Source organism: Canis lupus, chromosome 5, assembly GCF_003254725.2.
Source record: "Canis lupus dingo isolate Sandy chromosome 5, ASM325472v2, whole genome shotgun sequence".
NCBI lineage: Eukaryota > Metazoa > Chordata > Mammalia > Carnivora > Canidae > Canis > Canis lupus.
In genome coordinates, this window is record NC_064247.1 from 42,306,361 (window position 1) to 42,558,347 (window position 251,987).

General features: G+C 48.8%; 3 protein-coding genes and 1 long non-coding RNA gene across 22 annotated transcripts in view; 3 read left to right on the top strand and 1 right to left on the bottom strand.

Moving 5' to 3' along the window:
- The window catches only part of FLCN (folliculin), a 19,611-nt gene extending 15,379 nt beyond the window's left edge, over positions 1-4,232 (top strand). For all 7 annotated transcript variants that reach the window (XM_025428120.3, XM_025428119.3, XM_025428118.3 and 4 more), the window contains exons 9-13: positions 34-147; positions 950-1,073; positions 1,926-2,057; positions 2,162-2,267; positions 2,940-4,232. In XM_025428120.3, coding sequence (XP_025283905.1) covers positions 34-147; positions 950-1,073; positions 1,926-2,057; positions 2,162-2,267; positions 2,940-3,141 — 678 coding nt within the window. In that variant the 3' untranslated portion in view covers positions 3,142-4,232. The remainder of the gene's footprint in view (positions 1-33; positions 148-949; positions 1,074-1,925; positions 2,058-2,161; positions 2,268-2,939) is intronic.
- A 12,779-nt stretch (positions 4,233-17,011) lies between these two features.
- On the top strand, positions 17,012-20,947 carry PLD6 (phospholipase D family member 6). Its single transcript, XM_025428116.3, has 2 exons — positions 17,012-17,590; positions 19,093-20,947. Exons 1-2 carry the CDS (start codon positions 17,152-17,154, stop codon positions 19,338-19,340), a joined length of 687 nt encoding a protein of 228 aa, XP_025283901.1. The 5' UTR covers positions 17,012-17,151; the 3' UTR covers positions 19,341-20,947.
- A 10,627-nt stretch (positions 20,948-31,574) lies between these two features.
- LOC112647230 (myosin phosphatase Rho interacting protein) lies at positions 31,575-180,239 on the bottom strand. 13 transcript variants are annotated; one of them, XM_049109506.1, is made up of 26 exons: positions 179,984-180,239; positions 147,186-147,263; positions 145,142-145,207; positions 95,979-96,130; positions 90,799-90,883; positions 84,632-84,851; positions 83,331-83,490; positions 82,977-83,129; positions 69,709-69,850; positions 68,708-68,821; positions 67,117-67,173; positions 65,804-65,872; positions 62,874-62,963; positions 58,642-58,751; positions 54,941-55,502; positions 53,066-53,182; positions 46,640-50,485; positions 42,981-43,128; positions 42,299-42,416; positions 41,238-41,397; positions 40,080-40,199; positions 39,231-39,317; positions 38,419-38,581; positions 36,936-37,021; positions 36,353-36,418; positions 31,575-32,322 (listed from the first exon to the last, which is right to left on the bottom strand). In XM_049109506.1, exons 1-25 carry the CDS (start codon positions 180,104-180,106, stop codon positions 36,386-36,388), a joined length of 7,059 nt encoding a protein of 2,352 aa, XP_048965463.1. In that variant the 5' UTR covers positions 180,107-180,239; the 3' UTR covers positions 31,575-32,322; positions 36,353-36,385. The 13 variants fall into 13 exon arrangements, with proteins under 13 accessions (XP_048965463.1, XP_025283891.1, XP_048965466.1 ...); XM_049109505.1 differs by having other exon boundaries at positions 32,154-32,322; positions 36,357-36,418; XM_025428106.3 differs by lacking the exon at positions 36,353-36,418.
- Positions 180,240-180,904: 665 nt separating this feature from the next.
- Positions 180,905-216,303, top strand: LOC112647229 (uncharacterized). Its single transcript, XR_003128204.3, has 2 exons — positions 180,905-181,166; positions 215,941-216,303. It is a non-coding gene; the product is annotated as an uncharacterized LOC112647229 (long non-coding RNA).
- The last annotated feature ends 35,684 nt before the right edge of the window (positions 216,304-251,987 follow it).

Genomic DNA, 251,987 nt, shown 5'->3' on the forward strand with positions numbered 1-251,987 from the left:
AAAGGGCAGAACACACTGAACTGTATTTTCTAGGTCCTGGGTGCCCCATCTTTTCGTATGTTGGCCTGGCATGTTCTCATGGGCAACCAAGTGATTTGGAAAAGTAGAGATGCAGACCTTGTCCATTCAGCTTTTGAAGTTCTTCGGGTAAGCATATCTTTTCTCTTAAGTCTTTAATAGCAGGATGGTATTTGGCTTAGTGGGTTCTTGTTTTAAATCCTGATTTTAGCTGTGAATGTTAGGATGCAGGGATGGCTCAGTGCAAAGGTTCATGCCTGAATCTGAGGTCTGTGCTTTTTGTCCATTGTTGAAAATGGCAGTCACTGATGGTTATTATTTCCAGTGGAAGGAGCCTGTGCTATCCTAATAGAGTGATAATTAACTACCCCATCTCCAACCCAATATTCCTCAAAGAAGCCATTGGTGTGGTTCACAGCTGTCTTAGAGGCAGGTTTGGGTCATCACATGTCCCTGCACACAGAACATTCCCAATGAGTCCGGTGGGATGTGGGTCTGCTGTGCTGCCTGCACCTCGCGGGTGTAGTGGGTGCCAAGGCCCAGGTCTGGTTCATGATATTTAAGTCCTCAGAAACCTCGTGTATATCTAACATTGGCCTAGGCCTGTGAGAGCACAAATGAATATGACACAATCTCTCAAAGAGCTTATACTCTCTTTGTGGGATGAGGGAAGAGACAAGAATCTGAGAAGTCAAAGCATAATAGGAAGATTAACACCACAAAGAGGTAGCACAAGTCCCGTATGCCTGATAGCCAGGGTAGGAGTGGGGGTCATGCGGGAGAAACCCCAGTGGGGCTGTGTGACCGAGGATGCTTTCTGGGAGGAGAGAGGCTTGGGCCGAGCTGGGGCGGGCACGTGGGGTGTGGGTGATGGAGATCGGCAGGCGCTGTTTCAGCTGGGGATGGTCCTGAGTCACTGTGTCCCCTCTAGACTATGCTGCCAGTGGGCTGTGTACGCATCATCCCTTACAGCAACCAGTACGAGGAGGCCTACCGGTGCAACTTCCTGGGGCTCAGCCCGCACGTGCAGATCCCATCCCACGTGCTGTCCTCAGGTACACACCTCCCCTGGCCCACCCCAGACACTGTATCTCAGGGCTCAGGAGCAGAACTGCATCTTAGCTGCGGACCTGAAGATGGTGCCTGCTTGGAAACAGGACAACCAGCTTTCCAATGGCTTTGGGCCTCTTTTTCCCTTTACAATGGTTGAGGGATGGACAAGGCAAGCTGAGTGAGGGTGGCTTGCTGGATAGGGTTCTTGGTGGAGGGCAGGGTCTGGTCAGGGAATGGGTGTCAGAGGTTGTCATGTCATTGTGCTGAGTTGGTGATGCCAGCGAAATTCAGGAGGCAACTCTTTTCTTTAATATGCCTTAAATCCAGCCTTGACATTCATTAGTACAGTGGGGCTTGCTGCACTTCGGCAGAGCATCTGGCGTTCAGCAGTCCGGAGCCACCACTCCATTCAGCATCCCAGACTGAGTCCTGAGGCCCTGCGAGGCAGCACTTTTTTTGGAACATAGGCTCTTGGTTTCAAAAATGGGCTTGAAGTTTTTAACCACTACAGACTAACTGTGCAACCTTCAGCCAAACCATTTAGCTTCTTTTAATTTGTTTCTGTCATAAAATGGGACTTAACAGTGGTACCGTCACCGGGCTGCTGGGCATTAAGTGAAGTGAGATATAGAATTCCAGTAGTTACTGGAATATAATACATGAACTAGGGCAAGAGTTAACCCTTAACTCTATTCTTAAATACACTGCAAAGGGTTTCCAACGCCCAAGCATTAGTTGGGAGGCTAGTTTCCGCTCTCTGATCTGACATGACCTGGCGTGGAGGCAGCAGGAGGAAGGCTCCCGAAGGGGGCAGACGCACGCCTCCTGCAGTAGTGCATTTTGTGTTGCTGTAGAATTTGCTGTCATTGTGGAGGCCCATACAGCCCCCCGCCCCAGCCTCCACCCAGCCGGATGCGAGGATGACCAGTCTCTGAGCAAGTACGAATTTGTTGTGACCAGCGGAAGCCCGGTAGCTGCGGACCGAGGTGCGTGCTGCCAGGCCAGCCTGCCTTTTCCCACGGTGAGCGGGAGCAAGAGCACTGCTGCTGCCTCTCGCTCCCCATGCTGACGACCCTGCCCTTGTTCCCAGTTGGCCCCACCATCCTGAATAAGATGGAAGCGGCTTTGACCAACCAGAATCTGTCCGTGGGTGTGGTGGACCAGTGCCTCGTCTGCCTCAAGGAAGAGTGGATGAAGTAAGCACACTCCACCTTGGCCTCTGGAGTCGGCTTCCTCCTGGGGGTGCTGGGCAGCCAGTAGCGATTCTGTTCTGCTGGCGAGAATCAGGAGCTATTTCCAGAAAAAGAAGCCTTGGCCTCCCTGAGAAGGGAAGTCAGGGAGAATAGAGGTTAGGAGCATGTGCTCAAAAAGCATCTGCGCCAGTTAGTCCGAGCTAGTGACCTTGAGCAGTCAGCGCCCCAAGTCCTCACTCTGCTCCTCTGGGAGACGGGGTGACACCTGCCTCCAAGAGAAGCAGTTATTTTTGCTGCTTAATTAACTTTAAAAATCTGAAAGCTAGATAACAGATGTTCCCTTTCTGTTAAGGCTAATTAGTTATTTGATTTCCTTAAGTTCCTCTTAGTAATTTTGGGTCAAATTCAATTAGATGTCCTGATTTCCAATAGTAAAATGAAGCTTAGGAGCAACAAGTTCCTTTATGAATTTAACCCATTTTGCGGCACCAACCTTATTACCCAGGGTTAGAACCACTGGGCTAGCAAGAGGTCCTGGAGCGTGCAGGTGGGAGCTGCTGCTCTGTGCCGGCACCTATAGACCTTGTGCTGGTCTTGAAGCCATTAGGCCTTGGGACCAAACTGTGGTGTGATTTTACTGTGGCATCTGAGTGTTTTGTTTTTGGTTTTCTTCAGCAAAGTGAAGGTCCTTTTCAAATTCACCAAAGTGGACAGTCGACCCAAAGAGGACACACAGAAGCTCCTGAGTATCCTTGGAGCATCTGAGGAGGACAATGTCAAACTCCTCAAGTTCTGGATGACGGGCCTGAGCAAAACCTACAAGTCACACCTCATGTCCACAGTGCGCAGCCCCACAGCCTCAGAGCCTCGTAATTGACCCTGCCACAGGAATCTGACCCCATGTTTGCCTTCTGAGGAGTGTGGTGATTGCCATCTTCACCACTGAGCTCAGTCTCTGATGGCAGTCATAGATTGCTTGTGTTTCTGAACTGCCAGCATGGAGCTGTGTCCTAGCAAGGAATGGAAACTTGGGGCTGAACTTTGCCCTCTGTGTGGGATCCCGACTTGGTGTAGTTTTCGGCACCATTCCAAAAGCTGTTTGAATTGCTCTGGCCCTGAATGAGGGCAGTGGGAGACTTGGGACACTGGGTCCCCTGTGTTTGTGTACCCCTGTGAGAGAAGACTAAGAACATGCATCTTATGCCTCTCAAGGATTTAGATCTCAAAATTCATAAGGAAGGTATGTCAGGCCAGTCCCAACTTGGGTATTTTGGCCTCAGTAACAGATCTCTCAAGGTTAATGTTTGAACCTTTCCATTCTGAAATTCAAGACTTTTCCAAGTTTTATATATGATTGCGTGTATGTTTTGCTACAGTTTTGAGTTTTTAGGACATGTGTGATCCATAGTCATTGTTAGTAATCTGGTTTTGAGCTCTGGAAATGGCTTTTGGCATGGGACGGATGTTTTCTCATCTTTAAGCCTTCTGGGATTCATGTTCTGGAACCCTGTGACTACAAAGTCTTCTAGCCATGCTCTCCTTTGGTGGTTTTGACATTTCCCTATAGCTCGAGGACAGGCCCCTGACCGTTTTTTACACAAAGATGATACTTTGCTGAAATGTCAGATGGAACCATTTGACTTGCCTAATCTACTAGATGTGGCATTGAGAAACCTACCATAGTTTTATTCCATATTACTTTGCCCTTTATTGCTTCTTAAACATTTAGATTTGGCTACAGGTAACAATTTTCAGAGTATGGTGATTTAAGATAGTTTCATCATCCCAGTGTACACTTTTAATAAGGATTTTATTATTTGGATGGCTTGGATTTCCCAGCAATTTTGCTGATTTTGTTTATAGTTTTTTGTGTTTGCTTAATTTATATTTAACATGGAGACTAAGTTTGTATGAGTAGGTATCTATCATGCAAGAACTTGAAACATAATAAAGATATATTTTTATAAACTGTTGGCTACATGGTTTTGTTGGTTTGATACCTAGATTTTTCATGGGATCAGTCACACAGAATATTATGGCTAAAATAACACCTGTGGTAGAACTATTTTGAGACTCCAGTCTGTTAAAGGCTTGCAGATTCTAGGAGAAGACTTGGACTGTACATTGTGGTTAATTTCGATCAATTTCAGCTCAGAGCATAGTAGCACTACCCATCCCCCTGCGGGGAGCCACACAGCAGCTGTGCAGGTGTTCTGGAATAGGCTACACATACCATATAGGAGCTGTGGTGGGTAAAAAGGACCCTAGACTACAACTGTTAGGGAATCCGAGGTCTGATCACTGGTTGCTGCTTCTGATCAGAGTGGTACAGAGCCAGGCAGCCATTGTTGCACCTTCCCTCACTGTTGTAAGCCCCTCCCCCTCTGGCTGCTAGGAGACTTCATGGTTCAATGCCCTTCCCCTCCTCTTTCAGCTGTGTGTGCATGTGTGTGGATGTATGTGTGTTCCCCATTTCAGGAAGTCCAGAATATAAAACTCTAGGACATTAAAAAACAACTGCATATACAGAGGAAATTAGAAGCTGTGCATGTCCAAGGAAGGGCTTAGAAAAGACCTGAGAAAAATGTAAGTTTATACCTCAGCCTGATCCTCGGCAAAGAAAAAGCCAACAAGAAGACCATGGAGAATCTTGGGGAAGGGGGTGTATCTAATTTTCAGTTATCACGTTACTAGATTTAAATGTCCATCATTCAACAAATATCACGAGGCATACAAAGAAACAGGGAAGTTATGTCCCAAAGGGGAGAAAACAATCTGCCCCTGAAAAGGACTTAATGGCAGATATACTACACAAAGACTTTTTTTTTTTTAAGATTTTATTTATTTATTCATGAGAGACACCGAAAGAGAGAGGCAGAGACATAGGCAGAGGGATAAGAAGGCTTCATGCAGGAGCCTGATGTGGGACTCCATCCTGGAACTCCAGGATCACGCCCTGAGCTGAAGGCAGATGCTCAGCCACTGAGCCACCCGGGTGTCCCTAAACAAAGACTTTAAAATAACTGTCTTAAAATCACAATTACAGGGAGATGTGAAGAAAGCCAAGAAAATGTGTGAGCAAAATGAAAATATAAAGAAGACCTAAAAAAGTTTCAGAGTTGAAAACTACAATTAAAAAAAAAAAAAGAAAAAACTACAACTGAAATGAATTTATAAGAGGCCGATTTGAGCAGGCAGAAAGAATTTGTGGACCTGAAGATAGAACAGTGGACATCATCGAGGCTAAGGAACAGAGAATTTGAAGAGCAGTGGACAGAACTCTTAAGAGAACTATGGGACACCAACAAAAGGATCAACATGCACATCATGTGAGTCCCAGGAAAGGAAGGGCCTGAGAACATTGAAAGAAAGAATGGCTGAAAACTAACCAAATTTAATGAAAGACAGGAACATAAATACACAAGCTCAAAAACTCCCAAGTAAGATGAACTCAACCACCCTGAAACCCATTCTAATTGAACTTCCAAAAGACGAAGAGCAAACCTTGAAAGCAACAAAAGTGAAACAAATCACAGATCTTCACTAAGAATACAGATTTCTCATCAGAAATGTCAGAGGCTAGGGATGCTTGCGTGGCTCAGTGGTTGAGCACCTGCCTTTGGCTCAGGGCATGATCCCAGTCCTGGGATCGAGTCCTGCATCGGGCTCCCCACAGGGAGCCTGCTTCTCCCTCTGTCTCTGCCTCTTTCTCTCTCTCTCTGAGGAATAAATAAAATCTTAAAAAAAAAAAATTGTCAGAGGCTAGAAGACAGTATGCCATATATACTTAAAGCGCTAAAGCAAAAATAAAATAAAAATCCAAGAAATAAACCCTGTCAACCAAGAGCCCTGTATCCAGCAAAACTGTTCAAAAGTTGGGGAGAAATCAAGACATTCTCAGATAAAAGAGGGGGCAGTTTGTGACCACTAGACTTTATCTGCACAAAGTGCTAATGGGAGTCCTGCAAGGTGAAATGACACCATCAGCACCTCAAAGCCCTGTGGAGATATAAAGATCTCAATAAACGTAGATCCTGGGCACTCGACTCAACAATAGTGGCCCATATCCTGTTCTCAAGTGCACTTGGATCATTTGCCATGATAAGCCATATGTGAGGCCACAAATTAAATCTCAGATTTTTTAATCTCAGATTTTTTTTGAAGATTTTTTTATTTTTTAGATCTCAGATTTTAAGATACAAGTATCTTCTCTGACCACAATGGGATAAAGTTAGCATAAAACTGGAAAATTCACAAAATTGTAGAAGTTAAACAACATGCTTTTAATTTTTTAAAGATTTATTTTAGAGAGCACTTGAGTGGGGGAAGGGACAGAGAGAATCCTCAAGCAGACTCCCACTAAGCATGGAGCCTGATGTAGGGTTCGATCTCATATCCCATGAAAACATGACCTGAGCTGAAGCCAAGAATCAGGCATTCAACTGAATGAGCCACTCAGACACCCTGCTTTCTTTCTTTTCTTTTTTTAAATTTTATTTTTATTTATTTATGATAGACATAGAGAGAGAGGCAGAAACACAGGCAGAGGGACTCCAGGATCACGCCCTGGGCCAAAGGCAGGCGCGAAACCGCTGAACCACCCAGGGATCCCAAGGCATCCTGCTTTCAATCAAAAAAAATTTTTTTTAAGTAGGCTTCACATCCAGTGTGGAGCCCAACATGGGGCTTGAATTTATGACCCTGAAATCAAGATCTGAACTGAGAAGAGTCAGACACGTAACTGAGCCACTCACTCAGGTGCCCTTAAACAACAGTGGATCAAAGGAGGACTCACAAGGGAAATTATAAAATACTTAGAGGTGAATGAAAACCAAGACACGATATACCAAAACATGGGATACAGCAAAAGGCAGTATTCGGGAAATTTGTAGATATAAATGCTTATATTTAAAAAGAAGAACTCAAAACAAAAACAAAGATCTCAGATCAAAAATCTAACTTTGCAACATAAGGAACTGAAAAAGTACAAGTTAAACCCAAAGCTGGCATATAGATAAAAGCAGATTTAAAATATTAATGTTTTGGGATGCCTGGGTGGCTCAGGAGGTTGAGCATCTGCCTTTGACTCAGGGTGTGATCCTGGGGTCCTGGGATCAAGTCCTGCATCAGGCTCCCTATGAGGAGCCTGCTTCTCTCTCTGCCTGTTTCTCTGCCTCTCTGTCTCTAATGAATAAATAAAATCCTTTGAAAAATAAAAAATAATATATTAATGTTTTATGTTGACAAATCTACTTATTTGAATAAGTTTTCAATTACAATATTCCCCCCATGAGAATGTTATTTTTTCTTCCCTTTTTTTTTTTTAAGATTTTATCTATTTATGAGAGACACACACATAGAGAGAGGCAGAGACACAGGCAGAGGGAGAAGCAGGCTCCATGCAGGGAGCCCGATGTGGGACTCGATCCCTGGACTCCAGGATCACGCCCTGGGCTGAAGGCAGGCGCCAAACTACTGAGCCACCCAGAGATTCCCCCCTTACCCACTTTTCAGTTGAAATAGCAATATGTGTAAAATGCAATTGATGTTCTGACTTTCAATCTAACAAGGTTTTGCAGTATGTGGAATACATAGTAAGCATAGTTCTTTCAAAACATCCTTTTGAACTTTTTAGTAGGGAATGATTTCTGGGGCACCTGAGGGTTTGGTGACTTGAGTGACATCTGAGTCAGTCATTTATTGTTCTCTCTTCTGTCCTTTTTCATTTGGGCCACTGTTTACTTCCTCCTTATTTTCCTTTCTTTTTTCTTGTTGATTTAATTCTTTCATTAATATTTTTGAGTGCCTAAGATATACTACATATTATTCTGGGGGTCTAGATATACAGCTCCCTGCTCTTTTGAAATTTACCATCTTGTGAGAAAGTTGAACAATAAACTTAGACAAGTGAGACTATTTACTATGACTAAAATGAGAGAGAGTAGTGAGAGGTAAAAGTGCAATGTTGATTTGGAGAGTGCAGGAAGGCCCCTCACTTCACAGGGAAGCTCAGAGCTGAACAAGAGAGATCAAGCTGTTCCTTCCTTTTTGTGTCTTTCCTTTTTCCTTCACTGTAGCCCATGGATTTAAAAAAAAAAAAAAAAGCTGAGGTAAATGAAATATGGCATAGAAAGACAATAGAGAAAATCAATGAAACCAAAAATTATTTCTTTAAAAAGATTAACAAAATTGTCGAACATTTAGCTAGATGGACTATAAAGAGAGAAGATTCAAATTACTAAAATCAGAAATGAAAGTGACATTACTCCCTAGTCTACAGAAATAAAAAGGATTATAAGAGAGTACTATGAACAACTGTGTGCCAACAAATTGGATAACCTAGATGAAATGGACAAATTCCTAGAAACACAAGGCTACTAAGACAAAATAATGAAGAATAGAAAATCTGAATGGACCTATGAGGAGATTGAATGGGTAATAATAATAAAAAAAAAATTCCTAAGAAAGAAAACTCCTGGAGATGATGGCTTTACTGGTGACTTCTACAAAACATTGAAAGAACTAATACCACATCTTTTCAAACTTTCCAAAAGCTTGAAGAGGAAAGAATACTTCCTAACACATTCTATGAGCCATCATAACCCTGACACCAAAGCCAGAAAAGACTCTACAAGAAAACTACAGACCAATATCCCTTACACACATTGATGCAAAAATCCCCAACAAAGTACAAATAGCATATTAAAAGGACTATACATCATGGCCAAATGGGATTTATTCTGGGATACAAGGATGGTTCAACATAAGACAATTAGTGTAATATGCTGTGTCAATAAAATGAAGGAAAAACCACATGGTCATCTCAATTGATGCAGAAAAAGTACTTGACAAAATTTAACACTCTTACATGATTTAAAAAACTCTAAAATAAAAATGAAAGTAATAAAATTAGTAAATATAAAATAATATACAATTATTATAAATAATATGTATTTAAAAACCTATTTATGAAAATCCTGTGGCAAACAGTACTCAGTTGTAAAAGATTGAAAGCTTTTCCTCTAAGATTAGGAACAAGGCAAGGATACCCACTTTGACCAATTATCTTCAACACAGTACTAGAAGGTTTTGCCAGAGCAATTAAGCAAGAAAAAGAAAAGACATTCAAATTGGAAAAGAAGTAGTAAAATTATTTCTGTTTGCAGGTAAAGTGCTCTTATATATAGAAAACCCTAAAGACTTCACTAAAAAGCTGTTAGATCTAATAAAGGAATTCAGCAAAGTTATAGGATACAAAATCACACAAAAAGCAATTGCATTTCTATACACAATGAACAATCTGAAAACGGAATTACAAAAACAATTTTATTTATAATAACATCATAAAGAATAAAATAATTAACTGAGGGGGTGACAACCTATATAACGAAAGCTACAAAACATGGCTGAAAGAAATTAAAGAAGACATAAATAAGTGGAAACATTCCATGTTCATGGATTGGAAGACTTAATATTGTTAAAATATCAGTATTACGCAAAGCAATCTACAGATTCAATGCAATCCACATCAAAATCCCAAAAATGTGGGGGCTTTTTTCCCCCCCGAAATAGGAAAACCCATAAAAAAAATCATATGGCATCTCAAGGGACTTCAAATAGCCAAAACAACCCTGAAAAAGAGCACAACTGGAGTACTCACACTTTCTGATTTTGAAACTTACTACAAAAATACATAATCAGGGGATCCCTGGGTGGCGCAGCAGTTTAGCGCCTGCCTTTGGCCCAGGGCGCGATCCTGGAGACCCAGGATCGAATCCCACGTCAGGCTGGAGCCTGCTTCTTCCTCTGCCTATGTCTCTGCCTCTCTCTCTTTCTCTCTCTGTGATGACTATCATAAATAAATAAAATTAAAAAAAAAAAGACAGAGGTTAAAAAAAACATAATCAGAAGTATGGTATTGGCATGAAGATAGACTAGTGGAATAGACTAGTGGAATAGAATAGAGAGCCCCCCCAAAATTCTCACAAATTTTTGATAAGTGTGCCAATACCATTCAGCGGGGGAAAGCACGTTCTATTCAACAAATGGTTCTGGGGAAACTGGATATCCACATGCAAAAGAACAAAAGTGAACCCTTACATAACACCACATAAAAAAATTAACTCAGGGGCACTTGGGTGGCTCCATGGTTGAGTATCTATCTGCCTTTGGTTCAAGTCTTGATTTCAGGGTCCTGGGATCGAGTCCTGCATTGGGCTCCCTGCAGGGAGCCTATTTCTCCCTCTGCCTATGTCTCTGCCTCTTTTTCCGTCCCTCACGAATAATAATTAAAAAATTAATTCAAAATGAATCAAGGACCTAAATGTAAGAGCTAAAACAGAGAAATTCTTAGAAGAAAACACAGGGCAAAAGCTTCTTGATTTTGAATTTGGTGATGATTTCTTGGATATGACACCAATGTTGCAGGTAACAGAAGAAAAAGAGACAAACTGGACTTCATCAAAATTTTATAATTTTCTACATCAAAAGATTCTATCCACAGAGTAAAAAGGCAAGCCACAGAATGGGAAAAATATCTGATAAGGGATTAATATCCAGAGTATATATAGAACCATAAAATTCAACAACAGTGAAACAACCCAATTCAAAAATGGGCAAAATATTTGGCTACACATTCCTCCAGAGAAGATATATAAGTAACCAACAAGCACATGAAAAGATACCAACATCACTAATCACTAGGGAAATACAAATCAATAGTACAATGAAATATCATCTCACACCATCAGGATGGCTACTATGAAGAAAACAGAATATAAGTGTCAATGAGGATATGGGAAGATTGGAGCCCTTGTGGACCATTGGTGAGAGTGTAAAATGGTGAAGCCACTGTGGAAAACAGTATGGAGGTTCCTCCAAAAATTAAAAATAGGATTACCTTAGGACCCAGCAATTCCACTTATGGGTATATACCAAAAGGAGTGGAAAGCAGAGTGCCAAAGAGATATTTGTACATTCATCTTCCGAGCAGCATTATGTAACAACTAAAGCATGGAAGCAACCCAACTGTCCATCGACTGATGAATGGCTAAGCAAAATATGTCATATCCATGCAATGGAATATTATTCACCATAAAAAGGAAGGAAATTCTGTAATATAACATGGATGAATTTGAGGACATTATTTTAAATGAAATGAGTTAATCACAAAAAGAAAAATCCTGTAGGATTCCAATTATACGATGTACTTCAAGTAGTCAAAATCATAGAGGCAAAAAGTGGGATGGTGGTTGCCAGGGCTGGGAGAAGGAGAGAATGGAGAGTTAATGTTTAATAGGCATGGAATTTCAGTTTTCCAAGATGGAAAGAGTTATGGGGATGGATGCTGGTGATGGATGCACAACAGTGTGAACACCTTTAATCCCACTGAACTGTACACTTAAAAATAGTTGGGATAGTAGATTTTATGTATTTTGTTAAGGTTTTATTTTAAAATAAACTCTCCACCCAGTGAGTTGCACACATCACTGATGGAGCCAGGCAGATGCCCCTATTTTATGTGTATTTTAACCTAAATTTTAAAAAATGACACCAGTGGGGATCCCTGGGTGGCTCAGCAGTTTAATGCCTGCCTTTAGCCCAGGGTGCGATCCTGGAGTCCCGGGATCAAGTCCCACATCGGGCTTCTGGCATGGAGCCTGCTTCTCCCTCCTCCTGTGTCTCTGCCTCTGTGTGTGTGTGTGTCTATCATAAATAAATAAATAAATAAATAAATAAATAAATAAATAAATAAATAAATAAATAAATAAATAAATATTTTTTAAAAATGACACCAGTGAGGCCAGTTTTCGTGGTGTGAAAGTTTCAGGTGCTTTAGTGATTTTTGATGCTCCTCTCAAAGGTAGTGTTTGGAGTTGATGAGAACCCACTCATTTATTCCAAAGACATCTCTTGAGTGTCTACACATGTGTGCTTCACAACTTGTTCAACTTTGGGGAATAGCTCATCCATTAAAAATATTTAAAGGATGGGACACCTGGGTGGCTCAGTAGTTGAGCGTTGACCTTCTGCTCAGGACGTGATTCCGGAATCCCAGGATCAAGTCCCACATTGGGCTCCCTGCATGGAGGCTGCTTCTCCCTCTGCCTGTGTGTGTCTCTGCCTCTCTCTCTCTCTGTCTCTCATGAAGAAGATTTTTATTTATTTATTTATTCATGAGAGACACAGAGGGAGAGGCAGAGACATAGGCTGAGGGAGAAGTAGGCGCCCCACAAGAAGCCCGATGTGGGACTCGATCCTTGAACCCGGGATCATGCTCAGAGCCAAAGGCAGGTGCTCAACTGCTGAGCCATCCAGGCGTCCCTAAAAAAAAAACAAAAAACATAAAACAAAAAACAAAAAACAAAAAACAAAATTAAAGGTAAATCTGTTTGAAAGGAAGGTGGCAGGAAGAATTCCCTGGATGACAGTGGAGCCCTTAAACTGCCAGCCTTGTGTTCTGGTCATCCTCTCAGAGTAGGAGGGGACTCCAAGTTCACACGGGTCAAGGATAAATGTGGGGCAAAATGTGGGGCAAAGAGGACTCTCCACTGTGCGCCTCATCTTGAGGATGACGTTATTTTCTGGGGACTGACATTCCCTGGGAAAACTGCTGTCCTGTTCAAAAGGGAAGTTTACCAGTTGTCCGCTGGACTACTGACTGGCCCCTTGGCAGGTGGAACCCAGCAGAAGTGTTAGTCTTCATTTCCTAGGAATCTGTAACTTGAATTTCGAACACATACTGAAACTTATTTTGATAAGAAACTTTTTGATTCGTTTTTAGGGACAGTTGTGGGCTTTTTCACCTGAGAACAGTGCCGCTTTTGAAGACTGACTCCCATGAGGGCGCAGAGGACATGGAAGGCAGCGGAGCGTGTGCAGGCTTGCTGACTCAGTCTGCTTTTGCATTTTTGCAGTTTTGTACACTGACGGGGAGAGAGAAAACATTCTGGGTCTTGAGCCTTCTCCTTGTGTTTGAAGAGAGGCGAGGGTTTCAATACTTAACACTTTTCCAAGAACAGACTGTCTGGAGCATTTGTTCAGAGTATTGCATGATTACTTAAGCATCCTTCCTAAATTCCTCCAATTGTAACTCTTAAGGATGTCCTGTTCAATACTAGTGGTATTTAATGCCTCTTTTAACTCCTGCTAAAGTTAATGTTTTTTTTTTAAGATTTTATTTATTTATTCATGGAGACGTGGAGAGAGAGAGAGAAAGAGAGAGAGAGAAAGAGAGAGGCAGAGGGAGAAGCAGACTCCATGCAGGGAGCCTGATGTGGGACTCGATCCCCGGACTCCAGGATCACACCCTGGGCTGCAGGCGGCGCTAAACCGCTGAGCCACCGGGGCTGCCCTCACTCAGCCTTCCTGAAATTCATCAATGTTGTAGTATATATACCAGTAGTTTATGTCTTTTTATTGCTTAATAGTATTCCATTGTATAGATAGGTGAAGTTTTGGTTATTTACCTGGTGATGGACATTTGTGTTGTATCAAGGTTTGGTTTATTATGAATAAACCTGCTGTGACTATTTATGTACAAGTCTTTTGTGTAGATACATAGACTTAGGCTTTCTTTCTCTTGGGTGATATTTAGGAGTGGGATAGCTTGATGAGATGGAAGATGGAAGTTTGATATTTTAATTTTTAATTTTTGTCTTTTTCACTCAGCCTTTTATCTTTTTTTTAAAAAAGATTTTACTTATTTATTCATGAGAGACACACAGAGAGACAGAGAGAGGCAGAGACACAGGCAGAGGGAGAAGCAGACTCCATACAGGGAGCCCAATGTGGGACTCCATCCCGGGTCTCCAGGATCACGCCCTGGGCTGAAGGTGGGACTAAACCACTTGAACCACCCATGCTGCCCAATTTTTTTATTTTTAAAGATGTTATTTATTCATGAGAGGCACACAGAGAGAGGGAGAGACATAGGCAGAGGGAGAAGCAGGCTCCCTGGGGGGAGCCTGATGTGGGAGTTGATTGCAGGACCCTAGGATCACGACCTAAGCCGAAAGCAGATGCTCAACCATTAAGCTACCCAGGTGCTCTCGAAGTTTGATATTTTTAATAAACTTTAATTGGAAGACTTTGGGATTTACTGAAAAGTTTCAAAGGGACAGAGAGTTTGCATATACTTTGCATATACTGCTCATCTGGTTTCCCTTACATCACTATCATACAGTTGTCAAAGTGAAGAAACTGACATCGGTATATTACTATTAATTAAATTTGACTTTATTCAGATTTCACCACTTTTCCCAGTAGCCTTATCTTTCTGTTTCAGGACCCAGGCCAGGGCACCACATTGCATTCAGTTGTCAGGTCTCCCCAGTCTTTGCTGGTCTGTTACAGTTTCTAAGTTGTTCCCTTTTTTCATGTCCTTGGCCAGATATCCTGCACAATGTGATAGCATGTCCTTCAATCTGGATTTCTGATGTTTTTTCCTCGTGATTGATCTGGGCTCATGAGCTTTGGGAAGGACCACCACAGAGTTGAAGTGCCCTTCTCATCAGTCATATCACGGGAGGGGCAACTGGGTGGCTCAGTCCATTAAGTGTCTCTTGATTTCAGCTCAGGTCATGATCTTGGAGTGGTGAGATCGACCCCACTTCAGGCTCCACCCTCACCAGGGAGTCTGCTTGAGATTCTGCTCTTCCATTCCTTCTCCCCATGCTCGCTCTCTCTCCATAAAAAACAAAACAAAACAAAACAACTCCCCCCCCCCAAAAAAAAAAACAAAAAAATTTCATATTGGGGGTATGTAACATTCACACATCTCTGGCTATGTTAGTGGTTGAGGCAGTGTTTACCAAGTTTCTCCATGTAAACTCTTATTTTTCCCCTTTCCCTACTATAATCACTAAGTCTAGCCTCCAAAGGGGCGGGGGAGATTTAGGTCTACCTCCTGTGACAGGGAACATCTACTTATATTATTTGGAATTCTTCTGTAAATAAGACTCAAATCTCTCGTTTCTTTATTCAAATGTCATTTACTTATATCAGCATGGAGTCGTGCATGTTTGTCTTGTACTTGGGTTATAACCAATACTGCATTATTTACTTTATTTCTCAACTTGCTCCAGTTTTGGCCACTGAGAGTTCTTTTCCGTTACCCCTGTGTCCTGCGGTCATGCCGCCATGCCTCATCCTCACTTTCTGGTAATAGAAGATGCCTGAAACACATCTTACCGTTTCCCTGCCCAACCCTAAAACCAGTTGTTTCTTCAAGGAGTCCTGGTTCCTTTGGTTGGAGAATGGTGTTTAGAAATGAAGACCTGGGGCAGCCCCAGTGGCTCAGCGGTTTAGCGCTGCCTGCAGCGCGGGGTATGATCCTGGAGTCCCAGGATCGAATCCCACGTCAGGCTTCCTGCATGGAGTCTGCTTCTTCCTCTGCCTGTGGATCTGCCTCTCTCTCTCTCTGTGTGTGTCTCTATGAATAAATAAATTTTTAAAAATCTTAAAAAAAAAAAGAAATGATCTGGGAGCTAGGTATGCTCATTGCTGCTGGGGTGTCTTGGCCTCTGGGCCTCTGAGGGGACTGAGGTATGTGGCACATGTATGTCAAACCTGACATGCGATGTATGTTAATATACATACTGAGCTAAACATGACTTCACTGTGGTATCTCTGACTCCACTCCAGTACCGCAGGCATCTCATCTCCTACCCTATGCAACAGAGAGAACCCTGGCTCAGACTACCAGCTGCCAACCGTTTCTTGATCCATTCAGTCCCCGGGTGCTATAGGCAGTCCCGCCGCCGGGAAATCAATGGACCAACCAGAGTGCAGTGTTTATGGGCAGTTCCTTTTGTGTTTGCCTTACATGATTTTCCAAGGTTACTCACATCAGCTCCTTCTCCCCAATTTGGGGGTATGTTTTTTAACAGCTGCCAAGTCATGCAGAGACCATCAGCTGGTACAAGGAGGAGACTGTAGGGGAGTTATCACTTCCTTCTCGAAACCACAGATACACTTCAAATTAACCATGCAAAGTCCTGCCCAGGATTCAGGAAAGAAAAAAATAGACAAGAAATTCTTACACTGTCGTCTCTCCCTCTCTCCTCCCAAGCGGTGCACAGCGGGGCTGGGGCTCGCTAAGGTAGGACCAAGGGCTTCCCGGTTTTCACTAGGTCTGTGCTCCAAGCAGAACAGGCGTCCTCCGATGCCAAGGTGGTACTGGGAGAGGCGGCAGAAATACCGGGGCCCAATGCCGGGCGTGGCCGTCCCACGGTCTGCGACACGGCGGCCTGAGGCCCTCCTCCAGCGACGGGCTCCTGGAACACCGTGTGCGTCTCAGGCCGCAGCCCGGGCCGAAGGGAAGGCGTGCGCCGAGGTCAGCAGCCTCTCCCGCCCTCGGAGGGAGGACGGCCCGGGCTCTCGCGGCCCCGCGGGGAGCGGGAGGCGGCGGCGTCGGCGTCGGCGTCGGCGTCGGCGGGCGGTGCGCGGACCTCAGGGCGGCCACGCGAGCACGGGCCTCCCCACGCGGCCGGCGGCTGCGCAGACGCCACGGGGAGGCCGGCGGAGGCGCGAGCGGCGCGGGAGGCAGGAGCGCACGCAGGGCGGGGGGAGGGGGTGGGGAAAGGTTGGGCGCACGTGGCTGCGGGGGCGCAGGCGCGGTGGGCGGAGGGGGAAGGGCGGGCTCACGTGCCAGGGGCTGCGCAGGCGCAGTTGGCAGGGGCGATGTCCAGGGCTGGCGGCGCGCATGCGTGATGGGCTGTGTGTGTGTGTGTGTGTGTGTGTGTGTGTGTGTGTGTGTGTGTGTCTGTGTGTGTAGGAGGGCGTCGGACGCGCCGTCGGAGCGGTGGTAGGGGGAGGAGTACGTGGCCGTCGGCCGCGCAGGCGCGGTGGGCGGCGGGGCCGCGGGTCGTCGTCGGGCCGAGGCGGCATGGAGCGGTTCCGATGGCAGGTGGCGGCCGTGGCGGCCGTGGGCCTCGCGCTGGCCCTGGAGGCGCTGCCCTCCGTGCTGTGCTGGCTGCGGGCCGGGCGCCGGCAGCAGCAGAGGCCGCCGCGGCGCCAGGTGCTCTTCTTCCCGTCGCAGGTGACCTGCACCGAGGCCCTGCTGCAGGCCCCGGGGGAGGCGCCGTCGGGGCCCCCAGCTGGCTGCCGGTGCAGCCTGCCCCACGGCGAGAGCTCGCTCAGCCGCCTGCTGCGCGCCCTGCTGGCCGCCCGCGCCAGCCTCGAGCTCTGCCTCTTTGCCTTCTCCAGCCCGCAGCTGGGCCGCGCGGTGCAGCTGCTGCACCAGCGCGGGGTGCGCGTCCGGGTCATCACCGACTGCGACTACATGGCCCTCAACGGCTCGCAGATCGGCCTGCTCCGCAAGGCAGGTAAGCGGGGCCGCGGAGGCCGGAGCCCAGGCTCGGGGCTCAGGGCCGGGGAGCCCTCGGGGGAGCGGCGTCGGGCCCCCAGCCCGGCGCCTGCTCTGACCCCGGGGCCTTAGGCTGTGGTGGGGATGCCAAGGGCGGATACTGCAGGGGCCTGAGGATGGGGGAGACCCCGCGTATGGCCCACGTGGCCTTGTGAGGTCGGGAGAGTTTTACCCCGGAGAGACCCCGGGGCCATCTGTAAAGAACAGCTGCCTCCCCCGGGGGCTGGGCTTCTGTGCAGGGGGTTCTTATGCTGGATACCCGGATGTGAGCCCCGGGGAGTGAGTAGGCTGTGTCTTCCCAGCTAGTGGAGAGAGATCTGGGGGCCTGCCCGGTGACCCCGGGGAAGCCACGAACCCTTGTCGTTACCCACATTTTCATGACCCGTGTTGGCCTTGGGACACTGTGGGGAAAGCCTGTGGCGGGTAGAGCAGGGAACGTAGCCCGGCCAGTTGAATTTTTGACGACCGCAGACTGAAATGACAGCGGCCCAGTCAGCACCCAGGAAATCAAGAGCCAACTCAAAAACCAAACCTGCCAGCCCACTTGCTGGCCGACTCCGGGCAGTGTGCCATAGGAGCAGGCGTGCGCACGAGGCCAAGGTCGGGCTGACGCAGAGGGCTAGAGGAGGACAACAGTATTTCGCTTTTTTTTTTTTTTTAGATTTTATTTATTTATTTACGAGAGAGACAGAGAGGCAGAGACACAGGCAGAGGGAGAGGGAGAAGCAGGCTCCATGCAGGGAGCCCGATGCGAGACTCGATCCTGGTTCTCCAGCATCACGCCCTGGGCTGAAGTCGGCGCTAAACCGCTGGGCCACCTGGGTGTTCCTAAACTGTTCTTTTAAATCACATTTCTCACGGGCTTGTTCACTGAGCAGATAGGTGGTTGGTGAGCTGGGCAGGACTCCAGGGTCCTGCCCTCGGGGAGCTTGCCGACAGCAGGCTTTTCGTTGAGCCGAGGAGGCGCAGCCAGGGCGAATTCCTTTCTGTAGCAGACGGGGGTCCTTCTGGGAGTGAAGAGGGCTGAACTCCTTCACCCCAAGCCGCAGGGCCTGGCTTCTCCGGCGGTCTTCCTGCCCCAGGTGCACCCCCTCCCCCGTGCAATTGGGGTGTTTCCAGGGTGGGCAGAGCGAGAGCTGGAAGGCAGGGAAACCCCACTTGCGGTCGCCCCAGCCAGATTCATGGCTGGCTCCTCCCGGGACCACTGACGGGCCCGTGCTAGTCGGGTCATCCCGAGAAGTGTGGGTGGGCAGACCTCACCCGGAGTGCAGAGCTGGTCCCTTCCGGGGCTGCCACCCACACCTGCCCCAGCGGGACAGGCTTCCCGCTTCCTACTGAACTGGAACCAAATAGCCACAGTCGCGGCTGCTAGAAAGTGGCCCACGCTTGAGGAGGAGCTCAGGTGCTCACACCACAGTGTGGCCGGAGGGGGTGGCGAAGGCTGACTTGCTCCTTTTGCAGGCATCCAGGTGCGACATGATCAGGACCTTGGCTACATGCATCACAAGTTCGCCATCGTGGACAAGAAGGTGCTGATCACGGGCTCCCTCAACTGGACCACACAAGCCATCCAGAACAACAGAGAAAATGTTTTGATTATGGAGGATGAGGAGTATGTGAGGCTTTTTCTGGAAGAATTTGAACGTATCTGGGAAGAGTTTAATCCTACCAAGTACACCTTTTTCCCGCAGAAGAAGCGAAGTCACTGAAGCTGTGCTCTCTCCGCTGTCTGCAGAGTTGGAGGGGAGAGTGGTGTTTAATGTCACAGAACTTTTGGTACCCAGAGTTAAAGCCAGAGCAAACCTACAAAGAATGGGACTCCAGGCCGGCCTGGGCCTCACCCAGAGCTGCTGCCGGTTTGGGTGTGACATGCATGGTACATAAGCGAAATTTAGGAACACATTCTTGCAAAGTCTGTTCTCGTTCGGTACAGGATGAAAGCCAACTAAACAGTGTTTGGGGTTATGGAAGACAGGGACATCCCTACCACCCCAAGTCAGTTGTTTCGGACAGCTTGTTTCTTGCCACAGTAAATGCAGCCACCACCTCTCACAAGTGTGCTTCCCAGGGCTGCCGGCTCCTGGGCCCATGGTGGATGGGCTTCTCCTGCCTTAGACAAGCTGACCCCTCCCGTCCTCGTCCCCCCCCCCCCCCCCCGATCTGGGGTCTCTCATGTGGCCTACTCCATCAGCCCCGTGGCAGTGGCTCCTGACTTGTGTCCTCTTCTGTTGGCCTGGCCGCTCCCAGCAGCACAGCTGATACCTGGTGTTGGTAGAGGCAGCAGTCCTTCGTGTCTGCTGTCACAAGCTCCTTGGTGGCTTCTTGGCGGGTTTGAGTCCACAGAGGGAAACGGGAGAAGTCAGGGAGGAGAAGGGGCGGGAGGAGAAGGGGCAGGAGGAGGGAGGGGTGCCAGGCACGGCAGGAGTGGGGAGCTGCCCTCCAGGCCCCTGGTGAGCATTGCTTGCCCCTGCAGCGGGCAGGTCATGCTCTTACCGGGTCTCCTTGCACGATGACCCTTTACAACAAATACACCTGGAGACGTTCGTCCCCCCCAGCTTCTGTCAGCAAGGCCGGTAAGCGGCCAGAAGCAGCTTCTGTTTCCTGTGTTATGCCTTTAATTGTTAACATTCTCACATTCAAGGTGATTTTGTGCGCTTAGAAGTGACCTTCACTGTTAGCACCGGTGAACTTGGCTCATTGGCAGGTTTGGCTCAGCACAAGGCATCCTGAATTACCTGACCATCCAGGGGAGTCAGCCAGGAGAGAGCCTGATTTGGGGCTGTGGCACCTCCCAGGTCTATTTTTACTGTCAGCTAGGGGATTTGCTCTCACTGGTAACTACAAGAATAGCTGTCTCACATATGCTTGTGAGATGTTACAGATTATCTTTTCATAACACATATCTTTAGTTCAGATGACATCCGAATGCTCATTGTGCCATCTTGTCATACTTGTGTAATATGCTGTGTGACTGGTCCTGAGGTCTGGGCATGTACACTTTCCCCATCACACCCACGGAGCCACCTGCAGAGACCATTCCGTGTTGCATGTTTTTTCTGCTTAAAGTCACCTTTGACTTACTGTGTTACACAAGTAAACCCAAAGTTAGTTTTTCTGACTTATTGAGGCTATAAAGTATAATATATAGTTTGGAAATAAGACCTGCTTTTACACTAGATGTATTTTCTCAACTGCGTGTGTGTTCCAGCAGTCTGCTCTGAGGAGAGAACAGGAGTTACAGAATGTGTCCTGAATTATGAAGCTGGGTTGTCCTGGACTTCTGGCACGTTTAAATAAATATGTTCTTATTCTGGAATGCTAGCGCTGTTTCTTTGTCTTTTGCTCATCTGAATAGTGGGTGCGGTTTATTAAATGCCATTTGCGGGAAGTGGACAACATACAGCTGTTGAGAAACCACTGGTCAGGATGGGTGCTGCAAACAGGAGCAAGACCTGAATGTGTTACTTGGGGCACCTTGTGAAGTCTTTTCCAAAGGTAATGAAGGTGGTTTTCCAGGGCTGAGGCTTATCCATCACACTCGGGGTGTGCTGACCCCAGCAAGTTCCCCAAATGTGGGAAACCTTCCCCCCCCAATTAAAAAAAAAAAAAGCCTGACACAGGACTCGAGTCCCGGGACTCCAGAATCACGCCCTGGGTCGAAGGCAGGTGCTAAACCACTGAGCCACCCAGAGATCCCCGTATTCATATATTTTGCAAGATATCTGATGGGCGGCGAAGTAACTATGGTCAGAACCCTCTTGTAATCTAAAAACAACAGAGACTTTCTATACAGGCAGCTGTGAACCTGTGAACCTGGATAGGACTTCACCAGATGGGTGGTACCATCAGCCTTCCATTTACTGTGACCTGTTCCCAAATATCCAGTAAAGGCTTTTTTACCCCAAGGACAGAGCACTGTGTTGCAAACTGGAGCAACTGCTGACACAGATTTAGACTTTCCAGGATTCCTCCAAGCACAAATCAGAGCTCCATGGCCTCCCATGGAGTGGCCAAAATAGACATCCTTTGGGGCCCACTGGAAAATTGGCATTTATGAGTTGGGGTAGCTCCTCAGTTACAGAATAGTACATTCTGTTAGTTTTCCAAGGTTCTTCAGTAGCGTTCACTTAAAACCCAGCACCAGGGCCAGAGTCCCAGCCCTCTCCTTTGCTTCCTTACTGTAGCCACAATGGCTGGCATCTGGGACAAGGACAACAAGGCCACGTTCAGAAGCAGCTTGATTAAAAAAAACAAAACACACACACACACAAACCCCACCAGACTTTAAAAAAAAATATTTTATGTATTCATGAGAGACACAGAGGGGCAGAGACACAGGCAGAGGGAGAAGCAGGCTCCTTGCAGGGAGTGCAATGTGGAACTTGATCCCGGGACCCCAGGGATCACGGCCTGAGCCAAAGACAGACACTCAACCGCTGAGCCACCCAGGTGTCCCGATAATCAGACTTTAAAATTTTGTTCTGAGTTAAACTAGGGCATTTTCCAGTTTATGCGTTTGGTGGTAAGTAGACAGCAAGTTTCATTTTGCAGTTCAGTTTATTCTTTTTAAAAATATTTTATTTATTTATTCATGAGAGATACACAGAGAGAGGCAGAGACACAGGCAGAGGGAGAAGCAGGCTCCATGCAGGGAGCCCAACGTGGGACTCGATCCCAGGTCTCCAGGATCATGCCCTGGGCTGCAGGCGGCGCTAAACCGCTGAACCACCAGGGCTGCCCTTGTAGTTAACTCTCGGGTTCAAAACCTTTCTGAACGCCTCCAAAGCACTTGTTGCTGGAAATATTTCAATGCCATTCTTCTCCTGTCCAATTGCTACTTTTTTTTTTTTTTTTAATCTGCACCAAAGGGTAGATGATCTTTGGAGGTCAGTGGTGGCAGGAAAAGCCGCATAATGGAAAAGTGAGGTCTCACCATGGCTGCACCTGCCACCTCCTCCTGTTGCTTGTTCTCATTCCTGACCTCTAGTGGGCCCGCCCACTTTTGGGTCAGGTCTGTGAACCATTTTGAGTTAACTTTTGTGTTTAGTGTGAGGAAGGGGGTCCAAGGGCATTCTTTTGCATGTCAATAGCTAGTTGTCCCAGCACCATTTATTCGGCACTGTTGTCAAAAATCAATTGCTTACATAAATGTAATCACTTACTTCTGGGTTCTTTTTTTTTTTTTTTTTAAAGATTTTATTTATTTACTCATGAGGGACAGAGAGAGAGAGAAGCAGGCTCCATGCAGGGAGCCCGACGTGGGACTCAATCCCCGGTCTCCAGGATCACGCCCTGGGCTGAAAGCGGGCACTAAACCGCTGAGCCACCCAGGCTGCCCACTTCTGGGTTCTTAATAATGGTCCATTGATCTATAGGTCACTCCCTATGCACACTGCCTTGCATACATAGTGTTTGTAGCTGTTTTAAAACCCAGGAAACAAGTCCTTTAACTTTGTTCGTTCCAACATTGTTTTGGCTATTCTGGATCCCGTTATATTTCTAAATGAATCTTAGAATCAGCCTATCAACTTTTGCAAAAGCAGGGCAGCCCAGGTGGCTCAGCGGTTTAGCACTGCCTTCGGCCCAGGGCCTGATCCTGGAGACCCGGGATCGAGTACCGACCGCATTGGGCTTCCTGCATGGAGCCTGCTTCTGCCTCTGCCTGTGTCTCTCATGAATAAATAAATGCAATCTTATAAAACAAAAACAACAACAACAACAACAACTTTTGCAAAGGCAGCTGAGGTTTTGACAGGGATTGTATTGAACTATAGATCAAGGTTGGGAAATATTATCATTCTAACAATATCACATTTTCTAACCCACGGATGTCAGATTCCTTTCCATTTACTTAAATCTTCAAATAATCTTTTGTAGTTTCAGTTAATAAGCCTTATACTTCTTTTAAATGATATTTTATTCTTCTTTATATTACTGCAAATGGAATTGTTTTCGTAATGTGTTTCAGATTGTTAGTAAATACAATCTATTTTTTTTTTTAAGATTTTATTTATTTATTCACAAGAGACATAGACAGAGAGGCAGAGACACAGGCAGAGGGAGAAGCAGGCTCCATGCAGGGAGCCCAACACAGGACTCGATCCTGGGACTCCAGGATCACGCCCTGGGCCAAAAGCAGGCTCCAAAGCGCTGAGCCACCCAGGGATCCCCTACAATCTATTTTTGTATACAAATCTTGTATCCTGCAAAATTGCAGAACTATCAGTTCTAATAGATTTTTTTGGGGGGGTGGATTCCTTAGGATTTCCCATATACAAGATCATGTCATCAACAAATACAGTTTTACTTCTTCCTTTCCAGTATGGATATTTTTCCTTTTTCATGAGTGGCTAGAACTTCCAGGGCAGTGTTGAATAGACATGGTGAGAACAGATACCAGTTTTATTGCTGACCTTAGCGGGGCAGGGGGAGGGGAGCAGTTTTTTACCATTAAGTATCAAGTTAGCTGTGGGTTTGTTTTTTTTTTTTTAAGATTTTATTTATTCATGAGAGACACAGAGAGAGGCAGAGACACAGGCAGAGAGAGAAGCAGGCTCCATGCAGGGAGCCTGACATGAGACTTGATCCCGTGTCTCCAGGATCAGGCCCTGGGCCAAAGGTGGCACTAAACCGCTGAGCCACCCGGCCTGCCCAGTTACGGGTTTTTTTTATAGACAATCTTTGTCATATTTAATAAGTTTCCTTCTATTTCTAGTTTGCTGAGTGTTTTCATCATCAAAGGATGTTGGATTTTCCAAATGCCAACTGGTTTTCAAAATTGCACTTACAGAGCTTAAAAAAAAAAAAAAAGGATGCTAAAGCTATCAGAATACCATTACATCAGACCAGTGTCTAGAATTTTTTTTTAAAGACCTTATCCATTCATTCATGAGAGACACAGAGAGAGGCAGAGACACAGGCAGAAGGAGAAGCAGGCTCCATGCAGGAGCCTGATGTGGGACTCGATCTGAGACTCTGGGACCACATCCTGAGCCAGAGGCAGACGCCCAACCGCCAAGCCACCTCAGGCGTTCCCCCTAAATGTTTTAATGGACAAAAAGTTAATGAAACATCCTGAAACAACTGGAATGGCACACTGGAGATCTATCTTTTATATGTCTGTACTCAGTTTTCTAAGTTTTGTGAATTCTGTAAATTGATTTCCAGCAAATAGAGTCCGCATGTGATTTTTCTGTGTTTATTTGAATAAAAGTTTGGATTTCCACATACTTCATTCCAAAGGTTGTGGCAATATTGGAAAACTCCAGTTTCTTATTTTAAATTTATTCAATAGGTCACAACCAGAATCTTAAAAAATTAAATAGAATGTAGACATCACAGCATATTCTAATAAGAGTGCATTGTTTTGTGAAATGTTGGGCTGTGGTTGGGATGTGTGTGTGTGTGTATGGTCATGAGGTAAGATGTATTTTCTTTTTTAAGCAAAAAGCAATACTTTACTGTAGATAAACCCAGTAATGAAGGATTATATAGTTCCTTGAGTGCCAGTTATATAGCTCTTTCTCCTCAGCACTTCTTACTGTGCTCTTAGCCTCCCTTGGAGGTTTCTGTAACAGAGCCATGTTTTTTCATTAGATTCATGGTGTAAAATATTTATGTGTTGTCTGTGAACATGTGCAATACAGATTCTTACGGGAAATCTTTTGATTTTAAAATGCTGACAACTAATCCTCAACTCTGAAAACATTATTTAAAAATAGGCAGATTATTAAAAGTGGAAAAAAACTCCAGTAGAAATCATTAGGCTACTGACCAGCTTTGGAATGTTGACCTAAATGCATATTTTGCATGTCTCTCCACTACACAAAATCTCATTCACAGCATGCAAAGGGTGATGCAAAAATAGTTTATTATGATATAGTTTATGTAAAGTTAGGTAATTATTTACAAAATAGAAATGATAAGCTACATCCATGGGAATCTAGCATGTCACGCAAAGGAATAAATATTCTGAGGAAGTAACACTTCAAACTGTAGTGAACAGTTGTTCAGAAACTTTGTTAATAAAAATCTTCAATGACACCATCACGATCTTGAATTGTCATAAAGGGCGAGCGGCTTAGCTGGCCAGGCTCATCTGTTCGGGAGGACGGCGTAGCCTGACGGGGTCCCCCTGCCCCACTCAGGGGCTCCTGCTGCACCTACAGGCTGGTGCACAGGACTCGCCCGCGCTCTCCAGGCCTCTGCTCGCTCCCGCACAGAACTTTGGGTTTGGTGAACATCATCATCTAACGTTAGTACAGAAAGGAAACCCCAGTTAGAATCATACACCCGAGGGGTGAAGGCATTAGCTGTGGCAGCCGTCACTGCTGTGGGTTATTTCCCACCTTGTTCGTGCGTCAGCTCCCCCAGCAGCTCGGCTGAGTGCTGTCCCTAGTAGCTGACCTGAGACACTCACTCTAGCAGAACAGTATTAGTGAGAAAAGTTAGTAAGAATTACAGTTGTTGAGGAGTGATTAGAAACTTTACATTTTATAAATATTACTTAGGAAAACCACATGAATTCTTATCACTTAACTGGTCTTAAGTCCTAACAATGTCAGTAGAGAAGTCATTAATACTAAAGGTAAATCCTAAAATCCACTTTAATTGGTTCTGTGATAGAAACGTGACATGATAATGACTTTAGTGTTCGTTATATAATCCAGGCCGAGTTTCCTACAAAACAAAACTGAAATGTGTACTACTAGCTGCAAAGGGCAAAGAACAGAGGGCCCGGGACAGGCGACAGGCAGCAGGCACGCTGCGTCTGGCAACCGCCGTGCTTCCAGAACTCCGCCTCTCTGTGGTGCTCGGACTGCCTCCTGGGAAGGCCCGCGACCGCCACCCACGGGCCGTGTGCTTCCACCTCGAGACCTGCACGCCCTCCAGGGTCGGCCTAAGGACCGGACGATCCAGTTCTGAGGTGGTATGACTGTAGGTTTCCTCGTCACATGAACGTGGACACACGCGGCAGGGTGGCCACATTGGTGCCCTCGACGCTGTCCCCCCACAGAACCCAGTCGCTGAGGAGATGCAGATGTCCAGCCTGGCAAGTGTGCACAGGTCACCCATTTGGGCCACTCACGCCACACCTGTGCTTTGAACGAAGCCTCCCTCCAGGTGTTCCATTAGCATGTCAAGGGCGTGGGGAAGACAGGAAGAGGGACCCACCATGTTCCTCTCTGTCCACTTTTTGGAGGTTTCGACGTGGCTGTGACAGCAGCAAGCACGATCGAGGTCTTCTACGGGCAAAGCGCACGAAGGCAGGCCTGCTGTCATCTCAGATACCGTCGTACACTCTTTAAAACCGCCTGTGAAGTGGCCGCAGCTTTTTAAAAAGATACACCAGTCACGAAAAACATTTCCTTGGGACGCTGGGTGGAGTTCAGCCTTGTACCCAAAGCGCTCCTCCCCTTCTTACACAGGGAGGGCCGTTGAGATTTTTTTTTTAAACCCACACAAACTCTGTCACACACACGCACAAATCCCTGCAGGAGCTTCCGAGGACTATTTACACTGCTCCCTCTGAACGACCTACAGGTTATTCTGAGGAAAACCAACATGGTTGCTTTTCAATACCGGGGCAGGGCCAGGCTCGGGGGCGCAGGTGGTCCCGCTCCCTACGCGGGGAGGGGCGCTGACGACCGCCTGCCCCTGAGCACCTCCCGTTGAAACACCGAGAAGGGAGACCGCTTCCCTGTATAAAGAAACGAGGACTCGAAACGCGTTCTCCACAGGGCACGTGGATGCGGCCGGGTCCTTCCCCGCAGACGGCCCTTCAGACGAAGTGAGTGTTCGCGTCCAGACTGCGCTCTTGTCATGTCTTCCTATCAAAGGATCCCCAAACCGGTGGTCTTACGTGACTCCCTTGAGGCTGACTGTCGCTTAAATCCTCAACTGTGGGAGGTACGGGCTGGCTAGACGTGCTCGCTCGGGTGTGCGCACACGCGGCGCCGCGCCCGGTTCGCGGGCCCCCTCCCTGGGAGCGCTGCGGGAGGAGGGGCGTGTCCACTGTGCGTACTCGGCGCCGCGGCCGGCGGACCACGTTACCTTCTGCCCCGCTCTCAGCTAAGAACACCTTTCCGAGGCTCAGTCGGTAGCGCCCGGCGGCACGGGCAAGCCGGAGGGGCGCCGTGTGCCCTGAGAAAGCCCCGAGTGCGAAGCATGCGGGACCCCCGCGGCCGCTCCCCCGCACTCCCGGCTGAGCGCCCGGGGCTCCCCGCTCGAGAAGGACCCGAGACGCCAGAGGGGAAAAGCCGCGCGCCGGTACCCAACTTCCCGAAGCTCCAGCACCAGCCAGTTGGCAGCGGCCCCTTCCCAAGCCCCTGTGAAGGGCCGGCGGGGTGCGGCGCCGTGGGGACACAGGACGGGGCACTTCAGATCGGTTTACACAGCAAACGCCTAACAGCAAACATGGATAGCCCCCGTGAGGATTGGGGGGGGGGGGGGTTCAAAAGGACCGAAGTGAAGTTTCTGGAGAAGTGAAGCTTCCAATCAGCACGCCAAGCTGGAATTCCTTTTACTGCGATTCCTCTTAAGTGGAAGGCTACATACCTCCCGGCCCTGGTAAACCTCTGAACACGGCCCCCCGACCATCCAGGCTTTTTTGGTAGTAAAAGTGGGGGGAGTCACTGAATTCTGCTTTAGTTTTCCGGCTTTCTGAAATTGTATCTGGGATGGAAAGTGTTAAAATCTCAAGCTTCTTTAGAACAAAGATGAGGAAACTTCCTTTCAGGAATTCTCTTCCGTTCAAGAAGACAAGACGTCCTTCCCACTCTAGCGGAGAACACTCTGAGCCCCTGGAGAAGCGCCTCAGGAGACACCCTGGGGCAGGAGCGGCGGGAAGGAGTGGGGCGTGCTTAGCCGTGAAGCTAGCACGCGGGCGCCGAGGCCGGGGAGGGCGCAGCCCCCCACCCCAGCGTCCAGGGAGTTACTAGCAGGCGTGCGGGGGAGAAACCTTCTAAAGGAGAGATACACCGCCTGCTGGCTCACCGAGTGGGGAGCCCAGCCGCGCCCCTTTCTAGCCTGAGTCAAGCGCTCACAGGGTCAGCGGCAGGGGCGGGGTGGCCACCTGCTACCTTCTGCCCCAGAGGCCTTAAAAACCGACTTGCCCAGGGGACCGCCAGGCAGCAGTAACAAAGAGGGCCACATTCCTTCTGTCTCCCTCCGCGGTGAAATAAAGAATATTAAATACATCTCTAATGATGTTTTGTACACCATCCATTTGGTCTCCTGGCCTTACCTGTCAGAATCCCGTACTGGCCGACTCCCAGGGTTTTTATTTTTTTTATTTTTTATTTTTTATTTTTTTTTTTTCTCCCAGGGTTTTTAAAAACCGCAGTTCCGTCTCTTTCCTCCCCTGGCCCTGGTGAGGCCCCAAAGCCTAGCAGTCAGGTCAGGGCGCTAGCAACAGAGTGCACGTAACTAGCCAGAGCCCAGGGCCTTCCCTCACTCTCAGCCTTTCCACTTGCTGGATTCACAGGGAGGCGCCTTTGGTCTCAGCTCTTGCCAAACCCACACGTCCCCACCATGGCCCTAACTTCCTCCCTTAAATTCAGACCCACTTCGATGCCTTCTGGCACAAGCTTCCATTTCCAACGGCAAAGCGCTCCATCTGCCACACCGTGGCCACCCACCAGGGGAGCCGCCACCAGCCACACTTAGCAGGAATGCTAGCTCTCACACCCACGTGCTAAACACGGAGCCCGACCAGCAGAAAGCGGCTCCTCGGTGTGCGTCTGTGCTTGTGCGCAGCTGTGCGCATGCTGGGACCCAAGCTCGCGCTCACGAGAACTGTCGCTAGTTTCCCCACTCTCGGTGGGCGTGCTTGCTTGCAGGAGCTGGCGGGTTACAGAGGAACTAGTGACCATTCACAGGAAAGCGGTTACAACTGTGGGTTAGTAGAGACTCGATCCGTGTTATCGCCACACCCTTCCCCGGGGAAGTTGGAGCGCCGTGAGCTGACCTTCACCTGTGTTAGCCCATCCGCAGCCCCTGAAGGACCCGTCTCTACCAGCAGAGGCCAACTCCACCTCCACAACTGTCTTCTCTCCTCCGGAACTTGGTGGCTACATCCCTCCCCTGGGGGCTTGGGGGCTTGCAGGGCGCGTACGGAGACTGCACAGTGGGGGCTGGGGTGCAACACATAGGTGGCCAGTGCAGCCCCTTTCTTCTGTCCTGCCCACTCCCTCCAGCTGGAGGATGGGGCTCAGCAGCAGGCGGCTCATACTGGTTCTTGGCCTGACAGTAGTTATCACTGTGCGATGCTGGGCAAGACCAGGCCAGGCTCGGGGCATTTTTGGGAGGTGGAAGCCGGAGTGCCCCCGTTTCTAGCCGGCTTCCTGGTAACCCCCTGACTGAGGCAGCCCCAGGGCAGGGAGTTGTGGTCTCTGTGGTGAGGAGGAGCCTTCAGAGGCGGCAGTGATAGGTCTTTCCCTGTCTCTGCCTTCGACTTCCACATGCTACACTCAGCACACGAGTTCAAGGATTCCGGAGGTCTAACCTCAAGGGGTAAATGATGAAGACAAGTATGTAAGGTGCTCTTCGACCTCTACAAAGCACTGCAGATTTCGGACTCGGCACAGTCTGAAGGCAGGTGGCACCTGAATGCATGCGGGGATGCTGCCAGGTAAGCTGGGAGGGCTAGAGGCAGGGGGCTGCCTGGAGGAGGGCCAGACTGCCCAGAGGCAGCAGGGGCAGCCACACAGAAAACTGCACTACATGAGGGAGGTTTTCCGAGGGGTGCCGTGAAATCACGGTGCCGAGACAGCTTGAGCAGAGGCGCGGCGCAAGGCCCTTGGCCCATCAGATCCTGCTGGACAGCACATCACTCTCTGCCTTGGACGACACACCCATTAAACAGTGTTCTAGAGACGGAAGGGTCCCCAGGGCCCAACATCCCTTCTGTACGCTCCTGTTCGGAGCGGCACACACACAAAATCGTGGACCTTTCTAAAAATGCTGCCAACCTACGGGGGGGTGGAGTGGGGTGCGGGGAACGGTGTCTGAGAAGTAGAATTAAAACACCAGACCTGATATTCTCTTGCTTTTGAAAACGTGCAAAAATAGCAGCAAAGGAGTGATGGGTGTGGGTTGAGATTCTGGAAGCTGATGAAGGAAAGGCTCAATGCCAGTGGAGAACTCAGAGTTTATTCCCATGAGAAGCTGGCACGCCCCAGACCCTTCCAGGCCTTTCCTTGGATGAGCCTGTTCTGAACTAAATCTAGAGACCAAGCAAGGGCACTTCTACATTTTTACCTGCAAAGTCCCCACGTACCCAGGGACTGCCAACCTAACGGGAGCATTGACACAGAGCGCACGCATGCTCCCGCCAGTAAAAAAAAAGGGGCAACAGAAGCAGCGAGACCAGAGCGGACTCCTCCAAACCCTCCAAGGCAAAGCTTCCGGCCTGCTCTGAAGGCCACTGAATGGCGGCCCGCTGGGCTGGGCTGGTTTGCACTCCTTGTCTTTACACGATCAATAGTTCTCACCCAGCCATGACAGAAGCCCCATGTAGCAGATTCTCAAGGATTACTGTGGTGTTTCCTGGCAGTTAAAAAGGTCTCACTCTCTAAGAAAAATCAAAATTGTTAGTATAGTTTTACTTCTGGCTCTCCGCTGCAAAAGAACTTTTCAGAGCTCAAATCAGAGCTCAAAACATATAACAGCAAGTTTCATCCGACATCCTCTGTACTTTCTTCTTGACTTAACATAGGGGTCTTCGCTCAACCTTCTCAAAAGCAATGTAGAGGCTTCTTTCAGGAAGGTTCAAGACATGAACAGTCCTTCCCCTCAAAGGACTACCCAAGGGAATTCATCACGACTGGCAAGCAGTGTGAAGCCCCGGGCTGCAGCTCAACACTGTGAGTCTTTATGAAAAGACCAGGACTACTAGTGACCAAGAAAAGAACGAGCGTAGGAAGGAATGAGAGGGGCCGGGGTTTTGTGCAAGATTTAATAAAAAACAAACAAAAATAGGAATGGCTGCTTTCAACATTTTCCAGGTTGTGAAAGGTTCCCCACGATTATCTGGGCTGTGGCTCTAAGCTGAATTAGTGGGACAAGTACAAAACACTGTTCTTCTCCCAAACCAAAGGTGGTGAGTGGAGGTTATAAGCCACGCCTCCCCACCTGCTCCTCCAGCTCCTCCCGCAGGCCAGTGAGTTGTCAGTGCTGCCCCCCCTGGCGCCCACACGCAGCAAAGCGAGAGCCGCTGGAGGCCCCGACTCTGCACAGTGCCCTCAGCGGACGAGCTAGCTTATCGACAGGCTGCTGGGCCTTAATACTGACGGTGAGTGCGGTGGATGCAGTGGGCAGGGGCTCTGTGCAGATCCCGGCCAGGAGCACACAGCTCTCCCGGCCCCGCTGCTTGGCTGATTTGAGAATACCATGGAAAAAAAGCTTTGACAAACACATAGGAAGCTGGAATCAACACAGCAGGGAACGGTGTGAACAACCCTTAAATCGGTCTTTCATGCATCCATACCTACAGTTAATGATGACAACAGTAACAACAATAATAATAATAAAAAATAAAGGTACAGACAAAAAGCAGCGCTGGGGTAGTGCTGCCGCAGGCTGGGAGGGGTGTGTGTGTTCAAGTTGAACGGGACACGGCTAGTCTTTCTTCAAGTCCCTGGATTCAAAGAGCTTCAAGCGTTCTTGCACCGTCAGGCCTTCTTTCAGACTCTGGGTGGAGATGAGAGCAGGAGAGAAAGAAGGAGACTGTTAACTACGAGGCCTGGTGCTGTGCGTGCGTGTGGCTGCAGGCAGGCAGAGGTGCGGGTGCTGGGGTGGAGGGCAGGGCAGGAAGGGCTCCTCGAGAGATTAGTGGGGCATGCTAAGGAGAGAGACGTCCCCTGTGAAATGGTGTTATCTGGATGAAAAAGCAAAAACCAGAGAAACAGACCATGTGTGTAAGAAGCTGAATTCTGAGCTTAAGGCTCTTCAGACAAGCAGCGACCAGATCAATTCAGCCAGGAGAAAAAGCTGTGCCAAGAACTAGAAATCCGCCCATCCATGTCCTTCTCTGTGTGTGTGTGTCTGTCCACATCTAGTTCCTCTGTGACCAGGATACTGAGCATTATGAGGAGGGCTGCAGAGTTCGCAGGGCTTTGCTGGCAGTGTGGCCAGGGACCCCTCCTCCCTGGTGCACCCTGGCAGCGCCTGCTTCCCTTGGGCCTGCTCATGGCACTCCCTGAGCAGCAGCCCTGCTGGATTTGCTGTTACTGGGGACCTGGGAACATGTTAACATATTTACTAAGATTTTCAGACTGTGAAACCAATACTCTAATGTGTGACCTCAGCAGTTTAAACCCGTGTGATCCAGGATGAGTGATATTTTCCTAACTGGGGGACAAATTATTTCTCACTTTACTGCTGGAGGCTTTTCCCAAAGATCTACTTTCTCAATGAGGAAAGGAGTATCACTTCAGAGTACGGCTGAGGATACTCCAGTATCAGTTCGGACAGGGCTGGCTTCTTAGCAGCTGGACACTAGCCTCAGATTGCCAGGTCCCTGGGCTGGCTGGCATGTGCTAGAGCTGACAAAGGTACAGGATCCCCTAAGATATATAGGACTTGAGGCTGGCCCTGGGTACAGGCTCCAGACAGCTACACCAGTTTTAGCCCCAAACCTGAGCACCATGAAATAAAATGCTGGTGCCCAGCACCATGCTAGTCTGCTGGCCTAAAGAGCCCAGCCTGCTGTTTCCAGCTGTGACACAGTCTCAGGAGGTCCTGATGTGGCTCAGCCAGATGCTTTGGAGCACATATTCGCAAGTGAGGACTGTGTGACTGGGCCACCTGCAAGGTTTGAGGCCAGGGGGGTGGGCCCTGGTGTTCCCCTCCGGTTATGTAGAACAGCTCTGCTTCTCTTCTATACTGTGGAGCTGTATGTGTGTAGATGAATAAAGATAACTGCCCTCCCCCTTTTTAAATAAAGGGTTCTATGGCTAACCTTTCTGAAACCCACTGGTCCAGATGGACCTCAATATAAGCTGTTGGTTAGGGGGTCACTATTGAAGCTTGCTACCCAGTTGGTTGGAGGATGGGGGAAAATCCATGTTCCATTCTGAACCAGAAATTCCCTTAACATACATAATCGCCTCAGATGCTCTCAGGTCTTCTCCCAAGTGCTTCAGGCCAAGGGGCTGCCATGTGCACAGGGTCAGTCTTGGACAGGTGCTAGGTATGCATGACCAGTTGTGGGAGGCCCCACAGCTAAGTGCCAGGCCCACAGGCAGGCCTGTCACATGTCATACCGCTTTGTTCTAGCTGGGGACTTTCAAGGGCTAGCAAATGTCCTGCCTGGGGGTGTGCTCCTTCCATGAAAGGTCAGAGTCCCTGCTGTGCTCAGGACTGTAGCAGGGGAGCAGGGCGACGAGGGGGAGCCCAAGGCTGTGTGCCACACATAGCTGTACACTAGAACTGGAAGGGAAGAATGTGCACAACCCCTACACTGACTCTGCGTGCCCAGAGAAGGGTCCTTGGGGTGCAGAGTAGCTCCCCTGGGGCTCATTCCTCCCACACAGCCGATCTCTCCACCAAGTATCTCTGTGAGCCCATACTCAGACTACCAGAAAGGGGCCTCCATGAGGATCTCATGGGAAAGATTTGCTCCGTTCTAATACCAGAAAAGCCATGATGCTCTTAAGCACTGAGCTTGCCTTGATTTTATGGGTGCTGAGACTTTCTATCCTTTTCAGTGAGGCAGGATACAGAAACAGAACACCGATAAAGGACATAAGTCAGTACGTATCAGATCCCATATCACAGAGCACTGACAACAGGTTTGGTTTCTGGGCAACTTCGTCCCCTGGTCTTCCCATGGTGGGGGTTGGGGGGTGTGTGGAATGGGGAATCTCCAAATACAGTCAGGCAAAGGACAGCACACATCCCAGTGTGAGTGCCTACTGACATCGCAAACAGGCCCGAGCCCTTGGCATCACAACACGTGTCCCTGAGGACATCTGCAGGGTCCCTGTCTTTCTACTTACACCAGAGGGACTGTGCCTGCATATCAGGACAATAGAGACTTGTCCAAGCCAACCATGGACTCAAAGACATCTGGGAAAGCCCCATTCCTGGGCTCCTTACCACTCCTGCCTGGGTCCTGGCACCTCGGAGAGGCTGAGGCTGCCCTGGAGGTCCAGTCAGTTTTCTCACTTTTTACCTTTGCTGTAGTTCCTTCCCAGCTGGTGTAAAAGGTCTTCCCAGTGCACCCACTACAAAAACCCTTCTTGATAAAGGTCTTCTTGCAGATTTTCTGGTCTTTTGTCCAGAGTCCTATGTACTTTTATTCCCCTGCAGGGACTTTGACATGCCACCTGGGACACATAATCTATCTTGACAGGGTGGACACACTGTAACAAGGCTTTCCAGAAGTTTTTCACTGACTGTCATTTACAGTTACATTTACTGGCATGGGCAAAAGGTCTAAATCATTAACAGTGAATTTACAGCAGATACAGTTCAACCTCAAATACGAAGTAGATTCTTTAATAAGAAAACCCTAAACCAAAGAACAAGTTCTATTTTTGCTAAACAGAATGTTTTTCATGGTTACAGAAAGACCCCACACTAAGTTTTCAGTGAAGCATAAACCATATTTGGTTACAAGTGATTTGGGACTGTATAGTAGAATAAATAAAACCAAACTGATCGGTTTAAAATACTAGGGATTTTCTTAAATGTCTTCCTAAAGCAAACCCATTTCACCCAAGCCATTGGGCTAAAGCCCCTTAGCCACAGGATTCTGGATGGTGGATCCAGCTGGAGAGCGAGCTGTAGGCACACAAGCAAAAGGAGCCAGTGTTGGGCGGACCTGCGCCATATCAGTGTCCCCTCTGCCAGGACCATGGCCCAGAGCTGGTGTTCTTCCTGCTGTTCTTAACCTTCTCATCAGAGAATTAATGAGATCAAGTCAGCTCAGCTGGAAGCACACTTTGAAATGAGCTGCCATGTAACTGGGATGCACAGCCTGGTGTGGAGACCGGGAATGGCCAGGCCCACTGTCCTTCTGTTTGTTTTCAAACAGGCTGATGTTTCTCAGCCAGCACTTCTGTGTCCTTACCTTCTTTCTTTATACTACTGCCTTCAATGGCACACACAGAAGCTTTTCTTTTGTTTAAAAGAACACCAAAACCAAAAAAAGTGCTGGTAAATCTTCAGTCCCAACTCCTCCCTTGTCCTCTTGCTCTGCTGAGCCATTTTCCTGGCCCTGCCCACAAGGTACCGGCTCCCTGAAACCCGGGTTCCGCCCTGCCTTGGCCTATTAACTAACTTGGTGGGGAGGGGTTCTTGGTGATGGGATACTCTGCTTGTCAGGGGCTGCTGGGTCTCTGTCAGGGCCCCTCTTGACAGAGGGCAAGATGGGTTTCCCAGAGAACCTGGAATGCACAGATTAGTTGACATGCACACTGACCAGTGCTGGGGGCCACTCACAGGCCCACACCCACCCGAGATGCTGCCTCTATGGCTTGCCTGCCAAACTGGAGGGGAGCTCCCCTAGCAAAAGGTCAACTTTGGTAAGAAGTTACAGGGCCAGTTAATTTCCCAGAACAGGTTAAAGAAACTTGACCAGGATTGTGTATGTGCTTGCTGGAGCAGATAAAGTAACAATAAAAAACAAGGAGCTTGCTATGGAGGTGTGAGCAGTGCATGCAGGTAGCCACCCCCTGGAGGGTGGCAGGTGGGTGGGTGGTGAGAGGTGGTTTACCTACATGACAGGGGACCTGGAAGCGGGCTCGTTTCAGTTATCCCATGAGACCTGCTCAATTACGGACTGTCAGAGGAAAGAGCAAAAAATAAGACACACACACAATAAATCCTAAATGCAACAAGCTTATTACTCCCACCCTCCGCCCGTCCTTCCTGTGGAGAGGCACACAGCAGGGTGGGGGACACACACTGGGGATGTGCTACGGTGTGGTCGGGGGAAGAGGTGTAGGCAGCTTCCTCTCTTGAAGGCAGGCAGCATCAGTGTTAAACTAGGGATGTGTGAAGACAGAGTAGGGCTGGCCCAGGGGTGTCTGAGGGGAAATCTGGCCTTGGAGGTCCAGTGTCAAATTCACTCCAAGTTCTGTTTCTTGTACTGTCACTGTCAGAAGTTGGTTCTACTTCAGCAGGAAGGAGACCCGGCACTCGAAGCCACCAGAACTGGCCCAGCAGGGAGGCATGTGGAGCCAGAGAAGTTGTGGGACCCTGGGGACCCCCTGCTTCGGTCCGAGGTGGGCTCTGACTCTGGCTCCTCTCTAACGTCCCATAGGCCCACACACCCTGGGGCTGTACCCCAGACTCACCTTGGACCTGATGTTTCTGAGTTGCCGGCTGACACAGGATCTATCTTTCTTTAAGAAGTCAGGGTTGCTTTTAGATTTCATTATATCTAAAGGAACAAACGGACCCATTACATTTGTTTTAAAAAACTCTGTGGAACAAGACTGAATGTGCAAAAATCTCCCAAGCTTCCTGTTACTGCCACACGCCTGTGGCATTTCCTTAAACATCTTTAAGAGAAAATCAAGCCAATGATCATAAAAACACACACTAAGCTTCTTCCTGAAACAACTGAAAGCACTGGAACGGCCTGAGGGTGTCTGTGTGGCCCTGGGCTAGCCTCCCCTTGCCTGCTGCTGACTGCAGCTGAGCTCTGTGGGGGGTGGTGGAGGTGGTCCTAGGATGCTCCCTCCGGGCCCGTGGACAGACCCACTGTCCCATTATTTCTTTATTCCCACTTTCTTCCTAGCAACCCAGGGCTGTGATACAGCAAAAGAGCAAGAATCACAATCCACCCCCACACGCCTGCCATCCGCAGTTTGGGGTACAGTCCTTCACACTTCTAAAAGATGGCTAAAAGAAATGTACATTGGGTCACCCCACACCGTGTGTCCGGGCAGGGGGTTAAACTTAGTGTACTTATGGATCTCTTCCCAGATCAAAACAAAAACCTCTACCTGGTCTCTTTTAAGAAAGGCACGGTATTTCACTGTGTAGTGAAGCCACGGGCCTCCATCTGCTGCAAATGCAACAAGCTCCTGTTCGCGCATTTGCATGCACTTGTCCTTCAGAAGTTCAACTGGCAGGTCATAGGATCTATGCATTCTCCCCCAAATTCTAAACCTTCCTCCGTCCATGGCCTCTGCCACCCCAAGCTCCTCCTCAGAAGTAGCCGCTGTTGTCATTTTGTTACCCTTCCAGAGTTAGCCTATAGCTTGATTTTGAGTGGTGCTCAGGTATCATCCGACTGATTCCAGAAAGACCACCAACTCGTCCTCCCGCAGCAACGCAAGTGATCTTGCTTCAACCTGTCTGCCAGCGTTGCCACGATTGTTAACTCTTGGCTGGCTGAGGAAACCCAGTGTCATTTTCTGGATACCAGTGAGTTAAAACATGTTTTGAGTAGCCTCTTCCCGACCCCCATGGTCTCTTGGAGGTTTTTATGGTCAAGCCCCATGATCAAGCAACTAGCTACTAACAGCTACTATCACTGAACCATTGGGTTCTTTAGGAAGATAGAAAAATGCAAAAATGCAACCTGTGATTCTTATGAAAATACATGCCAACGGCATGACTTCCCCTCAAGGTGATCAGTAAGTGCGCCCAGCAGCGTGCCGAGAGGACGATAGCTCCTCCATGGTAGCAGGGTGCCTACTAGGTTTGGGCCCAGTGCCCTGCAGTGGTTCCTGATGATGAAACACAGGTCTAAATACAGAATGGGCTCCTATGCCTTCACCTGAGTGACCACAAGTGATGGGGTTCTAGCCCAAAGCCTGGGGAACTCACCGTATCCTGACACAGGGGTGTTTTCTGGGGATTTTTCACCCAGTGCTTCCGTTGCTGCTTTCAGTTGCTCTTTCAACCTGCTGACGTCACAGTCGGCCTTTGCCCTCACGATGCTGAGCTCCGTGTAGATGTCTTTGTACTTGTCACTAGCGTACTTCTTGTCCTTGGAGATAAGAAGGGCAGAATCAAGTGGTGGTTAGGGCCAGGCTAGGCAGTCCATCTCCATCTCCTCAGGACTGCAAGGCTTCTGGTGCAATGATAGGAGTGTCTCCAGCAGTTGGGGAGGCAGGTGGACCCATCTTTCAGAGGTGGACACTCAATGCGAGGTGAAACAGGCAGAGCTGAGAGTCTGTATGAGCATGGAAGGAGCATCCCCAGGGGCTCTGGCAGACACAGGCACAGCTCCTGGAAACTCCCTCTCTGTCTAGGATTTCCTAAGTGACTGAATGGCTACCACAATTTTTGTCATCTCCTCTCTGATTCCAAAAGGGCCCTGGTGGAGATGGGTGGGCTTCACCAAGCTCTCATTTTCCAGGATGACATTTGTCTCTGGTCTCACTGTCCCCGCCAAAGCACACGGGAAGCATGGAGGACAGGGACACAGTGACACCTCATTTTTACTACACCTGCTTATAGGCTGGTGTTTTAAGAGAACTCAATTTTGAAAGCACATTCCCCTTAAGGATGAAATGTACTCTAGAAAAGCCTACAATTCGAGTGCACGAGGGCCTCTGTGAGCTCTTGGAGACATGTGTCCCTGCTCCACCCCAGGCCCATCCTCAGGCCTGTCTCCTGCAGGGAGGCACCATTACCCGTAACGCGGTCTGTAGCTCATCCTTGAGAGAGCTGATCTCCTGCTTCAGGTACTGGATTTCTGACTCTTTGACCCGCAGTAAGACCTAGAATAACAGAGAAATTAGGGACTGACACTGAGCAACAAAGGAACTTGCAGATTCTTGAAAGCAAAAATGACTGAGCAGGGAGCCCCTCCTCCCCTGCTTCCTCATCGACATGCACCCCCAAAATGCCAGCAAATACACTTAGCCATTGCTAACAGCTGGCACAATATCTACTGAAACAGAAGTCACTGCAATTCCTCCTGGACCCAACAACCCTGTTCCTGAGCCCAAGGGGTCACGGTGGGCACTGGGGACGGAGCCTGTGACAGCATCCTACTGAAACTGTTGACCTCACTCAGCCTCTCCCACATCACTGAGCATGCACAGGTTCATGATGAAATGTTAACTGACTGGGGAGTAATCTAAGTACTTTTATAAAAAGATATAAGAATCAATCATTCTGACTTAAAATAAACTTCCCTGACCCCAAGTAATACGGTGTTACAGAATGGTGAGCAACTGTGGGGTTCACAGAGCTAGTCACTGTTTCACTCCAGGTGCTCAGAGTTTGTGGTGTGGCAGAAACTGCAAGCAATGGGGTGGAAGGTCCCTGTGGCCTCCTCACCAGGGGTCCCCACTCCTGCTCTGGATCCCACACTGCCTGGCAGCTATTCTCATTTGCTGCCTGGGGTGATCTGGATCCTTCCATGTTCTTCTTGCGGTCTCCAGCTCTCATCCCTGCCCATAAGCTGAGGGCCACCTCTTGGTTCCTGCTTGGGGCTTGTGTGCTGCAAAGCGGGGTGAAGGGGCTCCGAGCAGTACCTCTAACTCATAGGCATCCTTCCCCTGTGTGAGAGGGGAGCCAGTGGCCTCCCCACCCGCATCCCCGGTCAGCAGTGTCCGTAACCGTGCGATCTCCGCAGCCAGGCGGTTGTTCAGTTCCTGTGGGACAGCAACAGCAAGGAGGGAGGCTTCACAGAGCTGCCTGGGGCAGCACTCACACAGCACAACCGGGAGAGGTTGTCTCCTCACCAGAAGAGGCTGAGATGTGTGAGCAGACGGGGCCACAGACAAAGCCTTATGCACACTGTGGCATTTCAGATTTAACATGTGAGATTGTCACTGCATGTGACTTACATCCCTGGAAAGGCCATTTATGTGGCTCTAAGTGTGTGCAGAATTGTGTACACAGGATTCCATAATACTCAATACTTTGTCACAACGCTTGTCCAACGGCTTACGGCTTGTCCAATTTGAGTTTCTGTAGGGTTAGGCCCTCTCACTCTCCCCGGTCAACCTCTGTACTTTTTTTCCAACTGATAAGTGGTTATGTTAGGCCACTGCAGTGACTAGGGGGAATCAGTCCAGCCAGAGCACCCTCATATGGGGTGAGTCTTGGCCCATAGGGACCTTGATCTGTCTACACAGTAAGGACGATGAGCCTCTGCACACAGTGGTCCGGTTCAGTATCTTGGAGAAGCTTTTATCAAACTGAACCTACCTCAAGTCTTTCCATTAGCAGAGTTTTAAATGCACCCCAATTTTCTGAAGAACAAGCAAATTCTAAGACAATAATCTGACCTCCAAAAATGTGAACCATGTATGGCCTTGACTGAGGGATCTTTACACATGGTCCTAGCCTTGAGGACAGGAGACCTGGATCAGGTACAATGACCCTCCCTCACAGGCCGTGCCCACCAATAATGAAGCAGAAATCCACAGACGCTCAGGAGAAACTGGGACATCTCAGAGGTCCCAAAAGGGCTAGAGCCCATGTGAACCCAAATTTAAAGAGGTGGTTCATGTAGAAAATCGCCCCAGCTCTACCATCTGCAGAATTTCTGTCAACATGCTGGGGAATGGCAGACATCAGGGAGCTGCCTGCAGATGGGGCAGCCACTGTGGCTCAGGAACTCAGGGTCACCTCAGGTGAGGCCTGGCTCCCAATTCCAGTGTGGGCTGAGGCAGTGGCAGGCTCACCTGATTGTGGGCGTTGAGCTCCTGGTTCTCACGCTGGCACTGCCGCAGGGCCTGGCGCTCAGCCTCTAGTGCCTGGGCCAGGTGGGCATTCTCCAGGCACTTCTGGGAGTACTGCTCCGACAGGACCTCCAGCTCCCGCTGTACCGACTGCAGCTCCTCCCTAGGGACAGGGCATGGCTTAGCTCTGCCCTCACCCCTGGGCCAGGCCTCTAAAAGGCTCTGAGTCGGGATCCCTGGGTGGTGCAGCGGTTTGGCGCCTGCCTTTGGCCCAGGGCGCGATCCTGGAGACCCGGGATCGAATCCCACGTCGGGCTCCCGGTGCATGGAGCCTGCTTCTCCCTCTGCCTATGTCTCTGCCTCTCTCTCTCTCTCTGTGTGTGTGACTATCATAAATAAATAAATAAATAAATTAAAAAAAAAAAAAAAGGTCTAAAAGGCTCTGAGTCCCTGTCACGACAAGTGAGGAGTGATGAGACATGACACAAAGAGCTAAGCAGAGAGCAGGTCCCATGCTTTCTGTGGTCTCAACAGATTCTTACCCAGCTCAAAAGAGGACAGCCTAGAAAGTGCTGCAGACCTACAGAATCTTTCCTGTGTTCCTCCCTGCTCCTTTTTCAAGGAGCTTAATGGCCCCCCACACAAAGCTCTCCTGTGATGTCAGGACAGAACTCATTCATGCCAAAACAAATGTCCTGTTTCTGAGAGAAGTCACACTTGTGATTTGTTTTCGACACTAACTTTTGAGGTGCTCTGTGTCTGATAACCCAGGACCAGGCTCTCTCCACACTCGAAAATCAAAGCCCTGTGACACTCTTCTGTCATCCTGGATCCGAGGCACAGAGCTGCTTCTTCCGTTAGTGGAACCCAGGTGCTCAGCCCCTCAGGAAGGGTGGCTTGGAACTTCCCTGGAGCCGTTGGGCCTCTGCCCATGCCCACCCTTGAGACCCAGGTCCTTGTGGCTCTCAGAAAGACTCAGCAGGGTGCCTCTCCCCACCTGAAGAGCAGAAATCCCTCTAGCCCCACCTACGAGGGCCACCTCCTGGGGGCAGGAAGGGACTCACAGGTACTGTCGTCGTAAGGCCTCAATGTCCGAGTTGATGCTACTGATCTGGGACCGCTGGCTCTTCTCCAACTCGCGCTCCATCTCCTCCCGGTGGGCATTCTTCATGGCTTCAATGGCTGCAGGCAGGGACACAGCCATCAGCATGAGAGGCTCGGGGGCAAGGTGGACAGGACAGCACTGTGTCTGCCTGCTGTTCATGCAGCGTCCATGAGTGGTCAGGCTGGCCTCACCCAAACCAAGGAATTCCCAGGGAACTCCCACCAGAAAAGGGACGCAGGTGTTGTTTTTTGGTTTTTTTAAATATCAGAAGGCTCTGTGCCGAAGTCTGTCACCAGGCAAAAGCTGCAGCAACTCTGTGCTCTGATGTTCTTGGCCACTGTAGGCAGAGGCGGTCTTATGCTGTTGGAGCACAAAGTCAGTGAGGGGACTGGAGAGGCCGGGGACCGCCCCTTGGGTGAAGCTCGGGGTGCTGGGCTGGGGCTTGCAAGCACTCACTGGGCTCCCCAAACCAGCCTCTTCCTGGGAGGAAACCATCAAAGGCTTGTTTTGGAAAACGAAGCTGAAACCTCAGCTAGAAGACAGTGTGAAGGCCGCTCACTGCCCAGCCGTGCAGTCAGCTCAGGAAGCCTGCCGCATGCCCTGTCCTAGGGGTGCAAGTGTCTCCCAGGCTCAGCTCCCACCTGAGATAGTGGCTGCTGTCTCCTCGGCCAGGAGGCGATCCTTCTCCTCCCGCAGCTTCTCCAGCTCCCGCTGGTGCTGCCTCTGCAGGTCCTCAATCTTCTTCTGGTGCGTTTCTTCCATGGCTGCAAACCCTCGCTCGCACGTGGCCTGTAAGACGTAAAAAGGACTCCGTGGAGGTTTTCCTTGACCACTGTGCTGGGTGTTGTGTTTATCACGAAGCCAGCAGCCTGGTCTCTCTAGGCTCCCTGGTCCAGACAACATGCTCCCTGACACTGAGCATGGAGCCAGCAGAGCCATTGGACGGCTGTCTGCAGATGCTCACTGATACAACTGGGCATTTTACGCTATCAGTGCATTTAGGAAAGAGAGTTTACATAAATTCTCTTATTTGGGAGATTATTCTGAAGCCTCCTTCTCTGTGGAAAGTCAGTGCTGTGAGTGGGAAGAGGCTGCAGTGGAATTTAAAACAGCTGATCCTGAACCTTTACAGAATCACTGCTGGGCAAGATTGACCAGAGGGAGGGAGAAGAGAGCAAATGTATGGAGGTTGGCTGTGTCTGCTTGGAGTTCTACAGCAGGAAGCTTTCAGCACCAGATAGGGCATTTCATAGTCACAAACAGCAATGAGTCTTTGTCAGCTGAAGGGAGCCAAGACCATCCCCCCAGTGACAGGTATCCTGGTGAGGGTTGGGTGGGAGGTACGCAGAGCCAGGGGGTCTGGCCCGGCCACTAAGCAGCTGTCCACCCTCACCTGGTGTTCAATGAGGGGAATCAGACTAGACTACATGATCTCTTCTCTTTCAGCCTGCATCTTCTTCCTTCCCTTCCCAAGGAGTACAAAGAGGGGCACTAATTGTAGGTGAAATGAGACACACAACAGCACTGCTCTCTGAACTTGTCCGTGCCTGGTTAGAATGAGGCTGGTTTATTACCTGGACATAGGTTTGGGGGAAGGACACAGGTACACCCTAGGATGGGTCCAACCATCCCACACATCCACTCAGAGATGCCCAAACCTGGCTTATGACAGTGCTCTTACCAAAGGGGCAGGTGAATGTGCCACATAGCCATGAGGCTGTGCTCAGTGCAGCCATTCTGTGCATGGAGGTACATCTTTTAAATAAATCCCCTGCAAGATCTCTTTCAGAGTAAGGATTAGGCCTTTCAGTGATTTTTAAAAAAACCAGAATATGGCCATGTTATGTTCCAAATGCAGAATATGGGAGGGTTCCTCCCTCTCAACCTATACTATTTGATGGATCTTCTTGCACCTGGATTCAAGAAAGGATAAGAAATCAAATCACTACACTTGGGTGTCTCTGTCTGGGCCCCCACAGTAATGGAGAGGCCTTTCTGAGATACTCCACTCAGTATCTTCCAACAGTTTAGACTTCCCTGCAACAGACTGGCTGCACTGGTCAAATGGGTCTTAACCGTTGTCCACCATCAACTGGGAATTCCTTCTCCCACGTGGCTCCTATCTGAAGGCCAGTGTCCTCGTCTCACTGCCCTCACATCATGGCATAGCTGGAAGAGCCCAGGGGCTGTGGCTTCCAAGCCCCTCATCTTCCCTCCTGTGTGCTTTGATTCACAAGGAGCAGATAGCTAGTAAATCTTTTAGGGTTTTGCTTGATTGGACTGCTTTAGAATACTTAAAGGGTGAAAATTCTTCCTACAGAAACACTGAATTAGCTATAAAGACCCGTTGCTTCCTTGGACAGTGTATGTGTTGAAAAATAAACAAATTTGAATTTTTAAGCCAGTAATCCCTGGGATCAATCCCAGTTCCTCAATGGCTACTGTGCAGAGCTGTGAGGGAAGGTGTCAGCCTGCAGTGGCCAGAAGGGAGGCTGTCAGGCCAAGACCCTGGTCTCCCTGATCTGGACAAAACTCTGCACAAAAGAACAGCTATTAGTCGGAGGCCCTCGAGAGTGCTATTTTGTTGTAATTCCTGCCCCTCCAGGGGGGCAGTGAGAACTCCATGGATGGGCTGGATGTTCACAGGCGCACGACAGAATGCACGGAATGAGTAGCATCTCAGCCCCTAGAGACATGCTACCAGAAGCCCTCAAACACGATCTGTTGCTAACTAATGATATGCTGTCACCGCCCAGATGACTGACACGGGGGCTGACAATGCCGCACTGCGCAGGGGCTCTGTCGGAACAGAGAGGAAACCGTTCACTGCTGGGATGGGAGTACCTGGCTCCCAGTGAACACAAGGTATGTACATGCCCAGGGACCCAGCGACACGGACCTGAGGGCGTCGCAGGAAGGAGCTGAGTGCTCTGCAGCAGAGCACTAAGACCAATGTTTATGCAAATTACTGGTAAAGGTGTAGCTGGCCCACTCGAATGCTGTGCTCACTTGTGCTGACCACCCTGGAGGCACGGTCTGCACATTTTTGGAAAACAACTCTTAAAGCTTTCTCACGATTCAGAAGTTTTCAAAAGGTTCTTGTAAAAAGAACGGAGAAAATGGCCTCTTGGCCATCCAAGAGCTTGCTGATGACCACATGTGCTTGTCTTTGGTCATTGAGCTGTGTCATCACACAGAGGTAAAGAATACACTGTTGCCACATTTGTCTTCTACTTTCAGAGTTCTAGGAACAAGCAGCTGGGAAATAGCAGCGTTAGCACTGGGTTTGGCAGGAGCAGTAAAGCAGCTGCCTGCAGCCTGGGAGCCCACGCTGCCATCTCATAGCCGGGTATGACTGGGGACGGAGGGCTTTTGAGGAGTCTGGCCATTTATTGCATGCAGCTCCACCCAAGGGATGGTGCAAGGCTTGGGAGGGTAATGCTGAGAAGCTTAGGGGAAGTTCTGGGCAGTCATGCTCCCCGCATGCAGGCAGGCAGGCATCTCTACCTACAAATGGGATAGGTGAGAACCTGGACCAGCCCACACAGCCCAAGGCCCCGAGGAGCCTGGGAATGTCACCTACACCTGACAGGGCCTGGGTATCCTGCCTCATGAGGCAGAGTGTGAGATGGAGTGAGGATGTGGAGGACAGGTTGCAGCCTCCAGAGAAGGAACCCCAGTGACCGAGAAGCGTGCTCAGTAGAAAAGCCCTTCTTCCACAGAGTGCCCATTAAATGCCAGTTCCCCACAGACAGTTGGGGACAGGAGAGTGACCCTTGACACTGCCTTGCAAATATCCTTCTGGGAACTCTAACTCTGCTCTCCTGGGGCAGTCAGTAGAAGACAGCCCTCTAAGAGAGGCTCTGGCCCATCTCTCGTGGGTTCTTCTCCACAGGTTTACATCTGTACTGGCCTAGAGTGGGTTCTGTGGGGGTGGAAGAGAGGGCAAGGCTGGGATGGGGACAAGAAAGGCTTCCACCTGCTGGGATCATGCGGAGTTACCAGGCCAAGGGGTGATGGGGGGACCATACTCCTTCTCTTACGGTGCTCCCAGTCGTCTTCTGCCAACCCTCCTTGGGGGTGGGGGTAGGGTGGATGCTGAACAGGAGGCTAGACCCTTGCCCAGGCCCTGGCCTGAGACCACATCATGCCAGTGAGGACTCAGGGGAGAGAGAATATCAACTTGTCCTGCTTGTCCTCAGCTCCACCCTGAGAGCCTTGTTTACGGGACACCACCCCCTGACAAGCAGAATAAGGCCTGCCCCTCCCCTGCCTTGCAAGTTAAGGGACACTTCAGAACCTTAAGGTTCTCGAAGTCTTTCTGGTACTTCTCCCGCAGTGTGGCCGCGCTGCCCTCCAGGTCCTTCTGTCCCAGCTCCTCCCGCATGGTGTCCATCTGGGCCTCCAGCTCCTGGATGCGCTCTCTCAGCCCTGTCATGGACTCAGCCTCTCCACTGGCGGCCTGCAGAGTGTCCCTGGGCTGGCTTGTGGGCCAGCTGGGTGGGGAGCTGGGGGCTGGCAGGGCCTCCGGGTGCCGCCTTTGGTAGTGGTGCAGGGCCTCCTGTAGGCACTGCAGGCTCCGTGAGTAGTGTTCCTGCAGGGTCCTCAGCTCCTCCTCGTGGATGCTCTGCAGCTCTCTGATCTTCAGCTGGAACCTGTCTTCCAGGCTCTGCATCTGCTCCACGTGCTGCCTCTCCATGTCCTGTCGGTCTCGGACAGAGGCGTCTAGCTGGCTCAGGACTCTGCTGTGCTCTGCCTGTAGTGTGTCCCCTGCTCTGTTCAACTGTTCCACCACGCACCTCATCTCCTCCTCGTACCTTCCTTGCAGGGCAAACATGTTCTCACTGTGCTTGCTTTCCACTTCCTCCAGACACCTCTGCTGACGGTCCAGCTGGGTGACCCTGGCCTTGAGATCCGCATTTTCCCTCTCGACGATGGCAATCACTTCCAGGTACTCGCTCTTTTGCTTCCGGAGAAGTTCCTCGTACTCCTCCCTCAGAGCCCCAACGGCTTGCTCGTGTTCCTGGCAGGAGGCTCCCCTGCTCTGCCAGGACTCTTTGTAGCACTGCAGCTCCTTTTCATACTCCAGCCGGATTCTGCAGGCTGCATAACACACCTGAGCCTGAATAATTGCATCCTGAACTAATAATGAAGAATACTGACCGAGGCCTCCCAGATAAGTGTTCCAGGAGAGATTCTGGGATGCCTGGAGAAGCTTCTGACAATCTCTTACTGATTCCACAGGGGGAAGTGAGGTTAAAGCGGCAGATATCTCCCACAAGAGGCTGGCCTTATCTTTAAGTTGCAGGGCGAGTTCTTCCTGAATAGCAACAAGGGCCCCAGAGCTCTGGTGGGCCACGAAAAAGGGCTCCTGGGAGCCGGCTGCTTTTTGATGACTTAGTACTTCTCCTAATGGGCTCAGGTCCCAGGATGCCTGTACATTGTCTTCGATGCCTGAGGGAAGCTTGAGGGCTTCTGAGACCTGCTGCATCACTCTCTCAAAGTCGGGGGTTCGGTAGGCTCCCAAGATGTCCCCTAACACGCGCTTGTGCTGCTGCAGGGCCACCTGGGTCCCCTGGAGGGTCTCCTGGATGCTCTGCAACCTCCGTTGGAATGATTCCCTTACTGACTGCAGGGCAAAGTTGAGCTCTGCCCTCACCCACGTGGCATCCGCCAGGGCAGGGACCAGGGCTGCTGGGACACTCTGTGGCTCTCCTCTGGATGCATCAGCTGCCTCTCCTCTCTGCGTTCCCAGGCGCTTACTCAGGGACTCTACCTGGCTCCAGAATTCACCATCCACTAGCAACTTCTTCGCCCAGGTGTCTGCTGTGGCCCCAGGGCAGAGAGCCACACTTTCAGGTTCCAGGGGCAAGTTTCCTGACTGGGAGATCTCATGGAGAACTCGCGAGATATCTGATGTTGTGTTTTTTAAAGACTCTGCTATTTGGTTTATCAGCGAGGCCTCCAGAGCTATTTGATCAGAAAGGAGTTTCAGCTGCTCCTGCTCGGTCAGCTCAGGCCGGTGTGGTGGCTGTGAAAGTGCTTTCCTGATCTCCAAGAAACTCGAGTCCTCAGGCTGAGCCTGGGCCGCACTGTCTGAAGGAGTGGACCAGTGGCGCATGGCCGGGTGGGTGCTGATGAGTGTGCCCTCTGTGCTGGCCAGGGGGCCTGCTCCTGTGTCTTGTGCTTCCTCCTGGCTGGCTGCTGGCAGGGATCGTAGTTGTTCTCGGCAGTTCTCTAAGCAAGCCAGAGCCTGACTGTTTTTCATCTGGAAGTCGCCAAGCTCCCCAACGTGATTTTCAACTATCTTCGCCCTTGCCTGTCTTTCCTGCTCTAGCTGGGAGGCCAGTGCCCCGACCTGGAGCAGGCTGGCCCGGAGCTGCTCACGGAGCCGTGCCTCCGTGCCAGCCCACTGCTGGTGCAAAGCAAGTAGGGCCTCCTGGCTTTGGCCCTGCTGGCTCTCCAACTTCACCGTCACATCTTTGAGCTTCTCCTCCGTTATGTAGAGCTTGGTCTCTAGGGAGTGTATTATGGAGAGATAAGTATCGGAGTCACTGGTTGCAGGGAGAGAGCTGGGGGTGGCCTCTGATGACATGCTCTCCTCTGAGGGTGACCGGTCCTGGCTGGTGTCGGAGGATGTGCTGCTGGTCCAGGTCTTCTCAGACCCATCAGGGTGTGTGTATTTTTGGCACTGAATCGTGGAGAACCGGATTCTTTGCCTTTTAACACCAGATCCTCCCTGGTCAGGTTTTGCTGTGCTCTGAGGGGGCCCCTCCCTGTCTGGCACCTCTGACTTCAGAGACGCCATGCTCTCTTCTCTCTTGGGGCTGCTATCGCCACGCTCCTCCACCAGGACAGCCCCAGGATCCTCATCCTCAAGCCTGGAATGTTGGGAGGCTGGGGGTGAGCCAGCAGCTTGGAGCCGTGGGCCCGACAGCACTGTGCCATCCCCTGCCTCTTCTAGGCAGCTCTGTGGCTCCTCCGCATCCTCTGAGAATTCCTTTCCCAATCTCCTTAAAATCTCTTCCTTTGCCTGGAGCTTTGTTTCTGTTTCCTCTAAGCTGCTCCCCAAAGCAACCATTTTAACCAAAGCCTCATTGAGGTCCTGCTCTTTCTTTTCCAGAACTTTCTCATGCATCTCCTTGATGTGCTTCAGCTCTTCCTCCTTCTCCTTCAGCAGCATGTGCATACTCTGGAGCTGGCCAGCCACCCTCCTGTAGGAGTGCTCCAGGCTCTGGTAGTCGGCCTCCCTCACACTCAGCTTCTCCTGAAGCTCAGCCATGTCCCCATCAGACAGGGTGACACGATCCATCAGCTCCTGGAACCGCTGCCTGATCAGGTCCCGCTCGTCTCTGAGGCTCTGGACATGCTCAGCCAGCTTCTGGATGCTGGCCTCCTTCATCTGCAGCTGTTCCTCCAGCCGGTGGACTACCTCACTGCCCTCGAACTTGGCGCTCAGCTTCTCCTTTTGGAGGACCTCCATCTGCTGCTCTCGGTCCTGGAGCTGGTCCTCGTAGGCGCTGGCCTTGTCCTCCATCTCCTTGAGGTTCCGCAGAAGCACCTGCTTTTCCTTCTCACAGCTCTCCAGCAGCAGCTCGTAGTTGGCCTGCAGCTTCTCCTCCATCAGCCTCTGGGCCCGCTCGCTAGCACCTAGTTGCCGGCTGAGGTCAGCAATGCGGTCCTGCAGCCGCTGCACTTCCTTCTGCCGGTCCCTCTGCAGTGCCTGCTGCGTCTCCAAGTCCCGCAGCTCCTGTGTCTTCTCCAACAGCAGGGCCTCAGCGCTCTTAAGCTTCTGCTCACTGGCCTGCAGTTGCCCGCTGAGTGCGGCCTCACGGTGCTGCCGCTCCTCCAGCTGCTCACGGACCTTGTCCCTCTCCAGCTTCAAGTCCCCCTTGAGCTTGGCCAGTGCCTGCTCCTTGATGGTGAGCTCGGCGGCGGCATTGCTGAGCCGCGCCTGGAGGCTCCGGATCTCGGCCTCATGGTGCCGGATTGCGTCCTTGGCCTCCCCATAGCTGCGTTTCAGGGACTGGATCTGCTGCGTGACCAGCTCCTGGCGCTGGCACTGGGCCTCCAGCTCGCTTTGGAGATCCTGGTTGACTCTATGGAGCCTCTGCCAGGCACCGGATGGGGAGGTGGCCACTTCAGTCTTAAAAAAACCGATTAAACACTGGTTAGTAACACTCGGGACTCCCGGTTCTGAGTGTCACACCTCTGGCCAGGGTCAACCACAGAAAAGCTCCTTGATGGGGCTGCCTTTTATCCTCGGCATCATTTTTTTTTTTTTCAATTAAAAAACAAATTCAACAAATCATCTTAAAATTTTTTTTGGCAAGTAGCTGCTTCTAGGTAAACAGAAAAAACATGGACAGTAACATCACACGGCTCTAACCAAGCAGCTTCTAGGAGAACTAAACCAAACAAAAGTGAATAATGGAGCACACTGATGAGCAAACAGGAAGACTGGAGGACAGGAGAACGCTGGGAAGAAGGACAGGGGGAGGAGCAGAGCTTCAGGATTTATTTGTTTGTTTTGCAAAACAAAAGGTAGGCGGCTCTAGGCAACAAACCCTACAAAAGCCAGGACCCGGGGTGGTGCGGGTGGTGTGATGCTACTTCCTTCTAGGACGGGGAGAGAAGGAAGGGAGGCAACTGCTCGGGATGCCAGTGAGGTGACATCTGAAACATTTTCCTTGGGGAAGTGGAGCCCGTCCTCTACAGTAACAGGAAGAACTAATCTCTACCTGCAAGAAGACAAAACGAGGGGAAAAACGGAAACCATGGAGTAAAACATGATAATCAACAAAACAAACAAACCTTTGTGGAATTCAAAATAAGAAAGTGAAGCATGCAAGAAACAAAACACAAATGAAGCAAAACTCCCCAAACTGAAAGGCATGCAGAACAGACAGAGCTAACTACTGCAGGGGCAAAAACAAAAGTAAACAAGAGAGAGAAGAGCCCAGCCTAAGAATCTAGCCTACCTATGGCTCGCTCTAGCTCTGCTCTGCTGGCAGGGAAGCCACAGATGTGACACTCAGGTTAAAGTTACACTTGATGTCCAAACCATGCACGCTCCTCCTCCCAGCACCGTTATGCAGTGCCCACCCTGAGTGGCTGGCTCCTCCTGACCCTTAGTCCCAGAGGCCCTTGGTCATTCCAGATGACTCGGTTATAAGCATTTCAAAGCACAAAGGGAGGTTAAAAGTCACCTGTTGTTAGACCTAGCAGGAAGGTTTTAAGAAACCAGCTCTGCCCAGCTTTGCCAGGGGCTTTGGTGCAGGCTCATGCAATCATCCAGGTTAGACATGGAGGCAGGTTCTTAGGTTAGCAATGTGCAAAATCTGCTGCTAGTATCTCTACCACATGATGTGAAGTGAAATCGGTGCACATTTAAAAAAAGATGCTCCCCAAACCTGGAAAGTCTGCACAAAATGACCCAGGAAGCACATACAAGAAAAAAGGCTGCCCACCATTACCAGTTCCTGGGGCCTGAGAATCTGATCTGGGCATGGCTGTAACTTGGCTAAAGGGGCTGGGGAGGACCAGGGCACACAAGGCACCCAGTGCCACGGTCAAAATTGGGGTCGAAAGAGAAGGCAGAGGGAGCGCACGACAAACAATGGCACGGAGACAGGAGGGAAGGTAAACTGTCCAGAGGCTCACGTATGGCCTGGGATGACTTGGACCAAGGTAGCCGGTATGCTGTGGTCTGGAAATGTCGACACAGACACTTATCACAGAAACTCTGGGTCACTGAGAGCTGGAAAGGCCCTTAGGGTCAAGTTCTAAGTCTACATGGACAAGAAGGCCAAGGTTGCAGGGGATGGCACTGGCTTCCATCGGTCAGTGGCAGGACCCTGACTGGAGTGCTCTGTTCTCAGCCTTGGCTGAGAGCTCCAGTTTTCCCTGTTCCATCACCCCATTTTGCATCTCCCCAGCACTCCCTCACCTACTACCTCTCCCTACTAGCACATCAGCACGATGGGGCAGGAGTGTGTTGTTTTGTACCCTAAAATTCAAACAGGGCCTAGAATGCTACAGGACAATAGGCTCCCACTGATGAGCGCCCTGTCCAGGTGCTCTCCTGCCTGGTGAGACAGCAGGGCAGCACCACTCCTTGCTAGCCAGCATGTGGGCCCAGAGCTCTCTGATGGAAGGCATGGGTTTGGACTCATGTTGCTGCTCTTCTCACTGGGCTTCCCATTAGGCTGGGGGGTTGGCTAGGCAGAAAATAAGAAGAGGCACCACTAGGAGAATGCTAATGGCCCCAGGTTGTCCTATAGGTGTGGTACATACAAGGTCAAGGATAGGGAACCAGTTTTAGCTTTGTCACCAACTTGGTGGTAAGGAGGCACTTGGCTGGCTGTTGTTCAATTTCTTCAATCGGGAAAATGGATCTAATATGACTATTTGTGAAAGCAAGTAGAAACGACATGTAAATATGTGATATTTATGATAAATATATACTAAGTACTCTGAGAACCGAGAGGAAAAATGATCAGGATGAAACAAAGAAAAACCCTTAGCTATAGAGGTTTCAGGCAGACTGTCTAAAGCATCTTACTAGGGGTGAAGCTACAAATGACCCAGGAGCCTGAGAGCCCTGATGCTGCAGCACTTGGGACAGGCTGCTCCTGCTCAGCCAGGTTTTGCACATTCCTAGCCTGCCTGGGCCCTCACACTGATGCCCAAATGAACAAGGGCCACAGCAGCCCTGCAGCCCTACCTGCAGCACGTAGCCCTCCCGGGCGCTCTGTTCCCGGCCCAGAGCCACCCTCAGCTGGTCCTGTAGGAGCCGGTTCTGCTCCAGAAGGTCTGAGGCCTCCTTCTGGCTCTGCTCCAACTGTGGGCAAAGAGACACACATTTTGTAACAAAGTGATGATAATGACTAGAGGTGGTGGTACAGTGGCATTTCTGACTCTTGCTCGGCTGGAGCACACAGGGACTCTGTGGTTGGCCTTCCCCATGGCCACATTTCAGTGCATGTGCCGATCTGGTCTTTATCTGCAGCATCTGGAACTGAAGGTTCCAGCTCAAGCCATACATAACAGCAGCATACTTGTTACCCTGGGCACCCACATAATTCCCACATGCCCATAAGGATGTGACGTGCAGACCTGACCAGGAAATGGGGGCTTTCTGCTTGTGTCAGGAGACCATCCTGCTGGGTCCTTCCAATTTCCTCAGTGTGGTCAAAAGGCCACTGCTGACCTGGGGCAGCCCTCGCTCCAGGCCCTGCCATAGCTTCCACTGAAATAGCTCCTTTTTTTTTTTTTAACACTTTTATATAATAGATTCCATATAAAATTCTGTTTGCAGGAAGGGCTCCATAAGATGTGTAAAGTGGGCAAGCGACTGCACACTCCTCTTGCTTTCAGTGACTTTGAATTTATCTATCCGTCTACCCACCTCTTCCCTGAACTCTCTCAGGTACCTACTAGATGTTGGGTTATGGGGGCTGCCCACCCTACTGGAGGGGCTGTGTAATGCAGCAGGTGGGCAGGGTGCTGCCAGGCTCTGCTGTGGGCCGCACAGAGATGCCTGGCTTTTAGACTCTGCTGTCTATGATAGATTCATGGTCCAGCATGTGACCTGTAGGCCAGTGGGCTCATTTTGACAGTTTAGACCCATGTGAGTTTGAACTTTTATTATTGCATCTTGGTTTATTATTATATTAATATATGTAGAAAAGGGAAAAAAATAGAATGTTGGTGTTAGTGATAAATGTCAGCCTCATAAATTTAATAGGAAAAAGGTAAGCGGAGGTTGCCCAAAGTGGCAAATCTTCCACTTCAATTAGCTACTCCTGGAAAAAAACACATTTGAAACATGTTGCTGAATGTTCTTAAAAGGCAGGCATAATGCTGTACCTCATCTAGGAAACTCACTGTTCAGGCTTATAAATCCACTACCAAGTTTCCCAGATTTGATTTCTGGATATGTTACAAATGCAGGGACTGGCTTACTCAGCTCTGCATCCCAGAGGGACCCTCTCTGGTGCCCAGTGACTTACAGGGTATCCTTCAAGTCAGTGGCATGGTGACAATCCTCTGCCCAGCCTGCCAGGCTCACCACCTCCTGCCCGTAGGCCTCTGTTTCACATCTTGAATTCAACATCCAGAATCCAGCATCTGCCTGCCTTGCATCCCCCTCTGATCCCATTAATGGTTACCTGGCTGTTGCAAAAAGCCTGGAGGCTTGTCTCTGCCTCCAGCTTCAGCCCGGCCCCTTTGACCCAGGCCTGACCACTAATTCTGCTCATGCCCCTCTCCTGTCTCAAATCTCTAGTTTATGCCTGTAACAGGGTAGGACAGGGTCCCCACCTGGGTCCTGCATCTCATCAGCCTAGTTTCTGGCCACCCTCAGCTCTATATGGCAATGTCCCAACCGCATGGCAAAGCCTTTCCTTCTCGAAAAGCCTGGAGCCCCCTCCCTGCCACCCTGCCGATGTGGCACCCTCTTATACCTCTCGGTGCCTGCACTGTACTCTAATAAGCTGTTTGTCTACCAGAGCTCTCAGGACCACATATCCCTCAGTATCATGTGGCCAGCAGCAGGTACAGTGGGTGCTGGGGAAGGTTGTTGCCCAGAACCTGTTACCTCCTTCTCCAGCAGAGAGGTCAACTCGTGAGTGGAGAGCCGGTCACCTCCATCTTCGGAGGACAGGTGCAAGGGGGCAATGGGCACCTGCTTTTCTTCTCGGAGAGGAGTTGTCTCCACCTGATGCCACCGCTGCTCGATCTCCACGTGGACGTTCTGGGTCTTGAGGTCAGTGGTCACTGGCAGCCCTGGGCTCCGGTCAACCTCCATTCGCAGGGCTGTATCATCGGCACCAGGCCCATCCGTGGCATCAAGCATCCCGAAGCGCTTACGGCGTTCTTCCCGCCGCCGTGCACGCTCCCGCTCTAGCTCACCGGCCTCAGCCTCAGGGTGGGTGTCAGAAATCCCTGTGGTGCTGGCCCTCTCCTGAGCCAGGGCCTGCTGGATAGGGCGGAACTCGGCCCAGTCAAAGGTCTTAGAGCGCCCCTCCCGCCTCCGCTCCCGAGCCCGGCTCCTCTTCTGCTCGGGGTCTGGCTCTCCACGCTCCATATCGGGCTTCTCACTCGGCCTCGGGCAGGTCTCAAAGGAGGAGCTGCTCCGGTTCTTTTCCTCTGGCAGTGAGCTAAGGGCAAGGGGCAGAGAGCCTGTCAGGTGTGGCTCCTGGTGGCAGCCACCCAACCTGGTGGGGGGCCTGGCTCCACCACAGTCCCTATGCAGCTATGGTTCCCACAGGAGAGAGGAGAAAAGAATACTTTGCCTTTACTTGTGTCTCTCATAGGGAGAATCAAACTGGTTCTGAGTAGGGATGAGAAAGTAAGAACCACAGATGGCTCAGAGGTTTCCAGTCTCGGACCTCAGAGGAACCCCTGACAGAGGAGATGCCCTAAGGGAGTGTCCTGATGGAGATACACACCCAGGTTGCACCGTGCACAGCCACCATCTAAATGAGGTCATGAGAGAAGCCAACCCTGTAGCCTGTGTGCACCAGGCAGGGCTGACAGAATGAATGAGACCAACCACTTCTCTCAAAAGGCTCGAAGTTTTTAAGCAAGTGGTAAATAACCCAATCAAGTCTGCATTTTAAGAAAACCACCATGGTGGCTGGTGTGACAAATGGATCACAGAGTAAAAGGTCTGAGACCACTGTACTCAGGTTAAGAGAGATGGCCCAGGTGGCACTAATGTGGCTCACCATGTGCAGGAGGTGAGAAGGGAGGGGATTCAAGGGCACCTCTGCTTGTCCAGTAAGGAGTCCATGTCTTTGTCCAATTTGCCCTAAAGCAGATTTCTAAAAATGATGCCCCTCAGAGCAGGGGTAGGTGAGAGCAACAGTTGTGGTTTGAGGCCCCTGGCCTGAGCAGAGTGGCCTCTGGTCCTGTCCAAGGTGACAGAACAGAGTTGGAAGCCATCAAGGGTCTTGAGGGCCAGCGAGAGAGGTGTGGGAGGTGGTAGGGGGACCTGCTTTTAATTTCTTTTTTTTTTTTTTTTAGTAGGCTCTATGCCTAGCGTGGAGCCTACCACAGGGCTTTGAACTCATGACTCTGAGATTAAGACCTGAGCTGAAATCAAGAGTTGGGACACTTAACTGGCTAAGCCACCCAAGGGACAGAAAATGTGGTTGTCATCATGCTCTGGGCCATTTGTCCCCAAGTGCTTCAGGGCGGTGGGACCTGCAAGTTGCCAATTTAAGACCACATGTGCATCTGAATAAAAGCTCTCCAGAAGGGATCTTTCAATGCCACTAAACTGAGAGCTGACCCAGGCTTACAACTGTGTAGGGCATTGCAGCCACATAGAGAGCTGGGAACAGCAGTCATGGCTCCATGAGAGGAAGCCCCTCCAGCCCCCGGGCAGGAAGTCCCTGCCACTCCCTACTGTAGTTGCCGGGGGAACACAGTACATCGCTTAGACCTATACCTCTGAAGTTTGTATCTGTTTCTTTTTTTTCTAAGTATTTATTTATTTATTTGAGAGAGAGAGAGAGATAGGGAGAGGCAGAGATACAAGCAGAGGGAGAAGCAGGCTGCATGCAGGGAGCCTGACGTGGGACTCGATCCCGGGTCTCCAGGATCAGGCCCTGGGCTGAAGGTGGCGCTAAACTGCTGAGCCACCCGGGCTGCCCTGTTTCTAATGCTTTCTTGAGACTTTCCTATAGGCACTAAGAAAATCCAAATTTTCCTCAAGCTATAAAAGCCCACATAAAACAAGCAGAAAGGCTGAAGACAAATTGGGGGAAGGTGAGGACCCCCTGAGTTTGAGATACAGTAAATCTGAAGTAAAGTCTAGTCAGAAGACAATCACTAAGTCAATCTTTCCACACAAACCAAACACCTGGTCCCCATGGTCTGTAGTTCATCAAGGTGCTGAGTTCCCACATGAAGCCCATGTCTGAGTGTGGCAGGGAACTGTGAATGTTGGCCTGAGACACATGTGCACATGCATATGCTCAAGTGTGTCCTTCATTTCTGCTCTGAGGCCAAAGCCACAGGCCTGCCCTGGGACATCCCAAAGCAGACTTCTTCCAGCTGGGACACGGCAGGCAGGGGAATCCTGGCGGCCAGGACAGGACCTCAGGCCCTCTCATGTCCACCACCCTATGCCCTGTGGCAGCAGCCTTGCTGAAGAACCCTGAGCTGCCTTTCTTGCTTTGCTGGGGAGGGGGGCATCATCAAGGTGCTGAGTGCTGGCCTTATAAAGCTCTCTACTCCTGGCTGGGAAAAAGCCAGAGGGCAGCCACTGAGGCTGCCCATGAGGACAAGAGTGCCCCATTCACCTCTATATAGTCAGGAGGCATTCCACTAACAGATAAGCCAGAGCTCCCAACAGGATACTTGAGAACTTGTCCTGGCCACCAACACCTGGTCTTACTGACAGAACCACCAAATAATCTGTTAACTTAGTAAATGAGGGAATGAACAAACAATGCCAATAAACACAGGAGAGATGATTTTATTCCTACCTTTTTTTCAAAGAGATGCAGTGTCACTAGGAAAGACAAAGATTTGACATGGCCACAGCTGCCCGAGGCCGCTGCCCCAGGTGTGAGCAGCAACAAAATAAATACATTGGAAGAATCATGTAAAATATATGATCTGAAAAGTGTCAATAAGAGGTTCTCAAAACAGGTAAACGCTCTGAGGCCTTCAGCTGAGAACAGTAGAATTCTAGGCATCGTGGAACCAGCCCCATACACCAGAATCTTCTCTTTCTTTTAAACTGAAAATACCAGGTTTCTAACCTTCAGGGCAGAAGGAGGAAGGCACGTGGCACATTGTGAGGTATACAAACCAGAGACTTAACATGAGGAAAGAATAAGATTTCCATCTCAGTTCCAGCACTGAATTTCAAAGAAGTTTCTCCTGGTTGCACAGAAAACCAACACATACAGGTGTGGAGCAAAAAGATCAAGAAAAAGAAATGCTCTGGTAGTCTGTGAATGTGACATTCAGGGCTGCTCTTACTCCACTGTCAGAGAGGCCCAACACCCAGGACTAGGTTCAGTCCCGATAGGAGCACAAATGCTCCTGGCACAGGCAGCCACACCGGCCAGGCCTAAAGGCAGAAAAGGTAACCCGAGGCAGAAAAAGCAGGAAGGCAAGGGGAGACTAAGCGAGGCCAGCCGATGGTGGGACAGAGGAGGGAAGGCAGAAGACTGGGCTGGGACAGGCACGAGCACACATCCCAAAATAACTGCAGATCCATGTAGGAGTGAGGCGGTGGCCAGCAGGGGAGGTGACCCTCAGGCATTCTGTTTGTCTCACCTCGTCACATCTGGGGCAGAGGTCGGGTGCACGTGCTTCATGATGGTCTGGATCCAATTCCGCCGGATTCCAGATGTCATAGCAGAGAGAGTGAATTCGCCCTCCTTTGTCTACACAAAAGACAAGCTGTCATTAGGGACTGCCAACTCCTTGCCCTCAAAGGACTTCATGTAGGGAGAACTGCTGCCAGGTAGGGGGCTGTCCTAGGACACTGTGTGTGTCCCCCTCAAATAAGAGCTGGAGAGCAAAGGAAATCGGATCTGCTTTCATGGCTGATTCAACCACCCACCTCTCTGTTTCCTGTGTGCCTACATGTCCCTGGCACCCAGATGGCTCATCTTTCAGGGCCTCACAGACTGGGGGGAAGGAGGGTGCGTGACTTGACCACAAGGCCAGCATGTGGGGAGCAGTGGGAAGGGGCCCCCCAGACCAGGGACAGCACCATCCCAGACTCAGTGCCATGCAACCCATGCACATCAGGTGCACAGGGTGACAGGGAGAGAAGAGTGGCAGGCACGGGACGTGGCAGGCACGGGACCTGGCAGGCAGGCTGGGCCCAATGGGGGCTGCATCTGCTGGGCTCAGAAGAGGCAGGGAGACCTGCCAGGGCAGGTGTAGTTAGACTTAGCACAGTGACAGAGAATAAGGAGGTTCTGGGGCAGTGAAGGAGGTGGTATGCAGTCCCTCATTAATAGGATATGGGAGCCAAGGTGGGGGGGGGTGCTTCTAGGATAATCCCTGGGCCCCCTACCCCTGACCTAGGTGACCTGGTGGGACGAGTGAGATGGAGGAGCATGCTGGTGGTGGCTGAGGGAGAGGAGTCTCGCTATGTGATGACACCAGGTGGACAAGAGGAGAGGGGAGCCATATGGGGGCTGAGATGGGCAGCAAGGCCAATGAGCAGAAAGGCCTCTGGAATGCAATCCTTGTGTTGCTGAGGCATGCTGCCAGGCACCTCCCAAGACGGGGAGGGGCATGACACTCAGGTGTCACAGAAGTAAGGTGTCACTACTGTTCTTTAGGCTGCCCCAGCTACTGACCAATGGACCTGTAAGACATGTCGGCTAGTCAGCTGACGGGAAGACAAAATCACCAAAATGGTCTTGGGATGGGCCCTGGCACGGCCAGGGGTAAAATATAAGAGACCATGTGCTGGCCAAGCATGATGCAAAGTGCAGCTTGGACCGGACCTCATCATCTGCCTCAGGCCCCCGCCGGCACTCCCAGTCGAGTTGGTCCACAGCCCACTTCCCAGCTCATCTCTCCATCATCGCTTTCCCCTCTGTGCAAGCCAGGGGCAGGGGTACTGCCCTAGGGCTCTCTGAAGCACCAGCCCCTTGTGCCCTGGCCCTCCCCATGTCCCTGGGTCCTCTGCTTCCCCCCACTCCACTGTGGGTATTTCTGTAGTCTGACCTCAGCAACCTGTACATTCTTTCCCATGAGCTCATCTCTCACCTGCAGAGAGCTCTTTCCCAACAGACTCCATGCTTGTGACTGTGTGTCTAATGTTCCCAGGGAGTCTACTGGAGCCTCAAACACACCACAGGCCAGAGCTCCAGAGGCTCCCCTCCTGTCAGAAGCTGCCTCTGCTGCCCCACTTCAGCACAAGCTCACCATGCTCTGGGGTGTGAGACTTCACACCTGGCTTCTCCCTCACCTGGCCAGAGCCACATCCCAGGTGCTCTTCCAGCATGGCAGCTCTCACCAGTTTCTTTGCCCCTCATTGCTTGGCCTTCTGCCTCTACCTTCCCCTCCTTTCTAAGTGTACTGTGGGTCCTTCTGGATGTGTCTTACTAAGGCACAGCTGTCTCGTGTCATCCAGCACATGGCAGTGCTTCCACCAACCTCAGGACAAGACCAATTACGGACCCGGCATGCAAGGCTCCCATTTTGCCACCTTCTACTGGCTTCTGCACTCAGCTATCTTGTGGGTGCTAGACAAGGACACCGCAAACTCAGTCCTCCAGCCTTGCCTCACAAGATCCTAAAGCTCCTTAGTGGTCCAGGCTGAGCCCCTCCTGGGACCCACTCTCCCGCAGTGAAATCAGTCTCTTCTGGCTTACAACTCTGAGTCCATGGGGCTCATGGAAAAGCATTAGAACTAGAGAGAAGCTCACAGTGCCCCGCCCAGGGTAAAGTGAAGAGGGGTCCGACTGGCAGCTGAGATCAGCTAGGGAGCATAGGTGACTCAGAAATGACTTTGTGACCAAGAGAGCAAGTGAGTTCTTAGAGAGAAACCAGCACCTGCGTGGTTCTGGCCACGGCCTCATCACACAGAAAGCAGCCCTAGAACAATGAAGTTGTAATATGCTCCGTGACAGGTACTGAGTTAATGATAAAACACTTGTTACCCCCAGGATGCCCTACTCAGGGAGATCTGCTCTTTAAAATGGAGAGGCAGGGGTGAAGGTGTGGGGCTCAGCATGGGCCTGCAAAACCAGAATTCACCACTGTCTCCAAAGCTGACATGTTGGCTTATCAAGCATGTCTATTCCTCCTGCAGGCACAAAGGCATAAGAGCATCACAGCAGGGCACCACAGGCCACCGAGATCCACAGTTCATGCCCTGGCCCTGATGCCAGGCCATCAGTACAACCTCCAACTAGGACTTGGTGTCCACGCAGTTGCCCTGCATGGAGGGAATACCATGACCAGTTGCCTGCTGGGCTGCTGCGTGCATTTCTCCTTGTAATAAACTCACTGGCCTTTGGGTCTGAACCTTGGTCTCCTCTGGGCTTGGTTACTACAAGTTAGTCCCAACATGTCTGATATACTCTCAGTCCAGAAATACTGAGTTTCTAGACCCAAAGATCTAAAGGTAAGACCCTGTTAAAGGCAACCCAACTGGAGTCCTAGCTCCCTGTGAGAAAACGAGTCCCAGGCGGCAGTTCTGTCAGGCTGATCATTAGCATGCACTCCCAAGGCCCCTGTGAGGGAAGAATTAGCTTTGCCCAAAGAGAGGTTTGGCCTTTGTCCCAGATCCTGGGAAGTAACCTGGGAATCCCTATTATTCAGGGTGGGGGCTCTGGGATATGTGAAATCAGCTGAGCTCTGGCAGAGGGCTGGAAACTGTATTTGACTACATGAACAGTAACTCAATCAATAGTCACAAAGCTTCAACAAAACTCTGGACATGGGACACCTGGGTGGCTCAGTGGTGGAGCATCTGCCTTTGGGCTTCTGGTACTGAGGCCCCTGTCAGGCTCCTTACAGGGAGCCTGCTTCTCCCTCTCCCTGTCTCTGCCTCTCTGTGTCTCTCATGAATAAATAAATAAAACCTTAAAAAACCAAAACCAAAACCAAAACTCTGGACACTGGCTTGGGTGAGCTTCTTGGGCTGGAAGCTCTGGGTACTGCCATACATCTCCCAAGAGGGTAATGCAACCCCAGAGACTTGGAAGGTTTGTGTTTAGGGCCCTGCCAGTACAATTCTCCCTGTCTGTTCCTCTGCCTTGTTCTGATTTGCATCCTTTTGCTACAGTGAAACTATAATTGTTAAGTTTAGTGCTTTTTTGTGTTCAGTGAGTCACTCTGGCCTGTTAAGCCCTAAGGGCAGTTTTGGGTACCCCTTGACCTTGCAGTTGGGTGTCAGAATGATAGATGCAGCAGTTGAGGACTATGCCCTAACCTTGAGCCTGCCTGTCTCCAGGTAGCTTGAGCCACCAGCTTTAATGAAACAGCCAAGGAGAACCATTTCATTTTTCTGATCATCTTCTTTTCGGGGGCGGGGGGGGGGGCAATGCCTTGCGCTCCTGAGTCCCTCACAAGACTGTGGGAGGAAAAGACTTGTATGTGGATGAACGCACGCCCAAATGAAAGAATAAATGAGTAAAACCCTAGTATTTGAGGCTTCACTAACACTTCTATTCTTATTTCTTATATCCCATGTCCTTCCCAACTGCCAGCACTTTAAAGAAAAAGGGAAGACAAAGACCTTCAGTAATAGAAAACTTCTAAATGGAATTGAGAAGAAAGATGCTAATGCCTCATTCTGTTGTTGAGATCACAAACTGGGGTTGGGATGAGGTGCTAGGGACAGAGGAAGGCACAGGTCAAGGTACCAGCGATGACAGCAAAGACCAAGTGCTGACCAAGCCCGTGAGAGAGGTCAGGCTTGCCTACAAGTGTCCCCGAACCAGGACGTCAGGTTTTTGGAAAAATGTCCCCGTGGGTCAAGCCCATGTCCCCCACCTCCACACCAAGCCTGTCTCCGAACTCCACCCCAGGCTCACATGTATCTGAAAGCCATAGTTTCTCTGGACTGGATACTCTGTGACATCGTAACACGTAGACAAGTCAATTTCCCCGTCCAAGTCAGCCGCCTACAGAGAGAAATGAGAGGATCTTAGGAGATTGAGAAAGTAAAAGTCAACACCTAGACAAGTGAATTTCCATGTTAGCTTTATTTTTAGTGGGTATATACACTGACAAGTGAAGATGCTGCCTATCCTATGCTACCTGGAAGCATCAATGCCATGTCCCTGTGTTTCCTGCCAAAGATATCTCATGCCAGGGGTTGGCAGACGTGATGGTGGAACTCTTTTAGTCTTAAAAATTGAGGGTTCCAAAGAGTTTTCATTTATGTGGGTTTTACCTATTCATGATATTTAGCATATCAGAAATAAACTAGAAAAAAGTAAACATATTTGCTCATTTAAGAACACAAATAGGGCAGCCCTGGTGGTCCAGCGGTTTAACGCCACCTTCAGCCCAGGGTGTGATCCTGGAAAACCGGGATTGAGTCCCACATTGGGCTCCCTGTATGGAGCCTGCTTCTCCCTCTGCCTGTGTCTCTGCCTCTCTCTCTCTCCGGAAACCTGGGATCGAGTCCCACGTTGGGCTCCCTGCCTGGAGCCTGCTTCTCCCTCTGCCTGTGTCTCTGCCTTTCTCTCTCTCTCTCATGAATAAATAAATAAAATCTAAAAAAAAAAAAAAAAAGAACACAAATAAACCAAAAAATATTTTTAAAAGTCAGCAAGGGATTTTTACAAATCTTTAAATGCTTGGCTTCCAAGGACAGTTGGATTCTCATATCTGTTGCTAGATTCAACTTGTTTAGTATGTCATTTTGAATGATGTATGGTTGACCCTTGAATACTATGGTTTTGAATTGTGTGGGTCCAGTTGTACATGTTTTTTTTTTTTTTTAATGTAGTATGGTACTGTAAGTGTATTTTCTCTTCCTTATGATTTTCTTAATGGCCTTTTCTTTTCTCTAGCTTGCTTTATGGTAAGAATACAGTATACGATACATGTAACATGCAAATGTGTTAATCAACTGTTTGTGCTGTTGTTAAGGCTTGTAATCAACAGTAGGCTCCTGGTTCAGTTTTGAGGGAGTCAAAAGTTACATGCAGGTTTTTATCTGCGCAAGGGGATGGCACCTCTAGCATCTCTGTTTGTCAGGGGTTACTGTACATGAAGATATTCCAGCCTTACATAGATCGACACTGGAAAAGGAAGACACTTTAGTAGTCATTTCTTTCTTTTATCCAGTTTCATTGGGGAATAACTGACATACGTCACTGTAGAAGTTGAAGGGGTACAGCAATGAAGGTCTGATTTACATACACTGGGAAAAGGTGTACGTTCTTAAAGGTTAACTGCAAAGTGGAATCTGAAATCCTGTCAAGGGACTTTCTATACTGTTATATTAAAATGCACGGTTTTCACTGCCCTCTGAATGGACCTGTACCCATGCGTGACCTTCTAACTATGTACCGGTCATTTGGAAGACATGAGGTTATGCGTTATCCTCTACAAGTTGACATATTTCATTACATGAGCTCAAAACATGTTAGTATTAGCACCTAGTCATCAGGACAGTCTGTAAGTAAAGGGAAACTGTCAAATTTCTGATGGGGAATACAAATATTTCAAAGCTCCAATTTTGCTTGAAAGCTCAAATTATATCATTGGCAATGAACTGTCTGTTGTTTTCTTTGAAGGGACAGACTCATTTGGTTCTTTAAGAAAGTGTCTGCCAAACAGTCAAAGTGAGCAAGCAGTTTGTCTCTGTGTTACTCTTTTAAGTGCAGACAGTATTGCATGAGGAGAAGCCACCAGTTCGGCTGGCAGTGTGGATGGGGCATAAGTGCTTGCCCATGAGGCATCCATCATACTCTGGTACACAGTAAACGTGACTTACGCTCACTGTTGATTTTGAATCACAGAATATAGAAAGATGAGTATTCAAGAACTGAGACTTTAAATGGCATTTTAATTGTATAACAAGTTTTGAGTGTACCAGCCCCCTGAAATGGTCTCTAGGCATCCACAGACTACACTTGGAGAACTGCTGGTCTACGCACCCACTACCAACCACACACGCTCCGTGTTGCCTGACTTCAGGCAGCACCAGGGACCTGCTGCCCACAGTATTCTCATCTACCTTGAATCTCTAACATCTTTCCACTGAAGTCCCTACAGAACTTCCCTTTTTTCACGTTCAGGTATGTAAATATATATAACCAGTCTTTAATGACCAATATTTAGATTCTTGCCAATCTTCTGCTATTACAAAAGCGGAGGAATGACTAACCTTGGGCAAAGATCTTTTCCTGTATGTGGAAATATATATGAAGGATTCCTGGAGTGGAATGCAAGGGAAAAGGTAGGAACACAGACTTGCCAAATTGCTCAAAAGAGATGGTATTTTTGTAGGTGAAGAAAAAAGAGCCCCTTCTGGTTGGTCTTCAACCATGGAATCAAGATAGTCAATTGGGCCAACTAAATTCATTTGCCACATCCCATCTTTGTCCAAAAGACAAAGGACAAGATTTACTTCCGTTTCTTCAAGAGACTCAATTCTCTATGAAATCTTTGTTGAAAAAACAAAACTGCTCATCCTTTTAAATTAAGACATCTTTCAGTGTTTTTCAAAGAACGGAGAAAAGAGAAGCCACTGAAACACACACCCCGCCTAAAGTAGGGCCTCAAAATAGCCCAACGTTTCAGGAAGAATCAGTCACGAGATCAGAAACTGGTCACACTATGCTCAGACTTCCCACCAATCTAGACCTGGAAACCCAAGACAGCAACTTGGACACCAGTTGACAGACAGAAGGGGACTTGAGCCCGGAGAAGCAGTGGCTGAGAGCCTGGGGCTCCTGTGGCCACCCGGACCCATCTCCACAATTAGGAAAGAAGACAAGACACTCACCTCCTCAGCTGCCGAATCCCTGTAGTATCTCAGACTTTGATCAGCAAGGACAAACCAGTGTTTCTTCCACTAAAAGGGAAAGGAGAAAGCAGACTCAATGACCATGCAGCACATTTACTGCTCTAAGGCAATCCACAGCCAGAGTCCTGGGGGCACCTCCCAGAGCGCAGGAAAAGCAGAGGGCAGGCAGCCCCTCCCACGAGTGGCAGACACACACAGGACTCTGCTCAGGCCACAGGCAGCCATGCGCACATGACCTCAGGGCACTTGCTAAAGCTGCGGCTCCCCCGTGACAAGGCAGCATGGAGAGCTGGGGTGGGCCACAGGCTATGAGCTCTCTGTAACCCACAGTGGTGTGGCTGGTGAAAAGTGCTTCGCAGTCCTCAGTCTCAACTTCAGAGGCTGCAGACAGGGGGCTGAGCCCTCCGAGCTGAAAGGTGGCTGTGAAAACAGCATCTCCATCCTTAGGTGGCTACCTGTGAGCCACAGCCACTGGCTGGCTAACCAGAGAGGCGCGCCCACCTGCAGCCAGCAGGAGCAAACCAGCCAGCCAGATTCCCAAGTCTTCACTGTGAGTAGCAAGGAGGGAGACTTGAGTCTTCAGGAAAGGCCAAGGGGATTGATATGGAGGAGAGAGAAAAAGAGGATGTTTCGGCACAGTCAGTCAGGAAACAGGAGGAGCTCAGGAGGGTGGGGTTTGGGGGCCTCTCAGTAAGAACTAGCAGGCTCCTCTCCGTGCCTTCCTGTAGGCCTGGCCTTCCAGCCCCAAGCAGGGTCAAGGTGGGGCTAGTAAGTTCAGCTGCAAATCGCTCTTCCTGTTGGAGTGTGATGGCAAGAATGTACCACACTGGCTTCTCTCAGGACTGTGGCTGAGCTGGAGTCTCTGATAGTCTAGCAACCCTCAGCTGCTGTCCACTTGGCCTGCCTTGTGAGCAACCATAAGTCAATCATACAACCAGAGGCATCTCCTGTCCCTGAGAATCCTGGGCTCCCCAGGAACATTTAGGAAAGAGTACCAAGTAGAAAGTTAACATTGTAGGATGCTTCCCTGGCCTGAGGCTGAGATCCCTGCGGGGTGTAGGAGGACAATCTTCTCCAGAGGTCCCCACTCCCCACTGTAGAACTGAGGGTGGGGGAGGCGGTGCACCTCCAGTTCCCTGATGAGACGGAGGTCTCGGCCTCAGTCCTGGTCCACCAGAGGAGAGGCCATGCTGGATGTGGGGGACTGAATCAGTGTTCCCAAACCCACTGGGGACAAGGCCAGGTAGACTTTGTACCTGCTGCCCATTGCCACAGCAGCCCTGCATGCTCACCTGGCTGTCCTCATACTGCTTGGTTAGCCAGCCTTTCTTGAAATTCAGCAGGTCAGGCTAAGAAAGGGAGAAAAAAAGAACAGATTAGAAGAAAGCACACTGATATCCCAGTTGTGGGAAAAGTATGACTGAGGGGCAGGCATCTCTGTCCAGATGAGGTGGGCAGCAGAAAAAGGGGTTTCTCCACCTGCCCACAAATATTCCGCAGACTTATGTGTCTTCGAGGGAGGAGATGCCAGGCTCGGTGGGCTGATAGGGAAGGAAGGCAAGGCCCCAATGCCCCGTGAGCAGCAGCAGTGGGGCTGCCCAGAAGCACAGAACAGCCCAGAGGGAGAGGCATTTAGTGTTTGCCATGAAGGGGAAAATCTGTGGTGAGTGCTAAAAGAAGAAATCAGAAGTTCTCACAGAAGCCATGGAAGACAGAGAGGAAGACTGAAGAGCAAGGCCCACGTACGGTGTTGAGCAAAGATGCAGCAGCAAGCCTGCTGAGGCCCTGAGGTCACATATCAAACAGGATGAGGTTCAGTCTCCATTTCCCTGCAAGATGCAAACTCTGGACAGCTGACAGGAAAGCAGGGGTGCTGTCCCTACCGGGCTCTCCTGCACCAAGGTACCTGGGTCTGAGGAGTCGCGGGAGGAAGCACTTGAGGACCACCTGCAGCCCAGTGGGGCCTTGCTTGTGTTTCACTCCTGGACACCTGCAAAGCCAGTGCCTACAGAAATGTGGATCATCCTTCCCCTCACCCCATGTGCTTGCTCTCTACTCTCCTATAGCTATCCTGACCAGAAACAGGCTGTGATGTCTTTCCATATTAGAAAACCAGGAGGGAGTTATGGGAACAGGAATATGGTGGCAGGACCACCTCCAGCCACACACGTTCTGGGAATCTCTGCTCCAAACCTCCAAGCCAAATCCAGATTCAAGGAAAAATCAAATTTCCTCCAGGTAAGAAGCCCACCTATCCTTGTTCAGGGTCATGTCAGTGTGTGTTTGGTGGCTCCATATCCCAGGGGTAGAAGTGGCTCTGACTTTGGGCTTCTCAGAAAGCTGAGGACAGAACAAAGAGGAGCCCTGGGTCACCATGTGAGTAGCTGTCCTTCACTCCCAGGGCCTTTGGCCTGCCACTCTCAGCTCCCCGAGGGAGCAATGGTCCTGTCTCACCATGCACCGACTACACCTCCACTGCAGCTCAAAGGACCAAGGGCAAAGGCCCTTCTCCTTTTGCAGTGAAACACCATGAACAAGGCAAGGGCTCCTAGCAAGAGAGGAGCCCAGTGATCAAAATGTCACTGACACAAACACCCAAAACAAGAACAAAGGTTCCCTGCTGTGGACCTGGCTCCTCAAAGTCAGGATTTTGCTGCCTTGGCCAAATGGCTTCCTCTATTGGGGACTTCAGAGCTCAGGATGCCCACGTAGAGTCCAAAAGGGGAAAGAAACACAGCATCTGCTTCCCACGCACAGACGCAAAGGCCGGTGCAGAGGGGACAGCCAGCACAGACGCACGGACATAAGCAGACAGTGACCCCAAGTGACAGAAGCGGCAGGAGCAGCGTCTCCAGGCTTCGGTGCGCGGGCGCCTGGGCTCACCGTCAGGGAGGACTCCGTGGACCTCCTATCCAGTGACTTGGCTCTTCGGTGTGGAGACATGGGGGTGGCCGAGGTGTCCGGGAGAGGAGCTGTGGGGGCTTCGTTGGGGAGATCCTGTGGCAGAGAGCAGCCGCCAGTCAGTACAAGCCAGTGAACTTAGGCGGGGAGCAGGGAGACCAGCACCTGGAGCTGTGGGATGGTCAAGACTGTTCCTGGGCGAGGACAAGAGCACTTTGTCTGGGCTCCCATGGCCAAGTCTGGGCCAACACTGGGACAGGAGCTGGCATCCCGGTACTCCTCGTCCAGCGCCTCTCGCTTCATGCGGCGAGTTCAAAAACACACTCTAGTTGTTGGAACAGCCTTTTCTTTCAGAAGCATTTCTCACCATCACTCTCTGGTCCTACCCCTGCCCCCTGGCTTCTTGGGGTCACAGACAGAAGAGCTCTGGGCTCTGTGCCAGCCAGCAGCAGAGCACCTCATGAGTCCAGAGAGAAGGTGGGGAGGGAGATGAAGATGCAACATTCGAACACAGCAGGGTCACAAGAGGTGAGGGGGCTGCCTGGGGAGGAGGAGGAGGATTCAGAAGAGGGATCTTCCCCTGGACTAAGAGGAGCGAGGGTGATGGCCACCACTTGAAAGAAAGAGGAAGGAAGGTGCTCAGCCTCGTGGCTGGGCTGCCTCAGAGAGAAAGAGAGCAGCTCTAGCTACAACCTGGGATCTAAGGCTTGCCAGACTAGCCTTTAGCAGAAATGGATGAAGTTCCGACAGGAAGATGCAGAAGACAGTCCTCGCCCTCAAGAAAGCCACTCACTGGAAGGGAGGAGAGGCACGAGCAGACAACCAGGAAACAAGAATGGGGAACTCGGCGGCAGTGGGTCCAGGTGTGTGTTTGGGGAGGGGGGCGCTGTGAGAAGGGGTGAGGCCATACGCCCACCAGGTCCCTGTGGCCGCATGTGGCACCGCCTGTGCCTCAGCGCTGGCCCCAGACCCCAGAGGCTCACCCGTTTCCTAGGAAACGCCCTCTTCTCACTGCGGCCCTGGCGAGTGTCACTGGATGGTGAAGGCCCAGATGATGAGTTAGTCTCCATGTGCTCTGCCTTCTCAATGTCCAAGGCCTCAAATTTCTCAATGACCTGGGACCTCCTGCAAGAGAGGACACAAGGCTGCTGAGGGGGAGACAGCCCCCCACCCCCACCCCACAGCCTGAGGTGGGCTTGGTCTTGAGTCACAGAGGAGTTCCTTCAGCCAACACTGCCATGCCTGGTCCATCCTGGCCTTTCCTGGGCCTCCCGTTTTGCAGGGCATGTAGGCTGTGCACATGGCACACTGGGATGGTTCACCGGACACTCCTCCCCAAGCTCTCTGTCCCATCACCGTGGAGGGGGAAGCCATGCAGGGGCTGGCAGCAGCTCAGGGCCAAGGGCCATCCCTTCCCCCAGGCCTGTCCTTTCCCTCTGCCTCCCATACCAGAGGCTCTTGCATGGTCTGTTGACACACTCAGCAATCACACAGCTCATCGCCTGGCATCCTCTCCTAAGCCACAGACATGATCAGAAGGCAACCACCACCACCTGGAAGGGGGACAGCCTCCATCCTCCCTGCATTCCTCAGCAGATCATGATGCAGCCCCCACCCCAGGGCATCCAAAATTTAGCAAGAGAAAGGCCCATGAATTAACATCGTTTCTGCCACAGTAAAAAGAATCAAAAACCAAATTAAAACAAAAACAAAGCAAGTTGATTTCGTGTGAAAAGGCCGGGGCATCATCAGGCCATTTACGGCTGGACACGGAGCTGAGATGGGAGCGAAGCAGGCGAAGGAAGGGCGAGTAACGTCACACAGCGACACAGCAGGAGAAGGCGGAGAGGGGCAAGACCTGAAAGAAAATAAGGCTGGAAAATGAATAAACAGAAAGGGACTGCTTGTTAAAATCAAATAATGCTAAATCAAAAATTATCCAAAGAATTAAAGAAACAAAAACCCAAGGTGATTACTGAGAAGGGGAGATCATCCTTGTCCCCGAAGTTACAAGGAGTCACCATGGTGGCTGAGGGCAGAGAGACCAGGTGGGGCATGTGGGCAGATGCTGAGTCTTCCTCACCCCTGGGGGCCACCCACCGTGGGGGCCTGAGACTTGGACAAAGCGTAACAAGGCCCCGAATGGAGTCACTCGTGCTAAGCCCACTCACCAAACTGAGACTTAATATCTAAATTACAGTTTCAAGCTCTCCCAGGAGTGGAATCTTAAACCAGTCAATTTGGAATTACCTGGTCAGCACTAGTGAAGTGATCTGCTTGACAGAACCCTTGCTGTCCCCCAAGGGAAGGTGACCTTGCCCAAAACAATGCCCTTTTTGCCAGTAATTTCCTTGTCCCACTCCCTTCTGCCTCTAAAAGTCTTTCATTTTTGTATAGCTCCTCAGAGCTCCTTTCTGTCTGCTAGATGGGATGCGGAATCACTGAATAAAGCCAGTATCTTCAAAATTTACTCAGTTGAATTTTATTTTACAGATTTGGTGGCAGTGGTGGGACCTGAAGGAAACTTCAGACAGCTCTGAGGACAATGAGAAACATAGCTAACTGTAGTACCTGTGAATTGTTGGTGTTCTCTGTCTTTCTTGCCATTTCTGAGGGCCACAGGAAATTCCTCATGGTTCTGAGCTCTGCTCTCTTTGTGTTGAGCTCCCGACCTAATAGGCTTTTTGTGGTCCCCCACTTGACTAGACCATGCTGGGAACCGTGGCTAGTTCAGTTTGTAATATTCCATTTGACTGGAACCCCAATCCTCAGTTCAGTCCCCAGATTCCCCATTGGGGACTTCCGATGGTTCAGTCTGCAATTCTGCATTTGATGGGAATCCCAGTCCACAGTTCCCATTCTTTGGGGTCTGCTGGTTCAGTACTTTCCCCACCTCAGTTCCACACTGAGAATTGCTGTTGGTGCACACAAAGCTTTCTACTGGTTGGGAGCATCACAGTTACTGCTGGTACACTAACGTGTACACAAGGTAAAGGCTATCGCTAATGAGAATCTCAGAAGCCAAAAGCTATGAAATTGGTGGGCACAGGCTAAGCACTTAAAGATCTCTTAGTGTCTGCCACCTAACTCTGAGAGTCCTGTGTCAGGATAAGCTGGTCACGGAATGGACACTGCTGTGACACAGGGTCACCTGCCACACAATTTCCAACCCAGCAGCATATCCCTTTAGGTATTAATTTGGCTCTGGGAGACTCAAAGGCTTAGCTAGAAGAAATGGGATCTTTAAATTCCAGAGTTGAGCACACCAACTTCCAGCACACCTACTTAATTTTATGGCTAAGAACTATAGTCCCAGAAGCTATAGATATCTACAAAAATGCAAAATCTTACTAAAGATAACAGCATTACGATGGCTAATATGGGAATATTCCAATTAGACAAGATCACTTATTTAAGAAGTGCACTAAAAGCCAGGGTTCCTAAATCAAACAAACAGAATAGCGTGCCTATTTTAGTTGGTATGCAGAAGCTTTCAAAGGCTTCAGGATTCCAAAACAGTTTCATTGAAAGTTTTACTGCAAAGGCCAATGAAAAATTAAAGACATAAAAGATATCTAAAACAACACCCAGGTCTCCCCCATAACATCCTCGTAGGTGGCCAACATCAAAACACTGGCTCACAAATCAGTGTATCACTTATTTTTTTTTTAATTTTTATTTATTTATGATAGTCACAGAGAGAGAGAGAGAGAGAGAGAGAGAGAGAGGCAGAGACACAGGCAGAGGGAGAAGCAGGCTCCATGCACCGGGAGCCCGACGTGGATTTCGATCCCGGGTCTCCAGGATCGCGCCCTGGGCCAAAGGCAGGCTCCAAACCGCTGCACCACCCAGGGATCCCCAGTGTATCACTTGTATCCAACCGGGCCATTAGAAAAAATTTTGTCCTCAAACGTTTTGGATAAACTCAACACTAATTTGAATGCCCCCATTATCTTCCTTTGAAGGAAGCCCCCATATGGTCTCCTCCCAGAGTTGGTAGGACTCTGAAAGTTTTCTGGTAAACTGCTATTATTTTTTTAAACAGCCGAGGAAAACGAAAACTAAAATTAACGAAAAACCTTGAATTTTGGTAGCTACCAGAGGCTACAGAAGGGATGCTGGGAAAACAGGCAGAAGACAGAGAAAAGTGAGAATTCATACCAGAGTCAGCTCTCCTGAATCTCCATCTGTAATGCCCAGTCAAGAGACAAAAATAAAATTTCACATTCTCCCTTTCTTTCCAAATCCATTGGTTCTTGATCCTTTCTCTCTGAGGCACCTACTGCCTTCTTGTCATGTTTTGTGCTCTAAGAACTGGTTTGGTTGTCTGCCTGAATGGGATCTGCAGGTTGCTGTTTCTTTCTTTTGCCTATCTTTGAGAGTAACTCTGGGAATACCTGTGTGACTCAGTGGTTGAGGGTCTAGTCCTGCATCAGGCTCCTTGCATGGAGCCTGCTTCTCTTGTCTCTGCCTATGTCTCTGCCTCTGTCTGTGTCTCTCATGAATGAATAATATTAAAAAAAAAAAAAAAGTAACTCTGGATCTTTGGAAAGCAGTATCCTTTTATACCCACTTCTTTTAGTTCCCTTTTACATTGAAAGGGGGGTTTTTCAATACTGCCAGAAACATGTGCTGTATGTTCTGGCTGAAAACTGACAAGATACTTAAAAAGAGTTTTTAAATGGCTCTGTGGTCAGAAGCTGGCCAAACTGGAAGCTGATAATCAGTCTGATAGGAAGTTTTTTTAGGCCTTCTTCCCTAAGCTAAAATGAAACTATGTGCCCAGAAGAAAAGCATCTGAAGCCTCTGTGAAAGGATTTATTAAAACATTCCAAAGACAAACAGTTCTAAATCCAGAACACAGAAATCTTTTGACTTCCATCTCAGTTGGAAAGCTCCTCTCTGACATTAAGAAGTAAACTGAGGATAATGAAGTTGGATAGGTACTTATGGTCTCCTTTAAGCTGCAAATTCCCCAATTCTTTGAGGAATTAAAGCAACTGTCCACATCTTATAAATATTCACAAGACCAGAAATCTGGCTCCAGAAACAATTTGCAGTCCATCTCTTTTTTACCAATACCAAAACCACCTCTATAGGTCTCAAAGGCTTCTAAGTATTGTGAAAATGTTGGCCTTAGGAAAAGTGTTTCTTGGAAGCATTTACATTTGTTTCCTGTGTCTCTGATGGGAATGTTCCACCTGGTCCTCTCTAGGATCTCTTATCTAGGCCATCTCTTTGAAATAACGTCAGGGACGAAATTCTATCCCAGAAAAAATAAAGAGGGAAAGGTTATTGGAACAAGGGTAAATGAAAAATCCTAAGTGTCTTCTCCACAAATATCATTAAAAAGCTTTAGCCATCTGACCAGGTACACTTATTTCATCTGCCAGAAACACAACATGGATCCAACTTAGAACTAGTTATTTTATCTGTCCGTGGCTAAAATTTTAGAATGGAAGCTGTAAGGTAGGGGTGTATTTTTAACCTATGGATGGTACTGCCAGAATTAATTTATAAAAGAGCTCTATTTAATTGGCTTCAAGAAAATAAAGTGCTTACATGAATTACATGCATATTCATACATTTGAATATATATAACATTCTAAAAATAGAAAGTAACCTAATGTTTTCAGGTACATGTGGTCTAGGAAAATATTCAGTATTAATTCTGATTTGTTAGTTTAGTTAAAATAGACATGTCTTTAGAGTTACTGACATAAACTATAGTTTATACCTACAACTTTTATTCTGAGTTTACTAGTCAAATAAGCTCATAGTGTCTCTGTTATAAACTTTGTCAATGGGAAACATAGAGTAAGATGACAGCTGACTTTGTCCAAATGTTTCACAAAGCTTTCATGGGTAGTTGAAACACAAATGATCTATAAATTAGACATATGTAAGTAATATATGCATTTTTAGGTGAACTTTTCAGCAATAATCATATTTTTGGAATGTCTACTTAAATGGTTTCCCCAAATCTTTTTGGTAAAAAAATTTTTAAAGAGTTTTACTAAATTAAAGGGTTCCTGGGTGGCTCAGTCAGTTAAGTGTCTACCTCCACCTCAGGTCATGATCCTGGGGTCCCGGGATCGAGCCCCGCATTGGGCTCTCTGCTCAGCAGACTCTGCTTCTCTCTCTCTGCCTCTGTCCCTCTCCCTGCTCGTGCTCTCTCTTTTGCTTTCTCTTCTCTCTCAAATAAATAAAATCTTAAAAAAAAAAAAAAGTTTTACTAAATTAAATACCTAGATCATCTCCAAATAAAATACTTAAATATTAATTACTGAACATACGTTTACCTACTTTATTATATAAAGAAAATAAAGATATTTGGGTCTATTAGTAAACGTTTTGTGCTACACTGAAAAATCTATGATGAGAAAGCATGTTTCCAGAAGATACAAAATGTAGTCATTAATTCACCAAGCCATGAATGCTAACACAAGACAGCTCACAATTGTTTACCGCTTTATTTTCACAAGACACTAAGGTTTTTAAGGGTTAGAAATTCTAATATATGTAGGATGTGTGTTCTTGGTAAAAGAAAATATGAGGAATGAAGATCCATTTTTGTTGAGGGAGAAGAAAGTGATTTTGCCCTAAAGTGAGACTGGTAATTGTGAATGAAAAAAAGAAAAAAACAGGACAAAATCAGAATGTAAAAAAAACTGGAGAAGGTTCGTGAAAAGGGAATCTTGGGAAAAGTTTGTGCCTGGTCAAATGGTTAATATTAAAATGAACTTGAGTTAAAAAAAAAAAAAAGATGAATTTTTTTTTAAAGATTTTTATTTATTCATGAGAGACACAGACAGAGAGAGAGAGGCAGAGACACAGGCAGAGGGAGAAGCAGGCTCCATGCAGGGAGCTCGATGTGGGACTCGATCCCGGGTCTCCAGGATCACGCCCTGGGCCGAAGGCAGGTGCTAAATCGCTGAGCCACCCAGGGATCCCCAAAAAAGATGAATTTTAACATCAAAAGTTAAGGTGGTATGGTATTATTATTATTTGTTTTTTTCTGTTAAAAGGACAATATTTTCTCAGTCTGCTATTATTAAGAGACTATGACAGGTTTTTCTTTACTTTATATATAATCTGCTGAGAAAAAAGGATTCTGTCTTATCAAAATCATTTCCTGTGTTTCATGTTGTCTTTATCAAGTCTTTGATTACTGAAGAAAATGAATCTCCTCTATTAAAAGAGCCTAGGTGTTTTTAAAAGAGCCTAATTGTTTTTACAATTAGGTAAAATACTTTCTGTATTTGCCTATAAAGTCTGTAACTGTCACGCTGGCTAAATGATAACTGAGTATTGTTTCACAGTAATCTCAGATCCTGTGTAACCAAGTATCTTAAAGCCTTTTGATATTTTGACAAACTTCCTCAAAATGTAATCCTAAATGAAGTCTTCTTGACCTAGAAGTAACTTTGGGATTTTTTCAGAGGATTCCAGGAAACTGTAAAAGATCTGTTCTCTCTCCTCGTAAGAGAGAGATATTCACTAATTAGGCTTGTTATGTTACATTACACGGGCAGCATTATCATATAAGTGATGCTAAAGTTTCTTAGGTTCTGATATGCCCTGATATAATGTTATCAGTCATAATTTCAGTTATCTTAAAATACTAAAATATCACAAATCACTATATTTCCCTGTTATTTTCATTATAGTAACCTCTCATCTGATCTTTAACTATGGGCATTTTTAAGTCTTGTCACTTACAGAGTTATTGTTTTACTCTGATGCTTTTGCAGAAGTGTTCAGGGAAAAGACTTTGACAAGTAAAGGTTTCGCACTTTCCATTTTTTTTTTTTAAAGAGAGGAAGAGAAATAAAGGAGTAGGGGCAAAGACACACACACACACACACACACACAGAGGGCGGGAGGGGGGGAGAGGGAGGGAAGGAGGGAGGGCATCTTAAGCAGACTCTATGCCCAGCATGGAACCCAAGATGGGGCTTGATCTCACAACCCTGCGATCACGACCTGAGCTAAAATTGAGTTGGACGCTTAACCAACTGAGCCATCCATGTGCACCAACAAGCAAAGATTTCTAATAACTTTAAACCATAAAACTAAGTGGGAAGAACTTCCAGAACTAATGGAAAAACTGGATTCAAGGAGAACAAGTATTAATTACATGGGACTGAATGAACTGAGGATGATTATAATTTTACATGACCTTTTGTTAGAAATACTGCTAGTTCCTTAGTGTTTTTGCTTTTCTAGATTTAGGGAAACATTTTCACTTAAGTGATTATGACCTACAGCTATTTGGTAGGGCATACGTTTGTAAACAAAGATGAAACATTTACTTACTTTTTCTCCCTAACTGATCCCTCTAGAATTCATAAGCTCTTGGGTATTATTTTCATGGCAATATGCTTAGTTATTTGTATTAAGTTCAATAAAAATCTGTTCTCCTTGTAACAGGACACAACTGGAAACACTAGCTATATTACCAAGGCTTTGACCTGAACGTCCTATTTTAGAGATATGCATAGACTCAGATATGACCAAATATCTTTAAGGAACTGCTTGGAAAAATTGGGCTGGTACCTTGCTCACAGGATTCCTGGCAGGCCTATGTACCTCAGAATATTTTGGGGAAACTTTTAAGAGAGAAATTCACTCAAACTATAGGTACTACAGCTAAAATTTAATGGCAAGTCTTGGCTTGGCTTCCTGGCCTCAGAGAAGAGTTCAATCTGAGATTCCTTATATAAGGTTCCAGCAAAGTAGTTTTCAAAAGAACTTATATGGTCAAATGATTCTTGCTGCACTTATAAAACTAGACTAAGTTAGAAAACAAAGAAAGGAAAAAAAAAAAAAGAAAACAAAGAAAGAAAGAAAGAAACTAGGCTAAGTTTAATACACAGTAATTTTACTGTGACTATCTTTTTAAAAAATGGGAATAACTATAAAGAGAATAACTGTGTTTGTATCTTTGTAGATACGAGATTCTAGGCTGTAATGGTCTTTGAGGTTTTCCTCTATACCTGTACATAACCTGGACTGGCTCCTGAATTCTAGTTTTTGCAAAAAATTTGGCTATGACTCTCCAAACTAACATTTCAACTCTCTCCCATTCTTCTAATTTGGAATCGCTAAAGAACAAAGACTGCCCTCAAGGGCTATATCAGGTCCTCCTCATTCCCCAGGCAGTAACCAAACTTCAGGGAATTGAATCTTGCATCGACAGCTCCCAATTAAAAAGAGCCCCTTCAAACTCTAGGAACTATACAGCAGCTGGAGACCTCAAAATCAATTCGACTAGGAAGGAATGGACTTGAAAGTGGACTGCTATACCCAAGATGTCATTCTTTAAACATGAAATGAAATGTTTTCCTTTTCTCTTTCCTTTACTCTGGCACTGGCCTAGAAAGAAAGCCACCATCCATCTCTCTCAGGCCATTAGTAAGGGAAGGTAGGGGGTGGGACAATCTTTTAGATTGCTGGACTTTTAAAAAGAGTTCTTTATCTGTCCATGATACTAGAGATATCCCCTCCCCATGACCAATTTCTCTTCTATTCCCAATTAATGCCCTGAACTGAGGAGTCATACAGGCTGACTTTTACACTTAGAACACCTAATAACTAGTTTTCACCCTTCTGTGATTATAACTATACCAGCCCAATTGGACACAAATACCTAAGGAAATCGTAGTACATTTGTATTCCCACGTTCCTGTGACTATCTAAATCTGATCTGCTCCCAATTATAAAAAGACCTCACCAGCAGCCTCCATCTTGGCAAGGTCAACATTGTTCTTGATAATAGGATATCCCCTGATTATCTTGCAGCAAAACAAGGAAATGTATGTGCTGTAGTCAATGCTACTTACCGCACCTAGATTAATACTTCCTGGAAAGTTGAAAATCAGTGACATAAAAATACCTGAAAAAACCACTTCAATTAAAAAAGTGACTCTTTCAATGGAGGTCTTTGAGTTATTTGATTTTGATTGGTTTGGGTCTTGGGGACCATGGATCCAAAATGCACTGCAGACATTGGGAATGATCCTGCTTAAAATAACCATAGGGGTCTCCCTCATGCACTATATTCTCTCAAAACCTTTAAATGCATGTTTGCAGCCACTAACCACAAAGCAAATGGCCTCCTTGGGTCTGGAACATCATAAAAGGAATGAAGAGAATAACTGACTTAAAACAATGTGAAGCTGAAGTTGTGACCTGTGAGTACCACAGAGATTCGGCAAAAAAAAAAAAAAAAAAAAAGGCCTTTGAATACCACAGGAACAGCAAAACCTGCAAGAATTTGAGCAGTAGCTGGGAGTGGTGCTAAGGTCTTAAATTTTGATCACACCACTCAGTTAAGCTGAGAGTCTAACGAAAAGGGGGGCGGGGAGATGGGGTGCCTGGCTGGCTCAGTCAGAGGAGTGTGTGACTCATTCTTGACGTTGGGGTCGTGAGTTTTGAGCCCCACTTTGGGGGTAGATATTACTTAAATAAATAGGTAATAAACGAAAAAGGGGGGAGCATTGATTGCTTCAAAAAAATTTAAAAATCAAAAAAAGGGCAAAAGGCCCAGAATAGAGTCAACTGTGCTAAATCCAAGTCACCAAATGGTGGTTAATAACTAACTTACATTTTCAACCTCTCCCAGGAGTGGAATCTTAAGCTACTCAATTTGGAATTACCTAGTCCATACCAGTGGGGTAATCTACCCGATAGACCTCTGCTGTCCCTCAAAGGAAGGTGACCTTGCCCAAAACAATGCATTCTTTGCTATTACTAACTTCCTTGTTCTGCCCTCCCCTGCCTCTAAAAGTCCTCTATTTTGTATAACACTTTCTGTTTGATAGACTGGATGCTGCCCAATTCATGAATTGTAGATCATAAGTCATATGATAAGATCTTTAAAATTCACTCAGTTGAATTTTGTTTTTTCAACATTAACATGTCACCGAACCAGAGACCTGTCCTCCCAGGGACGCCCAGGCAAATGCCCCACAATCACCTAACAGGAAGGGTTTTACGTGCATTCTGGACTAGTGGCTGAGAGTTAAGGGGAAGCAAGTGAAGTACCTCTGAGCCCAAAAGATTAAAATCTAACTGAAGACTAATATCTCTCTAAGGAAAAAGAGGAAATGGGTTCAAATCCTGAGTCCCTGCCAAGAGACCAGTTTTTACTCAGGAAGGGTTACCAGTCAAAATGGGTCTCTTAGGTTTCTTCATCAAAGAAGTCTGAAGACCAAGGTGTAGAATTCTGTGCTTATGCACAAAGCAGGAGCTCTGGTGCCCTAAGCTTCTGCATAATCTTCTCCAGCAACAGAACTTGTTCCCAGGCCAACCTGCCAGAACCAGCAGTGCAGGCAGCAGAGGCCGAGGGAGGCAGCGGCAGAGGGTATGTGTTGTGAGCGCAGGAAGCTCAGGCAGCAGTAGGAGTTCCTGGGAACCACAGGAAGCTCTTGGAAGGGCTCAGCCTGGTCATATGAATGACGCCATCCTAGAGGGGTTTGGGTAAGGTTCCAGGCACAGACAGAGGTACCATAACTTGCAGAATGAGAGCCCCTCCAACTAATCCTTGGATCTAGAAAGCACCCCACCGAGTCACATCTGACTCGCATGCTGCAGGCCTACCAGGGCTGCAAAGAGAAAAGTCAGATGAGGAAAGGCAAGTGGCACTTAATGCAGCCTGTCTACAAAGAGAGGGTTTCTGGTGAGGTCAGCCAGGGCTTCTTTTGCAGAGTGAGCGAGCAGTTTATATCCTGGCTCCCGTGATATACTGCCGGTATGGCAGCAAATGTCTCCCTGGGCTGGGTGATGGCACAGAAAGGAAGCGCCTGCACCTGTGCTCCGCCTGACCTCTTGAGGTTCCCAGCCGCGGGGGGTGGGGGGGGGGGTGGGGGGGTGGGGGTGGGGGAATATGTGCAGAACTGTACACAGCTGGTCCTGGTGTCAGTCACCAAGAATTCAGCAAAGACCATGGCTTCCCCAGGTTGGTTCAGGAGTGACTCATCATCCAAGAAACATCTGAAAAGTTCTAGAGCAAATGTGGAGAGCAGAGCTGGTCAGCCCATAAAGGCTTACTTCAGGGCTGTTGCTTGTCAGGAAACCAACCCCCTCTGTCCCCCCAGCCCAGCTCCTGGGCAGGCTGGGCTCAGCTGCCACTCTGGAGAGTTGTGGCAGAAATCCTGCAGTATGGTCTAGTCAACCAGGATGCAGAAATCCAATCAACTACAGGGTGGGCTACTTGGGACCAGAGTACAGGTCTTGCAAAGCAGCTAGCCAGCAGTCATTAGGGTAAGAAAGTGACATTACAGTGTTAGGATGCAGAGTTGGTGGGTGCCAGTACCAGGTGAAAACCCATCTCCATGGTGGCAAGGAGCATGCAGATAGTAAAGCCCCAGAGATGCCATCTACCCCAGGCTACTAGACAAGAACAAGTTCAAAGCCAAGCAGGTGTGTCGAATGTTAATTCTTTGGTTTGCCGCTAAATCAGGGCATGGTTGCCCACTCAGGAACCTCCAGGGCCCACAGCCTGTTCGCTGGCCAGTGTGAAACCTCCCCTGCTCTGGCCCACAGTCACTCAGATAATTACTTAATTGCTTAAAGGATAGCCTTGGCCCCATCCTGGGTCACATCAAAGGAATAGGGTCTTCCCAGTTAAAGGCCCAGTGGGGAAGTGCATCCTGGTTCTGCTGTACCAGGCTGTTCCCACTAGGAGTCTCCCTGCTTCTGAGGTCCCAATTCTGCATCTGCATGCTGGGATGGTAACACAGGACCTCTCAGGGTTACTAACAAACAAGGAGACAGCTAAGTTACCCCTCAGGCAACAGGTCAGCTTTCCCCTCCCTCTGCCTAGGAATTAGGAACATCTGTTTTCTTCTCTTTTTAAGACCAACAACTCTGGGCATCTCCTCCTTATTCTGGAGGTGGACCCACAAGTGTACAGGTCCTTTCCACCTGGCGCTTTGGGACAGCAGGTGTGTATTAAGGAAAGGAACAGGAGAGAAAAGCACCCTCCTGGCAGCTAGCTCCTTGAGGAGGTTAGCCTGTCACCACCTTGCTGTCCTCACAGCATGCCACAGGTCAGAGCTTTACTTAGGCTTCCGCAGGGTGGAGAGGACAGTCTGAGAACTTTAGGAATTTAGGTCTGAACCTTTTTTCCAGCAAGTGAACTTCTTTGGGAACTTAATGAAAATTTTGGATTTTCTTTTCCCAGAAAAATGTACATATGGCCTCTAATCATTTAGAGGGGTTCATGGACCTCTGGCAATTCAGCCGTGGACCTGGGTGACGGCAAAGGCTCCATGTACAGACTCCGGGATAGAAGCTCCTATCAGAAGGGGGCACTCCAGCACTCTGGTCTAGGCCAGGGCCTCAGGGATAGAGCCCAGCTATCTCCCCAGCTCTCCAGGAAGCACAGGGCCAGGGGCGCAGGAGAAAGAAAGGACAGAGCCCTCTTCTCTTCAGGCCACAATGAAGTTCCATGCCTCTGTCCCAGTCCCTTCCTACGTCCCATCTATAAACACCGTCTTTCTAGGAAGCTGTGCCTGCGGCCCCCGCCTCCCATTTCACATTTCAGCCAAGCCTGGGTACAGAGATACTCTGGGATGCCCTGTCACTTCATAGGTTGCCTTGGCTTCCCTGTGGGAGCACTCAAGGGAGGAATGTGTGCTGCCCACCCCACCGCCTTACATCCCCTTCACCCGTGCCTCAGACTAGAAGGACAAGGGGAACTTCCACCTGCATCGCCAGGCTCTTCCTGCCTCCAAGGCCATCTCAGAGAACAGAAGGGGGCCAGGAAGGAAAAGCTCCAGCTCCACGAGGCCAGGTGGCTGAAAACATGCCCAGGGCCCTTGAGGTATCATCGCCGGGAGGCACTCAAAGGAAGCAGCTGGCCCCTGGCCTTGGTCTCTGGCCCAGAGATCCTGCATTTCTGGCTACCGGGGACTCAGAGTTCCATGACCAGAGTCCAGGGTCAAAAGGCAAAGCTTCCCCACACACTCTGAACAGAAAGGGAGAACAAGTGTGCTCCCCCAAGGAAGGCTTAGGGAACATGTGTGTGCACGCATGTGTGTATGTGTGCACACCTGTGAGGTGAGAAGAGAAAATGTGTATGTTAAAGTGTGTATGAGAAAATGAGTATAAAAACCATATTAAAAAAAACACAAAGGAGTATGAGCACGTGTGCGCGTCTACTAGAGAATACGAGTGTACACGAGACTGTGGAAAGGCAGGGGAGTGTGTCTGTGCACATGTGGCCCTCTAATCCCCTCCTTACCTCCTCTCGTTGCCAAACAGACGGGCCACCTCTTCCCTGCCAGGGCTCCGGGCCCGAGTCCTACGCTCCAGCCGCCTTTTCTCCACCTGGAAGGCTTCTCGGTGGCTGATCCTGACGGCCTTAGGGACGTCGGCCAGGGCGGCATACTGCCTGCTGGCTTTAAAGGCAAAGGTGCGCCCCGGTCTCTCTGCTCCCCGCCCCCCAGCGCTGCCGGAGTCCATGCGGGTGGGGGGCTGGCTGGCCGAATCCAGAGAGCCAAGGGAGCTGCTGCACACCATTCGGCCGGGGGGTTGAGAACCTGGGGAAGCAAGGGGATGACCAAGCTCCTGGGAGGGCGGTCCAGGGCCACTATACCTGTTGTTGGGGGTGCTGGGGCTGGGAGGGGAGAGCGGCGGGGGCAGCTGTTGCTCCTCGGCCTTCAAGTCCTGCTTGGTCTTCTCTAGGGAGAAGTAGCCACTCTCAACCCGGACTTTGCGGCCACAGTCCATGCGGTCGCTGCTCATGGTGCTCTCCTCTGGAAGAGAGAAGGGGGAGGCAGGAGACATACTCAGCCTCTTGCCATCTCTAGTTTCTGGGGACTTCTGAAAGAGCCCACGTGGATCCAAACGGGGGCCAACTCTCTACCTCCCAACTCTAAAGGCACACATGGGCTTGCCCCAGGACAGCTTCACAGGACAGCAGTGAAATGTCCTTCCCACCCATGTGCCTCATCCATCTCTCTCTAACCTGGCTGTGTCTGCTACACTGTTGGGGGTCCCTGAGCTTCTAGTCTGGGGGCTTGTTTGGAAGAGCATGTTCCCCTGCCCAGGAGAGATGTCCCACAGACAACCCCTTGTAAGCAAATACCAAGGAGGGATTCAAGGGCTAACTGGCAGTTCAGCCTGTTAGGGCATTTGGGGAGGGAAGAGTCAGGGGACTTCTGTGGGAATGAGAGGAGTGGATGCGGACTACCCACCAAGGTTTGATGTAGCTTCACCCCTAGCTGGTGCAAAATGCATTTTGGCCTGAATGAACTGGGTCATTCCCAACTGTCCTCTCGTTTTCAATGAGCTAGACAAAATGCAAATGGGAGAAGCCAGCCTATGTCATGCAGAGCCCTCCAGGGCCCAGACCAGGGAGGCAGAGACTGCTGCCCTGTTTCTGCTCAGGCAATTCCAAAGTGGTAAGTGGAGAGAGCACAGCAAAGCCCCCTGAGCACTCTCTTCTCCACCTCGCCCAGGAGCTGGACAGGAGTGGACAGCAAGGGGAAGGCCTAAGATGCCCTAACCACTGCTGCTCTCAGGACACGTTGAGCTTCCAGGGTTAACTAGCCCATAAACACAGTACAGCCACGGTGGTAGGAACCAGAGACCTGCTGGTACACAGACCTCATCCTAGAGCATTCTGATTCTCACAACACCCATCTGGGGCTGACAGAATAGGTGCTGTTTCCTCCTTTATAGATGGGACGTTAGAGCTAGAGGGGCAAAGCCAAGAATCCCAGGCCCACCCAAGCCAGGCCCTGTCAAAGGCTGAGGGATGCAGAAGGTGAAGGAGCCTGAGGCTCAGGACTGGGTTATCAGGGGTCAGCTGTGTTGGGATGGAGGCCTGTTCCAGCACTGTGAGACTGAGCACCAAGACAGGCAGGCACGAGAGCCAGCCCAGCTCCCACTTACCATCCTTGCTCTCCAGCCCAGGCTCCCTCAGGGTGCTGGCAGCAGGAGGCTGGCTCTGGCTGGGACTCTGAGCTGGACTTAGGCTGCCCCCATCGGGCTGGTCCTTGGCCCTCATTTCTTCCTGCCAAAGTGTAGACTTGGTGGTGGGGACTTTCTCAGCACTGGGAATGCTGCTGCTGCTGCTGCTGCTGGTGACAGCCATCTTGGCCGGCCCTGGTTCCTGGGGGAGAGAGTGGTGTCTGGGCTGCCACAGGAGCACACAGCCTGGGCTGGTACACAGGTCCTGGCTGCCTAGGTGCCTGGCTACGGGAGACACCAAGAGCAACTCTGTGTCAGTGGCCCAGAATCTTCAGAAGGGGAGGCTCAGAGCAGAGACATCCTGGTCAAGATGAAAGCTCCATCTGGATGGCCCTGTGGCCTTTTCTCTTCTAGAGTCCCAGGCAGCATGCCCACAGTGCCTGGTCCCACCGGCCTCAGGCCAGGTTAGGCAAATACATGGAGCAAAACCTGAAGGCTTTCTGCCTGGAGCTCGGAGAGCAAACACATGCAAGTTCTCCCTTCCCACAAAACCACAGGACCAGAGCAGGGGAGCAGGCATTAAAGGTGAGAGGACAAGTGCTGGCTCAGTTTGTCATTCCTAGACTTGTAGGTAATTAGGAAACAAGTCAGGAAAGAATACACCGTTGAGATGGCCCACTGGGTAAATGCAAAGCATGTGCTCACATAGCACTGTGCCAAGACCCACCCTTGGCCTCCCCAGCCTTCCCGTGTTGGTCCTCGAAAGCTAAAATCAGACACCTGGGACACAATGTGAAGGAAAAGAGTCATCGGACACAACCCAAATATCCAATCTACACTTATGCCCTCCCACACAAACTAGCTGGGAGCCCAGATCAGAGCCAGTGCTGCCCTACGGGAGAAGCATTCATGCAGGAGTCCATTTCCAGAGCATGCAGAGAATCTTAACACCTCAAACCTGGAGCCCAGATAGGGCAGGGTGGGATCCCCAGCTGCCCCACAGCACTAGCTCACACCCTGGGCCCAAACCCCGTGCTTGGCCCAGGATCCTGGGTGCCAGCTACAGAGGGCACTGTCAACAAGATGGCTTCAGACTTTCTCAAAAGTGAGACACGTCTCAGCTGTCTTCCCAAACACAAATGCCTACCTTCCACTCCCATCCTAGTGGCCAAACCTCATTTTTAGAAACCTTAACCCAATTCTGAATTGGAGTCCTTGGCAAGGATCATATATGAAACAGGTTATGCATCCCCACATGCACGCACACAGACCCAGTACTAACCAGCAGGTTCTCTGACAGCCACTGACATGGAACTATGTGGTGAGCTCTGGTTCATCACCGCACCATCCTGTCCTCCCCAACAACACCTCACAGGGGAGGCTGCCCAGGCTGAGAGGATGTTGCACTCACGCTTGCATGAACAGTGAGGGCCAGAGTGAGCCTTCGAGCCTTTTCCACTACCAGCACCCTCAGGAGTGGCAGGGGGTGGAGTGAGCTGCTTTGGACTGGCATCCTAAAGGATCTACAGAGAAGCCAAAGTGCCAGGTATCCCAATGGGAGAAGACAGGCATTTTAACCAAGTCCAAAGCTTTGCTTAGCTTTGTAAGCACAGTATTAAAGACAGGAAGGCTCTTCTCACAAACCCAGGACACACCTGACTGCCTATTTGGTCAGAGCTGCCAACAGACCTGGCTCCCAGGCTGGAGATTTCCTACAGCTTTGTCCACCTTGCAAGAAGTGGACTTCTTGGAATAAAATGGCAATGGTTTCTGACAGTTTCCTGAGGGCTCCAACAGAACCAGGCTCTAATGATCTAAGGAGAAACGGCCCCAGGGCTACCTGTCCCCCTAGCCAGTATACTGCTCTCACTCCACGTCCCAGCGACGTTTCCCCCAAGCAAGTCACTCTAGCTCCCCCTGCCATGGGCCCTGACAACTGGGTCTTCAGTTCAAAGGCCAGAAGCAAGAAGCTAGCTAGGCATGCTTTGGGGGGCTCAGGGCCAAACTGGGATTCCTCCCACAGAACTGGGTGGAGTGACATGCTCTGGGTGGGGCCTCAGTGAATCTGTCCCCTCGGTGGAAGATGGGCTGCACAAGGATAGGTAGAAGTTGCCAGAAAGGGCCAAAGCAGAAGAGCCAGGCAGCTTTACTTTTGAGGAAAGTGTCCTTGACTTCAGAGGTCTCAGGCCCAAGCTCTATGTGATCTGCCTACAGCATATGCATAGCCCTCTCTGGTGCTTGGGTGACTCCAACAGTGAGGGCAATGGCTGGCAGGGATCCCAAGAAGTAGAGGAAATTCTAGGCCTGAGATCCAAGGGGCCATGACAGGGAGCTTGGGAAACAAATGCATTTCTTGGCACCACATGGCTACAGACCTACCTTCTGGCCCCAGGCTGTCCAACCTGTGCAGGGCTATCTGCATCTGCAGATCCCTCCCCGTGCTCCCCACTTCTGGAGAACTCCTCCCAGAGGATGAGGGCCCTGAAAACAGCAGCCAAGGTCCATTGGCAGTTCTCTTTCTCTCCTTTGGAGGCTCTGCCTTCTACCACCTCTATGCCAACCCTTACCCTAGTGAGCGGAGACAGAGGGACAGTCTGGCAGCAGGAACACAGCCACGTTGGCTCCAGGAGGGGGGGTGGGTTGGTGGGTGGGTGATACAGGGAAGCCTGATCTCTGGGTAAAGTTGTTTCTCTTTTCCAAAGTGTCTTGAGACTTGGCATAGGCCAGGTCAGGGCTATGTGGCACTGCCTCTGCTCCTTACAATGTCACTGCTGTGTAGAGAGGGCACTGGGGTTCAAAACATAGGCCTGTGGAAGCTCAGCCACGGCCAGCAGTATCTGGAGGGAGGGGACAGGCAGGGAGAAGGGACAAAAGGTCTGGGCTTCTATGTGTCTACTGCACATGTAGTTGCCTTATTTGGAGGCAGGAGCTCAGCTCAAGCACTGCTTCCAAGGATCGCTATAGAAACGCAGAGCTACCCTAAATGCTATGTGGCCTTCCATAGGTGCCTATGGAAGAGGAAGGAGGTAGAAGTGCCAGGTTTCCTATGTGCTAGTCCCTGCATGGTCGAGATACCTGCACTGCTCAGGGTCCTCAATGCTTCGATGCTGTAATGAGGTCTGTGTGGTTTATCTGGCTGCTCAGAAAGGGTTTTCAAAGCAGGGAGGAATGAAGACACAGGGCAGGAAGGGAGGCTCAGGCCAGCCGCCTTCTGTAGCCCTTGCATACTAGCTAAGCAGGCACATTCTCTAGAGGGGGTCTCCTAGGAAGCCTTTCTTTCCACTTCCCCGGCACAGAAACTGAGCTGGGACTCAACAAGGAGGGATGTGACCTGGAGCGGGTGTAGCAGTAGACACCCAAGTAGAAAACAAGATACTCCAGAAGAGGTAGCCATGCACAACACATGTGTGGGCCTGAGAAGAACCAGTGTACGGGACCAGGAGGGACATTCTTCCTGACGCACCTCTGCTAACACTGAGAGGTCTGTTGTTTTTCAGGTCTCTGAAGAAAGGCCCAGAAGCAGGGGCCAATAGCCTGGGGGATTGGGGATATGGGAGGAACCAGCATTCCAGAGCTCCACTTAATGAACCAAGTCTCCCAACCCACAGCTGGCAAGGGAGACAGGTGGCCCCTGGCCTCATAGTCTCAGATCTGGGATTTGGGGCAAGAGGGGTAAGACCACTATCTCTCCTATCCTAGTCATACCCAGAGTGGATTATCACTCCTCTCTAGGCATCTCGGTATCAGGAGAAGTCTTTTCTCTTGGAGTGAACAGGGGCCAAATAAGAAGTACCTCCTGGAACCCACACCTCTCAGGTCTCAGGTTGCAGAGGCTCTGGCCAGGGCCAGCCTGTCTCCTTCCTGCCCCAGGCTCTGCTGGGACCTCTGCTCCTAGCTGAGAGGCTATCTGCTCCCCCTGTAGCCTGATCCTCATGCCTCCTCAGGGCCTGGCTTGGGTCTCTCTCCCAAGTGAGTTTTCTGTTCTCAGAAAACCACTCAATGAGTGTACTCTACATGGCCCCTACTCCCAACTGCTTGAGACATCTTCTTTATGTAGGATCCCATGGGCTCTTCTGCCTGAGTTCGAGGAGGACAGGGCACAGCAGAGCAATACCTCCTGAACCCCAGTGGTTTTATGGGAAACCTAAGAGGGATTAGGGCACAGAAAGAGGAGGCCATATACGGGGGGGGGGGGGGGGTGTCCTGGGTTCCTGCCTCTACAGGGGCCCCTAAGGCTTTAGGCTTCCATCCCCGCTCCATTTGGAGCATCCAAAACACTTTCAAGCATCCATCTGCAGAGGGGAGGCCTGCCCAGAGGTCTCCAACTCCCTCTCTGGAAAGACTCCACATCATCTCCTGAGACTGGGTCATGGGGAGATGGGCCCCACATGAATGTTCACTGCCACCAGAAGCCTGTGGAATCAAATGTGATGTTCTAGGGAGCAAGGATCAGAAGGAAGAGTCCTGTCAGGCTGGCTTCTGCCAGGCTCAGAAGGGGGATGAGCAGAACAGGCAGGGGCACCCAGGCTCTGAGAGACCCTCAGAGAAGTGGCTGATCTTCCCACCCTGTGATCATAAGGCTTCTGCTACCAACTGAAAAAGCGAAGCTCAGCCACAGCCAGCAGTATCTGGAGGGAGGGGACAGGCAGGGAGAAGGGACAAAAGGTCTGGGCTGAATGTGTCTACTGCACATGTAGTTGCCTTATTTGGAGGCAGGAGCTCGGCTCAAGCACCGCTTCCAAGGATCGCTATAGAAACGCAGAGCTACCCTAAATGCTGTTATTCTGCCTGGGATTCTTCTCTCAAACCAGGCAGCTTTGAGGGATTTGTGTGTGTATCTGCTGTTCTCAAGCAGGAAGCCCCACTTTCAGCCTCCAGGAAGGTCTCTGATTGCATTTTGCTGAATTCTTGCCAGGAATACTACCTTCCAGGAGATGCTGGCCTGAGACTCCTTGGGGAGGGTGGACAGAGGGCAAACAATGACCATCAGTGGGGAGCAGGCCCAGTACCCAGGCCAGCACACACCTCCCAGTCCTGACTGGGCCGACCTCTACCGCTCAGGGAAGCAGAGAGCAGCCAGTAAAAACTGCTGAACCCCAGAGGGTAGTCAGATTCCATCATGGGCTGGCTCCCTGCCAGACTCTGGGCCATGCAAGATGCCCAAGGGACCCCGATCCTTATCCTGCTCACTCCTGGGGTTGCTGTGAGGCTCTCTATCAGGCCAGGTAAAGCACTCAGTAACCCTTAAGTTTGGAGCAGAGAGAAGGAGCATTAACTGAGCACCCATGATGAGCTGAGTGCTTCTTTCCAAGCCCACAATAATCCTGTAACTAGATCTCAAAAGGCCTATTCTGTGAAGCAGTTTACTGAGGCTCGGAAAGGTTAATTCGCTCCACCAGGGCTCCAGGAACATGAGAAGCACAGCAGAGAGGTGCAGAGCACTCCTGGGTGCCCTGTGTCCCTGCAGATGAGGACAAGAGTGGCCTCTGGGGATGGATTAGACTGGTGGGACCTATTCAAGCTACCTCCCCTGCATCAAATGGGAGCTAGGGCAGGGACACAAAAGTCAAGGTCTTGTCAGTTTTTTCCATTTATGGTCAAAGTCCAGAGCAGAAACAGGGTCCTCCCTGGGGAGCTCCTCACTCAGCCAGGACACTTGTGGACCCTCCCTGCTTGGCCCCCCTTCTCGGCCTGCCATCTGCAGGATCATCCCTGTCTGTAAAGCAGAGCTGAGCGGAATACTTTTCTGAACTGTGGTTCACGAGGATATACACGTGCAGCAAGCAGCCTCTCCAAGCACACCCTTTGCTCCCTAGCAGCTGGCAGGACAGCTAAGAAAGAGATACACGCTATAATACTGCTGCTCAGCACTGGCTCGCTCCCTGGCAACATCCCAGGATGGCCCTGGAGATACGAGTAAAGTAGCCCTGTCCTGAGGAGGATCCTGCCTGTTGCTTGGACAGGAGCACACAGATTATAGCCCATAGACTGCTGGAGGAAAGAAGAGAATATGCAAGACTCACAACCACCTCAGCCCCATCTGGATCCTTTCCCTCACCCCTAATTTTAGGTTGGGTCCTGAAACCTTCTAACCTCCTGGGAAGCTCTCACTTCATCCAGCTCCATTGATGGGACACCCCTTTGCCTACCTGTGGTGTGGGAGGCTCCACCTTCCGCTTCTTCTTTTGGTTCTGCTTATTGGTTCTGGGATAGACCATGAGCATCTCTAGCCACCTGAGGAGAAAAGAGAGGGAGTACTGGCTCAGACCCCAGGCCTCAGGAACTAGGAACCTTGCTGGGTGGTCTAGGCATCAAGTCCAACGTTTCTTGCTTAGGGGTGCCCAACCAGTGGCCAGTCATCTGGGCAGTGAGCAGGGCAGAACATGACCCAGATTTAAGCCTGCCACCACTGGGGGAGTGGTAGCAGTGCAACCTAGGACAAGCATAGGCTGTGTTGGGACCAGGCCTAGATGCTGATCCCACAGTGACTATTATGCAGGTAGAGAGGGCCCTGTGGCTGTCCCTGGCATGAAGAGCCTGGTGGAAGGGCAGGCCTGAGCACAGGCCTCAGAGTGAAGCGCACATCAGAGTTTCCATAATGACCCTATCTCCGGGGCTTACACATGGCTTTAAAACCATCCTCCCATGGTAGATTTGGCTAGCACAGATGGGCTGCTACTGGGTGTCATTTAGGCCTATGGACACAGGAAACCAGGAGTTGTGCTACCAAAGTTCTCTGTGATGGGTCACTCCCAGGGGCTGAGCAGCTGACCACCCAGACCCATTCACTCGCCTCTGGGCCCCACCTGTACCCTGAGGGCTCTGGGGAAGGCCCACAGAGCTGCCCAGGGACCCACTCCAAGGCTGACATGTTGGAAGGTCCACTCTGGACCCGGAGCAGAGAAGGTAGCAGAGGGGTGTGGGAAGAGCTGAGCCTGAGGGCAGGAGGCCTGATACAGATCTGGCTCTGCTACCCTCTAACCATGACCCTAGGTGGCTCCCAGCCCCTCTGGGCTTCAGTCTCATCTCTGAAAGCAGGGGGTAGATTAGGCCATGACATGTCCACGGCTTGTCTCACTTGAGCTTTATTAACATCTGGGAGGGTTAGATGAAGCTGGACAGGAGGAGAAGACAGGAAGGGCCTGGTGGTGAAAGGTATGCTCTCTAGAGGGGAAGGTATAACAGGAGACTCCGGTCCCCTTCCTCCTAGAATGTGAGGGTCTGTGCTGGGCCTGCTGCCACCCTAGGCCTAGTGGTGGCGGCTGAGTTGCAATGTGAGGCAGAGACCGCACTGCCAGCATCCTGATAGTAGGCTGTGGCAACCACCAGCATTCAAGCCTGGGCCAGGAAGAAGGGCTCATGTCTTCAGCACTCAGAGGTGTTTCTTTAATTTGGGGTGGAGGGAGGTTGGGCATAGTCTGTGACCTTCTTGGACAGCCTCAGGAGGGTATGCCGATTGTGTGGCTGGCAGTTGGGGAAGAAGCAGGCTTGGGTATGGGGAATCATACCATCTAGGGAGAGCCCAGCTCAGCTGAGAGCAGGTCCTTCCCTATTTGCTGAGAGAGTGAACACCTGCCTGCACCTATGAGAGAGACCTGAGGCACAGGTCCTACGGGTCACTCCTCTGTGGGCTGGCCCCAAAGCAAGAGAAGAGGCATGACTGTATCTGCAAGGCTAGCAGATGAGCAGACTCTCTCAGGGTTTCAGTCATGCAATATGAGGAACTCACACACTCGTGAGGTTAAAAAAAAAGCCTGCTTTCCAACCTGCCCCAGGGGCTAACATTTCTCTGGGGCACTGCAGCAAGCAGAGACTGCAGAAGACCCCTCTTAGAGCTTTCCTTAGGAGAAGAGAGACTGTCTGACAAAGTCACTTCGTCCTCCAGAGCCCCAGGAGCACAGCAGTGTGACAGGCAGGTGCACAATGGCCCAGTTGCTATTTACTGGCAAGGCGAACAAGTAGGCAAATCGGCAAGCCTGCAGGACAGGGCCTCGAGGGAAATCTGCTGCTGTAGCGCTGCTGACTGAATATAGCTCGGCAAGCTCCTGGGCCAGCCTGAAGAAGGCTACAGACTTGGGGGCTGAGCACAGGCAGGGGCAGGCTGGGGCTGGCCTGGAACAGATGATGGAATGTGTCCCCTGCACTCAGAGTTCTCACGGAAGCCCAGCAGGAAGTGTGCAACGTCATTCAGATGTGTTACCACGTAAAGTACACCCAGGGAAGAGAGGTGAGGGGTGAAGGTGGACAAAGGATCAGCGGTGGAAGTGAGTGCAGGACAGGGCCTCGAGGGAAATCTGCTGCTGTAGTGCTGCTGATTGAACAGAGCTTGGCAAGCTCTGACTGCAACATGGTACAGTGGGTTCCCAACTCTGACAGCAAGAGCAGGATGAGATGGCGGGGAGCAGAACTGAGAGTCCGGGGCACAGGTAAAGGAGAAAGCTTGGGCCCAGCCAAGCTGGAAAGCCCCCCAGCCCAACTCCTGCTTACACTCTACCTCCTCTAAAAGAGCTGCACTAAGCTGTGCTCCACACATCCTGAAGGCCCCTCCCTGGCACGAGAGCTGGGAAAGAGGACTGCAACTCTCTCCATCCAGCTCTGGGAGAGATGTTTCACGCTGCTTTGTTCAGAGAAGATCCCGGGAAAAAGGCTGGATGGACTGTTCCCAACTATTCCTGCTCTAAGTCAGCCCAGATAAAGTCTGCACCTCATGAGGGAGCTGGGTGCAGCTCCATCTTAGGGTCTAAATGCTCATAGATGAGATTTCCTAGCAAAGGAGCTATGCCAGGTGGTGAGGATGCCAAAGGAGGGGTCCATGCACAAAGGAGAAAGGCAGAGAAGACGCAGGCAGAAGTCTGTATCCAGGGCACACTGCCCAGCTGACTCTCTAAAGGAGGCCAAGTGGACTAGCAAGTGGCAAAGACAAGGAAGCTGCTGTTGGGGGCCACTGGAGGCACTGTGGGGGCCCAGAGACAGGCTGCCATGGTGTGAACCCTGCCTGCTGGGGAGAGATGAGCTAGGCCCAGACCAGGATGAGGACAAGGGGAAGCAATGAGTGATTCATCCTGGCTCTGGGTATGCCACTGAGCCACTGTACAAACTTCCTGCCCTCAGGAAGTGGCCCAGCCTACATGCGGGACCCAGAGAAACACATTTGGTATCCTGGTCCATCACTGACCTTGTCTACTCAAGCTGGCACTTGAGTGGGCTGTGGCAAGTGCCTGATAGTAGGATTTAGGCCACATGCCAGAGGCACTGTCAGACACCAGTCTCCTCATGCCATATGGCATATCACTACATCACTGACCTGGTGGTCCCCCAGCTCACACATGCCTCAGCCTATCCTGGGGATCTTGGGACAGCCCTTCCCATCCCACGTGCTAGTCAGAATCCTCCATGGGACCTAGCTCCCAAGGGGAGGGCTAACTCTCCCCCAAGGAATCCTGCTGGGCAGTGGAACCTCGGTCCAGGGGTTTCTGCCAGACAGGGCTGCAGCAGTAAGTATGAGCCAGGAAGTGCAAGTTCTGTGCTGTCACTCATGCCTTGAGGGTCCCCTTGGTCAGGGTCTTCAAATTTCCAGAGCTTCAATCTCCTAACAGTAGAATGAGGGCTCTGTAAAAGCCCTCTACACTTTTTGTTTTTTGTAATCTCTATATCCAAAGTGGGGCTTGGACCCACATCCCTGAAATCAAGAGTCATATGCTTCTCTGAGTCACCTAGGTTCCCTGAACACTCTATACTTGTAAACCATATGGTTCTAGAATAAAGACCAGGGAGAGGCTGAGGCAAAGTGGTCCTTCTGTTTGCCCCCGGGAGTTAGAGACGCAAACTTGCCTCTAAGGGAGAAAGACTCAGGGAGCTGGCACCCTCAGTAGAGGGTCACCTGGTCACTCTGCAGTGCAGCTCTGGCCCTCAGCCCCACCCCCCGTAACAGTGTGGATCTGAACTTTTGAACTCAGCAAAGACTGGGGACCTTCTGACCATTGTTCTTTCTCACTTCCTCATACAGCAGCCTTGGCCGGAGATCCTGAAGCTCAGCCAGTACTCAGTCTTTTTACTTGTTGAAACCAAAAGGTTTCACATTATAGTTCCCTTTACTCTGCACTACAATCATCAGCCTAGTACCCCTAACCACCACCACCCCACCCCACCCCCACCCCTGCTGATTCACTTTCTCTCAAAGTTTTCTCAGCCTTAAAGGACCAATGAGATTCTCCAAGATCCAGTGCCCAAGCTCCTGGCCAGGCTTGCTGAGCCTGCTCATTACCTATGTACTGTGTGGCCAAGTCACACAGAGCTGCTAAGAGGTGCTCAAGGAGCTGGGACTCCTGGAAGGCACACAGTGCATGAGCTCAGAAGCATGGGACTCTGCTCACCTGCACTGTCGGTTACCTGAAAAACTGGGCCCACCTCCCAGGGCTTCCCCTAAGCCCCTGCACAGGGTAGGACCAGGGCAATGGTGGAACTCAGAGAAACCAAAGAAGCCAGAGCATCCAGCAGCACTGGAGGATAAGGTGTGTAGGCCCTGTGTGTAGGCCCTGAGGATGAGGAATGAGACACAGCCTCCACCCTCAAGGACTGACTGCTGGCTAAAGGAAGCTAGATGTGTACCAAGACAATCTGCATCTTTTCTAAGAGTGAACTGATGGTGCCAAGTGCTTCATGGGAGCAGGCTTCCTGAAAGAGCAGACACTCAGGCTGACTCTAACAACCTGAAGGATAGAGGGGTCATTCCAGACTAAACGCAGGGTAGGAACTGCCACAGAGCTGGTGGGAAGCATGGGGATGTATGGAGATGAGCAGCTCAGCGCTGAGGGCCACAAGGGTGGTGGGGGTGGGGCTGGAGGCCTGGGAAGGGGCTCCCTAGGACCAGCTAAGGAACTTGGACTTGACTCCCAGGAAATAGGGTTTTAGGCAGGAGAGAGGCAAGATATGCTCTGGGGACTGAAACCCTCGTGGTGGGGTGATATACAGCTGGGAGGGGTGAGAAGGTAGGTGGGGAGACCAATGAGAGGCCAAAGGAAGATGAAGCAGCCCTGGAACTGGGGTAGTGCCAACAGAGGGAGGCCCCTGAGTAAGTGGGACATGAGGAGACAGCCTTGGTGAGTACGTGCACATGGGGTGATACAAAGGCAGGTGGAGGGTGAGGCCAGTGTCTGGGGTGGTGATCAGGCACACAATGGCACTGTGAAGAGAGAGGACTCAGGAGGGGGGACACACCTGGGAGAGAAAGTGATGGGGATATTGCCCAATTTGTGCCAAAGGGAACTGGTCTAAGAACATGCTGGTACGTAGGGAGTGCCTCCTCTCAAAATGCCTGTGGCAGACTCACCCGCTGATGATTTCCTTGGTTTCTGCCCGGATGAAGTGCTCCTTCTCAGGTGTCAGAATACACAGGGAGAACTTCTGGCCTGTCCGGCCCTCCCCATCCACCACATCTGTGCACTGGTTCATGTTGATGGTGCCCTGCGGCAGGGTCGTGGGCTGCAAGAAGATAGAGCAGAGTAAGCAGCATGGACTGTCCCTGTATTCCCAGGCCCTCCCAGCCCTTGTTGCTTCAGTAGGTACCTGAACCTCTTGCAGCTGCATGGAGCCCCAATACCAACAGAGGCACCGGGTGGCACTCTGCCTCGCCTCCACCCTCATGGCCCCACTTCCTTTCTACCCATCCCAGGGAGGAGAGGTGACAGGCTCATTCTTCTCAGAAGACATCCAGCTGGACATTCCTCCCTAGCTGGAGAACAAGATCCCAGCTGGCACCACAGGAAGGGAGAGAAAGGGAAGGGGACAGCTTCGTAGGACAGCTGGGATGACAGAGGGAGCCAAGAGTCTGGTCTCACAGGGGTTACTGGTCCAAGAGAGCAGTGAGAAAAAGCTCCAGAGGAGGTGGTTCCAAAATAGCAAGGTTATTTTTAGAGGCAAGGAGGGAGCCGGAGGGAAGCCACATCCTGGAAGGAAGGCTGTGGGGCTGGCAGGCTGGAGCCACACATATCATAAAAGCTTTAAAGGTAGGCCAAGCCCACTCAGGGCAGGTGACCCACCGCCACCTTCCAGGACTGCCCATGAGGAGATGCTGCAAGGCTGCCTGGCCAGAATTGGAACAATAAATAATCACCTTTTCCCTTTTTTGACATAGCTAGACACTGAAATTAGAGAAAGAACACCAACAACAAGCAAAAAAGGCGTTACAGAATTCCTACTGGGGTGAGGGTCAGCAAAGAGGACCCTCCTAAATGATCTGTTCACCCTGAGTCCTCTGGCCTCTCACCCTTCCCCCAAACAGGAAGGTGCCTTTAGGAGGGAAACAAGACGCCATGGCTGTCACCGCACCAAAGGCAAAGAGCTCCCGGCTTGGAGTCAGGCAAGGCACTATCTTTGTGCCCCTTTCTGGTGGCTCTCACAGGGAATGAAGCCTAGGCCAGGACCCCAGGTGGTGTGGGACATGGGGTGGGGAGGCTGTCCCCACTTCCAGGGCAGCTGCCAGCTTTTCTACTGAGTGTCCCCCAAGGACTCTGCACTTCCTCGGTTGGGTTCTTGACGACGCAGTAGGGGGAGAAAAAGGCAAAGGTGGCCGGCTGAGGGTTGCCTGTCAGGTACCTTCCTCCCAGAGCTCTCAGGTAGGGCATACCTCTGTCCAGCTGTAATCTCTATTGTCAGGACACAGGGAAGAGGCCTAGTCTGAAGGTCCAGATGCTGAGTCTGGCATGAGTGCCAAGCTCAGACCAACTATCCCCACTACTGGAAACGCTTTTTCACCTGTCAAATGAAAGGAAGCAGGAAGCTCCCAGACCCCTCCAGCTGGAGAGCATATGAGCTTCCTAGTACTTTCCAGGCCAAACCACCAGCATTTTGATGCAGTGCCACCTCCCCTCCTCATTACCTGGTGCCCAACTACAGAAGCCAGACCAGAAGAGCACTGAATTATCTAGAGCACTCACCTGCTAAGGCTACCTGATTTCTGGTCTAGAGGAGAGGGAAGAAGTAAGATCCCCAGCTCCAAGCAAGATGCCTTTCCTTCTGAAGTCTCTGGGCCCAGCCTATCCTCCTTGGGCTCAGCTCAGAAGGGAGGTGGCAGGGCAGGAGAGCCGGCTGTGAGCTCACAGGGAGGCCTCTAACTTCAGGTGGGAAATAAAGGAGGGGCCAGAGTCCTACTCCTGAGGGTGGGCCACATGCATACTAAGACTAGTGCTCTTCCTCAGCAAAGCAGCCTTGTAATAGCTCTCCTGGGCACTCCTGGAGAGTCCAGTCCCTGAGGTGGGAAAGGGAGCTTGGGAGGTTATCCTGCAACCAAGCAATAGGGTTCTTCAGGAGCAATGAGCAAGGGAAGTGGCCTGGGATCCGCCCACTTGTCCTATGGCTGGGGAGGCCCACAAGCATGTAGGGGCCCCCCACAAATGCGCTGCTCCCATAGCCTCAAGAATGCACCCTTTCAACACAGGGCAGGGTCTGCACGGTCCTTCCAGGCTTCCCAACCTCCTCGTTCCAGTTCCAGCTCCTCCACTTTTCAGAATTTCTAATCCTAAGTCTTCTATGGCATCATGCCACTGTCTCATCTGAACCCTCTTTGGACAAACTAGGGGTGGTGACCTCTGCTCTCTCGGCTCAGCCTCCCCCACACAGAAGCACATGCTCCCTACTGGCACCGACAAGGCTCATGGATTCTCTGGAGTGGATCCTCTTGTACATGAAACAAGGACACTGATGCTGTGGACTGCTGTGAGTATCAGAGCCATGAGCAGGATCACAAAGCTGAGAGGGGGAAAAGGGAGAGGTGACAGCAGAGGAGCTTCTCCAAGGGGCTTTTCCTCCTTTGGCCGCCCCCTGCTTCAATGCTTGGACTCACGGGAGTCAGAAGGTGCCAGCATATGCTCACCTGTGACACATGCATGCATGGACATAAGTTATCTAGCTGCACCACTGAGCCAATACCTTATAAGCTATATCACACACACAGGCAAGCTAATGGGGCCAATAAAACACACCAACATCAATTCTAATGCTTCTTTCTCATTCACTCTCTAGTGGGCTGCCTGAAGGCATGCTTGCGTTTACAAACTACCATGCTCGCGTTTACAAACTACCATTCCAGGGCTCAGGGTCACCAAAATGCTCACCATCTCCTCATGCACAGTAGTGGACTGCTGTACATGTGGCCATCAGCTACCGACGTGATGTCCCAGCTAGCCCTGCCACTGAACTCGGTCATGGGCCCCAGTCACTAACTGTGCCCTAAGACTTTCAGCAACCTCTCTGGGCCTCCGACTACCTCCTTCCCAAAGAGCTTTCAGAAGTGTAAAAGGCAAAGACATAACAAGCTACGGCTGAAGAAAATGAACGTTTGTTTACTACTTGTGTGTCAGGATCTCATAATTACTGCCTCCTTAGATACTACTTATGAGGTGGGCATAATCTAATCCTATTACATATGTGGAAAAGGGAGCCATGGACAGCGGTCAGAAAAGAAGGGAGAACCGGAAAACTGACCCAGGTTTGTACTTGCCCGCACCGTGAAAATAGCTGCTCCTGAAGTCTCATCAGTGACCCCCTGCCAGAAGAAGCACCAGGCTCCAGCACCACCTGCTGTGAAGCTGCTCACTGTCTTAGGTGGGTACCAAGGCCAGGCCCTGGCTACTGCGTCCTCTCACCAACCACTCCCCTGCCCCTCTGAGGCTGCCTATACACCACCCCCACTTGCTCCTCCACTAGTCTGCACTCAACTACATCTCCTGCACCCAGAGCTCAGACGCATTCAATCAAGGGCCTCCAGAGAGTCCCCAGGCCCAGGTGTGGCCCTCCCCAGCTCATGGCAAGGAACAGGTCACACCCAAGAAGAGAGAAGAGATCCTTGAAAATCCATCTCCTGACTAGGTCAGACGTTATGCTTGGAGAGCAAGGGCAGGGATCTAGGCTGCAATCCAAATCCAGCCAGAGGGAACCCCCTCGCTCCAACGACAGTCATTAGAGAAGACAGCTCCATCTGACAAGCTCCCTGCTCTCATTCTGCACTTCTAGAGATTAGGAATCCAGGCCTCCTAAGAGGCTGAGCACCACCTAGTTTTGCTTGATTTCAAAAAAGGGATGGCCATCCAATTCTATGTTATGTTGCTGTTATGGGTTAGGTCCTCAGCCAGCAAAGTCACCAGCTGGCCCTCTAGCCATCTCAGGGCTCCTGGTCCTCTTCTGGCCTCTATACTACAGCTGCTAAGGTGGTAGAGCTGCATCAATGTCAACTCATCCCAAGGCCAAAGACCACGTAAGCATGAGGCAACAAAACAGAAACGGAGACAAGGGCCTCTCTTCAGGGATGGAGCTATATCCTGCTGAGAACCCAACCCTCCAGTCATCTGCCCACTGGCCCCAAAAGACCAAGGTAAGCTCTGCCCACTGCAGCTGAATACCTGCCAGAGGCTTGCTTTGGAAGATCCTGCCACAGCAGCCTTACCACCTGGAGCCCCTCCACCCCCCAGTCCTGGGCCAAGCAGGTGCACATTAGGGAAAACGGGCCTCCTCCACTTCCTGTTGGATCCTGGAAGTTCAGGAGGTAAACTTCTAAGAGCCAGAGACAAGAAAGTAGAAGAGAAGTACAAAGAGGGGCCATTTAGAACTATCGGTGGGGGTGCTTTCCTCCAGGCAGCTGTGCTTATACAACCAGAGGTGAGGCAAGACTTGGAGAGAATGGAAATACTCCACTTTTTTGCCCCACTTCTCCATTCAGATGGGAGAACAGAGACCCACAGAAATGATGGCTTTCCCCCAGGCAAAGAAATGCTCACAAGGTCAAAAACTGCCTTTCAAGGCAAAGGCCAGCCCAGTCTACTGCAGGATCCTGCAACAGTGCATATATTTCAAACCTATCTGTCCATGGCTGACAGAGAACCTCATATTTCACACTGGGATGAACAGGTGTATGGGCATGTACACACACACACACACACACACACACACACACACACAGAATGAAAAATTATGGAACAGTACTTTTACTACCCATTTTGTGTTCTGTATTATTGTTCTGTCACACTCCCCACCACCCACTTAAGGTGTAGGAAAAGCAGTGCTATTTGGTGACAGTGGTCGGCCAGTACATTTGTATACTGCCAGAAGTAGGGGTGAGTAGACTCCAGATAGGATAAGACGACTCTCCCCTGCAGAAGTCACGGTGGCAAGAATAATCCTAATGGTCTTCTGGAGTCAGGCAGGGCTCTGGATAAGTACTTAACAGGTTCACCCTGATGACAGTCTCAGGAGGAAGGCATTTTGACGGGCTTGACTTACAGATGTGCAAGTAAGTGGGGCTCAGAGTAGTAAAGGACCTGGAACCCACCAGGGCCACCCAGGAAGTGTGGCCCAGTACTACTACACCACTGGTTGGTGGGCAGGATCAGACAGGGCCTAGGCAGAAACATGACCACCTCTGCCCTCCCCCAAGGTGGGGAAAATGGCTCCCACAAGCTCCTATACAGAGGCCTACCAGGCAGCCACGCTGGAGGCTTGGCTAGGCCACTTGAGCCAGGCCCAGGAAGACCACATGCATCCTTTATTTGGGATTAAGGAAGTTAGACTTTAATTTCCTATGGAAGGAAGGTGGCCCTTGGGGAGCTTTGCTGAGTACAGCACTCCATCTAGGCACCCCTGGAGTCCCATGCCCTGAGAATAACGTATGTTGCTTAGGATCACAGAGACTGTCTCTGGCTCCTCCTGCTACTACCAAACTGCTCACAGAGTCCCAAATCTAACAAATCATGAGTCACTCTCTCAAGAGGTGGGACATCAAATGCTATCCAAGTGTAGAATGGGCCACCTGATTCTCTACTAAGGCCGCAGTTCTGCCTAGTGAACAGCTCTCTTAAGATGGATATCCTCAAAGTCCAAGTTCTCAAAGAAAACTGGAGAGGCTCATGGAAAAGGAGTCTTGAGATAGTCACAAACTCACCCAGAATTGGAGTGAACTAAAGCCTCTGCCTGGCCCTTATGATAGCTCAGAGAAGGCTTCCCCCAAACTCGGCCAGGGGCCTCAGGGCAGCAGGGATGGCCAGCTGCCGTAGGTGCCCGCCAGGCAGAACTTCTTTCCTTCCGTTCCTTACATGGCAAGAAGCCAGCAAAGTCCCCTGCCCAGGCATGTGGCCAGCTCCCATGGATTCTACAGTCCTTGTGGTTTCCAGGGCAGTTTCGCAACCATCCCCCACACCAGAGCTGCCAGCCGCACAGAGTAGTGCTGAGGCTGTGATGTGCCCACAGTCTTGCCACAAGTCCTTGGATGCCAGGTCTGTTTCTGTGATCTCACATGGGCTCCTCTGGAGGAATCTGTGGTTCTGCACCCCTTCCTGCCCTTTAGGACTCCAACATGCACCCTAACTGCCGCAACTCCACCCAAAGGAGGAGGCTGGGGAGCCACGCTGGGGGCTACGGCATGGGGGATCTGTCACCTGTGGACCCATCACCCAGGACAGGAAGCTAAAGATGATCCTTCTTCCCCACAAAGGCTCAAAGACCTAATGTAGCCTCTGGGCTTTATGTTTCCAGAGCTCATCAGCCAAGAAGAGCACCAACCTTGGAGCAGAATCCTAACTCTGCCAATCACCACATAAGTTGCCTTGCGCAAGCTGCAAATTTTAAGCCTCAGCTTCCACCAGTGTAAAATGGGATTAACAATACCCCTTACAAAAAAAAAAAAAAAAAAAAAAAAAAAAAAAAAAAAACAATACCCCTTACTTCAAATGTATAATGGAGCAGCTGCTGTGGACAACAGTATGGAGGTTCCTCAAAAAGTTAAACATGGAGTTACCATATGACCCAGCAATTCTGCTCCTAGGTTTACACCCCAAAGAATTGAAAAGAGGTGTTTGAACAGAATTCATCCACAAATGTTCATAGCAGCACTATTCACAACAACCAAAAAGCAGAAACAGCCTTAACGTCCATCAATGGATGCATAAATGGGGCACGTGAGTGGCTTAGTTGGTTAAGCGGCCAACTCTTGGCTTTGGCTCAATATCCTGGGATTAAGCCCTGTGTGATCTCAGGATCCTGGGATTAAGCCCTGTGTCAGGTTCTGTCACTCAGTGATGGAAGATTCTCTCTCTAAGATTCCCTTCCTTTCCCTGAGATTCTCTTTCCCTCTCCCTCTGCCCCTCTCCCCTATCTCTTGCTCTCTCTCTCAAATAAATAAATAGATAGATAGATAGATAGATAGATAAATAGATAGATAGATAGATAGATAGATAGATAGATAGATAGATGGATGGATGAATGAATGAATGAATGAATGAATATTTTTAAAAAATGGGTGCATGGATAAACAAAATGTGCTCTAGCCATAAAACAGAATGGTATTCAACCATAAAAATGAAACACTGACACACACTTCAACACATGAAAACATGACGCTAAATCAAAGAAGCCAGTGACAAAGGACAAATATTGTCAGTTTTGATAAAACATCCAGAATAGGCAAATTCAGAGACAGAAAGCAGATTGATGGTTGCCAGGGGATAAGCAGGGGAGTGGGGGATGAGGAGTGACTGCTTAATGGGTATAAGATTTCCGTTTGAAATGAGGAGAAAGTTCTGGAACTAGACATTGGTGATGGTTGCACATCACAAACATACTAAATACCACTTAACTGTACATTTTAAAGTCGTTAAAACAGATATTTATGTTATGTAAATTTTACCACAATAAAAGAAATCCCTCACCTCATAGAGTTGCCACGAGACTAGAAAGGATACTGTTCACATGAAGTGAGGGCTCAGGGTTGGCACACAACCCAGGAATGCTTCCCCTGCTGTTGCTCAGTGTGTGTACACATACTCCCCACCAGACAAGGGGGTGGCAGTAATATGACAATTCAATACGTTTTCTCCAAATGTTTGCCACAAGGAGAAGGGAAGAAGGCCTTGGGCACATTTGTCTCCTATCTGAGGACAGAGAAAAGGCCAGCAGGATGAAGAGAAAAAACTGGACTGGCTGGACTGGAGGGATCTCTAGGCATCACAGGCCATCCTCTCCCTGAGAGGGGAGGAAACACCAAGCTTCCATGCCCACACTGGAAGCCAGCAGCTGGCCCTAAGATGGCTAACCATAGGTTCTTGAAAAGGACGGGCCAAACCAAGGGGTTTCTCCAAGAACACTAGAGCAGTTCACATTTATTCTCTCTGCCTCCAGGTACCTATCTCCAGGCCTTGGGGGGAGATCAGAGTCTGGTTTCCCACCACACAGCAGCAGGGCTAGGTCTCTGCTCTTCTTTGGAGCACCAGATGCTTCACCTGCAGTGTGGGCCCAGCCTATCTCCCCGTAAGCTCCCAGGTACGGGCAGGCCCACATCTGAGTGTGGCATCCACTTCTTTCCTATTGTCCACCTTATAGTCATCCCGCTGCCCACAAATCCAAATCGAGTCAGAGAGATGGGAGCCTCCAACCTGAGTGTTCTGTGGAAGGTGTGACAGGAGCAGCTGGCATACCGTGGTAAGGTGTGTGGATTCTACTCTCCCCGACACAGCATTCAGTTCAACAGCTAGAGCCCAAGACCAGGCTGACCTCCCTACAGCTAAAGTATTGGTTCCAGAACCTTTATGAGCAGACACATGGCCGTGCCTTAGCTGCTCCCACAGTCTCAAGTCCAAGCTCTCTGCCTCACGTTTGAGGCTCTTAAGAGCCTCTTCATCATCTCCTGCCCAAGCTCACAGGCTGAGGTGACCCGCCAATAAACAGGCTGGCTTCCTTCCTAGGCATCTCCTGCCAGAAATGTCTATCTCACATCCTTTACCTCCTGGATGGTCTCCTTGTCCTCCGTGAAGAGAAGAGCCCTGCATGTAGCCCTGAGTCCACTTACGAGTCTGCCCACCTATTCTCCAGGCTAGACAGTGAGGTCCTTGATAAAACTAATTTAATTTTCCTCTATAGGCCTATGTTGGCACTGTTCAAAATGAGCTTTAGTACAGATTTTTGAATAATATATGAAACGAGTCATCCCCTCTAAGTTTACTTTGCAGATTCACTGTATAAATATTATGCTTTATTTATATGTATTTTGTAATACATATAATAAATATTATAAATATGTTTTATTTATAAAATGGGTATACCCAACCTTACCAAATCCTATGTTTGTTAAATGGATAGCAGGACACTCCGTGTGCAAAAGTGAGATAGTAACAAGTCCTCCACTACCTGAAGGACATGAGGTGCAGGAGCTGGCTTGAATGGGATGAAGGGCCCAGAAAAGGAACCTAACCTCCAGGGGACTGTGGTCTATAACTTACCCTCCAGAGCCCAGGACTATTGTAATCAGCAGATGATCAAGTTGAAAGGCAAGAGGTGGGTGCAGGACACTGCGTAATTCCCTTTATAGGAAATGGCCAGAATGAGTAAATCTATTTAGACAGAAAGTAGATTAGTGGTTGCCAGGGTCTGGGGGAAGATTAGGGCAGGATAGGTTAGGAGTACAGAGCTTCTTTGGCTGGGGCAGGGGAAGAGGAATGTTCTAAAATTAGGCTGTAGCAATGGCTATATAATCCTATAACGACACTAAAAAGGCAGTGTACTTACAAACAAAAAACAAAGCATTGCATGGGCATAGAGATAATCAAGATGTGATGACTGACAGGAGAGGCCCTTTGAGAAACCTATGCAATCCTACTCAGGCTCCCAAAGGAGGAACTCACACTGCTGCCTCTAATCCAGGCTTGAAAGGTGCCTGTGGCCCCTCCCTCTGCCCCATGTTTCAGATGTAGAAGTCAAGGCCCAGAGAGGCATAAGGACTAGAGCCCTGCTTTCCAAATCCTAACCTACCTCAACACTTCACCTCAAAATGCAGCAGCTAGAGCCAACCAACCCCAAAGAGTTAACATTCAATCTACCCGGCTCTGACAATTCAACGTCCACACAAAGAATGTAGCTGAGCACTCTGCCTGGAGGTGCCTCCTGCCAGAGAGGATAATCCAGTGGGCAGGTGGTCCTGTCCCTAGGAGATCTTCTTTCCAAGATTCAGCGCTGGCCCCACCCAGGGGCATGGGAGTGGGGGTGGGGCTTTCTGAGGCATCCAGGGCTTCCACGGATTCAGCAGAAAGTGGCCCACAAATGACAGAATGTTTGCTAATCCCAAGTAGCAACGAGCTGCTGTGTCTGGTGCTGTGGTCACATTGGGGCCATTGCCCAGGAACTGCAGGAAGAGGAGAGGCGTCTGTTAGCTCAATACAGTTCGTGCAGAGGTGCTGGGGAAATGATCCCCTCAGAGCTCTGTCAAGCAGCCAACCTCCCTGCTTTTGTGGGGCCTTGTCCGGGTTGGCTAAACTCATTTTTTGAAGGGAGAAACGTATACAACACGGAGCTTTTTAACTTGCTGCCAATGTTAGGCAATTCCTCCTCATACTTGCTGCCTTGGGCTGATGGCTGGGCCATAAACCTGCGCAGGCTCCCACCAAGTAGTCACAGGCCCTTGGCTTTCCTCTGGAAGCCACCACCACCCGACCAAGGTTCACCTTACTCCTAAGGCTGAAGGCAAGGGAACGCAGGAAAGAATAACTTTATTCTCCTCACCCACCCAGCTAGCAGGGCAGCAGGATTCCACAAGACCCAGGTACCTACACTATATCTGACAATTAAACTGAATCAAAGACCTAAATGTAAATGTAGGAGCAAAAAAACACAACTCTTAGAAGACAAGGCTAACAGTTTTGTAACATTGGATTTGACAATGATTTCTTGTATATGACACCAAAGGAAAGAATAAGCTAGATTTCATCAACATTAGTAACTCTTGTGTGTCAAGGCACACCTGGGTAGCTCAGTGGGTGAAGCATCTGCCTTTAGCTCAGATCATGAACCTGGGGTCCTGGGTTCGAGCCCCATGTCTGGTTTCCTGCTCAGCGGGGAACCTGCTTCTCCCTCTCCAACACATCATCAGTTATTAGAGAAATGCAAATTGAAACCACAATGAGGAGTGCCTGGGTGGCACAGTCAAGTGTCTGCCTTCAGCTCAGGTCATCATCCTAGGGACCTGGGATGGAGCCCCACACTGGGCTCCCTGCTCAGTGGGAAGCCTGCTTCTCCCTTTCCCTCTGACATTCCCCCCACTTGTGCTCTCTGGCTCTTTCTCTGTGTCAAATAAATAAATAAAATCTTAAAACAAAAACAAAAACACAATGAGATACCACTTCACACCTACTAGGATGGCTTTAATTAAAAAAAGAAAATAACAAATGTTGGCAAGCATGAGGAGAAATTAAAACCCCTGCGCATTGCTAGTGGGAACGTAAAATAGTATAGCCACTGAGGAAAACAGTGTGGCAGGTCCTCGAAAAATGAAGCACAGAATTACCATGACACCCAGCAATTCCACTTCTACATATACACCCAGAAGAACTGAAAGGAGGAGATTCAAACAGATATTTGTATGCCCATGGTCATTTTAGCATTATTCACAATAGCAAAAAGGTAGAAACAACCCAAGTGTCTACTGATGAACAGATAAAATGTAGCATACACAGGAATATTATTCAGCCATAAAAAGGAATGCATTTTTTTTTTAATATTTATTTATTCATGAGAAACACAGAGAGAGGCAGAGACACAGGCAGAGGGAGAAGCAGGCTCCATGCAGGGAGCCAGACGTAGGACTTGATCCCAGGTCTCCAGGATCACGCCCTGGGCCTAAAGCAGATGCTCAACCGCTGAGCCACCAGGGCTGCCCAGGAATGCAGTTTTGATACATGCTATAACATGGATGAACCTTAAAAACATTACATTAAATGAAATACACGAGACACAAAAGGACAAATACTAGCGTTTAATTGCTATGGAGTTTCAGTTTGGGGAGATAAAAATGTTCTGGAGATGGATGATGGTGGTGGTGATGGTGAAGGTTGCACAACAATGTGAATGGATTTAATGTCACTGAACTGGACACTGACGAATAGGGTGGTAAATGTGTCATATATATCTGCACACGCACACACAAATGCGCACACATACAAAGAACCCACTGTCCCAGCCAACTTGGATCCCCACATCGGGAAGAAGAGCAACATGAGCAGTAGAAACAGGGCAGTAGGCAGAAAGATATGCCTCATGCAGGCTAAGAGGTTCCCGGGGGGAGGTGGTCATTCTAGAGATGGAACCTGGCCAACTCTAGCCCAGCTTACAGCGGACTGGTGTGAGGTCCTCCCCAATACTGAACAGAGGCCTCTGTGGGCACAATCTCAACCCTCCCACCCTCCAGCTTCCTATTCCTACCTCTCCCTACCTCCAATTCTCAGCTCTCTCCCCAAAGTATGGGCCTTCAGCACCTTGCTGCTCTTCTTTCCTATAAGTACCTCAGACCACAGCTGGACCTGGACAATGGGAGAACTATTTTCCTGGAAGGTGTGGTGACCTCAGATACAAACTATGTACAGGGATCCCTGGGTGGCGCAGCGGTTTGGCGCCTGCCTTTGGCCCAGGGCGCGATCCTGGAGACCCGGGATCGAATCCCACATCGGGCTCCCGGTGCATGGAGCCTGCTTCTCCCTCTGCCTGTGTCTCTGTGCCTCTCTCTCTCTCTGTGACTATCATAAATAAAAAAAAAAATAAAAATAAAAAAAGATGTTCTTAAAAAAAAAAAAAAAAAAACAAACTATGTACAAATGAGCATCTCCTAGAGGTATGAGCCTTCTGACTAGGACAGAAAACGGTTTAGCACAGTGGCCTAGTTCACCCCAGAGCCAGCAAGCTTACTTCCTGAGCTCCAGCCCTCCAAGTCCATCAATGTCCTTCCCCTACAACAGAACCACTAAACTCCACCTTTATAGTTTTGCCTTTCTTGGTTTCCACCTAGCACCTATGCCCCAGTTCTACTGCCTACCTGCCCGCGCAAATCTCCCTCTTTTCCTGGTAGGTCAGTCTGTGGGAGCTGACCCAGAAGTCTCCTGTCTGACTCATACATGGGCCTGTGGCCCCTGCCTAAGTTCTCAGGGCTCTGATTTGAGTTCTACTTTACACTTAAAATCCCACCTACTGATAGTGAAGGAAATCTTCAAGGCCCTGCCCACAAGTCCACACAAGCACCAAAGAACTCACTAGACAAATGTTTAGGGATAGACAGCAGGTATTTACTGAGCACCCACTTTATGCCAGGCACTGTGCTTAGTTGGTGCTGGGGTGAGGTAAGAACAGGACAAAGGGTCACCCTTAGAGCAGCTCATTTTATTCTCGTGGTGGTAAAGGTAAATAAGAAGAAAACAAAGAACAACCCCATTTGGGTAGTCCAATCAGTGACTGGATGGGAAGGAAAGCAAGTCGGGGGTAGGGAATGCTGAGGACTGGGCGCACAGGGAGGCCAAGCAAGGCTGAGGGAAGGAAAAAGTGAGTGCCATGGCCACAGGGCAGGGCCAAGCTGGGGCTTGACCTGCAGGATGGGAACAAAGGGAGGCCAAGGTGGCCATGGCCAGCTGGGCCTGGAGGGTGTTATTCGTGATGGAGGTGTGCCAGGACAGGTGGCCTGGCTGCTGCTCACAAGACTCCTCTGACCTCAGATACGTGCGACAAGCAGAAGAGATGGCCTAGATGGAATGCTGATGGTGTGTGCAGTGCAGAATGCTTGACTCTGGGATATGTTGAAAGCAGAGCCAAAAAGCAGGGAGCAGGGAGGACCCTTAGGATTTAGGCCTCAGTCACTCAGCCTAGAACAGGGACTAAGGAACCTTCTTTTTCTTTTTTGTGCTTGGTCTCTATCCCAACTACCTTTTTTCTATCTCCCTACCTTCATAGGAAACAGACCCTCCTAAGCTAATGCCACAAGTAATAGGACTCAGGGAGGCAGGACAAGAAGGCAAGTGGAACTGCAGGGGCAGAGAGACAGCAGCCTGTCTCAACCATGGGAGCTGGAAAGACCTCCAGAAGACTGCTAAGGGCTGGCTGAGGACAGCCTGGCTGGGGCAGGGGTATGGCAAGAAAGGGAAGAGGACGAGGCAGGGGTGAAGGACAGAGAGGGGCACCAGCAGGGTAGAGTCTGAGGAATGTGGGAGGCTGAGGAGAGGGATGATCAAGAAAAGGACCTGAACTCCCTTTTCCATCTCTCAGATGCAAAGACGACCAAAGCCATATGTCCCTGTCAACAGTCTTATGTCACTTCTCAACAGAAAGAGCTTCCTTCTGGGAAAGGATCAGTCTGTTAGAATGGAAGGCCTGAGACATCAGGTACCCAGCAGGTGAGGAAGCAGGGCCCCGAGGGGTCAGATGGCCCACCAGGCAGGCCCCCTGGAGCGAAGGGAGCTAGTGCTGGTGCCACCAACAGAGAAATGCCCAGGTCCTACCTTGTGGGTGTGGGCAGCACAGGATTTGGCAGCTGACACACAGCCCTAGCAGGCTGCTCAGTCCCCCCTCGCTCCCCCCCCTCAATCCTGACCTGCTCTGAAATGCCTCTCTAGGCAGTCCCAGCCCCAGCCCAAAGAGGCCACCTTCCTCCAAAGGAAGGAGCACAGAGAAGGTGGTTTGAGGACAAGGCTTACACAAGTCTGGACTTAACAAAGACCAGAAATAAACAGAATTTGGTTCTGAACAACTGAAGGAGCCAGGGCTGTTTAAGAGAACAAGGGATGACTGAGGAGGGGCTGGGGATGCAGGACAGGGCTGCTGTCTCCAAAAATCAGTAATTCAACAAACATGCACTGGACACCAGGCCCCGGGGACATGGTATCTGCCACACAGAGGTCAGTCAGTGCAAAATAAGGGCATGAACACAGCCTACAGGAAACATGGTGTGAGAAGGCCAGGATCACAGAAGTCCAATGTCTTAAAGACTTCTTGTGGCCCCAGGATCAGACCTGTCTGGCAAGGTCCCCACGGGAAGAGGTGGGCTCAGGGGGCAGGAGCTGCAAAGACAGAGTTTAGCTGGAGATAAAGAGGGTCATTTTGGGGGATGCCTGGGTGGCTCAGTGTTGAGTGTCTGCCTCTGGCTCAGGTTGTCAGCCCGGAGTCTCAGGGTCAAGTTCCTCATCAGGCTCCCACAGGGAGACTATCTCTCCCTCTGCCTATGTCTCTGCCTCTGTGTCTCATGAATAAATAAAGAAAATCTTTAAAAAAAAAAAAAAAGAAAAAAAAAGAGAGGCATTTACTAAGGCTCCTTTAATAAAGGGACATTTTATCCCTGTCGATCTGCATCATCTCTACTGCAGATAAATTTAAAAACACTGAGAAAAGCAAAGCAGCTACTACCAATACATTCCTCCACTAAGGAGACATCTGTGGAGTCCCTACTATGTGCCAGGCACCCATTCTAGGCAGTGGTGACACAGCATTGAACCAAACAGACAGAACCTCTGACCTCATGAGACTCACCTTCCAGTCTAGAATCAGACACGTAAAATACATGAAGCATCAGGTAGTGATTATGGGCCAGGGTGGAAAATGAAGGAGGGGGAATGGAGGAGGATGGGTGTTGGGGGGAGGATAATTTTGAGTAGGGCAGGTGGGAGAGGCCTCTCTGGGGCAGGAAGCAGGAACAAGGGAGTGAGGCATGGGGAAAGGGTGGCGGGCAAGCCCAACAGCAGAGGGCTAGAGTGCAGGGTTGACCTCACAGCAAGCCTGGGACATTACAGGGAAGCAGGAAGGTGAGAAGGCTGCCAGGCCTCCCTCCAGGTGCCAAGGGAACTGCTAATGGAGGAGTCAATCCTCAGCTCCCCCATTTTGGTCCCATTGCCTTAGTTTAATCAGACAGAAGATTCTAAAAGAGTCTCATAACTAAAGCACAGCTGGTCCTGAGAAGGATGGTAGGCCTCCACAGTTGTTGCTTCCCCAGCATAATCTCTCACCACCATCACCAGGGCTTCCACTGTAGAGGAAGGAAACAGAGGCTCCTGGATAAACAGGTCATGGTAGCAGGATCTCCAAGGCCACAAGGCCATGGAGGGAAGGCCCTAGTAATGCTACCATCATGACTCGAGCCCACCCACTGTCTTTGCACCTATCACCACAGCTTCACTTGTCCCATGCCACAAACCTGTCTGAGCCTCCTGGCCAGGGAGTGGGCCCTCCCTTCCTTCAAAGGCAACTGCACTGGCACCTCATTTCGCAGCCTTTCCTGGCTTCCCTGGCTAGAGCAACTTCCTCTTTCTCCCAAGTTTCTATGGTACTTCTTTTTTATAAAAAATTAATGTATTTATTTGGGAGAGGGAGAACGAGAGAGAGAATCTCAAGCAGATTCCCTGTTGAGTGCAGAGCCTGATGCAGGGCTCAATCTCATGACCCTGAGGATCATGACCTGAACCAAAGTCAAGAGTTGGATGCTTAACTGACTAAGCCACCCACACACCCCTCTATGGTATTTCTTTTTTAAAAAAATGTTCAGGATAGATTTAGATTGGCAGAAAAGTTGTGAAGTTAGTACAGAGAGTTCCCATATACCCTTCACCCATTTTACCCTATTATTTACATCAGTGTGGTACATTTATTATAATTTATTATAATTAAGGAATCAATAGTGGTCTATGATTATTAACTGAAAAGTCTACTTTACTCGGATTTCCTTAGTCTCTTCCTAACATACTTTCTCTGTTCCAAGCCCCACATTACATTTAGTCATCATGTCACCTTAGGTTCCTCTTGGCTGTAACAGTTTCTCAGACTTGCCTTATTCTTGATGACCCTGCCTGGTCAGGTATTTTGTAGAATATCTCTCCCTTGGAATGAGGCATTTTTCTTGTGGTTCGATACAGGTTTGGGGGAGGAAGACCACAGAGGTGAAGCCGCTTTCTCTTCAGTAACATCCAGGGCACATAGGACTTCTCACTAATGACGTTGACCTTGAACACCTGGCTGAGGTTGTGTTCACTGGTTTTCTATACTCTAAAGTCACTGTTTCCCCTATCTGAGGAGGGAAGTCACTGTGTGCAGCCCACACATAAGGAGTGGGGAGTTAGTGCCACCTCCCTGAACGGGGACTCGCCGCCCAAGTTACTTGGAATTCTGTGAAGAGATTTTGTTTCTGCTCCTTCACTTGTTTCTTCATGCAATCATTTATTTATATGGACTTGTGGATCTTTATTTTATACTTTGGATTATAATCCAATCCTGCATTATGTATTTTTTTGCTCGAATCATGTCTTTTGTTGTAACTTCAATCACTGAGGAGGGCCTCCTCAGCAGGCTCCCATGTCTCTCTGATATAGCCCACCAGGGTGTGCATGGGTATATTCTCCAAGTGTTTCCTTATGGTCTGGCACTACATGGTGTTCTGGGCTCAGCCTGTGTATTTCCTGCCCTGGTCCTGGAGCCAGCCACTTCTCCAAGGAGCCCTGGTTAGGAGCTTAGAGAATGTACTGGGAACTAAAAGCCAGATGCCAGGTATGCGGGCTGCTATTGGGGAGTTGCTGCCTCCAGGTCTCAGCTAACAGCAAGGAAATGCAGGTGCATATAATCCGTTTATATCCACCCACCTACATCCACCTCCCTGTCTCCTTCTCTAGCTGTCTCTCCTTATATAACTTTACTAAACAAAACATATTGCTATCTGACTCTAATCCAGCCCCACATGGATCATTCTGGCCTCTCCCCTTGTTTGCCTGGAAGCACCCATTCCAACAATGGCCCTACTGCCTGCCCTCCATCTACTCAATTGTCCAGCCACAGTACCTGAGAACCATAGTTCCAGAACTGTTAGTCAGCATCCAATGGCAAAGAACGCTATCAATGAAAGCACAGTGCTCACGTGCAGTTCCTCTGCCTTTGGTCTTGCATATCCCACTTATTCTTGGAGGTTCACACCTCCTTTCCATTCCACCGCTGCAATCTTCCAGGGAGAGGATCCCAGGGAAAGAGAGCCCATCAGAGTTCCCTGGATACCCAAGAGCTCGGCAGGGAGTAGAGCTGATACGCAGGTGAGTACGTTATACCTGTTGTATGAGGTTTTGAGCCTCCTCTCTCAGGACACGTTAGATTAGGAGGGAGAAGAGACTACAGTAAGGAGAGAACACACAAGAAGGGGGGGGGGGATACAGGCGTCCGCTGGCAGAAGCTGCCCTTCAGGCCTGTGGGAGCTGTCTGTCTCAGAAACCCAGAGCAGGTTGGGGGGGGGGAGGGGAGCTGCTCTGGGAAGGGGGCGGAGGCTGGCACACACATGCAGGCAGGCTGGAGCCACAGGTGGCCTTATATGGAGATTCCCACATCCCAGCTCCCACCCTTCCAATCGGCCTTAGCTTGGGAGGAAGAGGATGCTGCTATTCTAGGCAGTTGAACTGCTTTCCTACCTAAAGGCCTGCCAGGTAGATCCCCAGGAAACAAGCTACTATGTGCTAGGGCAAGACTGACACCATGCAGCTGTCAGGAGCCCTAACAGTTCTCATAGGTTGGCCACAGCAGCCTCCTCACCCCAAGACCACAGCTGGCAGAAGGGAGAAGAGGGTCAATGGGATCTGAGCCTCAGCAGAGAGACTAAAAGGTAAGCAGTCTTAGAGTGCAAGATTTTAGAGCTTAGAGCCATGGTTCTCCACCTCTGCTGAATCATGGATTAACCTGAGAACTCAGATTTTTAAATAGAAATTCCATGCCCAGTGACTTAGATTTAAATTTTCTGGGGTGGGGCTTGGGCATCAGAATTATTAAAAAGTCCCATAGTGCTTCTAATGTCCACCCAGAGTTGGGAAGAGCTGTCTCAAGGGGAGAGCCTGATCCGGGTGATGTTGCAGCAGGCTCACTCTGCGCCTGCCTGGCTGGTCCAGGGCGGCCATCCAGCTGGATTAAGTCACTCACGGATTTTGGCTAGGCCAAAGAGGACCCGATGAAAGCAGAGACAGAGAGGGAGAACAGAGACAAAACACAGCTGTGAAGAGCTTGCTGGTAGAGGGGAGAGATGGGGGCTGAGGGGCACAAGGGAGAGCAAATGCCACCAGAAACGGGATTTCCTAAGGTGCCCAGCAAGCACCCAGTGCTCAGGGCCGCACCCCAAAACCCTGCCCACCACAACGAGGCAAGAAAATGCAATAACTCTCAGGCAGTCTGAGAAGAAAAGGGAGGCGGGGCAGGGAACAGTAGTTTCCCCTCCAGTGACCTATAAGACCCCTGGACAAACGGGAGGCCACACCAGGCAACTGTGCCACCTGTGATGATGTTGGGGGGGAGGGGGGCAACTAGGGCCACAGCATTTCTACATGATTTTGTCCCAGGAGGAGGTGCCCTGAAGAACCAGCAGTTCGGGAAACAGACTCCTCAGGGCAGGGGCTGTAAAGGTAGCCCTGAGCTCTGTGTCAGCTCCTTGGCCTCTGCTCAGTGCAAGTGTCCGCTGGAGCACAGTATAGGCACGGGGGCTTGTTGCCCACACTGGCGATGTGCTGAACCACAGAGCACACAAGTGGTGTGTACACACACACACACACACACACACACACACACACACACACCTTCCCATCAACCAGGCTGCTGAGCCTCAGCGCAAACAGGTCTGGGGCCATCACAGGGATCAGCTTAACAAGACCCACACAAACTGGAAGCCCTAAGGACTTCAAATCGCCCTTTGGGGAGAAACTCAGATTTATTTCAAGAACTCAACTTGGGCCTATGCCCCAAGTCCACCAGAATACAGACCAGGCCAGAGCCACAGCCCTCCATCCCTTCCCTTCACCCCCAGGGACACCGGACTCCAGGTTTCCGAAAGGGTGCCCAGGACAAAGAGCACAGGAAGCCTACTCTACAGTCAGACCCAAGCATCCACTGGCAACAACGGCCCTGGACTGAGGGTATACCTACTACACTCCTGGAGAAGGAAACCAGCCTGGGACCGAGAGCCCTGAAAGCTCTGGAGAGACAGGCTCTGTGCCCAAATGCCATACAGTCAGAAGCAACTGGAACAGGGCCCAGCCCTGTCACTGGGAGGAGGTAGAGCCACCTGAAAGAAGCACTAGCTTCATCCCAGACCCACATTCTTCTTCTCAAATCACAGAAAAAACCCACAAGCACTAACACCCTTCCTCTTGGGGTAGGGAACCCGGAGTACAACAAAACCTGACTACTTTCTAGTTACACTTCCAAATGGCAGGTGTAGAGAAAAGAAGTAACTAAACATGTGGAAGATGGAAAGCCCTCAGAGAGGAGGGGGCCTGATATCAGGTTATTCTCCACTTTCAAAGATGGCACCGCCCCAGTGAAGGGGTTTATGAGATCCTCTGCAAGCACTATGGGAAGGATCCCACTGACAAAGAAGTCCTTATCCTGGATGCTCTCTCTTGTCTCTTTCCTATTAGCGATTCCCAACCAGTCTCAGAAATTCCTACTTCTGGGGCTCCGCACTGACACAGTAATGTTTTAAGACCCATCTCTATAATGTGCCACTCCCAATCTGTTCTTCCAAGGCTGAAAAACTTACAGAGTACTCAGTCACAGAAGCTTAGCAGCAATTTTTATGCACACATGGGGTCTTTTTTTCATGATGCTCATCAACCCTAGTGAAAACCTAGCCTCTGAGATAAACAAAGGGGCCTGCTTATGACGGGCTGACGTGCCTCCCCAAGAAGCAACTCTCTACCCCGAGTCTGTCCAACTAGCCTGGCCAGAGCCTTCAACTGGTCAGAGGCATTGAGAAACTCAGAAAGAAGAATCCTGGACAAACAGCAATCCTGTGGTGGGCCCTGTCCAGGCCCTGTGAGAATGGTCTTCAAAAATGTTCCTGGAGAAACAGCGTCTCAGGAATAGCCACATCTCAACTCTTTTGAGACCAGAGGCTTTCTCACACCAGGCTGTGTGCTTCTCATTGCCACCTACCACTATTAAGTTCTCCGGGCAGAGGCACTTCTGCAAGCTGGCCACAAATGGGCCAAGAGGCAGAAATGCCCAGAAACGACCACAGGCTTGCTGGGAAATACCCACAGCGTGGGAATCAAATTTCCTTTCACTCATCAACCATTCAATGGACTAATAAATACTGAATACCTCTGCTGTGTCAGCTGGGTTAAAGGGACACAATGGCCTAGGATAGCACTCCATAGACATTCATCCTGGATGAGCTCCCCAACCCACCTGGAGATGCTGCACTTCCTGATCTAGGTGCTGGCTACACAAAAATCCTTTGCGAAAACTTATCTAGCTGTACCTTGTGATGTGTAGGCTGTATGCATGGTTAACTTCAATAAAAGGTTTTTTTTTTAAAGCTTCCCTTTGGGTGGAAGATGTTCTATGTCCTATGTGGGGCAAGGAATCGTCACTTAAAAAACTAAAATGTAAAAAAAGCAAAAAACAAAAACAAAAACCCTAAAATGTATTAAAGAGGTCCTGCCCAAGTCACAGAGCACTGCCCCTCTTGAAGAGTTGCGTGGTTTCCAGAGGAACACAGCCTAGCTTGAAAGCATCTCCTCCTTACAGGACTTCAGATGGTCAGAAACAGCCTCTTTAGTGCCAGGGCCTCCAACAGAACAGCCACCACCAAGTAACCGACCCACCCCCTTCTGCCTCACTGGATGTGACTTGGAGACAAAATCTGCCATCTGGCCCTGGAGATGCACACTTTCTCATCCTGAGGGCCTCAGAGGGTCAGAATAGTTTTATCCCAGTAAGGGCAGCATGGGGCCGGGGGGTTCCCACACGGTTTTAAGAGCAAAATTACATCTGCCACAGATAGTGATGGGTAACCCTAGGACTTGGGAGATGGCTGGACATGGAATGGTGGCAGAAGCTGGAGGGAGCCAACCTGGAGCCTGCAGGTAAAACAGTCTGAGAGCAGCATCCTACCCTAGCTCTGCTCCCTCCTACCATGAGGGCAGGCAAAGCCACACTGTGGGACACAGGACAACACTCCCTGATGCAGGGGGAAGTGATGCCCATCTCATGTTACACTGAATGAGATTAGTGTCCACTTGAGGATGAACAACAGAAGACTCTTTCTAAGCTTTTGTGTGAGGCTTATGTAATCCTAAAGTGGGGAAACCTTGATACAAGAGGAAATATAAGAAAAAAACAAAACACACATGGTGGGAATTTGGGACTGTTCCACAAATGACTCGAAAGCAATGAGGCCCTCTCAGCTCCAGCATCTGCCAACCACTCCCCCAAACCAGCAAGAACCCCAAGAGAGCAAGCTTCTTTTAAGACAGAAAACCTTACTAAGTGCCCTAGAACAGACTGTCTCATGGAAATAACAGAACAGGGGCTTAAGAACAGAACTGGTTGCCCAGGCTGCTAAGCATCAAGTTCTCTTTTGGGGGACAATGGAAAGTAAGATTGGAGGGGCCAGCCCCAAGTTCAGAATGGACAAGGCAGCTCCCTGGAGCAAGCTGGCTGGCCCCACAAGGGCCTGCTAACTGAGCCCTAGGGGGTGACCTCGTGGTAGAGGCTCAGAGAAGACACAGCTATAAGAAAACAACTGGACCTCTGTCCCTGTGAATCTCTGCCAGCAGCTAGGGGAGGAAGGTGACGGGGACAAAGAAAGGATGGAGAAGTAGCTCCGCCTTAGTGGCTTTTCCCACCCAGACAGCAGCCTTGGACTGTTTACCAGAAAGGAAGGATGAAAGACACAGTTGCCAAATGGGCAGAGAACAACCTGGGCCCATCCTTCATGGTACATCTCTACTGGGGACACAGAAGGATCAGAAAAGGAAAAAGAAACTCTGGTAATTCACCATCAACTAGCTCATATAGCCAAAGCCTCTGTGCAGCAAGCCCCATGGATGTGTGGCCCCAGCGGGATCACACGTGGCATATTTCACCGTGCACGGTAAGGAAACCACTGCTAGCCTGTCAAGAAGTGCTGGGCACTGGGTGACCTTGCTATTCACATGGCTATATAGTAGTGTGACCTCAAGCAGGTGACTCAAGCTCTCTAGGCCTTAGTTTTTCTCATCTACAACACAGAGGTAAAAACAATACCTACTTCATAAAGGCTGTCACGAGGGTTAGAAGAGCTAACGTGTACAGAGCACTAAAGAATAGTGTGTGGCACACAGTATGTGCTTATGAGAATATCTGACAAATAAAATGCACATTCAACACCATCATCGTAGATTCACTCGCAAGAAAACACATTCAGAGAGCTTAAGACTGGCTTGGCCACCAAAGAAATGCAAATCAAAACCACAACGAGATACTGCTTCTCCCCTACTAGGATGGGTATAATGAAAAGATGCACAATGTGTGGGGAAGGTGTGGAGAAGTGAGACCTCTTCCTGTGCTGCTGGTCAGAATGCGAACCAGCACAGTCACTGTGGAAAACAGTCTGGCAGTTCCTCAAAAGCTTATATATGGAGTTCCCATCTGACTCAACAATTCCATTCCCAGATATATATCCAAGAAAACTGCATATACAAATGCCCTCAACTAAAACCATACATGGGTGTTGACAGTAGAATTGTTTGTAACAGCCAAAAGATGGAAACCCAGATGTCCACCAATAGGTGATCAGACACACAAAATACGGTATATCCACGACAGAGTATTATTCAGCCTTAAAAATATTATTTAGCCCTTTAAAAGCCAAAAAACAGCATTCTGACCCCTCCTACAACAGAGGCAAACCTTGGAAACATCGTGCTGAGTGAAAGCAGCAGACACCAAAGGCCACATTTTGTAGGATTCCATTTATAGAAAACATCCAGAATAGGCAATTCCGCAGAGCAGAAAGTTGCCCAGAGCCAGGGTGTGTGGGAGGCAAGTGAGGAATGATGACTACTGGGTACAGGTTTTCTCTTTGAATGATGAAAATGTTCTACAAAAAAAAATGGCTATGTTGATGCTTGCACAACTCTGGTAAATACACTAAACACTACTGAACTGGTTGCTTTCAATGCATGAGTTTTATGGTATATGAATATCTCAATAAAACAGTTACCAAAAAAACTCTTTTTACTTGAAGTTACAAAATTAGCAAGTTGCTGCACCAGGGCCTGGAGGCGAAAGTCTCTGTTCACTCACCCTTCTGTGGCCTCTCATAGACCTCATTCCTGAGTGTCTGGGCATGCTGGCCTCCACTACTCTGATACCTCCAAGTATGAGAATTTATGAGAACTCATGCAGCCCGTGCCAAAGAAAAGGTAAAAAAATGTTACGTCTGCCATGGGGAGATTTTATAAAAACCAAACCTGCCATCCTGATCTCAACTCACGTGTCTACCCTCCTATTCCTGGGAGTTTCAGCAGACCACTCCCCAGGTGTGGGGCCTTGTACAGGGTCTTCCCTGCAGAGATATGACCAGGTTCTCTTCTGACAAGGTGGTCTGGAGAAGAGATATATGCGGATCGCATGTACATACGTGTGCTTACCCGCTCCCCAACTGGCTAAACCTAGAACATCCGGAATGTGGACAGCAGGGGCAGAAAGGGGTTTCTACCTGGTCCTCCCACCACACAGACTGTGCAACCCAAGACTCCTCCCAGTAGGCCGGTGTGTCTGCTGTCTTCGATGGACCTGAAAGCTCCTACCTCTTTGGAGAACAGGTCATGCTCCTACACATATACCTCTCTCTAGGTCCAATTTACATCCTGCCCCCACCCTTGGGAACCCCACCAGCTGTCTCCAGCTCTCCTCCCTCCCTGCTTCTCACCTGGCACCTGCGTACGGGCGCAGCATTGCCCTCCTCAGGCGTCCATGTGTCCGCCCCTCACAAGGCCTCGAGCTCCCTGGTCAGGAGGAAGGGTTCCTCCAATTTCCTAGCTCACTAGAAGAAACCAGTAGAGACTTAGAGATCACCAAGTTAATGAACAAATAAGGAAACAGCAAGGGGCCTCTTTTCCGCCAGAAAATTTAAGGCCCCAAATGCTCAGCTCATGGGTCTAACTACAGAGTGCTGCTCAGGGCAGTCATCAAAAACTAAGGTACCAAATGGAATGGCCAGTCACTTTCTAGAAAGTGCCCCTTAGGACAGAGTCAGAGACTGAAGATGCCCTAGTCAGGGGGCGGGGTTTACTGGCCCACAGGCATCAGCTGACATTTATTTCTGTTTCTTCAACCTTCCAGAACACTCTGGCACAAAAGTGGCAGGCCCTTGTCTCCATGATAGAGCAGGCACCTCAGCATGCTCCAGAGCAAGAAAGCTGTGCTTAGCTCACAAAAACCATATAAGGTAGGTAGGGTCCCTGCATCAGAGGCGGTGCTCAGACCCCACAAGAAGCTGAGAGCTATACAAGTCAGGAAAGAGTCAAACTAGGTGTGGGGCCCTGGTCTTGCCTGACAACTCTATACCCACACGGCGCTGGCTGGCCAGCAAGGCTCTCTGGTGAGCAGTCCCCTGGCCAGAAGTGTCCAGACAGCTGCCATCTTGCTGACAGTGAAGTTCTCCTTGCCCTAAACGATCCTTCCAACTCCACCTCCCCTGTGAGGCTAATTAAATGCCTGGAGTTAATTTTAGTCCCAGTATTTCTAATTTGGGATGAGCGGAGATGCTGGGGTCATTTACTAGATGACCTCAATTGTCTCTGAAATGTCAGCCCTCAACTGCAGATGGTGTTGGGGGAGCAGGACGAGACCCCTCTGTCTCATGGAGACATGTTCTGCATGTATTCTCCACCTTTAGCTAACCCCGTAGCTGCTAAAGTCATAAAACATTCCTTATGTTTGGGGAAAAGTTAAATGATGGTTGTTTCGAAGAAAACACCCTACCTCATGTTCTAGGAGATGTCCTGTTGCTGAAAAGGAACAAAGAAGCTTTACTCAAAGATTTCATTATTCCAGCTTAAAATAAAATGAGGCCATCAAAAGTCAGGGAAATCATGTGCACAGGGCCATTGTCTGAGGCAGGATGTACGGACAGCATATTTGAAACCAATCTGCTTTCCTGCAGAGAATTATGCTTCCATCTTTTTCAATACTCTTTTCATTCCCGTGATGTCCTGATACAGTAGATAAGAGAGGGAGACGCTCGTTCACCGCAAGGGATCATATCAGGAAGGAACCAGCATCGATGCTGATGGCCTACTAGAAATTACTCGAGACAACGAGGGCCATGGGAGGGGCAGGGTTTTCACAGCAAGAGCCTCTGTCTCTAGCAAAAACAGATTCGCTCTGGTGGGGCCTGAACTTCAACTTTTTCCATGTAAAAAGAGGCGGCCAGACAGAAGATCAAAGCACCAGGTGAACTGGTTAAGCTCCACAAGGCCTCCAATTAGGCAGTTTACTAAAAATAGGGGCCACTGCTTCCAAAACAGCCAACGTGGCTGTTTTGGATATCAGGGAAGCCACTGCAGTCTCAGGGTCAGAAGAACCAATAGTCTGAGCTTCCCCCCAGCACTGCAGATGGTGAACACAGGGCTCCAGAGCTGGTGGGGCTGAGAACAGGATAGGCTGGAGAAATGACCGGTTCCTCTCGACAGAAAGAGGACTATACCAATGAGGCCTCTGTAGCTCTATACTTCACCAACATGTCTTTACTTGAAACTATACCAAAGCATATCTGACCCATGCCAGGAAGTAACTTAGTCCAAGGCTGCCTGGAGTGACCAAGCCTTCAGCACCCAGTCCAGTACTGGGCTTTACTGCCTCAGCCTGCCTTGAGGAGACAAGACTTCAGGGAGTAGAGGGAACAGCCTGAACATCTATGGGTAGGGAAGAGGAGATGGAGAGGCTCGCAGAAGAACTCAACAGGACAGGCTATGCATATCAGGCTGTGATGCCTTGGGCATCAGTGCACACATTATGGACACATGCTGCTTCAAGCATGTGGGTTCTACACATACTTGAGGAGCACGTGGTAGGCAGGGTAGTTACAAAAGGAATAAATAAATGAGGTCAAGCCACAGAAGGGCACAGGTTTGGTTGGATAATGGCAGGAAGAAGAGCATCTGACTGTTTTTTCAGGGGTGAGCCCAGAACAAAGGGTGTGGGATATCTGCTTCTATGCTGCCCAGTAGGACCCAAACAACTGTAGAGAACCTTCTCTCAGAGACCTGGACATGCCAGAGTTCTCTGGGAACAGGTACCCACTAGCAGGGCTGGGAATGAAGAAGGCAGGCAGGGTGGGTGTGCCAGCAGCACATGCTGCCTCTTCCAGAGATGCGTGCAGGCTCAGCACAAAGGCTACTCGACACTCACCTTGTTGACTCCTCAAGACTTTAAGCTGAAGGCTGTTGCTGGACATGAGATAACGCCAAAAAATAGAAAATAATATGGATAAAGTCTTCACTGTTGTCAATGCTCTTCTCGAAATGTTTCTGAAGTTTTATTCTTTTTTTAAAAGAACATGGAAAAAAATATTTTAAAACCTGGGTGTATTACTACCAAAATGTTAAACTCAAGCTTCTTAACCAGGTGACAGGCATTCCCAGGTCTGAGAGCAGGAAGGGCCTCCCTTCAGCATGAAGCAGACTTTGCCTCACTCAGAAGGCCTGGACCAGTAGAATGCAACATGGCCACTGGGCTCCCTCCTGCACCACTTCAGCGCCCGAGACGAATCCCCCATGAAATAGGAGCAGGGCAGGGAAGAGAAGGAAAAGAAGCTCCCCTGGGTTCTTGTTTAATATCCACAAAAAGCTGTTATTATTCTCCCCATTCCACAGATGAGAAAATCTCGATTTAGCAAAGTTACAAAAAGTGTTCATGGTCAGCTAGCAGGTGGTAGAGCTGAAAGTTAAACCCATACACATCAAACCCTATTATTTTCTGACAAATTCCTGGAGGACAGGGGCAGCCTGGGTGGCTCAGCGGTTTAGCGCTGCCTTCGGCCCAGGACGTGATCCTGGAAATCCAGGATCGTGTCCCACATCAGGCTCCCTGCATGGAGCCTGCTTCTCCCTCTGCCTGTGTCTCTGCCAATCTCTCTCTCTCTCTCATGAATAAGTAAATAAAAATCTTTAAAAAAAAATTGCTGGAGGACAGATTAATTCAATGGAGTTTTGTTTGGATGGGTTCCACAGGGGGGCAAAAAGCTCCACTTAAGCAGTGAGCCTAGATGGTGAGTTGGTGGTGGTGTCTTCCCCTATATGTTGTGCACCCTGGGTTCGCCCCAGGCCAGACCTTTCCAGGGCATTCAGGAGGGGCAGAAAGGCACCCATGATAACCTGCACCTCAGGTCAGAGTCTCTTTGTGATGGGGAGCTCTAGGTTTCAGGTTGTCACCACCCCAAACCTGTGTCCATTTGACCCTCTGTGCAGGATGGCTGCTACAGGACAGTGGTGGAGCCTGATTGGAATCACCAAATCATCCATCTGTGCTGGATGGAATGCTGTGTCCTCCCCTCCCACACACAAAGTCCTAGGCTGAAACCCTACTGCCCAGTAGGATGGTATTAGGAATTGGGGACTTTGGGAAGTGATTAGGATTAGACGAGGTCATGAAGGTGGAGCCCTTAAGAATGGGATTGGAGGCTTCCAAGAGTCACAAAAGAACCTGCGTCCTCTCTCTGCTCTCTGCCATGAGGACACAACCAGAAGTCATCCGTCTGCAGTGTGGAAGAGGCCCTGACCAGAACCTGGTCATGCCAGCACCCTGATCTCAGGCTTCCAGAGAAATCAGCTGCATTGTTTTGAAAGCCTTCTGGTCTGCAGTAGTTATTATAGTAGCACAAACAGACTAGGACTGCCTCCAAGTGTTGGCCCCCACCCGGCACTCCAGAGGAGGGTGGTTGCCCCTCCAAAAGGATGGGCCATGCCACCCTTTGCTGACTGCCCCTGTGACAAGAGAGGTGCTGGCTGGAAGAATTTCCCTCTGGGAATAACTAAGCAAGGAAACCAAAAAGGGCCTCTCATCACTGAAACTCCAAAATTTTCATAGCAGACAATTTTTCTGGACAGTTTATCTTTTCATCTTTGTACTTTCCCGTTTTTACAAACTTTGTACAATAAACATGTTAATTTTATAACTGGGAAAAATAGTTGTAACAGCACTGTTTTCGTGGCATTTGCTCTCTTGCATCCGACCAATCCCCACTGCTTCAAGATTCTAATCTAGTCTTTATATATGTATTTTTTATTGTCGACATTTTAGCTAGACATTTGCTTCACTTAAAGAAATGTGAATGGGGAAAGTTCAAGTATAAGAAAAGTAAACAAAGGGACGACTTTTTCCATAAGGGTACGGCCACCTGTGAGTGTACCTAGGTGTGACTTGGTTTCACTTGGGAGTTCCCTGCTGGAAACCAGTGAAAGTACAGTACTAGGTGGCCCAGTTCTTCTATGACTGGGCAAAAACTCAGAAAGAAGAGGAGAGCAAGAGGGAGGAGGATTGAGAAGCAAATGGTTTTCAGCTGGTTTGCTGTTTCCAGGCTTGTGCCTTTGACATGGCTATTTTTGGGTTTCTGAGGAGTGGGGGAGGGATGACAAGAAATTCTTCCCACAACCGCCTAGCTTGGCAGCTCCTTTGCCCTAGTTCCCCCTCCCAGCTCCTTTCCTCTCCACAGCCCCTCCAGGATGAAGGGAGCAGACCCTGGAGTGCTCCTCTGCCCCCCCCCCCCCCCCCCCCCCGCCACCCTCCTACCTCCTGCTCCACACTCTGTAGGCCTCACCCACTTGCTTGTCTCTTTAGACAGAGCTGGGAAAACGTGGAAATAAATAAAGCCTCAATTAGGCAGGCATCCAAGGTTTGGGGGGTGGGGTGGGGGAGGGGTCTGAGGCTCTGTCCCAATCCAGGAATGCCTGAGAAAGCTCTGGGAGCCTCAGGCAGCCTCTGAGGTTGGAGGCTTCCCACAGACTCCTTCTGGGTCTGCACTGACCAGGCGGGGCCAGGGGCCTGGGAGCCCAGCTTCATTCCCACACCAAGACTCACTTCTTACCTCCCACCTCCCGTAGGAGGGCCTGGCCTCCTTCTGCCACCCCATACACAGGAGGAAGGGAGGGGGTCCTCACTCGTGTCCCCTTCTCTCTTCCTCCTTAAATCCCTTCCCAGAGCAGGAGGCAAGACCCCCAGAGTGTGGACCTGGACCCAGGCACAGTGGCAGCTCTCCAGACCGAACAAAGGCAGTTTTCCCCTTTTAACTGTGGAAACTCAGCATTTCTTATTTATTCCATTCTGAGCCTGGAAAGAGCAACGAGAGAGAGATCTTATTTCTTCCCCCCAGTTGAGGGGTGGGGAGAGAGAAGCAGATTCTGTAGGGAGGAGACTGGGCGGGCAGAGAATCTCACAGATATTTTTAGAGACATGGGAATTAAGCAAGCCCCTTCTGGGGCCGGAAACTGTTTTGTTTTAATCCCAACTCTGAAAGGCAAATGGGTGGTGGAGAGTAAGGGGCCTGGAGGAGGCAGAGCTGGCAGGGGTTAATACTGAACTCCAGGGGAAAGGAAAAAGAAACTGAGGGCTGAGATGCCTGCAGGCCACTTCACTCTGTGCTAAGTAGTCTCTTTCCGCATTTAAACAGCTGAGCCAATGTCCCCACTTCACAGCAGCATAGAGGGAGAGTGGGGGGTGCCAGGCCTCCAGGAGGACCACCCCTTCCCAGCCTGCACCCCGCCCCCCTAGCTCTCAGAAGTGCGGGGCAGGGCATGCAGAGACTTCAGGCACCTAGCTCCCTTTTCTGTTGGTTCTGGTTTGACAATGGAAGAATAAAATGGGATCTAAAGTAAGATTTGTCAATGATCTGCAGGCTTCCAGGGAGTCAGGCTAACTTAGTTCTTTAAGACCACAAATATGGTCTTAACTGTCTGTGAGGTGCCTCCCTCTGAAAGCATCACCCTACAACCTCCAGAACAGCCACACAAAATCTACATGTAGGACACGGAGAACAGAGAAATGCAGAAGAAGGTGAGCAATGAGGACACTGTCCTAGTGCTGAGGAAATCCAGAATTTCTGGAGTATGATCCAGCCTGGACCCAGTAATTCTACCTCTGGGAATGTTTCCTGAAGCATCATATCAAATAAAGAAAAGGAAAAAATCTGAAAACTACTTGAATGTCCAAACAGTACAGAAATAGAGTAAATGAATCAAATACAGCCAACGGATGGAATATTATATATTTATTAAAGACCGTGCTTCAACTGCACACCCTAAGAAGATACACAAACTGTAATAGTAACAGATTTTTCTCTCTGGGTAGTAAGATTTAATGGGCAATTTGTTTTTTGCATGCTTTGTGTTTCCCACATCTTTCACCATGAACATATTTCATTTCTGGCAGGGGGTGGCAGGTGGGGGGAAGTCCCTGCATTTTTTTTTGTTTAGACCCATCTTCTACCACTGTCAGTGTGCTTTGACCAATCTTGCCTTCTGTACCGATCACCCCCTCTACCTAGACGCACCTTGTCATCTCCACCTCCAGGTTATTCCTAATATGTTCTTTTGCATAGGGTCCCAGAGCCTGCCAGACTAGCTCCTGTACCTGGCCAGGGTGCCTATGTGTCTGTCTCCCTTAGCATGGATGCTCCCCATGATGGCTGACTCTTCTCTTTTCCTGCCTATAGACTATGAGATCCTGGAGGGCAGGGATTCTTTTTCACCTTTAGCTTTCCAACTCCTAGCCTGCCCATGGCATGCAACAAACAAGCAACGAGTCAATGAACGAATTCAACCTCTCTCCTGGTTTCCAAAGGTTCCAGGGAGAGAGTCATTGGGAAAACATTTGGTGTAGAGAAAAGGAAAATTCGACGGTGCTATGTGGCCTTGGGATAATGACGGGCCTGAGCCCCAGGTCTCCCTGATGGCATTTCTCAAGGCAGGCAGAGTATCAGTTGCAGAACCTGCCTTGTCTGTGACAAGGGTCTTATTGTTGGTGCAAGTAGGTGACCAGTCCTGATCAGTAAAGGGCCTTATTCAGCAGAGGGAGATTAGATAAACAGTTCTCCCTCTAACTCCTCTGCAACAGCAGTCATCATTAACCCTTGGCTTTCCAACCAAAATAATCTGGAATTTCAACTATTCATGAAAGTATTTCTTCCTCATAAAAGATGTTGAGGCAAATTATAGACAGTACACTCATTCCAGGATGCTAAGGCACATATACCCCCAGCAGGTGTGCGTGCATTTGCTCTCAAACACGCACATGCACACACACACCAAGTACAGAGAAAGAGCCATACAGACCCAGAGCAACAACATGACCCACACAGGACAAAACAAGGACCGAGAACACCAGGGGACAGTAGTAAGGAAACAGAGGGGTGGGGAAGGCAGTAATGACTTGCCAACAGGAGAAACCAGTACATACCCTCTGTCTTCCTGAAATGCATGAGGAGACCCTCCAGTTACACACGGACAACTGAACAAAGCAGTGTGTTCAAGGTCCTGCTAAACCCTCATAACAATGACCACAAAGGAATCTGTAAAAGGGGTAAATTCTCAAGGACTTAAAAACTAGAGAAGAGACAGCAGCAGATGTGGGATATTAATTAAGTGCTGAAACATAGCAGGCAGCTGCATCCATGCAGAGTGACAAGGTAGAGCAGAGGAAGCTTCTGGCCAACACTGCCCTGAACACCAGCAAGCTCAGGTGTGACCAAGGGGGTGGGCAGCGCCTGTGCACAAAGCAGCCAGACCAGGGGCCGGCTCCCATCAGCAGTGACCAGAGGGTACTCTCTGGAAACACTCTGGACCTGGGGTAGCAGGCATCACTGGGAGGAAGGAGAGGTAGAAGATTCCTGAAAAGCTGGGATTCCCCCAACTCAAAGTCCTTCTGCTGCCCACAAACCTCCCTAGACTGGAGATGGGGACCGTACCTAGGGAAACTGAGAAGCCCAAGAGAAAGACCTCCTCAAATTGGCATTGACTGAGATGAGAAAATTTATGCCTGGGGACATCTGAGGGTCTCCCTGATGACACACTTTCCTGCCTGACTCTCCCTGTAAGGCAAGGCCAACCAGTCACCCCCACATACATCCATACATCCACGCATGCACAGTCTTATTGTTCAATACAAATGTACAGCCAGGGATGACTACTCATTTGAGAGTGCCCAAGACAAAAATGAGGGCAGAAAGGGAATTAGGAAGAAAGGGAGTCAGGCCATCTACAGAAGAGCATTTCACAATAATGGAAGTTATAAAAGAAAGCAGTGTATCCAGGAAACGTGAATAAGGTGCTATAAAAAGGGACAGAGAACAAAAAAAGAGCCCTAAGAAACCAAAAATATGATAGCTGGCCTAAGAATCAGAATGAAAAAAAGAAAACAGGATAGCTCGAATAAGAAACAAGAGTGTAAGGCAAGGTTAATGGAATCTCAGGCATGACAAATCAATGCAAGAAGACAGCCAAACTGAAGACTGCAAAAGAATTGTCAGCCATATAACAGGAGTTCTAGAGGCAAAGACCAAGGAAAATGCAGCAAAGAAAATCCGCAGAGGGAAAAAAAAAACCACACAACAACTTTCTGGACCAGAAGGACAGAACTTTCCATGTTGAAAGGTACACAGGCTTCTAGTTCAATGAAAGAAAACAGATCCATGCCAAGGTCTATCTTCATGAAATTTTAGAACCCAAGAGATAACAAGAAACTCCTACTAAAGGTTTTCATGGAGAAAATTGCTCTGTTTACAAAGGATCAGGAATCAGATCCCTTTGTACATGAGCTTCTCAACAGCGATGTTGAGACTTAAAGACAAAGAACAGTGCCTTCAAAATTCCAAGGGAAGATTATTTCCAGCCTAACAGTCTTTAGCCCATCCAGCTACCAATCAAGAGTGTGGGTAGGAACGGCATTTTCAGACGTGCAAGTTCTCAAAACTCAAAAGGCTTCACCAAACAGAGAATCAAATAAAAGAGATCAAAATAAGAAACTCAGGAAGAGGAGAAGGGAATTCCCAGGATGATGGAAGGCAAGTCATAGGTCAAGAGCTATGTAGTAGGCCTGGAGAAGAGCCAGTCCAAATTGGAACAAGAGGAGAGATGGCTCCATGCGGGATATTACCAGGAATAAAGAAAAAAGAAAAGAAACATTACACCACATGCTTGCCTGCACCAAGAGGAGTTTTATAGTTCTGTCAGAAAGTTTAGAGATCAACTACGATTATATAGACAATCAAATGATGGGGGTAGAAGGCAATTATTAACTGCTAGACAAACCAAAGTTAAGGAAATAAATATAATCATAGTTTACTACTACATGGCTTGAATGTGTGATTTTTTTTACACTCCATAAAATTCACCATTCATTTAACCCTAGTATTTAATTTAATGTAACCATGTAGTAGGATGGAGGAAGGAGGAGAGAAGATTTAGAAGAGTATGCATGTGCCTGCACACACATAACGTGTGTGTGTGTGTGTGTGTGTGTGTGTGTGTGGCAAAGCCATGCAGGTGAAAGAACTAAATCCTATCCTATGATGTGCACAATCAATAGATAATACCTTTAAGAACTAAAGAAATAGCAGAATAAACATATTATTCACAAATGCAAAAGTAAACACTAGAATTCTCTAGCTCTAGGAATTGGAAATGGCCTCCTCTGAGAATTGGCTCAGGGGTAAGGAGGAAGGGAACAGAACACTGCATTCTTGTATTATATGTATCATGGTTATGTATTTACTTTTTAAACTATGTACTTATATTATTTTGAAAAATTAAAGCTCCATGATACTTCCAAATTCCATGTACCTGGAAGCCTACTTCCAGCTTCCAGGTACATGAGAGAGCACAGTAAGATCCCAGGATAAATACTGAGCTATAGAAAATGGACACAGGATCCTCTGAAATGCTGCCTCATTCTCACAGCAATGAGAAGATAACTCCCACAGGTCTGGGATACTGACCCTCCCCCCCAAGGCCCTCACCTCACGCAGTCAGCTCTGGATCCAATTTCTCTTTAGGGTGCCTTCCATATTATCTTCACATTGGGTAAGACCGTTGGAAAATAAAAGATAGTTCCTAAGTTGAAGACCTCAAACAGGGCATTCGCTGGAGGAGTTATGAAAAATCATTTCTCAGGCTGTTAACAGTTTCTATGCTTGATTTGGGGGTTGCACATAAAGTTTAAGCCAAATAACTGGATGTGTCCTAGGCAAATGCTTTCCTCCCAGATGGGAAAAGGCTATTAATATATGGAGGGAATCGCATAACCAAGAGTGTGGGTAGGAAAAGCATCAGGTACCTTGGTACCAGGCTATCAGAAGTTCATATATGCTGTTAAACTAAAAGACTACAGTTCAATATAGAAGACCTTTCCCATCTTCCATCCATCCATCAAATCACTGCACAGGCCACTCTTACAGCATCCCTTTGGTATAAACACCTGTGACCTCTCCAATGGTGAGTGTATGGATGAGTGAACAAATGGAAGAGATACGTGCTTCTATGTCCATTCCTTTCTGCAGGTAACTGGGCCTTCTTTTCCCTCTGGGCAGTGGTGGTAGCCCTCCCCCCGCCCCCCTGCCCCCTCTCCCACTTGGCCAGGTACTACTCCCCTCGCCTCCACAGAGACCTACAGCAATAAGATGAGGGGTCCTATCCAAGGAAGACATCCTGACGTTCATCAGCATCATCTATGTGAGCCTGTGCCTTTTCCTATAGGGCCTATGGAGAAAGAAAGATAAAAATGGCTGAGTGGCCCTATGAGGAAATGTTTACTCCTCTTTTTCTACTTTGGAAAGGCAGGACTTGAGTCTATTTCTGTAACAGAAAGGCAGCTAAGAAGCTGGGGACAGTGATCTGATCCAGTGCACCAAGGCAAGCAAATGAAGAAAAAGACAGGAACATCAGGGGAATCTTTGAGAATTCCCAATAGTCATGTTCTGGTCTCTCCACCCTCAATTCTCACTCTGGTAAGAAGAGAGAGAGAAGACACAGGGTTAGAAACCTGTCCCTTTCTGAACTCAGTGCAAGAGGCCAAGCTGCTGATTATGTCAAATATGCAACAATTACATATCTGACACAGGTTCATGGCACTTACCCTTTTCCTGATCATTTATCATGAGCTTCCCACACAATTATAACAAGTCTCAGCATATGAAGCAGAGAAAGTTGAGTCTGGATACATGCACAATGCAGGTTTAGTTGAAAATGGTGTGTGTGTGCGCACACCGCACTTTGCACTGTAACACTGCCTGCCCTCAGAGGAGGGCTCGAGGACATCTTGGAGGACATGTTGGGAGAAAGCAGTGAGATATTATGGGCAATCTGAGAGACTTGTGAGAGCGAGAGGCAGGGAGAGCAAGAGAGAGTGAGAGAGATGTGCATGCCAGGCAGGACCAGGTGAGATGTTCGGGTTATTTCTTGCCAAGGGCTCTGATGTGAAGCCCAGCCCTGCTCTCTCCTAGTATACCATATGTCAGTCACCATAAAACAGTCAAACTCCATTTACAATGATCCTCTGACTGCACTTGGCTTTCCACAATGTCAATGTTGATGTAGAAACCAGGCCCAGGCACACTCGGGCCAGGGCTATTTTTCTAACTTTGCTTCATTAGAGTATGGATTGTGTTCTCTTCTCTGTCTTGAAATAGAGGTCCCTAAAATGTAAGAAACCTGACGCTTTCTCTCTTACATGCTGCCACTCTTTTACCCCAAAGCCCAGGTCCATCATACCACCAGCCTCTCTGTTCTTCCCCATCTCCATATCCTCAGCTTCTCCAAGTGAGGAAGCTGTAGTGGCTTCCACCTTCCAAGGGCAGGTGGGGCAGAGAGGAGGACTGTGGGCAACACGGCGCAGTGAAGGGGGCCCCGGCTTAGGGATGGGCTACCTAGCATGGTGCTGTGGCAACCAGCTGCATGACCCTGGAAGAGGCAGTTCAATTCCTCCCATAATTACTGAGTGCTTCCTACAGATACAAGGCTCTGGTACAGAAAATAAGGAAGTGTGTCTCTCAGTAACTCACAGCTCATTAAGAACATGGTCCTGTTCACACACAATCCTAACTCCAGGCAGTGAAAACTACTTCTCGGAGGCAGAGATGTGTCCCTAAAACTCACGGGTGGGTGACTGGAGAGATTCCTCCTCTCCTCTGGCTTTCATTTTCCTCATCTGTCAAAGGTGAGGGCTAAACTCAAGGACATCTCCAAGGACCCTCCCCACACCACACGACATTCACCATTCCCCTGGTCCCTCCAGATGCAGCCAGGGAAGCCCTCTGCATCTCTGGGATCAGAATATGTGACCATGAAGTTGGGTCTCCTGAGAATATACTAGAAATAGAAGTCAGGGCCAGGCATGTCCTCCATACCCAGGTGAAAGTAAACCTCACCCCACCCCAGTGGGTTCTTCAGACATAAGCTGCCTTTGGAGAATGAGGAAAAGAGGTGGCCTAGCACTTTACAGCCCCTTGTCATTTCTCTGCGCCAGCTGGGTATGCTCTGAGCACTCTGTCAACAGGTGTTAGCAATCCAACAGCGTTAGCACCAATCACACCACAAAGGTGTAAAGACTTCTGCTATCATTTATCCTGCCATACCAGAACTCTTCAAACATTAACCAGGCAAAGCTCTGGAATCCCTGAGCCAGTAGGGGTGCCTGGGCCCCAGCTCAGTTATGGGAACTGAGCCAGAGCAGCTTCCCCCACACTAAGCCTTCGACCCATGACTGGATACAAAAAGCCCAGCTCTGTCGGGGCGAAAAAAGCTTATCCTTGGTCGGTTACTGCTCTCTCCACGGACCATGTTAAGGATTAAATGTGAATCCAGTGAGAACAGCTAGCACTGTGGTACATGAATTCTCACCTCTGCATTTATCACAGAGATAAACTGATTCCAAAAAAAAAAAAAATGTACATGGCTACCTGAAGTAAGTGAACCTCAGGTTCCTGTCCCAGTGATGGCCACCATGGCCTTGGACAGTCAGCCTGATACCACTGATAAACACCTGCATACATCGATTACTAGCTGGGGTCTGGGCACCAAAAAGCACAGTCAGGCCACTATATCCTCACCAGTTGAGAGGAAGACAGGTACAACCCTAAACAGCAGGTTCAGAGGAAGCAATGCAAATCAATCGTATTATGTTAGTCTTTGAAGGGCAGCCCATCCAACCCCCTCTCATCCAGACAAAGGTATAAACAAAAGCCCAAAACGAAGGTTACCTGACAAGAGAGAGCAGGTGAAGTAGAAGCTGGGCTGGAATGCCAGCCTTGGAATCATGCCCCAAGACCCTTCTCCTCTGCTCTAAGACTGGGGGCTCCCGTGTGGCCAGAAGTGGGTCACAAGTGGGACTATACAAAGTCCTCCAAAGCCTCCATGGGCTCTGGGGAGTTTCGTTCCTCCTCCACTTGCACTATCCGGCACCTTAGTGTCCCATGGGCTTGGCAAGCGACACCACACTCATTGGATATAAACAAAACCAGGCTCACCAAGAGGAAGACACTCCTCTAGGACAGAGTGGAGAGCCCTCCCTCTTTCACCCCTCCCTGCTGCAGGCTGGCTGGACTAGAAGGACAGGAGGCTGTGCTGTTCGCAGCACCTTCCACTTTAATGAGTTTGTCTCAAGGAGCTGACTCGCATCAGAGCAACCATCAGAGTTCCACAATGCCAGTCTCCATGCTGCCAGGACCTGAGAGAAATCACTTTTCTGTCAGCCTGCTCTGCAGAAGGGCTGGTCCTTTCAGGCCCTCCCCTATGCTGACATTCCATGACTGCCTTGCTCTGAAAACAGACATGTAACACCAGGTGTGGTCTGTGCCATCAGGGACAATCTCTGGTGGCCCCATCTTTTTCTTTCCTCCTTTACGTCCCGCCTCTCACCTCTTCCATTCCTCAGACCTCTGTGTTGCACCTGCCTGCCAGTGGCCCCTGCGAGCCCCCCGCAACCAGAGCTGGGGAGAGAATAAGGGGTGGGGGGGAACAATGTGAAGGGGAGAGAGCCACACCTCTGGTCACTCAGAAGTTATACTTCTGCCAGGAAGATGGGCAGTCCTCCTCACCATCTCCACCGGCCTGGGCTAGGCGATGTCTCTCAGCCGTGCAGACCTGGCCCAGCTCACTTCCTTCTGTGAAACCTTCCAGGCAGAGTCAGCTACCATCCTCTGATTCCAGAACACTTTGCCTTAGCTCCCTTTATCATACCCTCTGTGTGGGTTAAATAATGGCCCCCAAAGCTATCCATGTCCCAATCCCCAGAACCTGTGCCTGTGACCTTAGCTGGCAAAAGGGACCCTGCAGATGTGATTAGGCGAAGATCTTGCAATGGGAAAGGACTCGCTTATCTGGTGGGCCCAAAGTCATCATGAGTGTCCTGTAAGACAGAGGCAGGAGATGTGACAGAGAGGAGCAAGGGAGGTGACAACAGAAGCAAGAGGTAGCCATGGTGTGAGGAAGGGGCCACAGGATGAAGAATGCAGGCAGCCCCTGGAATCTGAAAAGGCAAGGACACGGTCCCCCCTGGAGCCTCCAGAAGGAATCAGCTCTGCCCAGAGTTACTGATTCTGGACTCCCGACCTCCACGACAGTCAGGGAACAAGTGTGTGTAGTTTTCAGCTGCCAAGTTAGTGGTGATTTGTTAGGGCAGCCCACAGGCAGCAAGTAACACCTACCACATTGTCCATTATCATTGGTTCCCTCTTGCCAGCATGAAGCCACCTTGGAGTTCACTTCTGACATCCTTCAGGCATCCAGCAGATGTTTGTAAGTGAGTGACTCATCACCACATGCACAGGTACTGAACCAGCCCTTGTGAAGGATCCCCCCCTTTTCCTTAAGAAGCCCCACCTGCCTACTATCATTGCTATAATTTCACCAATGGAATCACTCCCTGGCTTCAGATTTCTCTCACCATAAAGAACATGCCTGCCCTGCCCTGACAAAGAAAAGATGCTTCTGAAAAAGTGTTTTGTGGAAAGAAGGGAGAGCAAGAGAGATTAAGCCACGAACACACTGAGCTGCCTATACACAACAAATACCATATCAGACAGCACTGCTCTTTTCCCAGGGAGTCCAAGGCAACAAACTCAGGCAGGGAGAGTAGGTGCAGTGGCAGTAGGGTCCTGGGTGGGAGGGTGGTGAGGGTTTAGGAGGTGAATGTGCAGGGACTCTGCCCCTGGAGGATTCTGTTGCCTGGCTTTGTGATACCCCTACAAGTGCATGTGCGTTTGCGCATTGCACGTGCGCATGTAAACATTCCAGTATCACTCACTTGGCTTTGTTTTCAACCCCAAATGTTTTCTGTTGCTAACTCCCATGAAATGACTTTCTTTCGACAGTTTTTTCCCTGCTGCTACTTAATTAGTTTCCTAACCAATTATTTCACGCTGTTCATTTTCCTAGTACCCGAAGTCATTTCTGTCTCTGCAAGAGGGAGCCACCCAGCCCATTATTGCAGAGTCACTCTGCAGGCCGGTCACATCTACTGAGGAGAAGTCCACTCATGGCCCTGAAGACCCCAACAAGGGTGCCAATCACATCCCATCCTTGGCTGCTATGCCAGCGCAGAGAGAGGGCCACAGAGAGCCCTCCACCAACTCAACAGAATTGTTGCTCCAACTATACTTCATCACCTACTCCTGTCACTAAAAGAGCTGCAAACACACGAAGGGCTGGGCAGATGGCACCCTAATGGACAACAGTCCACAAAATCATCTTCACCCTCCTTGTTAATTAATCATGGTCATCCAAAGGCCTCTCCACTTGGTACCTGAAGGCACACCAGGGGAGGCAGAAAAGAATGTGGGGACCACATTATGGTTCATGGACCCTGAACACAGGCAGACAGCTAATGGCTATTCTGCTGTCCCCGACTCACCACTTATGTAACTGGGAAAGAAGGAAAGCACCTTGAATGGTCCCAGTGAGACAGAAAGGCACTCACTGGACAACCTGAGGCCACCAAATCCTCAGTGCCAAATAAAAGGCAAAGAAGGCGGTTCTCAGTGGGAGGCCTTCTTAAAATGTTTACCACAGAGTCAGGAACCAGAGCCAAGAGGACAGTAGACCCACTCACCACCTGGTTGGCTTTGCCCACACCTGGGGATATTACTTAATGTTCCCTGTGTACAAGCAAATACCAGGCACTGTCCTGAGCTGCTCACTGTCCTACAGAGGGAGACCCACGAGGCCTAAGTGTCCTAGGGAGAAGGCACAGAGGAAGGGGATCACATGTGACCTGGTCTCACATGGGAATGGTACCTGTGTCTTCTCTTGGTTTTCATAAATGATTCAGGGTCACCTGTAGAGACTTCCTACCGCACCTGGCAAGTATTTATTTGTTCCCATCTACCTCACCCTCTCTACCCACCCATTCATTCCTCTATGTCCTCAATTCTTTCCTCTACAAGGCTCAGTCCATCCATGTAAAGGATTCTACTTCTGGAAGCAACAACCATTTGCACTACCCCACACTCAGGCCCCTGTATATAAGACAGCACCCCCCACCCCCGCCCAATTCCATTCCCCCAAGGGCAGCCCACAGGCTGCAGATCAGGACCAGGCAACCCAAGAACCTGGCTGCTTAGCCCACACCTACTGGTTGAGCCCTCGTGGTCACACTGCTAAACCCCAGCACAGGGTTTTCCCATGCATAAAATGGAGGTCTGGACCAGGTCATCTCTGAAAACCCCTCTGCCATAAGAGTCTGCTCTGTTTTTCATCCAAGCAGCCCCATGGTTAAGCACTGGTTGCTTCCATGACCTAGCTGTTTCATGTGTGAGATATGTCACCCAGGTCAGCATACAGAGTTGGAAATGACAAGAAAAAGCTACCAGAGGCAGAACGTGCACTTTGTAACAATGCCAGGCTCAAACGTCTTAACAAGCCCATGTCCCCAAGCTCCTCCCTGACTTACCTGAAAAGGAGAGGAGGGAAGGGTCTTAAAGCTTGGTCCCCATTCCAGAGAACAAAGTCTGTACTGAATCCCAGAGAGACACAAAGCAAATGTCCCTGCATCTATATGCTTCTTTCTAATGGGGGAAGTCTCTATGCATCATAGTAAATCAAACTTAAGGAAAAATGGAGTGTGTCACTTGACCACTGACCCCTGACCTTTTGACAACAGAATTCCACCATCAGCTGGGAAGAGTTCCCACTCCCACACAGGTTTAACTATGCTAGACCCAACCTTTCAAAATTATTTAAAGTTGGCTCATGAATATTCTAAGGCAAAGTGGCCAGCAGGAAGCCCAGAGGCCAAGCACAGGGGGCCCCCCTACAACCCATCCCTGATCCTGCTGTCCACTCCCTGCTGCTTAGGAACTACCATACAAACTCCACCAGGACTGCATCAGTGCCTCACCTTCCAGCCAAAGGATTGTGAAAATGTCACTCCCAAAGCAGTGGAAACTATTTCTAGTTGTTGTGACTAAGTAAAGATGGGATAAGGGACTCATCAAAGGCCCACATGTCTGGAAATCTCAAGCAGGTGGGGGCAAAAAACCTCCACAGCCTGGAATCACCTTCTGTGTAGAGCCCAGGTTGTGCCTACTCTGCCAGCATGCTGAGGCCCTACCCCTCTTCAGCTCTGTGCTACTAGTGGCCCAATTCCTGCCTCCCTGCTACTTTCCCCTTCTGGAAAACAGCAGCCCCCATGTGGGCCCCCAAGTTAATCTAGAAAGATGAGTACTGTTCACACATCAACCCACATTAGGAAGACACTACATCAGCAAATGCTTAAAAAAGAAATCCATTGTTTTGGAAAGATAAGTTAACTACAAGGTTGACACGGTAGAGGCACTTTGTCCATGCCAGCACCCAGCCTGGGCAGACACACAGATGATTCTGCCACAGGAGGTCCATGTAGGCAGGGCATATCCTTTAGTACAGTCGAGGGGCTGGAATTATTTCACAACTTTAACTCAAGTGGCACCAGACTAGATCCATGGTAAACCTTCTAGTAAGGTTCTAACGTGCTGAATTCCACTTCGAGTCAGAGGTCCTCCGGCCCAGTGTGACAGCAGCCAGAGACCCTGTGGAACATGGTGCATCCGCAGGGCATCAGGGGGGCTTCCCCTCTCTAACGGTTCCCTATCTCACTAAAGGGGCTGGGTAAGGAAACACTTCTCAGGTCAGAGTGCATTTGTGAAACTACCATGATCAGCACAGCAAACACAGGACTGGGAAGAACAGGTCAGCAAAGGAGGGGAACGAGGGGAAGCAGGCAGGGAGGAGGGCCCTGCTCAAGGCCGCCCTACCACAAACAGAGAAGTGGATTCAAACTCACATTTACTGCACTCCCAAACCAACACTCTCCCTACACCCTTTGGGCTCCTGGCACCTCGACGCAGCAGGCCTGCCTCTGTTTCCTGGTAGCCGAAACCATGTGGAAAAGAATGAAGGCCACAGCAAGGCTGAACACAGGACCAATTTAAAAATAAATCTAAAAACATGAGATTAATCCACAATATACCTTCTCAGGTTCACCATGTCACGCCTCTGCTCTCAACACGATAGTTCCCTGCATCTGAGGAAGCGTCTCTGCCTCTCAGCACAGACCTAGCAAGGGGGTCATCACTGCCTGGATTCTACACATCTCCAATGTACGTTCATACACCCCGATTGCAGGCCTGCAGCGAGTTCAATACACAAGGGCAACTACCCTCACGGCCAGTCTGTGGCTATAGACCAACTCGAGGGGTGGAAAGGATGCTGAGAGCCCAGGCTGGCCCTCAGCCAGCACCGTTCCCTCCCTGCATGCAGGAAGCAGATGATGGCTATGTCGGCCACTGCCAGACACAGTGAAGGACAGGACTGCTGGGGAAAAGAAACCTTCCTTCTCCTAAAACAGGTCTTACCTGTTTACAAATCCCAGTCTGTTGCTCAGACGTTGAGTGACCCCCACCATATCTCCAGGCCTGTTTTTTCATCTATGAAATGGATACAATATCAAGGCAACGTCACGGGGACCATGTTAGAGATCATGCCTGAAGAGCCAATACAGCACTGGGCCAAGGATGCTGCTCCTCCCCAATCTCTGCACAAAGCAGGAAGGTGGCCAATGTCCTCTTTTTCCTTTCAGAAGATGTCTCTGATCCCCCAAACAACCCATTGTCTTGAATACTATGCACATCATGGTTTGGTTCATGTGGGTCCCAACAGATTGAAAGCTTCACCACAAGAGGGACCTCCTTGTGGCCAAGTGTTTCTCCCCCACAGTTCTTTGCTATGGACACAACAGCCACAATGAATGAATCACACACATCAGCCTGCCTCTGCCTAGGAAAGCGCCAAGTAAGGAAGAAACAACCAGAGCTTCTAGAAGAAGTTCTCAAACATCAGTGACTCCTAAAAATCCCAAGGAGTGGTTATTTAAACTGGAAAGGTGGGCCTTGCCCTCAGGAGGTTCTTAGGAGAATGCCTGCCAACAGATGGGACGGGGCACAGAGCAAAAGGACCTCAGAGATTGCTCCTAAAGAGGAGGGCTAAACTATGCCACCCTTCTCATGGCCCTGGGCACCTGAGCACCATGCACCTGAGCACCATGCAGAGCTTTGACACCACCCTGAAGTGGCTGAAATGTGTCATGAATGAAGTAGGCGAAAGTCTTGAGATCAAAGTAACCTCCAGGACACTGTCTTACAGGAAGCAAACCCTTATAAAGGAGCCACAATCCTAATCTGTTGTCACCTGCCATCCTCTGAAGAATGTTCACACCAAGTTCACCTCTCAACAGAGACAGATGCTCTAAACACAGACACCCCAGCTAACTGCTCCGGCTAGACATTTGCATTCTATGGAATGGACAAACTCACGGCTGCCCCTGATACAGGCCTATATATGAGGACTAAGGACATGAACTAAGTTCAGGGTCCTCAACAGCACAGCCCCTACAAAGTCCCACAGCTCTGGTCTGTCCTGACTCTCAAGACAAAGAATGCAGAAAAGGTCTATACAATGAAAGGTGACCCTTAATACCACCACTTGCCACAGAGGTATGGTACAATCCCTCCATGATTTCCATGCAGGAGAAACCCAGGGTTAGTGTGTTTCAGGGCAGACAGGGAACATAATTAAAAAAAAAAAAAAAAAAGGCTCTGACACATGCTCCAACATGGATCAGCCTTAAAGATATTATGCTAAGTGAAATAAGCCAGACATGGAAGGACAAATATTGTATGACTCCACTTATATGAGGTACCTAGAGTCATCAAAATCATGGAGACAGGAAGTAGAAAGGGGTTGCCAATGGCCAGGGGGAAGGGAGACTGGGAGGCAGTACTCAGGAGGGACAGAGTTTCAGTTGTGCAAGATGAAGAGCTCTGCAGAAGGAAGGGGGTGATGGCTGTACAATGTGCTTGATACACCAGAAACACACTCTTAAAAATGGCTAAAATGGCAAGTGTTGTTATATATAGCTTATTATAATTTAAAAAGCAAAGACAAAAACTTTAGAGCATCTTTCTGCCTGGCTTCCAGGAGGGAAAAGGAAGAGCACATGAAAGCAAGAAACCAGACTGCCCACAGCTCATCAGGTACGGTTCCAACACAGCACCCCAAAGCCTCATGGTCCAGCACACACCACTGTGGCCTGCTTCTCCGCAGGACTTGCTCTTCTCTGAGAAAGCCTTCCTTCTAATAACCTCTGAGATCTAATAAAACCAGTACCTTAGCTTTACATTGATCCCCAAAAGTTCAAAGAAAGGTGGCAGAATTTGGCACAATCACAGGCAGATTACAGAGGAAGAAACAACAGCAGAGGAGAAAGAGGGAGAGGTTTGGGCTTCTAGATTATTTACTCTGTCTCCCACTGAAAAAACCAGAGACCCAGCCAAAGTGCTCAGGCTCCCACTTGTCTGTGAGGCTGCCCTGAGCCCACCTCACCTCAGCTTGCATTTGGGAAATTTCTTTTCCTTTTTTGGGAAATCTGTCTCTCCTCCACACCCACCAGTTACAGGGTACGTGGGTGTATCGAGAAAGAAATTTCCCAAAAAAGGAAAAGTGATTCCCAGAGGTTAGCCCCATCTCAGAACTGCCTGGAAGAGAAAGGCACTGGAGCCAGACTAGGCCTGAAGACCTAGCAGACCTAGCAGAAGTCTCTGACTATAGAAGCCTCTCAAAGAAGCCCTCAAGGCGGGCCCTGACCCAGGTGTTGCAGGGTCTCAGGGGAACTGCTGACAACAGCCCCACCCATGTTGGTCCCAGCCAAGGGGGCCTGGGACAGCCTTCCCCACTCTGCTCTCTGAAGCCTTCAGGAGGGTGTTCTCCCCTCTGCTGAGAAATCAATAAGAGCTGTAACACATAACATACCTAGTCCTTCTTCAGGAAGCACCCCAGCTCTCACCTTCTCCAAACACTGAGAATAGAAACTCTGCAGTAACCCATTTACAAAGTCGGTTAATTCAACTCAATACATATTTACTAGGTCTGCGCCACCCAAGTCCCAGGCCAGACAATGCAGAAAGATACCAAGAATTATCAGGGAACCCAACAATGAAAAAAAAAAAAGTTACAATCTAGTTGGTAAGATAACATTTAAACCAATGAAAACAAATAGTAATATTGTATAAAAGGCAAGTAACAATTTGAAACAGATTGTGACTAAGTGTTAAGGGAACAGCCAACCATAAAATGCTATAATGTATTACATACAGTAGATGAGCTCTGGAGCACTTGCCTGTTGGGAGCAGAGGGGAGAAGGCTGGGTTGCTCCGCAGGAGTGGTAGGATCAGCCCCAGTGGCTACAGGCTGCCCAGAGCTGCTACTCTTGGAGACCAACACCAAGATGGGGCCATGACACAGCATGGTGGTCTGAGCACAGCACAGGAGTGGGCCCCATATGCTCCCTAAGGTTAAGTGTCACACACAAGAGCAATTCTGCTAGCCCTGTGGTCACCTGATACACAAGGACAACCCATAGAAAGCCCTTCAGGCCAGGAAAAGGCCCACTCCTAATTCCATGCCTGGCACATAGCAAACTAGCCAGCTGGCTAACCCTGGCCCTTCACATCTCTCACTCCCAGGAAATCAGACAGGTGAAGCCTTTCATACCTTAAGAATAGGGGTGAAAACAAAGCAAGTCAAACTTATAATTAAAATAACAACAACAACCAAAAAAAAAAAACACCTTAAACCAGCCACTGACCAGATCACGAGAATTTCTCAGCTGTGGCACTGCTGACATCAGGGACTGATCATTCCCTGTTGTGAGGCCTGTCCTGTTCATCTCAGCACGCCCAGCCTCCACCCATAGGTGTCCACAGCTACTTTATTCATCCCTGCACAGTTATGAGACTCAAAGGAGGCTCCAGGCATTGCAAGGTGGTCCTGGGAAGCACAGTGGTGCCCAGCTGAGAACCATGGTTCTTTTAGGTTCTCTCAGAGAAAAATCTCAGCATGGCTGCATTCAGTTCACACATGAGCCTGCCTGAAAAGCTTTCCTGCTCCAGGTCTCAGGACTCTGCTAGCCAGAGGGAGACAGGCGTCCAGGCACCAGGAAAGCTGACCTCTGGACTGGAGCTCCAGGATTCTGGACTGTGCTCATCCAGGATGTGGCCAGGAAGAACATGGCCCAATATAGACCCCTTGGGTGGGACAAGTCCCTCCAGCTGCTGTAAGTAAGAGCCTACCTGCAAGGCCCAGGACAGTGGCTGCCAACGCTGACCCAGGCAGCTAGCACCAGACCACCTCTACCATCTGGCCTCTTCTCATTGGCAGCCCAGATGCTGCCTTGCAACTTTCCCCACAGGACTTTCCCAGCACAATGTAGAAAACAACTGAAATGTTGCTTTAAAGGTATTTCAATGCAACCACCACGGTCTTTTTTCACTCCTAAAATAATGCCACTGTCTTCCCTGGAGTAGCAGTGTATCTGCCCGTGGTTTGGGTGTTTCAACACTAACTGGCACACCAGGTCAGTCTCTAGCTCCAAGGTCATCTGCCAGAAAGTGGCCCATGTCCCCAAACTCTCAACTCTGGGCGTCCCCCACAATGCCCACTCTGTAGTCTGAGTTTTTCCCGGGGGTTCTTTTCCCACATCACTGGCACAGTCCCACCGCCACCCCAGCAACATGTAAAATAATACCCAACCAACATTCAGGTTACTGGGAGACCAAAATGTACCGCAAGGTGTCAGTACTCATGGCTAGACAGCCTCAATTATTTAGGAGCAGCTCTGGGGATGCAGTATGGACTCTGCGGTTGTGTAGACACAAAGGCGTCTGCAGGAGCCACCCTCTCTGTATTTGTGCGACTGAGCTGAAGGAAACAAAGGACTGGACTGGACTCCTGTTAGACATAAAGAGAGATTTCCTCACCCAAATAACTGTCTCCAAGGAAAGTCCAGGGAACTATATTTTTCGGGAAGGTCCATGGTCCAGTCAAGCCTGGATGTAATCCAGAGACCTCTGAGGCTCCTTCTATACTAGTAGTCTCTGCAGGACTTCAGGACAAGTCAGTCAGTCCCAGGGAGGACAGTGGAAACTTCAAGGCTTATAGGAGCCCAACTCCCACCCAGGGCTGCCACTTGTAAGATGGCCAAGTCAGGAAAACATAGAGGGCAGTGCTGGATCTGCCTCTAGGCCTGCCTCCAGGCCTGCCTCCTTTCACTGGAGAAATGGGTGTCCAAGGGAATCAGTCCCCCTGCTCCTTTTTCTAGCAAATTCTACCACCTCAATGGGGCTCATATCCAAACTACTCTGGGGATGCTCCAGGGCAAAACACGTACCACATTGTATAAATATACTCACCAGGAAGAATGAGAAAGAAGAAACTTATGTTTAAGAAGGAACCAAGGAGGTGATAGTTGAGATAGAAGTAGGTATTAATTCCACACCTAAATGTCATATCTGTTAATTCATCTGAGAAACCAAACAGAGGAAGCATCACTTCACCAAGATTAGGACACCCATGTGGAAATGGACTCACTTGTGGCCTGTTCACACAGCTGTAATGACCACCCTAAAATCCAAGTGTCCCAATAGTCTACAAGGTGCTTGGAGGGGACAGTTATCTCTGCGCACACCTCTGGAACCCTGCTCTCACTCCTCTAGCAAAAAATGAACTCTGGAGGGGATGGGCTCAGCCTATTTTACATGGTATGTCTAGGTTTTTAAGTACAGTCCCAATTACAAATGCTGCCCACATAATGCACAGACACACTTACAAACTCAAATGGAACAGGAAAAAGTACTTAAATCTTACATCTTTGATCTTTTAAAAAGCTTGGAATTTGGTCATACTTTAGTTAGGAAAGACCAAGCTCCTTTAGAGAAAAACTCAGGAGCAAAATGGATAGAAAAAGAAAAGCCAGAACATTTCCCCTGGTTGGTTTTCAGGTTCACCTCTGGACCAAGAACAGTAAATATCCATCCAGCCCAGGACACAGGGAGCAAACCAGGTGGCAGGAAGAAGCCAGATGCCCTGGCTTAGTGACTAAAAGAAAATTGACCCCATGGCCAAGGGGCCTCTGCAAGTCCAATGGGATAAGCGAGACCACCTGTAGCAACGAAACTGAGAAGTAGTCCTGGGACTACAGCACATGAATGCACATGTGCTCAACTTACACAAACACACACACACCACACTCTCACATGTGCCCAGGGGCCAGCCCCCACAGTCTGCTCTCCTTCTCTCTAACCAGGAATGCCCTGGTCACATCTGAGTCCTATCAGCCCAGAATAGAAGTGACTTCCTCCTTCACTACTTACTCTCACCTGTCACCACGAATGATGCCTCAAACCAAATGTCTGGATTTTCAGAACTATCTCTACCAGATGCCACAGGTTCTTCAAATTCCAGGTTCCCAGAAGAAGCAAAAGCGAGAGCTCACACTGGTGTGCTCACAGGCGACAGATGGAAAAGAAGAGGCTTAGAGGAGGCTAGAGTTACGGAGTGGACACAGGAGGACACTCACCATCTCATCCAGGGCGTAGCGCAAGAGGCCATGCTCGTAGAGGATAAAGAACCGCCGCTGCCATTTCTGCAATGGAGCACAGAGTGGGTGGTTAGGAGGGCTCTGGCCCCGATCTCTGCTTGCCCCGTATCTCACAAGCCTATGTCAAAGGAATGTGGCCTCCACAGCTTCCATTCCTGGGGCAGATGACAGGAAAAGAGGTACCCAGGCAAAAGAACAGTAATTTGTTAGATGGCAGTAGTCCAGCGGAGAGACCCAAAACACCCAGTGTTTGTCTGCACAAAGCTAGTGAGATGTCACAGGATGCCTGGTTTATTTTAACTGGAAAACTCCTGAAGAGCAGAAATGGTGTCTTGGTCACCTTTTTGTATTCCCTATGTGCCCAGCACATTTGGGTCCCAAATGACCCCTATGTGCCCAGCACAGAGTCTGTCACATAACATGTGTCGATATTTATTTGATGAACTGTATGGAATATGGAATAACCTAAGGATGGCACTGACTCCCCACTTCTGACAACAATCTAGGAAAATGCTATGAAAGGGCTGTTCTGATGAGCACAGGGAGTGGGAGACAGGGAAAAAGCCAGACTCCAGTGCTCACTGAGGATGAGCAAGCTAAGGAAAATCAAAACTGAGGAGGGAATGATTCCAATGTCCAAGCAGTGATGGACTGGCAAAGGAGGCCCCTCTGTACTCTCCAACCAAAGGACAGCACACTAGGGGCCAGTGGTGGGCAGAACAAAAGGGCATTTGCGCTTTCCTTTCTGTGATGGGGGAAACATGTCCAGAACAAGACACTCCTGGTCCTTGAATCCCAAAGATCATCACAAAGATCCATGACCTATTTTCAACATTTTAAAGACCCAATTCATATTATCACTGGCAATAAGGCCACAAGAACTAACTAAACTACCATGTCTCTTTGCTTTGGGCCAGAATTAAATCATTAAGAACCCTGTTTTTCCCACCAGAAGCTGAAAATGGCAATTTCACGTAACACAAAAAGAAAACAGGAAAGAGAGCTGCTCCCTGGTTACTGCAGGCACTGGAGTACCCCCATCGTCTTCCTGCCTGGAATGGAGGACCAGGATGCTCAGACAGCCTTGCAAAGGGGACCTGTAGATGGCTGGTTCCACATGGGGTATCCAGGAAGAGGCCACGTGATATCTTCCTGAGAAACATTTTCAAGGCTTCTTTGAAGATAGTGATATCTTTAAAGTCAAAACCCACATCAGAAGTAATCCTACAGACCCCAAACAAAACCCAAAGTCTGTGGGGCATCACAGCCCCCATCCCAGCCTGCAGCACTCAGGCCAGGGGGCAGCAGAAATCAAGAGGCAGAGCAGAGGATCTCAGGGAGCAGGGGACTGGAAAGGAGAGGAGTTGGAGCAATTCACTGGGTATGCACAGCAGCACCTGGAAAGAAAACATGTGGAAAAGGACAGATGGTATTTTAACTGAAGTCATCCAAAGGGGCTCCCTGGTAGAGGAACAAACCACTGGTTGGGGACAATGTCAGTTTAATCACCTCGATGCTCCAGCTCAGACCAAGCTGCTGCAGGCACCTGGACGCAGCAGGGACCCGCCATCGGCTGGAGTGCCCAGGAGAGATGGGACAAAAACAAAGCTGGCCTTCCAGTCCTTCCTCCTTTCAGCAGTGCTCATTTGCTGAGCTCCCAGACAGGGAGGACTGGAGGGAAGAGAGATGAGGAAGGGAGGGAATGAGGGAATTGGAAGCCTAATTAGCAAAATGCAAATGTTTGCTGTACTGCTTTAATGGTTTCTGTAGTGGAGCTGACCCAGGAAAACGGGAGGCACCCGTGTGAGAGCATCTCCTTTTGAAGGGTGGACCTGGCTCAACTAGGATCATTGAATCTTTTCCCGTAGGACCTACGAATTTACCAAATGGGGGTTCTCTGCTGATCCTGCCATCCCAGGATCCACTGCTGACCTCCCATCTCCCTCTTCACTCTGTCAAATCTGCCCTTAGATGGGCATGTCTCCATCCCTCCCACTTCAAGAATTCACTCTGAGGTCCTTACCCGAGACCGATGCACTGGGTTGTCAAAGTCGGTCCCATCTGGAGCCAGGAGCAGCCAGCCACCATAAATAGGTTTTGCCTGGAAGAGAAAAAAGAGGGTAGGTCATCAGTGGCCTTGGACCAGAGAGAGAACAGGTTCAACGGTCAAGTTAAAGTACTCCCTGGACACAGAAGTCACCTCGGCTCAGCACACACCAGCCATCTCATTCCCCAGCCACAGGCCGAGGCTCCCAAGAAAGCCGTCTGGGAGTAGGAGGCAGTGTCTGGTGTGGAGAGAGGAGCACAAAACCCAGCAGGACTGACAAACAGGAGAAGACAGGAACTCCGAAGAAACAGATGCCTCCCTCAAGTTCGCAATCAAGCCATGAAGATCAGGAAACGATGGTGTTTTCAATCACCACATGAGTGCCACTGTGTGCTGGGTACTAGTATATCACGCAAACAACAGCCCAACGCCCTCATTCTGATGGGACAAAACAAGGCCTGGCAGGAGAGACACTGCTTTAGCGATCACAACACTGGCCAAAGAATCAACAACTTCCTGGCTATGTGACATTGGGCTGAAAACTGTTTGGATTTCAACTGTCCTACCTGAAAGGAGGAGATGATAGTAATTGCATCTACACCTCATGAGACTCATGTGAGGACTGATGATAACATAAGTAAAACACAGCACAGGAATATAAAATGGTGCAGCCACTGTGGAAAAGTCTGGCACTTCCTCAAAGAGTTAAACACAGAAGTCTACTCAACCCAGAATTCCACTCGTAGGTATATACACCCGAGAAAACCGAAAGGTGCTCAAGTAAAAAACTGAATGTGAATGTTCAAAACAGCACTATTTACAATTACCAAAAGGTAGAAACACTCCCACTATACATCAACAGATGAGTGGATAAACAAAATGTGGCATATCCATAAAACAGAACAATCTTAGCAATAAAAAGGCATGAAGTCCAGGCACTTTCTATGACACAGATGAACCCCGAAGACATTACACCGAGTGAGAGATCCCATAGTGGACTATTCAGCTTACATGGAAAAGTCCAGAATAGGCACATCAATAGAAACAGAAAGCAGATCAGTGGTTGCCAGGACACAGAGGGAACAGGAAATGGGAAATGACTGCTAACAGGTATGGGGTTTCTTTTTGGGATGATGAAAACGTTCTGGAATTAGAAAGTGGAGATGGCTGAATGGCCTTGTGAATCTAACACTTTAAAAGGTTGAATTTTATGATATGTAAATTATATCTCCAAAAAATTGTATGAGGGAAAGAACCACTAAGCACAGTGTTTGGCCTATTAGTGCATAATAAATGTTAGTTATTAATTTTTTTAATGAAGTGTCCCCCACCCCCCAAGCCCCGGACAACAGGAGCTCAACATGAGCTGAGACTAGACAGACACTCTGGCTCTACCTCCCTTTTCAGCCATACTTGGCTAGTGAGAAGCAGCTGGAAAAGGCACAACCAAGCCAATTTATCCATTACCTTTTGGAGGGCAGTAACACAAATTAAAACCCAAATGCTGCCTACTTTTTATACACATGATTCCTCTCTGGGAAAGCCTTAGGGGTCTTCTTAACCTTCTTTTTATTCAACACATTCCAAACTGGAGCCCTGTCACATCACCTCATTTTATAGCTGTGGAATGTGTGATTCAGAGAGGGAAAATCACTTGCCAGAGGTCACACAGCATTCTTGGGTAAGCCAAGAACATTCCTTTTTCTGGGCTTCTGCAGGGTCTTCAAGGCCCCTAGGGGAAGCTCTGGCTCTTCCCCGTGAGGGTAAACAGAGTAGTAGGAGCTTTGGGCAAGGGGTGTAGAGTGGGCTGAAGAAAGGAAGTGAGAGGCTGGCCATGACGAAATACGGGGGTGGGTGCTGACAGGGAAACTGGGGTTAGAAGGACACAACCCGGGAGGACCACAAGGCACATGGAATGAAATTCTGTCTTGGAAAGCAGAAGTAAAGGGAGTACAGTCAGTTTTCTCAGCAAATACCGGTCCAGTAGCGCCCAGCCATTCCTCCAGCAAGCAGGCACACTCAGTGTCTCCCTATCACACCCCTCAGTGACATACAGACACAAGACAGAAACGTTAGGGCGAGAGGGTGATCCTGCACCAGGTGATTTCCCCACTTCACCTCTCAGCTTGGCGGTCCCTGAGATGTGAAATCAGGAGGTCAGACAAGGCAGTGTCTCCTCCATTTCTGTCTCGCTGTGACTATTCTACTCTCCCAGTCTCTGGCTGCAGGGCTTTGGGGAGACTTCATGTCACCAGCTACACCTACCCAACCCTTCCCCAAAAGGAGTAGCAGGAGCCCTGAGGGACTGGCACAGATTTCCTTGACCCGGCCAGGGTCTCATCACAACCTCTCACTCTCAGTTACTCACGTAACATCTACTCGGGCCTGCTGTGCACTGGGCCCACATGCTGCACGCCAGGGGGCCGGCACCTGCCTGAAACTGCCAGGCCTTTCTGGGACACACCACCCCAAAGGAGACTCTTCCAGGTGGACGGGCTGTTCTAAAAGTGGGAAGCTAAAAATTTACCCTGAGTAAATGTAAACCAGCGAGTCTCCCAAACTTTGGGAAGGGCAGAGGAGGACAGTGTCACTAGGTGAGTTTTCAAGGGACTCTGCCCCCCATCCCTAGCCATATTTGGGAAACTTCATTCAAAGAAACAGGGACAAAGGCTTAAAAGGGCAATGACCCAGGGGTTTGTAGAAAGGGAGTGGAAACATGCCAGACACAGCCCAGAGGGGGTAGCAAGAGGCAGCAGGCATAGGCCTGATGGGTAGGAGGCAGAGCAAGGAGCTCCTGAATCTGAATCAAGGGCTGACTTGGGGCCTACATCTGGATAACAACATGAACCTCCGATGGCCACTGTGCACCTCTAGGCTCATAGGAGAAAGGAAGGTACCTGCTCTGCACTGCTGCCCAAGTGAGCAAATGGGGGACGGGGCAGGAATAACCATGAAGGAGGTAAGGAACCCCCTCAGCACACATACAGGAGTGTGGCCCAGGTGAACTCTCTAAGCACAGGCATAGTTAAAGCAAAGGCACAGGGGGGTGAATGGCTGCGTTGTGGGGAAAGAGAGGAAGAAGCCAGGCTAAGAGTTTAAAGCAGCTCCTGCTGCTCCCTCCTTAAAACCCTTTAGCACCCAAACATCCAGACTAACCCGTTCCACAGGCTGGAGCACCATGCGCCGGGGTACCCCACTCTTTGACCTTCCTTCTCCTTGAATAACCTGTGGTCCTGATACAGCCACCCTGCCCTCATCCTGCAGGCACAGGCACGGCGTCCCAGGAAGTGCTGCTGCTTCTCCCACTATTTCTCTGGACTGTCCAAATGCCAATAGCAGCCCAGCCATGTCAGAAAGTCTGAAGTGCCCACCAGAACTGCTTCTGTAAGGCAGCAGTCCTCCATCTCTTGCCTCATCTTCTCTCCCAGGGCAGGACCTCTGACAGACCAGAAGACATTCCCACAATAACCTAAAATGCAGATTTTGAAACAGAAAACCCAAAAGGAAGCTGGCCCAAAGAAATGAGCTCTAGGAACTCAGTGGTATGCTATTTTGAGGTTGTTTCCTGGCCAAGAGTTAGGGGGGACTGGTGGGAGAAAGTGGGGATACAGGACAAGCAGCTATCTGTTCTCAACACTGAGGATCCAAGATGGGCTATAAGGACCCAAAGGAATGGATGGGGCTCTATTTCAAGCAGGCTACCCTGGAGAAAGCATACAGGTCCACACCCCATTAAGAGTCATCACATGAGAGTATCCCCTGAGCTATTTCTCTTCTGATTAAACTCAGCCTTCCGTCTCACAGACTCAATAAACCAGACGCTTTACTTCTGGCTGGTCTCTGGGAAGGGGCTGCTGGTGGTCTGGGCATCCTCCACAAGTGAAAGTCCTTTCAAAAACGGTCACTTGAAACTTCTGCTTCTTGGAATATAGGCTGACATAATTTCCGTATTCCTCCTACTAAGTACAGATAAAACTTTGGACACTGTATGTAAGAAAAACCTAAGGAGAGTCTGCAAGGTGGAGAGAAGACAGCAGAGAAGAGGGCTGGGGGCCTTGAGACCTGAAAAAACATGGAGATGTGTGCCCAGCTTCTCTTTTTGTCTCACTGGTCCAGACCAGGTACTGGAAGAATGAGCAACCTGGAGTTCCAAGAGGCACAAACAGACAAAAGCCCCAATGAAAACTGCTCTGGGAAGGAACAACCTGGTAAGACAGAACATTTTTAGATGATAACTGCTCTATTCTAGCCAGACATGCCAGGAGAGACTCAGCCCCGGCCAGCCCCACCCATGCCAGTAAAGACTCCCTTCCTACCCCTGCCAACTAAAAGGTACCCCAGCACCCCTACAGGAAGGTGTCAGGAGGCAAGGCAAGGAGCTGAGATTTTTGCTCCCCATCCAACAGTAACAAGGCCTCCTCCCTCTCCCTGCTGGGATAGAGTCCAAGGAAGACATGTGGGGAGCTGAGCTCTCACCCCTGCTCCACAGTAACAAGGAACCTCCCATGTCAGGTGTCAGTGGAGGCCAAGTGGGCAGCCTGGACTTCGACTTCCACCCGAAAGTAAAAGATGACAGCCCCCTCCAGCCCCATGCACCACCACTGGAATAGTGTCAGAAAAAGCCAACTAGAAGAGAAGGGTTAAACACAGTCACTGAAAATAACCCAAAAATGTCCAAGTTCTAATCCAAAAAAATCACCAGCATATCAAGAAACAGAAAGATCACAAACTGAATAAACAAAGACAAGAGATGCCAACACTAAGGTGACAGACAAGTCAGAATGATCTGATGGAAGGTTTTTTTTTTTTTTTTTTTTTTTTTAAATTTTTATTTATTTATGATAGTCACAGAGAGAGAGAGGCAGAGACATAGGCAGAGGGAGAAGCAGGCTCCATGAACCGGGAGCCCGATGTGGGATTCGATCCCGCGTCTCCAGGATCGCGCCCTGGGCCAAAGGCAGGCGCCAAACCGCTGCGCCACCCAGGGATCCCCTGATGGAAGGTTTTTAAGCAGTGATGCTGAAACGTTTCAACCAAAAATTATAAACGTGCTTGGAATAAATGGAAATACAGAAAGCCCCAACAGAACCAACACAAAAAAAGCAAGAGGAGATATAAAAGCCAAATGGGAAAAATAAATAAAAGCCAAATGGAAATTTGGAAACTAAAAAATACAATCAATGAAATAAAAAGCTCAGTGGATCAGCTTAACAGCAGAATGATGGGAACCAAGGAAAGAATCAGTGAACTGGAAGAAAAATAATAGAATTTACCCAACCAGGCAACCGAGAAAAAACAGACACACATTAATAAATAACAGGTCTTAGAGACCTGTGAACTATAATAAAAAAAACTATCATCTGTGTCATCAGCCTCCCAGAAGGACAAAAGGAGAGTAAGGAAGAAAAAGCATTTGAAGAAACAATAATAGAAAACTTACCAAATTTGGCAAGAAAGGCAACCAATAAATTCAAGAAGCCAAGTAAACACCAAAGGATAAATTCAAAGAAATCCACACCAAGACACCTCAAAATTAAATTTCTGAAAACTAAAGACAAATACAAACTCTTGAAAGCAGCAAAAGAAAAGTAACAACTTACACATAGAAAAAAACCAAATATGACAACAGTGGACTTATCATCAGGAACCTTGGAGGCTAGAGACACGTGGTACAATACTTTTCAAGCACCAAAAGAAAACTGTCAATCCAGAATCCTATACCCAGAGAAAATATCCTCAGAAATGAAAGCAAAATCTCAGATGAGTTCCTTAAAAAAATTAAAAATGGAACTACCCTACAATCTAAGAATTTTACCCCCAAACTAGGAAACCTCTAATTCAAAAGTATACATGAACCCCTGTGCTTACTGCAGCATTATTTACAATAGCCAAACTATGGAAGCAGCCCAAGTGTCCATTGACAGATGAATGGATCAAGAAATGTGGTATATATCTACAATGGAATATTACTCAGCCATAAAGAAGAATAAAATCTTGCTACTCGTAATACCATGAATGAAGCTAGAGAGTATAATAATGCTAAGTGAAATCAAGTCAGTCAGAAAAAAAACAAATACCACATGACCTCACTGTGAAATTTATGGAAAAAAAAAATAGTTAAAGGAAAAAAAAGATGAGAGGGAGAGAGAGAGAGAGAGAAACTAAGACACAGATTCTTGGGGATCCCTGGGTGGCACAGTGGTTTAGCGCCTGCCTTTGGCCCAGGGCGCGATCCTGGAGACCCGGGATCGAATCCCACGTCGGGCTCCCGGTGCATGGAGCCTGTTTCTCCCTCTGCCTGTGTCTCTGCCTCTCTCTCTCTCACTGTGTGCCTATCATAAATAAATAAAAATTAAAAAAAAAAAAAAAGACACAGACTCTTAACTATAGAGAACAAATTGATCATTACCAGAAGGAAGCGGGGATGGAAATGGTAATAAAAGAGCATACCTATCATAATGAAAATAAAATACAATTATAAAATTTTTTTAAAAAGATTCTCACATGAAGGTAAAGTAAGAGAATTTGTTAGACCTACTTAAAAAAATGGCTAAAGGAAGTTCTCTAGACAAAAGAAATGATAAAAGAAGGAAACTGGGATCATCAAAAAAACAAGATCATAGTAAGCAAAAATACATGTAATCAGGCCTTCCTTCTCTTGAATTTTCTAAATTATGTTTGGTGGCTGAAGCAAAAATTGTAACACTGTCTAATATGGTTCTAAATCATGTTGGGGAGGGATGCCTGGGTGGCTCAGCAGTTGGGCACTTGCCTTCAGCTCAGGTCGTGATCCTGGGATCCGGGATCAAGTCCCGCATGAGGCTCCCTGTGGGGAACCTGCTTCTCCCTGTCTATGTCTCTGCCTCTCTCTCTGTGTCTCTCATGAATAAATAAATAAATAAATCTTTAAAAAAATAAATCATATAGGGGAAATATGTAAGACAGTTACTTACATATGGGAGGGGACAAGGATGTAAAGAAAAGTACTACCTTTATTTCAACTGGTAAAATGACACTACCCGTAGACTGTGATAAGCTATGTACCTATAATATAATGCTGACAGCAACCACTAAAAATCTATAGTGAGAAAGATCACTACAGATAAATCATGAAATTTATCGTAAAAAGTGAAGTTCTAAAAAAAAAAAAAAAAGTTGAAGCAATAAGAAATAATCACAGAGAACAGAAAACAAAAAATAATTTGGCCTAACATATCAATAATTACATTAAATGTAAATGGTCTAAATATACCAATTAAAAGAGATTAACAACATGGATTTTTTAAAAATGACCCAACTACACTGTATAAGAAACTCACTGTAAATATAATGACACAAGCAGGTTGAAAGTAAAAGAGTAAAAAAGATACATCTTGCAAATATTAATCAAAGGAGGGCAGAACTGCTATATTAGTACCAAAGTAGACTTCAAAATAAAGAAAGTGGCCAGAGACAGAAACATTATATAATGACAAAAGGGCCAGGGCATCTGGGTGGCTCAGTGGTTGAGCATCCGCCTTTGGTTCAGGTCATGATCCTGGAGTCCTGGGATCAAGTCCCGCATCGGGCTCCCCACGGGGAGCCTACTTCTCCCTCTGCCTGTGTCTCTGCCTCTCTCTCTAATGAATAAATAAATAAAATCTAAAAAAATATTAATAATAATAACCAAAAGGAGAAATAGGTAAGTCCACAATTATAGTTGGAGACTTCATCAACACCCCTCTGTCAACAACTGAAAAACAGTGAGAAAATCAGCCAATACAGAAGGAATCAACACCATCAACCAACAGAATCTGACTGACAGTTACTAGAACAATCCATCAAACATCAGAATACACTTTTTTTTTTTTAAGTGCCCACAGAATAACTATCACAATAAATTATATTTTGGGCCATAAAACAAACCTCAATAGAGTCAAAGCATTGAAATCATAGAATATGTCTCGGATCACGATGAAAGATAACATGAAATCTCCAAAGATGTGGAAACTAAATATACTTCCAAATCATCCATGGGTCGAGGAAGAAATCTTAGAGAAAAATTTAAAAAATAACATTTCAAAAGTTGTAGGACACAAAAGCAGTCCTGAGAATGTTACAGCACTAAAATGCTTACATTAGAAAAAAAGAAAGATTCCAATAATAAGTTCCCACCTCAAGAACCTATAAAAAGATATACAAAGTATACCCAAAGCAAGAAGGAAATTCAGAGCAGAATCTATTAAATTGAATCAGAAAAGCAGCAAAATCAATGAAAGAGCAGGTTCTGTGAATAGAGACACACAATTGACAAACTTCTGGCAAAACTGATAAAGAAAAAGGCGCAAATTAAAATCAAGAGTGAAACAGGAGATAGCACTACAGATCCTGCAGACACCAAAAAAAAAAAAAAAAAAAGAATATTAAAAAAAAAGGTGGGGGGGGAATCCCTGGGTGGCTCAGCGGTTTGGCACCTGCCTTTGGCCCAGGGCGCGATCCTGGAGTCCCAGGATCGAGTCCTGCGTCGGGCTCCCGGCGTGGAGCCTGCTTCTCCCTCCTCCTGTGTCTCTGCCTCTCTCTCTCTATGTCTATCATAAATAAATAAATCTTTTTAAAAAACGGAATATTGTGAACAATTCTACAGATATTAATTTGACAAGTTAGATGAAAAGGATCAATTTCTCAAAAACAGATAATTTGAATGAATCTGTAATGATGAAGGAAACTGATATATAATTTTAAAACTCACAAAAAGAAATCTCCAGGCCTGTATAGCTTCATTAGAGAACTACCAAGCATTAAAAGAAGAGTTAACACTGTAATCTTTTCCACAACACAAAAGAGGAAAAAAAAAACTTTCTAATTCATTTTCTGAAGCTAGTATCAACCTGATATCAAATCAGTTCTTATTAAAAAAAGAACTACAGACCAATATTGTTCATGAATATAGATGCAAATATCAACAAAATATGAGCAAATAGAATATAGCAAAAATTTAAAGAATTATATATCATGACCAGTGGGGTTTATTCCAAGGATGAAAGGCTGGTTTAATAGTTAAAAAAAAAAAATCAATCAGTATAATCCACTATATTAACAGGCTAAAGAAGAAAAACTGATCACATCAATTCATGCAGAAAAAGCATTTAACAAAATTTAATACCCTTCATGATAGAAGGGAACTGCTTCAACTGATACAGAGCATCCACAACAACCTAGAGCTAACAGCATACATAATGGTAACTGATGAAAGATAAAATGCTTTCCCCTCAAAGATCAGAAACAAGGCAATAATGTCCACTCTCAAAACTACAATGCTAGAATTTCTAGCCAGTGCAATGAGGAATAAAAAGGGAAATAAAAATAAAAAGCATGTAGGTCAGAAAGAAAAAAAATAAAATGTCATAGATAACATAACTTCCTATGTAGGAAAACAAGGAGTCAATTTTTTAAAGATTTTTTCTTAAGATTATTTATTTATTTATTCATGATAGACATAGAGAGAGGCAGAGACACAGGCAGAGAGAGAAGCAGGTCCATGCCGGGAGCCCGACGCAGGACTCGATCCCAGGATTCCAGGATCGCACCCTGGGCCAAAGGCAGGCGCTAAACTGCTGAGTCACCCAGGGATCCCCTAAGATTTTATTTATTTGAGAGAGAGAAAAAACAAGTTCAAGCAGTGAGAAGGAGAAACAGGCTCCCCACTGAGCAGGGAGCCCAATGGGCTTGATCCCAGGACCCTGGGATTATGACTGAGCTGAAGGCAGATGCTTAACTGACTGAGCCACCCATGTGCTCCCAACAAGGAATCTATTTTTAAAAACTCCTCCTAGAACTAGTGAGGTCAAGGATGTAGGATATAAGATCAGTATAGAAAAATCAACTGTATTTCTATATAATTGCAGTGAATATGTGGACACCAAAATTAGAAATATACTACCACTTACAATTGCTTAAAAAATTGAAATACTGGGATCCCTGGGTGGCCCAGCGGTTTAGCGCCTGCCTTTGGCCCAGGGCGCGATCCTGGAGTCCCGGGATCGAGTCCCACGTCAGGCTCCCGGCATGGAGCCTGCTTCTCCCTCCTCCTGTGTCTCTGCCTCTCTCTCTCTCTGTCTATGATAAATAAATAAATCTTTAAAAAAAAAAAAATTGAAATACTGGTGCACCTGGGTGGCTCAGTTGGTTGACCGATCCCAGGTTCCTGGCATCGAACCCTAAGTCAGGCTCTCTGCTCAGCAGGGAGTCTGCTTCTCCCTCTCCCTCTGCCCCTCTCCTGCTCATGCTCGCTCTCTCAAAAAATAAATAGATAAATAAATAAATCTTTAAAAAAAGAAATACTTAAGTGTAAATCTAACAAAGCACATACAAGACTTGCATGCTAAAAATTACACAATACTGATGAAAGAAACCAAAGATCTTTGAAAAATGGAAAGACATATTATGTTCATAGACTGGAAAACTCTAAGATGCCAATTCTCTCCAAATCAATACACAGAATTAATGCAATTACTAATCGGGACCCCCAGGTGGCTCAGCAGTTGAGCCTCTGCCTTTGGCTCAGGGCGTGATACCAGAGTTTCAGGATCAAGTCCCACATTGGGCTCCCTGTGAGGAGCCTGCTTCTCCGTCTGCCTATGTTTCTGCCTCTGTGTCTCTCATGAATAAATAAATAAAATCCTTAAAAAAAATCCAATTACTAATCAAAAGCTCAGTAAGTCTTACAGACATAGGCAAGATTACTCTAAAATTTAAAAGGCAAGTCAATGGAACTAAAATATTTTAAAAATTAAAAAAGAATAAAGAGGGAGGAATTTATCTACTTGATTACAAGATGTATTATATATCCACAGTATTCAAGACTATGTGATATTAGTGGAAGGTGAGATACACAGATCAATAGAACAGAATGGAGGGATGCCTGTGTGGCTCAGTCAGTTATGCTTCCAACTCAATTTCAGTTCAGGTCATGATCTTAGGGTTACGAGATCAAGTCCTATGTCAGGCTCTGCACTGGACATGAAGTCGTCTTAAGATTGTCTCTCTCCCCTCTCTCTCTCCTAAATAGGAGAATAGAGGGAGGCCGGGGTGGCTCAGTGGTTGAGTATCTGCCTTTGGCTCAGGGCATGATCCTGGGATCGAGTCCCATATCGGTCTTGGGACTCCACGCATGCAGCCTGCTTCTCCCTCTGCCTATGTCTCTGCCTCTCTCTGTGTGTCTCTCATGAATAAATAAAATATTTTAAAACACAAACCCCAAACCTGTTACTTCCTGAATACTGTCTCTCTGCTCACAGAGAGGCCTTTAGCCCTGAAAAGGGACCCTCCGCAACCCCACATGGGTCTTCCTCAGGCCAGGCTGGCCCTCCATGGCCCACAGCTGTGCTGTATGAGCTCCACGGCCCTTCTGACATCTTCTCCCAGAGGCCACACACCCCACACGTGTACACCCTATTGGGCCTTTCAACTTGACCACAGTGAGGTCCTTCAGCCCCTTTCTCTCTTGCCATCCTCCAGGCAGGTCTGGGTTGCATCAGGGAGAGCCCAACTGTCTCACTCGGGTCAAGGGGCAGGCCACAGGCAGGGGAAGATGCAAATGTCCTGGACTACTCTACACAGCATTGTCAAGCTGCCACACTGATGCTTCCCAGAAACATACAAGCCTCTGCACACAGCTGGCAGATCAGGATCAGCTCCAAGGCATCTGGAACATTACATGTTCAGCTCTGAGCAACATGTGGCCTGTCTGAGGCTCAAAAAGCAGGGAAGTCAGTGACAGATTTCTAACAGGTGGTTAACCTTGCTTTTCCCATCCTCAGATTCACCCTCTCAGAGTGTACATGGTGCTGAGAAAGGCAGACATGTTGCACAATGTGGCACTGAAGAGTGAGAACCCAAAACTATTGATGCAAATATCTGGGTCCCACCCTTCCTAGCCCCTGATAACATCCCATCATTCTAAAGGTCCCCTATGGTCTGGTGTCCCCTTGCCATCCCCTACACAGACCCCCTCAAAATCCCACCCCTCTTCAAGGACAGGAACTGACCCAAAGCCTAGCGTTTACTGAGAACTTACTGTAGCTGCCATCGCCATGAATCCAGGACACTGCCACTTCCCTCCCCCTTCTCTGAACCGGTCTGTGATACTTACACCCCCCGGGGGAAAGAGAAATATTCCAGGCCTCTGCGGTAATGTACAAGCAATTTTCTGTGTGGAGGGCTCTTTGCCCCATCCCGCTCATCCTCCCAGGTTCCACATCTCCCAACCCCAAGCCATTCGTGGTCCTTCCCTCTTCCAACACCCCAGGTCACTGCGTACAGGAATCTCGCCTCTATCTAGCACAGCGCCCTGTACAAAGTCAGGCTGTGGTGATTGAAGCACATGTCCATGAGCAAGTCAGTGAACATACTAGTCGCCACCACACAGACACTCCTAAACTGTTCTCTGAGCATGGCTGGGAAGCCTTCCAGCGGAGACCTAGGTGAGCCCAGTCTACGCTCCCAGCCTCCACACACGTAGCTCCCAGGTTACTAGTCAGGGAATAACCAGCAGGCTGAGGAGCAGGCAGACAGGATGAATGACAAGTGTACTTTTCCCTTCTCTCAATCCTACCTCCACCCATGCCACTATGTGTGCCACGCTGGCACAGACACAAGGCAACAGCACTGCGGGAAACCTGGCACTCTCCAAGAGTGGCAATGTGGCCATGTGTGGGGAGAACCACGGTGTTGCTCTGCTCCTGCCCCATGAACCCCACAGCCAGAAGTTAAGCCGAAAGAAATAACTCAGAGAAGCAAAAAGTTCCCCCTCACGATTGAGGAGGAACTCAATGTCCAACAAGCAAATGGTGAAACGAATGTTGATTACCAACTCATGAAAATATTATAGTCGTTAATTATAAATAACCATGAGGAACTCAAGAAACCCTTGAGAGTATGTGCCCACGGGATTCCATCAAGACAGTGCTTCCTGCACACAGCCAAGTGGGTTCATTCCATCTGTCTCCTGGGTGACCGGCACCCTCTGGAGGTGTTCAGTGGAATTTCCCCAGTTGCTGCTGTGAAGCTGGAATCACTCAAGGGACCAGAGATAAAAACGGTGCCTCCCCAAGGGGCTCCTGGTTTAGTGGAGACCAGGCATGTGAACAAGCATCCAGGGTAAGATGTAAAAATTGTGGTCTATTATCATAAACTGCATAATAAGAACATAGAAAGATTGGGAGTCATAAGCAAGACTTGCAGTTTTTGTTTGCTTTTACTATTTTTGGTAAAGTAATGCTACTATATAGTACTTACCAGACGTTACTTTTTAAAGGGAGGGGAAGGTATCTGCCTGACTGTGCATGGGTGACTTCTGATATAGTACTAACAGAACATCTTCCAGAAGATGGTGGGGTGGGGGTAGGGGTGGCAAGGGCTTGATTGTTCCTGGCAGAACAAGAAGAGCTGAGGTCAAGGGATCCCTGTACTCCACTCTCCACCAGTGGCACAATCGCATAACCTAACAGCTCTGGATAATTAGTGTAAAGATCACGGCCTGGGAACCAGAATGCCCAAGCTCCATGACTTAGTTGCCATGTGGCCCATGGCAAGACATTACCTCTGTGAATCTCAGTTTCATCTTCTACAATAGAAAAATAGATATACTTTTTATACCATTTTTAAAATTACATCAGACACAAATCCATACTAGGTCACTGAACAATCAATGCTCCAGAATCAGGGACATACATCCCAGCACCTACACAGGGCCACGCACATAGCTGGTGCTCAGACCAAACTGGGGGTAGTGCTTGGGGACCAGCAGTGCTCAGGGGAAAGGGCCCCACGGCAGAGGCAGTGAGTGGAGGTCCCCAAAAAGTGTGATGGGGAGGACCGCAGAGTATTTGAGGCCAGTCCAGAAGGACCCCAGGGCTCCCAACTCGGAGGATAGGGGCAGGGCATCCAAAGCCCACAGAAGCTCTCTCATACCAGGCTAAACAATTTTATTCCAAGCACAGTGACCATCCCCAGAAAAGTTTAAGAGGAAAAGTCTCACAGGCCTGAAGAAGGATCTACATGTGCAGGCCAATATCCCAGCTTTAGGGAAATTCCTGGTGCAAAGACTTCTCTGGGCCAAAGGTGGGGTATAGGGACCTGCACTCCAGCATGAGTTGAGGGGCAAATGGCCCTTGGTAGAGAATTCATAAAAGATCTATGAAGAGAATGTGTGTAAACTGCAGTTAATACAGCTGTAGTTTTAAGGTTGGTTCTTTGCCCATTTTTGTTTTTGTTTTTGTTTTTTCTCAAAAGAGATTCTGTGGCAACACTTCGTGTTCACAGCAAACAAGCTGTTTAATATTTTCTGCATTTCAATTCTAAAGGGACAATGATGTCTGGGCAGCTGCCGTCTGGCCATCTTTATAAGCTTGTACATCATAGGAGAATTCAAGGTCACCTGTCTTTTCCAAGACACTGAAAGTCAGTAAAAAGAGAAATGAGCATATAGGAAAGTCAGTCTCAGACCTTGACCTTGCCAAGACAGTACTATGTCCAATGTGCCCACCTGCCTAACCCATGCCACGGGGGTAAGCACAACTCTGACCATGTGGCTAGGGCCAATGCCCTCAGGCAAGTGAGACATCTCTTTTAGAACAAGCCTGCCAGGGCCAATCATCATCAGTGAGGGTATTGGCCATCACTGCAGACCCCTCTGAGAGGCCACACACATGCTTGTTCCTCACAATGCCATGTGGACCAAACCATGATGGGACTCCTAAGACTTGTCCAAGGGATCTCAAGCCCCAGAGAATTCCATGATGTTGCTTTACAGCCATTCAGGTCTGGACCCAAACTACATTCCTCAATAGGGGTACCATATGCCAGGGGTACCATATCCCAGGGCCTGTCATCTGCCTCTGAAAGTCAGCAGAGAACAATCAGCCATCACAAAGATACCCACAAAAAAAAAAAAAAAAAAAAAAAAGATACCCACAATCATACTGCAGTCACTCTAAGTGATTCAACATGATCAGAACCCTGGTGACAGGGTGAAAGCCTGGCCTTCTGAGTGAGAAAGGCTGCTGTTGCTCCCCAGCTGGCATGATGGTGTCAGGTATGTGCCTGGAGGACACACACACGATCTAAGTGAGCACACTGGGAAGTCTGGTTAAAATGCCATCGGTTTCCTCTCCTAGCGACATCTGTCCTGCTTCCCACTGTCCTCAGAGCTAAAATCCATAGCTTACGAGGCTGGTCACTGCTCCATGCCCTTCATATACTCTTCAATCTTCACAATAAGCCTATGAAGTATATACCATTGCCACCTCTGTTTTACATTCATGGAAACCGAAGTGACTTGTCTGAGGAGGGTGTGAGCCAAGACCACCTGGCCCGCTAGCTGGCCTATAACCACTCCACACTGCTCCACGTTGGTAGGCCACTTCCAAAAGTAAAGGCTGGAGCCACCTGAACAGGAAGCATGTTCTCCTAGAGGATCTAGTCCTGACCAGCACATCACACAGGGTGTCCCCACATACCCTCGAAGCTGATGTCTAGGGCCTGGGTGTGCATGGCACCTACAAGGAATTCATCACCATGAGATGAACCAACTACAAACCACCCTTCACAGAGCCACCCATACAGCTTGGCCGGGCACTGTGGACTGTTAAAGGGTTCCAGGAGCTGAGGGAAATTGTGGGGCTCTTCTCTGGAAGGAGGAGACTTTCTTACTTGTGCAAACAGTAAGTATGAACACAGGCTCCCACCTCCTCCTCACCCTACAAAAAGTAGAGTAACCCTGTAATTTACCATTCAAAGAGGAGTACTTTGGAAAAAAAGTAGGGACCCTATTAATTACACCAAGATTTGTGACCCTGGAACTCAAGAGAAATGCAGCTTACTAACCTTTAGTGCCAAAGGCCACAACACAGAACCATCAGTGCAAAAATAACAAAGCCAATGAAAATACCCACAATGATAAAGTGGAACGAAGGGAAAGGAACTGGGCACCAGGGACAGAGAGGACAGGTCTGGGAGAGATTTCTTGTGAGGAGGGAGCAAAGGACCAACTTCAGAAACAAAGTCGGGGACATGAGCTTGGGGAAAGCAGACAGAGATGAGGCAGTGTCAGGCCAGCTGCCATGTACAGAGGTTCAAGCTTCCCTTCAGAGGATGCAGCAGGGCCTTACACAGTGTCACCTCATCTGACAGTGTCATAGAAGCAAGGGTTCGAGGAGGAGAGGGCACATCCCAAGAACTTCATCCCAAGAACTTCAATATCAGTATCATCGGGGCTCACTCCTCCGGAGCTACCATAGAGGCCCCAAACCTCTAGACAATCTATAAATATTTGCTGGAACAATGACTTGAGCTCTAAAAAGGGTTATCAGATGGCCCATTGGTTTCAGCACAGAAAGATTCCATGCTGCTGACACATACTTGACTAGACTGCACACATGGGTGTGTATGAGAGGGTGAGGCCAACACCATGTTGGTATAGTGTGTTCAGGGGGACCTGGGGTAACCAGGAGGACAGGGTAGCACAGAGGTTGAGTCTATTAGACATGCATGGATAGCAAACGTCAAGTGTAAAATGACAAGAAGATAGGAAATGAACATGTCAAATAATGGTTTGGTAAGATGTGAAATATGAGCACAAACCAAGAATGAGGTGGGGTAGTAATTGGGGGTATTGTGTAATAGCTTTACTGAGGTATAACTCACATACCATATAACTCACCCACTTAACAGTGAGTATAATTCAATGGTTTGTCATGCATCCATCACCACAATCAGCTTTAGAACCCTTTAACTCTTGCTACCCTCAAAAGAAACCCTGTACTCTTTAGCTATCACTCCCTAAACCCTCCATTCCCCACCCCCACCCCTGGAAACCACTAATCTATTTTTTGTGTCTATACATTTGCCTATTCTGGATATTTCATATGAATGCAATTAGATGAAAAGTGATCTTTTGTGACTGGCTTCCTTTCCTTAGCATGATGTTTTCAAGGTTTATCCACGCTGGAATATGTGTTGGCATTTCACTTTTTTTATGGCCAAATAATTACTCCATTCATGAACATAACACATTTTGCATTTTGACTCATCTATTGCTGGATTTGGAGTCGTTTCCACCTTTTGGTGGCTGTGAACAGTGATATATAAGTTTGGTGACTGTTTTTCAACCTTTTTTAAGAGAGATGAAAGGGTAAACACCACCTATCAATGTAAAGTCTGGACAAAGAACTCTTCAAAACACCCCCACCCCCCCAAAAAAAAGGGGGGGAAAACAGGTTGAAGAACGTGCTGTAAGGGGCTTCCCAAGAGGCTCCCTGTAAGCAGACTCGGGTGCAGGCAGCACTAGCTACACAGGCCACGCTCAAGCTGAAAACATCTCAAGGAAACAGACATAGGCCCTTTCCATAAAGCCTTTCCACATGGATGGAGAGAAGAAAGGGGAAGAGAAAATATTTTCTTTAACAGATCCCATAAAAATACAGTCATAACAAAGATTGTGGTGTACCTAAAAGATCTGAGTCCGTGGGGATAACTCCCTTATTTAACACTAAAGACATCAAAATTCCTGTCTAGCCACTGAATCCAAAGGGCAGGACCTGGTTGAGGCCACTGTAGTCTTAAAAAGAAGACGTAATCTTCCTCTGAGAAAAATTCTGAGGGTTGATCCAAATTTCTTCCTAAAAATAAAATGTAGTGAGGGGCGCCTGGATGGCTTGGATGGTTGAGTGTCTGCCGTGGGCTCAGGTCATGATCCAGGGGTCCTGGGATGCGGCCCCACATTGGGCTACCCACTCAGTAGGAGTCTGCTTTCTCCCTTTCCCCCTACCCCTCCCCTGCTCGTGGCTCTCTCTCAAATAAATAAAGAAATCCTTTAAATAAAATAGATAAAATTTAAAAATCCCAACTGTGTCACACAGACCTCTGGGGCCTCCAAGATTCCCTTGAATCCCCTTCCCACCCACATGCTCAGAGGGCACTGGGCCTGACCATCACTCTGAGAGCAAAGAATCTGAATCTCCCTCTTCACCCTGACTTCTGATCCAAGCCCCAACCTTGCATCTCCAGAGAAAGGGGGAGTGCCCCCTGGCCATTGCCATGCTTCCAACTCACGTGTCCAAAGCTCCAGGTCAGGAACTGGGATGGGGGCCTGGAAATTACCAAGCACTGCTAAATGAAGAGATGAAAAGATCAAGGTCGTCTTGCCTTCTGGCCACAAAGCCAATCAGTGACAGAGCCCCCAAGAGAACCACCCAGTCTGGTAGTCCTTGGCTGCCTCTTGCTCCCTGCATCAGAGCTCAGCCCTGTCACTAGTCTAGTCTCCAGCCTAAAACATTCCAGTCACCTCTGACCTCCCCTTCTAGAAGCTGCAGAGTGCAGTGGTGGAATGTAATGACAAATTAACTTCCTTCTCCAAGCCTCAGACTCCTATCTGTGCACTGAGGAGAATATAACCTACTTCATACTCCTCACGTTGAGAATATAACCTACTTCATACTCCTCACATTAAGTCACTACCACATGCCCTGGACCCACATTTCATTTATTATTCAGCGAGTCCTTGGTGGCAGGAAGTAAGGGCGAGCCAGACCTGAAGTGTGCCTGCTGGAGAGAGCAGGCACCTCCATCCTTGGCACGCCTGACGCTTCACTCCAAGGGGGCTGCCTTGGGCCCCTGCCTGAATTCTGCACCTGCAACAGCTCCATCATGACAGGAGTCCTCCCTGCCACTCCCATCACGGCCTTTAAGCAAATGGTCCAACCTGAGCTAGACCAGCGATTTTCAAAGTATGGTGGTCCTTGAGACCCTTTTGGGGGTCCACGAGAAAGAACTATTTTTATGAAGTCATCATTTCCCTTCCTGTCATTCTTTCCCTGGTATATAGCAGAGTCTGCTAGAGGTTATGTGACAGGATATCACAATAGACCAAATGCAGAAGACAGGAGAATCTAGCTGTCTTTTATGGTAACAGATGTTACGGATTTACAAAAAGGTAAAATACTGTGGCTCTTCTCATTTTTCTGTTGTTGTGAGAAAGCAATTTCTCAGAATATACCTGTTATTTATGTGCATGCATATTGGGTTGATCTTATTTTTAAATAAATTAAAAACTAAAAATTCTAAAAACTTCTCAGTTTTAATTTATAGCACATCGAATACTATGAAAATAACTCATATCAACAAAAGCCCTCTGAGGGCCTTAATAAGAGCATAAAAGGGTCTCCAAAAAAAAAGTTTGAGAACCACTGGCCTAGCCAATCATCCCACTCCCGTAGATCCTCAGGTGAGTGACTGGCCCATCCTGCCCCTAAACCCCCACTTCCCTCAGCACTCTGCTCATGGTGTCACCCTGGCTTGATTATACTTCTCTGTCAGCCCAAACACAAACGAGCCTTCAGGTCCATCTCCAACTTTCTACTCAAACTCCTTTCTCCTCCACAGCACTACCTTAAAAGGCTACATATCTCCCACCAGACTTACCACAGTGGCTGTGCTATAGATAGTACATCTGGAAATGAAATGGACTCCTGCATACACCAGGCAGGGAACCCTTCCTCTGGGCAGGGCAAAGGTCTGCTAAGCAGAGGAGGCCTGGACAGGGGGCTGGGCTCTACATAGGCAAACCCATGGCGGGGGTCCTCTCCTCTGGAGGCTGGCCACTGAGGGAGTCTGAAACACTGGAATGACCAAGCATGGTGAGTGTTCTGTAGGAATCCTACACATATACTGTATGTAAATGCAACTTATGTTCTTTTGTATACACCAAATATTTCATTCTATTAGAAAGTATTAATACAGGGGTCAAAGTAAATAGTGATTTTCAAGCAGTGAAGACAACGAACGGGAGGTTGTACTTCATGGGCTACCGCAGATCGTGGGGTGGGGGTGGTCTCACAGGGGGCACCATCCTCTCATATATGTGAGTCCCACATTCTGTTTCAAGGGCTCTGTGCTCTACTACTGAAGAGATAAAGTGTGAAAACTGCTAACAATGTAGTGAACAGGCCAGATCTCATCTCTTTCCTTCTAAGTGACCCCAACATCTTTTAGAGACCCAAGAGCAGCAGCTCTCCATACATCTCACGCTAGAGTACTACTCCAGTGTCTCCCTACGTCATCTGGCCTGCAACTCCTACGCTCCCTCAGTCCCCTGCCCCACACCAACATCAGCTCCTTCCTGGCAGCTCCGCTCTTCAGGTTAGACAGAAAGAGAAAAAAAGGAGCGAATGAAATTCAAAGTGGCTTGGCCGCCCCCGTGCACGGGCACAGCCCCTCTACCGCCATCTCAGGGCTGCCGAGCATGCTTGTAACCCTGAGGGTTGCCCTGTACTCCAGTTCTCCATCCTGGACTTCTACAAACAAAGAATGCTGTGGTCTGGGCAGCATAATATGCTCTATCCTCCCACCCAGTAGTCTACAGTGTTGGTGTCTGGCTTGATGTGCTGATGCAAAACCCAGCTCACTAAGAGAATTACCACTGGACCCAGACAGTCTACTCCTAGGTCTCTACCCAGAAGAACTCAAAGTAGATGTTCAAATAGAACGTATACGTGAACCTCCAGAGCAGCACTATTCACAAGCGCCAAAATGTGGAACAGCCCCAGCATCCATCTATAGATGAATAGATAATCTAAATGTGCTGTGCCCATATACTGGAAGATTATTCAGCCAGTAAGAAAAACAAAAAAACAAAACAATGAGGGATGCCTGGGTGTCTCAGCGGTTGAACATCTGCCTTTTGGCTCAGGGCATGATCCCGGGATAGAGTCCCACATCAGGCTCCATGCAGGGAGCTTGTTTCTCCCTCTGCCTGTGTCTCTGCCTCTCTCTGTGTGTCTCTCATGAATAAATAAATAAAATCTTAAAAAAAAAAAAATGAGGTACTGATTGATGCTACCATATGGAACTCTGAAAACATACTAAGTACAAGAAACCAGACAAAAGGCCCCATATTCTATATCCACTTTAATGAAATTTCCAGAACAAGTAAAACCATAGGGACAGAGAGCAGACTGATCATTGCTGAGGACTGGGTGTGGGGAGTAACAGTCTAATAGTTATGGCTGTTCTTTTGGGGTGATAAAATGTTTTAAACTATAGAGGGGTAGTGTTTGCACAATACTATAAATGTGCTGAATGCAACTGAATTGCACACTCTAAAATGGTTAATTTAATGTTATGTGAATTTCACCTCTAAAACAAAACAAAACAAAACAAAACCCAAACAAAATCCACACACAGAGAGTTCGAGTTCCCTAGATCCTAGGCACAGAGAGGGTGAGAGGACACAGCTGGTGGCCTGCTCTCCCCTCCCACAGTTCCCAGCTCAGCTACCCGCTCACCCCTCTGCCCACACACATGCCCTGCAAGCCCAACCCATGCTCAGGGCTCCTCCCTGGACTGCAACAGCTGGAGGAAAAGGGAGAAAGTGACATTTTAAAAAGCCTCTTCCCTGTTCAGTCTTGACAAGGAGCCCATGGCCGCGGGATTTTTGGAACATGACGCCATTCGTGGCAAAAGGAGGAATGTTAGAAAATGCGTGGGGACATATTTCTGGGGCTTTGCAGGCAAGCTTTGCAGGAAAAAGTCGCACCCTCTCCCTCAAAAAGGAGTGCTTGCCATTAAGAAACAGGTAGGACAAGAAAGTACAATGGGAAAGGAAAAAAGACACAGGAAATCTAAATAAGTTCAGGCCAGGCCTCATCCTCTAACCCCACCCTTGCCAGCATACACACACCCTTCCTGCAGGACAGCCCCTGGCTCCTAGACAGGAGGGCCACACAGGGCCAGAAATCCAATGTCCAGAAGGCCCACCTGGCCCTGCTCAGGTCAGCACGGGGAAGAGTAGGAGGAGGAGGCCCTGCAGCAGACTGCCTGGGTTTGCATCCCAGCTCCACCACTTACAGTATTGCCCTTGGGCAAGTTACACGGCCTCTTTCCAGCTCAGGTTTCTTATCTCTCTACTTCATAAGGCCGCTGTGAATATAAAGGAGTTAATAGTGGCCTGGCACACAGCAATTACTGTTACCTACAAATGCCACCACCTCCACAAGAAATACTCCCAGAATGTGTCAACTGCTCCTTCGATTTAAGTACAGGAAAACCTCCACATCACAGGAGGCTGCATGACCATCCTGGCTGGTTCATCTCCCCCAAAGAGGACCCCTCAGCTCACAGGGTTTTGAGGCAGGAAGGGAGATGTGTGGACGAAGAGTCAACAGGCTGTTTGCTGAGATGGCATCTGCCTGTTAGAAGAGCTTGTCTTCAGGCTTTCACAAGGAACCACTTCTACCTGTTTAGACCCTATGGAAGGGTCCCCTTGGCAAAAAAAACTCCACTCCCTGGAAGCATATGGACTTTCTAAAGCCTAGGGAGCATCAGGGAGAAGACTGGAAGGACCGACATGCTGGCTGAGGTAAGTGAATCTACGCTGGTGAGCAAAGGGCCAGGACATGCTGTGGCCAGAACTCCCACCCACCTGCCCATCAATGTGCGGCAAAACTTGGGCCATTTCGGCTATTTCACCAGACCCAGGGGCACAAGGACTTTGATTCCCAGACACAGCAGAATAGTGGCTTCTTTAATCCTCTCTCACCTTGTTGATGACAACTTAGACATTTCCAGGCAAAGTGACTTCTGAAATCAAGATCTGCCACTGCCATTCATGGGACTTGCCCTATGCACTTCTCAAAGTTTGGCAGAGGCTCAGAGGTGGCTGCCATGAGGGCCACTGCCCTCTGGAGCAGCCCACGCCCTCTAATAGTAAGTCTTAGGCTAGTGGCACCTGGCCTCTTCCCTTCCTGTCCTCTACAAATTCTTTTTTTTTTTTTTTAAAGATTTTATTTATTTATTCATGAGAGAGAGAGAGAGGCAGAGACACAGGAAGAGGGAAAAGCAGACTTCCTGCGGGGAGCCCAATGCAGGACTCCATCCCAGGGCCAATGCAGGACTCCATCCCAGGGCCATGGGATCACGGGATCATGAGCCAAAGGCAAATGCTCAACTGCTGAGCCACCCAGGTGTCCCTCCTCTACAAATTCTTAAAACCAGTTCAATTTATTAAAACCACAGTTCAACTTTTATACTTAAACATATTCTGAAAATCAAACCCACACAAGCATACGGACTTGGCCTTTCTGATCCCAGGAGGCTAACGTGAGGAAGTTGCGAGGGTGGTGCCAAGCAGCTCAGCAGGAGAGGAGGCAGTCTGGGCTTTTGTTCTGTGGGTGTGGAGGTACACAAAAATTAGAGCTAGAGGGTCAGCTGTCCCACAAAACTGTGGAGGTGGGTCCTCTCTCCGGGTTTATGTTGGGGAAAACGAACCCCACTTCTTGAGTGCCCTGCAGGCACCCAAGCATTTACAAATCTGGCACAAAGCCTTCCATCATCCTTCCCACTATCGCAGGCACCCACAACATTGGTATTATACAGTTCCCACTTTTCAGAGGAAGGACACAGACACTTAAACTCTGAGTAACCTGCTCCATCAGCATAAAAACAGAGCCAGGATGTGAATCCAAATCTGAAAGCCCCCACTGTCAACCATTCCACTCCTTTGCAGGAGCACAGTAAATGAAAAGTGGGACTGTGTCAGATTTCTAGGTCAGAACAGGTCTCCAAGCAGAAGACAAATGAACGCCCCAATCCCACTGAGCCCTGAGGCTCCCCACACCCCAGGTTGCTCAGCAGCCCCAGAGTAGAGAAGCTCTGGGTGTGGCACCCGGAGACCCAGGAGACATGGACTCTTTCTCTGGTTCAACTGGGACTCCTGGAAGTTGCTCCCCCTTCCTCCAGCCCCTTTAGCTACTAGCCAGGACCATTAGGAGGTAAGACACTGTGTCTGAAACAGTGCCATACAGCCTCCCTAGACTGTCTGTTAAAACCAGTGCTTTTAGGACCTACAGAGGAGATCAAGGACACAATATTTCCTGATTCTGGATTCCTCAGGGGAAAAACAGTGCTTCCTGTTCAGGGCTGTGCCAAAGGCGTGGTCACTGCCACAGGCCAGGAGCCTCCTGAGGAACATGGGGCCATCTCAAGGCCAAGAAAATTTAAGACCTACACGATGACCTGTGAAATGTTCTGTACCACTGCCCTTCCCCCATGTACCCCCATGCACCCCAACTACTAAGGAATCCATGTCAGGGCAAGGCCTTGTTTCTGATAACAAAGGTTAACACTTTTATCAGACAAAAGGAGGTCAAATAGAAGTTTGGAAAAATCCACACTGGCCTTCCTATGACCTAGGCAGGTCACTGAACTAGGTCTCAGGGGCTCCATCTGCTAATTGGGGACAACCTCTCACCTGCTTAATTATCAGAGCAGGCATGGTGGGGTGGGGGATGACCATGACCTCCCAGCCCCTTGCAGGCCCCTCCTCCCAAGGCTAGGAAGTAGAGGTCCATTACAGAGCTTTGATTTTGTTTGCAACAGCCCAGCTTCCTACAGAAATAGTACTAGGTGAACAAGTCCAGGTGACCTTCCCAAGGGGAGGGAAGACAGGCTCCTGGTCTCAGAGGCTGATACGGGAATGGTGTGGAACCAGGTTCTACGTCACAGCCTCAACGCTAGGCAGCTCAGTGACCTCAGACAGGAGTCCAACCTCCCTGAAACTCCATGTCCCCTCCTCTACAGGTGCCCATGCTGCCACCAGCCCTCCCCAGCTTCTGAGAGTGGAATGAGACAGATCATGTTATACAACACTCAAGGCAGCACAATGGAGGCTCCAGAGGATTTGTTGCACCCCCCATGCTCACTCACTCTCGCTGCAGGTAGGCCACCACTGGGCACAGTGTGCACACATCAAGCTGAGCATGAGGGGAGAAAGGAGAGGGAAGGGTTACAGGCTCCAGGCAAAAACCGGGCTGTGGTTTCATGTGACCTAGGATGACCCTGACTGAGAAAACCAGCAAGTGGTTTGGAAGATTCCAGTTCCAGTCTCCAGAGACAAAATGCCAGCCAAACAACCCACTGGCTTTCTTGCCCCCAAAGGAAGTGATAATATAAAAAGAGTGGTGGGGCTGGGCATTTGGGGGTTCCATGCCAAGGCAGCTGTGAAATTGTCCACGGACGCTCTCACAGAACCCTAAGCTGCTAACACTGGAGGAACCACAGAGTCTGGGACAGGTTTCAAACCTGCCGCCAGAGCCTCCAGAGATGACTGAAGACCCCACAGGGCAGGAAGCAGAGGTGGCCAAGAGGCCAAGCAAGCTCCAACCTCATGTCATCCAGAACTATGTCACCTTCTCTGTCCTACACATAGCATTTCCATATGAGATTCCTCAGAGTGAAAGGCTGTATGATTTAGTGCAAGTCTGAAAACTACTGACCTGGTCCAACTGTGTCATTTCAGATGGGAAAGGGAGGCTTAGAGGGTGAGGTGCCAAGCATAAAAGAAAAGCCGGTTCTGTCAGGGTAAATGCTTCTAAATTAGCATCCAGCACTGTCTCTTGTGCCTCCTTCCTCCCACAGTATTAGGATATTGGCAGAAGGTTACCCCTCTCCTGTCTCTTTTTCCTGCTTGCAAGGCTCTCTTCCCTCTTTCAAGACTAAATGGCAGCTTGGGAACAATTTAAAGATAAACATTCCAAGTCAAATTTCTTTATTTCAGCTAAACAGCATCAGGGTCCTAGTAATCAGGAAACAGCCCAAACAAAGGCTATTCCCCACATGATGGGCTGTCAGCATGCTTCCTGGAATATTAAGTACCACAAAGGGGGTTCAGTAACCTCCACAGGCCTGGTCAGCACCCTCCATCCATGCCAATAGTAGACCACTCCCTGTAAACAGAATGGGGACACCAGCTGTATAGGTGGGAAACCAAGACTCTGAGAATGTAAGTGACCTTCCTGGGTCACCCTGCTGTCTGTGCCAAGAATAGAACATAGGTCTTCGATTGTAATCCTTCTGTGTGGCAAAGAAAAAAACTCAGAGAGAGAAAGGTCAAGTAGCAGGCTAGAACTGGGGGAAAAAAGCAGCTAGACTACAGCTGCAAAACACCCACAAAGGGCTGTGTCAGAATGCAGTCACTGCAGCCAGCAATATGCCTGGAGGGGGGCACGCCAGCCTGCCCCCTTAGGCTCTCACTGGCTCCTTCTGGGACAGGCTCCGCCACCACCTTCCTCCCTCCTGCTTCTGCAGGGGGAATGGGGATCAGAGCCCTCAAACACCATGAAAAGAAGTCGCCAAGATGTGACGTTCAAGGAAAGAAGCCCCAAAAGTTGGCAAGAGACACAAAGCAGAGGACACAAACAGAAGTAACAGCACGAGGACTGTTCCAGGAAACCTCTGAACACAGGCTGTGTGCACAACACCCCAAGAGGGAGGAAAAACCCACAGGCATGGCCCTCCCACTCAGTACTTCCCAAGGGTCTCAAGGGCCTCTTGGAGGACCAGGCTGAGAGAACTGCCCCATTCCACAGAGCAGGCACCAGCCAAATGTGGCTCCTCAGCTCCCACAAAGTGGCCAGCCTGAACTAAAAGGTGCCACAGGTCAAATAATAACTATATATTGAAGTGGTATTTTAGATGTACGGGGTTAAATAAAAAATTAATTTCACCTATTTCTTTTTACATTTCTAATGTAGCAAGTAGGAAATTTTAAATTACCTTAAATGCAGCTCACGTTATAGTCCTATTTGACAGCACTGGTCTAACCCATAGGCCAAATCTAGCCACTGGATTTTTTTTTTTTTTTTTCCTAAGGCCCCAAAACCAAAAACAGCTTTTACATTTCTAAATGATTCTGTAATTACCTTCATAAACTCCTCAATTTCGGCCTACAAACCCTAAAGCTTTTACTATCTGGCCCTTTAAGAAAGAACTGGTCAATCCCCTGGTCTAGACTCTAAAAACAATTAGATATTCACTCTAATGACACATGAGCAGAGGGCACGTTCAGGATGTGTGACTGCCTGTGAGTGATTCTTGCACCCATTTTTAAAAATTGAGGTAAAAGTCACATAGCATAAAATTAACCATTTTAAAGTGAACAAGTCAGTGACATTTAGTACATTCACAGCGTTATGCAACCAGCTTCTTTACCTAGTTCTAAAACATCTTGTCAGCCCCTCAAAGAGAACCCCAATCCCATTAGCAGGCCCTTCTCTCTTCCCCTTCTCCAAGAACCCTGGTAACCATTAATCTGCCTTCCTTTTCCATGACTTGACCCATTCTGGACATTTCATATAAATGGAACCATTCAGTATGTAATCTTTGTGCCTGATTCTCCCACTTACATTTCTGAGGTTCCATCATATTACAGCATAGTCAGTACTTCTTTCCATTTTTATAACAATATTCCATGATGTTAATATACCACCATTTGTTTATCCTTTCATCCACTGATGGCTATTTGGGTTGCTACCTTTTGGCTATTGTGCTATTACAAACATATGCATGAATATATTTGTCTGAATATGTGTTCCCAATTATTTCGGATATACGTTAGCAGTGGAATATTGGATCATATGTTAATTCTTTTGAAGAAATGCCAAACTATTTTCCACAGTGGTTGCACCATTTTCCATTCCCATGAGCAATGCATGAGGGTTCTAATTTCTCCACATCCACACCAACACTTACCATCTTCCCTTTTTTAATATAGTCATCCCAGTGGGTATGAAATCATATCTTGTAGTTTTGATCTGCATTTCCCTAACAACTAATGATACTGACCACTTTTTCCTGTGCTTGTTGGCCATTTGTAGTCTGCGATTTCTGACATACCGCCTGGCAAACAGTCTACCAATGTGCACATATACTATAAATAAATGTTCTGGAAAGGGTGGGCATGAAATGTCCCCATTGCTTATGAGATAAATGTTAAGTGAAAGAACTTTCATGCCCTAAAACTTCCAAGAATGTCACAGGGATAAAGGGAAAGTCAATGAAATGCACAAGACTAAGTCCTGACCCACCCACCTTTGTTGTCTGGGACCCTGGCAAGAGAGTTCAGCACAGCAAGGGGCACAATTAGACCAAGAGGTCTGAGAGGAGATTCAGGAAGACTGGAAGAACTCTGGCAGAGACTGAGACCAACCTCGCCATTCTTCAGATGGGAAAATCAAGCCCGAGGAGAGAAAAACCACCCAGCCAAGACCCCACAACAAAACAGCAGTTGAGGGGACCAGAACTTCAGTTCAGATGCAGTGACTCCTTCCACAAAAGGCATGCCTAAGACGGTATAAGTTAGCAGGACAAGGAGACATCACAGCAGGTCAATACCCACCATGAACCCCAGAAACCCACACTGAGACTGGGAAGAGGACCCGGGAGCCAAGAACGCTGGGCTTGAGCTTCTGCTCCCACTGGCTGCCAACCGCTTAGTCTCCTTCTTTCCCACCCATTCCCCCTTATTTCACTCTATGTGGCCTCCTAAGTAAGTGACTGCGCTCACTCCCATGACTTCAGAACTCCTACTGGTCCCACACCCCTCATCTAGCTCTAACCACCTACTTGCCTGGGCAGGTGATTCCACCTCAGGACCAACTGGACCTCCACCTCCATAAAGTCAAATTCACTATATTAATTTCGTCGCCTTCCCACCCCACAAAACTACTCCAAATCTGTTATTCTCAATCTTTGTTAAAGGTATCCAGGTTTCCTCAATCCTCGTCTCTAATCAACCACCAATATCCTGTCCCTAGTGTCTGACGACTCCTTCCATCATGGCCAACATCGACCTGGAGAAGACCTTTACAATAATTCACCTGGATTATTCAAGACAATTTTTTAGAACTTCTATTTTTAACCAAAATTATTTTCCTAAGACAAAACTCTAATGGATCAGAAAGTTAAGTTAACAACTATAAGGGAACTACAAATATAAGAGAATAGTTTATAATTTTGAAAAAAAAAAAAGACCTTCACATGCATTAGATTAAAACTACAAACTAGGGCAGCCCGGATGGCTCAGCGGTTTAGCGCCGTCTTCAGCCCAGGGCGTGATCCTGGGGTCCCGGGATCGAGTCCCAAGTCAGGCTCTCTGCATGGAGCCTGCTTCTCCCTCTGCCTCTGTCTCTCATAAATAAATAAAAATTAAGAATAAATAAAACTAAAAAGGAAACACAGAAATTTAACTGCATTCGTATCTAAAACTACCATATGAAAAAGAGAAATGACCATACCTAAAATTAGAATGGACACTATAGGAGAAAATATGTGCAATCCATGACAAGTTCAGATTAATATCTAGAGCAGGGGGTCAGCGAACCATAGCTTATAGCTACAGCTTATAGGCCAAACTCTGTCAGCTGCCTGTCTCTGTAACTTTGTAAATAGCTTTATCAGAAACAGCTATATTCATTACATACTGTCTAAAGGGGCTTTGCACTATGGCTTTTATTCTACAGTGGCAAAGCTGTGTAGTTGCCACAAAGATCATATGGCCCACATTGCTAAAACATTCACTATCTGGCCTTTTAGAGAGAAATTCTGTGGACCCCTGACCTAGAGTGTGTACGGAAAGTTCCTACAAACCAGGTGGGGGGGAGGGGAGGGTAAGGAATTAACCCAAGAGAAAACAGGCAAATAGTATGAATAGGCAGTCCACACAAGAAACAAAACATATACAATAAATACTGCAAAAAGAGGCTTAACCTCATTGGTAACTTGGGAAATTATTAAAGAATTAAATCATCTGATAATATCCAATCCTGGCAATGGCATGACACAGCCTTTTTTGGAAGGCAATTTAGTGATATCTGTAAAAAAAAAAAAAAAAAAAAAAAAATTCAATGTGCTCGATGTCAACCCAGCCATTCTATTTTTAGCTATCTGCCCCCAGAGAAATACTTGCATTCGTGCACGCACACACTCACCCAAAGCATTTAGAAAACTGTTCGCTGAAGCATTCACTGTTTGTAACAGCAAAACCCAGAAGTAACCTTGCTGTCCAGCAATAAGGGAATGGTTAAAATATGGTACATCCCTGATGGCACAATTTGCAAAAAATTTTGGAATATTTCTATGTTGCATCATGAAGAGATGATGTAAGACATGTCATTAAGCAGAAAAAAATATATTGTAGAGCAAATACATATATATTTTGGGTTAAGTAAAGGTTTTAACCATGTATTCGAGTCCATATGCATGTAGAGAAATGCACAGGACTTAAGGATAAACACTTTAAAGAAAGGGTGACCTCCATGATCACTGATCTATCCTCCAGCCTTGAAGGTCTAAAATAAGCGCAGGGCAGGGAGGGGCAGCAGGAAGCAGGGCCTTGGGGGAGACTGATGGGAACCAATTGGCTGAGGTTTTCTAATGGAGCCAAGAGGATGAGAGTAAGGCTGGGGGAGGCCGGATGCAGAGAGCAGCAACTAAAGCTGTTGGCAACAGCCCTGAATCTCCCTCCTTCTCTTTTCAAGAGCAGTTTCTTCCTGAAAGATCCCAGGAGGTAGAAGGCTGGCCTAATCTCTCCCGGCACAAATAACCCCACTCATTATTTCAGAAACTACCATCCCAGTTGTGCCCTGGAAGACTCAGGCCTGTTTAAAACCCACAATTCAACTGTGAATAAAGTTAAAGTACTTTAAATCTGCAACACTCTCTCGATCCAATTAATAATCAACAGATTTTTTTTTCAAGAAAATTTAATAGATTCAATCCAAATATGCAGATCCCATTCTACTTTATCTAAGTGTAAGAATCAGAAAACAGCCCCTGTGAAATGTAAATATCCAATCTACCAATTTTGGCAGTTGCCTGGAATAACCAGGAAACTCTCTCAGAACAACCCCTGCAAAGGCCATTAACCCCCTAAATCCAAGTTTACTATTCTGTGGGTGATTTCTGTTTGTTAAATTGTAAGAGACAAGAGTCTAATAAGATACCATTGCTTGCTTTTCACAGGGTGAGGCAGGCCAGGGATCCCTACTCCCAAATCACAGGAAAGGAAAAGAAGCTACACAGAGGCAAAGGGACTTGTTCAAGGTCACATAGCTCTAAGTGACAGTAAAGACAGAAGAAAGTTCTCCTGACTCCTGGTCCAAGGCCCTCATCACTACATAAACTGCTTCCCCCCAAAAAGGCATCCCGGTTGAGAAGAGGGCGTGTCCCTGAAGAGCCCAACCCACAACACCTTACCAAGAAACTGAGTTCTACTCTTCCTAAGCTGACCTGGCCCTTCTATCCTAAAAATCTATGACTCCACAGCCTTGAGCATTTGGTTAAGCTTTTGGTTTTAGATGAAAGGAGTCTTTTCTTGGCTGTTGGGATTCTAATCTCAGAGGAAGACACAATGTCTCAGGCCATAACCCTTGCCCTGCCACCCTACTCTGGTCTGCCATGTAAACAATTCAAACCCTGTGAGTACTTCAGTAGCATTAAAAAAACAGCCAGGCCATACACTTCAAAGCAATGCTTTCCATCTAAGCGGTTCTTCTACAACAGGAGTAGCTACAACTAGGTCACACTGGACTGGAATATGAAGGGAGCTCCCCTGGCCTCATGGTGGGGGGGAGACAAGAGAAAGCTCTGAAGAAGACTGAGACTGGGGGAGAGGCAAAGGGGCTGAAGACACCTCCCAAGGGGTTGTAGACAAGGCTTGGTCGGGAAATCCAAGGAATCTGCAGGGCCTCAGGACCTCCAAGTGTTCCTGAGGATCCTCTGGAACACCGGGAGCTCAGAGAGCAACCAGTACCAGGGTTCCCAAAGGCCAGTGGGTACTGCAGCCCAACTTCTTAGGGAACTGTTAACCATACAAATTCCTTCACCTCCTGTATCATTCCAGGAATGGGGTCCCGGGACTCTGTATTTTTAGACTGTGACTGATGCAGGCTTGGGAGCTACTAAACTAGTCCAAAGCCCTCAAATGACAGATACGACCAGGAGAAGTGGACGGTCCCGAAGGCCCGGAGGTCTCCTTATTCCTTGCCAAGCAACCAGAGAGATGGGAGAAAAGGGTGGGGGAGAGGAGCCCTGGGCTCGCCATCCACAAAAGGCCCTCCAGTTTAAGTTCAAGAGCAAGACCCTACTCCCCTGACTTCAGGACCTTTCCCCTCTGTCCCATCACTAACAGTGACAATGATTCAGAAAATGGGCAAACTGGGTCTGACGAGAGGGAAGCCCACAGTCCACCCAGGCAGTCCTGCACCCTTAGCTACTCTGGGTGCCCAAGTCCAAGTAGGGTCCTAAGACGGACTCTACGCGTGTGTGTACTGAGAAGCACCAAGCAATCCCCAAGCGCTTTGTTCCTCCTAAGAAAAACCAGGCATTTTTGAGTCACCCAAAAAGCATGAATCACACGGCAGGGCTATGGGAACGGGAAAGGATGTTATTTTTCGGCATACTTGAGGATTTTCCCTTTGTCCCGGCTCTATCAATACACTTCCCACTCCCTCCCTCCCTCCCTCCCTCCCTCCCCCTCTCCATCTCCATCCTCACCACCCTCCCCAGGACTCACGTACGTTTTTTTGTTTGTTTGGTTTTTGTTTTTTTTTTTCCGGCTCGATTTTTATTTTCCCAGGGAGCTTCAGAGGCACCCCCCACCCCCGCCCGCCCCGGAGGAACTGGGCAACGTCCGCTCTCCTCTCCGCAGCGGGACGGTGGTCTCCCGGGCGTCAGAACCGGGGGGAACCGCGGGGAACCGGGGGGAACCGGGGGAGGCGGCCCGCGCCCCCGCGCCCCCGCCCGCCCCCCACCGCGAGGCACTGTCGCCGGCCTCGCACAACTGCTCGCAACACCTAGCGGGGCGACTCGCAGCCCGCCCGAGGGGGCCGCCGGGGGTCGGGGCCGCCCGGCGCGGGACCTGGGGGCTCCACCTCCCGGGCGGCCCCGGGACCCCGCCCGCTCACCTGCGTCAAGTCCTCGTCGTTGAGCAGATGCGACTCGCGGGGCTTAAAGCAGTTCTGACACTTGCTCTTGTTGAAGATGTTGGCCTGGAATTTCCTGCACGGGTTCTCCTTGGCCGCCGACATGGTCGGCGCGGCGGCGGCGGCGGCGGCGGCACAGGCCCGGCGGCCCGGCCCGGCGCGCGCTCCGCGGCGGACGGCGGGCGGCGGGCGGCGGGCGGCGGCACCATGCACGGCGGGCTCAGCGCGGGCGCCGCGGCATCCCCCCGCCGGCCGGCCGCCTCACAGCCGGGCCGCGGCTGGAGCGCGCCCCCGGCGGTCAGGGCGGCCTCTCCTCGCACGACGGCGCCGGGGCAGCTCGGCGCCGAGCCCCGCGCCCGGGCCCTCACAGAGCGCGCGGTCCCCGCCGCCCGGCCGCACAGCCGCCGCCCGGCCGCCGCGGGCCCATGGACGCGGCCTCCCGGGCCCGCTGCCTCCGCGCGCTGCGGCCCGCCTCTCAGGCGCCGGGTCGCTGCCGGTCCCCGGGGTCGGTCCCCGCCGCCGCCGCCGCCGCTGCCCTCGGCGCCCAGCGGCCGCAGCAAATGGTAGCGGAGCGCCTCGCGCACTCCCAGGGCGGGGCGGGGCGGGCGGGGGCGGAGGGAGGCTAGGGGCAGCGCGCGGGGCGGGGCCGCGCCCTCCGCGCGATCGGCAGCCCTGCCGGCCAATGGGAGAGGCGCGCTCCGGCTAACAAAGGAAACCCCTGGCCAATGGAGGCCGGGGGCGGGGACAAAGGGCGGCCGGGCGCAAGGTAACTTGTGTAGGCGAAGGAAGGTGGGGGCGCCGGGATGGGACGTTCAGGTTTGGTGGACTGGCGCCGGAGCTGGCTGGGTCCTGACAGCTGCAGGGGCGGGGGCGGGGGCGGGGGCCCGCGGGGGGAAGGGGCGGAGCCGACCTCCGGCTGGCTCTGCAAACCGCGCCTGCCCCGCGCCCTTTCCGGACGCCCGAGCCCCGGCGCTGAGCGGATTAATGAAACACCTACTGTGTGCCTGCCCCCTTGCTCCGCGCCCCCGCGCTGTAGTGGTCATGGCGCTATTTATAGGGGCTGGATACTGCTCGCAGTGCTCGATATCCACTAGCTCGTTTAAGTTTCGCAGCCTCTCCGTCATCATCCCCATTTTACGTATGAGGAAACTGAGGCTCAGAGAAGGTAAGACATAAGAGGTAGAGTTTCAAGGGATGACTAAGAGTGTCCAGCCTCGAAGGGCTGTCAGTTCTGTAATGGGAGATTAGTGAAGGCTGACTCAATGCCAGGTACTGAGCTAGGCATTCTTCCGCCCCCCACCCCCCCACCCCCCCCAACCCCATTATGTGTTTGAGGAAATTGAAGCTCAGACTCCTGAAATAATTTGTGCAGGCGGGGCCAGACTGTCACTCCAATCCTCCTACTGTCCAGTCCCATGGCCAAAAGACCGCCCCGGGGAGACTGTAAAAGGAGATACAGGCAGAAGATTCGGGAGCCCAGAACGGGGGGGGGGGGGGGGGGGGGGGGGAGGATGGGGGGGAGGATGCACTCTTTGGGGAAATTAGGGGCGGCTTCAAGGAGAAGGGGAAATTGAAGCAGATGGTGAGAGGTTGAGAGCCGCTGGCGGTGGAGGTTACGGGGAAGCAGGAGCAGGACGGATGAGGCTAAAGGGATTCCTGAGGCCAGATCACCTAGTGCCTTGGATTCCAAGCTCAAGAGTGTAAATGTCATCCTGCTGGCAGCCTGGAGTAGGCCACGGGAGTTTTTAAACAGTGGGGTGAGTTAACTCAGCCCTCACAGAGGAGGTGACATTGAAGCATGTGTTAACAGCAGCGACAGCAGCTGTTGTTAGGGAATGGGAAGGTTTTAGGAGAAGTAGCAAATGCTTCCAGAGCTGTGTACTTTTCCACTGATCATCTGGGGAGTATCCCAGGGAGGTGGATTTCAACTTAGTGTGAGAAAATGCTTTCCTCCAAAGCAAGCCAAAGGAAGGTGGATCAAAGTCCTGTGGCAGCCTCAGGGGGAAGCCCAGCTCCACCCACCCCTGCTAGCTCTGTGGCCTTGGGCAAGTCCCTTCACCTGCCTGCTGCCTCAGTTACCTCATCTACAAAATTGGGAGTGATTATACGGTTGTGAGCATTACATGATATAATGCTTGTGAAATATTTCGCATGATGTGGCCAAATGTTAATTGGCGAATTTAGGCAAAGTGTTTATCGCACTATTCTTGTAACTTTTCTCTTGGTTCGAATTTTTGCGAAATAAAAAAAGTGTGTGTGTAGGAGAGGAGACAGACCATTCTTGCCTGTGCAGAGTACTCAGAAACTGATACCAATGGTGGCCTCTGGGGAGGGGTGCTGGGTGGTTGAGAGGTGACCTACTTTTAATTTTCACTGTAAGCCCTTTTGTTCCTCTTGGATTTGGTATTGTGCGCATGTATACTTTATTTTAAAGTGAGTTCTTAGAGTCCTCTCAGTGCCTCAAGGCCAACTCAAAGGCCACTTGCCTTAAGAAAATGCTTAGCATGTTCTGCTCAAGTCAGTGGACACATCCAGCACCTGCCTTGAACAGGAAGGGTCCACAGCTGGGGGTATAAAGAAGCCTTTGATTCAGGCCTGCCCGGAAAGAGCTCACACACGTGAGCAAGTGGAGACAAATAGAAACAGGAGGCAAACAGACAAATTCAATCTAGGGTGTTATGGGGGTCCGGACAAGGGCACTCGGCTCCATATGCAGTTTGGGGGGGCGGGGGGGGGGGGCTGCTTGGAGGAGGCAGTGCCTGGGCTAAGTCCTGAGTTGAGTAAGACCCAACCAGGAGAAGGTAGAGGGAAGGCATTCCAGAGAGAAGGATTACCAGGAGCTCAGGGCCTTTAAAGCAAAGGTGTGTGTCCATGTATAGAAGCACCTTGACATTACTAGGTAGTGCAGAGAAGCAGTGAGAGCAAAGGTTTAGCACCTGCTATATGAACACCTGTTATGACAGATTATACCTCAACCTCCTCAGGGAAATTGGTGGTGGTGGTGGTAGTGGTGGTATTTTGTTTATTGTTATTATTTTACCTCCATTTTACAGAATGCACACATGAGGCTCAGGGAACTTAAAGAATTTGCCTGTGGTCACGGTATAGACCCTCTCGATGAAGATTCAAGCCTACAGGGTTGACACCGTTAACACAGGGAACCATTAACTGAATTTTTTAGATTGAGCACTTACATAGGGGCTGTTGGCCTAGAGAATGAGTCGGAGATGGAAGCCTAGAAACACAGCTGGCTATGAAGCTACTATAAGCCCAGAGAGTAGAGACAGTAGGGGCCTGAACTAGGCCAGGGTCCATGGGAGAATGAATTTGGGAAGTATTTAAGAGTTGGAATAAGTGTATTTAACTGTTCATTATGCCGCTCTCCAGAACTCTGAGTACTATGAGGGCAGGGCTGGATCTTGATCTCTGCTGCATTTCTGGGACTAACTTCAGTACCTGGCACAGAGCATGTGCTGAGTAAATGAATGAAAGCTTATTCTTCACCGTATTGTCATATATCCCACCCTGGATCATAAAACCCATACAGTAAACAGGATCTGTAGTCTTATAGCCTTGGCCTCCATTTCCAGGAGCCCAGAAGAGCACTCTGCACAAGGCCAGATACTCATCGTAAATGTGTAAACATTCACTGGGCCGTATACTTAAGATTGCTCCCTTTGTTGTATATATACGTCTCGGTGTATAACTTATGTCTCAAATAAGCAATAAACACAGGAGCAAGCAAGCGAAAGCCTCTCGAGTAGGCTCCAAATGCAGGGTAAGTCCTGCTGTGTGCATGGCATCCTAGGAGGGAGCAGAGCACACACTTATCTACTCTCTCATCAAGCTCTAGAACCTCCCTCCCACACATAGACACAAACACAGAAATACCCACTATTTGATCCCTATCACTGCAGGTCAGTCTGGACAGTCCTTGAGCTGTATACAAGTAGAACCTACACTCTCTGTGCCTGGCTTTTCACACTCAACAGTAGGCCTGTGAGATGCATCTGTGTTGTGGTCTTTGTCACTACTTCACGCTTTCTCACTGCTACCCCGTAGTCCGTTATGTGGCCCTACTACAATTCGTCTAGCCATGCTCCTGTGGATAGCCACTGGGGATGTTTCCAGTTTGGGACCTTGTGAATAAAGCTTTTAGGGACATCCTCATGCGTGCCTTTTGGCAGATGTAAGTACTCATTTCTGTTGGGAACACCCAACAGAAGGGGGATAGCTGCGTTGTTTGGTGTCATGCTTAACAGGAAACTGCCAAACAGTCCTTCCAACCTGGGAGCTGGCTTGCCTCTCTCCCTTTTTTCTTCTACAGTTGATAATAAGATTTACCTGGGGGAACACGTTAACTCTGCAGCTTACCAGGGTGCTCCCATGGAAATTCTGAATCAGTGTATCTGTTGGAGCTCAGGAATCTGTTTAAAAAAAAAAAATGTGCCAGGCATTTCTTGTTTTTAGGCAAGTTTTGGAAATGGTGGATAGGGCCTTGTTTCTCAAATCCTGCAGGATTTAAAAAATACCTACTGTGGGCCTTCATTCCTAGATATTCTGATTTAATCGGCATCTGGAAGAGCTCTGTGGGATCTCAGTGTCCATGCAGGGGCACAGACCACTAGTTCAGAGTGGAGAGGAAAAGGCTTTGAACTCAGACAGACCTGGGAGAGTCCCAGTAGAGATCATGTCTCAGGTGGGTGTTGCTGCAGAAAACCACTGCACCCCTACAGAACTAGTGGCTGAACCATTTGATTGCCTCTCACAGTTCTATGAGCTCCCTGGGCTCAGCAAGCAGTTCTGCTGGTCTGATCTGGGGGTGTTTCATGCAAGTGCAGATGGTCACCAGGCTGGTCCATAACCCCCTAACCAGGCCATCTGGCCACTCCCTATTCTTCCAGTCTCTGAGCCTCCTCTCTTCCCCGTGGCCTTTCCCCACATCTCTTCAGTGCCATCTCTCCGTCCCCCAGAGTGTTCCAAGATGGAGGAAGTAGAAGCACCGGTCATCTTAAAGACTAAGCCTGGCACTGGTACACTGTCACATCTGTGTTCTATTAGTCATTGCAAGACTGTCCCACTTGTGGGAGGAAGCCACACAAGGGCATGAATCCCAGGAGATGTGGTTCACTAGGGCCATCTTTGAGACTAGCTACCAGAAATAGAATCTACCTCATAGGGTTACTGTGAGGACTGAATAAATTTATATACGTGACATGTTCAGAATGGTGCCAGAAACATAGTAAGCACTTAAAAACTATATTTATTATTATGCCTACAACTCATGCGCTGAGGTTGGCAGTTTTTTTCCATCAATAGCCAGATAGTGAATGTTTTAGGCTTTGCAAGCTATACTATGGTTTCTATGGGAACTTCTCAACTCTGCCATTGGCCCAGATGGCCTGGCCAGTCTTTCAAAAAAGTCAGTCTTCCTGGTTCTGGTGTAGCTCCTGTCAGCCATCATGTCAGCTCTTAGGGAATTTGTGAGTGTGGAGCACTGGCAGTGTGCCGGGCTCTGGGCTGGGTGCTGGGTATCCATCACATAGAACCTCACTAAACCCAACTATCCCCATTTGAAGTTATCTCTGGCAGTGCCAAATGGTGCCTAGTGGGGGTCTTTGTACCCTCCCCCCTCATCCTACATCAGTGTCCCCCATGCCACCCCAAATGAGCATATACTTTAATTACAATGGTACAAATGGAGCATCGAGAAAAGCCTCCTAGCCCTTCCCCAATTGACAGGTGGGATTAATATTACTCCCAGTTTACAGATGAGAAGGCTCAGGTGGCTACCTTGGAAGCAAAAGCTGAAGATCTTAGAGACCCCTTCTGGCTGTGACTCTATGTTGCTTTTCTACTGCAGGCACCAAATGACAATAGTCCGGAGATATGTTCTGGAAGAGAATGTCATACATTAGAAATACAAAGTCTACAACAAGGGCAATTTAGTCATTCTATTAAAATTTTAGATATGCACGCCTTTTAACCTAATGATTCCACTTCTAGAAAGCTTGTAGAAGTACTCACATAGATACACAAAGATATATTATGTACAAGGATGTTCACTGCATCATTGTTCTTAAGAGCAGAAAATTGGAGATGTGCCATCTATCCACCATTAAAGCATCAGATAAATAAATTATGGTTCTTTAAGACAGGGGAGTGCCACCAAGCTATTAAGGAATGAGAGCGTTTTGAAGTTGCCAACCATCTGCAAAATATGGTGAAGTTTAAATGCTAGTGGGAGGGGTGCCTGGGTGGCTCAGTCAGTTGAGCATCTGCCTTCAGCTCAGGTCATGATCCCAGGGTCCTGGGATGGAGCCCCACATTGAGCTACCTGCTCGGCAAGGAGTCTGCTTCTCCCTCTCTCTTTGCCTCTCTCCCTGTTTGTGCTCTCTCTCAAATAAATAAAATATTTTTAAAAAATAAAAATAAACGCTAGTGGGAAAATGGTGTGTACAGTGGTAGCTCATTCCTGTTTTAAGTGTATATGTATCTGCAATATACCTAGCATCTGCATAGCAAAGGTCTAGAGGTGCATGCACCAAACTGCTGTAATTAACCATGGGAGATAAAAGAATGGGAACTGTCACCTAAGCTATCACTTTATATGGTCTATAAAAACTTTTTAAACAAACTTTTGGCTGTTTACTGATATAGAGAGAGTCTGATGTTGACGGGCAGCATGCCAATAGCTTCAACAATCCGCTCAGATAAGTCCCATTTCAGGTAAACCTCATCCAGTTCTCCCCTCCCATGATATACTGAAGCAAATCCCCAACTCATATCATTTCTTCCATAAATACTTCAACACATGCCTCTAAAGATAAGGACTATTTTTTAAAAGTAGCCACAACACTATTATCATACCTAAAAAAAAAAAAAAACACTAAGAATTCTTTAATATCATCAAATGTCCAGTGAGTAATTTCCAGTTATCTCATAAAAACATGACTTATTTTTGTAATAAGGGGGAAAAAGTTTGAAAAAGAAAAAATGTCAATTCAGACAGTAGACTGGTACAACTTTCCTGGAGGTTTGTTTAATGATACTTATCAAAAGCCTTAAAAATGTGCTTATCTTTGACCCAGCAATGCCAACCCATGAATTTCTTCCAAGAAAACAAAATGAAAGAGGTACACAGATACTGTTCACTGGAGTGTGCAATGCCTGTTACAGAGAGGTTGCTTGAAAAATATTTGTTGAATCTGAGCTTGAGCTCCAGTGTTGTCCTTTGCAGCTTTGCTGGTACAAGGAAAAGTTGAAAGCCGTAGAAACATGATGTTAAAAAAAAAAGAAAGAAACATGACGTTAGGGTACTGGCCAAGTAAATAACGGCAGATACATAAAATGAAATGCTGTCCTGTCATTTAAAATCAGGTTGTGGTGGATCTCTGGGTGGCTCAGTGGTTGAACGCCTGCCTTCGGCCCAGGGTGTGACTCTGGAGTCCCGGGATCGAGTCCCGTGTCGGGCTCCCTGCATGGAGCCTGCTTCTCCTTCTGCCTGTGTCTCTGCCTCTCTCTCTCTCTCTCTCTCTCTCTCTCTCTCTCTCATAAATAAATAAATAAAATATTAAAAAAATAAATAAAATCAAGTTGTAATAATGTAGCTACTCCTCCTTCAATGGGTGGAACTTTGTCTCCCTCCTTCCGAGGGCAAGAACTTCATGATTGACGTCTACAGAATGGAGTACAGAAGGGAGAAAACGATACTTTACCCTGGAGAAATCCAGCTCCTCAACCTTGGCATGAGCAGTGATAAATCCTATGGATATCAGTTATTTCCCGATCTGATGCAAAGGCACCTCCCCTCTATGCTCTTCTCTCACAAAAAATAACCCTGGTCTCATCATGAGAAAAACATCAGACAAACCCAAATTGAGGGGCATTCTACAAAATACCCAAGCAGTGTTCTTCAAGACAGTTAAGGTCATGAAAAGCAAGGAAAGACTCACTGTCATGGCCCAGAGAGGCTGAAGGAAATGACTTAATCCCACACGGGACCTGTATGGGGTCCTGGAACAGGAAAAGGACATTTGTAGAAGAACTGGCAAAATCTTAATGAAGTCCATAGCATAGTTGATAATATTTTACTAAGGGTAATTTTTCAGTTTTGGCAAATGGACTATGGTTGTATAAATAAGATGCTAACAGGGGAAAGTTAGATGAAGGGTATATGGGAACTCTGTTGCTCTCTTTGTCATAAATCTAAAATCATTAGAAGATTTAATAGAATTTTTTTTAACTGGAATGTAAATATTTACTAGCACAGAAATGTAGTTGTGTTGGGATGCCTGGATGGCTCAGCAGTTTGGCGCCTGCCTTCGGCCCAGAGTATGATCCTGAAGACACAGGATCGGGTCCCACATCAGGCTCCCTGCATGGAGCCTGCTTCTCCCTCTGCCTTTGGCTCTGCCTCTCTCTCTGTCTCTCTGTGTCTCTCATGAATAAATAAATAAAATCTTAAGAAAAAAAAAGAAATGGGGCAGCCCCGGTGGCACAGCGGTTTAGTGCCACCTGCAGCCCGGGGTGTGATCCTGGAGACCCGGGATCGAGTCCCACGTCGGGCTTCCTGCATGGAGCCTGCTTCTCCCTCTGCCTGTGTCTCTGCCTCTCTCTCGCTCTCTCTGAATAAATAAATCTTTAAAAAAATAAAAATAAAATATTTTAAAAAGAAAAAATAGAAATGTAGTTGTGATATGTCGAGGGGAAGTCTATGTGTGGTCTCATTCAGTTTCTGCCAAATGAGCCCATTTTGGGGGGCTTGCTAGCACACAAAAAAATGTGCTAGCAAGGTTGTGTATATACGTGAGTGGCTATACAAGCACATACACACACAAGCGGGAAAATGAAAGTCTGAAAGCACATATTTCCAGGACTGCAGCCTCAGGGGCCAGGCAAGTAAGGACCACTGATTTGGGTGAGCTGGAATGCTCATGGCCTTCTGAAAGGGACGGTGGTTTTGTGGCTCAAGCCTGTTGCAGGCCTACAGGACTTGGAACTGGTCTTGACAGATCCTCTCATTTTCCAGAAGAAACTAGAATCCAGGTTGTTACACACATTTCCAGGGCCCACTCAGTGGTGGGAAAGAGTCCTTCAGGGTCACATAGCCAAGGAGAAGAGGCAGGCAATGCAGGCCACCAGCTGGACTGCCCCCGCCTTGGCCTCACTGTCTGCACCAGGGTCTGGAGACCAGCCAGCTGGCCAGGCCAGGGAGAGGCGGCCACTCTTCCGGCCTGCAGGCCTGCGTGCGGCTGGGCTGAGGGGTGGAGGTTTGCTCCGTGCCTGCATGCCTGGGTTCTGACCCGCTGGTTCACCAGGTCACCGTGTGGGCAGCCGCTCTGTGGGCGTGCATGTGTGTGCATGTGTTATGGGTATGGCATCTCCCTGGGCATCCATGTGGATGCATGTCCAGGTGGGGCTGACAATCTCTGAGCATGTGTCTAGGCATGACCGTGGTATTGGTATGTTTATCCGCAGGTCTGTGGCCACATGTGTGTTGTGCAGAATCATATGTCTTTGCATCTGTTGCAAGAATGTGAAATGATGCTACGTGTTTATGTTTGCTTGTGAGCAGCCACACCATCTGGTTGGCCCCGATGCCCACTTATCTGTGTTTCCGTGGGATTGCCTATGGGTTTACACTGGGCAGGGGTATGTACGTGTCTACTCTGTTCAGCTAAATCATGTTTGCTTGCATGTGTGTTGTATGTGTGGGTGTCTTGGTTGTGTCCCTGCCTCCATGTGAGTGTATTTCAGCATCTGTAGCTATGTGTTGTGTTTGGCTGAGTATATGTGTGTGCGTGTGTGTGTGTGTGTGTGAGCGCTGGATGCTGGGGCTGGGGGTCAGGGTTTGAGTCACTTATCATCAGCACCAGCTTCTTGATTCCCTGTGCCGGGTTCGTATAAATTGCTGTAAGAAGCACACAGGGTCTGAGCACCCCTGCCAGCCCCTGAACCCCAAGCACAGGGTGAGAAGGGCAAGAGTGGATGGACCAGCTGCAGGGGTCAGGCTTGGAAGACCCCAGAGTCCACCTCTAGTTCGCACACACAATGCAGCCGCCAGCCTGCCTCGGCCTGGCTCCTCCCCTGCCCTTGGCTGTCAGAGTCTTTGATCCAGGACACAGCCCCCACAGCCTGCTACCACTTCATCATCTCCCACAAGTGCTGCCTGAAGGCCATTTGTTTATAGGAGATGAATGCAACCCAGCCTGATTTGATCATTCCCCAAACATAGGCTCCTGGTACAGGAAGCCTGTCCGGTCATCCTTCCTATGAGGTAGCTTGAGAGGTTAAGGGAAGGGTGGGGAACCAAGGAAGCAGCTTGAGCAGAGTAAAAGAAGCAGCTACACCTCAGAGCTTTAAGGCCAGAGGGGCCTTAGAGACCCTCTAGTCTAATTCCCTGATTTATAGATGAAGACACTGAGCCCAGAGAAGGCAAGATCCTGACCTGAGATCACACAGGAAGTCGCAGGCAGAACTAGCATTGCCTTCAGAGAATTGGGTAGCTCCAGAATTCACAGCCCATAGGATTCATTCATTCAATTTTTCACTCATTCATATATTCTATAAGTATATATTAAGCACTTACCATAGCCAGACCCAGTTCTTAGCCCTGGAGATAAAACGGTGGACAAGACAGACACAGTCCTAACCCTCACAGAGCTCATACTCTGGAGACAGACAATAAACAAGATAATGTCAAATCATGCTAAAGGAGAGGAAATAAAAGTATGCTTTGTGATTAGAGTTGCTCTGGTACAGTAGCCACTAGCCGTATTTAAGTTTCAATTAAGTAAAATCAAAAGTTCATTAACCTCAATGGCCACATTTCAGGTGTTCATCAGACACGTGGGACTGGGGGGTATGGTATGGGCCACATGGTGCTGGGCCACACCGGGAGAGGACATCTTCATCAGTGAAGAAAATCCTACCAGCTGGTGCTGAGTGAGAGCATGAACAGAGTAGCTACCAGGTTGGAGGGCATGGACAGTGACAACTGAGCTGTCCTGATGAGAAGGAGCTGACCATATGACAATGTGCCAGGAGGGGACAGCAGGTGCAAAGTCTGCCATGTAGGAATGACGTGTGTTCAAGGAACAGAACAGTGAGGAGAGAGGACTGCCAGACGGGGTTGGCGAGGTTAACAGGGGCCCTTGGGGCCTTGATAATGAGTTTCTGTTTTATTTTAAGGGCATCAGGTTGCCATGGACAGGGCCTGTTTAAGCCGGGGAGTGACATGGTTTTTCAAATGTATAGAAAATGGATTCATGGGGGTGGTGCTGGCAAGAATGGAAGGAAGGAGACCTAGGAGAATGCCATCACGTTACAGAGAGGAAAGTGACTGCAATTTGAGTGATAAGGGGAGAACAGGAGAGCCACCAGCCATTACCCAAAACTTAGAGTGCTGGACCAAGCCATACCTGAAGCTAAGATTTGCTTGATTCCCAAGCTCCCTTTTCTTCCCTCCTTTGGTTACTGGGCACTGATGTGAACACCTTCGTTAGTACCACCCACCTATTACCCTGCCCCCACAGGCTGCAGTCCCTGTATGGAGCACTCAGACCGGTTCCCCAGGCCTCACTCAGCGCTCCAGGTCCAGTTTCTTTTACAGGATTTTGCCCCTCTCACTGCGTCCCAAGTCTGATAAGATAGGACCATCTGTTGCCTTGGGTTCGTGGGAAGATGCTTTAGGTCATTGGTGTTTCATTAACTTTCCCCACCATGATGGTTATCTTGAAGCTAGTGAGGCAGAGGCAGGAGGAACCAGCCTGCTCTGGTTCTTGGGTGGGGTGAGGGGGTGCTAAAAGAGATGGCTTGGGCTTTTGTTGTGATAGGAAGGACTTTGGTTTGATGTTAGGAAGATCTTCCTTTCTAAAAAAAAAAAAAAAAACGCTGATGGTATAGCTGTGCCTTAATAGTGGAGGGAACACCCCAGGGCCCTAAGAATGCCACGAGGAACCCACTCCCTAGAGTGGTCCGTTCCTCTAATGCTGGAAGTTCATTCTTTCTCAGGATCTTTGCACTGGTCCTTCTCTCTGCTGAAATGTTCTTCCCCCAGGACCCCGACCTCACTAACGGGCATTGTTACTCTGGAGTTTCCTTTGTTTGTCTCTGTGCTAGAATGTCAACTCCTTAAGGATAGAGTTCTTGTTTATTTTGTCTCCTTCTGGAAACTGAGTCTGAACTTGTGCCTAGCACGTGGTAGAGGCTCCTGTGAAGTTTCCAGAATGAATGGGAGGCCCAGGTGAGCATCATCTGGTGGCCACCGTTTGTACAAAGCTTGCCATGTGCCGTACCTTACTGCATGCTCTCACTGTACCTACAATGGCTCTGGGAGGTTACAGTCTGCCTGCCCTCCTGTTGGCTGGAGCCAGAAACCCAAGCTGGCAGAGGCAAGGTCACTTGCACAGGCAGTTTGTAGCAGTCCTGCACTCAAAAGGCCTGGTAAGGACACAGGAGAGGCCCAGGCTGGGTGAGGCTGCAGGCACACTGCCTTTTCCACATAACGGCTCTCAATTCATCCTCAGGCCTCTGCTTCCTGCCCAGCCCCACCCAGGCACCCCCTCCTGCCTAGAGTCCTCAGCTAAGACCACTCACTGCTCAAGGGCGCTTGCTGTGCTGCTCAGTGGCGGAAACTGCAAGCCAGGGTCACACAGCTAAGGCAAGGGGCACAGCTGAAAGGTGTGCCCATCACAGCACTGGCCAGGCCTTGCTGGCAGACCGGGCGCTGAGCATGCATGTGGCTCCACTGTCACAGGGCAGGCAGTCCTGCCCTCCTGGGTACACTTGGCCATGCCCTGGGCTTACAGCAGCTGGGCAGATCTGGGCAGCCTCCCCTTGGACGCAATGGGGCTCACTGTGAGTGATCCCCAGGGTTCCTTCCTGATGGGCCCCACCTGGAGGTGGCACTGTCCAAGCTGAGGGGGAGGCTAGTGAAAGTGTTGAAAGTTGGATCCTTCCTTCTGGAGATGTCTGAGCAGTTCCAGGAATGAGAAACAGAGTCCCCATCACTATCTGATCTTTCAACTGCACACAGCATGACTTTTATAATGGGAGAGCAAAAAAGCGATACAGATTTTAAAAATAACATCTAGAGCGCACAAAGCCGGAACTGTTCTGGCACTAACTCATTTAATCCTCACACAACTCTCTGAGGAGAAAGTTGTCATCACCCCCATGTTGCAGATGGGGAAACTGAGGCCTGAGTAACTTGTCCAAGTTCATAGTGAACAGGGGAGCCAGGACTCGCACGCAGTGTGGTCCCAGACCCTCCTTGCTCGTTTGTTTGTTTGTTTGTTTGTTTTTAAAGATTTTATTTATTCATTCATGAGAGAGAGAGAGGCAGAGACACAGGCAGAGGGAGAAGCAGGCTCCACACAAGGAGCCCGACGCGGGACTCCATCCTGGAACCCCAGGACCACGCCCTGGGCTGAAGGCAGGCATTAAACCACTGAGCCATCCAGGGATTCCCTCCTTGCTCTTTTTTTAAGATTGTTTTCTTAAATTTTATTGAGAGAGAGAAAGAGAAAAAAAAGCATGAGCTGGGGGAGGGGCAGAGGGAAAAAGAGGGGGAGAATCTTAACCAGACTCTGTGCTGAGCTCAGAGCCTGATGTGGGCTCCGTCTCACAACCCAGAGATCATGACCTGAATTGAAATCAAGAGTTGGACGCCCAACTGACAGAGCCACCCAGGCACCCGGAGACTGTTCTCGCTCTTACACAGAACCCCAAACAGCTTTCAGAATTGTGAGGGGCACCAGATCTCACTCTGGAACCACATGGTAGGGCTCAGAGAATCTAAGATTTTCCACTCTTGCCTGTGACCTTGGGCAGGTCTCATTTTTTCATCTGCAAAAGGAGGGGGTTCATGATACCCACCCCCAAGCCCTAGTAGGGTGTTACGAGAGGGAAATGAAGTTCTGAATGCAAACTATGAAGTATTCTGTACTAGAAAAGAGACCTTTGGCCCTTAGAGTCTGGTTTGCATAGTGGTTATTGGTACAGGATCCTCATCTCTTCTCCTTGATTATAATCTCCTTCCATGTAAGAGAGCACATCAAAATCCCTTATGCTTCCACAGGCCCTGGTCTGGACTGGCCAGATGACACTGTACCGTGATGGCTAGAAGTACAGGCTCCAATGGGTGCAAGCACTATGAAAAACTGTTGAGTAGTACAACTAAACAGACGTGTGCCCAGTGACTGAGTCACTCCACTCTTGGCCATCAACCCAACAGAAATGGGCACTTATATCCACCAAAAGAAACGTACAAAAATGTTCGCAGTGGCTTGATTCGTAATAGACAAGGACTGGAGATGGGAATGTGGTATTTTCACACCATAGTATATTCACAAACCCATTCACCCTCAACAGTAAAAAATAAGCTACTGATGAATACAACAAGAAGCTCAGGGACAATGTTGAGCACAAGGAGCTGGAGACAGAAGAGAACGTACTAGAGGGATCCATCAGCAAGAATTTCAAGAAGAGACAAAGGAATCTGTGGTGCTTGAAGACCAGCAGCCACCTCTGGTGAAAGAGGGCGTGTATGGGAAGGGGTGACCTACTGGGCTGCTGGACCTGCTCTGGGAGTTGGGCCAGGGAGTGGTCATACCTGTGCACGTACATGTTCATTGAGCTGTACGTGTCAGGTTCATGCACTTTAGGGCATGGACATTAGAGAACGTAATTTTTCTAAAAAACGAGTGACTATGAAAAAAGAAATACAGGCTCTGGAGCTAGCTTAAATCTTGCTGTTCCTTCTGAGCTGGGCGGCCCTGGTCAGGCACCTGTCCTGCCTCGCTGGGCCATCATTTCCCAGTATGGGGATCATACTACTACTCTAACAATGGAGTTCTCAAGAGGCAAAATGGGGCATAAAGCACTTAGCACAGTGCCCGGCCCAGAGGAAGTATTCAATAATTGGTAGCCATTATCAATAATGAAAGATTTACACCACAAATTGTGAGACATTTATTCCACAAATATTTACTAAGAGCTCCACGTGCCAGATGCTGGGCTGGGCTGTGCAGATAGACCAGGGAACAATAGACTTAGCTCTTTCTGTCATGAGTTGACATTCTGGTTCCTTCACCCACTTAACACACATGCATTGTGACTTGCTCGATGTTGCACTGCTGATAAATGCTTCGGCCAGGACTCGCCTTCAGTGACTCTGGCTGTTCCAGAGGTCCCAGCAGACAGTCCCTGCCCAGCCCCTGGCCCTCTGTGCCTGTGTGCCGTGTGTCCTTGTGTCCCTGGCCCTCTGTGCCACCACGAGAGGGAGGATGGAAGTTCTGAGAGTTAATATTAATGAGGGAATTTGAGTTAGTGAGTGAGTCTCCAGCCTCTGGACCTCATAGCAGAAGACCTGAGGTATGCCCCCAACTCTTTAGGGATCCAAGGGGGTGAGTGGCAACTTACTCACTACTGCACCTTGCATCAGCCTCCCTCCCTCCCCAGTGTACTTCCTCACCCTCCTATTGGTACTTTCTGGGACCATCTCCCCACAAAACAACTGGTCCTCAAATCCTGGTTTCAGAGTCTGCTTTTCAGGAAACCTGCCTGAGAGAGGTGGCTGGCCGTTGGCCACATGGTGGAGAGCCAGAGGGAGTGAGGGCAGCCCCTGGCTGGGAGGGTGGGGTCCACCTGCCCTCCAGGACAGCCAGTCAGGAAGCCTTCTCTCTTTCAGGAAGGTTCTATAGAGAGCAGGGAGGCTTGCTGAGTTAGTCAGTGGCCTCAGTCGCATGGGGGACAGGGCTAGCCTTCAGCAGGACCACTCACCTAGAATACCTCTCTGAGAAGAAAGTGGCTCAGGTGCCTCTGCCACCCTCCCCTGCTCTGAGCACCCGAGACCCCCAGCTCTGGCCCCATGGTGCTCTGGCCCCTACTCTCAGCCAGCTGACAAGTTCTGAGGCCAAGTGGCCTTCCCTGATGGTCTCAGAGGCTGGGTTATGTTCTTCCCCTGCCCCCATGCTTCCTACCTGTATTCTGTTCCTACGCCCTCCAGGGCTTTGTGACCTTTGCAGGGCTGGACAGGCTCTTCTAAGAGGTTGGTGTTGGGACCACAGGGCACAGGGTGGTTTCTGAGCAAGTGTCTGGGATGTGGTGACGGAGCCTCATTGGAGAGCCAGAGAGATGCTGCAGGCCTGGATTCCTAGGGCCAGGGAGCCTCAAGTCCATCCTTCTTGATGTGAATTTTCCCAAACTCTGCATCAATAGCCATGGCAACGGGAACGATAATAATGTCTCCTTACTTGGACATGGGGTCTTCACAGAGGTGATTAAGTAAAAATGAGGTCATTCAGGCGAGCCTCCTCCAACACCACTGGAGTGCTTATATAAAGGGGAAATGCAGAGACAAACATGCACAGAGGGCAGAAAGCCATTGCAAGCCAAGGAGAGAGGCCTGGAACTGATCTTGCCCTCATAGCCCTGGCGACACTTTCATCGGACTTCTGGCCTCCAGAACAGTGACACAGGAAATTTCTATTAAGGCGCCCATCTGTAGGGTTCTGTTACAGCAGCCCCAGCAAACTAATATACATCTTTAATGAGATGTAATTTACATATCACAAAATTCACTGATTTAGAACGTACAGTTCAGGGGCATCTAGGTAGCTCAGTCAGCTAAATGTCTGCCTTTGGCCCAGGTCATGAACCTGGGGTCCTGGGATCAGGCCCTTTGTGGGGCTCCCTGCTCAGCGGGGAGTTTGTTTTTTCCCTCTCCTCCCTGTTCCTCTGTCATGCTTTCTCACTGTCAAATAAATAAATAAAATCTTTAAAAACAAAGAGTACAATTTAGTGTTTTTTATTCTGCTCATAGACTTGTGTAACATTCATCATGATCTCAATTTAGAACATTTTCTTCAACTCAAAAGGACATCCCATACCTACGAAGCAGCCACACCCTGTCGTCTCTGAACCTGCCCCATACTGCCTGACAACTCCTAAATCTACTGTCTGTCTTTTCTGGACATTTTGTGTGTATGGAATCCCACAACATGTGGTATTTTGTGACTGGCCTCCTTCACGGAGTATAACGTTTCCACATCTACCGACGTTGTGGCATGTATCACTACTTCATTACTTTTTTAGGCTGAACAATATTCCGTTATTATGGGTGTACCACATTTTATCTATCCAGTCATCTGTTGATATGTAATTTGATTTGATTTGATTTGGTTTTTTTTAAGTTTATTTAAGTAAACTCTACACACAGCATAGGGTTTGAACTCAGTACCCTGAGATCAAGAGCTGCAGGCTCTACCAACTAAGCCAGCCAGGTGCCCAAATTTTATTTTACAAAGAGATTTTGAAGTATGGCAAAATGTTTACATTTGTTAACTCTGAGTGCTGAAGATATGAATATCTGTTGTTTTTTTTTAAGATTTTATTATTTTGAAAGAGTGTGCGAGTCAGGGGGAGAGGCATAGGAAGAGGGAGATGAAGACTCCCTGCGGAGTAGGGAGCCCAATGTGGGGATTGATCCCAGGACCCCAGGATCATGACCTGAGCCAAAGGCAGATGCTTAACCGACTAAGTCACCCAGGTGCACCGTTATGTTTCTTTATACTTTTCTGAATACTTGAAAAGTTTCATCATTTTTTAATGCTAATCAATATAGTTTAAAAATGTATACTGGAAGGGGGCAGCCCGGGTGCTCAGCGGTTTAGTTCCACCTTTAGCCCAGGGTGTGATCCTGGAGACCTGGGATTGAGTCCCACATCAGGCTCCCTGCATGGAGCCTGCTTCTCCCTCTGCCTGTGTCTCTGCATCTGTGTGTGTGTGTCTCTCATGAATAAATAAGTAAAATCTTTTAAGAAAATGTATACTGGAAGGGACAGAGACTGAGTATCCAGCCATTGAAGGGAGGTAACAGTTGCTGATATGGGAAAGGAAAAAAATGGGTTGACTATTAGGGAAAAAGAAAAAGTGTTCCTGAGCCTTTGTGCCCAAATTCCTGCTTTCCTGCTGACCCCAATGTCCCAGGGATGGGGACCCACATCTGCTGGGTTCCCGGCTACCTTCCCAGTAGGGCCTGTCCCAGGATCAGTGCTCAGAGAAAGTGTGGACTACTCCCAGAGGGGAGGCACCCTGGGCTCCTGTGGCCCTGCCTAGGTCCCCAGTCACTGCAGCCTTCCTCTCTCCCCATCTGAAGGCTCATTCCAGCCAGACTTTGATAACCTGCCTCCAGCCCTGATGGGGAGCTCACTCCCTTGTAAGGTGATCACCCCACAGCCAACCACCAGGAATGGGCACCCCAGGATCTCCTCCCATTGGAGAGATAGCCTGGTGGCAGGTCCTAAGGTAAAAGGGCTCAAAGGTCAAATGCCCAACTTGAGGATCACATGCGATTTGATGCATCAGTACCATTTATTGAGCGCTGAGTGTATGCCAGGCGCTGGCTCCGGGCATCACGTTCATTCGTTCCTCGAGACAGCTCCGAGAGGAGGAGGATGACTACCTTATCTGAAAAATGGTGCTCACAGGGGCAAAGCACTGGCCAAGTTCCCACAACTCGTGAGGTACATGGGGCTCAGGTTTATTCCCTGCTCCGTACCCTCCTCATTAACTCACAGCACCAGCAGCAGACCGAAGCCCAGTACTCCTCAGCTTAGCTGATGGTGGGGTCCCCACTCCCCCAATCTATGGGAGCAGCCCACAAAGCCTATCATGCCCAGACCAGCTCCATCTCCCAGTTTTGCTCGTTTATAGAAGCTTTATCTGGGCGTTTGTGATCACGTGTTGAAACAAAGCTCTCTGTGCTTCCTCCTGCCTGTTTGGATTTTTTTTTTTTTTTTTTTTATTCATCATAGTCACAGACTGAGAGAGAGAGAGAGGCAGAGACACAGGCAGAGGGAGAAGCAGGCTCCATGCAGGGAGCCTGACGTGGGATTCGATCCCGGGTCTCCAGGATCGTGCCCTGGGCCAAAGGCAGGCACCAAACCGCTGCGCCACCCAGGGATCCCTGCCTGTTTGGATTTTATGCTGCTTCTATGTCCCAGCAGAGAAATCGACCTTTTTTTTTTTTTTTTTTTTTTTTTTTTTTTATTATTTATTTTTTTTATTATTTTTATTTTTTTTTTTATTTTTTTTTATTGGTGTTCAATTTACTAACATACAGAATAACACCCAGTGCCCGTCACCCATTCACTCCCACCCCCCGCCCTCCTCCCCTTCTACCACCCCTAGTTCGTTTCCCAGAGTTAGCAGTCTTTACGTTCTGTCTCCCTTTCTGATAAGAAATCGACCTTTTTCACCCAAGGTGACGCCTTAACTATCAAGGACTGTGCGGTGATGGTGGAATTTTAGGTGTGGTGGCTGAAATGCAGCCCTGGGCCCGGAAGAGAGGCTATTTCAGATTCTCCTGTGGGCTGGAGGTGGTGAGGAGGGGAGTGGTCTTGCTCATCCCCAGCTCTGCCCCACCCCCAGCCTGGAAGAAGGTACTAGAGGGTTTCTCAGGAATGAGCCTCAGAGGGAGCCAAGATGGGGGTGGGAGGGAGGCAGACCCAAGTCTCCCCTCCCACACGACTGGCATTCTTTCCTCAAAAACTTGCGAGATGACTGTGTGGCTCCCTGCCGTGGCCTGGGGTTCGGTGGCATCCCTGAAATGCCCGGAAGGGCAGACATGCTGGCTGCCTGTGGCCCAAATGGTTCCTGTCCCCGTTGCCCCAAATTATGTGCAGCTGAATGGGTGGGCCCCTCCCACTTCATCCAAGTCCCAAGAATGTTGTCATCGGGCCACCCACAGCCTTATCAGCTTGGCCTTTCTCAGGATTGCTGGGACAAGGGGTGTGGGTGTTCTCAGGACTCCAGGGGATTCTGGGAATGTGTCTTTGCCTCCCCAAGTTGCCAGCTCTCAAAGCTAGACAGGACTCTCATCTCCTTCCTCAATATCTCCCCTCACCCAGAGGGGACAGGGTCTCGCTTGAGGTGATGAGTGATTTTTTAGCGCAAGGGACCCTTTTTTCTCAACCTGCTCCCTAGGAAAGAGTGAGAACCAGACCAGCTGGGGCTCACGTTGGGGGACACGGCCCCTCGGAAGTGCCGGTCACAGCCTTGGAGGCTGGTGGTGATGGGGTTTCAGTGGGAAGCACCAGCTGGGGTCGACAGAGCAAGGAGCCAGCAGGCTGGGCTTTACCCCTGCTCACCCAGACTTGCTGGAAGGATCACTAAGGAACTTCTCCTTCTAAGTTAGGAGGCTGAAGGCTAGAGAGGTTAAGCAGGAGGAGGTGAGGTCAGAGTAGCAGGTGTCAGATTCGAGGTCAGGTCACACTGGGCCTCCTGGGTGGAGATGGGGCCATGAGGAGCTGATAAGTGGAGGGCGAGATCCGACTTCACTTTTTCATTTGCCTCCTAATTCTGGTCCTCAGTTCACTGTCCTGTCTCCTGGCCAGAGAGATGAGCACATTAAACAGATAAAAACCTCTGCGAACACAGGTCCATCAGGCCTCTTGCCCGGAGCTGGGCCTGCCCCGTCCCACCAACACAGGACTGCCAGGCAGACTGGGTATACCCTCTCCCTTCCTTTCCTTTCACCCCACCTCCTCCTCAATCTTCCTTCCAGAGGGATCAAACATTCTGGTGGACAGGAGGGGTGCCCTAGCAACCACATCCAGGTGTGTGTGTGTGGAGGGGAAGCACACTGTAGCGTCAGCCGGATTTGTCCAGACACTGTCTGGGGGACCCTGGGCCATCCCCTTCCCCTCCAAGACCCCGTTTCCTGTGGCCAGGGATGGGTGGTAAAAAAGGATGTACGTACAGCCCGGCTACCAGGCTACTTTCATCTGGTTCGGCTCCCAGGTCCTGTGTGCATAGGAGTCTACTGGAAGCACAAATTCAGTTCTGGCCATTCCCCCTGCTTGACACCTCCACAGGTGGCTTTGCCACATACCCAGAATGACACTTGGTTGGCCCCCACGGCTTCCTGGCCCTATAGTTCAGCCCTGCCTCCCGCTACTGCCTCATTTCTCTCCCCCGCCAGCCTCCCCTTTGGAGTTTCAAAATATCTGCTATTTCCTGCCCTGGGGCCTTCACACTTGCTGTCTCCTGCTTGAACTGGTGTCCGCAGGTCACTCTCTCTGAGCCACCTTCCCCACCTGGTCCCTAAACCTGCCTGTCTGCCCTTGGCCCTCAGAGATGCCTGCTTGTTCCCTGCCTGCCACTTAAGGCTTTGAGGATGGGAACACTGGCTCCATGCCCAGCTCCCCCCTGGGCCAAAGCGCCATCCGATCAGGCATCAGAGCCCCACGGCCTGTCCCCTGCTTGGGCCTGGCTAGAAGTGGAACACTGCAAGTGTTCAGGGATGAGAAACAGATTCTGGAGTCCCTTCTAGGTTTTTAGAAGAGCTAATGACTGAGCCAGGGTATGGCACTGGGGCAGATCCAAAGTGGGCCCTGTCCGGGGAGGCACCGGGGACCGAGAATGCCTCCGTGGCCCTGCCAGAGCCACCTGCCCCTGAAGGAGTGGACCAGGGTCCCAGGGGCCTTGCACCCAGCCAGACAAGTTCCCCAGCCAGTTGGGCAGGATCACTGTGGACAGCATGGAGCCCTGCAAAACAGCCCATGCTGACACCTGTGGCCCAGTTACCTGGTAAAATATTTTAGATTCTGGCCCCAGGAGACCTGGCCACCATCTCTCTGCATCCTTGGCCTTCTCTGTGTGACCCACACCCCAAAAACATCTACCAGGTGCCTCCCACTTGTAGGTGCTCTGCTTGCGCTCAGCAATGAATTGAGTGGCAAGGATGGGATCCCAGCCTTTTGCATGGGCGGGGATGGGGTTCGGTCCCGGAAATGGGCAGGAATCCCAAATTACACCCAATGGCTAGGGTACAGGAGCAGGGAAGCATGAGGTCTCTTGTAAGAGCTCTGCCTTAGGTCTCCCACCCAAAGACAAGATTCTGAGTGCAGGTGGCTTTGGTGGAGGTGATCCAGAAAAAACATCCATAGGTGCGTGGTGATGTGAGACAGGGCAGAGAAAGAGCCCAGATGGGCGGCCTTGCAGAGCAGGCCTCCACTCTGGGTACCTGGGCTTCCCTCCCCTCCAGAACTCCCCCAGAGTTAACCCAGTCCCACAGTCAGCCAGCAAAGGTACTGACCTACCAACTCCCACCAGACATAGGTGGCTCCAGGGTTGGGGATGATGGGATTAATTCTGAAGCTCCCCCGGGGTGCAGTGTGTCACTGAGAAAGCACTTCCTGGGTGCAGTCTGGGATGGGTTTAATGGCAGCTTCTGCTACAATTTTTAAGGCCCTTTCTGAGGCCATCTGAGGAGTGGCAGTTGCTGCAAGTCCTACCTCTTCCTCTCATCCCTCATCATGACAACATACTCAGGTAAAACTTTAAAGGGACACCCAAGCATCCCCAGGAATAGTCAAAATAAGAGCCAGTCTCTGTAGTCAATGCAGGCAGCCACGGCCTAAGCTGAATGAGAGTTGGATCCTACCTACGTTCAGCCTCACGCAGCCTGACTCTACGCCCGCACTCAACTCAGGTCCGGCTGGCTTCCAGCACTTCCCTGTACCTCTAGCTTCAAGGCCCTTTGCATGCCATTCCCATTGCCTAGCATCCACTTTGTCCTGTTGTTTCTGTTCTTCCCTGGTCTGGCTCAGGGAACAGTCTCCTGACCAACACCCCTTTGCACTGGGACCCTCTCCCCGTGGCCTCCTTGTCCCCTGTATTTCAGATGAGGTTAGGTGTTCACTGGTTGAGTGGCCCTGTCTGTGTGCTTAGTACCCAGCCATTCAGGAATGTTTGCTGAAGGAATGAACAAACACTCCACAGTGATCTGGAACGAGAGTTGCAGGCCCGTGGGTGCCCCTAACTCAGAGCACAACCTGGCAACCGTCTGCTCTGCACCATGTCTTTGCCCATGGAAGTGCCGGTCTCCAGACATAATTGTCAAGGGAGATCTGCTGTTTGTATTCCCAGAGCCAGAAGTACAGGCAAACTCTCTTTAGATCAATCAGTGCCATCACCTTCTGAGTGAAGGACGCAGGACCCATGGCCTAGACATAAGGACAGGGAAGAAGAGCCTGCAAATGCACGGTAGGGTCCCCAGCTGCCTTGGACCTACAGTGAGACATGCTGCATTGAAGGCAGAGAGTCCTGGGTGGAGAAGGGAGATTCCAACTGACACTCTTCCCCCTGAAACCTTGACCTGATGGAGAGGGCATATACATCAAATTTCCTTAAATCACTGAAATCCACTCTGGTAAGTTAAGCCCAAACAAAAAAGCAAGGAATGTATTGGGAGGATATAAGTCAGCTTATAGAAGCAAAAAAATAAGTGAAGAACCAGGCATTGGAAAGTATTAGTCTGGCTATGAGATTTATGGAACAGAATTCATGGACAGCCTTTAGAATGAATGCACTTCTGCTTCCATCCTTGAGCCATGTTGCTCAAGACTCAAATTTCCTGAATATGTAAAGAGTTCCTGTAAATCAATAAGACAAATAAAACTGTGATAGGAAAATGAGCAAGAATATGAACAGATAGTCCACAGAACAGGAAACACAAATGACTCTTAAGCTTATGAAAAGATGTTTAATCTCATTCAAAATAGAAATGCACATTGAAACTACAGCCCAATGCTATTTTTCACGTATCAGATTGGCAATGATCCAAACCCTCACTAATACTGTGTTGGCGTGGGTGTGGGAGACAAACACTATCATACAGTACTGGTGGGAGTGTAAACTGGTACAGCCACTATCAAATATTTTAAAATGCACATGCCTTTTGGCCTGAAAGCTCCCTCCTAAGAACTTATCCTACAAGGACTTTTGGATATGTACAAGTTGATATCAGCACAAGGATATTTACTGTAGCTTTTTTTTTTTCTTTGTAATAGTGGGAGATTGGAAACAAGCGAAATACTCATTAGAGGACAATGAGTTCCATGATAATATACCCACTCAGTGAACACTAGGGTGTTAAAAAGAGAACAAGGCATCTCTCTACACTCTGGGATGATCTCTTGCGCAAACTATTAAGTGAAAAGAACAGGCTCCAAGGACAGAGTATTGTGTATGCATGCACATCTGTTAAAGCCTGTTTTTTGTCTCTTCATTCTGGATCTGCATCTTTGTCCTGGAGCAGCTCCTGTTTTGTGTTCTGCCCAGGTCCTTTCCCAAGGCTGTTTCCATGCACCCCTGCACCCCTGCCCTGGCCTGAGTGTGCTTTGGCTTCTAACTGTCCATGCCTGAGATTTTTCAGAGGGGCCTGTTTTCCACCTACTGGAGCTATTTGTCTTTTCTTGCAGAGAAGTGTCCTCCCAAGATGACCCTTCAGTGGTGACGAATAGGGTGGGGAGAGTGAAAGCCTAGCATCCTATCTCAGGTCGAGGAAAGCTGGGATGTGTGGTTCAGTCCCCTCTGGGTCAGGGTGAGCTGCCCTTGGGAGTTCTCTGCCTGGGCTCAGAGCCTTTCCTGGCTTCTTCCCTCCTCTGTTTGCTTCCTCCCTTCCTTTACCACTCTCCCCAGGATGCACTTCCTTCATACATTGCTGCCACATAAATCAGGATCTGCTTCTGGGAACTGTGACTGAGACATCTCCTCTCTTCACCTGCTCTTATATCTTCCCTGCCTTCCCCCATGCATGAAGGGCTTATAATGTGTTAACTCTGTCCTTACAGTGGTGTTAGGAGTATTATTAACAAAAATACTAAAAATAATATTAGCAAAAAGCTAACACATACTGAGCAACGTCTATGTACCAAGCCCGGAGTTGCGCACCATAAATGCATTACCCTGTCTGATCCCCAGACAACCTTACAGTGTAGGTATTATGATTATTCCCATTTTACAGGTAGGAGAACTGAGGCTCCCAGAGCTAAGCAACTTGCCCCAGGTCTTGTGTAGGAAGTACAAGTGGCTTTGAAGCCTTCGTTTTGAAGTCCGTCTCCACTGCCAAACTTCTATCCACAATTAAATTGAAAACAGTGTCATGTGCTGAGTGTGAAAGTTCCACGTGCAAGGAAAATCTGCATTTTTCAGAGCAGGCAAATAGGGAAAGTTCCTTCACTTTTCCAAAAGATTCTCTACTTTGCAGTGTTTCCTTCAGAAACACACATCCCACTCTCAGGAGTAAATCTGAGGATAAGAAATAGGACATTCAAAAAAAAAAAAAAAAAAAAAGAAATAGGACATTCGAGGTCTGGCCATGTTTGCAGAGGTGGGAAGGCCACCTGTCACTGGGAAAGGTGCCCCCAGCCCCACTGTGGCAAGCAATCTACTGCCTTCCGACTTCGCAGGGACCGTGGGAGGGTGTGGGAGAGAGTAGATAGACTATTGGTATACTTGGCATACTTTACTAGTGAGACTCCTTGCACTGCAACCCTGCTTCTCCTCCCTGGCCCACGTGCCACCTGGAACCCCGGGATTCCATCCTCGGTCTTGACCTTCCATGTACTGATGCCAGGCAGGTGAGTCTGCCCTGGGAGGAAAGAGGGTTCCTGGAAGCCAATCCCACACTGAGATGCCTAGAAACAGCTTATCTACACAAAGAGGTACCCATGAACTGTATAAATATAGCCTACTCAGCCCAGAGAAACCCTAGCTCCAGCTTGTCTCCCTGTAGTAGCCATGCTTATCAAATGCCTGTGGCCACTCCAGCGCCACCCTGTGCCCAGGGAACAGTGAAAGAGAAGATAGATTGCCTGGAGACTGTGGTCTTAACACACTGCAGTTAAATAATTTTCCTTGTGCCAAGTTTTACATAGAATATGCCCAGGCCAGGGGGTGGGGTCCATACCACAGAGCCACCAGAGGCCACCAACACTCTACAGCTACTCCGGCCTGAGAGAACCCTGCACCTTGGTTGAACGAGCACTCTGTGTGCTTCTCTCAGTGGGGCTGGAAAAACCAAGGCCAGCTCAGGAGAAGCTGAGGGTCCAGGGAGATTTCGAGAAATCAAGAAATATGTAGTTCTTGAATATGCAGGGGACACCTAGGTGGCTCAGCAGTTGAGCCCCTGCCTTCAGCCCAGAGTGTGATCCTGGAGTCCTGAGATCGAGTCCTGCATAGGGCTCCCTGCATAGAGCCTGCTTCTCCCTCTGCTTGTGTCTCTGCCCCTCTCTCTGTGTCTCTCATGAATGAATAAATAAAATCTTTTTTTTTTTTTTTTTTTTTTTTTAAGAAATATGTAGTTGTGCTTTGGCAGGGGTCCCTAAAAGGAACACTAGCTCCCGAGGGGACAAGGGGACAAAGTTGTCCTGCATTTGACCTTCTCGTTCTCCTGGAGACCCTGTTGTACGGCTCCTAGAAGGAATCTGGGTTCCTCTTGTCCTGAGCGTCCCCATAATCAGGCACCTGGACTCCCCTGAGCGTCCCTGGCATCTGCACAGGATCTGAATAGATGTTCTTAGCACTTTCCATTTGTTCCACTGCTTTTCTGCGTTCAGGGTCTTATACTCAATCCCAGAACCTATGAGTAAGTCAAGCACGTTTGACTACATTGACCGATAATAAATATCACTGGATTGTAAGCTGTGAAAGAGCCAGGACTGTGTGTTGTTCCCCACTGTTCCTCTCTCTAGAAGAGTAGCTGCCATGGAAGAGGCTTCAGATGAGTGAAGGACAGTGATTGTTGAGTCCTCTGCAGAAGCCTCTTGTGGATGATCTCCTTCGCTTCTCAAGATAGCCCCATTTTCCAGATGGGTAAATGAAGGCTCAGAAAGAGGAAGACGCTTGTCAAGGGTCACAAGGGAGTGGTGAGACTGGGATTTGAACCCACCTGTGGGACTCAGTACAGACTCAATAAAAATAGGGAAAAGGAGGGGCCTAATTCCGACTTCAGGAACCAGGAGGCAGAAAGCACCAGAGCTCTGGCCAGGAGCTAGGCCTACATCAAGATGTTCACACGATCCTCTTCTCCCTTTCTGCTCTTTCCTTCTCCACAAGTCCCACTCTTCCTGACTAGACTCTTTCCTGGGAGTACAGGGCAGGGAGCAGAAGAAGGAATGAGGAGGACAGAGGACCCCAGACCTGTGCCCTGCATGGATAGCAGCTCCCTGCAAGTTGAGTGTCAATTGGCCAAGAAGTGACGTGGCATCTGGGGAAGTGAGTGAGGGAGGAGGGAAGGAGCCATTCCTCTTCAAAGGGGTACCCGCCCTCCACTCCTGAGGAACCCTGTGTTTCTCTCTGTGGAGGCTATCCTAAGCCGGAACCCTGTGCCCTCCCGGGAGGACAGCCTGTTCCTCCCTTGCTTAGGGGCAGATCCCTTGGGCAGCCACCTCTTAGAGCTCTGAATTCCAGAGCATTGAGTATGAATATAAAAAACAAAGCAACTTATGTTCTTTATCTTGGTTCTTGGTTTTAAAGACACAGAAAAATACAACAGAAAGATAAAATAACCTGCCACAGAGAAATAATCACTTTCCCCAACATTTTATGATGGCAAATTCCAAACATCCAGAGCAGTTGTGAGAATCATACAGAGAACTCCCACGTACTCACCACCTAGATTCTGCAGTTCACGTTTCCTCTGTTCATGTACTCACGGCTCCATCCCTCACCCAGCCTCTATTTGTCCATCCATTTACCTGATTTTTTGATGCATTTCAAATTAAGTTGAAGACAGCAGTGTGCTCTCCTGAAACCCTGGGCAGCGTGAATGTTAGACTGAAATTACTTTTTAAAAAAGGTACTTTAAGAACACCTGGGTGGCTCAGTCGGTTATAAATCTGCCTTCGGCTCAGCTCATGACCCTGGGGTCCTGGGATTGAGCCCCATGTCTGGATCCCTGCTCAGCGGGGAGTTGCTTCTCTCTCTCCCTCTGTGCCTCTCTCTGCCTGCCGCTCTGACTGCTTGTGCTCTCTCTGTGTCAAATAAATAAGTAAATAAGTAAGTAAATCAATCAATCAATAAAATATTTAAAAAAACACTTCTAATAAGGAAATTTTCAAATGCACAAAAGTGGAGAGAATTATATAGTTATCCCAGAGCACCTATCACTCAGCCTCAGCAACTGGCAACATTTTTCCAATCTTGTTTCATCTATCCCCCATCTTTTTGTTTAAGTGAAAAATCATGAATTTTCTAAAAGTAAGTTTTACCTTAAAGTTTAAAAGTAGTTACATACTTGTAACCATTGTAATAGTAACTGATTCAGGCGTTGGACAGATGCTCCACTGTGAGGAAAAGCTTGGCGGGGGAACAGGATACTCACACAGAAATATCACTCAGAAATTACATATTAGAGTTGGCCCCAACCTGCTGGGGTTCACGAGTCACCACCTGTGCAGGCGAAAACCCATGTATAACTTTTGAATTCCCCCCAAATTAAGTACTAACAGCCTACCATTGACCAAAAGCCTTATGAAAAACATAAATAGTTGGTTAACACATACTGTGTGTCTGTATTATATACTATATTCTCACAATAAAGTAAGGCAGAGAAAAGAAAATGATATTAAGAAGATCATAAGAACAGAAAATACATTAATGGTACCGGGCTGTATTTATTCTCAGAAAAATCTGCATATAAGTGGACCTGTTACAGTTTAAATCTGTGTTGTTCGAGGGTCAACTGTTGTTCAAGACTCTTTAACCAGCTCGTGGGCAAACACATCCCCCTCTTTCAAAATACACAGTTTTGTATTTTGCCCTCTTTATGTAATGTTACATCACGGGCATTTTCCTGTGTTTCAAAAATTCCCTCCAAAATGTCACTTTTTAAAAATATCACTCCTTAGTAAATCTGTCCATAATTTCTTTAGCTCTTCCCCTTTGTTGGAGTTTGTTTTTTTCCTGCCTTTTCACCAGTGTAAATGATACCGCACCAAACAGCTTTAAGTTTTAATTTAAGTAATCTCTACAGCCCACGTGGGTCTTGAACTCACAGCCCTGAAATCAAGAGCTGACTGCTCTTGGGAGTGAACTGGCCAGGCACCCCTGAACAGCTTTATATGTTCATCTCTGTGCACCTCTGATCTGTCTCTTCAGGAAGATCCGAAGGAAGGAGAACAGAGGGGAGGACTGCTGGCTTTTAAAGGTATTTGGTAGGTCCTGCCAAGCGGCCTTCCAGCATTCCAGAAAGGTTGTACCAATGGACACGCCCACCAGCAGCGGGGCACCTGCTCAACAGCTCTCTGGCAAGTTTGGAATTACTATAAATCATTAAAACATTTACCAACTGAAGACATCCCCAGTGGATATTGTTGATTTCTTTGATTATGAATATAATAGGTTTTTGGGTTTTTTTCTCCTGAGGATCATCTGTTTGCGTCCTCTCCCCTTGCTCTATTTGTGTCCTTTCTCTGTGTGTCATGGAATGTTTTCCTATCCATTCTGGGTGGTTGTGAGGATGAATGTGAGTTGATGTTTGTGAGGAGCTGGAACAGCACAGGGAAAACGTTCTGCCCTGCTGGCTAGGGTGCCACCCCACTGCCAGGGTCAAGCTCCAGTTCTGCTGCTTGCTGGTGGGGCACTTCCCCCTAGCGTGCCTCAGTTTCATTCTCTGTGAAAGGGGTTATTATGAGCATCGCAGGAGCTAATGCACACATAGTGCTTGGAACCATTTCCCCCGTGCACTGAACACTCAACAAAGGCCACCATTATTTGTATATTAAGAAAATCAGGCCTTGGTCCTCTTTGTTGCCAATCACTTCCTTCTCAAATCTGAAAGCTTGTGGGAGTGATTGAGCAGGCTCCCCCCGCCCCCCCCAGGGAAGGCAGGGTGAGGGACCGAGGCATTTAGTGTTCACTGAGCAATGTCTTGGAAGGAATGTCTACTACTTGAAAACATTCTCAGAGCCATAAAGATAGGCTGCTTGGCCCTGAACCAAAACCCAAATTAGTCCCAAGGAAGATTTCGCAACTTCCTTTGAGAGATGCCTCCCAGCATCCTGGGCTTGGGCTGGAGAGTCCTGCTCCATGGCTAACTCAATTTCCTGGTCTCCCAGCAACTCTCCACCCTCCTTGGGTGGAGGCAGCAGGGACTTCAGCCCCCAAAGAGAGCCCTCCCAGGGTTTGGCAGGTGGGACTCACCTCACAGCCAGGTGAGGTCCTGAGAAGGCCCACGCCCTGTTTCCATTCCCTTCCTGTGACTCAGTAGGGGAGGGGCCCTGGTGTCACTCACCCTGTCTTCTCAGCCTGCCCCTCATTCCTGGATTCCTGGGGATCTCTCTGGTCTATGTGGAGGAGCCAGGACAGCTTGAGCCCAAAGTGGACATCCAAGTTGGGGTGGCTTGAAGAGGCCAGACCCACACTGACTGCCCAGTTGGAGTCACTCACCTCCTGGCCTCTGGAATGTGGCCTAGAACTTGAAGTTGTATCTTCGCCCTACCTCTGTCCCCCATCACCTGACCTCCAGGATGACCCTCCTGTTGGCACAAAGACAACTCCACCCACTGCTTCACACAAACCTCTGCTACCCTTGCTTGAAAAGCAGCCAGCTGTCCAGCATTTTAGAAACTTTTCCCGTGTTTGAAAATCAGGCCAGGGAGGGTCCCTTGCTGTCATGGGAAGGAGCCTATGTGCAGAGCAGGGGTCCCTGTGCCAAGGCCCCCAGCCCCCAAGAGATGACGGCAACAGAATGCCGTCAGCCTCAGTCCCCAGGCCAATAAAACCACATGTCTGAGGCCTTCTGGGTCACAGCACCCAGAGCTCTGGCCTGGCTTGGCCCCAGAGGACAGGACTAGCCAACTCTCTGCTGAGCTGGAAAAACAGCTCCCTCAGCTGGGACTCAGGCTGCAAGCAAGGGCTGACCGCAGGCCCCAGAGACTGGAGAGAGACAGGGAGAAACGCTATGCCCTTAGAGGGCTCTGCAGCCAGAGTTGGAAAGCACGGGACAGGGACAGGCACCCAGGAGAAACCAATGCTGACGTCCAACCAAGGAGGCTATTCCTTCTATAAAAACCCGAAGCGAGCATTCTCCAGCAGCGGACTTGACACTTTGGGATACTGTCCAGAGAAGGAATAGAACAAACTCCTCTTGCATGCAACGACTTAGACAAACCTCACAGGGGGGCTAGAGGATCCGGACCCAGAGACAGCACAAACTGCATGGTTCCATCTCTAGGAAGTTCCCGAGAGTAGGCAAAACTCATCCATCAGTAGGGATGGGATCAGGGCGGTGGCTTCCCTGGAGGCGGTATGGGGTGGTGCTGGCTGAGAGGAGCACGTGGAGAACCCTCCTGGCTCCTCTGGAAATGGTCTACATCTCCATCGAGAATATGGCTGATGAGTGGTACGGCTACGTCGGTGCACTTTGCAGCATCTCAACAAGAAGAGAGAGTTAGGCTATGGGACCCATTGGAGCCCAGTGCTGTGGATCCTTGAGTGTCAATCCAGTCAGCCTTCCAGTAGCCCAGTGAGGGCAGAGCTAGAACTCACTCCCAGCCACAGGCTCCTGGGAAGGGCTGGTCTGCATGTGAGAACAGAAGGTGCCACAGTGGGTGCCACATTTAGCTTCTGCTTGGGTTTGTTTGCTTTTGAGCGATAAAGCTTGAAAATAGGAAGAAGGGCACAACTCTTCTAGGAAATACTCCCCACACGCAGACCCCCACTGTGGCTTTATGTTCCAAAGTCAGGGGGTGAAGCAAGTCACCTACGGTCATTCACCTGTGACAACCGCATGAGTGCCCCCACCCCATGGAGGGCAGAGCAGAGCCAGGCTCAGTAACAGCAGGTGTCATTGTGTCATTTCACTGCTGGCCCCAGATGACATCAGCCCTGTGCACGGAGTGGTCATGCTGGCTGACAAACTGGGCAAAGAGGACCCAGTGGTGTCCTGTAACCTGTGGGGGTTGGGGAGGTGGCCAGAGGCTGAGGGCTGCTGGAGCTAGCGTGGCGAGGGCCTACCTATGTCGGTAGACGAGGTGAGTGCATTGTAAGAGCTGCCCTTGGCTAACCTTCTCTAGGAGTCTAACGGCCTTGCTCTCAGCACTTCCCTGATACTGTTGTCTTCTCAATTTAGTAGTAATAGTAGTGGTAGGAGTAGTAGTCATCATCGTCGTTGTTGTCGTGGGCTCCACGCCCAATGCAGGGCTTGAACTCACGACCATGAGATCAAGACCTGAGCCAAGATCAACAGTTGGACGTTCAACTGACTGAGCCACCCAGGCGCCCCGTCTTTTTAATTTACTATTACAGCCATCATGCTGGGAAAGCATGTCAAAAACTTGTTAAGAAGTCATGTGTGCAATTAACCTACTATCCAGTGATTCCATTTCCAGTAATTCTTCCGAAAAGAATTAAAAACAGGGACTTGAATAGATATTGGCATACCCAAGTTCATAGCAGCATTATTCACCACAGCCAAAGATAGAAATGACCAAGTGTCACGGACAGACGAGTGAATAGACAAAATGTGGTCTGTCCATGCAATGGAATATATTCAGCCTTAAAAAGGAAGGAAATTCTGGGATGCCTGGCTGACTTGCTCTCTGGAGCATGTGACTCTTGATCTCAGGGTTTAGGTTCGAGCCCCATGTTGGGTGTGGAGGTTACTTAAAAATAAAATTGTCAAAAAAAATTTTTTTTAAAAAGGAAGGAAATTGTGATGCATGTTACAACATGGGTGAACCTTGAGGACATTCAGTCAAGTGAAATAAGCCAGATACAGAAGAACAAATACTGCATGATTCCATTTACATGAGGTACCCAGTCATCAACTCAGAGACAGAATGTTGGGTTGGATCTGGGGGGAGCCGAAGGGGCAGTTAGTGTTGAATACATACAGAGTTTCAGTTTTGGAAGATGAAAACATTCTGGGGATGGATGGTGGAGGTGCTTGCTCAACAATGCTAAGCTACCGAATGCCACTGAGCTATACACTTAAAATGTTTAAAATGGTAAATTTTGTGCTATGTATATTTTACCAGTGGAAAAGTCATTGTGTGCCCCCAAAGGAGTTCCTCCCTCTGCCTCGTTTCCCCCACCCCACCCCACCCCAAATAAGCTCTGTGCTGAGGGCTGGGGCTGGCAGGCTGATTAAATCTTTTTCCAGGCACTGTTTGTCAGACAGAGTCCTATTGTGGACAAGAAGAATGGAACCTGGCATTTGGGATGTACTTTCAGTTGCATGTAAAAACAGTGCCTCAAACAGATGGAAACCCATGTCTCCCACATGCAGTCTGGAGGTAGGCTGCGCAGGGCTGGCATGGTGACTCTGCTCCGCCCAGTCGTTTGGAACCCAGGCTCCTCTTCGGCCATCCCCGGGGGGTTCCCCTTGCCCATGGCTCAACATACCCCTGAATGTCCTTGGTCACATGGGAAAGGAAGTAGAGAAGAGGCACGTTTCCTTCTTTTAAGACACTCACTGAGTCAGTGTACTGGAAAGGGCATGCAGTTGCTGTGTGGTGGATCGGTCGCCCCTGCACTCCCCGACAGGGTGTCAGCTGCATCCCACCTTGCTTAGCAGCCATGGAGGCAAGGTGTGTGGCTCCAATCATCCCTCCAGGGAGAAGCGGCCACAGGAAGTGCAGCCAGCTGTCAGCCTCCAGCCTTGGCACATTTAGGAACCTCCTCCGAGGCACACCTTGATCTGGAGTGCCGGGCAGGCTGGCCAAGGCTCCCTGCTGACCCCTGCCAGCCTCCTTTGCGGGCTGGGGCCACTCCCATCCTGCACATGCTCCCTCTCCACTTATCACTGGCAGGCCCCCAACACATTTCTTGCAATCCCAAGTCTGTTTTGCCACCAGCTGCTCAGAAGACTCAAACTGACATCTTAGTTCAAGGCTGCATCCCCAGCACACAGAAGGGTGCCTCACACCTAGGAGGCACCCAATGAAATCTCCCGGGTGGACACGAAGATTCAGTAGGCATTCAGTAAATGTGCGTTGACCCAAGCAGACAGCAAAGCAGCTATGAGCCGGCCTTCTGCTGGTTCACCTGAAAGTGAAGTTCCTCTGCCACGTTGGCTGGAGCCCTTTGCCAATGAAAACAGGAATGGAAAGTTAGAAGCAGACCTGCCCCAGCCGCTGGGCCCCCTTCCTGCCACCTGCAGGGTGGGGGCTTCCTGAGCCCATGGAGGGCACAGAGGGAAACATCTGCTCCCGGCCATCAGCAGGCTTCGATGGCATGGACATCCTGCCGGTCCCAGTGCTGGGAGCCAGGACTACTATCAAGGAGCCTGCTAGGGCTGGCACCCAGGGCAGCGTGTGCCCCCCTCAAAGCCCACTCAGCCGGATGGGGTTTGCTAACAGTGACTCTTATTTTCCCGACAGCAGCTCCATCTGCGGAGATATTTTCACAGCCACTTAGGACCCCTACTCTCCCTGCTTTAGCCAGGAGGCAAGGACCGCAGCCTCCTAATGGCCTGTTTGTTTACAGCACAACCAGAGCCTGCTGTAGGGGCTTGTGTTGTGTCCTTCCCTGCAGCCCTGGTCTGTGAATGCTGTGAGAGCATGTGACAAACAGTGTGTATGTGATGTGCGGCATGAGGCTCAAGAGCAGGTAGTGGATGGGTCAGTGAGGAGCTGCAGGTGGCTCAGGCCACAGGGACAGACATGAGGGAGTTTGGTCTGAGAGGCAAGGAGGAGGCACCAGCAGGAGCAGAACTGGAGGAAGCCACAGATGACTCTAGATTGTTCCAGAATCATCTGGATGATTCCCTCTTGGTAGAAATGCTGGCCTTTATGCAGACTCGGAGGGGCTGAGCTGGGAGTGTGCCCCACCTGGCAAAGGATGGCGATAAGCAGCTGTGTTGATTGTACTTAAGAAAGGTGTTGCTGTCAGATCAGAGAGCTATAACTGGGCCACATTCTCGAGGTTTCAGGAAGGAGGAATGTGAGAGGGGCATGTCAGGGAAGTGGATGGGGACAGTGGAGGTAGAAGTCCTGGATGGGGTCGTGAGCAAGGCAAAGGGGTACTTGGAATTTGCTCTTATGGGGACAGGGGTGAGAGGATGGCTACCTGGTTTCACACAAAAGACCAGAGAGACTGGGACGGAAGGAGAGTCAAATCTGGAAAGAACAGCAGGTCAGTCTGAAGAGGGAGGCCAAGGAATGGAGCTTAAGAGGGGGATTTCCTAACATAGAAACCAGAAATGACAAAGGAAAAGAAGGACAGATCTGCTTACATCAACATGAAAACCTTCCAAGTACCAACACCAAACAAAACAGACACACAAATCCCCCTCCACCCGGCTGAAAGTAAAATGATCAGCTGAGAAAGTATTTACAACCTATCGACCATGACGAAGGGTTAAAATCCATTATGTTAAGAGACCTTACAAATCAGCAAGAAGAAAGCAAACAGATAGCAATTCGGAAAAGGACAAAAAGGCCACGTGCAGAAGTGCCCACGGCCATCCAACAAAACGTCAAACGTGTAATCCTGGATCAAAGAGGCAGGAAGCAAAGTGACAAGGTGCTACTCTGCCCATCAGGCTGGCACAGATTTAAAAGCGTATACCCAGTATTGCCAAGGATGTGGGGAAAGAACCCTGTGGGGGAGACTATGAATTGGAGCAATGTTTTTGGTGGGCAACTTGGCAATATCTATCAAGTTACAGAATTATCATATGTACTTTCCCTTTGATCCCAGAGTCCTTATTCTCTGCAATACCAGGAAGTACCCAGGTGTTACCTGTCCCCACACTGGTCCTATGCCAGAAGGTGGAATTCTCCAATTGTCCTAAGAAGATCTGGGCCCTAGGGTGAGTGTATATAAAAGTGACATAAAAGGGTCATCTGCCCCTTGCAGTCAAACCTCTGTGAGCAGGACCAGGTGGCCCTGTTGAGGGAGAAGCTGGGAAGAGAGAATCCTATTGTTTCACTTAGCACCAAACTTGTAGGCCTGGTTATAACTATATTAGTTAGAAGTTGTACCCAGCTGCCAGTAGCAGAGACCTGGAAAATAGTGGCTTAGATAAAATAGAAGTTTATTTTCACAGGTCGCAGAAGTCAGGGATTCCCTGATTGGTAGGGTGGTTCTAGAGCATCATCAGGCACTCTCAATCCTCCTTCCTTTCTGCTCTATTATAGAGTTTGACTCCATCCTCAAGGTCACAAAATGGCTACTGGAGTGCCAGCCATCATACATATATTCCAGACAGGAAGAAGAAGGAAGAAAACAAAAAGGATACACACTGGATTTTTGGGAGCTTTCCTGGAAGACCTGCCCTGCGACTTCTGCTTATATCTCATCAGCCACCTTTATACGCTTGGGAAGTGCGAAATGAAGTCTCCTGGCTACTCACCTACTCACTCTGAGCAAGCTCTTGCTCATCATCCAATCCCAGTTTCCTTTTACCTTATTTGGGATATTGAAAGATAAGGATGCCTCTGATGTTTGCAATTGCTAAAAGCAAGTCAGCTTGGTTTCTGAAACAAAATGCTTTAACAACAGGGGCTTTGCTCGTGTTTCTGGTTCTCTTCCTTCATCATAGACACGCAGTGTACCCTTGGGAAGGGGGCACAGGCCTTTCCTTAAGAACACTAGAGCCTAATCACTGCAGGTGCTTGCCGAGATAAGAAAAGGTACTATTACATGGTAAGGTCAGGTGGTCCCACGCTCTGTGAGACGGGGAGGGAGGAGATTTATGCATGAATCTTAGGCTGGTTCTGCAAGTGAGCCCCGGAGACAAATATTTGTGTGCCCGTGGTTTATTCAGAAGCCCCGGTTTCAGCCTAAGAGAAAGTCCCTTCAAGGGAGGGGAGTGGGGCTTTCAGACTTCTGTGCTTGTCACTCATTAGTTGAGTGTCACTGGGGCAGGGGTGGAGGAGAGGCAGCTCCCAGGCACGCCCAGCCCTGCCTGTAGGGAGAAGTGGCTCCGGGAGCCCCAGGGTGTCCTCTGGGGAAGGGTGCAAAAGTAGGTGGCTGCAGGGAAGCTGGGCGGTGTGGGGGGTAAGGGTGGGGGAACAGGTGCCTTATGTGCCCTATTTACATTCCCAACACTCCTGAGAGGTCAGATGGAGAATCTGAGGCTCAAGGAAGGAGAGTGACCTGGTCAAGGGTCAGAGCTGGGGCTCTAACCCAGACCTGAGTGCCACAAAAGCCCAGGTTGCCACTAAAGCTTCTAATTCCTTCCTTGGTTGTTCAATAGCTTGACAGGCCTTGGCTGCATGCCTCCTGCATGCAAGGCCTGGGCCTCGGGCCTCCAGAGGGGAGGCTGCCTGCTGCTGGTGCTCCTGCGTGTCACCAGCTCCCAGGCTGAGCCTCGGACTCATCTGGCCATTTCTCCTCTGCGAGCTCGCCATCTCTGATGGAATCCGGGCAGCTGGGTCTGGAGACTCTGAGCCACCTGGGGAGCGGGCTCCTGGAAGGTGGGTGGTGAGGTCCCACCAAGGGAGGTCCAGGCAAAGATGGGCCGAAGAGGTCTGTGGTTTGACCCCAGCGTTAACCAGGCCGGGACCCATTTCTCCTCGGAGCGAAGCAGGTGACTCACTGAATGACACAGCCTACAGCTCAAGAAGGGGGCTCTGGCGGAGGCCTCAGAGCAGTGGCTTCTGTCACAAGGCGGGAGCTCGAGGGCAGCCAGCTGGTGCACAGGCATCCAGGGCTCGGAGCCCTCACACATGCCAGCCTCACCAGGGTGGTGCTGCTTGCTGCCTGTGTGACCTTGGGCAAGTTAACGGAGCTCTCTGGGCCTCTGCTTCCTTTCCATACTATGCAAGAAGGTGTCTCGGAAGTGGGGGTGCCCGGCACATAGTAACCCCCCCGCCCCCAGGGTGGATGAGGATGAGCATGTGGGTGTTGGCGGGACTTGTCTGGAGGTGGATGGCCCTTCCTCCCTGGCCTTGGGGAAGGCTCCCAGATGCTTCCCTCTAGGCTTCCCCGCTCGGGGTCCCTTTCCCTCAGAGTGCAGCCCTCCCCCCTGGCCTGGCCACACCTCACCCATGCGGATGCATCCGTGACAGGTGGCCCTGGCTTTCTTGCACATAACTAAGGACAATAAGATGGGAGCTAACAGTTCTCGAGTGCTAAGGATGGCCTGGGTGCCGTGTCGGAGAGCATTTTCTACAGATTTTCTCATCTCATCCCCCACCCCAGCCATGTGGCTCATTCACCAGCCCCTGGTGGCCCAGGGGCTCTCGGGCCCTGCTGTGCGTCCTGCCCATGTGCCCCAGGCTACGTGCTGGTGGGGGGTGCAGGAGAGCCCCAGGCCCAGCACCCACTAAGGGCTGAGCACAATGGTTGAGCAAAGGAAGGAAGGAGCAAATGTGTGAGGGAATGTTCTGTTCTGAGGGAGTCCTTGGCCTTCTCGTGTCAGGTGACAAGCTGTTCTTGGGGGATTGCTTCCCAGTGTTCTGGGCAATGTCCAGCCAGAGAGGAGCCTAGCAGCTGCCCGGCGCTGACATGGGTGAGGCCAGGACCACCAGGGGTCTGTAGCCGGACTCCTGGCCGCGGCAGTAGGCTGGGTGGAGGGGCGCTCGCCAGGCTCCCAGCACCCCCACTCCCCGAGTTCTCTCCCTCTTCTGGCTTCCTGCCCAGCCCAGGGCTGCCCACAGCTAGCTGCGCCCCATGGGCCCTCAAGGGGAGCCCAGCCCAGCATGGGGGCCACAAGCAGGGGAGGCCCTCAAGGATGCTGGTCAGTGCTGTGACAGGGGACCCTGCTGGATGTGGGGGACTGTGGCGAGCGGGAGGGAGGTGCTTTCGGTGGCAGCCGCTGCTGGTCGGGAGTCGTGTGAGCATGGAGCCCAGGTCGCGCGGGCCCACCTCTGGCCCCTGTGCTGTGTGATGCAGCCCCAGGCCTACCCACTCTGTCCTTGGTTTCCTTCTCTGTGAAATGGGACGGAACGGGGCTACTATGGGGAGCCCCCCGGATTCCGCGAGCCTGACCAGGCGTCAGGCAGTTCTTGGCCCTGTCCCTTCAATGAGCTCAGGTAGGCTTCCTAACTCGAGGGGATGCAGATGCACAGAGAGGCAGAGTAACTGCCTGGTCCCCCAGCTACTAGGTGGCAGCAGTGGACACCGTGGGTGCCCTGCCCTCCCCCTCCCCCCACAGGACCCATCTCTTCATGCCAAAGGCAGGGAACACTTGCGACCGCTTCTCAGGGCTTTTTCCAGCTGCAAAAGCAGGTGGGCAGAAACAGCTAGGGGGCCAGGGAGTCACTGCCCAGGAAGCAGTTCTCAGCCACGAGGGGTGCGGGATTGGTGGATAGCAACCCCAGCTCTGCCCTTCACTTGGGGGGCATTGTCCACGCTCTCTCCCAGGGCTCCACGACAGGCCCGAGCCCCAGGAGCCAGGCGGTGATGGCCATGATGGCACACAATTCACTGGTTCCTTCCCTGCCCTGCCCTGTGTGCCTGCTCCCCGACAGCACCTTCCAGATCAAGTCCTTACCCCTGAACCCTTGTTCCAGGGGTTTACTCTGCAGAAGGTGGGCTCCACAACCCACATTCCTCAGCACAACTGTGGTGCCACCTGTTCAGAGGGTGAGGCTGAGCCCTCAGGAAGAGGGTACCACCCAGCAGAAGCCAGAGTCACCTGTGTGCTGTCATCTGGGGACAGGAAACCATCCTTGCAAGGTCCCTCCTGACTCCTGCTTTCCAGCACTTAATATAGCTGCAGGCAGCCTGACTAGTGTCATTCCCTTGGTGACAATGAAACGTTTCAAGAGGATGTAGGTACAAGGTTCCCGAGCCTCTGAGATCCTCACAGAGGCCTTCTTTCTGGCCCCTCACCCTCTACCTGTCTCACAGTATCCCTCACTGATGAGAGACTTTTAGTTTCCACTTGCATACCTTCAGGGACAGGGGGCTCACTACCTATCAAGATCACTTCTCTAATCATTTGAAAGCTTGTCTCTCTACTGAGTCCATGTCTACCTCTCCACTAGCCTGGTTCTACCATCTGGATGGCAATGAAAATCCTATTGGCGTGGAGGAGCCGGGGCCCAGGTAATGCGACTCCTGAGCTGTCACTGTCATTTCCCTCGGGTCTTCTTGGACTGCTGAGCTGCAGACAAACCAGGCACTGCAAGCCTTCACTTCTTCCTCCTCCTCAACATGAGCACATTCTCTGCTTCTGAATGCACTAGGCTGCTTTGAAGTATTTACATGTCACATGAATACAGTTACATAAATATTACGTGTGCATGATCTTAAAGATCATAAGTACAGAGGTTTGAAGGTGAAAAGAAGTTTCTTTTTCTTTGTTTCTTTCTTTCTTTTTAATTTTTTTAAAAGATATTTGAACGTGGGACATTTTCAGAAGAGTGACAGGCGTAGGTGGTTCTGTTTCGGAAACCTGCCTTCCCTGGCTTCTCAGCTCAGCTGGACGGCTGCAGGATTAATCAGTTGCAGATCTGCTTATTCTCTCCCCGATCTGGGTTTAGAGCTCACGTTGCAAGCACAAGCCCACATTCCTGATGTCAGAGAGTGGGCTTATTCTACGATGATGGGTACCCACGCTTAGAGAGGGTCCTTAAGAAGCAGGCGCTGGCAAGACAGAGAGACCTCCCACGCGGAGCTTATGGTCTAGCAGGGGAGCAGGCTGCCAGCATCACCTGTCACAGGAGTGGCCAGAGCCCCCAAGGAGGGAGGGCTGCACAGAACTCCAACAGCTCACAATGGGGATGTTTGTTCTAGTCTGGGCAAAGGTTTCCTAGAGAAAATACTTTGTTTTATTTTTACTTTTGTTATTGTACAAACTATGCACCCTTAAGTAGACAGCTTGGTGAACTTACCAGTGTGTACCACCACCATCGTGACCAAGAGAGAACATTTCCCCTTGAAGGTTCCCTATGCCCCCCCACCCCAGGCCAGCTGGTACTTACCCCCCAAAGAAACCATTCTTCTCAGATGTTTGCCTTGGATTAATTTCTCTTCTTTTTGAGCTCCATATGAATGGAACCATATGGGGTGTGCTCATCTGTGTCTGGCTTCTTCCACTGACAATCATGTCCATGAGATGCATGCACGTCGTGGCGTGTGGTAGTAAGCTGTGCTTTTTCATTGCTCTATAACCTCCCATTGCATGAAGTACACCATCAGTTGTTGATGTATTCTCCTTTTGATGGAATTTCGGGCTGTTCCAACTTTCATCTACTAAGAATAAAGATGCTATGAGAAAGTGGCATTTTTTAGCTGAGTAAAAGTTAACTTGATATGTAGAGGTAGAGAGGGTGGGGAGGAACATTCGAGAAGGAAGGAATGACCCTGGCAAAGGCCTTTGGCAGGAGGGATCCTGCAGGTGGGTGTGACTGATGGGGAGCCCTTCCCGGCCTCACATTTCCAGGAACGTTAACAGTGTTGATCGGGCCGAGCCCCTGCTGAACCGGCCTGGTGTGTGGCCCTCTGCATCGCTTCCCACTCTTCATATGCCTTCCCGGCCTGTAGAGGCCAGACAGCTAAAAGACTGCATTTGCCAGGCTCCCTTGCAGCTTGGCTCTGGATGGGAGCTAGGGTCCATCAAATAAACATGTGGCATGAGGTGAAGGAGGCAGAGGGAGGAGGGCCTTCTTCTTGCTGCTTTGGCTGTGTTGTGTCCTCTGACAGGGTCATTGGGTCGTGAGATTTTCTGCAGCAGCATCCCAGCATCTGGTCTTGGGCTGCTGAGCTGTGGGGCGGGGCCTGATCCCAGCTCCCTGCACCCAGGGGAGATGTGCTTAAAGTGTTGCCCCTGATTGTCTGCCGCCTGGCGGTGGTGGAAGGAGCAGCACCCTCCCACCCTGTAGGCTGGTTCTGCAGGGACCCGGAGACCCGCCCCCAGAGGCCCAGCCAAGGATCTCTCACCCAGCCTTCTCAGTGATTTCAGAAGTACCCGTCACTACATCAAGCCCCACATGCTCCAAACACCTGGAGGTGCCATCTCACACCCATAGGGACGGCCACTATCAAAAAACCAGAAAGTAAAAGTGTTGGTGAGGATGTGGAGAAATTGGAACCCTTGTGCACTGCTGGTGGGAACGTAAAATGGAGCAGCTGCTATGGAAAGCAGTTGGCAGTTCTTCAAAAATTAAAAATAGCGTCACCATATGATCCAGCAATCCCACTTCTGGGTATATATCCAAAGAATTGAAAGCAGGTTCTCCAAGAGATATTTGCGCTCCACTGCTCATCGCAGCGTTATTCACAGTAGCCAAGAGGTGGGGGCAGCCCAAATGTCCATCGACAGGTGAATGGATATGCAAAATGTGGTATGTGCACAGAATAAAATATCTTTCAGCCTTAAAAAGCAATGAAGTCCTGTCACAGGCTACAACATAGATGAGCCATGGGGACACCATGCTAAGTGAAATAAGCCCATCCCAGAGAGAAAGATACGGTACGATTCCATTTCTATGAGGTTCCTGGGATCATCAAATCCACAGAGACAGCAGAAGGGTGGTTGCCAGGGGCTGGGGGCAAGGGAATGGGGAATTAGTGTTGAGTGGGGATAGAATTTCAGCTTTACAAGAGGAAAAGTGTTCTTTTCATTAAAATGGTAAATTTTATTTTATGTGCATTTTACAAGTACCCCCTCCAACTAAAAAATAACCCCTCTGAAATACCTGGAGAAGTTTCCCTGCTGCAAGCTTTTCACCCCTCGGTCAGAGCCTTTACATGTGTCATCTTGACTGCTGTGTACAACCTCCATGAAAGACAGATGCACTAACTGGGGACCACCTGACAACCAAGACCCCGAAAATCAGTGAGAAGCGCGATCACCATGGCTGGCGAATGGTCTGGCTGGGACTGGAATTCGTACCTGAGCCCAGATTCTGTGTTCTTTCTACTACAAAACATTCCCCTTCTCTGCCTCCTCTGGCCCCCCACTGCCCGCATAAAGAATGGGAGGAGGGGAGGAGGGGAGGCCTTTGGGGAGCCAACATTTTCATTTCCCAGAGAGAAGAGGAAGAGGAAGAGCACTGCCCACTGATTCCATGGGAGGAGGGTGGGCTGCTTTTGCCTGTACAGCAACTGCCCTCCTGAACAGCCTGGGGGCAGACCCCCTTCCTTGTTCTCAGTGCATGTGGATCGAGTGGAGTTGCAGATGGGGGGAGGGTGTAGAATGGGCAGGAGGGCTAAAGCAAGCCTCAGAAACAGGAGATTGGCTCCAGGTGGCCCAAGGCTGAGTCTCCAAACAGTTCCAGCCAGGCCATCCTGAGTGTGCAGGACACTGATGCTCCTGTGGACATTTCCCGTAAGGTCACACATTCTGACTACACCAGGATTTCTAAGCAGGGACTCTGATGGGGAGCATGGGGGGACCCATTGCCCTCCTGGGCCCTAGCTGAGTCCTGCATCCCAGGACGTGTCCTCCACTGCCACCTCCATTACATCCTTACATGGAACAGCATTAATTTTTTGAGGCACACACACACCCTTGGAAGGGAAAAAGATCCTGTCTTATCTGAACCTTGGAGACAGTGACCTGCAGAGTGAGGGTAGCTCGGGCCCTGCCTGAGGACTTGTCAGGAAGACAAACCAGCTGGGTGTAGTAGCGCTCACCCACCAACATCAGCTGTCCTGCCGATCCACGGGAGGCAGCACGGGGGGGGGGGGGGAGGGGGACTGGACTCCTCAGCCCTCAGCCTGCCCCAGGACCTGGAGAAGTGCTGGAGCATGAGCCAGGAGTGCCACCTACTGGTAACAAGCTGAAGAGCCTGTGCCCCTTTGGAGAGGGGCCACCCACAACCAAGGGACAGAGGTGCCTTCCTGACAAGTTTTCTCTCCAGGCCACAGGGGCTTGCTGGGGCTGCTGTGGCAAAGTACTCCAAATGGGGACCTAAAGCAACAGAATTTTATTCTCCCAGTTCTAAAGGCCAGCCTCACAAATCAAGGTCACTATCCTCCAAAAGCTCTCTGGGAAGGCCCTTCTTTGCCTCCTCCCTAGCTTCTGGTGGCAGCCAGCATTTCTTGTCATTCCTCTGCTGCAAACACACCCCTCCAATCTTGGCCTTCGTCTTCAGGAGGCCTCCTTGCCTGGGTATCCTCATCCAGATTTCCCTCTTCCTGTAAGCACACGGGTCATTGGATCAGAGCCCACCCTAATCCAAGGCCTTATCTTGACTTGATCACATGTGCAAAGACCCTCTTTCCAACTATGGTCACATTCACAGTCCAGGTGGACAGAAATCTCGGGGACACACTATTAAGCTTACCACAGAGGCCCAACTCAAGTGCTGCCTCCTTCAGGCAGTCCTTCCCTATCCACCGGGACCACCTCCCATCCTGAACCCCAGTAAGGCCTGTGAGGCCTCTGGGTCTGGTCTGCCCCACATCGCACTGGACACATGAGTTGTAGACATAGAAGAGCATGATGGGCCCTCCTACGTCTCCCCTACATCTGCCTCTCGAGACCCAGCTGAGGCATCACCTCCTCTGGGAGGCCCAATCCATGCCCCCAGCCCCTCTCCTGTCCTGGGCTTAGGTGATATAGGTGGAACAGACCCCAGGTTAGTGCTCAAAATGCAACAGGATTCCTGCTTTCCGCTCCTCGGGTCACCATCATTGACATCTAGAAGCGGAATGCTCAAAATGGGAATCAGCTTTTATAGGACAAACTCGTGGAAAGAGCTCTCAGATTTTCATAGAGCAGCATCTGCTTCATAAAATGCATCTCAAGAAGGCCTGCTTTTATTGAGGTTGTTTAGTGCAAGGGCTACAGTTGGTGTGGTTTAAGGCAGCAGCACAGTGAATACTGTTGTCCATGGTGCTTAATTTTGGAAGAGGTGTGGGTCCCTGCCAGCCAGCCGTGCCAAAAACGATGTTCAAGATTGATTTGATTCAAGTGCTTTTAAAGAATAGGGATGCTTTGGGTAGGAGAGTGGCTTTCTGCCTAAAGCCGTTCTTACATATGGTAGACCGGGCAAACCGCTATGGCCCATGGAAGCAGCAGAAGGGAAATTGGTATATGGAAATGTGCCTTTGAGATCAAAATGTTTGAAAATGTGAATCAAATAGGGAGAATGCCAAAAAAGGAAAAAGAAAGTCACAACAACACCTGATGCCAAATTTGGAAACTAGACGAAAGGAGTGGTGGGGGAGGTGGGCAAATGATCCATTGCAGAGCCAACCTGATCCAGCCAGGGGATGCCTTGGGGATCCTGTTTGCTTCCTCTCATATGGAAAAAAAGCATATTTTCATAGTAGATAACAATTACGATTATATGGAATGACAATCATTAATGTTATATCACCTCTTTTTTTAAAAAAGATTTTACTTATTTATTCATGAGAGACACACAGAGAGAGGCAGAGACACAGGCAGAGGGAGAAACAGGCTCCCCATGGGGATCCCGTTGTGGGACTTGATCCCAGGACCTCAGGATCACAATCTGAGCTGAAGGCAGACGCTCAACCACTGAGCCACCCAGACGCCCACACCTATGTCTGTTGATGGCATTCCATACTTTTCATTAAAACCATTGTAAGCAGCTGCAAAACATTCTTTCCACTGGGGTGAACATGGCCTTTAACTGACCTCTATTCACTGGATATTCAGGAGCTTTCCAGTTTTGGACTTTAAAAATGATACTTACGTGTATTGTTTCTTCTGGATGGATCCCTGGGAGTGGAATTCCTAAGTCAACAAAAGGGAGAATGATTTTTAAGTTTCTTTATCAGAGATTTCAAACTGTTGACTGTACAGCCAACTTGGCTCTTAGCTGAGTTGGACTTGGCCCATGCAATTTCTTTTAAGGTATGGCAATGTTTAAAAGTAAGACTATTTCCCATTAGAATTCAGATTTCCACTAATCTTGGAAAATCAGGGCTGCCCAATCAATGTAATATGCCACATGAAGATAATAAAAGGGAAAAAGGCCTCATAATCATCTCATTTAACACAGAAAAGGCATTTGATGAAAGCTGACATCCCTTATGATAAGACACTAAACTGGGAATAGAGGAAACTTCTTCAGTGTGATAAAGAGTCTTATGAAAAGCCCACAGCTGACATCATACTCAGTGGTGAAAGATGAGAGCTTTCTCCCCGAGACAGAAACAGGGCAAGGATGCCTGCTTTCACCACTGCTATTCAACAGCATGCTGGAATTCTAGCCAGAGCAATTAGGCAAGAAAAAGAAACAAAAGACATCCAAATTGGAAAGGAAGAAGTAAAACTATCTGTATGCACAGATGACATGATCTTATATGTAGAAAATTCAAAGAATCCACTTAGTTAGTTACTGTTAATAAATGAATCCAGCAAAGTTGCCAGGTAGAGGATCAATACACAAAATACACAAGACTTAGTTGTATTTTTATACTAGCAATGAACAACCCCAAAAGGAAACTAAGAAAATAATACCATTTATAAAGGCATCCAAAAAAATAAAATACTTAGTAATAAATTTAAGCAAAGAGGTTAAAGATTTGTATAAAGAAAATTACAAAATATTGCTACAAGAAATTAAAGAAGATCGAAATGCGTGGAAAGATATCCCATGTTTATGGACTGAAAGACTTAACATTGTTAAGATGCAATACTACCCAAAAGCAATCTACAGATTCAGTGCAATCCTCCCCAAATTCCTAGTGGCTTTTTTTTTTTTTGGTAGAAATGGAAAAGCTGATCCAAAAATTTATATAGAAATATAAAGGATCCTGAATAGCCTAAACAATCTTAAGAAAGAAAAACAAAGTTGGAGGAATCACACCTTCTGGTTTTAAAACTTACTATAGTGGTGCCTGAGTGGCTCAGTCAGCTAAGCATCTGACTCTTAATTTCAGCTCCAGTTGTGATCTCAGGGTCCTGGGATCAAGTCCCACATCAGGCTCCATGCTCAGTGCAGGGTCTGCTTGAGATTCTCTCTCCCTCTTCTTCTGCCCCTCCAGCTTGTGCTCTCTCTCTCTTCCTGTCTCTCTCTAAAATAAAAAATAAAATCTTAAAAAAAAAAACTTACTACAGAGCTACAGTACTCCAAACAGTATGGGACTAGCATAAGGATTAACATATAAATAAGTGGAATAGCTAGAGAGTCCACAAGGAAATCCATATATATATATGATCATTTTTATATCCACAATATCACTCAATGTGGAAAAAATAGTCTCTTCAACAGATGGTGCTGGGACAAATGCATTTTCACATAAAAGAATGAAGTAGGACCCCTACCTCTCATCATATATGAAAACTGATTTAAAATGGATCAAGGACCTAAAGGTAAGAGTAAAAATTATAAAGCTCTTTGAAGACCAAGAAGAAAAGTGTCATACATTGGATTTGGTAAAGATTTCTTGGATATCACATTAAACACACAGGCAACAAAAGAATACATAGATAACTTGGACCTCATTAAAATTAAAAATGGGGGACGCCTAGGTGGCTCAGCAGTTTAGTACCTGCCTTTGGCCCAGGGTGTGATCCTGGAGTCCTGGGATCGAGTCCCACATCGGGCTCCCTGCATGGAGCCTGCTTCTCCCTCTGCCTGTATCTCTGCCTCTCTCTTTCTGTGTCACTCATGAATAAATAAATAAAATGTTTTTTAAAAATTAAAAATGGGCAGCAAAAAACACTATCAAGAGATATGCTGCTGGGATGCCTGGGTGGCTCAGCGGTTGAGTGTCTGCCTTGGGCTCGGGGTGTGATCCTGGAGTCCTGAGATTGAGTCCCACATCAGGCTCCCTGCAGGGAGCCTGCTTCTTCCTCTGCCTGTGTCTCTGCCTCTCTCTGTCTCTGTCTCTTATGAATAAATTTTAAAAAAAAATTTAAAAAAGAGATAGGCTACCCATGGAATGGGAGAAAATATTTAAAAGCATATAGCTAATACAAGTATAATATCCAGAATAAAGAACTCTTATGACTCAACAACAAAAAGGCAAACAATTCAATTTTTAAGTGGGCAAAGGACTTGAATAGACAATCCGCCAAAAAGGACATCCAAATGGCCAGCAAGCCCAGAAAAATATGGGTAATGTTATTAGGAAAATGTAAATCAAAACCACAATGAGATACCACTTCATGCCCAGTATGAGAAAAATGAAAAGAAAAAAGGGGGGGGGGAAATCATTGGTGTGGATGTGGAGAAATTTGAACCCTCCTACATTGCTGCTGGGAGTGTAGATGGTGCAGCTGCTATGGAAAAGAGTTTGACAGTTTCCCAAAAAGGTAAACGTAAAATTACCCTATGACCCCAAATTCTCACTCTTAGGTATATCTACAAAAGAATTGAAAACAAAGACTTGCACACAAATTTTCAGCATTATTCACAACAGCTAAAAGGTGGAAACAATCTGTATGTCCATCAGTTGATGAAGGGATACCCAAAATGTGGTCCATCTGTACACTGGAATATTATTCAGCCATAAAAGGGAATGAACTGCTGATACATGCTACACCATGGATAAATCTTAAAAACATTCTGATTTTTTGTTTGTTTTCGTTTTTTATTTTTTATTTTTTTAAGATTTTATTTATTCATTCATGAGATACACACACACACACACAGAGAAAGAGAGACACACAGAGAGAGAGACATAGGCAGAGGGAGAAGCAGGCTCCATGCAGGGAGCCTGATGTGGGACTCGATCCTGGGACTCCAGGATTGCACCCTGGGCCAAAGGCAGGCGCTAAACTGCTGAGCCACCTAGGGATCCCCCTGTTTTTGTTTTTTAAATATTTTAGTTATTTATTCACAAATACAGAGAGAGAGAGAGAGAGAGAGAGAGAGACACAGGCAGAGGAAGAAGCAGGCTCCGTGCAGGGAACTCAATGCGGGACCTGATCCCAGGACCCCAGGATCACGCCCTGAGCTAAAGGCAGACACTCAACCACCGAGCCACCCAGCTGTCCCTAAAAACATTCTGTTAAGGAAAAAAGCCAGATACAAAAATTGTATAGTGTATGTTCCATTTTAATGAAATATCCAGAATAGGTGATAGAGAGAGGAAGCAGAGTAGTGGTTGCCAGGACTGAGGGGCGGATGGATTGCAGAGGGGCTGCTAAAAGGGATGGGGTTTTCTTTTGAGGTGATGAAAAGGTTCTAGAACTAGATAGCAATGATTGTGGCTCCCTCTCAAGCCCTCAGCTGGGACACCTTGCATAGTCAGGTAAGAGACAGGACTACTTTGGCCTCTGTGAGTTGATGTCAGTTACCTTCATCACGGGGCCATCTTCCTCCAAAACTCTGTGGAGTAAGACCCACCATGGGGCTTGTGCTTAGAAGAATTACAGTGGGTTTAGCCAATAGTATTTTCCTAAACCTGAAAGTGCCAAAAGCTTATCTATTCTCTTTGCAAAGAAATATCTTTGTATCTTCCACAGCACCTAGGAAATGCCTTGCACTATAGATATCCAATATGGCTTTGTTCATTTCCATTATTTAGATCTTCTTGTTGTCCCACACCCCCATGGAGGGATTATAACTAGTAACCAGCATATGGGGTGAACCAAAAAGAGAACTGTCCTTCATTCCTGTGTTCACCTAACATTCATCAAACATGGTACATACTAGGCTCTGTGAGCAGGTAAGAGCTGAAACAGTGTCACTGTGCATTTATCAGAGTCTAATTAGGAGACAGAAACCACACCATCACTGGAATAGGGAATGTTTAATACAAAGGGTTGGTGTAACAAGGGAGTCACTAAACAGAAGTAAAGATAATTCTAAATAACACAGAGAGCAGAATAAGGAGCAGCCGCTACACCCAGAGCTGAGATGGAGCACCCAAGGGAAAGCCCATCACCCTTCCTCCCAGACCTCAGTAGATAGGGCACGGCGGTGGTACACTGCATGGCAGAGGAATGGAGAGCCTGCGGAGCTTGCTCTAAATCCACCCCCGGCAGTGCTAGGGGAAGCTGCCCACAGGAGGGCGCCATGCCTCAGAACTTGGGGAAAGGCTTCTCTAGAAGGTGCCTGGGGAAGTTGATGCTTCTGTGGGTGTGTGCACACGCGCTATCCGGGAGAGGATGGTCAGGGAGGATCTTTCTGATAAAATGATATTTGAACAGAGACCTGAAAGAAAAGAGGCAATCATGATGTAGCTATTTGGTAGAAGAGCATTCTAAGGCTTGAGACCAATATGGGAACATGAGCTTTTATTCTGAATAATACATAAGCAATTTCAAACAATAAATCCACAAGTACGTGTAAGAGATTATGGGAGTTTGGAAGAAGGAATGATTGCCCCTGGTTTGGGCTGGGCTGGGAGAAGCAGAAGATTCAAGAAAGAGTGTTGACTGGGTGATGGGCACTAGGTGGGCACTTGATGGGATGAGCACAGAGTGTTACACTATATGTTGGCAAACTGAATTTAAATTTAAGAAATGCAAACTCTTAGAGCAGTATATATGATAATACCACACAAGTGTAAGCTTCTACTCTCCCAACAAACTGTGTTTCCCTGCACTTTCTGGGAATCCTGGCACTGCCAAGTGGACAGTCTGTAAAAAAAGAAAAGAAAGAGTGTCGATGAGCCAGGAGGAGGGAAGAGCGCATTTGGAGAGGCATAGGCATGGCCTCCCCTCCAGCCCCGGGAGTAGGGGCTGCCTGAGAGCAAAGAGGTTCCCTGAAGACCTGCTCTGTCCTTGGCAGACCTGTATCAGTGAGATAAAATGCAGAGCAGTGCCTTCTGATAGAACTTTCTGTGATGTTTGGAGATGGTCTCCATCTGCACTGTCTAGTATTGTAGCCACTAGCCACTATTGAGCACTTGAAATGTGCCTAGTAGCACTGAAAAACTGAATTTTTACATTTAAATTTAAATTGCCACAAGAGACTGTGCACTGAAGAGTACAAGTCCAGACTCTTGTTGCTTATATGCACTGTGTGAACAGATTCCACCTAATTCCCCCTCCTCCCCTGCCTTAACTGAATAGAAGTCACATGGGTGCTAAGCAACCAGGACCTTGCCTTGCTGACCTCCTCGCCATGTCCTGCCCAGCCATTTGGTCTAGGCCACGCTGAAACCCTCAAAGTCAGCTCATTATCGCATCTCCTTCTGAGTTAGCAGTCGGCAGATCTTTCCATTCTACTCAAAAAATTGTTTTCGGTTTGCGTATAAACCTTGTTCTTTGGCTGCCCGGTTCATCATCTGGTCTCCCAAACATCTGCTCCTCTTGTAACAGGAGCGAGAAGGTCAAAACAAAACCCCACAGACACACCAGATGGCCTAGTCTGACATCGGCACCCACCTTTTCTACCAGGAGCCAAGAATATTCAGGTTGCTAATTTGAACCTAAATAGTGAAGTCCTCTCCCTCTCTCCTCTCTGGGTTCTTATTCTGTAATTTCAGTTTTCAAAAACAAAACCCTTCCACATGCAAAGTTCTTAGAACGGTTGTGGTCTCCAGTACGTTCCTTGTAAGAAAAATGCATTTTGCCTGTGGTTTTACAGTTTCATCATCCCATGTAGGAGTTGTGCAGTTTTGAAGGAAGGCTAGCACAAAGCTGTACCTGAAGGGGATCAGATGTGGAGCATCTTAGATCAGCAACCAGTGCAAACCAGGGCTTCTCAGTGTCAGCACTACTGACATTCGTCATGGGGCTATTATGTGCGTTGTAGGATGTTTGGCAACATCCCTGGCTTCTCCCCACTAGATGCCAGTGGAACCAGTCCCTGACCCACACACCACCATTGGGACAACTAGATATGTCTCCAAACATTGCCCCACATCCCCTGGGAAGCAGAACTGCCTGGGTTGAGAGTCACTGGTTAGATAGACAGCCCTCCTCTCATTCAGGTTCTAAGACTGCCAAAGTCACCACACCCCAGCCTTGGGGATTAAAGTGTAAATACTCTGGACCCCCAGCAAGTAAGCATTTCACTAGACAGTGTTACATGTGGGTTTCTAAGCCATAAAGTAGGAAGCGTACACTCTGTGAGATAGTCACACCGACATTCTTTGTTCATTGTGTCTGAGTGTCAGATACTCCCTATTACCATGTGGTAATGAATAAACACATAGACTTAATTCATTTAACAAATATTTATTGCCTACTATGTGCCAGGCACTGTTCTAGGCACTCTGTGGATCAGTTGGAGTACTCCAGAGAAACAGAATTACATATATTTATATAAAAGAAAAACTGTACATATATATTTACATATACCATATGTAATACCATCCCATGTTTACAAATGCCATGTATCATATAATATTTACAATTTATTATGCCTTTCATTTTGAGCCCTTCCACTTGAGTCCTTCAGCTGGTCTCAAGCAGTTAGCCTCTGCTGGCTCTGGCCTGAAACAATTACAGGTACACACACACACACATACACACACACAGTTCTGTTTTTCTGGAGAAGTCTAAAGAAATATATGATATATAGAGAAATGTAAGGAACATAGAATATCCAAAACAACTTTGAAAAAATAACAAAGTTCTTGAGCTGACACTAGCTGGTTGAAAGCTAGTGTTAAAGCTATATAGTATGGTAATAGTATGTACAGTATAGGAAAGCTATGTAGCATCGTAGAGTAAGTACTGCCTTACAAAGCTGTGGTATTGGTGTACAGGCTGACAATGGAGCAGAGATCAGTGGAACAGGATAGAGAGTTAACATACCATATATAAAAATTAACCCCAAATGGATTATAGGCTTAAGTGTAAAATCTAAAAGCATAAAACTTCTAGAAGGAAATGTACGCAAAAACCTTGGTTAGGCAAAGACTTCTTAGATACGATACCAAAAGCATGATCCAGAACATGAGAGACTCCTAACTCTGGAAAACGAACAACGGGTAGTGGAAGAGGAGGTGGATGGGGGGATAGGGTAACTGGGGATAGGGATGAGCACTGGGTGTTATGGTATATGTTGGCAAATCGAACTCCAATAAAAAAAAATATACAAAACAAAAGCACGATCCAGAAAAGACAAAATAGATCAACTGACTTCATTCAAATTAAACTCTTCTGCTCTTCAATAAATGCTGTTAAGAGAATGAAAATACAAGCTGCAGACTGGGAGATAATATGTGTAAGACATTTAATGATATAAGACCAGTATCAGAATATATGAAGAACTCTCAAAAACCCAATAATAAGAAAATAAACAACTCAATGTCTAAAGATGGGCAAGGGGGCAGCCCGGGTGGCTCAGCGGTTTACCGCCGCCTTCAGCCCAGGGCCTGATCCTGGAGACCTGGGATCGAGTCCCGCATCGGGCTCCCTACATGGAGCCTGCTTCTCCCTCTGCCTGTGTCTCTGTCTCTCTCTGTGTCTCTCATAAATAAATAAATAAAATTAAAAAAAATAAACATGGGCAAGGGTACCTGGGTAGCTCAAAATTGGTTAAAAGTCTGAGTCTTAATTTCAGCTCTGGTGGTGATCTCGGGGTTGTGGGACTGAGCCCTGCATCAGGCTCCTTGCTGGGCGTGGATTCTTGGGATTCTTTCTCTCTCTCTTTCTCTTATTTCCCCTCCTCACGCTTGTGCTCTCTCTCTAAAATAAATAAATAAGCAAAAAAATAAAAATCAAAATGGGCAAAAGTTTTGAACAGATACTTCATCAGGGAAAGTACATGGATGGCCAGTAAACCCATGAGAAGATGCTCGACATCATTAGTCATTAGAGAAATAAAAATGAAAACCATAGCAAGATACTGCTGTGCACCTATTAGAGTGGCTAAAATTAAAAAGACTGACCAACACCAGGTATTGGGAGGATACAGAGCTAGTGAAACTTTCCTTCCCTGGGGGTCAGAATGGAGATTATAGGACCATTTTTGATATTAATTTCATAGGTTTTTGACATTTTATTTATTTATTTTTTGGTTTTTGAGATTTTAAACGTATACCTACAGTAGGATTCAGCGACTCTTCTCCTAGATGTTTACCCCAGGGAAATGGCACGTGTCCACACAAATGTGCCTGCGGAATGTTTCTGGTTTATACAGGCTCTGTTGGTGAATTGCCAAAAACTGGAAACAACAGAGATGTCAATCACTGGGAAATGGATATACCCAGTCAGAGGAGTGTTACTGCAGAGTAAAAAGGCACACGTGTGTCCCGGAAGGGATGTGTCATCTAGAACCTGGGAGCCGGGGTTGCAGAGATGGAGCAGCCAGGCCCCCCAGTCCTTCCCATGGCTCCCAGGACACTCAGGACAAACGGACCAGGAACTCGGGACTCAGCAGCTGTTCCTTCAGCCGTCTCCCCTCTCCCCTCGCTCCCTCACTCACCGAGCTCCAGCCAAGCTGCCTTCCCCACTATTCCTCACACTTGCCAGGCCTCTTCCCTCCACTTGGAATATCCTTCCAAAGAGAACAGCATGGCTCCCTCTTTATTTAAAAGTCTTTAATTTTATTTAAAGATAAATAAAATTTTATTTTATTTAAAATAAATAAAAGTCTTTATTTAAAAGTCACTTGGGGGATCCCTGGGTGGCGTAGCGGTTTAGTGCCTGCCTTTGGCCCAGGGCACGATCCTGGAGACCCGGGATCAAATCCCACGTCGGGCTCCCGGTGCATGGAGCCTGCTTCTCCCTCTGCCTGTGTCTCTGCCTCTCTCTCTCTCTCTGTGTGACTATCATAAATAAATTAAAAATTAAAAAATTAAAAAAAAAAGTCACTTGGTCATGAGGTCTCCTTGACTCCCCACAGGAGCCTAACCAGCAGCCCCCAGGCATCCAGGGAGGAAGGGACTTCACAGATGTGGCTCAGGTATGGATCTTGAGATGGGAAGAGGATCCTGATTATCCAGACCAGGGGGGCAGATTGGACCTGGGAGAAGCAGGTCTGTGCCCCAAGCCCAAGGCCAGACCCCCACTTCGAAGACGGAGGAAGGGGCCCTGAGCCAAGGGGTGTGAGGCACGCAGCTCTGGAAGCAAGGAGGCCCTGCTCGGATTCTCCCCTGGAGGCTCCAGAAGGAGCCAGCCTGCCCATGCCTTGACAGTAGCCCGGTGACACTGATCTCAAACCTATGAACTTCAAAATTATAAACAAGGGAACAAAGAAATGAGGGGATAAACGTGTGTTGGTTAAATCGCCGAGTTAGTGATGCTTTGCTGACCGTGGCCGCCCTAGGAAACCAGCCCGCTGCCCTACTTGACCTTGCAGGCCACATGCCCGGAACCCTTTCCCTGCTTCCTCCTGCACCGAGGCCCTGTCAACACCTGCCAGGAGACATAGTTTACGTATCTATCTCATGTATTGTGTGCGCCTCCTAGGTGGGCATAACCTCCAAGAATGCAGCAATATTTCATCTTTTTTTTTTTTTTATCTGTGCCGTATTCCCACAACCTAGTGTGTGGTAGGGCTCAGAAAACTGGGTCGAAATTCAGCAGCCGAATGAGTAGATACAAGCTTTTAACATTCACGACAGCCCAGAGCGTAATTTGACGGCTCCCACGTGGGCCTTGCTTGCTGCCGGTGGAGTCGGTTCCATGTTTCTCTTTTTTCCTATACAAAGCACTGAGAATATGGTCACAGTCCCTTTGGGCCAGGTCCACCAGTGCCATCTCCTCCCCAGAAGGAAGCATTCTTGTCAGTGTGGCTTGGCTGTCTGCAGGCCATTTTTTTCTGTCTTACAGACGTACAGAAGCAATGCGAAGTATCCCTAGGGCTCCTTGGGGCCGGGTTTGCAATTTCCCCAAATGGAGCCATGTGGTAACCTGCCTCTCTTCCTTCATCCCTGTGGTTTTGAGAGGCCCCTGGCGGAGACATTCACGGGCCTGGCCTACTTCGTCTTCCTCCGTTTCCCTGTTGACAGGCAGGGTCAGGGCAGGAAACAGATGACCCACTCTCTCAGTGAAAGGAGTCTTCAGGAAGATCTGGGCCTGGCTATGGAAAACATCACACCCAGGCATTGTCGCCTCTGTCTGCTGCTTCGAACAGTGCCACAACAAAAGATTTGTGCCCACGTGCCAATGCTCCTCCCAAGTCCCCTGTGAGGGAACTGGCTGACTGGGCCATTGTCAGTCCCCTCAAAGCTGGTTTTCCAGAAGGTGAAAGATGACTATTCTGATCTATGACTGTATGCATCCAAAGAATTTGTTCTGAGTCACCTCCTCCTGGAGGCCCTCCATCCTCCCAAGGACTGCCTGGGGGCTTTTTTACACAGCGATGTCCCCTACAGCTTGGTCCACATGGCCCTGTTGAACAGATTGCCATTCACAGAATGACGTAGGGCAAGGGATCCCGGGTCCAGCCTCGGGCCTATTCCTAGTCAGCTTGAATTTGTCCTCGCCTCTTCCTCTGACAGGGTCAGCGACAGCTCAGTTGTAGGTTGGAGCCTCACCTTGCCAGGCCCACAGGGAGAACCGGGGGGACGGGGGGGGTGTCGGGAAGCTGGGTCTGCTCTGGGCCCTGGGGAGCGCCTGGCAGTTCTTCTCTGCAGAAAGAACAAAAGTGCCCGCCTTTCTCTCACTTCCTTTTTGGGGCCTGGGAGGGTAGGCCTGTGAGTGGCCAGCTGCTATTTATGGGCCTTGGCTGCTCTGTGTGAAACCCCAGTCCCTCCCGAGAGGAAAGAGTGGAGGAAGGAGGGGGGTGCCAGGTGACTTTGCCCTCGGTCTGCGGTGCATTGGGCCCAGGTGTGGCGGTTACAGTCTCGAGTAAAACCTGCAGGAGGTCAGGATGGTTCTGGCTTGGCAGGTTTCCTAGCAGAGAAGCCCTACGCAGGCTGTATTTATAGAAGCTCAGAATGGAGGGGGCTGCTGGTTGGAGGATGACATCCACGCTCCCTGATTTTGACAGCAGGGGACATCGAGGCCCAGGATGTTACATGCCAAGCCTGAGGTCACACACTGAGCTGGGGACATCAGCAGGACTAGAACCCAGTGTCTGGACTCCCTCTCCAGGAAGCGACAGGGTTGCATATTTGACAGAAATGAGATGAGTCTCCACGGCCACGGAGCATCTTCCCCTCCGTCCCTAGCCTCCTCAGGGTCCTGGGCCTCTGGTATTGTCTGGAGTCTGAGGCGGCTGGCTGAGGCTGACAGGTGTAGAGGGGGAAGGCATGCTTGGGAGGGGTGGAGAGAATCCTGTACACACCCCGGGGGTCTCAAAACCTGCATCCCCCCCACCTCCTACCCCCATTTATGATTCATGTTGGCCTTTTATGATCTTTCTTTTTGCACCATTGGGTTGCTCTTTGGCATTTGTTGTAACCCAGTTTCACTGGAATGAAAATAGCTGTGCTGTTCCTTCCTTCCTCCCTTCTCCCTCCCTTTCTTCTCTGCTTCCCCTCCTCCCTCTCTCCTTCTCTACTTTCATCTACTTGTTGAGCATGTAGTATGTCCTGGACACCATTCCAGACATGGTCAGGGCTGTCCTCATTGACAAGGCACGATTTAAGCAAAGATTTGTAGGAAGTGATGGGTTATCCAAGCAGCTATCTGGGCAAAGAGCATTCCAGGCACAGAAGAGCAAGTGCAAAGGCCCTGAGGCAAAACTGTGATTGACATGCATGAAGCCCAGAGAAGTCCCCTGTTTGAGGTGCTGTAGTATGGGGAGAGCACCAGACAGCTGAGAGAGAGAGAGAAAGAGAGAGAGAGAAAGGCCTAGGTTCAGTGACCTGAGTCTGTTCGAAAGATTCAGGCTGTCACTCAGAGTAAGCTGGGAGCCAGCAGAGGGCTCTGAGAGAGGAGCTCTAAGCTCCTCCTGGGCTCAACAGGTCCCACCAGTCCTGGATGGGGGTCAAACTGAGGAGGGGTGTGGACAGAAGGAGGGAGGCAGGTGAAGAGACTACCTGGCTAGTCCAAGTGAGTGATTAAGGTGGCTCAAACTAGGGGGGCGCAGGGAGGAGGTGAGAAGTGGTCATCTGAGAATCATTCTGAAGGTGTCACCTGCATGATGTGCTGGTGGGTTGGGTGGGAGTGGGGTGTGGAAGGAAAAGTAGAGGAGTCCAAGCCCACGACCCGTGCAGGCAGACTGAGCGGGCTTCAGTTTGGGCTCTGCTAGCAGCTAGCTGTGTGACTGCCTTCCTTGATTCCTGGCCCCCATCTGCAAATGAATGACAGCATCCCTTCCCCGGCCCCAGACCATCCAGGTCAGTGTCCACTCAGCAACCTGCGTGCTGCAGGAGTCAGGAAACACCAACTCTGATGATGATGATCCAGGTAGGAGCCACTCACTGTGAGCTCACTCACACCTCTCCTCATTGTCTACTTGCTTGTTTCTAGTGCATCCACTAGAAGAATATATTTTTGGAAGAAGGGGACATATTCAGATCTGTATTAGAGATTTTTGATTACAGTATTTACTTGCCAATCCCCAGTAAAGAACAGTTAATCTTTTAAAAAATTTTAATTTTATTTAAATTCAATTAATTAACATATAGTACATTATTAGTTTCAGAAGTTCAGGTATTCCTCAGTTGTATATAACACCCAGTGCTCATTACAACACGTGCCCCCTTTAATGCCCATCTCCCAGTGGCTCCATCACCCTATCGCCTCTAGCAACCCTCAGTTAGTACCCTATGGTTAAGAGTCTCTTATGGTTTGTCTCCCTCTCTGGGTTTGTCTTGTTTTATTTTTCCCTCCCTTCCCCTATGTTCCTCTGTTTTGTTTCTTAAATTTCACATATGAGTGAAATCATATGGTAATTCTCCTTCCTCGATTGACTTATTTCACTTAGCATAATACCCTCTGGTTCCATCCATGTCATTGCAAATGGCAAGATTTCAGTTTTTGATGGCTGAGTAATATTCCATTGTGTGTGTGTATATACACCACATCTTCTTTATCCATTAATCTATTGTTGGACATCTGGGCTCTTTCCATAGGTTGGCTCTTGTGGACATTGCTGCTATAAACATTGAGGTGTAGATGCCCCTTGGGTTCACAGTTTGTATCCTTTGGGCAAATACCTAGTAGTGTAATTGCTGGGTCATAGGGGAGCTTTATTTTTAACTTTTTGAGGAACCTCCATACTGTTTTACAGCTGGTACCTGTACCAGCTTGCGTTCCCACCGGCAGTGTAAGAGGGTTTCCCTTTCTCCACATCCTCGCCAACATTTGTTGTTTCCTGACCTGTTAATTTTAGCCATTCTCAGGTGTGAGGTGGTACCTTATTGTGATTTTGATTTGTATTTCCCTGATGACAAGTGATATGGAGCATTTTTTCATGTCTGTTGGCCATTTATATGTCTTCTCTGGAGAGATATCTGTTAATGTCTTCTGCCCATTTCTTGATTGGATTATTTATTCTTTGGGTGTTGAGTTTGATAAGTTCTTTATAGATCTTGAAGACCAGCCCTTTATCTGTTAAGACATTTGCAAACATCTTCCTCCATTTTGTCAGTTGTATTTGGGCTTTGTCAACTGTTTCCTTTGCTGTGCAAAAGCTTTTTATCTTGACGAAGTCCCAATAGTTCATTTTTGCTTTTGTTTTCCTTGCCTTCGGAGACATGTCTAGCACAGGTCACAGAGGTCACAGAAGTTGCTGCCTGTGTTTTCCTGTAGGGTTTTCTTTTTTTAAGATTTTATTTATTTATTCATGAGAGACACATGCAGAGACAGAGACATAGGCAGAGGGAGAAGCAGACTTCTCAAGGGGAACCCAGTGTGGGACTTGATCCTAGGACCAGGGATCACACCTTGAGATGAAGGCAGACACTCAACCACTGAGCCACCCAGGCATCCCTTAGGCCAGACTTTAAGGAGGTTCGTGAAAACGTACAGCAGTGTGACTCTTGTCACTACTTTTCTTTCAATACACAGTGACTCTCATGACACTATGCCACTTAACAAGTAGTGGATGGCACTAGAGAGTATAACGCTAAGTGAAATCAGTCAGAGAAAGACAAATACCATATGGTTTTACTCATATGTAGAATCTAAGAAACCAAACAAACAAGCAAAGGGGAAAAAATAAAGGAGAGAGGGACAAAGCAAGAAACAGACTGTTAATCATAGAGTACAATCTGATGGTGGCTGGAGGGTACAGGGTGGGGGGTGGTGGGGAGGTGGGGGATGGGGATGAAGGTGTGCCTGTGTGGTGAGGAGCGGAGGCAGGGGTATGTATGGAAGTGTTGAGTCACTATATCCTACGCCTGAAACTAATATAATGCTGTACTGGAATTAAAATTTTAAATTAAAAAAAAAGAATTAATAAGTAAGATAAACCCATACATAGATCTTTAACTTCTCAGTTTTATTTTTATTTTATTATTTTTTATTTTTTTTATTTTTTATTTTTTTTTAAATTTTTTTTATTTATTTATGATAGGCATGCAGTGAGAGAGAGAGAGGCAGAGACACAGGCAGAGGGAGAAGCAGGCTCCATGCACCGGGAGCCCGACGCGGGATTCGATCCCGGGTCTCCAGGATCGCGCCCTGGGCCAAAGGCAAGCGCCAAACCGCTGCGCCACCCAGGGATCCCTATTTTATTATTTTTTAAAGATTTTCTTTATTTATTCATGAGAGACACAGAGAGAGGCAGAGACATAGGCAGAGAGAGAAGCAGGCTCCATGCAGGAGCTCGATGTGGGACTCGATCCCGGGTCTCCAAGATCATGCCCTGGGCTGAAGGCAGGTGCTAAACCTCTGAGCCACCCAGGGATCCCGAAATTCTCAGTTTTAATTCTCAGTGCGGTCACTATTGATTGGTGCACCCAACAAACAACTGCTTTCTGGGCTCCTCTGCTGTGGCCGGGGTCCCCGGGGACAGATGGCACAGATCCAGGTGTGGGGCGGGCGATGTGTGCCCTGCCACACTCTGAGACCCCTCCTCTCGGTGCCATCCGTGCGGCTCCTCAAAGCTAGATGGATTGTGCAAAAGGGCAGGGAAGACAGAGAAATGGTCCCAGGCTGGAGGAGACCGAGGAGGCAGCGTGTGCGGAGCCGGCTGGGACCTCCAACGCAGTACAGGACAGTAGGGATCAACGGGAGAAATGGAATCAGGGTGGCAGTTTGTATTATCATTATTGTTCCGTGAACAACATTAGTTAATAGCCAACTGGATTATTTAGCTATTAGCACTGCACCAGTGTTGATGTCTTAGTTCCAGCCGGTGGTCCTGGTTCCGCCGAGTGTCACTATCAGGCAAGGCTGGAGGAAGAGTATCCGGGAACGCTGCGGTACGTTTTCAATTTTTTTTTTGTAAATCTAAAATCATTCCAAAACAGAAGGCACTACTTTTCCATTTATGTCTGGTCCAGCTCCAGGCAGGCCTAAGGTTTGGAAGTCACGACAGTGGTTACCCTCTGGGAGGGCGGGTCAGAGGGGCTGGGCCCGTTCCTTGATCTGGGGGCTGCTGCCTGTGAAAGTTTGTCAAGCTGCCTGCTTCCAATGTCTAAACATACCTTAATGGACTTTCAAAATTTTAAGTAACAAAATATCTACGGCAGGGGTAGTTGGTTTTGGCTATAGGGCCTCAGAGATTTCTCCAGCCGTGAGCTTTGGCCTGGAGCTGCCCATGCCTCTCCTGGGGTTCCAGGAGCAGAGGGACATGATCTGACCGTGTTCACAGGATACCTCCCTCCCAGCTTCCAGGCTGGGAGCAGCTGTGGGGTGAGGGTAGGGAGCATTGAGGGGGTAAATCCGCACATGGGAAAGAATTCAACTGGCACGGTCTAGGGGAGAGATGAATGGCTTGAGGCAGACATGAAGCTGGCGAGATGAGGTCAGATGATTCTAGTCATATTTTGAAGGCAAAGCCAGCAGCGTTTGCTGCTGGATTGGTTGCAGAGAATGAGACACATAGAAAGAGAAAGAGAAACAGAAAGGAGTTTGAAACTACCACTTATAAGGACAGGGGTGGCAAGGTGGGACACTCCATGGAGGGAGGGTTGAGGCTCACTGTGGCCTCCATAAGTCTAAGATGTCTATTCAGAAGCCAGGAGGAGGCCAACAGGGATCCACGTCTGCAGTAGAGGAGAAGCCTGGCTGCAGATGTGGCTCTGTGTGCTGTCACTACTATTACACACCTGGCACAGGCCAAGTGAATTAGTCAGAGTTCCCCAGAAGAAGAGAACCAACAGGAGACAAATACATAGATTTATTTTAAGGAATTAGCTCATGCAGTTGTGGGGGTGGGCAAGTCTAAGATCTGCAGGACCGGCTGGCAGACTGGAGACCTAGTGAAGGTTGAGTTGCAGTTTCAAGTCTGAAGGCCAGCTGGAGACAGAATTCCTTCTTAAGGGAAAGTCAGTCTTTCGCTCTTCAGGCCTTCAACTGATTGGATGAGGCCCACCCACATTGTGGCAGGTCATCTGCTTCACTCAAAGTCCACATATCTTATTGCTAGTCTCATCAAGAAATACCTTGGCAGCAATATCTAGACTAGCATTTAAGCAAATATCTGGGTACTGTGGCTCAGCTGAGCTGACACATAAAATTAACCTTCACAGTGGGAAGATGGTGGGGCAGAGATGTTAGAGATCCAGGTATGGTTCTTGGGAACAGCCCCATCTTTCTTTTGGTTTCCTCCTGGGCTTCTCAGGATCTCAATATGGGTTTCAGGCTCCAACACTGGACCAAGCTGAGCCCTTGGAAACAGCACTGTGAGATTCCACAGGAAAACCAAATGGAATCACCCCCTCCTGCCTTAGAACCCCAGTGTGAGTTTCCCCCAACAGGAGCTGAGTTTAGTACCTTGCCTTTGAGTTATCATACTTAAACCTTTATACAACTCTATGCAGAGTGATGTCCTGTCTACACTAGACAATGGACACTTTGAGGACAGAGACCATGATTTCCTCTAAAGTAGCAGTGACAGGGAGCTCACTACTCAGCTGAGGCAGCCTTTGAATGGTGCTGACTGAAGGAGTTCTCCTCAAAGTTGCACCAAGTACCATCTTCCCAGGTCCTTCTCACCCAGGATGACCCCCAGGATGGTACCCAGGGTGTGCGAGCACTGTCAATGAGCCTTGTCTTCACAGGATGCACAGTCTGGTTCCCCATGAGGGACAGGCTCCAGGCTGCTGGGTGCCCTCGTCTGATTATATTCCTGTTCTGGAAAGCCCCTTCCCTCCCTCCATGAGGCCTGGTCAATAGCAGATTCTCAAAAATTGTCTTTTTTATTTTTTTAAAAGATTTTACTTATTGATTCATGAGAGACACAGAAAAAGAGGCGGAGACACAGGCAGACTCCATGCAGGGAGCCCGATGTGGGGCTCGATCACAGGGCTCCAGGATCACACCCTGGGACATGGGCAGACACTCAACCACAGAGCCACCCAGGTGTCCCTCAAAAATTATCTTTAATAACATAGTGAGCCCATTCAAAGAGCTACGTCCTAATCCTGACACAGAGTTCTACAAGTTCACTTATGAAATAAATATGGATTGACATCCTACTATGTGCCAGGCCCTGTGTTAGGGTCTGGGAATGCATGATTGTATCAGGTCCTCGATGAATCCTCCTCAGGCCTCGCTGCCTCACTGCTCCCCACTTTCTGACTGCTGGGGTCCATAGCTCTAATTCCAGGAGGTTGCTATGCTTGTTGCCAAGTAAGGCAGAAGTGACAGGGAATTAATATACTTCAGGAGCAGCCCTCAACTCACAAGACTGGTAGGGGTTGGTGTATAAATACCCTGCACCCTCCATACCCAGGTATAAGTTTTACATCATTTCCCAGAGTTGCCCTGTGGGATTGAACTCCAGGTGACCACCATGGTAGCTGGCATAATAACATACTTTCTCAGCTGTTTTTCTTTCTTTGTACAACTTGTACTTAATCTTCTTCTCAGGGTCTGCTCACAGGGAGTGCAAACTAAGACAGCCCTGGCTCCCATGGGACTTCCAGCTACTGGGAAGATGGATAATAAACACGTAATAACAAATCAATATATAATTTAAAATTATGGTAAGGAGTGTAGAAGGAAGAAAGGGGTGTATATGAGAGGCCTAGTGGTGAGGTATGAATGTACAGCTTGAATGTGTTAGAATGCAAGGTCAGGAAATGCCCCACAAAGGAAGTAACATTGAAACAGAGACCTGGAGGATAAGGTAAAGGAAACAGGATTCTAGACCGAGGAGAACATGTGCAAAGGTCCTGGGGCACAAAGGAGCTTGGCATAGATGAATTACAGGAAGAGGCCCAACATCTCACTACAGTGTAGTAAGCAAGGGAGAGAGTGATATGACAGGAAACTGGAGGGCTAGGCTATCTAAATCATGTATCGCCTGGTGGGCAGAACAAGTTTTCACTTTCCTCTCAAGGTAATGGGGGAACTTCCAACAATGGTAAACTAGACTATTTCAGACCATACCCCCCTGCTAAGAATACTGGAAAAACTGGACAAAATTAAAAAGGAAAACACGTCTATCTGTAGGTACCAGATAACTATCAAGTTGGTGAGAATTTAAAGGAATTATGGGGCCACGATCTGGGACAGTATAGATGCCCAGAGAGTAAGGCTTTTACCCCTTGAGGGGTAACCCTAACCCTAACCCTAACTTGAAAGTAACATCTGAGAGGCTGAGAAGCTGAGCAGAGCTTTTTTCAGACTCATGGAGCTTGGAGTTTAGAACCTGCCAAGGAGACAGCATTTATTAAACATCCGAAGCTTTGAAGCTTTGGGTTGGGATTCTTAAGGGCTGTATGTTAAGAATAAAGGTGAAAAAAACCCCAAACAAACCCAGTCAAGCCCTCACAGAAATTGAACCCCAGCGTCAAGGCATATCAATACGTCTTTTGACTAAGGTGATCCGGGACTGCCCAGCTGCCAAAAGAAAAAGTAAGGAGGAAGATGATATCAAATTATTTGTAGCTTTTTAAAAAATTTTTATTTATTTATGATAGGCATCACAGTGAGAGAGAGAGGCAGAGACACAGGCAGAGGGAGAAGCAGGCTCCATGCACCGGGAGCCTGACGTGGGATTTGATCCCGGGTCTCCAGGATCACGCCCTGGGCCAAAGACAGGTGCTAAACCGCTGCGCCACCCAGGGATCTCTATTTGTAGCTTTTTAAAAGGGATTTATCCACCTATGAGAGAGAGAGAGAGAGAGCACAAGCAAGGGGAGGGGCAGAAGGAGGGGGAGATAATCCTAGGCAGGCTCCAATTCCCTGCTGAGCATGGAGCCAGATGTGGGGCCAACCCACCACTCTGAGATCATGACCTCAGCTGAAACCAAGAGCCGGCCACCCAACCAACTGAGCCCTAGCTCTAGAACTTTTCATACTCAATATCCAGGCCTACAAGAATACAAGACTTGCCCCAGATTAGGGGAAAAGACACACACACACACACACACACACACACACACACTAATAAAAAGAGACCCAAGGGGTACTAGATTATTAGAATTACAACATGGACTTTGAAATGACTACAATTCAGTGTTCAGTGAATTACAAGACAAGATGAGAATTTTGGCAATGAATGGGACTCTATAAAAGGGGATCACAAAACAAAACATACTCTTAACATATGATCCAATCATTGCAATCTTTGGTATTTACCCAAATGAACTGGAAACTTATATGAACATTAAAAACCTGCACATGCTGTATGTTGGTAAATTGAACACCAATAAAAAATTAATTTATTAAAAAAAATAAAAGCCTGCACATGGATGTTTATGGCAACTTTATTCATAATTGCCAAAGCCTGGAATCTGCCTTCAGAGGTGAATGGATAAATAAACTGTAGTAAACCCAGACAATGGAATACTATTCAGCACTAAAAAGAAATGTGTCATTTTGCCATGAAAAGACGTGGAGGAACCTTAAATGCATGTTTATAGCTGGAGGAAGCCAATCTGAAAAGGCTATGTACTGTATGATACAACCATATGACATTTTGGGAAAGGCAAAACTAGAGAGACAGTACAAAGATCAGTGGTTGCCAGGAGTCTGGGAGGCAGAGAGGCATGAAGAGGCAGAGAACAGAAGATTTTCAGGGCAGTGAAACTATTCTGGGTGGCACTTTAGTGGATCCACACCATTATACATTTTTCAAATCCCATAGAATACACATCATTAGGAGTGAGCCCTAATGTAAACTGTGGGCTTTGGGTGATGATGATATTTCAATGTAAGTTGGTGACTGTAACAAATGCTCCACCTCGAGGAGGCTACGTGTTCATGGGAGGTAGAGTAAGGACAAATGTGAACTTTCTGTACTTTCTGCTCAGTTTTGTTGTGAACCTAAATGTGGCTCTAAAATATAAAATGTATTGTTTTTTTTTAAAAAGGTTGGAAGAAAATCAACCAAAGGGGAAGGAAGGAAAGAAGAGAAGGGAATCAAAGGGAAATTGTGGACCTGAAATGTTCAGTTACTGAAATTAAGAACTCAGAAGATAAGTTTAATACCTGATTAGATAGAGTTGGAGAGAAATGTAAGGAACTGGAAGGTAGGTCACAGGAAAATATCCAGATTGTAGAGACAAAAGAGCATAAAAGAAAAATGGGACATGGTATAAAAGAGCTAACATATGTGAAATTAGAGTTTAAGAAGAAGATGAGAGGGGGTGCCTGGGTGGCTCAGTTGGTTAAGTGTCTGACTCTTGATTTCAGCTCAGGTCATGATTGCAGGGTCTGGAGATCAAGTCCCACATCAGGCTCCACACTCAGCACAGAGTCTGCTTGGTATTCTCTCTCCCTCTTCCTTTCCCCCCTCCCTGCTCATGCAATCAATCAATCAATCATAAGAAAGTAGTGTGGGCAGCCCCGGGTGGCTCAGTGGTTTAGCACTGCCTTCAGCTCAGGGCGTGATCCTGGAGTTCTGGGATCGAGTCCCACGTTGAGCTCCCTGCAGGGAGCCTGCTTCTCCCTCTACCTATGTCTCTGCCTCCGTGTGTGTGTGTGTGTGTGTGTCTCTCAGGAATAAATAGATAAATCTTTTAAAAAAATAAGAAAGTAAGTAAATAAAATAAAAAGAGGACAGAGAAAATACTGGACAGTGGTAGCAGTTTAGGAGATAATGACTAAAAATATTTTTAGATGAATGAAAAGACACTGAGCCATAGATTTGAAAGGATAAATGCAAAGGAGGATAAATACAAAGGAACTTAGGAGGATAAATACAAAGAAAATCCCACTGAAGTATAGTGTAATCATGTTACCGGGAATCTAAGACAAGAAGAAAAATCTTAGAAGCAGACGGAAGAAAAAAATTCCAGAGTTTTCAATGAGCGACTGATATGATACCTGGCTCATGGTCTGATTCTTGTTTGTTTGTAAGCTCCATGCCCAACGTGGGACTTGAACTCACAACCGAGATCTATGATCCAGAGTTGCGTGCTCTACTGACTGACCCAGCCAGGTGCCCCTGATTTGCGTTTTGAAAAGTTCCTTTGCAACAGCTGGAGGAGAACGGATGGTAGAACAGTTAGTTGGTGGCTCAGCAGAAAGGTGCTGTGGGTCTGAGAGTGGCAGTGATGGGGATGGGGGGAGAATGGCCATGCTGAGGACGTTCTATATTGTGGAGATGGAATGGACCACTTGGTGATGGAAGCGGAAGAATCAAGAGTCATCACCAGATCTCTGCTTTGAGTGATTCACTACATGGTGGTATCATTATCTGAAATGGGCAAGTGTGCCAGAGGGAGTGGTTTGGCTATGCTATGGTTAGTGGGTGATTTGCTGTCTTTGGGCTTCATCATCCTCATCTGCAAAGTTGCACCCACCTCAAAGCTTTATTAGCTATTATTATGACAGACATCCAAGTTGAAAGGTCCCTGTGTCCTTAGGCACTTTAGGTCCAGAGCTCCAACAACAAGACCAGCCCAGCCGTGTGGCTTAGACCAGCCACCTGTACCAGAGCCAGCTTCCCACTCATCAGGAAAAAGGAGAAAAATCCATTAGACTCCAATAGTAGTGGATTAAACTCAACTCCTACAAGACAAAAGGTCTTGAGGGGTTTTTCCTCCTTTACCCAAAACTTTTAAATTCTGCTTCTGCAACCTGATGCTTTCTAATCTGCCTTATTCCATTGGTGTATATTGTTTTGGTTTGCTAACCTCTGGGGGATTAACGCTTACCCTCCTTCTTTCTGGAGGGAATGTGCCTGTGAGGCAGGCTGCACCAGAAACTGTTTTTGTTTTTGTCTTTGTTTTTGTTTTTTTTTGTTCCTCCCAAGCATTGATCTGATTCAGTTAATTCAATTCAGATACTTCTGGAGGACCTTCTCCATGCCAGGTACTGTGGGAGCTCAACACATTATTTCAATCATTCCTTCTTTTGGGAAATATTTCTCTCTTGCTTCTCACATCCACCCCCACAGGCCTTTTTCTCTATTACACTCATATGCCAAGTTCACTCACTCCTAACTGTGCCAATTGTCTGAACTGCCATTCACCTAGACCTTTGCAGCCCCCTGCCCCCCACCAACACACGCACTCCCTGGGCTCCAGAGCCTGCCACTCCACTTTACCCCAGCACAGACCAGCATCCGACTTTCTATCGTCTTCTCGTGTTGGCAGCTCTCCGCCTCTATCACCTGTGCTCCATGACTGCAGGAACTTTGACTTACACGCAGCCATGTCCAGAGCACCCATATACAGTAGGTGCTCAATTAATGCTTATGAGCTGAGTGAGTGAACCACTCTGCTTCTGGTCCCACATGTCCTCCCTGAGAGGGTCAGAAGTCCCAAGATAGAAGATCATCAGGGTCACGCAGGAGCTGAGGCTCACATGTGGAGCTTGATGAAAATTTATAACAAGCCCAGCTGTTCTTAGCACCCACCAGGGAGATCGTGGGCCCCAGGGTCAGATACCAGAGGGAGGAAATCTCGGCTCCACCACATCCTTGGCTATGGGCAAAATGCTCCGCCTCAACTCCCGTATCTATAAAATGGGGGCCTTGGTGGCATCCACCTTATTCTGAAGATGAAGCAATTTAAAATAAAGCCTGTGCCCGGCACATAGTAGTAGTTCAACTAACCGTGGTCACTTACTCTCCTAATGCCTCCCCTCTCCACCACACACACCATCACCTTCACAGTGGGGCCCAAGCCCCTTTTCCAGCTTGTCACCTACTGTTTACAGATAAGGGATGCCAGAGACCTCAGCCCAGAAGTTAGCAGCTTATCCCCTTCCCTTTCTCATTGATGGGTGCCTTTCACGTGCCAGATACAGCTCTAGGTACCAAGGACATGCTGATGTCAAGATGAAGCCACCTGGCCTGCTAGAGCTGAACATTCCAGTTAGAGGGGGAGCTGATGACCTGCCGCTAAGCCCAAGAACAAGCTAGCTTATTCTAAGCAGATGTAAATGTTCAGAAGGAAATATACCAGATTGAAGTGGTTGGGTTGAGAACTCTGGCTAGGGTGGTCAGGAGTACCTCTCCAAGGAGGTCCTTTTGGGGCTAAAACTCAGTTCCACAAAGAGCCTCAGCTGAGCATCCCTGCCGGGAGAATGGCAGGTGCAAAGGCCCTGAGGTGGGAGTGGGTCTGGCTGCGCTCTGGGAGTGAGCCGGGGAGAGATGTGGAAAAGGAGAGCAGGCAGTGGAGCTAGGTAGTGGGGGCTTCGTGCACATTCTGGTCTTGGCTCTGTTCTTCTAGCCGCACCCCCGGGACGTCTGTGAATCAGTGGACTGTGTATGTGAGTGCTAGCTGAGTCACCACCGCCTCCCCGCGGGGTCTGGTCTCATCTTCTCACGAATGACCTGGTTCACCGATTTTCCTTCCTTAAATTGGTCACCACCCAGCAGAATCCAAAGGAACCAAAATCTTGTTTTTCATTTCCAACATTCTCCTTCATTCATATATTCACTCAACAAATACTTGTGAAAGGTATATTGTATGTTGAATACTTTGCTGGACTCTGAAGACAAGTTACATACCTTGGGGCCCTCAAGCAGCCCAGAGCCTGGAGATTTCAATGTCTCAACTTTGCCATCTATAAAATGGGCAGAATGGGGGGTACCTGGGGGGCTCAGTTGGTGAAGCATCTGCCTTTGGCTTGGGCATAATTCCAGGGTCCTGGGATCAAGCCCCACATTGGGCTCTCTGCTGGGGAGATTGCTTCTTTCTCTGCCACTGCCTGCCACTCCCCCTGCTTGTGTGTTCATTCTCTCTCTCTCTCTCTCTGTCAAATAAATAAATAAAATCTTTTTAAAAACTCAAAGAACTGTATTAAAATGGGCAGGCTGGAACTGATGTCTGTAAGATACTTCTCTTCTAGAGTCCAGATGACAATGGAGAAATTTGTAAATACCTCTGCTCAGCATCACATGGACAACAGCGGGTTTGGAGGGGAGACGGAGAGCTTCTTTCTGCTTCCAAACTTAAGATATTAAAGTTTCCCCATTGTCAAGTGTCATAGCTCCATTCCCCACCTGCCCTGGCTCCAACCAATCCCCAAACTGTAAAAGATTCAGAGATCAGTGACTCACCTCCCTTTCCTGAGCTGCAGCAAGAAGTACTTGCAGCTGCCTCCTCTGTCTCCTGATCTAGAACCTGGGTCAGTGCGCTGGGAGCTATTTGCAAGGCTGCATTTTTTGGTTAACAAAAAATGTCTCTGCTCAGAGCCAAGGGGAGGAGCAGGACCAGCAGAACCTTTCCTCTTTTAGCAAGAAGTCATCTTTTATTCTATCTGGGTACTATGTGGGCCTGGGAGGCAATGCTGTATAGAGGGAAGGGTTTGGGCACTGCAAGCAGATCCCTTACCAGCTTTATGACCTTAGGCAAATCACTTGCCTCTCTGACCCTCAGTCTCCTCTTCAGTAAACTAGGAATGATAATAATAATAAACAAATATATTTCTGAGAGGATTTAATAGAATCTGTGAAGTGCCTTGTACATGCCAGTAATCAGTGACAAGGACCATTTTTTTAAAAAGATTTTATTTATTTATTCATGAGAGACAGAGGTAGAGACCTAGGCAGAGGGAGAAGCAGGCTCCCAGCGGGGAGCCCAAGGCAGGACTCGATCCCAGGACCCCGGGATCACGACTTGAGCCAAAGGCAGACATTCGACCATTGAGCCACCCAGATGCCTGATGACAAGGATTATCAATACAAATATAGGGACATTATGGATTGAGAATACAGTCTCCCAATGATATCCACCTGATTGTTAGCTAATATAGCACCTCCCTGGTTTAGGGTGGGCTTCAGGGGCACCAACTGTCTCTGGGAGAGTGAGTATTTGCTAGCAGCTCAGATGCTCAGAGCAGTGCATCGCCTCACACCTCTTGTAGTCACGTTCCTTCCTTCCCAGTGAGTGACTGCAAGCATTCAGGTAGGCAGCAGCTCCTTCTCCCACTGGTCAGTAAACATCTGTGCACAGCCTCACTAATAATCAGGAAATGCAAATTAAAGTAACAAGATGCCAACCTGTTCCTATTAGATCACCAAAATATCTGATACTAGATGAAACAGTGTGATACTAGCCTGTGTAGATAAAGAGTTGGGGGCATGGGGTTAGTCATCCACTGCCAGTGGGAATGAGTCTTAGCGTGGCCAGTTTGGCCATATCCACTAAAATCGGGAAAGTGCGCACCCCACAATTCAGAGGTCCTCTTTGAGAACATCCTCCCTAGAGAGACTTTCACATTTGCATAAAGAAGCATGTGCAGGTCTGCCCAGGACGGCACTGCTCATAACAGCAAGGAGTCAGAAACAACCCGAATTCTCCTCAGCCGAGGAGGGACAGAAATGTGGAATACCAGACAGTGGGTAAAAGTATGAACTAGCTGTGTACAAATTAATATGAGTCAATCTCAAACAATGTCAGGTGAAAGTAGGAAAATCCATAATGAGATATACAGAATACCATCTATATAAAACACCTTTAAATCGCTCATGCAAAATAGTGATGTATACTGAATTATTGGTAAACATATACTTACAAAGCAAGCCTGGAAGATAGAGCCAAACCTACAATGGTGGTTCCAGCTGGGGAGGGAAGGAATAAGGGTAAAGGGGTGAGGGGATTTCAGAGCTGTAATGTTTTCTTTCTCTTTCTTTCTTTCATTCAGATTTTATTTATTCATTTGAGAGAGAGAGCACAAGGCAGGGGGAGGATCCGAGGCAGAGGGAGAAGCAGACTCCCCGCTGAACAGGGAGGCTCGACCCCAGGGTCCCGGGATCATGACTTGAATCATGACTTGAGCCAAAAGCAGACGTCCAACCAACGGAGCAACTCAGGCTCCCCACTGTCTTCTTTCTTAAAAGAAAATTCTGAAGATGAACATGCCAACCTGTTAACATGTAACTCTAGGTGGTAGAAATACGGGTTTTATTATCTTATTTATAGGTAGATTCTGTATATTTTTAAACAAAAGAAATAAAAAGAATATCCATCACAGAAAACCCTGGCTGAGAAACGTAGAAGGAATGATAGATGTAGAAAGTCACCACATTTCAAGTGTTATAGTTGTTTC

Excerpts from the sequence above, each read along its gene's own strand:
- PLD6 (XM_025428116.3), top strand. The coding sequence starts at position 17,152 with ATGGAGCGGTTCCGATGGCAGGTGGCGGCCGTGGCGGCCGTGGGCCTC. Across the intron at positions 17,591-19,092 it reads CGGCCTGCTCCGCAAGGCAG|GCATCCAGGTGCGACATGAT; the intron begins GTAAGCGGGGCC and ends CTCCTTTTGCAG.
- LOC112647230 (XM_035716920.2), bottom strand. The coding sequence starts at position 180,106 with ATGTCGGCGGCCAAGGAGAACCCGTGCAGGAAATTCCAGGCCAACATC. Across the intron at positions 145,208-147,185 it reads ACCCAGTGCATCGGTCTCGG|AAATGGCAGCGGCGGTTCTT; the intron begins GTAAGGACCTCA and ends GCTCCATTGCAG. Across the intron at positions 38,582-39,230 it reads AGCTACAGACCGCGTTACGG|GACAAGAAGTACGCTAGTGA; the intron begins GTAATGGTGCCT and ends CTTATCTCCAAG.